General features: G+C 38.1%; 1 protein-coding gene across 1 annotated transcript; it reads right to left on the bottom strand.

Annotated features, from left to right (window-relative positions):
* Nucleotides 1-133693: 133693 nt before the first annotated feature.
* Rcd-1 (Required for cell differentiation 1) lies at nucleotides 133694-271583 on the bottom strand. The gene is made up of 9 exons (XM_090382407.1): nucleotides 271469-271583; nucleotides 255832-255950; nucleotides 245277-245397; nucleotides 231614-231701; nucleotides 211920-212026; nucleotides 203552-203647; nucleotides 183142-183240; nucleotides 160755-160846; nucleotides 133694-134083 (listed from the first exon to the last, which is right to left on the bottom strand). Exons 1-9 carry the CDS (start codon nucleotides 271490-271492, stop codon nucleotides 133906-133908), a joined length of 924 nt encoding a protein of 307 aa, XP_090238533.1. The 5' UTR covers nucleotides 271493-271583; the 3' UTR covers nucleotides 133694-133905.
* Nucleotides 271584-288358: the final 16775 nt, after the last annotated feature.

The following is a 288358-nucleotide window of genomic DNA, read 5'->3' as shown; positions in this document are numbered from 1 at the left end:
TTTTCAGGGTTGTGAAAGTGACATCAGGGAGGAATTTTCTGGTAACGGAGCCTGTGTGTGAGGTGTTCCATCTAGACTGCCAAATGTTGACGAGTTCCTTATAACAGCGAGCTCTTTCTGCTTTGGGGTCAGCATTGAGATTTAATTCTAGGCCCTGTATTTTCGTTGGTATTTTATTTTTAATTCTGAAGTTAAGCCCTCTGAAGATAACAAATAGATCAAGTGGCAGAGTTCCAGCTATCACCTGGATGGCAGCTGTGGACACTGTTCGGCATAATCTGTGCGTGGCCAAGAGCATAGCAAGAACATAGCATGAAAGTCAAGGTCAACTCCAAGAATGGAGTTGACCTTGACTTTCATATGTACTCGTTGAACCCGGTGAAACCACGCTCCTGCTGCGTAGGTCACAATGGGGATGAAAACAGCTTTATAATACAGAGAGAGTGTTTTGTTGGAGAGTCCCCAGTTGCTCCTGGAGATCCTCATGATTGCAGCTGAAAATCTTTTCGTTTTGACCCCTAGGTATTGTAGATGTGGAAGGAAGCTCAGCTTATGGTCAATGACCACCCCTAGGACTTTAGCCTGTGTCACAATAGGAAGCTGTTTTCCGGAGATCTTGATTTGTGGTGGGCGGCGTAGGTCAAGCTTTGATTTAAAAAGCATCATTTTTGTTTTGCTGGTACTGATTTTAAGCTTGTTGAGAACTGTCCAGGAGTAGAGATCTGCTAGGATAAGATTTGTTTTGTTTTCAAGGTCGGAGCGTGATTTCCCAGAAACAACCATAGTCAGGTCGTCTGCAAACGCCACAATTTTGCATCCTTCAAAGGTTTTAGAAAGCCAGCTGTGCAGGACCATGTTCCACACAAAGGGCCCCAAGACAGAACCCTGTGGGCACCCCCGAGTGGTTGGTCTAGTTATCTGCAGAAGATTGGATTTAACCACGATAGTGCGCTCTGTGAAATAGTTCTGGAAGAGCTTGTAGAGATGGGAGGTACAGTTGGCTAGGCGGAGGCATGCCAATGCACTGTCCCACCAGACAGTGTCGAAGGCACCTTCAAAATCCACCAAGATGGCCAGTTCAAATTTAGATGAGGAGTTTTCAATATGGAGGACGAAGTCAAACAGCGCCTCTTCTGTAGATCGCCCTGGTGTGAAGCCATACTGCGCTGGGGAGAATAGGTTCTTTTCCTGGAACAGTTGTGTGATTCGGAGAGCCATGAGCCTTTCTAGAACTTTGCCTAGATTTGCCAAGAGTGCAATTGGTCTAAGGGAGCGCGGATCTCCTGGGGGTTTTCCGGGCTTCCTTATGAGTCGCAGCAAGGCCACTTTCCATGCCTTCGGAAAAACTCCCTCAAGAAGACATTTGTTGTAGAGCAATTGGAGATATAGGGGTCTAAGCTTGAACAAACGAAGGACAAAGACGTACTCAATGAGGTCCATTCCTGGACATTTTTGAGGATTGATCCTGTTGAGGACGGCTGTGAGCTCTTCCATTGTAAAGGGATTGGTTTCTTCCTCAGACGCATAGGTTTGATTAGCTAATCTTATTGCTCTGTGCTCAGGTAGATCATCTGCTGGATTATCTTCAGGAAACAGTCTGTCAAGTGTGGAGTTGATGGAGTCGGTCCAGTTAGAAGTCTCGGTGTTCCCAGTAGTTACAGTGCCAAATATTTCAGGCCTGAAAGTCTTTTCCCTGGCTATTTTGTATAGAAGTCCCCAGGGGTTGGAATTCCCTGAGTCTCGGACAAACTCCGACCAGGTGCTTTTCTTCTGGGCAGCTATGGCTTTGGTATATTCGTTCTTTTTAGCAATATAATTGCTGTGGAATCTAGCTACTTCACAGGGAGGCCAGTCGCGGTGGCGTTGATAAAGTCGACGGGCACGATGGACCTCTCTGCGGAGTGCAGTAAGCTCTTGATACCACCAAGAGCAGGCAGTCCTACAAGAATAATTTCACTGACATGATCAGAGCAAACGTTGACATTAGAAGGTTAGAAACTCTAGTCCGACCAAGAAAATGAAGAAAAGAAATCTCGCGGGTCATCCCATTTTGCATTCGTGTAATGCCAAACAATATGAGGTTGGGAATAGCCATGAGATAAAGGCTCCATCGTAGAAGAGACAATCAGCAAGTTGTGATCTGAGGTACCTAAAGGACCACGCACTTCGACCGTGTACTTCGAAGGGTTGTTTGTGAGTAAAAGATCAAGCGTGTTGGCTGTATTCTTGTAGGTAAATGTACAATCTGTGCAATGTCACATTAGAAATTGCAAAAGCCTCAGCATCTCGACCAGCTGGGTGGGTGTGACTAGAAAACGGAAGCCAGCTGGAGTTGTGAACATTAAAATCACCTAACTGTTAGGAAAGTTGGACTGGAGAAAGTCAAGTTGCAAAGAGAAGAAGTCAAAGACGTCCAAGTGATTAGTGGAGTTGGGAGAACGGTAGAGACAGATGAATTTGACACAATGAGGTAGAGAGATTTTAAGCCAGAGAAGATCGAAGAGAGGAGATTCCAAATTACAATTCTCTGACAGGGAATATCGGAACACACATATGCACAAGTACCACTTTGATGCGAAAGGAATCATACAGCGAATAATTTGGACAACTAAGATGAGCACAATTCGAATCAACCAATAACAGATTCTGTCAGTAAATGTAGGTAACTTATTCCAGTAATTTATAACTCGCTGGCTAAAATAAAACTTTCTGTAATCCAATCTAAACATCTCCCCCTGTAACTTGAAATTATGGCCCCTTGTTTCAGAATCATTTATAACCGTCGAAATTTCGTCCTTATTCATTTTGCTTCTGCCTGTCAGAGCCTTAAACACCTCAATCAGGTCCCATCTAAGGTGCCTAGTTTCCAAGCTCTGCAACACACATGTTCGAAGTCTTTCCTCATATGGACGCCCCTTTGCCGATCTCACCAGGTGAGTTACCCATCTTTGGATCTTTTCAAGAAGTACAATGTCTTTCTTTAGGTGCGGTCTCCATACTTGAACACAATATTCCTAGTGTGGTCTACCTAACAAAAAGCCTTCTACAATGGGATTATGACGTCCTTATGTCTACTCGCAATTGTTCGATAAATCGTCGATAGGACACCATGGGCCTTCCTAGCAACCAGTCTACAATGCTTGGAGAACTTAATATCTGACCGTATCGTAATACCCAAGTCCCTTTCCTACACTACCGGTTTTAGTTCAATTCCGCTAAGAGTATAAGTTATTTTGGGGTTGCTGTTCCCCAGGTGTAATATCTTACACTTTGCTGGATTAAAGTATAGTTGCCATTTTTCTGACCGTTCCTGAAGTCTATCTAGGTAACTGTGAAGAAACTTGGCTATGATCATTATCTTCTCTACCAATCTTTACATCATCTGCAAATTTAGACATCATGCCCTCTATCCCTTCATCGACGTCATTTATGAAGATCAAAAACAACAGTGGTCCTAATACTGATCCTTGGGAACCCTACTTCTTACACCAACCCAATCTGAGAAATAACCATTTATCACAACCCTCTGCCTCCTGCACTGAAGCCATCCAGCTAAGGATTTTCCCTGCAATTCCAACCTGTTTCAGCTTATAAAATAACCATTCATGTGGGACTGAATCAAATGCTTTTCTGAAATCCAAATAAACAATATCGAAATTATTCCCCGAGTCCAGCTCTTGAGTGACCATGTCAAAATAGCTAACCAGATTAGTTAAACATGATTTTCCCTTTACAAAACCATTTTGAGTATCCTTGAGAATTCCATTTCTATCTAAATGATCCTGAATTCCACCCTTGATCATTGTTCCCATGATTTTCCCTACTGAAGTTAGACTAACCGGCTGGTACTTTCCCACTTCACTCTAAGAAATGCCCTTATATATTGGAGACAGATTCACACTTTTTCAATCCAACGGATTCACTGCCGAGTCCAATAATGCTCTCATAATTAACCTCAATGGTTCAATGCACTCGCTTGCCGCCTCCTTTAAGGTTATAGGGTATATGCTATCAACCCCAGGAGTCTTCTTGACTTTGGCTCGAAAGTTTTTTTCATTAAATAAACGTGTGAAAATTTCAACATCATTAATTACATTTTTTTCAACTTCACTCCCAGAATTTCTCATTGACATGAAGGGTTTTTGTTCTGTAAATATCGAGGCAAAGTAACTGTTGAGTTCATCTGCAACTTCAGCTATGGTATCTAATACTATCCCACGTCCATTACACAAGGGTCCGATCTGGTTTGTCCTTCTCTTCTTTGCATTTATATGTGAAGAATTCCTTGTCCCTCCTCTTTTTGCTCCCTTTGCCGCCATTGATTTCTCATAATCTACCTTTGCCAGCCTATCCTTTTCTGTGGCATTATTACAGATCAATTTGTAGCTGTTATAGCTTCTGTAGCTTTTCCATACCGTCCTTTTCTGCTATGTAATCTGGCAGCTTCGTTATTCATCCAATTTGGAGTCTTCTTAGTGGAGTATTTTTTAATGGTATATACGCATTCAAGGCTTCTGTGATTAATGTTGTAAAGGTATGCCATAATCCAATTGTATTCGCTGTCTGTGAGATATCTACTCAGTTAATTAAATAATATCGGTGTAGATACATCATAGTTTACCCATAAATTAAACTACGTACGTACGTAGTGTGATGGCATCGTTTTTAATTGTATCTCATATTGTGGCTACCTTCACAACAACGAGATACCAGGTATTGCACTACTTCGAATAAGTAACGCTTCTCTAGTAGAGAAAACTACCCAGTTAATAGAGGTCATGTAACATCTTAAGCCATCGTAATTTCCTTTCCTGAAATTATAACCCATTCCTTTGCCTTTAACTACTGCTACCGCTCTCTTCATCGTCCAACCTAGAACTCCGTGATCACTTCCTGTAACTGGTTCCTGTACTGTCAGCCCTATGATGTCATTTGGTGATGATTAGGTCTAGAATATTCTTTTCCCTGACATGCTGATACAAAGAGCAATCATCTACACCACTATACCCAATTTTGTCCCACTTCATCGCAAACTACACAAGTTACACCACGTTTTCTACGTGGTGTAACTTAACCTAAATAACGTAAATAATTACGTAGGTCATTTTCTGATTAGATTTCGATCAGTGCGTTAACGTTAGTATAATGTTATTATTATACGAATAATAACAAAACTATACAAATATTTACAAAATACTACACTATTTACAATGATGCCTCTACAATATCGGAACGATGGGTCCCTTCGTCAGTTGACATTAATATACAAAAAAACGTTACAATGGAACATCAAATGATGCCGGGCGTAGTCCTTTAAAGACAGTGAAGCACGTGCACGAGTTTGGTGAACGTTAAATGGAAGGAACACACAAATGAGTTACTGGGCAGAATCAAACACTTGCTACAGTACAATGGCATTGTAGACATACGAAAAGAATTATTCGGCACAGTGTAATTATAAAATATTTCGGGAGCTACAGCAACCGTTTGCTAATGTCATGGATATCAGCAATATTTTATTTGGACAATACTTCAAGTAATATTGTCGAGGACAGACACGGATGCGTAGGCACACACCACTATGATGGAACATTTCAGTTTCTTTTGATTAGCCATTGTAAACGTTACAATTACAAATTATTCATATCCTTCAATGATCGCGAGATTTGATGAATTGCTCTTTGAAATACAACCCTATAAAATATGCGCTACTAGACGTACGGTAGATCGATAAACGTCAAGAATAATTGATTCCCATAAATGAGTAAGAGAAATGGGAAGGAAGCGGGGATGACCTGTTGGAATTACTGTGGGTTGCTATTGAAGTATAACAACGAAGTATTCTATAGATTACAGCGACTGCAGCGGGAATACTGACAAGAAGAACAATCTTTCTAAACATGAGAGCAACGCTACAAGTGTAAATCACCGACGACCCGAAACTCCCGGAAGACATTACAATGCGATTTCGGAACACCAACATGAAGTCACAAATTTTTCTTATCTTCCCAGCAGAATCTTGCCAAGAATCTCCTAGACCAGTTCGCATCACTGTCCTGCAGAAGATCTTTATTTGACACCCGAGATAAACAGGCAAACATTCCGAAAACTCCTCGCGTACCGGATCCGCATCCTAATTGAACACTTCTTGTAAGCTGCTCGTGTGAGACAGCGAATGTGTCACCTAAAACACGAGCAGTACTCCTCAGGAGGAGCTTCTGTTTCTTCCTCAAGAGTATTTAGACCTCCGGTGAATGCGAATGCCTCTCTTGACGTCATTTCCATAGCAACACAAGTAGGAGGGAGGGAGCGGTTGGTAAACCGATGGCCAAGACAGATGCATGAAAAAAAATTCAATGGTAAATAATTTAGACCTTTCTTCACAATTGGTCCTTTAAGAGTAGAGCATCCGCTTCCATTTTTCAGTTACTAAAACACATCTAAATAAAACTAACTACGATAACTCGGGATATAAATAAACGTCATAAACACTCTGAACTCATTTTTCTATACCCAGCTGGAAATCGGACGCATTTCTTTGTCTTAAGATCAATGTTTTATTACTAAACTCCTTAGAAGAGACCGTTTTTATATCTCATAGCCAGCTTCATTCGAACATCCAGAGAGAAATTCAATTTCTTATTCGAATTGTTCTCCGATCAGCCAGGTAAAGGAACGAAGGATACGTTTAGTCGTGTCTACACCATTCTCGAGTCAAATGTAACGAAGCAGCTCTTTCTCTCCCTCCCTCCCTCATTTCTTTTCCCAGCTGTGCGGATGGCATATGAATTTAATAACTCCTCGCGTACACGCACATATGAACATGCTGCCGCTCATACTGGAGGGATGCTATTTTTGTTTTCGCCGTCGATGTGGCGGTCTAGTGTCGCCAGAAGCCCGTCTTTAGCCATTTCGTTTATTGTCGTGCGCATTGTGTTCCTTTTCCCCGTCTTTTGTTATTACATTTGCTTTTTCCGGCAAAATATTCTCTCTACTTTCAAAATATCCGAATTGTTTTGCTTGTTTCTCATTTTCTTTTATTAACAAATCGTACATAACGGAAGAATAAAACAGAGAATGTTCTGCATAAGCCAATAAAATCATTTAAAATCATTTCGGGGTATTGCGCGTTCTCTTATTTGTTCAAAGCGTATTTAATTAATGTACGTCAACGAACAATGCAAAACAATCGCGTGCGCACACCACAAACGTGGAAATGGGTGCGAGCGCAGATTCAAAAGAATTCTTTTTATTCGCAATGTGAAAACAAACTCCGTGGCGCATGCGTACAGTGCTTCAATCTACAATTAATAACGGGTTAAAGTGTTCCGAGAGGAGAATGTACCGATGACATCAATATTTACGGATTTCTCCGAACAAAGGAGAACATATTTTCTTTGCGAAAACACGAGGGAACACATAAAAAGAGTAACTTCGCCTAGCAGAATTTGGTGAAGCTAATAGAGACAAACATCACTCGCGAAATCTAAGTGAACATGACAAAATAGAACAGATTCCCTTTTAAAGGTAGAGGGTGGCAAACATGCTCTTCAAATGAAGATGAAGCGCGGTAGAATCAAGCCATAACTGGACAACATTAACTATGACAAATAATCTTAGAAGGCTGGAGACAGGAGAATAGCTTACTGTTTTAGTTTTTAGGGGCTGTCTTACTGGAATAGAGCAGTGGTAAGTGAACGCTGATTTTATAACACATACGCGTACAGCTACTGATTTTGTTAAGGACTTAAAACACAGTTGGCCACGAGGAGTGGAATAAGGCGTAATGGTAGAACATGGCTGGGCTGGTGAAGGTGACATTGTGTATGTTAATTGCCAGTGAAAGTAAATCTACGAGGGCCAGTAAGTATGTTGTGTCTGTAATTGAGTGTTCTTCGGTCGGCCTTCGGGATGAAAACCCATAATTTCCGGAAACGAAATCCACGTAACCCTCATCTAAGAACGACTAACCGAGGCACATTGTTAAAATTAAAAAAGAAAAAAAAAAAAGTCCATAAAATTCCGTGCGCCACTGACGGGATTCGAATTCGTTGCTTATCAAGCCGATGTGGCAGAGCGGCGATTATAACTACAGTACAATATGCGACAGCAAATACGCTGAGTACATTTTATACTCGGCATTGGTGCCCTACACGTGCAGACAAATCCAGAACATTCCACGTTAGAAATGAGTGTTGAACAGCAGAGTATCACCTTCCTCTGAGATTACGCACACCTTGCGAAGCACTGAGATTTATGACTCGCCTAGCCTCACGAATTTTACTCCTGCAGCCAGATAATTGTTTCCTAACAGAGACTGAATAAGCAGCTGAAACAACAACCTGCAACTAAATGTGGAATTCAAGTCGCACACCATTTTGCGGAAACAAAAACAACGACCCCTCCAATCTAATCTTTATATCCTGAAAAAGGCCTCTGAGGTTGGGAAAATTCATATTTTAGTATTAAATCAGCTCACACCAACCATAAGAATAAGTATTTACTGTAACTAAACTATTTATTTACATATTAAAATAAAATAAGTATTTACAAAAACTGCTATTATATTAAATATACATGTAAAAACATTAAAACTGTGATAAAATCCTTGAGATAAAATACACTAAAATAAACCGGATTAAAAACGATAAGAATCTCTGGAGCTTTCGGAAGCTTGCGCTCCCTTCCTCAGCAGTAACAAAACTTCCTGCAGCACGTCCATATATATAACAGGCTCACGGTACCTATACACGTGGTGCAGTCGGCGCATGGTCTGAACTGGAAGCGGAAATAGCTCGGGAACGTGTTAAGCAAAACCGTTCATCCGTACTTAGGATAATAGTTTCAAACAGAGGATGCATACGCATACCTCTGTCCCTATTCATAATATTGTGGTCGGATGAACAGATTCGTAGGCTCTCGAGCCATTTACGGTTCCAGAACCCATGCGCTCGATCCATGATAACCGCATCCTCTGGGGAAATTTGATGCTGCTTCTCCCAAAAATGTTCGGCCACAGCAGACTTATTGTAATCAGCGGTTTTTATAGCATTTGCATGCTCCCCCAGACGATCCTTGAGCCGTCGTTTTGTCTCGCCCACATAACACTCCCCACAATCCGGGCATTTTATCCTGTATACTACTCCACTACTCAGGTCCTTTGCTATTGGGTCTTTTACCTGAGACAACACTGTGTGCAATCTCCGCCCAGGAAGCTGCACACAGCGTGTTTTATAGCCCCGCAAAATTCTAGCGAGATGCACAGTAACGCCCGGATAGTAAGGAATGTATGCGGTAGCGACAGGAACAAACGGTTCCTGACGGTTAGACTATTCCTCTACTAAATCTGTCTATGATCCTCTGGGGTATCCGCATTTTCTAAGGTCTGCTGTGATCCGTCTAATTTTACATTCTTTGTCCTCAGAGGTGGTGCAGTGAGACCCTGCTCTATCTAGTAGAGCTTTCACTACACTATTCTTATGCTGCCCAGCTTGTGCTGAACTATAATGGGTGTACTGGCCTCTGCACATAGGTTTTTTAAACACAGAAGTTTTTAGCCTAGGGCCTACCCTAGAGACCAGTACATCCAAGAAAGGAAGGGTACCTCCTGTTTCCACCTCTGAGGTAAATTGTATAAATTGGGAGAAGCTATTAAGCCAATGGAGTGCATCATCCTCTCTCCCCTTCTGGACCACGGTAAAGGTATCATCAACATACCTTTTCCATTTCTTTATGGGAAACTGACATCCACTAAAAACCCTGTCCTCTAACTCCTCCATGGCCAGATTGGCCACGATGGCGCTAATAGGAGATCCCATGGCTGTACCGTGAACCTGTTTGTACATAACACCTTGGTACACCATAGTGGTGCTGGCCAGACAAAGTTCCACACCCGAACAAATATCCTCTACGTTTAAAAGCGATCTACTACCCAAAGAGACATCATTACTCAAAGATCTTCTAACACAATACATTCCATGTTTAATTGGAATGCATGTGAATAGTGACACCACATCAAAAGAAATCATGCTGTCGTTTTCATTTACAGTCAAATCTTTCACAAAATTCACAAATTCTTTACTGTCTTTTATGACATAGTTGGACTGGCCCACTATAGGCGAAATCAATTTAGCCAAATACCCTGACAAAGCATATGTGGGGCTTCCTATAAATGATACAATAGGTCTGAGTGGGACTTCTGTCTTATGAGTTTTTGGAAGTCCATAAAACCTCGGAAGTTGACATCCAGTAGCATGTAAGAACCAAAAGGTCTCCCTGGAAATCTTCTCTGCCTTTAACCAATCCTGTACCAGTTTATTAACGCGCCGCTCTAGGCCAACCAACGGGTTTCTCTGAGTAACTTTATACGTATTATTGTTCTGTAAAAGATCCATTGCTTTTTTGTGATAGTCTTCTTTGTTTAGGACAACCGTCGATCTGCCCTTGTCCGCAGGTAAAACCACAATTCCCTCGTCTCTTCTCAGTTCATTCAAGGCTTTTCTTTGACTAAAGTTAAGATTCGGAGATACTTTCTTTACCTGGCTCAAAATAACGGCAGATTTAACCCGGATCTCATTAGCTAGGGCCTCCGGTAGCTTGCTGATGGCCCGTTCAATACCCATTGCTATCTCCGCAATGGGAGGTTTGGGAGGTACAAGCGTAAACTTGGGACCTAAATTTAAAACTCCCTCTTGCTCTTCCGTAAGTTGCCTATTACTCAAGTTGTAAACAAAATGAGTACTTCTATCGCTACGTTGTACTGTACCTTCTCCCAACAACCTATTAAACTTCATAATCTGCCTCTGTCTATAGGTGTCTGCTATCCTAATAACTTTATCCAAAACTAATCTTCTAACGAGAGCCAAATGTCTAGAAGATACACTACTACTAATAACATCCAAGTACCTACCTATTTGCCTCCTAGTATCTCTTAACTCCTCATGTAACTTACGGATCCAATGAAAGCTCTAGTAGATAGAGCAGGGTCTCACTGCACCACCTCTGAGGACAAAGAATGTGAAATTAGACGGATCACAGCAGACCTTAGAAAATGCGGATACCCCCAGAGGATCATAGACAGATGTAGCAGAGGAATAGAGTCTAACCGTCAGGAACCGTTTGTTCCTGTCGCTACCGCATACATTCCTTACTATCCGGGCGTTATTGAGCATCTCGCTAGAATTTTGCGGGGCTATAAAACACGCTGTGTGCAGCTTCCTGGGAGGAGATTGCACACAGTGTTGTCTCAGGTAAACGACCCAATAGCAAAGGACCTGAGTAGTGGAGTAGTATACAGGATAAAATGCCCGGATTGTGGGGAGTGTTATGTGGGCGAGACAAAACGACGGCTCAAGGATCGTCTGGGGGAGCATGCAAATGCTATAAAAACCGCTGATTACAATAAGTCTGCTGTGGCCGAACATTTTTGGGAGAAGCAGCATCAAATTTCCCCAGAGGATGCGGTTATCATGGATCGAGCGCATGGGTTCTGGAACCGTAAATGGCTCGAGAGCCTACGAATCTGTTCATCCGACCACAATATTATGAATAGGGACAGAGGTATGCGTATGCATCCTCTGTTTGAAACTATTATCCTAAGTACGGATGAACGGTTTTGCTTAACACGTTCCCGAGCTATTTCCGCTTCCAGTTCAGACCATGCGCCGACTGCACCACGTGTATAGGTACCGTGAGCCTGTTATATATATGGACGTGCTGCAGGAAGTTTTGTTACTGCTGAGGAAGGGAGCGCAAGCTTCCGAAAGCTCCAGAGATTCTTATCGTTTTTAATCCGGTTTATTTTAGTGTATTTTATCTCAAGGATTTTATCACAGTTTTAATGTTTTTACATGTATATTTAATATAATAGCAGTTTTTGTAAATACTTATTTTATTTTAATATGTAAATAAATATTTTAGTTACAGTAAATACTTATTCTTATGGTTGGTGTGAGCTGATTTAATACTAAAATACTAATCTTTATAACGAGTTTTAAAAGAAATATGCCTGTACTTTCTTAAATCATAATCGTGACCACTAAAAATTAAGGGATCATCCTACATAACTGAAGAATTTAAAGATTGTTCAATAATCACCGGTGGCACAGCTTCGAATCTTCAAACGTGTACCATGCATCTACAAAAAGAGATGAGCCTTATTTGCATATTCGGAAGCTTACAATCATATTCTGACGTCGATCTGTCATGTTAAATTACAACAGGACACCATATTCATCGATAAAAAAAATTTATGCAACTACGTTTATAAAGCTTAGCTATTACTAAACTTATATCAGTCCACAAAAAAAAATAAAAACAAATGTACAAATTAATACATATAATAATGCATAATGGTATGTTCCGAGAAAAAAAATTGATAACAAAGCAGAATTAAACTTAGGTCACACGAAGAAGGAAAGGTGGTCTCTTTCCCCACTTATGGACAATTGCATAGTCTGGCCCACTCCTAGAATAAATAAATCGATAAAGGCAAATACCACACACCCTTAGCTATAAGATACACTCTGTTGTAAAAATTATGAAATGATCCTTCTATCAGCTCTACCCCGCCTCTGCTTTTCGCATCATTCATTGTAACTGCACTTCATTTTAATCACAAAGATCAATGATTAATGATCAGATTTCGCTGAAACTCTTCTCATGCAGAAAGCTCTCAACAACAAGGGACAGCTTCATATTATCAGCAGCTTATGATAATATCTCAATAATGACTCTTCAAAATTTCCTTCAAGTTTAATTTCATATAATATTCCAGAGACAACACTCTTCATAACCTTTCATGAAGACTTAACGACTCACTACACCATATTACAGAGGGTGACACATGGAGGGGTGCTCTCCTGATGTTGTTTGCTGTGGCCCTCGAACTCTTCTTGGCATCCAATAAAAACAAATCTTATTATCTACGCTGATGACTTGAAATTCTTAGTCTGATCCAAAGATGAAAAACATGTCAAACGAATAAATAAAAAGCTAATACGCCAGCACGACGATGAGCTGGACAGATTGCACAGGATTCCGTTTAAACACAAGCGTACCTACCCTGGTGACAGTTACAAAAAAAAAGGGGGGGTCAATATCTGCATACAGGCAAGCGGATGCAAAGTAGAATAAAAAATTCAAATCCTACCTAGACCCTGGCCTGAAATGGGAAGAGGATCTAACCCTCTCTGAGAGCTCTTATTACATTAAAGAAAAATCCTGCGGTGCATTATAGGCTATTAAGCAATAATTAGTTGGCATCAAAAATCCAAACATGGGCAAAAAGCATATCTTGAAACGTGTTCTTCCGATCCCACTACACAATTGATAAATTTGGTCTTCTGTCCCACCAAGAAAACCTCAGAGCTTTACTCAACCTTAAATATTGGCTCTTGAGATGGTACAAAAGAACCTCATGCCAACTATTTACTATTTCTAGAACCACCCTTAGCTAACTTCAATATCAGTGTCATCGGAGACGGGGGAAAGAAGGCAATATTCAAGATAAATGACTTGAGATCCATTTATCTAGATTGTTATATGAAAATTAAAGATTTTGAAAAGCCGCTATTGAGATGTTATTATAAGCTTCTGATATGTCTAAGAAGATAATATCAACATGTTCCTTGTTGTTGAGAACTTTCTACATTCGGAGTAGATAACATAACCATAAGGAACATATTACCCATCAACCGCACTTCTAGCATATTAGATGCTACCAGAATCCCAGAGTACTGTTTGGTTTAAACAAGATCGCCACACCCCCATATGATATTTTTACCGCAACAACTTAGAAAACCTGAATAGCCAAAGCCGTTTTTCCCAGAGAACACTGTAGAACTTTTAATCAACCGAGGATCGAGTCGAAAAAGCTCTATAACAAAGACCCAGCTCGTACCATCTCATGCAAATTTAGTGGACAGCTTCTGGGTAAGACTCAGTCGCCTAAACTACCAGATGGATTTGGTTAAGCTACTCAAATTTCATTATATAAAGGCTGTTGAAAATATTGGGCTACAATGTACTCTAATGTGCGCTTCTGATATGAACTTTTCTCAAGAAAGCATTAAAAAAGTGAAAAACACCGATTAAAACTCCATCTTCTGTTCATTATAGGTATTAATATCAAATGTTAAACGAATGCGTCAATTTAATGCTAAATAATATCAAATGTAATTTTTAAAAAAACAACGTGTTCTGCAACCATTCAGGGTCAACATTCCCTGAAATTTGTGCTCCTGGGGTTAAATTTCACACTGGGAGAGTGTGGGTTATATGTACTAACCCACATCCTCATATCCAATGGCATTATCAAGTGTCTTCTCAACGCAAACATAAATTGATAATAATAAAGGATGGCGAGTGTTGCAGAGACTTGTGCTCGATTATTTTGAGGTGCAACCACGAGTTGCCGAACAGCAAGCAAATAACAAGAGCATCAATTGATGCTACGTGACTTTTTTCAGGAATTTCGAGTGGTGCGGCGGTGAGTGGAAGTAATCATTTCAAGAAAGAGGATCTAGAGGGGGGGGGGAACTAATGGACTGTATGCGATTACCGTATGAAAAAGATGTACGGCATTTCTTTATGTGCCATATTTCTGCTCGAATTCATACTCTAATTGCGTAATAAAGGGATCATATAATAAAAGGGAGAAAATATAATGAAAAATTTTCAAATGTGGCCACGTCATAAGCTACAACAATTTTTTTGGAACTATAAAGACCTAGAAGAGTTATTATTTTTAAGGGCGTTTTTCACTATTTCTTTTAGAATGTGATGTTTTATTTTCAAAGGGCTTATAAAAAATTTACATGGCCAGATTACACTTTTGCAAAAATTAGTATGACCTAGCTGCACTGAATAACTTAGTTTCAAAATGCCGCTCGAGTTATTAAGATCAACTAGGAAGAGATCCACCGAATCGTTTATGATTGAAAAAATCCATTTTTTTACGTATTCACATTTTAGTCCAACATGTCTACAGACAGACACGGAATTGTTGAAGAATGCTTTGATGATCCGGAAGGCGGACATAAATGGGTGCACTTGGTCAAAAGTGATGAACTTGCAGGAGTCTCCAGTGAGGTGCCGATCGATAAGTAGGTAGGGGATGGACAGATTTTCCCTTTTTAAGAGTTCTTCCTTCGTGTAGCAGGGTTCACGACTTCATGTCGATTAAGCCACACCTGTAACTGTCAGCCAGACTGCATCATGAAGTTGGAAATGCGATTCATCGGACTAGGCAACCCACTTCCAGCCATCTATTGTACAATGGTTCAGTTTTCGCACTTTTGCATTTGCTTGTACGGGTGTCTTATTACTTATTTATAATTTGGCACATTACAAGCAACGTACTTCATTACAATGTATAATATCACTGGAAATTACAATATCATCTAGTTAATAGAATATACAATTTTAACGACAGGGTTAATGGAAATCTTTAAACTGGAAAATAAATACTTCAGAAGCGTGTAACAACACGGACACCGTCATGATAACACGTGGCTCTCATCATAATCTCTCCGCCCTCCTTTGACTAGCAGAAGCGGCTCGATACCCAGATGGTTGCCCATCCCGTCTGAGAACTACGAATTGAAAGGATGGATGCATATACGCTGCCGCAATTCATAATTCGCCCCTTTCTTGCAATATGAAGGCGCTCAAGCGAGTTCGGGTCTAAATCCTATTTTCGCTATCCGCAGTCATTACATCCTCAAGACGCACCTGATGGCAATGATTGAACGATCGAAATCGGCCCTTCTAATATCATCATTATGCACCTTCGCTCTATCGTTAATTAATCGTCTCGTCGAAACACCATGCCCACAGTTCCGACACTGACCCTATACAGGACTCCTCGTCTGGATCCATCCAGAATGGATGACTTTCAGGCAATGGCAACTCGGAATAATTTTAAGACCAGTGCATCAAAATGCTACATGGTTATTTTTGCTGACACAAATGACTTGAGTCAGAAAACGTAACCATGTTTCGCCAATTATGAAATTGGCGACCACTGAGTTATTTCCCCTAACAGTAGTCACTTTCTTAACCACATTTCTCACATAATAAATAAGACCAATAAATCATTACGCTTTATTGAGCGCTTCGCCTCGTCTTTTATAGCTCTTTTAAGGTTAAACATTTATACAAAGCTTTAGTTAACTGATTCCGCAGTGGTAAAATATGCCTGCTCTCCCCCCAAATATACGGCTTATACAATTTCTTTAGAAAATGGGCAAAAATCGTTTAATTAAATACTTATTACGGATCGATAAACATTCTTTCCACAGCGATTATATGATTTATGTTTTAAGAAGTACAAATTACGACCCTTAGCCACACTTGTGGTTTAAAAGTAGTTGTCTTTGCATTTAGAGGATTTTGCATCATCTTGTACAAAATGATAGACGTTTTTGTGAATTTTGCAATTTTTAATCGTATTAAATCTTTAAAATAATTTGATTTACATTATATTGAACTTATTAATTCATTTTTCATAACTTTATGGTCTGCTCGAGCCTATAAAATTGTAATTTCATCTCATTATATACATTTTCAATAGAGAGTACTCTAATCGATAAACAAATAAAAATTACATAAATCAATTCATAAATGAATAAAATTCTTTGAATAGGAAGGGAAGCATTCACAATATATGCGGAGGAACGCTTGTGCATACTCAATTTCGGACTTCTTTCTATCACAACAAATGCTACAGAGGTACCATACGCAGCCATTTTTCATCCTCACTGAGTAACGGCAACACGTTTTCAGTGATATCTTTATCGTTAAACAGAATTGCAATTCCAAACCCATAAAATGAAATACAAATTCACGAGAAGATTAATAACCATAAAAAGATAAACAGTCCTCATCTTAACTGCACGTAGTATACTTTCCTTTAATCTCCAATTGAAATTCCTAAACAGAAAAATAGAGGAAAAGTGGAATTCACTGTCCTTACACTGATTAAAACGTTGAACATAACGGAGACAGACGTCAGCAGGTGAGTACTGTGGGACACGCGCAATGAACCACTTTATGGTATATCTTCAGTTAACTATCGGCTACTGTTGTTTTGTAAACGAATGAATTGTCCCTCTGTACAACGACTCTCCAACTAAATCCATCGAAGGATGCACCTAAAACTGTAAAATAGCACGTTGATCTTGTTTATATCTTGTGGGCCTGATGCAATACCTTATAGCCAATGATGCTGTAGATAAATAAATAAATAAATAAATAATTGTTTGCTCTCAAATGCATCGCATAAATACGGACACTCTGATTTACCGTGCTAAGACATGTTTGACTTGGTGTGACCCTATTCTTCAAAGTCCCACCCATTTCAAGCAGATTTCTATTGAACCAATTTCATAAAAAAACCTAGAAGTATTTAATATAGTTAGCATTGTTCTTCCACCAAGAGACATTAAAATATCATCTTCCCAAGAATATGTTTCGTTTTAGTGTTAATGAAAGAAGCAAATTCTTATTTAAGCCCTCACAAGCATTGCCGAAAATTGTACATATCCCTACTTCGACTAATGCGAACATTTCATTTTATACCTTGATTCGAGTATTTCATCCAATTCTCGTGTTACTCCTTGACGTGAGAATGGATACCTGAATTATGGGAACTTCAATTAATAGTCGCAGCTCAATCAGTCTAACAATCAAAAGAAAGACTTTAGTAAAGCTAAATTTCGCATAATCATTTCTGAATTTTAAATTGAACAATGCATATATTTCGTACTCTTCTCGATGGTACGCGTAACGCTTTAACGGGAAAGAAAATATGAGGCTGCGTGTCAGTACAGCTTTAAATATACATTAAAAGGGCTGCTACGAAGTACCACCTGACTCCCTACTCATTAACTGCCTTATATTGGAAGTTCTCCAACTGAGTTTCATTTCTTTTACTTTGAGAATTCCAAATTGGTGATACATACGAGTATTGCAATATCGGCACTACACTAATACCATGTAAGGATATCGCTTCAGGTTTAAACCGTTGAACGAACACCAATGTGTTTCAAGCGGACGTGTATGGCAAGGTAATTTGCTATTCATAATGTTCTATGAAAATGGCCAACAGACTTCCTGTTGGTGAAATACGCGCAGCTAATTCTTTTTATGCGTTTAGATTGCAGATTGGAAAAGCCTGGCACAATTCAGTTTCAAACCAATGACCATAACTGCGTGTTGGGTTGTCTTGGATTAGAGTGAAGGTAATTCGGGCCACGTACAACGATATATTTGTCTTTAAATTACGCATATTCCGAAAGTCGACTTTTGTCTATTCCACGGGGACGTTTCGTATGAAAGCTTAACGCGTCTATATTTTTAGTACGATGCTTCGGTTCATTTTTGAGTTTAAATGTTTTCGGACGTTCTGTAATGCATTCTATGATTCGAAAGGCGAAAAAAATAATTTCTGCGCTCTCTTCCGCATAAATATTAGAAGATGGTATATCTTTTACGAAACAAACTGTCTCGTGGACCTTTAGGTTTATTGAGTTTGCAAGATCAAAACAAGTAAATAGAGAATCGTATATTTCCCACTAGTAATTCAAAGTAGGAGGGGAGAAACTTTTGCGACGTACATAAACATGGCTATACGTATTTGAGAGAGGGTAGGAGGGAATCAGTTTTATCCCCACGTCATAAAATGCCTGCGCAATCCACAGACCATTTATCCCCATGCTTATTGTTGTGCAAAAGTTTGCTGGTTACTCGCAGCCGTAAGGATGGGATAAAATGCAACTCTACACTTATTTGTGTGCATGTCAGGCGCAGCATGATTCCATAAACTGCCTGTGTGATGGGAAATGTCTTTCTACGGCATCCGTACGCTTCGATCAGAACGAGAAAACGCCGAGTGATAAAGAAAATAAATGGAAACACGAAACTGTAGTAAGTAGATTGCCTGGTCACAGCAATGTCAGCTTGAACAGGTTACTGCACGAAGGCAGTTGGTGCGAACAGCGGTGCTATCTGTGATACAAATTCGAATAGGAGCAGACTGATACTTAACCTTTTAAAGGAGCGAGATGACAGGATACGCCCGAATACAAATTGAAGGGCATATCATAAGATTCCGATGTTAACAAACCCCATCTCCTCCCATCCGTTTCTTTTTAGGCAAAAGTTTTTTAAAGGCAAGGGCAAGGGAAAATAAAATTTTAGTTGTTGCCAAGTTTCAGATGTTTTTTCAAGAAAAATTAGCAAATGTATGTTGAATTTCCCCACTCCACTTTCAGAGAGCAGCAATACGAAATGTTGGTTCTATTACGTGCGACAGAATCGATTGACTTAGGAAAGCATTTCTCAGAAATCAAGAATCCTTCATTTGAACAAGTTAACACCCTGAAGAGGTAGTTTTAATATACTACAACAGTATATAAATGTCATCATGTGACGGAAAAAAATTAACATATTTACGCGCATGGTGACATGCAGGTAGAACTTTAACAAGCAGAGACTACAATTCTTTACACACATATACATGTGTTGTTTTTAAATAAAGATACATTCAGAAGAAGCGTTTACAGTCCGAAGCCAGATCGTCATCATGAGCAACGGTTCAACCTAAACATACAAATCAAACAAACGTAATGCGGTAGTAAAAATATAATATGAAATACCACAATAAGGATGAACATATTTTGATAGATATGAATTTGTAAACGTGAATAAATAAAACAAATTAAAAGAAAGTAAAATTTTAAAAACATTGGTAATAAACAATACAGAAGTTAAGTTATTAAAAGCATTTAGATATTCTGTCCAATTTTAATACATTGTCTAAGAGTTCTCTTTAAAGAGCAGGAGGAGGAATAGTCATTCTCCAGAAAGTAAAACTGCATGTTTCCGCTTCCCACATCATGCTAGTTAAGGGACTGTTTCGTCCTTAATTAGTTCGATGGCTATCCCAACAGAATTGAGCAGTGGCGAGTGAGTCGCAATAAAGTTGACATTTCCGAGAAGTCACGGACAATCCTCCTTAGCGTTCATTAATTTGTAGAGAAAGTGAGTTTTGAAAGGAGGAGGGGTCTTGATTAAAGTTAAGTGATATAATCATGAGAGCAGCATTTACGTGTACCTCTAATATAAATAGACATGACAAAGCCGAAATCAATGAGGAGCATCCCCATTGCTGCTTCTCAGTAATAAAGGACGTTGGTGAGGTTATAAATAGTGCGTGAGTGAGTGTGTGTAATTTATCAAGTGAATTTTAAATAATTTTAGGTTATTGTTTCTTTCTAAAGACGCACAAACATCCCTACTAAAAACAATTCTAAACTGACTGGTGACTGGATTTCAAGCTGAATCCTATCATCATCGGGAGCGAAATTCTCCATTCTACCTATTCTCCATTATGTCTCTGAAATCAATTTTGGAAGTCCAAAGGAGTAAGATCCGCAACGAGAATGTGAAGAACTCACACTTCAATTTGGTTAATTTGAGCTAGGCCACGATAAGTTATGTCTAATTGAAGGGATTCCAATAAGCGAGTTCAGAAGCGTGCCCAACGTCTACAGAAAGCACGCTTGAGAGTGTCATTGTTTTCATAATCATCCTTAAGGCGAACAAAAGAAAAACACCAGAAAGTTAAGGCAGACCACCATTGAGGCACAATTTCTAATAGCTGCATCACTTAATTTTGAGATTCCGCGATAGAAGAACATTAAAAATTAAATGGAGTATATTTTCCGAAGAAATCTTCTCAATTCATATGAAATGACTTAGCCAGGACTAGTCAGGGAGTGCTTCAGCCACTCCTGATTGGGAAGTGGTCAGATGAATCAGCTGAACCAACTCTCGTGAATCATCTCACGCTTAAACCCATCCCAGTGCCTTACACCATCTAACAGTCCCTCCTGGGTTTCTGTTTAGAAAAGAACGCTATCTACAAATAATAACGATTGCCCTTAACCTATGAAACCAGCAAGAGCTGCAGGTTATCCACAAAAATATATAGCAATACCTGCGTAAGTTACACGAACGCCGAGGAGAAGAAACTCAACCGAAACTAACTAAACATTTGATTCTAAAGTACCTTCGATTCATTTATTTGGTGAAGTTTACATTTATGTCAATATACCCTCTATCCGAAGATTAAAAATCTAAACTTTAAATAAAAAACACCGAGATCCATAATTTCGCTCACTATCAACAAACGACATAAGTCCAGTTGATTCTATATCTAAACAAATAAGCAATCTCATTTTATGATAAAAAATTTCTAATATTTGACGAAGTTCGGTATAGAAATCCCTGAGGATATTTAAGCATTTCGCACGTGTTGATGTAGCGCAGGGCGATCCTGTGCGTAACTCATCGATTCACGTAGTGGGGTTTGAATGTTTTCTTTTTATTTTTGATAAAAGGCGACCGAAGTTATAATAATTTGAAGTTGCAGTTGAATTTAACGGACTCCTCTGCTAAATTACAACAAAAGTTACCTCGCAGCAACTTTATGACCATTCGCTAAAATCTAAATTTATGGAAATCAAGAAGGGCCTCCAAACGTTTTTCAGAAACGGTTGCCAGTGCACTATTTTTCCATAGTATATGGAAGGGTAGACAATACGCGATGTTAGCGCGGCATAATTATTTTCATAACATGCGAAATGAGAGAAAACCGTGTGTGAAAATATGCTCTAACTAGAAACACACACCTTCTTCCACGTAAACGAACTATTCATTCTAACCAACAAATACACCCGAGGATCACGCAAGGGAGGCGTTTTGTGTTGACTGTAGAGCCCAGTTTCCCCGTGGACGTTCCGACGCTGAAAAAGATTGCGAAAAACGGATCCGCTTTGTCAATGTCACTACCAAAGAAACTCGGACTGTCGGGCTCAGCGCGCGCACAGCATCCGTGAGATGAGTACTCTAAGGGCAGTTTTTACGCTTATGGGATCTAAAAAAAAAAACACGAGAAACCGAAAGCTTTGCAAAAAACATCCAATCAACAGCGCAATAGACAGCCGCATCAGCAATGACGAAAACGACGAGTTGATTTTACCGTATTGTCAGAATATGAAGTCATTTTTACAAAACACAACTGTCAATACGTTTTATGTTCTGAAGAAAAATATTTCTAGAATCTTTGAAATCCGAGGTATCGAAAAAGATGTCAAATTGTGGAATCAGTCGCGCACAACTGGGTAAGGCTAATATGCAAGTCGACTAATCGGATAAAACAGTCGGTATTCGAAAGCTCGTTTATCTCTCCCACTGTCTATTCGGAAATTTTTATTGCAACAATAATACCGATAGAAAGAAAACATTACGATATTGTCCCTCACTGCCACCAGCTGACAGCGATAATAGAGTATATGAAAGAAATATTAAAATGAATAAATAATAGAGAACGTTCAATAAATGGGAGCGTAAAGTGAGGGACGAAAGTTCAACGTACAATACAATTGCGTACAACACGACGTACATAACAGGTAAGTATAAATAATTTTACAACGCAATAAGAAACATGTAAGGAACAGATTCTCATAATTCATTTCTGTCTGTACAGAGTGACTGCCACGTAAAATATTAGCAAAAGTAGTACAAAGTTTGTCATTGCGCATCATTATTCTGAGCAAGTTGGTAGACCTTCGGGGTACAGTTTCGTTGGTTTAAAATGGCGTTAAGGCAAGCTTCGAGGAGGAGAGAAAGGAGGATCAGCGATAAAGAAGTACGATTCGAGGATGCGGCGTCTATACTCTTTGTCCCAAGCAGACTTATTAAGGTCACCATTCAATGACTGGTCAGAGACCTATCAGACAAGTGAAGATGGCTTTGATATCGAATTATGAGCAGAGTTTGGATCGCTCTAAGGGAATTTTTTATTTTTTTTTATTTTTATTCTTTATTAACAAAGAACAGCAAGCGGCCCCTAGCCAGAAACTGGCAAATCCGCTATGTACATGCATAGATATATATACAATGATATATATATGATACAATATATAATGATACATACAATGATATATACATATAATCGTGTTAATTACAATGTTATAGGTGTGATGAACATGTATCATGTTCACAGAGCAAATCACATCACGTAATTAATCAGAAGTATTACTTGTGTCCCAGGAACCACAAGACAGCAGTCTTTTCCTATCCTAGGAAGAACGAAAACCGCACCCACTGAAGGTAGTGCTATATACCAATGGGTGTTAGCTAATCCTGTATCCACAGCTGCCCAAACTGGGGTACCAGCTAATAAAAAAAAAAAAAAAAAAAGAAAAGAGAATAGATGGCAGGCGATATCAGTTTCAAGAGGCTATAGACATTGCAGGTGTTGGGTTGGTTCCTTGTTGTTGATATGTTGATAAACTTGAGAACAGTTGCTTTCTTTTAGTGAAAACAGCAGAGCAGAACTGTTGTAGAGCTGAGAACGATTGAGAATTTTCAGTCAGCGCCACTTCATTTCCTTCAGAGAAGTTGCTGACAGCAGCTTGTAATGTATTTCTGTCATCGTGGTACAGGTTGCAGCGATACAGAATGTGCGTCCAGGTTTCCTCAGCACCACACAAGCAGAGATTGGTGTCAGACAAGGCAAATTTAAATAGTTTGGAGTTGATGGAGCCGTGCCCAGTAAGTATATACGATGTTGTTAGGCTAGGAGAAAACCATTGGCGGACGCTCTTGTTGAGAGGGAAGGTAACTGCAGGAACAAAAGAGTGGGTGACTTGACCAGTAGTACTGGAATCCCATAGTGATTGCCACACCCTGATAAGTTCATTCCAGATTCTCCGTTTCTCGTCTTTGATGTTAGCAGTTAAGTTGCATGAGATGCCGAGAATCTCGCCGGGAACTCCGTGCTTTAGACGATAGCATAGTCCTTTGAAAATTACATGCAGGTCTAGTGGTAAGACTCCAGCAAGGACCTGCAGAGCAGCAGAGGACACTGTCCTGCAGGCCCGGAGCATGGCAAGCAGCATAATCCGTTGAATGGAGATGAGCTTGGAACGGAGTTTAACATTAACGGCTCTATGGAACCAGACTCCCGAAGCATATGTTGTTATTGGTACGAATACTGCTGTATAATATACAGAGTCTTCCTGTTTAGTCCCCAGTCCGATTTGGAAATTCGGATAACTGCTGCAGTGAACTTCTTAATCTTCGAGGCGAGGTGATTAATATGAGAGGAGAAGGTTAACCTGTCGTCTAAAATTACGCCAAGATGTTTTAACTCAGGAACAAAAGGGATTTGCTTTCCGTCTATCTTTACATTTGGAGGTCTTCTATAATCTAACTTGCCTTTAAAAATCATCAGTTTTGTTTTTGTGGCAGATATTCGCAGTTTATGTATACTTGACCACTTGATTAGCTCAGAAAAAGTTATATTGGCTGATTGTTCTAGTTGCAGACGTGATCGACCTGGAATTAGAAGAACCAAATCATCGGCGTAGGCGAAGGCAGAGATATTGTCAGGTTTTTGCGTGAGCCAGCTGTCCAGAACTATGTTCCAGAAGAGGGGCCCCAGAACTGATCCCTGGGGGCATCCTCTTGAGATGGTCCTTGAGAGAGATTGCTGTTTTGAGATTACTTGGAAGGGAAGGCTGAGGGACTCTCTAAGAGCACAAGCCCCAAAATGATGATCCAGAAATCTGGCCAACGATCCTTTTAGAAGTCATGGCAAGACGCCTTACCCTAATCAGCATGGGAAGTATTTGAATTTGTAGTGAATTAGCCATTGCAGTTGTCTTTAAGTGTGAAGTACGTTTCTTTATAGCCAACTTCAAGCGACAAAACTCAACAGCATGAAGTGACTTCATTGTGCTACGGAGGGCAGATAGTTTCTGGTAGTTGTGACATCCGAAATATACTGCAAATGCTGTTTGGCAATGCTGCTTATTTTTGGTCCTTACTGGTTGAGGTAGTTTGCAAATTCCATTGTGTTATTAATTGATGCAGTTATCACAGCAAGGTCAAGTGTAGAGCAGTGTGAGGAGCGCGTCATATTATTAGCATAAAGTATCATGCCAAAACTCAACAAGTTGGGGAGATAAACCCTGTAAACGAGAACCAAGATAAGCCACCACCCTGTGGAATGTCTGAAGAGACACATAGAATGTACAGTATGTTCGTCGTTATGTTTGTTTCTTTGTTATTTGGTTTTTAGGAGCATTATCAACTAAGGCCATATTGCTCAGGGGATATGCGGTGGTCATTCCCTGACCTTCCGCATCCTCCGTATTTGGTGGTCACGGCTCGAACCCCGGTCTAATCAAGAAGCATGTACTACGCACTGCTGCTCCTGCCCACGGAGGTGCCGTATGTTCGCCGAAGAGCTGGATTGTAATGTTTTGAAGGAGTGACGTGAGGAACTGCGCAATGACTCCCTTAACCTGGCAATGGTCTGAAAGTTGCTTGAGCATTGCAGATACGTTTATAGAATTTAAAGCTGCTTCGAGACCTACATAGGTGACTGCAAGCTCAACTTGAGATTCACACGCAAAGAGGATAGAGCTGGTGGTGACCAGGAAGGTAGTCACAGTAAATCCATGAGGAAAGGAGTAATGAATTGGAGGAGGATGATGTGGAAGAAGTTCTTTAGTTAGAACAGCAAGGAATACCTTCTCTAGCAGTTTCAGAAGACTTTAGGCACTGGTGATTAGCCGGTAACGCTTAATAAGCGTAGGAGATTGAATTTTGGATATTGGCTTCAGAAGGTAGTTCCACTGTTAGGAAAAAAAAATGCCGTGAAAGAATTGCATTAAAAATATTTATAAGGGATCCAAAATGTCGGAGCTAAGACAATGATAATGAATTGGGGTATTCCATCTGCACCTGTAGTAGCAATAACTGGTGTAGAATTAATGGCAGCAATAAGCTGTTCCTGGAGATAGAAACTACGTTCAGTGTGTGTCAGTCTGAATTCCAGTTTTGGTATGTGAAGATAAAGACATTATTTCGGGTTTGAGGCATACATAGCTATTAAGCTACTGTCGAATTCAAAGTATTCGGGGAAATCAGAGGAACGCTCAGAGTAGGGGCATTTACCTCTACCAAGGGTTCTATCCATATGACACATAATTATTTAAGATTTCTGTTTATTAAATGTTGCGCGGGACCGACATTAAGCTATCCCGTTTTGAACGGTTTGCGACTGCTTCCATATTTTGTGCAGATGTGTTTTAACCATAGTTTATATTAATATGAAAAGTCCACCATGCTCTGGACCGAGTCATGAAGAAACCCTCTTTGATGCTGCAAAGGCCGCAAGCCAACTGGTAAGCAATTCACTGCAATTTTAAGACAAATATTTTCTAAGATTTGACCACTACAAATGGCAGAAGCAGCCTCAACACATTTAGCAACATTCGAGAATCTGGGACTAACTGTCGCTCTGGTATTAGCTGAATTCACAACATTGAAGTTTGGAGCAGGTATATGCAAAAGAACGAATGACTAGTGGTCCAAATTGAAATAAGGCTCTGAAAGACAGTCAGGCGTGCAAGGAAAGGGGCCAAGGATGAGATCTAGTTGGTTGTTACCTTTGGTCGGAGATCATTTGTAAACCTGTGCAAACTAGGTTTGATATGCTGAAGGTTAGCCAGATGGGGAAGAAGGTTAAAGTCTCCACAGTTAAGGTGCAAGGCTCAAGGATGAAGTCAGTTAATGATCCAGTTTGATGTCTCATGAATGGTTTCAGGTGAAGGTGCTGGAGGCAAATATATTACAATTACATCTGTGAGGACTCTATGGGAGCTGGAGTAACAGAAAGAGCTTCATATAGTATTTGGCTGGAAGCTTGAAGAATAAGTAAGGCTTGTGGGGGCTCTTGAAGAAACTTGCAACACCGCCTCTAGAATAACCATTGTTGGAACAATTTCACAAAAGCACCCTTTGGGTGATTCTTTGAGGTGTAGAGAAATCAAGAGGATGGAAGCATGAAAAAGTCAAGCTAAGTTGGTAGATGGTTGAAAGTGGCGCAGCATTTTAAGGAGATTGGGAACTAATTCCAAAAAACTCAAACTGTTTCTGAAAGGCTTACCTCGAAGTTGTAAGTGTCACCTCACGCAAGATGACCATTATTGGCCCTATATCGAGACGTCATACAGACTTTAGAACAGTGCAACTTTCTTCAGAGCTTGTTGGATCTTCACAGGAAGGGTTGTAAAGCTCGAGACTGGGGGGAAAGAGATCTTTATGCACTGCGCCTAGTGTCTGTATTCTCTTGATCTACTATACAAAAGAACATTCAATCTGAACTGTCGAAAGCATGTCGACTGAATCTAGGATTCTTCACGGGTGAGTCGAGATAATGCAGTCATTTAACTGGAAACTAGATGCGTTTTTCGCCATTATTGGGAACAGCACATTCCACCACATTCAAACATCACGAAAAGAGATGTTTGACTGTTGTGGTTTAATGGTATGGACTATAGAATCGGTGTCAATAGCCATAAACATCAATATGTTCCGCCAACTCACGGCTGTAAGGCAATTGGATTTTACACTGATAACTGACCACCACTTAATGCATCCTTGAACTTCGTTTGCTCTTTTTGGTAGGAGCAGTTGATCCCGATTTTCTTATAATGGATGACGATGCATATCCTCGCAGAGCTCTCCTAGTGAACCAGAAGGAAAGTATGGCCTGTATCGAATGGGTAGCTAGATTTCGAGACCTTAATTTAATAGAGCATGACTGTGATTATGATGCAATACTGCATTATTTTAAAACCGATGTTCGGTGTAAATTTCCCAAGCGTTCCAGTAATTAGCATTCACCTACCTTTCGTTATCTTGATGCGCTTTAATGAAAAACATTACTGCACATATCTGTTCTTAAAAACAAATTATCGTGTTGTAATTAATTTGAATTATTTTGTTTCTAGTCATGAAGACAATTTTCTTTTTTCTTTTGTACGGAAAGCGAATGAGGACATTTCGATAACACAGATTACATCGCACTTGTGCAGTGTTCTGCCAATTTCTTACGTATTCCAACTTGTTCCTTTATTCAAGAAAAGGTCGAAAAACACCGCTATGTTGGATGTCGCAGGGTGCTTTCCAAGGAATTTCACTGAGAAAGCAGCCCTTATGCAAGAATGGGGGGAAATGGTACGTCAAGCACTAATTAGTAGCCACCTTTACAGAATGAGAATGCCAACCACTGTATTACAACCCACGGAGATTGCATGTCTTATTAGAATATGTTTCTATGGGTTATAAAAGCGCCATTTCTTAAGAACTTATTAATTCATTTACATGAATAAATGAATTCGTTTAAACCACGCCTGGCAAGGAAGCTGTTTGAGACCCTCACTTAAGAATAAAGTCTGAAGAGAATTAACAATGCACGCCATGAACAGCCACAATGGCAGATGAGGAATGATTCAAGCAAAATGGACATTAGCCAGATAGTGACTTTATGTGTTAACAGATTTAACAAATATAATAATTCATCCCAAATACTAAATGATAATATCATGATTTATCAATATAATTTAACTTTAAGGTTAAATAAATAATTACTTTAAAGCTGTCAACAACTAAAACTCTCCAATCTCACAAATTCGTTCTATTTTGAATATAAACAATATATACGCAATAGCATATGGTTATAAACAATTTAAAATACACTGCTAAGAATTATAAGTTTCACTGCTAATCTGTATTATTATATATTATATTATATATACAGGATATTACGTATAATATATTATATACAAATCTACAGGAGGCTACGAATCCCACCTTGAAAAAAACCGCGAGATGAAAATCACGAAAGTCGCTTCATTGGACCTACCTTCCCCAAGGACGAAGTGACGGATGACAGAGAGTGGCGTCGTGTGGTGCCCGCCACTAGATGTCGAAGCTAAATAGTTCCACTTCCATAGCTAGATGAAGATGAGGTGTGGAAATATTGAACATATTGCATCGCGTATGGCGCAGGAGACAGTCACCCCTTTTCAGTCCTTAGGCAGAGGGGAGTTGGTTCAAAAAGTCGGAGACGGTCTCCCGCGGACGACAGTGGAAAAAGTGGCGCTGTCTCCGCATGACTACCACAACTGAAGGGCAAGACCATCCAGCCAAATCGAAAGTGCTACCTGCATTGATTCCCACCCAGGAGAGAAGAGGAAGAAGCCAACGTAAGAAGTGGAGCAGCGAAATGGATAGGTTCATCATGCGAAGTAGCGAAGCTAGAGACAGATATGACAATGTACAGGACGAAACTACACACTAAGCGGTTGGAACGATTCCCGACTGTTCAAGTCAACCAAACAGCAGACCGGAGACGGACCGTCGTCAAGAAGAACATGACAGCTCCTGTAATATTGGAAAAAAGCAAGCAGGATGTGATCGATCAAGTACAAACAACAACGAAGATGGACACAGCGGAATCAGAAGTGGAGGAGGAATAACAAGTACAAGAACTACAACCCGGAGCAGCTGAAGTGGAAACAGACGAGGTCGCAATATCCAGAATGGAAGTGAAAGCAGCCCTACTATATCGAAGCAGAGACCCAACAGGATTCTGTGGCAAGTCACAGACCACTCCAATAAGTGAATAACACAGTATTATCTCAACGATAACGGTAACTCATGGTGTCTAGAAGTTAAGTTCTAGACACCATGAGTTGTTATTTGGTTTTTAGGAGCATTAGCAACTAAGGCCATATTGCTCCGGTGATATGCGGTGGTCATTCCCTGACCTTTCTGCATCCTCCGTATTTGGTGGTCACGGGCTCGAACCCCGTCTACCCAAGAAGCGTGTACTACTTATTGCTGCTCCTGCCCACCTGGCTACTGAGGCGCCTTTTTGTTGTGTACATTACCTCTCATTTAAAAGGAAAAGTCTAGCACATCGATAGCCAGTGCCTTTTTTTTTTTTTTTTTCTTTCAATATGAACCCTCCTCCTGGCTTCGTACCCTTTTCAAATCGTTGTATTTTAAATACTTTTCATTTTGTTTTTTCTTTCATATAAGAAATTTCTCCCAGTGACCTTGATACAAAAAAAAAAAAAAAAAAAAAAACACGAACGTCGTCCACTCTGAATGAAGTCAGTAAAGTGCCCTAACAATGGCTGGCTACATCCCCGACTATCCATTATCCAGTCCCTTTCGACCCCTTTCTAATTTTGACAAAGCCGAAACGGAAAAGGACGCGAACTGTTCTTCAGTTATTTTTTTTTCTCCTTCGCGTAGCCTTTTGTTTATTCCTAATTGCTTCGCGACTTAGCAGATTGAGACGCCTTTTCGTGCGGAGTGTTTTATTCCGTGGTCATCTGTTAAGAGCGTGCTGATTATACTCCCTCCGTAATTAATTAGCCGCTTGTTTTATCAAAAAACACCCTTGTTTTAAATTTCGTACGAATTAAAAAGTGCGCGGTTATCTTAATGAGTGGAGGCTCCTCGCGAGGTTCGTTTCTAGTCTTTTGTGCGAAGAGTCCGGACAGGGATGCGGACTAGTGACAGATACAAGCCGTACATCCCGCTACACCGATCGCAACGAGAACCACCGCAACTCAACGTTCTTACTGCGCACGTGACTGATCGATTAAAGGGGCTGAAGGCTATTCGATCTTCCACGCGGTTAGAGACACACACACACACACGCACGCACGCACTACGGGGGAAATATGACGCTGCCACAAAACGCAGTCAGAAATGCCACCTGAGTGGGGAGAGCGGTGATCCGCGCAGGAAGATACGAACCAAAAGTAGCGTTCAACAATCAGAGAGGAGCCCCGTTTACACGATAATTTGTGGAAGAATACGTAGTCTCAGTAAATCAAGAATTAAAGAAGTTCTTCCTTTTTTTAATTATGCGAAGTGCCGCTAACAAAAATATGGAAGGAAAAAAGGTTGCAGCTGGAAAAGTGTGCCAAAGTTAATTAATACTGTTGTTGACGCAGAAGTCAAATTGCTTTTACTGTATGAGAAGAAATTCCCATTAAATACAACAGATAACCTCTTGGATGCTCTGTTTATTGTTTCAAGTGTAGGAGCTAGGTTTCTTTTATTTTTTATTTATTTATTTTTTGTTTAGAGCTCTGAGGCCTTCTTATGAGACCCATTAACTCGATCCATAGAATAAGATAAATAATAAAATAAAAATCGAGGAAAACATTCCTCTCATCGACATATTCAAATCTGACAGTTCCATTCAATAGGCAAAAATCTGGCTATATTAAGGAGAGTTAAAGCAAGTCTTTGATTAACATTTACTCATGCCCATCCTTTAACAGAGCGCGTATAGGATTTCAGTGCTATAATTTGTCGCAAATACCAAACTATCACTTGGTCTATCAATTTGGTTTTTCATCACTATCATATGCTATACGTTTTTATGTTCTCTGCGAATCTTAAACAGTACTGTGGCTTTTTAGCAAAGCAGGACTTCCTTACATTTTGATTCAAGAAGCATTTCAGCAATCATATTGTTTATTGAAAGGACCCTTGACTTCGTTTGTACCAGAATAATACGAGAGGGTATTCATAGGCAACAGTAGTTTCGGATTCCGTCCACTGGTTGAGACTTGTATTGCAAATTAAGTACAAATTTTAGGATTTCTTCACATCGAGAAGGTTGCTATTTAAATTCATTGCGAAGGCTCTATCTGTTCTCCTATTCTTTGTGTTTTTTTTTACTTCGAAGTCTTTTATAAATCTGGCAGGATGGAGCGTGCCTTGCAAATATTTTTTGCTGTTTACCGATGAAAAGGATGGGTGCTGCTAATGATGCATCTCTTTCCACTTGAACCAATGCCGATCTGATAGAGAAAACAAAAATCGATAACTACTGGCGTTGATTTTATCGACAACATACACGAGCCTAATTTAATAGCTCATGAAACTTTGGTCTACTTTTGCTTCGTGTTTTGTACAGGAAGGAGCGAAGAAGCAAAAACGTGCATTTCTGAAATAAGTCGCATATTTCTAGATCACGGGAAGAGTGCGCCATGCTTACAAGTTTCAAACTTACAAACTAAACATAAGGTTGTTGTTTTTTTCAATAAAAGAGAACTCAGTTTAAGCTTATTAAAAGAAGTACTCATGTGAAAGTGTTATTTTTAATGTTGATATCATAGCTGTAAGACGCGTCTAATATTTCAAACAAAATGGTATTTCCTGTAGAGAAATTTGTAAATAAGGAAACATTTATTCTGGAAACCTTTTGACAAATTTATTAATTACTCGGCTATAAGAAATTACTTCAGAGCTAATCCCTTGCATATAACCAAACAATAAATCACAACGGTAGAACAAATTATTCGCGCATAAATACCACACAATATTTAAGTATTCATAACCGAAGTTAATAAACAGAACTACACGGTCCCATCAGAGTCATCACTCTTCTGACATCGTTCTTTGTTCAAGGAAGAACTGTTTTTGTTCAAGTTATGATTTTCGCAGAGTTGTGGATTTGGCTCTGAGTTTCAGTTGCTCAAGCCTGCAAATTGAAACTTGTGGAATGGGATTTCTGTTCTAATACCAACGTTCTGTAAGAGTCTTGTCTTCCACGCTGATTTCAAAAGAATATCCATTTATGTATTACTTAATGATTCTCCAAAAATTTTGGAAAAGGAAAACACATTCTTCCTTATTTTGTAAATTTTATTTAATTTATCCAAATAATAGTTTGCATACTTTTTCATACTTTCTCAGTTAAAGTGAAAGAAATAGAAGACTAGCAATACAAGGGTATTTTTAAAAAAAAAAAATTGTCATATTAAGGTTACCCGAGAATAACCTCATCCACTCATGTGTATTTATGTTCACAAATTGCGTGTGTTCGTGTTCTATAATAAGTTTTGTTTTTCTAAATGAAAAACTCTAGAAAAAAAAACTTGATATCCTCTCCAGAGATCAACTAACTCAGCCACGGAGTTAAAAAAAAAAAAAAAAAAAAAAAAAAAGCCCATAAAAGTTCCTCGCATCATTGACAGGATTCGAATCTTGACCATTTCCACCCAGTGAGGGGAGGAGAGTGATTATAACCATTGTACTACAAAAGTACTGTCGATGCAGATTCGTTCCTTGGAATAAATCCTAAATTCGATTGGCTTCAAATGAAAGTTTTGTGGTTTTTTCTGTCATTACTTCAGACTCCCACAACCCCTTTTTCAAAGGCTAGTGCAGTATTCTGCCACCCCATTTACGGTCCACCCTCCATGGTGGACCGTAAATGGGGTGGCCAAGAAAAAAGGATATGTGCACTGCAAGAAATGAATCTTCATGTTCATCTTAAAGGGCTCTGATCTCTTTAAGAAATGAGGGTGAATTAACAGGTCTCAGATATAGATGTGTGGTAGTGGGGGGGGGGGGGAGAAGAATAGGATTCAGGTTGATCACTGCACAAATCAACCGTAGAATGATGCAGTTAAACAAAATACATGGATGGTACTGCAAATCTATCCAACAAAGCAGAGGACACGTTTGTGTGACAATGATATGTATAAATATCACTCAACAATCAGTAAGGTGATAGTGTAAATGGACTAGCGGCACCTGTGTTTTCTCAACTCCGCGATTGTTCTCTATGATCTGAACAGCATCTGTAACGGCCAAATTTTGTGTGAATAATATTGGGTTATGTTAGTGAGCTTTTCATCTGGATACTTAACGTAGGGATCCTGGAGCACCACCGATCATTAGTTGCCATCCATCTGCACGGGGAACCATGCAGTACCTAGTCAATGGGAACCATGCAGTACAATCAATAAAGCCATAGTACATAGTGTTTAGGGTCAAGCGGCACAGATGGCTCCATCAACTCCACCATATCAATAAGGCCAATGATACCAAGGTACAGCGTAAAAATACAGTGTATATTCTTTATTCTATTTTCAAAATTGTACTTAAAGATTGAAAACAGGTGCCATTTATTCTTAAAGTGAAAAAAAAGACTAAATGAGTATGTTACTGGAATATTTCTGCTTAGACTTCCTGTCGATTGAAAACAATTAGGTTGGCTTTTCTAAACCTTTGTCTTTAACATAAACGCTTTCTCTGTGCTGCTTCGTATTTTTAACATATTGGCATCCGTTTGTAATACTTAATAAAAATAATTAGATATGAATCAGAGCTGTACTACTCAATATGTTCTACGTTGATAATAATATTAGTAAAATAATAAGAGGAGTTTACCTCAATATAGTGCGTAGAACACTTCCGTATGATACCCTCCAGAAATTAAAACGGAAAAATCGACAACTTACCGGTACATTAGAGTAAAATATAAATAAATAAATAAACAATTTAACATAAATCAAATCAGTTTAAAACAATTAAAAATCAAATTAACGCAATTAAAAGAATCTAACGAAAATATTCAAAACGATTTTCCTTCCTGAAGCTGACAATGCTTTTCGACCATATGTCGTGATCACAGGAATGAAAATTACCGAATCGGGTTAAACCTGAACTTAAATAGAGATTATTTGTCTTCGCGCATGCGCGTAAAGGTCCACGCATCGGAGTATCAGAATTAGAATTAGCAGCGTCAGAATTAGCCTTTCATGCCATTAACGAAAAACATACTTTTTTATTTAACGAAGCCAAAATACTTAACGTTCAACGTAATTATACGCGACTATTAATTGCAGAAACCGTTGAAATTAAATTACACGAGAATTCTGTTAATGTTCGGCGGCCATATTTGATCTCCGATGCGTGGACCTTTATGCGCATGCGCGAAGACAAATAATCTCTATTTAAGTTCAGGTTTAACCCGATTCGGTAATTTTCATTCCTGTGATCACGACATATGGTCGAAAAGCATTGTCAGCTTCAGGAAGGAAAATCGTTTTGAATATTTTCGTTAGATTCTTTTAATTGCGTTAATTTGATTTTTAATTGTTTTAAACTGATTTGATTTATGTTAAATTGTTTATTTATTTATTTATATTTTACTCTAATGTACCGGTAAGTTGTCGATTTTTCCGTTTTAATTTCTGGAGGGTATCATACGGAAGTGTTCTACGCACTATATTGAGGTAAACTCCTCTTATTATTTTACTAATATTAATAAAAATAAGTACAATATATTAGACCCCACACACACATATATATAAATATTCACTCTAATAAGTTTTATTTTTTAACTCTTATGCATTTCATTTAAAATGTTATCTGCTAACTTCTGAAACTAAATATTTTATACTGGAAATTGCATTTTCAATTAAATAAGTCTAATAATTTGTTCTTACTTCATTATTAACTCTTTATTCTGAAATTAGGAAATGTTACGTGACGATTTTCCATGAATTTTTCTATCTAAATAACCACCATGTGGTTTGTGTTTTTTTATTAATTTTTTTTTTTAATTGGTTGATTTAGCTTTATTGACTAAATGTTCTATACAGCTACTTTGGCTGTACTTGGAGGCGGCAGATAACAATATAGGCAAGTATGGTCTGATGATGGGTTCCGGCAAGATTCTCGAAACGTTACCTAACTGTATAGAACATTTAGTCAGCAAGGCTAAATAAACTAACCTTGAAAAAACCCACGTGGTTTAACAATGATTATTTAGAGAGGAAAATTTCTTTATTATAAAGTTATGCCAATTGTTTTTATAATATCATTTAACACATCTTAAAAACCTGACACCCGATAGAAGTGAACGGGGTGTAAATACGTTTGAAATGGTCACAGGATGGCAATGCATCTCCATTTAATACCAGATGGCCCTCGCGTGTCTATTAAATCACTCTCTAATTACGACCTTAGTAATGAAAGAGACACGGGAATGCAGAAGTAGCAAGGCGAGTTGCAAAGGTTCTGCATATTATGATGAAAAGAGAGCCGCACACGAGAGAAGCAACGATACGTATCACTGCAATGGGACTGCTGTCCTTTGTAATTACACAAGGGTGTCTTCATCAGCGTAACGAGAGGTGCGAGGGACTGTAATAGGCACTAGAGCTGGCAACGTGCACGTGAAGGGGAGGAAAACACCGCAGAATTCGATAACCTAGCAGAAACAAAGAGAATTCAAAACACATCGCACCTTGGTATTAGGCGCTAAATTAATTACAATTTGTTTGCTCCAGATGAAAGGCACTTCCCCAGAACTCCTTTCATCTTCAATAAACAAGTGAATAAATGACGAGAACATTAGTGGCAATTGGTGGAACGAGAAAATTGCTTTAACTTTGTGCCACGCCACACCACACCACACCGACAAGCAGCACTAATCGGTGAACTCCCACCGGATATTTTTTGCCCGTGCGTGAAACTCTCATTAATTTCTGATGTTCGCGGAGAATGTAGCTGCCAACAGCGCAAATACGTCGGAATAAAAACATTCCCCTTAGGGTAATTAGGGTTGAAACGAGTAAAGAATACGGACTCTATCGGCCTGCGACATGGCAATTTCGCCGAGGTGCAAGTTGATGTGACGATCCGCAGACAGACAGAAAAATGCGCAGCCATAACTATCACTTAAATGAACGTTGAGGCATCTTTAGAAATTGTGATCGACTGCCAACGGCCCGAAACGCAGTAATGCACAATTCTTGCATCGCGGTGTTCGTACTCAGAGACGTCATTTCCACGCGTTTTGTTCATACGGTTTAAGAAAACGAACGTTGTTGTCCTTCGGAGGAATAATAAATTGGCCCATATATACTTTCAGGACTGCTTTTTTTAAAAAAAATTGCCCGTGCGTTTTACGAGTTATACCTCGCTATTAAGCGTACAGTACATCTCCATATGTCGGAGGTGTACTGAGCACTGTACAGTTCATGTCAATACACCTCCGACATATCAAAGCTTGTATGTCTGGGGGAAGCCATAGAGGCACTGTTAGTGTTTTCTGAGGTGAAGGTCTGGCCTGTTAAAAGGCCATGCCAGCACTTATACAGGCCAGACCTCCACCGGGGCGATATTATTCCAACCGTATGGAGCAGAACCACTTTGAAAAATACAAAAATCCTTTCCTGAAATGGCCACGTACTCTTTGCTAACAAATTATTTTGAATACTCCCTTATACATATCTGCATTAATAGTACTCTGAATAAGAGACTATTAATCTTACGCCTTACGATACATCCCCATCTTATTTGTCCCCTGGATACCTAGCAATTGAGGTCAGAGAAGAAGAGTTGAATTCTTCACTTTTGTGGTGACAAGGAGCATCAATCAATGAAAGTTTTAATTGGACTCATCGAAAAGATTGACATTCGTCCACATCTCCAGATCAAAGAGGCGCTGTTCTACACACTTCTAGAATTAAGGTTTCATCTGTTTGCCAATTTTTTCCAGGAGTAAAATCCTGACTGACAAGCTCCTTCAGACTGTTCGATTGTTCATTGTCAACCTTGGATCGTTCTTTCCCTTCATACGTCAGCTCAACGCAATTGCCAGTGAATGTTGCATTAAAATTCACTCCAATAGTCACCTGACGAAAAACACTGACTATTGCAGGGAAATTCGAGTTGCATCTACTCGTCTTCTACACGTTTGAACAATGTGGTCTACTTAAATAGGAATTTATCTCTCCAGTGCACAATTTCTAAGTTTACGACGTAAAAATATTCCATTACTGTGGCTAATTCCAATGTTTGTTGGAATTTTCCTGAAAGGTCCTTTGCCCAATGCTGAGCAATTAATATTAATAAGCATTGCTTCTGCCGAACTTCGCGCATATCATTAAAGGAATTCAATTACAAACAGTAAACCGAAGGTAGGATTTGGAAGCTTTGTTTCCGAGCAATTGTTAATTTAAATTATATAAAGACGCTGTGATAGGGAACGCTTACAAAATCTGGCTTCATTAAAAGTTTTATGGGCAGTTTTAATTAAGACAAAATTATAATTAAGCTTTGTCACTCATTTCTACTTCGCATTTTAGAATGAGGGGTCCCTATTTGGCATCCGTATTATTCTAGTGACGCGTCAGTTCGAAAGAATGTAATTAAGCGTTAAATGTAAAATAAATAAAGGGGAATATAAAAGTGTGGATCCGTGAGAAAATTTACGCTTGATTTCAAGGAGGTGCGCTATAGGATAGACAGATTAAGATCAATTTAAAATTCTTTTACAACATAAGTGGGGCAACAGTTCGTCCGGAACAGCTAAAATGGGCGAGGGTTAATTCTTCGGCGATCTATACGAAAACAGAAATGTGTTTAGATGCGATAAGGCCCTCTGCGGTCAGCTGAAGTTATTAAAATGATTGATGACTAGCGCAAACAATTTAAAGAGCGAAGTAAATGTGGTTGATTTGGTTTTTGTGTAAGATTACACGAGAGGTAGAAAACTGAATAGTCGGAATATTAAAATCTGCATATTTATTAAATGTAGAACAATTTAATGTTTGGCCACCGGGATAAATTTTTCCGCTTCAATTCTTTTCAGAAGGGAACGGACGGTGCATTAATCGAACTCACTAAATTCTGTGACGAATATTTAACGATTTCAAAAAATAAATAATTAAACATAAATAAAATATATATTTTTTTCTTCTGACTATTGTCTAAGATGTTGGGTGGAGATCATTTTAAGTCCTTTACGAAATGGTAATTCTTCTGATGTCACCATTAAAGTTCGAATGTTTCCAAGAAAGATTCCACTTGTTAGAAATAGAAATCACGGATATGAGTAAGAAGCATCCATTAAAAACCAAGATGTTGTTCTTGTTGTGGGGATTTTAGGCGCACTAGCGACTCGGATCATATTGTGCCACTTTGTATTGTCTGTAAAAGTGCGTGTTCGCTGTCCAATTTGCATTTTGTGCATGCTGAAAATCCCCAGAATAACTCACGTAGAAAAACCGTACTTCCACCGTCTTAAATAAGCTACTTTTCATAGCTGATTTCAGGCGGAGAGAAGAAGAAGCTTTAGAAATTCATAGTCTGTGACACGACTCCAACCCAGAGGAGCAAACCCCTCCTCTCTTACTCTGACAATGTTTTTATTCGACATATTTAAGTGAATCTGGCTATTCTAGGATGAAAATTAAACCAAGCCATTGGGCGATGCTGTCAGACGAGCATCTGAATGGAAGTGAGGATGAACTGAAAAACTTGTTGGATTTTTATGGACATTTACTGCAATTGTTGGAAAATTAAAATGCTGCGTATTTATTCATCGAAGAATAATCTGTACTTCTCACACCAAGTACGTTTTTACTTATATTTTCACTTTGAACGAAGTAACTCGTTGTTCTCTAGGATTATTTTATGATTCAGTAATTAAATACGTTTCTTTTTTTAGCAAAAACGAATATTCAAATTAATATGTTCAGTAATATATAAAATAAAATGTATGTTGCTAGCGCTACAAATTTCTAAAGCATAAATTTTAATAAAACTATAAATATATTTTATTCAACTTTCATACATCTTGTATGCCATTCTGTATTCGTATATTTTCATAGTTATATAAATTTAATTTGGAGCAAAACGTAGGCGAAACAGTTGCTATGAATGGTTCGATCCTCATAGAGGACCGGTGTAACAAGTGGTGTCCCTCAAGGTGTTTGCTATTCGACCTCCTCCTCCTCATTTCTAATTTTCATAAATGATATTAATGATGCTATCTGAGGGAAGCTGTTAAATTTGAAGGTGAAAAAGGTTGTTAACAACCTGAGCCAGTCCAGAATGCTTCATAAAGATTTGAATCATTTACACATACGGTCCGAAAAATGGCAACTTAAGTTTAGTTCTGCTAAATGTAAAGTAGTGCATTTAAGGAACGAAAATCCTGGAGTCACGTATGAGTTAGGAGGAGGAGAGAAGCTAAAAGTGGTTCAAGATGAAAAAAGATAAAAGCGTTACAATTCAATCGGAAATGAAATTTCCATACAGTGTAAACGGGCGACTAGGAAGGAAACGTTATTGTCTTTTTGTACAAGACTGCATTTGGTATATTGTATTCGAGTCTTCAGACCACACCAAAATAAATACAGGGATGATTTCTCGGGATGATTTAGTTGTTATTTGGTTTTAAGGAGCATTAGCAACTAAGGCCATATTGCTCGGGGGATATGCGGTGGTCGTTCCCTGACCTTTCCACATCCTCCGTATTTGGTGGTCACGGGCTCGAACCCCGGTCTAATCAAGAAGCGTGTGCTACGCACTGCTGCTACCATCCCACCTGGCTACGGAGGTGCCAAGGGATGGTTTAAAGAAGGTAGACAAGTTTGCAGATGAGAGCAAACTTGTCTACACACACATGAAGCAAACTTGCAAACAAGTGTGTAGACAAACAAACTTGTCTACATACGATGCACTCATGAAGAACGGCTTAAAGGCGTGGAATGCAAAGTTTGGAAACCACACATCTGAGGAAAAGTCTAAGTGATGTGTTTCTTTACTAACATAAATATATATATAAAAACCAAATAAATGGTTTTTTATATATATATTTATTTATAATAATAATAGCATTGTTATTATAAAACATTTTTTCGCCTTTATGGGATTTTTTACGCCCCGTGACGGGTACTGGTAGCAAGTGCACGGGGACAGTTGGTTGTGTCCGATTACTATTATTATTGTTGTTGGTCGAGGAACTGTCTTACTATCCTCAGAGACGCGGCTATCTGGAGTTCCACGTAAGTGTTCTCTGGGAGGCCTATTGCTGCTAGATTTTGTGCAGGCTCTTTGGCACCATGCCTGTAATTGTCACGTTGATCGGAATGGTGATTACTTGTTCCATGTGCCACATTACTTTGACTTTCTATCTTAGGCCTGTGTAGCTCCTGATCTTTTCCTCGTAGATTTGAAGGTTGATGGTGTTGGGCACCACTATGTCGATCAGGAAGGTAGCCATTTTCTTGTCGATGAGGGTTATGTCTGGTGTGTTGTTGTGCGGGATCGTCTTGCCAGCAATTATGGCACAGTCCCAGTATAGTCCCTGTGGTTCATACTTCTAATATGGTACACTTTCTTTTACCAACTGGTTTTTTTGCGCTAGCATCTGATGTATTATTTTAGCGACCTGGTCGTGTCTGTGAGTGTACTCTGTCTGGGTGATCATCCTGCAGTGATGTGCTAAATTGATTCTGGGGCCACATGTATCATTTATCATTCTAGAGTCCTTGGCAGTGTATTTCTTGTAGTTATTGGTGTTGATTACCTGGTCTTAGATGGCCAGCACGAATTCTTCTGTCTCGGGGCAGAGCTTCCCGTTCGTCAGCCATGCGTTAGAAACCATCTTATATATGTAATCGTGATGGAGATCATAGCTTGCCTTTTTCTCCCATCTTTCTGTCTTTGTTTCTTCCGTCTGCCCGAGTGGGGTCTCTTTGTTAAGGTTGAGTGCCGTTTGTCTATCTTGCTTATGGCTTGGTAGATTGGCGTTGTGTTTTCCTGGAAGTAAACACGCAAGTTTGTAATCGCATTCTCTTGCTCAATGTGGTCAGTCATCTCCTTCCTCCTTTCCGGGCTATGGTCAGTCTGTCGATGGCCGACTTCGGGTGGTATTGGCGGCTCTTGGTCATCATTATCCTGGTCGATCTCAATCTTCTCCAGCCAGATGTTGGTCCAATCTATGATCCCGAAAGAGTACGTTAGTACTGGAATTGCGTAAGTGTTTATGGCTATGACCATGTTCCACTATTCAGCTTTGAGTTTAGCAGGCTTCTAAGTCTCTGATGGTGCGCAGAAAGCACTTCCTGCGCACTTGCACCAGTTGGTTGTGCTGAGTAGCCTTGCCCTTCTTATCATTATTTTTTTCTTTTTTTCTGCTAATGCAAAAAAAGTCCGTTTCCTGTAATAATTTTTCTTTACTAACATTAAATTACCACAAATATAAAATGAAATAGGAAACGAATTCATCAAAAAATAAAAAAAATATATAAATATAACCAGCATATTCGCTCCAATCGCTGCTGGGTTGAACATTTGACCTTGACTGTGCTAGGCTCTGACTGTTCTACCTCTGCACAGACTACTACACTGCATTGCGCGCAAATGTTGCAAATATTGGTTATCCTGCCCCTTTACCTCTTCGATCATCAACTAATTGTCAGAAAACTTTATTTAATAGTGCAAGAGGAGGAGCTATTCCTATTTCTGCTGTGTTGTGACGATCATTATCTTCTACTGTGTGACCTACAACACACCGGTTTATCCCCCCAACACGAAGCCATTGTGCACAAAAGAAGTACTAAGTGAAATGTGCATTTTTCCTTTTTAAATTACAATTTAATATTATTATATCTTAATGTATACTTCATATTTATCGTTGTATATTGATTACTTTCAGCTAAACCTGCTGTATAACTGAGTGTAATTCGAGTAGTGTAACCCTCTAAGTGTGTCTTCTGATTTAAAAAAAAAATTGGCAATCGTAGGCAGCTTCCGGCGTGGTGTATACGTCGAACTGATTCAAATAAAAGAAAAATAAAAAAAAGTATTGTGACGTATGCAAATACGTTGTGTTTTCATCAGGCTCAGTGTTTCAATTTGTTAATATATATCAAAGGGTTTGCTGAAAATATGTTGACTGTTTTTGAAGCATTAACATATACCAAGAAACATTTTCAAGAATGAAATTTGTAAAATCGAACTTTGGCTCAAGAATGTCCGATGACTATTTGCATACCTGGATACGCTGTCACCAAGTTTCCAATTATCCGTTTCTTGAGGAATTTTATTGTGGCTTAAACACAGAGCGTACAGATAAAGTAGAAATATATATGAGCTTTCGGCTATATGGTAGCCTTCGTCAGAATTTTAATTCTGACGAAGGCTACCATATAGCCGAAAGCTCATATATATTTCTACTTTATCTGTACGCTCTGTGTTTAAGCCACAATAAAATTCCTCAATGAATCCAGAGCGCGTAGGCCTGTTTCGTTATATCCGTTTCTTGCTGCTAAGATTCGGGCGAAGTCTTCTCATTAAAATAAAATGTCAATTTTTAATTTGCTCTAGTGTTGGTTGTTTCGATTTTTTAAACTTTATAAACTGCATTCATTTTAACATAACAATGTTAAACCGTAATAAAAACACCTGTATTAAATGTATGTGTGTAAGCTATTTTCGCAGTTAGAATCATGCTAAAAATCATGCATTTAAAAGACTTATAAAACATCTCTTATAACCTGGTCCATCTTGCGCTAATTAGTTGCTAATTTGTTATTTGTATCAGTTACTAATTGTTTTAATTATTTTTCGAACGTCTCGGTAGAATTGATAATAATTAATCTTAAATTTAAAAAAAATAAACAAATCGTACCACAAAGTATTCGATCATTTTTTGCTGCAAAGCAACTAAGCTATGGGGCGTTAGTACATCGTGCCTGTATATTGAGCGTATTCTGTGCTCGATTTTCCTGTTTTCTGAATGAAAAAACTGAGGCACATTGTTCGAACAAAGTGAAATACGGAATAAACAATAGTAATGAAGGAGTTTAATTATGCCTAGGTAACACACACACACACCTCTACTAACGAAGGTAGTTTTAATTACATCTCATAATGTGAATACCTTCACGAGTGCAATACCATGGCAACTCGTTGTAAAGGTATTCACAATATGAGATATCATTAAAACGATGCATTAAAACTACCTTGGTAGTAGAAATGACGTGTGCATTTACCCATGCATAAATAACCACCTTCATACTCTTAAGCATTTAGCCAAGAAATATCTCTTATACAACAGTAATACTTTAAACTTAAATATTATTTCAGGTAAAAAAACGCTTGTCTTCAACCACTGCAGATTTTGGTCAGTCCAATAAAGTTTGTTTTTCCTTTGGACATCACTATTTAAGTGAAGTACAATTGTCATTGAACACCAACAATTGGATAATGATATGTCTGACTGGATGAACCACCAGCAGAACCCGAGTGGATTGTACATGTTATCACCGACAGCTTCCTGAATAATCTGGCCATCGTAAGGACTGAAACGACGATTCTCCAGGACTTGTATTGATGAATGTCCTCTGAAGAGGTGGTCTCTTACCTGAAATTAATATCGGGATCACAGTCAAGGTTTCTACATGTAGAAAAGTCTTTGGTTCCAATCGCCGAGAGAGAGAGAAATTATTTTATTTATTTATTTATATATATATATATATTTTTTTTCACATCGTCGCGACCAAATTAGTCGGTCTTCAGTGAGGGTTTCTTGGTTTTAGCTTCCTGAAACTCCGGTTTTGCAGCACACCGACCTTCCGAAAAATGCAGTACATACTATTAAAGACAGAAAATCAAATCGAAATATCTGACGCCATTGATCTCTGAAGGTTGGTTCGTAACACATAACAAACAGCCTTTCTCTAGCTGCGCAATATTGTCTAAGTCGCTGAAGCACCTAAAACCTAACAACAACTGTGTTCTAGAGCAGTTTGGTGTCGACGTCTTGATCATCATCCGCCGAAAACTTCAACCATCGAGAAGGATCTTGCGATCCTTCTCGATGGTTGAAGTTTTCGGCGGATCTCAGATTCTTTCTACTTAAACAATTTGGGTGATTACTTCTTCGGACATTTTGACCGCATTTTTTGGCCACTGTAAACATCACTTCCTACGGTCTATTGTGAGCTATGCTTATACAAGCTTGTATGTGTCAGCCTATGAAAATGTGTATGAGTGCGCGGCAGCACTCTCTCTCTCACACACTCTGATTTGCATGGGATGTATTTTTTTTCCTCCCGGCTTTTTATCAAGATAAAAAGGCGAACCAAAAGTAGAATACAAGCAATTTACAGAAACACACAGACACCGTCATGGCTTTGTTTTGGGGAACAAATCAAAAACAACAGCAAGTCGTGCGATTAAAAACTCGGAATAATCCACAGAGGAAATCCGACACCCTCCACCTAAGATCGGCTAACTGGAGCCTTAGCTGAAATGACCATTAAGAATTACTCCAGCCTCCAATAGGATCTGAACCTAGCCTCATTAAACGAGTGATAAGTGGTCAATCTATTATTATCATTGAGGCTTGAACTTCAACTATGAGGAAGAAATTGACATTCGTCAGTACACTGAACTTCGAACTAGTAGTTAGCGTTTCAAGTATTGTGTTGCGAATTCCCATAATCACAGTAGATGAGAATTTTTAACAAATTCGTCAGAGTTTTTGTTCCGAATGTCAGTTGTTTTCGCCACAATTATCAGCTTATTTATCTTTAAGAACTCATATTATACTGAAATAATCCAAGCCGATAAATAAATACGTTATTCTAATATGAAAAATATATTTTCAGCCATGTATTTATAGTGTCAGGTTTTCTTAACAAACCTGTATCCAATGTATTATTTTTTTATTGGATAGTTGTAGTAGCAGCAGCAGCATAGAAAAGTAAGCAAAATATATGCGCTCGCTTGAAACTATATAAAAGACGTTTTTGTTTTATTTTATTGCACTCCAAAAAAACCTATTTGCCTGCCTGGCCTAACACTTTAAAAACAACCTTAACAGAAAAAAAGAAGAAACATGCGAGAGAGAAAAAGTTCTACACGAAAGGTGAAAAAGGAGTCGACTATAGGTACACCAGACAGGTTTAAAAAAAGACAAGAAAGGCAGAGAGTAAGAGAAAAAATAAATTAAAGGAGAAAACAGTGAGAAAAAAAATAAATGAAGTGATGCAGCATTCAGGTCAAAAAATTGAGTAAGAAAGAAAAAAAAAGGAATTATAAGACCGAGAACGGAAAGGAATCCAAGAAATGGCAAATTCAAAAACAAAAGGAAAGCTCAAAGACCAGCAAAGAAAATATAAAAAGCTTTTTGTGGGTTTCTCAAGTAAACGATGTTGGTTCTAGAAAGAGCTCTTTCTTTCGCTCCTGTCTCCGTCCGTCTTCCGACTGTCAGGCAGAATCACACACACGGACTGGAGGAGAGTCAACAGGGAGCTCAAACAGCCAGCAATGGCTGTCTAAGTCCGTGGAGTAGCGGTCAGCTACAAATGACAAGTATTAGACGCCTCAGTTCCCCTGGGGATACCTTCTGACGACATCCCAGCAGGCGTTTCCGAAGATATCTTCCAGATCCGTTGGCCGGCTCCATGTTCTTCTCTCTCCTTCTCCTTAAAGTAATATAATCAATAGATCTTCTCAGAGCTCTGCTGCAAGACACGAAGGAAGGCATAAAACCAAAGACAGAATCCCCGTTGCTTGTTAAATCAAGTTTCTTCCTTCTACATGGGCGCAGCTAGTTAACAAAAAGGGTTTGTGGGGTGCTGAAAAGGAAAAACTTTCTTAGAGTAGACCAATAAATAAAGCTCGTCTTCAGCTGCTATATGCTGATAGCACGTGTTATGAAACAGGCTGAGGTACCTTATCACGATATACACGGAGAGTGATAATCTCAACCTAGTTTAGTTCTCTCGTGAAGATGAACAATAATACCGAGAATGGAGAAGATCGTTTTCACTATCATATCGCCCATCTTCTCCCATTAAATATTAGTGTGACAATTAATCACCACATGAAACATGTTTCTGAGTACACTAAAGGCTATTTACTTATTTATAGACTTTATTTCTATAGGAAGTCGCTTTCTATTTGTCATTTGCGACAAATTGAAATTTTAAAGAAAATTTTTATCAAACAAACTTTATCAGACTACTCCAAATGAAATTTAAAAAAATACACTGAGTGGCCGCATTATTACACGCACTTACCCTTTTCATGAAATGGAGGGCTCCTTCACTAACAGCACCAGTGTTCGTACCATGCGATATATATATATATATAGCGTAATGTGTGTAATTTTGGGATGCTACAAGTTATCTGAAAATTGTGCTGCAATGTATCAATCTGCGATGAATGCATCCTTTTGCAATGGATTCTTCGAACGGGATAATTTGCCATTTCACAAGCCAGAATTATACAGAACTGACTTCAGGACTCAGTTTTGTGCAATTCTGGAGAGTAAATTAAGGAGGCTTACTGCGATGGCCTCCTCTGTCATCAGATCTTCACCCAGTTGAGCACCTGTGGGATGAAGTGGATCGAACTGCTCGGAGTAGAGATCCGCAAAAACCAAATTTGCAACTGTGGAAACGACTGAGTCAACATGAGCCAACATCCCTGTGGCACGCTTTCGACACCTCGTTGTCTCTGCCACGATGAATGCAGACTGTTCTGAGGGCTAAAGGCAGGCTAACTAGCTACCGACAGGTCTAAATAGTTTATAATTAAAATTGTAATTAATTTTTATTAAAATTAATTCAAATTATAATTATACTGTCAAACAACAGAAAGGAATGTCAAAAAAAAAGAGTATGTGGTCATTCGAGTCATGTACAATATACGAATGGCGCTAAAACTGAATAAAACTAAGTGATCCCAATGGTGTACAGCAGAAGGAAATGAGAAGGGATTGGGTTGTTTCTGAGAAGCATAGGTAATTAAGGTCAGATAATGCGTCAATACATTGTGTCTGGAAACTGTTGCATTCAGAGGTAAGTTTGTTTCTATTAGTGGATCAAAAACTCAATAGTTTTTGTGTCAACAAAAACTAACCTTTATACACCTCCTCCTTAGAACAAAAAATTCGGCCACCCATTGAAAATCCCTTTGCAAACATGTGTCAGCCCTTTGCAATATACGGTATACTTCGGATTGACAAAGAGAATCAAACCAGCCCTATCCTAATCGACAAGTGTGGTGATGTAGCCACAGTATTGGATACACAATGCCCCTCCCTCACAAAAAAAAAAAAAAAAAAAAAAAAAAAAATCGGATTTTTCATGTAGAAATCCAAAACAAACTGACCATAGAATACACACAAAATACACCGAAAATTCGTTTTCAGTGTATTTATTGTAGTTCAGAAATTATCATTTTCAGTGCCTCAGCACTGGCATTAAAATAAAGAGGGAAAATTGCAATAGATATCGCCATTTTTTTGCATGTGCGAAGTGAGTAGACACTTGATTCAATTCTTCTCTTCGATTTAAGTTAACAGGTTGTATATAAGTCGTAATAACATCTAAACTTCTCAACTCTGAACTAGGGTACTCGGCATCGGTTATGAGTCTATCGCTCTTCCTCTTCAGGAAAAGTTTGAAAGTTGATATCTCCCTGCAAGATTTACAAATCATCCTTCCTTGGTTTATGAACCCGATGTCACGCGCGGGCGCACACACCCCAGAGGCACTTAATCACTGCAGTAGACAACCCCCAAACCCTCCTGAAGTGACTGCAACTAACATAATTCCTGCACTTGCTATCCAGAAGAAGACATTTCGTTTCTACCCTACTCTAAGGGGAGAATTAAATAATTAAACACCCCGGAAAGATTTACAACTGCAATTTGTTAGCAAAATAAATAAAATATCTGACTCGCTATTGCATGTTCGCCTTAAAATCGGTACAATGTAAGTATAATAGGCCGCGTCAAAATATGAGTTAATGCAACCCATATTGAAAAGCAGAGAAATTAGACAGCAAGAAGAAAAGATACTTTTAAAAGTGAAAGCAGATTCACTAAAGAGCTAAGGGAAAATAAAGAACGATATATCCTTGTCCTATCCCTTCGAGAGCGCTGTTGGAATCAATGAATAGAAATGTGGCCCTCGATTAACGATGTCTTTTGTTCACGTTATTTTGGTTCACGTTTTGCCTCTCACTGGATCCAATGAATTTGATTAACGATATGGTTCAATAACCATATCGTTAATCAAAGGAGTTATTTTCGGCTAAAAAAAAGGCGCTCCTAAGACATGCAGTCGTCATTTTGGCCAGTCGAAGTACCCTCAAGTCCACCCGTTCGTTTTCGGTCAGTCATAGCACTCTAAAGTCATGTGGTCGCGCTTCTCAGCGCTTGGAATCTCTCTCTCTCTCTCTCTCTCTCTCTCTCTCTCTCTGATTTTCACAAATTTATTTTGTGCAAAATTTGAAGAAATTATTTGAAAATACGAAAATGCATTAAAGATTATGCAAGAAGATCGTTACGCAACGATCTTTTTAGCTAAAGGAATCATGTGTACTTAACAACATTAGCATAAATATTTATTTACTAATATGAAATGTTCAGATACTGTACAGTACTCTATTGTAAAGTGAAAAAGTTTAACTTCTAACTGATGGACTTGGAAGGGATTAGCCGTTCAGCACGTGTTTCTTATACCCTAATTCGGTTTATGATCGTTTTTGTCGAACCAATTACGATTGTTAACGAGATTACTACATCCCACATTCATCACAATTCTTACGGCCTAATTTAAGAACCGAAACAAATCAGTTGAAAATTGTGAGACGTAGCGAGTGGCTTAAATTCCTTGTGCAACGAAGTACCAGACCAAGACTCCAGACTTCTGAGTAATAAAAATCCAAGGTAAGACGGAAGAGAACAAGGAGCAATGCAACGTCTAAAAGTTAAATTAAACCGAGTGAGGGCCACAATCATTAACTGAACGAAGCATCAGCCAAAGCTTTTAGTCTGATTCAAAAATTTGAATCAGATATACTGTAGCAGAATTAAACGAAAATGCTTGTATATTATAATTCATAATATATTCGATAATATATAACAAAATTGAACTCAAAACCAATACATAACCCACCAAATGCAAAAGAAGCATTTAGAGCCGCGACAAACCCAGAGGCATTTAGAGGGGTATGTAGAGCTGCAAAACAAATCCAGCGCTAAACAATGCTCTGAGGATTGGCTTGAAATTAGCAGTCTGAAGGAACATCCCTCCCCCCTTCAGGTAATCAGAAATGAGCGTTGTTTTTTTTTTTTTTTTGGGGTAGTTGTTGGCGCATAGGCTTCTGTCCCCATAATGCACCTCCCAAGGTTTTTACAGTACTTTGATTCAAGCCCAAGGCGAGAATCGAACCCGCGACCTTTGGGTTGCCAGGCAGGCACTTTACCCACGTGGTTAGCCCGATCGGCTCAGAAATGAGCGTTTCTGGCTCTAGTTACCATAACAAGAACTGAAGTTGCTATTAGACCTCAAAATATTCCTCTTCATTCAACATGGCTCCTGAATTGCAATAGTGGCGGTTAATGACTAAGAAAAATGAATCCCAGGAAGCGGAACCAACAGAAAAAAAAAAATCAGGAAAATCAAGCAAAGAAGAGATATAACAGGAAGCAGAACTCTGGAACAAAAATTTCAAACATGATTCATAACAACAAGTAGGCAAGCCGTCGAGAGGACAAATAGAGCATGACACAGCACTTCCCTCCCCCGACCCCAAACGATGGCGTCAGCTTTCTCCAAAAATGCCTGTCAAAAAAAAAAAAAGGATACGCCCCATCGACCACTTGCAAATTATCCTCAAGTGACCAGAGCTAGAATAGCTTCTGTTTGATAGCGTCCTCCCCCTCCCACATAACCCGCTGATCATCTCTAAAGCAGTCGCAGACAGAAACTGCTTTAGAGACTATCACCACTGAACTTAGAGAAGCCTAACACCCCATGACGAGTACATTCATAGGAGTCTTCATTTCCGACATCCATGCCACTTCATAAAAAAAAAAAAAAAACTGTTATAGTAGAGTTACCCTAGAACGACCTAATTCGTCCATATGTATTATGTCCATAAATTGCGCGTGTCCTCTTGTCGGTTTATCTGGTTTACTAGGCGAAAACCCTTGCCTGAGACCGACTACCACAGTCACGAAATGAAAAGAAGCCCACAAAAGTTCGTCGCATCAGTGATGAGATTCGAACCCAGGTCTTTACCAGCCGGTGTTTGGAGGGCAGTGATTATAACCGCTGTGCTACCAGCGAGAACAAACATCCGCTCCCTAAGCAGAAACAATCTTCGTCACCGGAATCCGCACAAACAGGGCAATTCAAGAAGTAATCCTCAAGAAGATGGGGAAAATGTACGAGAGTCAAACGTGTGAAAAGTAAGCGCGACTCAGATGCTGCTGCATTCATTGCTCACAGTGATCTGAAGAATCTAGGAACTCAACGCAAATCCGTAATCTGGGCAGCTGGTTCAATGATTAAAATGTTCTCAGACAGGAATGCTCCAGCGAAAAGTGGGTGTAGCAGGGGTTCATATAATTTCTCACCACGGAAATTCTATGGTGGTCGTGATTTGTTAGTGAAAGAAACGACCCGATTCATGGTTTATCGAAGTCTAAACCGGAGAAAAGTGCTGTTAACATTTCGTGAATTTGCAGTGATACAGATGAGACAACCAAGGAACACTAAACTGCTTCCCAGAATCTAAATTTCAGTTATTAATACATTACCCGGGAGCCTCCACAAGATGATCTCATGTAGGGCTTCAATGGTGTATGTTACATGCACTCAACAACTAGCACCTGCTGTTAGACAGATATGATGTTTGTAGACATACTGAATACATTGAATCTTATTTTAATCGATATCGGTCCAAGATAGAATCTTTTATAATGAATATTATGCGTTTCACTTCGGTTTTCGTGACTAGAAATTATTCTGACAACTTTTCCATAGTTATACTGACCGTCCTAAGAATCACTGAATTATGACCACCTACTAAATCTTATTTAACAAAATTCAACATTGGTGTTGAGCCACCGTTCGCACGGACAACAATGAATATTCGTTTAGGCATTGACTCCACTAGATGTCAAGGCGTCCATAGGGATCTGCAGCCATGCCCTGCAGGGTTTTTCCACAGTGTCCGAATACATGACGGTTGTGTATTTACACGCCTCGCTTCCTGTTCCGTTCTAAAACATCCCACAGGTGTTCTCTTGGATTGAGGTCGGGCAAACCTGGAGGCCAATCAAGGTGGGTGATGTCTTCACTGTGTTCATTGAACCTCTCATGCTCAGTGCGGGCCTGATGACAAGGCACTTTATCGTCTTGGAAGTTCCCGTTTCTGTCCCTAAAAAAAATTAACGTGGCAGACTGCACACAGTTTCCTAGACCTCGTCAGTAAAACGTTGGTCCATATACACCAGAAGTCCCAGTTCTTGCCACCAAAACATGCATCATATTAAACAACCACAGCCACCTGGCTGGATAATGTGCACCACACAATGGGTGAATGGACTCGTGTTACTTGTGCCACACACGAAGGCATACGTCAGCATTTCCAATCCTCCAGTGTCCAAAGTTTGATACAAGGACTCGTCTGACCAGCACACTCGTTTCCAGTCCTCCAGCATGTTGTTGACATCACAGCATTCGCCGTCGACGATGATCAGCGGTGAGGAGAGGGTCTCTCTTGGGTCGTCTGCTGTGAAATCCCATACGTCTGAGTGTAAAGAGCATCTTCACTTTGGATATTGTCTTTGCATTCCCCGTATTGTATTGCGATGTCAACTGTCGCACAATGACCTGTCTCTCAGTCCATACAAAGCGCTGCATCCTTTGCTCTCCACGAACACCCACCTTGCGTAATCCTTTTAAAGTTCTGTAGGAAGAAGGTGGTTTAACCCATTTTCCTCCCCATTCTTTGTATATCTTAATTCGATCGATTCTTCTCGATTGATCACGGCCCACCACACTGGGCCGTGATCAATATAAAAGGACACGAAGTTTCCAATATGGAAGCACCCGACGCAAGAGCTCCCAGAATCATGTCCTTTTGAAACTCCGTAATGTCTCTTTGCTACGTCCCATAACTGCTACTTTATCACTTTGACTTGCACGACCAGATGCAAATTGCCACTGCTGTATCGTAGAAAACTGTTGACCTTTTTATACTGCAAGCTATGCGGCATAGTTCATTACGGATGGGGTGGTCACAATTCAGTGATCACTGAATGCATGTTAAAAGTTTGATAGAAACCGTGCTGCATCTGTAACAAGGCACTCTTGCAGAAAATCACCTGATGGCAGAACAACGCAGTGGACGTTTCGAAACAGATTAAAACTGCTTACCAGCTTTGGTATATTTTTACTCAGCGCTTTCTGTTTCTTCTTAACCAAATTAAGAAATTCGTTACTGGGCAAACAGACTCGGAGACGTAGTGGTTTAAAGTGCTCTAATCCCATCTTAACGAGACTGCCTTTCACTTCCAGTGTCGTGAGCCAGTCAAGGTGTAACGAGAAACAGAAGTATATATCAAGGGGAGGAATGTCACGTTTTTGTATTCGCCTATCGATGTCGTAGGGAACATTAACGCAACAGATGGAGGTTCAAGATAGAGCAGAACGGCTGCACAGGGGCACATTACGGGGCCTGAGATCCACAGCAGCGCGATAAATAATTAAAGGTCTAGTTTTAAGAATCCATGTGCAGAATTCAAAGTAAATAAAAGAACTCTCTCTCTCTCTCTCTCTCTCTCTCTCTCTATTGCGCGCGCATTGGTTAAATGGAGAAACCTTAGCAATAATAATTATGTTTACGTTATTAACCCTCGCGGTTAACAGTGGTTGAAATTACTATCCTTCAACACAGTGTTTTTTCACTCGGGTTTGACCTGGGTTCGAATCCGTCTCGATGAGAGTAGCTTTTATTGGCCTTTATCACAACAAGTAGGGTTTGGTTAGTTTCTGGCGAGCGTTCCATGTATTTATCTTCCCGAAATTCGGATGTTTCGTCCTGCAAGCAAGCCGAACAATAGAAGCAATTACTTAGCCTTGTTGCCAAAGCAACAAGGCTAAGTAATTGCTTACAAATTAAAATAGAAATATTTGCTTTGCTAAAATAAATCCTGAAAGGGCAATGGAAAGTGAGAATTAGCATTAATGCCCGAGTACTAAGTTAAAGATAGTAAGTATTATGGAAGGTTGGATATTTAGTTTTAATGTAAATAGGGTTAAAGTTGGAAGAACACTGGATTTAGGAATGGACAGTTTTAGGCGTGTGAATTAAAATAGCGGCTAAAGGTAAACAAGTAATTTAAATAATACAAGAGAACAAACAGAGACAGGGCAATGACTAAGAAAGAGGGTGCCATTTGAGAAGAGGCGTGAAAGGGTTGTTGAGGGCAAGAACAATCGGACCATGGAAAGGGATAAAGCGTCTCTTTTGATCTAAGCCGCCGTTAGAAAGTAAATAGGAAATGAGTGGACGTCCAGTGTCAAAAATAAAAAAGAAACGACTAATATTTGGCAAGTTGGCCATATTTAGCAGAGAAAGTGTAAACACGAAAATGAGTATTTTGGAGGTGACTGGCAACATGAAAGGGTCATACGACCGTGTGAAAAAAAATAAGAAATTTCTAGAGAAGGCTTGGTTTGTGCTTTGGGGAGACAGTTGGGGTGAGATGTTTAGCAAATGGAAAGGAATGAAAAAAATTAAGCAGTATGGGGATTGGTTGGAGTCTTTGGGGGAGTCGTTCCAAACTTGATGGAAAGAGTAAAGTTCGGGAGGGAGTAATTTGAGATAGTGTCCATTCTGTATCTGACTTCTTTGTGGTCAAGGAGAGAAAAGACGTGAGTTCTCGGGTTGAAGTAATTTTTTGGTGGTCAGAGTTGCCACCTCGTGGTGGCAGGATGAAGAAGAAAAAGAAAAAAAAAAAAAAACGTGAGAGAAAGAAAGCCTGGTCCGGCATCGGAAGGCAGTGGTAATGGCCAGTTGTGCAGATAAGTGAGCCAAGAAGAGAAAGAAAAAGTCTGGTCTGGTCTGGCATCGGAAGGCAGTGTGCCCAAGAAATGGGAGAAAGCCTGTCTGCCACGAAGGAAGCCTGAACTCAAAGAAATTGGAAGTAGCGGCCATTCCGGAACATAAGTCTGTTCCTGTTTTTTTCTTGAATCCTGAACTCAAGGACTCATAACCTAGCTCTGTAAGGAATTGAGTGATAATCCTTTTAAAAAAGAACATTCCTGTTGTATTAGGCAAGTCAGTTACTAAGTTTGAGATAATTTGTTATGAATATTAACGATCATGAAATACTGTGAGGGTGGTACAGGGGTAATAAAAAGAAAGTAATAGTACAAAGGAATGAGTGAAGAAATTATATTTATGTGGTAGTACTGTAAGGATATGTTAACCTATATCATTAAATTAGGTCAGGTGCCAACACAAGATAACATACCAGATGAAGTGTAAAGAGAAATTTTATTAATAGAGAAACCTCGTAAGTAAAGAGGGATGACTAAGATGATAACTAGAGGGTACCTAGGGTAGAATAAGTGAATTATAGTGAACATTACTGAGGTAAGAGGATACATTTCGCGCTCAAAAGGCTAGAAACAAATATACTAAGGGAGTAATAAGAGCTGAAATGAGTTTACTGATGTAAGTGATAAAAACTGGTAATGTAAGAGAATGATTGAGTAATCATCGAGGATTCATATTTAGTAAGATACAACTGATACAAACTGATGTTAATAATTTGTAAATTGAGAATAGTTGATGAGAGAGAGAGAGAGAGAGAGAAAACTGTAGCATGGTACTAATATATGGAAATTGGTACGCTTGTATGTAATTATTTGTTTGTTTTATGTAATGCTGTACATAATGTTCGTTAAAGGTTGTACATTTTTTGTAAATAAATGTCTTTATTGTTCCGCTAACACCCGCTTTACACACCCTAGAATCCAGAATTTTCTGCGAAATGCAGTCAGATTTGGGTTTTCTGTGCTGTTTGAAACCTCAGTAGGGTGGATGTTTGAAGGAAAAGGAAAACAAAACACTAACCCTTACAAACGTTAATGACACGCGCATTTTGTTTTTTTTTTTAATATTTGTTCGGTTTCTGCTAGGGAATGCCACGCGCACGGGTTTTATCAGCAGCCATAGAGCGGCCCATAAAGTCTACAAAATTTTCATAATAAAAGTAAACATGTCCAAAGTAGGAAAAAAATAATAATAATCTCTCTCTCTCTCCCGAAAAATTTACCCCGTTTTGAAAATCGCGAGAGCGAAAATATTAATAAAAGCTGTAGATTTACCCGCATATATCTATATGTAAAATTTCAAGACGCAGTAAATTTTTGTCTATTTTACTTAAGTAAATAAATCCTTAGAAACGTCACGTACAGTTTTCTTTAGACCCGTTTTGTGCAGAACACTTTTGATCATTTAATAGAAACAAAATTAGAAGTTCGCCTCGGTGTTTCCGTTAACGTTTTCCAATTGCCGGATGGCGTGCACACTGCTGCTGTTTACGTATATATCACGAGGTTCTTTATTAACTTAAATTATACGCGTTCATGATCCCGTACACAAATAACCGGAGGAATCTTAACGATAAACAGTGTATACGAATGAACAAAACAGAAAAACAAAGGCAAGCTACGTACACTACTATTCATTCAACAAATAGTCGGGAGACGTCCACAGTTACATTAATTCACCAAAGTAATGATAATAAAATACGAATAAACGGCTAACGCCAAAACAAAGCTACAAGAATTGGAAAAAAAAAAAAAACTAATTAAAATAATAAAAAGTACGAATTAAGCGTAAAATAAAATATCATCTTAAAACAAAATAACATCGTTGGCTAACCATCCAACGACAGTAAATGAAGCATAATGGGACAAGAAAATAAACTAAAATTATTCGCAAAAAGAGTAATAATAATATAAAGTTATTACGTTAACAGGCCCCAAGCGTAACTTATATCCGTATTATGTCTGTAGAAGGATGTGTTCACTGGCAGAATGCATGTTGTGCGGAGTGATAAACCTGGAATAACTCATGGGAAACATCCTGTTCCCGTGGGTCATTTCCGGTGTATCAGCCCGAAAAAAGGAAAACTTTAGAAATTCTTCCAGTTGTGGACGGAAACGAACCCAGACCTTTCAAAACGAGTGAAACCTAGTATACTGTCAAGGACGGCACAAGAAGTATGATAAAAAAAATTCATATTAGGGTTACTCGAGAACAATCTCATCCAGCCATCTGTATTATGTTTATAAACTGCAGCATTATGTTTTCAAACAGCAAAACAATCATGTTCTGCTGGATGAAAAACCGGTTCCGAGGAAAAAATCTTTGCTATCCTTGCCTAGGAATGACTGACTCAGCCAGTGTGTGCGCGCGCGCGCGTTTGGTATCGCTGGTGGCTTCTAGGCATTTGCACATCTCCACCTTGTAATCTGTGGTGCTGCAGTACCTCTGCAGAGCGGGAAAAAGTGTTGGCGCTTGCGTGTCAGCCCAATGTGCTGTGTTGTATTGCCTGTGCCAGGCCACCCGCCACCAGGGAGCAGCCAACACCTGGGCGACTGCTGCCCAGTACACGTCCCTGAGCACGAGGAGCCTGGCCTGGAACCACTATCACCGTAGTGCTGAAACGCACTAAATCCGGCACCCACCGGAGACAGTGCAATACAGGTGGACGTCGCGAAGTGAAAAAAGCCAATAAATGTTCCTCGTGTCATTGTGGGGGTTCGAATTAGGACCTTTTCCACCCGGTGTGGAGATGTATGGTATGGTCTGTTCGTGTCTAGCGGCACTAGGGGTTTCCCACATCTCCCTGTTGCTTTCATTGTGGGTGTAACAGTTCACTGTAAAGGCCAGAGATTTAAAAGTGTATGGATTTTGTAAGTAGTGTTGTGTATCGTTGTTCTTCTGGCCATTTAGCCGCTATACCCCTGCTGGGTCTAGCGTTGTCCACACTATGCCTCGTAGAGGCAGACAAGGTACCCAGTAATTTTAAATTTTCACTCTGGCAGGTCCTGCCACCTAATTTCCTGAGACTTCAGTGGCTAGGACCTAAAAAAAAAATAGGGGGAAAAAACGCTGGAATTTAGGTAAGGCCGAAAGAGGTTTATATTAATGCGGTTTCATTCTGGACGTTGTTGAATTTTGACATCGTGTGGGGTGTACGCTGACAGTCTAGGCAGAGCGGGTGGGGGAAGAGTGAAGACTGGGGGAAAAGCCAGAAGTATGGGGACGATAGAGAAGACGACCCCAAAAAGTCAGTGGGGCAGGCCCAGGCCCAACCAGGAGAAGAATGGGGAGGAGACACAAACCCGTATCCTTCCCCCTCCTAGGGAAGGGAATTTAAAGGGGACTAGGTTAGGCACCTAGTTCAAATCGCCAGATGGCGCTTGATGAGGTTTGAGTGTGTCAGTTTCCTTATCTTCCGTTGTGCGTTAATGTAACTTCTTTCTCAGTCGAGGCTCCAGTCAGTGATTGAAAGCTGCGTCATGAGTTGTGGGTGGTACTATACAGTTTACAAGTTTGTGTTTGTAAAGGCGCCCTACGTCGGGTGAACAATTCTTGAGCAAAGTACGTGAAGGCAATATAGTCTTTGGTGTTATCAAGGACGTGCTGTTCCCAGTCTTTTGGAATATAGCGGCTTTTGGTGAAGAGAGTATATCTTAAGTCCTCATAGAGCTCACAGTTATACATTAAGTGGCTCCAGCTTGCCGGGGAACTACAGTGGCATAGGGGGGTCATCAATAATGCCTTGTGATTTCCCTTTGATAATACTTTAATAATGCTTATAATTTCCCTTTGATGGGCCCATGGCCGGTTAAGAAGAACGTGGCATGGAGGCCAGGGCAGAACCATTTCGGCATTTCCTGATAAACCCTAGTAATGTCGGGAATGAACTTTCTCGTAATCTCTCCTTTTGCGGAGTTGGTTCACCTGAATTGCTAGGTTTGTTGTAGGTACTGGGCTAGGCATATTTTCTCTGATTTCGCTGTGTTATATGGGTCTGTTGTGTAATCCATGATTGATACTGCTTTGCCCTTAGAGAGGTGATATAGCAACCCGCATCCGACGACAAGGTCCAGGGGTGTGGAGAACAAGGACATCCGCCATATAACAGAAAAAGTGGACGCTCAAAATTAACCGCTGAAAACACCGTACACAAGATAACGCGGCCATTCGCCGCAAGCCAGGTAGACCACCATTTAATGACTTACAGTGCATACCGACAGATGAAACGGAGAGCAAAAGGAAATTGCAAAGGCACCCCCTTAATGAGCACATTCGAGAAACAGTTGACAGACAAGATAAGCGCAGGCCCAACAAACATTAGAAAAAACATTTCATAAGATTGAGTTACCATGATTTTCTCAGCTGCTTGAAACTGACAGTTACAAGCATTGACATTGCAGCAATGACAAAACGTGATTCATCAGTCCCCCCCCCCCTCTCCAGCATAGTTTTTTTCCCCAGCCCAAGCATCAGATGGATGCACTATGCCCAAAGAGTGGTTTTATCTAGACTGTAATGTTCCAACAATGAAATTAGGTGGCGGTGGTGTGACGATAAGGGTCTGTGGTTTGCAGTGTACCCACTATGGCATAACATAGTGTTTGGGGTGAGGCGCCACCAGCAGTTCCCACAACTGCGCCTTTAAATACTCTTTTGAGGAAAAACCGTACTCTGTAAAAATACCAGAAGTATTTGTGTGGTTTATGTATTTTGCGTCGCGTTCTGTTGTTCTTCTGCCTACTTGGCGGCGGGACTCCACATTGCCCGCACGCGCCGCTAGTAGGTGAGCCAGACAGTGAAGATTGCATCTCTGGCTGGTCTCCGCCAGGGTCGCCTGAGCTTCCTGGATGGAAAGGAAGTAAATAAAAAATAAAAAGAAATAATAATAAAATAAATAAATAAGTAAGTAAAAAATTGCAAAGCAGAGTAAGGGATTCAGTTAAGTGGTGGGGGGAATAGACAGAGGTAGTAGTAGTAATGGAGGCATGTGATGCAAGAAAGCATGTGTATGAGCGTATGCAGCGTCGGCCAAAAAAAAAAAAAAAAATTCACACATCCATTCCCTCTAAAAGTTTGTTCAGTTCCTCCTTGAATTTATTTAAACTATCAACTTCCACAATGACAGATGAAAGTCTGTTCCAGTAATTAAACACCCGCTAGCTAAAGGCAAATTTCCGCACATCTATTCTACACCTGTCTTTCCTCAATTTGAATTTATGCCCCCTCAGGTTCGTAATCTGAATAAGTGGAAGGATCCAATCAGAATTCAGCGTGCTCAACCCATTCAAGGCCTTATATACCTCAATCAGATCACCTCGCAGGTGGCTAGTCTCCAGTCGCTGCAATTTGCAGAACTTAAGTCTTTCTTGGTAAGAGGACCCCTTCGTTTCCCTCACCAAATTTGTTGCCCTTCTCTGTACACGCTCAAGCAACTCTACATAATTCCTAAAATGAGGCCTCCAGACCTGTACGCAGTACTCAAGTTGTGTCCTGACCATTGCCTTATGGGGTTTTGAAGGATGTAGATAGAGGCATCCTCAAAGAAACAATTGAAATGAAATCATCAGGCGAGTGGCGTCCAGGGATTAGGGGTAAAAGTACACTGGGTAAGAGAACCCAGTGTAGATCATCAAGAGGCCAATGATCTCTGTCCTGATGAGTTGAGGATTTCACTTAAAGGGAATTGCACGGGTCTTGATGTTTTCCAAGTCCAAATCAATTGATGTTATAATCCAAATTGTCGCTTCTCAACTCAGATACTGATTTTAAGTGTCATGCTGTGTCAATCCGAGTCTTGGTTCCATTGTAAGGGATAGTCAGGTCCTGTGGTTTCAAAGTGAAAATCAGGTAATGTCCCAGTTCGATTGATTGATCTTGCCTACGGATTTAGTTGTAGATATCAAGCCCGATGGAACTGGATGCAAGAAGTGAATATCAGTTCAGTTGAGCTTTAATGAGGTTGGTGCTACTGAGACGGGGTACCCAAAATGTCTCAAGTTCTTGGTGGTTTAATAGGCTCCTTACTCTTCTTCGTCTGTTGAAGACGTCCTGTGCAGAAGTAGTGAAGTATTTATAATTGTCATGGGTATGAATTAATATATGTTCTTGGTCATTTGGCAAATCAGTAATCTTTATGATAAAAATAGATCTCAGGTCTTCGTAGTCAGGACAATCATACATTGTGGTGCCAAGATTCGTCAGTGCGACAGTGGCATTGTGGATCATCTGTGATGCCCAGGGACGTCAGTTTTTCATGTATCGACTCATGGCCTGTAAGGAGATACATTATGTACAGGCCAGTGGAAAATCAGGTTGGGGCTTTTGGAAACGCGAACGTTATCGGCTGCAGGTGAACATGAAGTCGCCTTTTCTCTGTCTTGTGATTGATTGCTGGGTTTGTAGTGAATCCAGTGGTGGTGGTGGTGGAGGAGATTCCTTTAGAGAGATGATATAACATGTCACATCTAATTTTTTCAAGGTCTAGAGGGAGGACTCCAGAGAGCAGGAGAGCTTACTGCTCACTGTGCTCTGGTGATGGTAAGTAGTATTGGATGGTGGCTAATTTTTTCTGATTTGTGACAATAGTTGCCCGGTGATACCAGACCCCTGCAGCATAGACCCCATGATGGCTGGAATAAATACTGCTTTGTAAAACAGGGCTAGGGTAGGTTTAAATCCCAGTCCCTGTGGGTGACCTTTGTCACCAATGCTGTGTAATTTATGACAGCAGCACGACAACACTTCGTGTCAAAAGGCACGGTCAGTAAAACAGTGGTTTGCGGAAAATAATATAGTCAATCTGCCATTTCCAACCCACAAGCCAGATCACAATTCAACTGAGCACCTTTGGAATGTTGTAGAACAATTGAAATCAGAAGATAGTTTACGTAGAGAACCACTCGCAGCCTTAGGGAGTTAGAGTAAGGTTTCAGTTGCCACACACCAAAAGCCTGTAGAAGGTTGGTGTTTATGTCATTGAAGCCCATCAGACGTTTCATTTAACCCAATACATGTTAGAAGATAGTGTCTATATATTTTCTTAATTTATCGTGTGCTAATCGTGTGTAATTAATGTTTCGACCGGGCCCAGCAGGAGTGCAGGGTTGTTGTGCTGAGCAAGTAACGAGCGGGTATAATTAATCCTCCTAAGATGTTTAAGATAGATCCACTCGTTACTTGCCCTCTCATGGTTTTTTTTTTTTTAACGTACAAAACATGCGAGCATTTCCGAGACCAGAAAGGACTATTTCAGAGGGGACAAGGTGACTTTACAAAATTTATAGCTAAGCGTTTACAAACATTTTACATTGTACACAATGGCAGAAGGCGGGGTTCAGGTAAATCGAACTAATCACGCCTTCATTTATGACCACTATAAATAATTTTTTTATTTGTTAATAACCTGTTCAAACGAATACACAGATATCACATACTCGTATGATTAAAAATCTTTTGGACAAAACTGCTTTTCAGATAAATAATGGAATAGTACAGATTAATTTTTAATCTTTATTTTCTCCTTTTCAGCATCGCCTACACAGTAAACTTTTTTTATTCGTACATTTTTAATAGAAATGGAATCATACATTTCGTTTTGTGAATTTTTTTGGCTAACAGCTGATGAATGCTATAATAAATATTACTCAGAAACTATAATAATATATCAATAAACAATAACAGAAAAAAAGTAACGCAGATTTCATTCAATAAGCTAATGAACTAACAAACACGTTCAACTCGAAACAAGTCATAAGCAATTATATATCACTTCCATTAAGGGTTAAATTCATTTGTTCAATGCCTAAGCCCAAAAATGGCATTTATATAACGTGCTGCCATCTTGTGAAAATAACAATGAATGACAATAATTTCTGAAATGTTTAACATTTTATGATACGCTTTTAAATTTTTTGAAATTCAACAAAACTTCTTTTACTTTTTTCGCTTAATGTAATCTTACCAGTGAAATATATATAAAATAAGAAAGAAGAACCACGGAAGCTAAAAAATAATCTTAAATCAGATAAAACAAAGACAGCAATTTTATCTCACAGTAATGTGAACCTGAAATGTTTGTCTTCATTATAAGGCATTTTAACTTGAGTAGAAACTTTGTTTTCGTTCAGCAGAGCAATATAAATAAATTTACTCTACTATTAGGGGCAGGAACTTCGTACTAAAGACGATTAAACAAGTCGATTACTCTTTGAAGACCATTATATGGTCTTTTGGCTCTCTTTCATTGTTCTTTTAATCAGTGAAAGTCAAACTCGTATTTGTTTGTTTCCTTTTTAAAAGGAGAAACTGTGTTGGAGAAATGTTCTGTTTCTTACTGTAACCGAGTTGAGGGTTTAAAGAAAGCCAGAGAGAAGATGTCGACACCGCACTTCAATATCTGTAGGTTTTAACTTTCAGAGGAAATACGGAGGAGTTATTCTGGAGAAGGAAGCCAATGGAGGAGAGGGTGACAAATGAAGAGGAAGAGTAAAGTGAGTACGTCGGGTGAGTGAGATCAATGATTAATCTTACTGCTGTCCTCTGAACAAATTTGAAGATATATAGAGAAATTTTTGTGGCACTTTCCTAGATATGGAAACTGTGATAACATAGGAAATATTTCTGATTTATAATGGGGTTCATACTTCACTAAAATAAAAATCTATTTTTTCTGGTTGTAGAAGAAGCAATAATTGTGACAAGTTTAAATCTACGATAAACGTTGGTGAACATACCCCTCGATAGCCGAATAAGACCCGCGAAGCAATTTAATCCAACCCTCAACAAGGTTCAAATATTAATTCTACCTTTTATTAGTTTTTAAGCTAACCCTTGTCAAAACTGGAAGCTGGTGATTGCAGACGTTTTGTGCATCTACATCTGAACGAAAACGATTACTATACGATCACACACTCTTATCGCCCATATTGCGGTTCTTGGTATTGTTCAGCCCCCTTTTTACATGTTAATGATTTATGTGCCTCATTAAGGAAGTTTATTTCTATAATATCTCAATACGAGGGGCGGTCAATAAGTATTTACCCTCACCTAGAAATATTTGAGTTAGGAATTTGATAATATGTATATACTACTTAGTCTCATAAAATAATGGATATTTGTTTTTCTGGATCTCTCGGTTACTAAACTTGAGCCATAAATACAAGGAGAAGTGCTAAAGAAGCTTGAGATACGATCCGTTATAAAATTTCTTCCTTTGTAAGGAAAGAAGATCCACGAAGAGATGAAAGCTGTATATGGGGAGGACTGTCCAACATATGAGACTGAAAAATTAAAAAAGACAGTTCTGGTGTGGGCGAAGCAGTGTGCACGACGACCCAAGAGAAAGAAGACCCATTGCAGCCAAAGCTCCTACAGTTATGGCTAAAGTGGAACAGCTAGTCCTTAAAGACAGATATGTAACTATGCATTTTATAACAAATGAATTGAACATTAGCCATGGGTCGGTCTCTTTACACCACAATGCAGGAGTTCCTGCACATGTAAGGCAGCAGTCATGCTGATTTCCAGGTAATTCTCTAATGGGGAAAAGATAACATTTGATTTCAATTTTTCTAAAACTCAGTCCTGTCACTACCCATACGAAACCCACCGTTTCAGAGATTATTTCTCCTTATCAGTTAGGCATTGTGAGTGTAAGATCTGACAACCTACTCGTGGCTTGATTAAAGAATGTGATAAATGCATAAGGTGTGAGAAGTTAAAATTCCGTGCAATTTTAGAGAGCAAAATCTTGTGAAAGGGTTCACAATTTGAAATTGTAAAATTATACCTTCTATGCAAACTTTGCTTCCTTTTATTATACGGCTAGATACAACATGTACAACTATCACACACTAACAGTGTGATAGTTGTACATATTTTTCGTGGATTGAAGTTTTGCTCGAATATTGCACAAAATAAGTGAAAAACATTATTGCAATTTTCGACATTTTAGGCACAGTGATGTATAAAATACGTTGATACATTATTGTGAAGAAAACAGCCTGTTCGGGCATAAAATACATGTACGAGGTCGGCTATGGTTGTTATTTGGTTTTTAGGAGCATTAGCAACTAAGGCCATATTGCTCCGGGGATATGCGGTGGTCATTCCCTGACCTTTCCGCATCCTCCGTATTTGGTGGTCACGGGCTCGAACCCGGTCTAATCAAGAAGCATGTGCTACGCACTGCTGCTCCTGCCCACCTGGCTACACGAGGTCGGCAGTAAATATTTACCCTCACCCAGAAATATTTGAGTTAGAGATCTGAAACTTAGCTGGCAATTTCATCCTTCGCTATGTAGCTACCTTCTAGAGCAGTGGTTCCCAACCTGTGCTCCGCGTACAATTCCCAGGGGCTCCGCAGTCGCTCCAGAAAAATAAAATAGCTAAAAAAATTGAATGAAATTAAAGAATTAGAAACATAAATTAGAAAACTAGAAATCACATTCTGAATAAAAAGTTGCCAAGTTGAATTTTTTGCAGACGACGTTCAGTCATTTTGCAAAATGAACGAAATGAATCTCTCATTGCAAGGAAAAAAAGCCACAGTTTTGGATGCAAACGCCAAAGTGTCTTCTTTCAAAAGGAATCTTATGTATTAGTTGGAGTGCGTGGAAAAAGGAAGATATTGATTGCTTCCCTCTTACAAAAAGCTTCTTGGACGAAAATAATATCAAGATTCAAGAAAAAATACAGAAAAATATTCAGGCGCATCTCCAAGCATTGAAAGACTCGTTTGAACATTTTCCGACAACTCAAGAGAAGGCGCTTGATGACTTTAATTGGGTATTGAATGTCTTCAGCGTGAACAAAAAACCACCTAGCTTAAACCCAGCAAAATACGAGCTACTCATAGATTTGACATCTCACAGCGAACTAAAAATCGCGTTTCAGAATCAAAGTCTACCAGAGTTTTGGTTGCATTTGCAAGATGAATTCAAAATCTTGCCTGAGAAAGCAAAATTAGTATTTCTGCCTTTCTCAACTACATATCTCTGTGAAGCGGGATTTACTGCCTATATGCGTACCAAAACAAAATACATAAGTTGTTTAAATGCAGAACCAGATATTTTCCTGCAATTATCATCAATTGAACCTGAAATAAGAAAACTGTGCAAAAAAATACAACCACAGGTGTCTCATTAAATATTTATACGTTATTTTATGTTATGTCTTAATTTAGGCTTACTGTAAAATATAATTTTATTGCATGGACATTGTACAATTGTTTAAATATCTCTTTACTTTACACTCCCTTATTATCTATCCCTCTTCCCCCCCCCCCCGTAACACCACTCTTAAATACCATTAGCTTGAAAATATAGGGTAAGCCTAAGGGGCTCCTCCATAGAAATTGATTCTAAAAAGGGGTCCGCGGGTCAAAAAAAAGTTGGGAATCGCTGTTCTAGAGCTACATGTTATTGTCATCTGTGGATAAGCTCTTTCAGGCCCCTTGAATAGAATTTCTTACTTTGAGCAGAAAACTAGGCTTGCACTTTATTAATTACATTCTAATCAGTCTGAACTCTGCGTTCCCGTAATGGTATCTTCGTTTTAGAGAAGTCTGAAGATGAGAGGCCGGGAGAATAAGTTGGGTGCTGCAAATTTTTAAAACCACACCCGATTGCAAAGTTTACTGTGAGCGCAGCCTTGTGATCAGGTGCACAGCCAGGAGACAGACACCTTTAGAAAGCTTTCCGCGTTTGTTCAACTTGATAGCCACTCTTTACGTTCTCAGGATATTTCTCTCGTACTTCCCAGTGATGCTATTGCCTTGCCTTTTGGGAAGTAATCTGTGAGGATGATATCTTTAGGCTTCCAGAAGACAGCTTGACCCGTTGTTTGTCAGATATTGAACCATGGCTCTTGTTGGTGGTTTGGCGAATGTTTCCATTGCTCATCTGCTTTGTTTCTGGACCATAATGATGTGATGTACATAGCATTCATTCATCGTCAGAATTCGGTCAAAAAATCATCAGCTCTCTCTCTCTCTCTCTCTCTCTCTCTCTCTCTCTCTCTCTCTCGTTGAGGCACGTGTTCGGACTGGTTTGGAAGAGAGCGAGAATTCGGGAATTATAGAAGCCAATTCAAAAGAACAGTGCCCATGGAAGTATCAATAGAAAATGCATGCAGCAGAAAAAGAACGTCTATGAGATGGATCATTAATTAACCTACTGCCCTCTTTTGAATGGAATCTAGAAGCCTGAAAGAGAGAGAGAGGTTTTAGGGACACCGTCACAGATGTGGCAACAATATTCCATGGAAGGGTGGATTTGAGATTTGTACAGAGTGAATAGCAGTTTGGAAAAAAAAAGTGATGCCGAGAGCGAAAGAGAATAAACAGCAGTACAAGTCTGGAGAAGTGCAAAATTATTATTCAAAGTTCATGAGTAAGGCAGCTGGTTACATCTGAATACAGCAAATTCGGACAAATATTATCTACACACAATCTTATAAAGGAAGTGTTTATCCATTTTTACCTTTCATTCCATTATTAAGGAAATAAGCTCAACTATCGTTTCATAAAATGCTAATATTTCAATAAATTCTTATTTTTTGTAACATTAATGCTTTCATAAATGGGTTTCGAAAATTCGTTTACTCAGCTATTTGTATTTTAATCATAAATGAAGAAATTCCTTTCTCCTAGAGCATTGTGTTCTAAAATGGCTCAATAGCAAACTTGGTTTTCCCGATACAATATCCAGGCAACAGCTTCATGCCAACTTAAACACAAATCCTCTACAACAAATCAACGAGTCTGGAGTCATGCTTCTTGCACAGTTGATAACTTCTTCAGGCGATTCACCAAATATAACCAGAATAATAACAGCAGCTCCCAACAAAGAAAATTCAAAAAACCAACAACAATTCAAATCTAACCTCTCCACACTTAAGCAAATGGACAGAGTGTTTCCGAATGCACCCTTTCATCTCATAAATCTTCACAATATTGATTGCCAAAAATTTCTCAACTCTCAAGAGTACAGTAGATGAAAAAAAAATGCAAACAGTCCGACTTCAACCAACCATGATTATAGATAACTATATATCGTCTCCTTCCACCCCCAGTTTTTTACGGTTCCACTGACAGATACACTCCACTCAAAAAGTTAGCTATGGTTAAATTTCCATTTCATGACTAGCCTACTTCATTTATTCGAAACAGAAGCAATTCGTTATTATGAATGTACTAATAAAGTTGTAAAAACAAAGAAGAAAAGCGGCGTCATCTTATTATAAGCTGTTTTATCCGACTTGATGTACACTGTGATCCTGGCACTTTTTCTCTGACAGATGTAACTCATTTTTGATTAGTTTTTTTGGGTAATTTGTAAATTCCTCTTTTTATTTAATTAACTGCCTATTAATTCCTTAATTAATAAATCTGTCTCTCTTAAATTTTATGAGAATTTAACAACCACCACTTTAGAGTTTATATTGTTGTAACCTTTCCCCAACCGAATTTTTAGGCATGCCACTGAAATCGTATTGGTCCCTGACAGAAGGCAAGCGGATATAGTCAACGTTCTCCCACACCGGGTGGAAAAGATCTGAGCCTGAATCTCGTAAATGACGCGAAGAATTTTTATGGCTTTTTTTCACAACACGATTGAGTTAGTCGGTCTCAGGCGAAGATTGCATGGTCCCCCCCCCCTCGGAGTTTCAGGTTTTTCGTCTAGCAAACATCAAACTGACCGAGAATACACGCAATTACAACACAATATATGTGACCTCATTGCCCTAGTTGCTTTGTCGCTGAATTTAATCTTAAGTCGTGAGTTTCAGATCCGCAAACTGTACGCATTCATGATGGATTTGCCCGTTTTTATATTAGAAAACTGCGCACTCATCATCAACCCAAAACAATTTCTTAACTTCGGCCATCGACTGAAATGAAAGCCAGGTCTCTTGCACACAATGCGCAAATTTAAAAATTCCCTTTCTAAAAATGGTTGTTAGCAGCAGACAAGTGTGGGATAAATAGATCACTAGCAGGGCATGTCGATCCTAAAATGTTAACTGTAATCCCCCAATATCAGAGCAGTGGCTAAAATTTTATTATTATGAGAGGCAATCATGGGTCACTTGGATATACAGAAGAGTCTTCAAGATATCGGTCAGTCCTTGATTTGCCACGCCTTTAACCTCAGAAGCACAAACTGTTTCCTCGTTGAATAACTCCTGTTGCTAACAAATCATGTGTCATTTTACATAATTATACAGGGGGTCTCAAAAGTATTGGTACAAACGTTTTTAGGGGAGGTAGGTAACATCTAAAGGAATGTGAATCGCATAGGAACCCATAACCGGAAACGTCACCGTAAGTCGGTAGACGGCGCTGTTCATCAGTTCGCGAGAGGGAAAATCTCTGGTTTACTCATTCAAGCAGTAGTCGCCGCACGAAGAGCATGCATCGATATGCGAACTGTAATGTGGCAGACATGCACCTAGTGTATGGATTAGCAGAGGGCAATGGACGAGCCGCTCAACGAATTTATGGAGAACGCTTCCCAGGCAGACATGTACCGGACCACCGTTTGTTTGCGCGTGTGCATCAAAATTTGTGCGATTATGGGTCATTTAGAGGTAACAGGAGTAGTGCACGCAGACCACGTTCGACGCGAACTCTCGCCATGGAAAAAAGTGTGTTGAATGCCGTCCAGAATAATCCGACTACCAGCACACGTGCCGTTGCCTCTGCCTTAGGAGTGTCTTGTTGCAGTGTACAGCGTGTCTGGCACGACGATTCCTTACACCCCTTTCATCTCCAAAGGGTTCAGTTACTACTCCCCCAAGATCATCCTGGGCGTTTGGCTTTCTCCAAGAAAGTGTTCAAGACTTGAATTTTACAGCCAATGTTTTGTTCACGGATGAGGCTTATTTCACTCGGGAAGGCTTATTCAATCAGCACAATGTTCATGTGTGGGCTCACGACAACCCACACGGTGTGCGCCCCCATGCGGCACAAAATCGCTTCGCAATAAATGTGTGGGCAGGTATGGTCGGTGACTGCTTAGTCGGCCCATACCTGTTACCATCCCCCATGAACTCCGCTAAATATCGGATCTTTCTTGAACAAGTTCTACCAGGGTTACTTGACGATGTTCCAGCAAATGTGAGATGCAACATTTGGTTTCAACATGACGGGGCGCCTGCCCATTATGGAATGTGTGTTCGTGACCATTTGAACAGGCGTTTTGGGCATGGTGGACCCGTTGCCTGGTCCCCACGCTCACCTGATTTATCGAGCCTTGATTTCTTTCTGTGGGGGGCCCCTCAAATCTATCGTGTATAAATCGCCTGTGCAGAAGGAAATGGGTCTCGTGGCGAGACTCGTCTGCGCTGCTGCTACTGTCAAAGAAACTCCAGGTGTGTTTTACCGTGTCCGCCAATCCATGCTGCGTAGGTGCCACGCATGCCTCGCGTCTCATGGTGGAACCTTCGAGCATTGTTGTAACATCATGAAATGCATCCATCTCGTACTCCATTGTTAATATTATGTCAAATAAATGTTTGCCCACTAATTACTGTCTTGTGTCATTTCTGCTTCTTGTGCCTCTGCTACTACTTTCCCGTGACGTTTCCGGTTATGGGTTCCTATGCGATTCACATTCCTTTAGATGATACATACCTCCCCTAAACGTTTGTACCAATATTTTTGAGACATCTTGTATATTCAGTTATTCTTTTATGAACTAAAAATAATAATTTCTATCAAACTATTACTTCGTTACAAAAAGTAATACCCCAGAAATTACAAAATGTTGTGATATTGAATATCTCAAACAATCAATAATACTTATAAAACGTAATATATTGCACAATTCGGGTACAACATAGGAATCGTTGCAAAATAATTTGTTTGTAAACAGCGAAGTGTAATAATTATAGTATTTCCGTTATCAAATAACCGAGCATATTGGACAGATTAGGGAAAGCATGCAAAACAAAAAAAAAGTAGTATGGAGCTTCGTTAAATAGTAATACACATTTGTGTATTATCTATTAAATAATGAATAACACATATTCGTGTATTATTTATGTTTACGTTATAAATAATAAGCAAATGTTTTTATCATCACAGTTAAAGTATTAATACAGAGTGTCCAGAAAAAATGTATACACACTTTATCAGCCCACAATTACTCTAACCTTTTTTTCTTTTTTCAGTTGCAAGTTGGTGGTAATAATGGAGAAGACCAGACTTACATTTGAACAGCGGAAATTTGTGTTGAAGCGGTATTGGAAGTCAGAAAATATCAACGAAGTCCAGAGACAGTTTAGGAGCGAATACCACACGGAACCACTAACGCGTCTCACAATTTCGGGTATTCCTGATAAGTTTGAAGCGGATGGCACTTTGCAAAATGTACACAGGCAACGATCAGGAAGACCTTTGCACAACCACGAGATCACAAGAAGTGCCGGAACTTTTCCGACAAACACCAAGGAAATCTGTTTGCCAAGCAGCTCGTGAAACGGCAATCTCCAAATGCAGTGTGCATAACATTTTAAAGCGTACGAAATGGAAAGCGTACATTCCTAGATTAGTGCAGGCCCCGAACGAAGATGATCCTGATCGCAGAGTTCAATTTTCTGAATAAGTTTTAAGAAAATCTGCAGAAGACGCTCTGTTTGCCAATAAGATCGTTTGGAGTGATGAGGCAACATTCAAGTTGAATTGTACAATTAATCGCCACAATTATTCGTACCGGGCAACTGAACATCCACACGTTACTAAGATACATGTGAATTCACCGGGCATTAGAGTGGGGTGTGGTTTTATTGGACCATTCTTTTTTGATGCAACTGTTACTGGTGCTGTTTACCTCAACTTGCTTCAGGAATCAATCCCACATATTCGTGAGCTATTTGAGGATGATGATGAATTTTATTTTCGACACTATCTGGCACCTCCCCATTTTCATCGCGATGTTAGGGCTTATCTGGATGAAACTTTCCTAAACAAATAGATTGGACAAAGAAGCAATGTTGAGTTCCCTCCGCATTCTTCAGATATAACGCCATTGGAGTTTTATTTATGGGGATACCTCAAAGAAAACGTTTATGCCACAAAACCAGCAACGATCGTTGAATTACGGCACGCTATTGAAGAAGAATGTGCAGCAATATCAAGAGACATCTTAGGTGATGTGTGCACTTCAGTTTCTCGACGATGTCAACAATGCCTTGATGAGAATGAAGGACAATTTGAACACTTGCGTTAATGCATATTTTTTATCACATTTTTTCTTCATTATAAAATTGAATTTATGAAAATAAACAGAAGTTAACAATCAAAGTGTGCATATATTTTTCTGGACGCCCTGTAGATTTACTGTTTGATAAATATTCATTCTGACATCTGTAGTGAGAAGGCGCGTTTACGAATGCCTATAAACATAGTAACAGTTATAAACCAATGAGCACGCAGGAAGATGCTCTTTATTATGCATAAGATGTGTGACAATGCCAGAAGTGCGCGTAGTTCATGAAAAAAGTGGGAAGAGGCTACATTCGAATTATCTTTATACGATATGCAGATTTAGGGATTAGCATCTTGGATTTATCAGATTTAGGATCTTGGATGCCAAAATTAAAGGATTCACTTAAAAATTAAGAAAGTGAAACCACTCTTAGATAACATTTTTAGGAGCTTAAATCTCATTTTTATATTTAAAAAAATATACTAACTGACGTTGCGTATAATGCTTATAAAGCCATTGAAAATGAATAAGATTTACTTACCTGCAGTTCCTGGCTCGGAACAAAATTATTTGAGGATTGCTATGTAAATTATGTAATTATGCAAATACTTTAAAAACTGACTTCTATATAGGTGAAGTTTAATAAAAAGAAATATACAATTCATGTAATCCTAGATGCATAAAACATTAAGAGAAATGTGAGAATCAAATACGAAACTCGATCGAAAACAAAGGGAGGGGGGAGGAATAGAAAACCCAAATCAATGAACTTGGAGTAGTTCTTAAATCTTACACATACTTTATAACGAGATATATTTTACATCTAAACTAAAGGTATCATTTTTTTTAATTTATCTAGAATTAATCTTGATATCGCCCAAACGAGTTCTGGTTAATTAAAGAGTTTTGAATTATTCAACGTCAGCGTCAATGCAGCAGGCTAATCAAGACTGACTGGGGCAACTAGCCGAAATAGAGAAAACTAGCAATTCGGTTTATTTAATAAGTCGGCGGTCAAAGTTCCACAGCCCGTAATTCGCAAGAATTTTAATCCATGGCAGGACCAGCGCTGCTGTTATTAACCGTACTGGCTTCATTCGACATATTCATATTTATAGGGGTTGAGGGTTTATTCATACCATTCGGTTTACATATAATTTCTTTTTTGATACTCTATTAAATCCTTCGATATTTTATTATTATAAATGTTGGTAAAAATATAAATAAGATTACACAAAACGGAAATAAAAACGGAAGTAAATATTTCGAACTGACGTCTATTTGGCAAGACTCACCTTGGGGGGTCCACACGGCAAAATACACTTGTTCGCTTCAGTCGAATTAATCGCTATTTGCAACTTTTTACAGTACGAGTTTATTTATTGTAGGTTAATGCAACCTATTAAGGTTGTATTTAGAATAAAACTCATTATCTGTTCAACTTGGTAATTTTTCATTGTCACTTTTCAAATATATTTTGCAAGAAACCGCACGAACACGTTGTTTTACAGAAGTCAAACACAACTGGATTTGTATTACGTACAGACAGCGTTAACAGCTTTAGCGCCATCTTCCAGTTAACATGTGCACGAAAATTCTGAATGAATTTAAAATTGTTTTTCAGTAAAATAATTTACGAATTGCGTAAAAGGCATCAGCGATATTTTGAGATACGACCAGCAGATATAAGTGTTTATTCTGAAATACTTTTATTATCCGAAAGTTATATTTGAAATGGTTATAAATTAGCTTGTTTATAATTGTTTACTTTTATATGTACAACTTTTTAGGGGTGCGGTTGGCCCAGATTTTCTTTTCATGCTCGACATCGCCACTGCACACAGAGTGGTGGAGGAACATCCAGGAACTGAAGATATCCAACGACTGCCGTGGTCAGCACAATCGCCAAACTTAAATCCAACGCCCAAGAGTTTCCCACACGAACATGTGTGGGAAGCCCTTGAGCATCACAATATACGGCAACAGCCAACTCCTCGGTCACTTGGTGAGCTAAGGTCTGCGCTGGTTGAAGAAAGGGATTTGTTATTACTGAATCTTATAAACATCTTTATATCGAGCATGATTCACTGCTGTCAGGCCTGTTTAACCGTTGGAGGGGATCATACGCCTACTAATGTAATGTGACCGTATTTCAAGCATCTTTTATTGACTTCTGTAATGTGACCTTTTTGGTAATTCTTACACAACCTCTATAAATGTCCCTTATACGTGTTCGAAGTTTCTCGCTGTTTTTCGTTTCATCGTTATTCTATGGTACACCACCATACCATATTTTGTCCCTCTTCGTCCCAAGCTGCACGACTTACACCACGTTTTCTACGTGTTCTGTTAATTTTGTCGAGCAGTGTATTAGAGAACCTTACTAAGAGCACGTAGGTTGTCCACTGGCAGCGATGACAGCGGCAATCCTGCGTGGCCTAGTTCAACTAGATGTATAGTGGTGCCATTGGTGATGCTGTTCCATTAATGTTCAAGAATGACGTTTACAACCTTCAGATTCGTTTGTGGAGGCCAGTTGCGAATGCTTCATTCCAGGTTATCCCCCAACAGATTCCCGATGGGCTTCATATCCGCGGTTGGGACAATAGTAGATACTGCAGAGCGATAGTGTTCTACATACCATTCCAGCACAGGTCATGCGTTTTGTGATACTGTTGTCGTAGAACAGTCTTCGTTGTCCGTACAACGTCAACATAACTGGATGAACCTGATGTCTGCAAGAATGTTCAAATGCACTCTCAAGCTAGCACTCCAGAATGACAACAGGGTCTGTGCCGTATCCCAAAAAGTCTCCACAAAAAACACCACTACCAAAGATCTGCACAAAAGGAAAGATGCTTTCGTTATCCGCTGCTTCTTGTCGGCTTCCTCCATTCTCTCATTATTCTGCTAGTGAATAAAAGTTAGGTGAACCACATTATGCTTTCCAGTGAACTTAGGTGAACCACATTACGCTTTCCAGTGCTCAACTAACCACTGTCGCCATTGACAATACCACTGAAATAATTTGGTCTATTCTGCTCACACACGACAGGCTTGAAAATTTACATACAGCTGCAGAACTGTCCCGAGCTCCCTGCGTACTGAGTTTGTGGAAATAAGATATATTTCCACAAACTCTAAGTAATTCCACAAGCACTATAAAATTTGGTGATTGTCTGCAATGGTGCCTTCCCATTTTTCCGTAAAAGACTGTATAAAATGAAGCAATGTGACACTAAGGGCAAATTACTAATATGGATAAAGGGATTGTTAAGTGGACGAAGATAGAGAGTAGTTATCAATGGGCACTGCTCTTCGTGGAATAATGTTATCAGTGGAGTCCCTTAGGGTTCATTGCTGCGTCCATTGTTGTTTTGAATATTTATTAATGATATTGAAGAAGATATATCAGGAGAATGTCAAAGTTTGCAGACGATACAAAGGTTGGCAGGGTAGTGAATGAACAGTAATTAGGGTGAGCTATCGCAACAAGATCTAGGACAATTGCGTCGAAATGGCAGTTGAAGTTTAACGTTGACAAATGCAAGGTACTGCATATGGGTAGCAGTAATCCCAGAGTAACATCAGTGAGGATAATTGCGCAGTCAAATATAAAATTCTCTGAGCATTGCAGATATACTGCCAGAACAGCTGATGGAATTTTATCAATAATATACAGAAACTTTGCTAGCTGGGATAAGAAGATGATTGTCCCTTTGTACACGGCCGTGGTTAGGCTGCATCTTAGGTTGGTTGGTTGGTATGTTGTTTAATGGCACAAGGGCTGCTAAGGCCATATTGTGCCTGCTGCATCTTAGAAACCACCTATCAAATATCATTAATGCAATAGCAGTTTCTATCTCATTATTTTAGCGTTCTATTTGTTACTTCGGAATTTAGGCCATAGTTAAGCCGCATCTTGAGTACTGTATACAGGTCTAGAGGCCTCACTTTAGGAAGGATGTAGATCTGCTGGAACGTTTGCAGAGAAGGGCAACCAGATTAGTAAAGGGAACAAAAGGGTGTTCTTACCTAGAAAGGCTTCAGTTCTGCAAAATGCAGCTTTTGGACATTAGGCACCTGTGGGATGATCTGATTGAAGTGTTTAAGGCCTTAAATGGATTGAGAAAGCTGATTGTGGATAGCATTCTTCCTCTTGCTGAGACTACACACATGAGTGGGAATAAATTTAAATTCAGGAAGGATGGTTGCAGGATAGATGTACGAAAATTTGCTTCAGCCAGAGGTGGTTGATTGTTGGAACAGGCTTCCATCATTTGTTGTGAAAGTGGACGGGTTGAATAAATTCAAGGGAGAACTGGACAAATTTTTGGAGGGTATGGATGGTTGAAGTGTTTTTTTTTTCTTCTCTTGCATTATTTGCCACTACTACTACTACTACTACTACTACATACTTTAACGGGACATATTTAGATTTTTTGCTTGATGGTTCTCAGTTCTCCGTGTCCGAACTTAGTTAAGAATGTAACAAGAATTTCATCTATTATATAAATATTATTCTGTATATGTTATTGTTTCTTTTTAGTATTTTCTCAGTGATAACTAAGGCCAAGAGAAGTTAGTATGTAGCATCTATAAACTGCGGTTCTGTTGTCGGTTTGTTTTGTAGAATGACAAAGACTGACTTTTTAGAGAAAATTTTATTAAAATAAATATTGGTACTAACGAATGCAAGCGTTCGCTCATAAGTGCAAGCGTATTATGTCTGTAGAGGTGTTTGTTCATATAATAATATTAATGATTTTGTTTATATTATGATTTTATTACTATAATGTTATTGTTTTGACAATATGCCGAAAAAGAGAACTTGTCCTTCCAAAATAGGAAGTTCTGTGGATGGATAACAGCATGCTAAGGGTAAATATTTTGAGAAAGGACGATCTGCATCCATGGGGTCAACAAGGATGTAATGAATATCCTTCCCACCCCTCTAAAATTGTCTTTCAAATGACTTCTTTTTTATGAGGTTTCTTATGGGTGTAAATTCCATTTCTTATGAGCACTGTACAAGAGTAAGAATACTTATTATAAAGTACATACGTAACTGGAATTAATAAGGCTGAGGTGATGGTGATTATTGTGAACGAAATTATAATAGAGTAACAGAAAATATGATACAATAAACAATTGTTCGGCATATCGTAATTTTATTTTAAGCCCAAATTACGATGAGAAGAATAAATCTTAGTGTCCTATCAACCGTGAATAACCTACGAAAGCTTCGATGCGTGAAGGCACTCTTGAAAAGATTACTTAGTGAATAATTATTAATGGCAGCTGGCGCGTCACACGTAATATAAACGAACTTTTTATCAACTCGCACTCAGTAAGTGGGATTAGAAAGGTGCTGTCGACTCTTAATGGCCCCGATCTTTCATTATTAGCGTGTTGTTTCCACGATGGAGTTCTTAATCCGCATTTGCGTTTCTTTGCTACTTGGGAAACGTGCAGCAGTGGATAAATGACGGGGATGCCAATTAATGATCTGAAATTATCTATCAAAGAAATCAATGTGGTGCACAAAAAGGTAAAAAAGCAGGTCACGGATATAATTGATATTCACCACATCTCCTATGTTAGGCTTCAAAGATTAATATTTAGTTTTTCATTCAGTACTTTATTCACCATCAATATTCAGAAACTTCTCTCAGAAGTTTCCCCTTTACTTAATGCTGTAATGGTGTTGTAAATATTCCTCCTCTTCCTTTCTCTCATTTTCCTTCTAACACAACTTAAACAGACTGCAAAGCAAATAAAGAACACTTTATTACATTTTTTTAGATTTTGTATTGAATTTTGATTAGATGTTGGAACAAAATCAGTGTTCCTGGGTAAAATTTATTAGATGGCTATTCAGAAGAGCGTTTAAAGGAAAAGAAAGAGTGACCTCATGAATCCTTGTCACTTCATGTCCGCATCACTGACCTGAGTGCCACAAAGTAAAGAGGGGAGGTGTTATAAGATGTTTGTTAAATGACTGACACTTTTCTTAGACACATCGTGGCAGGAGAAGAATCATTTTTACATCTCTTACAGACTGAAACTAAACGCGCTAATATATACATCATCGCCGAAGTGCAGAATGCAGCTGAAAGGTCATTATGACTACAGACTAGAGAAAAAGTAAGCACTTCAACCTCCATGGATTGTAACCAATCTTTAATTTCTTAAAAGACTACTAATTATGCTCAGATATTTCGTGATACTTCTCGTACCACTTCTTCGGTGACTGAATTGCTGTCCTTATTGCACTAATGGCTTCATGCACAGAGTGTGTGAATCGAAAATTATCTACTGTAGAAAGTACAGCAAATCAGATCCAAGCGAGATGATCCTTACGAGATGATTCAAATATGAAATGTCCTTTTTATTGTTATAGCCATTCACTCTGGATAAAAAATAGCAATTATCTCGGTGGGGAGGGGCATCAGAAGCAAACAGTGCCAACTATTGTCCAAGAGTGTCATTTACAACATGCACTGCGTATGGAAATAGACACCCGCTCCCCAATATTCACCAGATTCTTGAGTGCTGCTCCCAGTGAAACCCATTTGTATACTAACTACGAGGGTCAATGTGCAGCACAATTTCGTGAAAGCCACCAGACAGACCTGCAAATTTACACATGTAGAATAGAATTTCTGTTTCACTATACTGTACTATCTTCCTTAAATCTGCTACACTGCTTTCAAATTTGACAATTTTTTTTAATCACGTAATTATTTTCCACAAATTGGAAAAAAAGGAAAACACATTCTTCGTTATTTTGCAAATTTAGACAAACATAATTTTAACTTATCCAAATAATAATTTGTGTACTTTTTTGTAATAAAATGAACAAAATTCAATTAAAATTAATAAAACAGAAGAATATTACGCCAGACGCCTTCCTTTTCAAGACCATCAGTAATCTGCCATCGTGTTTACCTTTCCTCTTTCCTGGTATCTTCTTTATCTTATGTCCTGATATCTTATTTTGATGGAATCATTCACCCTGTTGGTCACTGGCGGAACCAAGATTTTCAGGAAGAAAGTCTTTGAGGAGTGCAAAAAATGAACTAGTACATCGTAATTTTAGAAATTTATCTAGGATATTTTCAACGATTCTTTCTCAACTCTCTCATCTTTCTTATTCCCAAAAAGAATAAGAAAAATTCCAGTTAAGAAAGCTAACGTTTTCTGAAGCAAATCCATGTATTTTTCAACTGTATTCATTATTCTTTCAAATTGTTCAAATGAAGTTACCATTCTCATCTATGGCCCAAAAAAATGCCTTCTTTGAGTTTCGCATCAGATAAACTTCACTGATTACATAGAGCTTGAAAAAATACCGTACTTGTCTAATCCTAATTTGATATTAACTGGAGGCAACAGCACTTTCGGAACAGACTTCCGCATCCAATACTTCTTGAACCTGGTTGAACGCTATTTCTCATATCCACTGTTTCCATGTCCAGTACTAATATTTTTGCTAGCCTGAGAAGCTTACGAGTGAAATTCATGATAATTCTATCCTGATTTCTTCCCCAACGACACAAACACACAATCTTCATGTTTCCATAAAGTCGCCAATTATATCCTTCATATTTAACTGTATTAAAAATTTGGGGGAAGGGAGGGGTTTAAACGTCTCCTTTGAAGGAACCGAATGTGCAGTTGGAATAAAAGCATAAACGTTCTCCATAATGAAGAAGAAGAACGCCTTTTGAGCCAGTTTTGGAGGAATCAATGAACAGTCTCCACTCACTTGGTTCATGTGTATCAGAGCTCCAATACAGAAGTGAATCTTCCTGAGAAAATAAATAGAAAATGGATTCTTTCTCAAGGTGTCTGTACAAAAAAAAGTGATGCATGATCCTAAAAAATAGGATTTTAGCTTGAAGTCTTGATAATAGGATCCCTATTATCAAGACTTCAAGATTCAAACAAAAATTGTCTCACCACAAAGATGGGCGTTACCATCATGGAAGATGGTAACTCCCACTTTTGCCATATCCATTACATTCAGAATCCGATAATGAAATTGTATTGAGAGTATCCGGTGAAGAAAGTAGAGGCAAATCAGGTCCACGCGTGAGATGACCCTTACAGCAGATGACAGATTCAGATACGAATATCATTCTTATTATTATAGCCATGCACTCTGGATAAACAAAAATGGCATATATTGTTTAGAAGAAAAGTAATGCCGAGAGCGAAAAAGAAAACCCAATTTTTGATGCTGAGAAAGCAATATATTTATGTATAGGCCAGAGAATTCTGATCTTTAATATCAAGTGCCTCCTTAAAATATTTCAATAAATTTCACGCTCGCTTCAAGAACAGAAGAAACATACAAACATATTTAACGTATGTTTGTAAACATACAAATATTTGATATAAAATTTAGCTACCACCAGACAGAAATGATAAAAAGTGTACATTCTATAAAACAAAATTGGAAAATGCTGCAGTAGGTCATTCCAGAATCAACAGGGAAAAAGGTATAAAGCACAATGCACAATAACATACGAAACTAACCCAACAATTATTCATCAGAACTTGCCTAGGCAGTATGAATATTATTTTTTTAGGCCACCCAAATAATTAAATTCATCAGCCATTCTGTGTGTCATATGTCTGTTAATTACGTGTGTTCTATGGTCGTAGGCAGCATGAATAGTTAGTTAGTCTGTCCCGCGTGGCTCCGTGTAGATTAGTTTAAAGATGCCGTTTCGTTTAAAGATACCGGTTCGATTCCCATCACTGACTGGAAGAATTTCTAAATTGCTGTTCAATCGAGGCTGTAATTAGCAGCTATCAGAAAGAAATCACATAATAAACGAGGAGTTTTAAAATAATTACGGAGCAGATAATCGCAGTGTTTTGTATAAAAATTTTAAAACTGATGAATAAAAAATAAAACAAATTTAAAATCTAACACAGAGAAATAAGAAAATTTTCAAGATCACCATATGAATGTCATAAATGTGCTGAGAATCATATTTATTTATTTCGGTTCCTCAATCCTGACGAAGTGAGGAACAAGCCAACAGATTTCAATACCGAAGTCTGTAGAGGAGGAATCCAGAATGAAGTAGTCTCTGGAAGAAAAATTACGCACCGATATTTTTAACCTGCACGGGTGGATGCTTTTATTTTAAAAATATTGCAAACGTTATTGGATTTTCTGAGAAAAGAAGCTTCAAAGAGTTTCCATCGAAACACGAGATATCCGCTATTAATTTCAGATTACATTTTATAAATAGTTATATAACAAGCCACACGCGGTACTTCTGAAGGTTATGGTAATTCATGGTGTATCTTAAGAACGTCTCTTCTGACCTTTTCATATTTCATTCCGGTACCATCGTAAAGTAGCACCGAAAACACATTGGAAAGGCAGTAATCTGTGAACAGCGTGTTACTTATTTATGATTCGCTGTGCTGCAGAAAAAAGAAAAAACGTACTCGAAAAAGAAAAGTGAATGTCTATAAATGGAAAGACATTTGCAAAAAAAGGTCAAGAAACGGCAACAAATCAAAATAAGCCTTAAAGAAAAGATAAAATATTTTATCAAATATGTTAAATCACGATGCGAAGAAACTGAAAAAAAATTGTGGGATTCACTAAGTCAACAACAAAGAAATAAATCAGATATTGTGAAGTCAGGAGAAAACAAACTGATTTTAATTATGCAGCATAAGATCGAACAGCTTGCATAATGAGTAAATAATTAAGATAAGTAATGTCATATATCTCTTTTCAGAGAAGTGTGTTTGTATTCCCATCTGCAATATGTCAACAACTCGTAGTAGCCTTCAATTTGAAAAATCAACGCCTTTGAAACGACTCATCATTAAAACTTTGCTTGTTCTATAAACACAAGACAAAGTCCTATTGCAGACAAGGTAAAATAATCCGTAGACTTAAAGACTATCTATTAGCGTTTATAAAAGGGAGGATTGTGAAATAGAAGGTTTGGTAGTTGCTGCACTGCATTTCTATATAATATTTACGATCATCAGTAAAACAGTTGTTTCCATTTTTGCAGACAACAAATATTAAAATCTCCTAATTCTTCCCAAGCACGAAATCAGCTCTTGCTGTTGTATGTACGTAATGGCAAGGATTTGTTGATAGTATCATGAAGTGCTGTTGATACAACTGCATTTTTGAATGATAGTTCTTTTTTATAGTAATTAATTTTAAATGCTCATTCCCTCGCGTACTATCGTTTCGAAAACTTTATCTAACCTAATACCAGAGCTAATGCTTTACTATTAATATGCTGTTTAAGAATGGTCAAACCACTAAGAGTAAAATGAAAATAGCAATTAAAAATAGAATCCAATTCTCAACTATTTTCAAGTGAAAACACAAGACTTATTCTCAACAATCTTTAGAAGTCCTAAAACTTTACGGAATTAACTATGGAACTATTTCGAAATAGAACTGCTTTAACTATTTATCCTCAAAATTTATTCTGCGTGTTCAGCTCCGCGAGGAAACGAGTTCTGAAGCGCCATTACATTGTTTCAATCTCTAGTTGCTAGTACCGATTTTGTGCGAGGTATTTCTCCCGCATACTTGGGCTTTTCATCTAACAAATAAACATTCCATTCAAATGACTCCTCATGTACACTCCATTTGCCTACTGTGGTCTTCCACCAAAAGGATGCCAGAAGGATTTTGAATAATCTTGATGCTAAGAAAGCTCCAGGACCTGATAGTAGTTTTCCGTTTGTTCTCAAAATCTGTATTCCTGAATTTACTCCTGGTCTGTGTCGCCTGTTTTCACTTTCTGATTCCAAAGACGTTTCTCTTAGAAACACCTTAGGAATCAGAAACAGACTCATAGATAATCTGTTTCTGCTGCATGCCTTCTCTATAGATGGTTCTATGGGCACTGTTCTTCCAAATTGGCTTCTATAATTCCCGGTCTCTCTTTCAGAACAGTCCGAACACGTGCCACCAGTAGACAACATCCATTTACCGTCCAACTTCAAACTCACAGAACCAACTTTTCATCTTCCTCGTTTATCCATTCAACTTTCGTTTTCTGGAACAACCTTTCTTCATACGCATTTCCTGAAAATTACAATCTACGGAAGTTCAAGTCTAATATCAACAAATATCTTCTTTCATCTTCTCAACCTTCAACTCATGCACGGTACTAAGTACTATAGATTCTAATACCTCTCGTGTTTGGGGTTTTCATAAAAAAAAAAAAAAACTGAAAAATTCGAGTTATTTTTTAAAACACAATATACAGACGGCACATGGTCTTAAGTTGCCTTGCTTTTAATATTAAAAACTCTAACTCAACTTTTCTACAATGGCAGCGGTGTGATTTTATGGTATACAAATAGAAAGCGGCCAATAATCTCTAGTTGTTGTTGTTGTGTAGTTTTAGGAGCATCCGAGACTAAGACTATATTGCTCCGTGTATATTGTCTGTAAATTGCGTGCGTTCTCCGGTCAATTTTCTGTTTGCTGGACGAAAAAAAAAACGATGTTCGGAAGATAAAACCCTCGCCTGAGACCGACTAACTCAGCCACATTGTGAAAGAGGCCACAAAATTCCTTCCGTTATCGACGAGACTCGAACTCAGGTCTTTTCTCCCCTGTGTGGGGCGGCGATCCTATCAGCCAGCTACTCACGAGGGCTAATCTCTGGTCAGAGCCAATATTGTTCCCATCCGGACGGTGGAAACAAAGCACTGTTCAATTTTTAAATCACATATGGTCTATCTACTGTATATATATAACACTATTTACTCTATACTCTAAAATCCCAAAGTATTTACATTTATTTTTATTTTTAATTTGTATTTGTTAAAATTTGTTCAGAGAAAAGTTAACATCTAAATAAATAAAGCACGTTCATTAAATATCAGTCAGATTCTTGTGTTTTTAAAATTACAATTTTCAAATTTATCGGTTGTTTTGCTTTCGTCATATCTAATTCTACACTTTTTCTTTAACTGTATCAGAACCTCCTGCTGTGAATATCACAACTGGTGTTAATAAAGAAATTCAGTGATGTAAAGAGCATGCGGGACTTCGCCGGCCTCAGCTTTGGCGATTAATGAATTTCTGAATGATGGAATTTCAAGAAAAATGACTCGTAAAATCTATCGGTTACTAAAAATTCATTGTACGCCTGCTAGGAGAACGAAAACCAACTGTTGAACCCTGGAACAAGAAAGGACATGACAAGATGTCACGTCCAATTCCTAATCCTGAAGAAGCAAAATACTGTACGGGTGCAATCCATTTACTCAACTGCCACCTGAAAGTTAATATTATGCAGACAGCTGGAAATGGCTAAAAGCGGAAAGTATTACCTCCTGTCTAACAACGCAGCAAGATGAAAAACGAAAAATGCTTTTTGTGTGTCACAGTGCGGCTCTGTCATTTAATGTAACAAAAAAAAAAAAAAAAAAAGATTGAACAGCCGTCAGGAAATGCTAAAACTGTTGCTCGCCACCTTTGCGGTTTCGTTTGGGCACGTGAGACACACAATAAGTGTCAAATTTTAAACAGACAAACAACGAAACCACGGGAGAAGTTCTTTATAAAAAGCTAACATTATTTTGGCATTAAAGATGAGTCGAAATAAACAGAAGCCAGCAGATAAAATATCACGAATGAAAGTCTTTCCAATACCATCTGGGTCAGAATTTTTTATTATTTTATTTATTTATTTATTTATTTTATTTATTTATTTTTATTATTTTTTTATATCCAACACCGAGAGATCTATATTAGCGCTTCGTACATGTCACTTAATTAGAGGCATTTACATTTACAATTACAATTAAGTGAACTTGCATAAATCTGCCTCCTAGGTTCTAGCCTGTATGCAGCTAAAGCTCTCATCTGTTATGATTCACAATTTATCAAATTGGTTAGTAAAATTAAACATCAATAAGAGACACCATCGGTCAACTTAAATATAAATGAAACTATTAACCTAGTGACTCTAAACCACAGCGATCATTGGGCTTACAATGTGGACGGGCCATGGCACCCCCCACCACCACCACGAGGGGATTGGTCTCTACTATCTAAAGGATGCTTCTTCCCCGAAAAACGGCTCTAATAACCAGCAAAACTAGTTTAACATCTCCTGATTATCAAGGAGGGGAGACAGTAACATCATACAGAGCGGGAGTACCCCCGCTCAGATCTAATTCTAAAAAGCTGAGCCCTCAAGTCCATATAAACCGGACAATGAAGCATAATGCATAATGTGGAGACTGGTCTCTGGATCTCCACAAGAGTACAAATCTGAAGGGACTAAGCTCAGCTGAAAAAAGCCTGGACCTCAAGCCACGTCCGGTGAGGATGCAGCAGACTGACAGCCCAAACTTCAGCCTTGATCTGACGGCAAGACGGAGGGGAGGAAAGCAAAGAAATGTTTACCCTTCTCAGAATTAGTCCATTGGTTCTACTATACGGTTTCTAACTCATCTTGGATCCATCTCCGTTCAGATGCCATCAACAGCCCATAGGCCACCATCTCCCTATCTCTAACTTAATTAGAGGCAGGAAATCGCACTCGTAACTATCACTCTGTTTTAAATCGTTGTCCTTTCATACTGATTTCAAGGCCTTGATTTGAAACAAGTATAGAGACGGGAGTAATTTTTTAATCCTGGAAATTGCGTTTTTCATTCCGCTAAACAGTAAACCTACCATAGAACAGATGAAATTTTCAGATATTATATATCGACACCTCATCGTCTTATCTGCTTCAGATCTAATTCTAAACAGCAATAATAGCAACAACAGGAAGGAGATGGTGCGGTATAATTGAAGGTGAAATTTTTCATAGAGAGAGAGAGAGAGAGAGAGAGAGAGAGAGTATAATTTACACACGAAGTGTATAAGACAAAGTGTTGAAGAAAGACTGCCCTTCGTGCTTTAAGGAGTATGTAGTCCGAATATACTTTTAATATCTGAAACTGTTAAGAGACAATGTATGGATCGAAAATTACTTTTATATGGAATAAGATAGTTGATTAAATTTTGCTAATATAAAAGTTATTGTTTTGTTTATTTTACAGGTGGTAGCGTTGGAAAGAGGAAAGGAAGTACAACCGTCACATAAACAAACGATAAACTCAATGTCCAGTTAGGAAACAGCTACCTATAACTTTTGTGGTTGTGTAGCTGCTGCAATAAACCGAAGGCCGTGCTGTTGTTTTTGTTGAGGTTTAGGCACATTAGACAATATTGCGCATTATGTAATATGTCTGCAAACTGCTCGTGTTCTGTGGTCGATTTTCCTGTATGCCGTATGAAATAAATCCCAGTTTCCGCGAATAAGAAACATACGGCCTTCGCCTGAGACAGACTAACTCAGCCATGTTGTGCAAAAGGCCTATAAAAATTCCTCACTTCACTGATGGGATTCAAACTCAGGTTTTTTCCACCTATGTGAGGAAAGGCAGTGTTTATATCAACAGTGCTACCCGAGATGGCTGTTGTTGTTGTTGTTCTTGTTGTTATTGGGTTTTAGGAGAATCAACGACTATTTCCATATTGCTCCCTGTATATTGTCTGTAAATTGTGTGTGTGTTAATGTCGATTTTCTGTTTGCTGGACGAAAAACCCGAGTTTCCGGGAGAATAAACTATGCTACCTTCGCCTGAGACAGACTAACTCAGCCACATTGTGGCTGAGTTAGTCTGTCTAAGTCAGCCGAAGGTGAAAAAGAAATGTTTGAAGTTCTCTCTCTCTCTCTCTCTCTCTCTCTCTCTCTCTCTCTCTCTCTCTCTAGTTGTCGGTGTTTTATTAATACGCCGAAGACAAAATCGGCAGTTTAACATGCCTAGAAGGTATAACCACGTTTTAATATACTGTACATATATACAAGTATTATTATCACCAACAACGCATTTAGACAATGCTGAAGTTTCGGAAATTATAACGCGGGAACCAACTGTTAATCAAGGTTTTGTATTTTACTTCTTTTATAATGGTCTTCTATAAACGAGTATCATGATGAATAGGATCAAAGAGGGCGGAGGATTAAATTGGATGTGTCACTCATCACGGAATATTATAATTCATTCGTTTTTTTACACTACTTTCTGTCCACAGCCGTGGCATTTACCAAGCCCCTGTAGATGACACTTTCCTGCATTATGGAGATGCTTTCCGTGCAAGCTGATGTTTGGAATTTCAGCGAAACTCAAATAAAGTGCCAAGTTAAGAGGAACCAATTCCTTGCATCATTGGGAATTAGCTTTATTTCAACAAAATTCTGCTGTTTAATCTGAAGAAAAGAAAGTGTCATATCCACTGTGCAAACGAGAAGCAGTTTAGGTATTTTGGTTTATTTTCTTAAAAATGCGATTGTGATAATTTATTATATATATTTTTTTTCCACTTGTGAAATGCGTTCATTAGCAGACATTAAAATTCCATGGTAACTGATTTATGCAATTTGCTTCTGATTTTCAAATGCATGACTAAGATCATGTGGCACGATATACAGTGGCGGCCACATAAGTTGCATCACCCTCTTAAATTTGAATATTTACTAATAACTCCCTCTCTATAGGTAAATTTATGTCACATCAAGATACTGTTCCATCATCCTGTAAAACTAGTAATATTGCATCATCATTCTGCGATATTAATACTGGTACTGTCTATTGGTATATTGGTACTGTCTTCACTTCCTATTCAGCAGCGATATGGCACACGCTCAGTTAACTTCAAGTTAGAAAAAAAATAATTATTGCTCTTGGCAGGGAGAGCTTGTCGATACATAGCAACAAAAGTTGGCTGTAATCAGTTTACTGTGTCAAGATTATCAAAAATAAGCGTGAGAACGGAGGTGTCAAAGAAAATTTGGAGCCGGACTGAAGCAGAAAAGTACTGTAGCACAGGACAGAGTTTTGAAATGTTTGCCTCCGTGATCATTGTGCAATTTCCACAGACCTAAAACCCATACAGGAGGAACATACTGGAGTAAATGGAAGTGATAAAGCTCTCCGACGAAGACTTGTGATGACGAAGATTCACCTCGTTATTTAAAAAATCCATAAGGAAAAAGAAAACAACTGAATTTGGTTAAAGAACATTAATTGTATAATTGAGCAATTGGAACCTGTAATATTCTCCGATGAATCCAAATTTAGCCTCCACGGATCGGACGGCAAATGCTGCATTCAACTTAGGTCTAACGAAGATTATCATGTTGACTGTATTCAATTAACAGTAAAGCTTCCATTGGACTAGATGGTTTGTGGAAGCATAGAGAGCAAAGGAGTGGGCAGAATACATTTTATAAATGGTGACTACAACACAGAAGTTTTAAAGGAGACTCTTCTATTCGTGATCAGAGACCTCTTTCAAGGAAAATAAAAATTTGTGTTTTTCAACATAACTCTGCGCTTTGCCACACTGCACATTATACAGTCATTTAATACAATTTATTGTATGCTAATTTTGACTTGTTTCAAACACTTGATTGTTTTATTTATTTATTTATTATCTTTAGGTGAAAAACTCTATGTAAGACTGCAATATCCAATTCTTCTTACAGAAAATTACTGCTGCTAAAAAGCCAACAAGCAACAAATGGTACCATGAACTAAGCAGCGATTATATCTAGATAGATGCATGGCGATAATTAACGCTCTCTGGTGGGCCAACAATTTTTTTTTTTTGGTATATATTTTTCCATCTTATTACATAATGTTAATTTCAAAGATTTGGCGTGAGCTTCAACACAAGAAGTACAATGTCGGCTAATGGGGGAAACCCTGGGGTCCGCCACAACAACACATGGATATCCTCTGAATTAGTCATAATAGAAAATTGCCCTCGAGGGCAGCACAGTTGGTACAATCACCGTCCTCCCCACACTGGGTAAGAAAAACCTGAGTTCGAATCCCATCAATGACGCGAGGAATTTTTATGGGTCTTTTTTCATGGTTTTACTCCGAGATATGGTTTTATTCCGAGAATCTCAGGTTTTTTGTCCAGAAAACAACAAATCGACTACAGAAAACATGCAAACAAATATAACATAAGGCGCAATATGGCCTAAGTTGCTGATTCCCTATAAAAACCAATTAACCAACCAGAATACAAAGCCATTCGTGTATTTCTTGATTATTTTTAAATGAATATGTCTAAATTTTTTTTCTTTAATTTATTTTCTTATTAATAAAATGCATAATCACATTACATCGGTTATAACAAATTTGAGATTATAGGGCAATTATGTCAATTGTAATGTGTTTTCTCCCAAAACAATTTTGGGAGAAAATTTACCGTGAAGCAATTTATGTGACCGCCACTGTATTTAATCTGTGAATTGATGTTGTGGTCCGTCTGACTTTTTTCTGAAAAGACGGAGAGAAAAAAAGGCTCTAGGAGGGAAAAACATTCAATCCCCACCCGAGACTGACAAACTCTGTCACGTTGTGAAAACCCCCACAAAAACCCTTCCCCACCCGAAAGAATTCTCAACTTCCGCCATCAAGTAGTATCAAACCACGCCAATGTGAGAGCAGCGACATTGCCCACGGCACTACTCCAAGGTCTGAAAAAGAATCATCTGGTCCAATGAATACAGTTCCAGGAGGAAAATGCCCACAAATACCCGAATCTAGAAAAACAAATGAAGCTGTTCCCTCATTGATGTGGAAAGAGAGTAGGATTTTTCCCTGTAAATTATTCTGGGATTTTCCAGCTTGCACAATATGCAACTCAAAACCTGAACGCACAGGCATAATACACAATAAAGACGTAATGACGCAGTGCACTATGACCAAACTAGGTCAGGATATTATTCATTGGGTATATGCTGCATATTTGGGAAATATAACTCCTTCGCCAATAAACTTTAAAGAATAAAGGAAGGTGTTTGCTAATTCAGGATGAAAGGAAAATGTAATGAATTTATTCTGTTTTCCGAATTATTCGCTTCAGAAATTAGCAAAACTGATTTACAAATATCAAATAGTTTTAATAATTTTTGCTTGTCGTGTCGTTGGGCTGACCATCGGAAATCAGTAATTTCTAACTGCAATTTACTTCGCGTATCTTATGCTGCAGTTATGAGGAATGTTTGAATTCGTTCTCTCTCTCTTAGACTTGGTTATCAACTCAGTGAGAGAAAAGGGACGAGAACAAATGTTCACTTGTAACGTCTTTAAGGACCAAGTTTGCTTTACTTGCTGTCAGAGTAAACAGGTTTCCACATTAGAGGACGCACATCGCCGGCTGGCAAAGAATGGTCGACCGCTAAATAAACACAGTTTTATCTGATATTCTGCTATGAAAATATTGAAGTTTCTCTTAAAACTTTTCTACAGTTTTCAATATCGCTTTCAATTTCCCTTGTTTTATTAAGCTGTCAGTTACGGTACTAGCAAAGGAAAGTTGCCTTGGTCTGGAAAAACAAATTCTAGAGTTTGCGATCTGATTCGTTTCATCAATAATTCATCCTGTTTAAACTAGTTCAATAGCACTACATGATAAGGAAGAATACTTTCAGAAAATTACTAATCATAAACCATATTCAAAGTTTTCAGATAAAATAATTATGTAATATCGGTGTAGATACACCATAGTTCACCCATAAATTTAACTACATAAGTAGTGTAACGGCATCGTTTGATTTTATCTCATATTGTGGCTACCTTCACAACGAGATAGCTGGTATTGCACTAATTCGAATAAATAACGCTTCTCTAGTAGAGGAGACTTCTGTTATTTATTCTCAGTGGGCACCACCACCACTACCACCCAAACGCGTTTCAGAGCTTCTTGGCTCACTCATCGGTGGGCGGGCAGATACGCTGATAGTGGGCGGGTGAACAGATAAAATAATAGATTGTTTGTATTTGGCAGGGATCAAATTACTGCACACTCAGTGGCTGTTGAAATATGAATCGCCTAATAACACGCTGTGGTTCCCCCACACGGACAAAGACTTAAACACCCTGTAGCAGAGATGTTACGAGATCATGAAACGTATCTCAAGATGTGTCCCGTCGTGCTGCCTGAAAGTGTTCCATATTCCCTTCGCGATAGAAGAAGGCGATCACGTCTAATGCCACGTACAGTTTCATATATGAATCCCGGGACAGCCATAAGGACTAGGAGGGTAGCACATTGTATTTAATACACATATACACAAAGGAGAGTAAATCAACTTATTAGTAAACGCATAAATAATCTATAAAAAACAAGAATATAAAGAAAGTAAAACGAAAAAAAGAAAAGGTAGGCGAAGGTCTGCAAATGATATGCAGAGCAGGGCAGCTGATAAGAAATTGCCAAAGTTTTGGTGGTAGTCATCAGTTAAAAAGCTCTTAATATGTTTATGGAGATCAACAATGCAATCGATGTCTGGTGTGTCTTGTAGTTCTTGTCTTCTTTTCGAAGTTGAGATCTAAGGCACACCAGACATCGATTGCATTTGCTGGAAACATAAATTGAATGGATAACAAACTGTCAAGTTTTCCTCGTAGCTGATAAAACTGCGAGCCATTGGGGACACATCTCTTATAGTGTAATGTGATTTTGAATGCGTCAGACGACTCTTTTCGATGTGTCAGGAGACGGAGAAAGAATAAAAGTGTTTTAGACGTTATGAGCTTCTCAAGAGAAAGACACCTAGGTTGGAGCGTACAGTGGATTTATAGATGGTGAAGGGGTTACTTTATATCCTATTTAACCACTGTGGACCCATTATTTCAATCCTAGGAGGTACACTGATGAAGCAGAGAACCAAATGACAGACGCATACATGATTACAGTTATGTATCTGCACCTCTAGCTGGGTGGCATGATGCCTTATTCTGGTGAAAGACGTCATCGCCGTTAGGAAATAACGAAAACATTGACAGGCGCATTTAATCTGCAACAAAGTTCAAGCAGCGTACAGCTATGAGCGTGTGTTGCCCAAGATCATGACACAGCGTAGCTGTAGGCTGCGATGTTTAAGCCATACACATCGGGTGTATTGTCTCATTCTGTCTTCGCCTCATATTGTGTATGCTTCGGCAATTTTTGGCAAGAAAATATGAGTCGCCACACTAACACGTTTCGCAATTTTAAAGTCGCCGATTTTCCAATTGTGATGTTTTTAATGTCACGCAAGTCGTACGTATTTGGATGCCTGCAATTATACCGCAATCAAATAGTCCTGCTTTCTCTCACCACATACATTCATATTCCAGTGACTGCTATATCTCTTATGATAACTGGTTGCTCTGTCTTAAATTTTTTCCATATAAATACTCAAGAGGGGATCTTATAAATACCATATAAAAGACAGAGAGAGAGAGATCCCGGAATTTTCTTTTGCATTAGCTCAATTCGTTTTTCTTTTTTTTTTTTTTTTTTTTTTTTTAAGATTGAGGGACAATCATTTTCCATCATTTCAACGGGAGTAGAGGATGGGGTTCATAATGAAACAGAAGTTTTGTTTAAACCACGGCTTCATCGTCAACTGCAACCATAAGTTGTAGATCACCAAAATAAAACCGTAAACATTATGAAATTTCTTGGCATCATTTTATATTCCAGCTTATCATTCAAGGATCATGTTTTTTGGTATGTTCACACAAAAGCGATACAAGCAATCGGACTTATCTAGTGTGCCAGTAAAATACAGAGTATTCATATGAAACATTTACAACGTGGGATAAATATAACCAGAGTGGTACCAGGAGTTTCTGAATGGGAGTTAAAGCAGTTTTGGGGAGAATCAGTGTTTTTTCTAAAGTGGGGAAGGGGGCTAAAACAGCGTTCCGGGAAATAATTAAGCATTAATCGTCACGTAGCAGTAAGGAGCTGTATTTGATTCATATTTGGTTTCCTCCAAGGTTTTCCAACATACCATATATTCGAAGTCTTTCCTCATATGGGCACCCTTTTGTCAATCTCGTGAAGCACCTCTTTAGACCCTTAAAGAATCTCGTTCGATCTCCGTACCTGGATGGAATTTTTTAGGTTCGATCTCCGTACCTGGATGGGATTTTTTAGGTTCGATCTCCGTACCTGGATGGGATGTTCTAAGTATATTCTAAGTATGCTCTCATAATTGCCTTATACAGTGGTTTAAGGCAATTATCAGATATGATTTACTTTGATTTGGCCTGGTTTGTTGTAATATTTTAGGCACATCAGCGACTTAAGCTATATCGTAGCGTATTATTATATCTGCAAATTGAGTGTGTTCCATTGTCGATTTGCCGACGAATAACCAGTTTCCAGATTAAAGAACATAAAAAATTCGAACTCAGATTTTTTTTCCATTCGGTGTGGGGAGGACGACGATTCCATCAACTGCGCTACACGCGAAGATCTTCTACTGTATTAGACAAGGCAACCACCATATGCTTCTTTTTCAGAAAATTCAAAAATCTACAGGATCACCAAGGAAGAAACTGCATCCATCCAAACAAATGAATTATCAAAAAAACACGTTCAGATATGCACATATCTAAAAAAAAAAAAAAATAATGAATTGCTGCCGCTCTACTCTGAGACTGGTAATGTCACAGCGGCAGCCTTTAGAAACGACTTTATTGCAGGAACTAATTATGAAACTGGTACAGTAAAATAAATAAATAAAGTATTGCTACATTTACTAAACTATGGACCCCAGTACTCCAGGCCCATTTGTCACTATTGCTACATTATTTTTATCGAAAAAATAATTTCAATACAATGAATGGAATGATATAATTCGTATAAAATATATTATAATAACGCTAAAATTATTGGTCTATGGTAACTGAAATAAGATACAGGCAGTTCTCGCTTTACGAGTTCTCGAGTTTTTTTTTTCGCCAAGCATCAAGTATCAACAAAATCGAAAATATGAACATTAATTGCAAAAATGAATGCTAAACATTCATAAATACCGCATTCCAAACCACGTGCGTAGATATACAATACAGTGTATCCCGCTTTACGATATTAATCAGTTCCAGAGACACCATCGTATCGTTAAAATATCGCAATGTGAACCCAATAAACACATTGTTTTTTTGGGAATTCGTTTCAAGATCTCGGAAGTTGAAATTTTCGCTGCATAACTAAGCTATTTATCTCTCTAAAATGTCATTTTTAAGGTCACGAGCGTGACCTTAAGGCCATATAAAAGGTCGTGAGCGTGGTTTGTAAATTGTATTAGTTACCAATTCAAATTATTAAAATGCACTACACTTTCATATGTTCCGTTAAAAGAATCAATTTTGAACGCCTTCATGATATTTTTCTAAAGCACATTTCTGGAGGTCACGAACATAAAACAATAAAAACAACTTGCACTTTCCGGTTTATTGGGCTTTTCTGTTACAGTGAGCAATTATAAACGGGTAGTAAACTCGATCTTCTTGCATTTGCGAAAATACCGATAGCTGGAATTCTGTGGTTTTTTTACGTTATTACGGTGAAATATGGAACTTTACTGAAATCGTCAATCGTATAAAAAAAAAAATAATAAATTTTCAGAATCTTCTCTTCATTCCTTTTTTTTAAGCTTCGTAAACTTGTTACTTCGCGCGAATCGTGTTATTTGCAATTTGTGTGTGCCGTTAAAAAATGCTTATGCATGCAATCGTAAAATTTATAATTAAAAGAGAAGATTATCTTGGAAACAACCGCCTCTTGAAACATTTCTGAAGAAGACGAATCCTTGTGCAACAAACCAACGAGTGCCGAGCCAATAATGAATAACCTACGAATGTGCATTTAGTCGATGATGATGAAGAATAAACATTCTTTAACATTTGTAAGTCGTAAATAATTTCTCTATTATTATAATTTGTTTGATTTTACAGGCTACGTTTTCATTTCTTTGGATAAATCAATCATTGTTTAAACATAAACTAATTAGCTAACTAATTTCATTGTTGCGAACGTAACCCCTATTTTTAACCTTATGTCTATGGGAAATAAATTCCCGCTTTACGAGTTTTCACTTTACGAGCGCGCGCGCTAGGAACGAATTAACTCAACTCGTAAAGTCGAGAACTACCTGTATATAATTTTGACACTCAAATGATTTTAATTCCCGAGTGAATACTCCATCAATCGTCGTTCCGTTACGTGTAGTATTTACTATAGTATTTGACTTAATATCTAAATTAAATACATATTTCATAAATTTATAAAACTTCTTTCCAGCCTCAGAATTTAATTCTACAGGGCGTCTCAAACATATTGGTACAAATGTTTAGGGGAGGTAGGTAACATCTAAAGGAATGTGAATCGCATAGGAACCCATAACCGGAAAGTAGTAGCAGAGGCACAAGAAGCAGAAATGACACAAGACAGTAATTAGTGGCAAACATTTATTTGACATAATATTAACAATGGAGTAAGAGATGAATGCATTTCATGATGTTACAACAGATGCTCGAAGGTTCCATCATGAGACACGATGCATGCGTGACACCGACGCAGCATGGATTGGCGGACACGGTCGAACACACCTGGAGTTTCTTTGACAGTAACAGCAGCGCAGACGAGTCTCGCCACGTGACCCATTTCCGTCTACACAGGCGATTCATACACGATAGATTTGAGGGGCCCCCCCACAGAAAGAAATCAAGGCTCGATAAATCAGGTGAGCGTGGGGGCCAGGCAACAGGTCCACCACGGCCAATCCATCGACGACCAAAACGCCTGTTCAAATGGTCACGAACACACCTTCCATAATGGGCAGGCACCCCGTCATGTTGAAACCAAATGTTGCGTCTCACATTTGCTGGAACATCGTCAAGTAACCCTGGTAGAACTTGTTCAAGAAAGATCCGATATTTAGCGGAGTTCATGCGGGATGGTAACAGGTATGGGCCGACTAAGCGGTCACCGACCATACCTGCTCACACATTTACTGCGAAGCGATGTTGTGCCACATGGGGTCGCACACCGTGTGGGTTGTCGTGAGCACACACATGAGCATTGTGCTGATTGAATAAGCCTTCCCGAGTGAAATAAGCCTCATCCGTGAACAAAACATAGGCTGGAAAATTCAAGTCTTGAACACTTTCTTAGAGAAACCACTGCGCAAAAGCCACACGTGCATGATGATTTTTGGGGAGCAGTAACTGAACCCTTTGGAGATGAAAGGGGTGTAAGGAATCGTCGTGCCAGACATGCTGTACTCTGCAACAGACACTCTTAAGGCAAGTGTGCTGGTAGTAGGACTATTCTGGACTGCATTCAACACACTTTCTTCCATGGCAGGAGTTAGCGTCGAACGTGGTCTGCCCGCACTACTCCTGTTACCTCTAAATGACCCATAATCGCACTAATTTTGATGCACACGCGCAAACAAACGGTGGTCCGGTACATGTCTGTCTGGGAAGAGTTCTCCATAAATTCGTTGAGCGACTCATCCATTTCCCTCTGCTAATCCATACACTAGGTGCATGTCTGCCAGCTCACAGTTCGTATATCGATGCATGCTCTTCGTTCAGCGACTACTACTTGAATGAGTAAACCAGAAATTTTCCCTCTCGCGAACTGATGAACAGCGCCGTCTACCGACTTACGGTGACGTTTCTGGTTATGGGTTTCTATGCGATTCACATTCCTTTAGATGTTACCTACCAATATTCGTTGTACCAATATTTTTGAGACACCCTGTAGATATACAACTTTGTATGAAATCTTGCAGTTGATCCTGTAGAGACGGTAGCTTATTATTTTTCAAGCGATGTAGTTCAGCCCGAAGTTCTATGTTAGTAGTATCTTTGCCGTGGTGAAATGTGAAATCGTCGTGGGTATTTGTAATATATAAACTTTGCAATGAGGTCACTCGAGATAACGCCACATATACATGTTGCTGTTGATGATCTTTCTCATAATTATATACAACTCTGTCGAAGGTCCTTTCTTGAGATTTATGTATAGTCAAAGCACAGGCACATACTTAAGCAAATTGTGTACGTCTACACGCTAATTTCCTATTGTTCTTGAATGGAATCGTAGTTGATCGTTTTATAATAGGTACGGATTGACTAGGTAAATGTTTATCTTTCGCATATTGTTGATAACGAGATTGAAGGTTATGTCCTATTTTTGACTCAGGAAATTTCATCGATACTCGTTAAACTGCTTCGTCGTCCTCAAATTCGAAATATACTAAAGTACCGATTGCACCGTTTACCAATCCATCGACCACATCTATATTTGTAGTAATCATGTACGGTTTTCCTTTCAATAATGGTAGAATGTATGGAAGTCCTGCAGTTTCGGTCACTGGCATTTTATGAATTTTATTTCGAATCGCTTGCGGACATAAATTAGTAGCATCTTCTTTGGTAACAAATGTCAATTCTGTAATTTTAAGTTCATCTGCTAATAACGCTTCTCCATTGCCTGTTTTTGTAAGACTTTTAGAAAATGTACTACCGGACTGTCGAATAACTTGTACTAATTCACGAAATTGTAGTGAACCACAATTCTGGAGCAATCAATCGATGTCACGTGATATCCATTGTTTGCTTCTGTGACACGTGTCACGTGACATAACAGTATGTCGGAGCTGAAAAACAACAAAACGGCATTTTTTTCGGAGCAGCAAGTAACAAAAATACAATTTATTCGGGGAAAACAAAACGTCACATAACATAACAACATATCAGAGTTAAAATGAAGAAAAATTAAGACGAAAGCAGCATTTTTTTTTTTTTTTTTTTTAAATAAGAAACAAAAAGTAATACCACGTGCGGCCAACGACCGGTTTTTGCTTGAATCCCTCCCGAAGTAGCGTAAAAACTTAACCTTTTTTCACTAAACACAAATGAAAGTCGACTAACACGTGCAATTAACAATAAAATCCTTCTTTGTATATGCACAATACGCCAATAGAATTTTTTTTTTTTTTTTTTTTAAGAATATAACAACTGACGCAATACTAAGTTAATGAGATGGGAAAAGAAAACTCAACTCATCAGTCTTGGCATGCGGCAGCAAAAAACAACGAAACAGTTAACTGCAGGATGGGGCAGGATACATGACAAACTCAGGACGACACGGGGGACCACGTGGCAAGCTAATCCAGTATTAATTTTTGGACACTAACGCTAATTAAAAAGATGTTAAATGAAAAATATGAACAATTTATGAATATTTCCAAGTTTCACTTTTCTTTAACTCAGGACGACACGAGGTACAACGTTCCATGTTGTGTTCATAAACAGCAAACCCAGCAAGCAAATGCGACTACGAAACGATACGAATTTGCATTTACCGCTGCAGTGACGTCGTGTCATGTGACGACCGCCTGAAACGAAGAGGAGACGCAGTATTTAGGAGGAGTCACAACCTGTCAATCACTGCTTTTTCCCATTTCTCGTTACCATTTTTAAGGGTGTACAGCTAAGTGGAGTAAAGCCCGCCTAGAATATTAAGAAGTCTGAGTAATTGTGACAGAATCTTCATAGGTTATAATTCTCACAAGTTTAGAAGAGTTACGGTGGCATCCAAATGTTTTAAGTAGACATTTGGCTTTGGGCTTATATGTTGTATACAGGACCTTTTGTTACTTTCTGAAAAAGGATTGTCAGCTGATACTTATGGGTATAACTTCTAATATTAACATTGGAAGTAAAAAGGCTAAAAAGTTGTTAATGGATGAATTAATGAACGTTTAGCAGGAAAGATGGAATAACAGTGATACAGAAATAGTTACTCGATTATTTATACCTGATGTTAGTGGTAAAAAAATAACGGGATGGTTTTTCCCTGAGATGGAAACCTCATATTTTATTACGGGCCACAGCTCGTTTAACTCTAAATTTCATTATTTTAATTTAGTATTAGATCCTCTATGTTATTCTTCTAGTGAGGAAACATGGAATCATATTTTATATGATTGTATTATACAGGGTGATTCACTACCAGTGCGACAAACTTGTAGGAGGTATAGGGGAAACAATGACGAATCGGAATCACAAGCATTGCAGGGTCCGAAATGCCTTCGTCATGCGGTAAAGGACGTTGAACGGGAGGTCGCGTGAACAGCGATCCCGCTGGAAGTCAGCATTTGCGAACCGGTCCCGAGGAAGTAGGATGGACGAGTATTCAAACGTTGAACTGGCCGACATGCTCCTCGCATATGGAGCTGCGGACTGTAACGGGCGCGCCGCTCTGCACTTGTACCAGGAACGTTTCCCGCACAGGCGTGCTCCTCATCATACGATTTTCACACGTGTGCACAGAAGGTTACGTGAGACTGGTTGTTTCACGAGAGGTACCATGAATCGAGAGCGAATGACGAGGACGCCAGACAATGAGGAGAATGTCCTACGTCTTGCAGAAGGCAATCCGAGTACGAGTACTCGAGCGATAGGCCAACGATTGGGCATTTCCCAATCCACTGTATGGAGGATACTGTCAACAAACCAAATGAGTTCATACCATCTACAACGCGTCCAATCATTGGAGCCTGCGGATTATCCACTCCGGAGGACTTTTGCTACTTGGTTTCTTCAACAGAAACGGTTCGCAAATGCTGACTTCCGGCGGGATCGCTGTTCACGCGACCTCCCGTTCAACGTCCTCCACTGCATGACGAAGGCATTTCGGACTCTGCAATGCTATGTGATTCCGATTCGTCTTTGTGCCCCCCTACACCTCCTGCAAGTTTGTCGCACTGGTAGTGAATCACCCTGTATATGAAGAATTTAGGTATAAGTTAAGGACGGCCATTCCAGATTTACAGCCTGGTAATGAGTATTTGTATTTATCTTCTAGATCCAACTTTAATGCTATGCAGGAATTTGCTAAAACTGTGTTTTATAAGCGTAGACAAATGTCTGTGCTTTTAATGAATGCGTAGAGACTTATTGTATTTTTAAGGCACTCAATAGGATTTTTTCCCCTCTGAGTGTGGGATGATTTTATTTTATTTATTTATTTTTTTATATATTTTTTGTTTATTTATTTTAATTTTTTTATTTTATATTATTTATTTTTATATTTTTTATTATTAATTTTTTATTATTTTTTAATTTGTCTCCAGGGTGTGGGCAGCTTGGGAGTAGGGAGAGTTGGCACCCACCGATATTGCACTACATCTGGTGGGTGAGGTGTTTTGTGCTCAATGCACTGATAGTAAAGTAGGCCCGGGCACCAGGAAGCAGACTTCCTGGTGGTGAAATAGCCTGTTTTTTTTTTTTTTTTATTAAATATATATAATGTTAGCATATATATATATATATATATATATATATATATATTTTTTTTTTTATTTTTTTTTTTTGAATAACGTTTAAATATAGTTGGAAACGGAATCCTTCATAATAAAAATAAAAAGGGGTACAGCATACATCAGAGGCAGCAAAAATGTTACTACAGCATACATCAGAGGCAGGAAACGTTACTATTCTTATTTATTTTTAATATATATTTTTATTAATTTCTATTTGTCTATTTAATTATTGGATTATATTTATATAGGGGTAGCGTGACGATCTGCTAACGCTACGTTCCTACCGCCATCTATAGCCTAATTTGTTTCTGTATATTTTCAGTTCAACTATTGTTTTGTCAGTGTTTGGCCATGCGAGTACTAGGCTTTCTGTTTTATTATTTTTCGCTGCATAAGGACCACCGCTATGCAAATCTATTGCTGTTGTTGTTGTTGTTTGGTTTTTAGGAGCATTAGCAACTAAGGCCATATTGCTCCGGGATATGTGTTGGTCATTCCCTGACCTTTCCGCATCCTCCGTATTTGGTGGTCAAGGGCTCGAACCCCGGTCTAATCAAGAAGCGTGTGCTACGCCTGCTGCTCCTGCCCACCTGGCTACGGAGGCGCCACAATCTATTGCATCGGCGGTCTGATCTTGGTATCATTCCGTCGTTGCATGGATTTGCTCAGCGTTCGAAATGCAGTGATTCCCTGACTATTATTGGCGTCGTGGTCCTCTGTCGAGATGGGACATAATGGTCAGTCTGTTTTATTTTATTTCATTTTATTAATTGGTCAGGTAATGTTGTCAGTCTACGTTTCCACCTTGGTGAGATTTCACATAATTCGGAAATGTGTGCCTTTAGGGGGGCGCCGCTAAATTTCTTTTACTTGGCTTAATTTTCTAAATTATTTTAGGAACGTTGCTTCAACACCACCCTCTTCTTCTTTATCCCCCCTTATATATTATTTTCTGTTATTGTTATGTTATTTCATTTGGTTAAGTTCTTTTTCACTGTACTGGTTTGCCCTGCTACTGGCAAATATCCTATTTTAATTTAGATTATTATAAGCGACATGTAGTGGATTGTGCTTTTCTTCTGCCACTGATGTTAGCTTTCTTACTATTCTTCTTATATATTTTTATTAATTTCTATTTGTCTGTTTAATTTTTGGATTAATTGGATCATGTATATATATTGTGCTAACAGCGAATCTGCGCGGTAGTACAGTGGTACCGTCATCGTCCTCCCCACACCGGTTGGAAAAGGCCAGGGTTCGAATCCTGTCGATGACGCGAGGACCTTTAATCGTTTTTTTTTACTCCGTGGCTGAGTTAGTCGGTCTCAGGCGTAGATAAAATCAAACTATTATATATTAGGCAACTCGAATATTTAAATTCATCTGCGATGCATTGTGTATTATGTCTGTAAATTTCGTGTATTGTATGGACGATTTGTCTGTTTTGCTAGACGAAAAACCCGAATTGCCTGGGGTAAAAACCTTGCCGTCTACGCCTGAGACCGATTAACTTAGCCATGGAATGAAAAAAGCACATTAAAGTTCCTGGCGTCATCGACAAGATTCGAACCTGAGCCTTTTCCAACCAGTGTGGGGTGGACGGTGACAATACCACTGTGCTACCGCACAGACACTCAAGCGTAGATAGCAAGGTTTTCCTCCCCAAAAACTGGGTTTTTTCGTCCAGCAAAACAGGCAAATCGACCAGAGAACATACAATTTACAGACGCAAATACGAGTAATCCTAATATAATAATTTGATTTCTTTATGCCTCGCTGTTACAGCGAGGGATCTTTTAATTATATAATTACATTATTGTTCGTGTTTATTTCATTGTAAAATTCTTGGCCATACAGCCTTTATGATTAATAGCAATACTAAAGATTATTTATTATTTACTTTTATATCTCGGCTCCAATTGAAAAAGGTTCCATTGAAAAATTTGGAGATATTGACACAGCTGTTCTCATTATTTCTGAAATTCTCTATTTGAGCTACCTTCCAGCTTGTGGTCTCTTTTTCCGATATTTATTACATTTAGCCACTTTGCTCTGTGATTGCATGTGATGACAGACAGCTCTCAGTCTTCCAGCTTCCCAACAAATAATGCTGGTATTCTCGAATACTCTTTTCTTTCGCCCACTCTTTTCCTCTTGTATATTAATGACCTTCCTCTATTGAAATTAATACGTTTCACTTTCCAATTTGACAAGCCATGCTATGCAAAACAGCTACAACTTTTCGAATATTCACTGACAGTTCCTGGAGACCATCAATTATGCTGATCTCCAGAAACTTCAGTTCTTCTGAAATCTAGTCGTCCAGAGTGACTCTCATCGTTTTTAATGTCCATACAACCATGACCTTTAAACTTCACATTGTTTTAATATCTCACCCTGTTTTAATATTTATGCTCCTTTTCTTGTTTAACGTATAACTCCCAACCTTCACCATCTTGGAGTATAATGGGTTTATAAACCACTCTATATCTGAGACTACTACAAAAAGGAGACTTTTAATTCTTTACCAGTAATACTCATTGCTGGGCATTCATGTATCAGACGCAAACGTGCAATTCATTTAAGCCATTTTCATTGCCTGAAGCTCCAATCGAAGTGTTAAAATGCTGTGGGGAACTGCATATTAAATATGTAAAAAAAAAAAACGCTTCTGTGCTTCCTCTTTGGCGTATTCCCGAGAGTGTTGCTAATTCATGGAAACTGTAGCGCACCATGTTACCGAAAGCAGAAGGTTCTGTAACATATCTATATATACATATATATATATTTTTTTATTATTATTATTATTTTTTATTTTCAAGTACTGTATTCGATTATGGAAAATCTTCTGTAGGTAGCAAATTCCCTTGATATTCCATCTTCCGATGCAACATGAAATTGTTTTAGAGATATCATCCAATAAACAGCATTACTGTTTTCTCGCTGCGGTGTTCGCGAGCAACGATATTTGGATAATTCTCTAAGCTTTTAACGTTTTTAACGTAACACAGTACATTGTGAATTTATTACGCTTCATCCATATAAATCAAAGCTTGGCGATCAACGGAAAAATATGAGGAGCCAAAGAAATTTCGCTTCTCATTATTACTTGAGCAAAACGCAAAAGGCCACTCTCCTCAAATTTACCGTTGTTCTTGTCCCTGAGGTCATATATCCATCACTTGCATTGGAGCCGTCCTTGTCCATTATTTTATTGTAATTATCCACTCGGGAACGACTATGAATGGATCGAAGCCTAATACATTAAATGGACTATCAAACAAACTGTTCCCATAAGACACCTACAGCAGCTACAAATACCACGTTCAGGTTACCAGAACTTGGGGAAACTTGACTTTCATTCAGATCTAGCTGTACGTATAGAGTGCAATACCGGAACACACCTCACATGTGCTATTCTCATAGAATACAAGTTAGCACTTTCATCTCTAGACCACTTCAAATTCCCTCGACATGAAGAAACTAGTAGCCTTTTGTTCCCTTAGGAAACCTGAAAAGCTGTAATTCTTTTCTATAATAGATGCAGTTTAAATGCAATGATGCTATAAATAGGGTGTCCATACACCCCGGTTTAGCCGGGACAGTCACGATTTCAACTGTAAATTTTAAAATTTTAATCTGCAAACAATAAATATGGAATAAATAAATTATCATGCTATATTAAATCTTAAACACAGCAGTACTATCTATTACACAACCAGACAGTGAACCAGCTAAGCCATACGGCAGCCTGCGGACGCCTGGCAGTCTGCGATTTTTCCTCTAGCTACCCTCAGAGCAAATAATATTTAATTAAAAAGTATCTATTATTTAAAAATTTACCGGAGAAAGCTTAATTTAACGATAATAATTAATAAAATATTTTTTTTATTTTCAGCCATGTCAATGAAAAAACGAAAATGCACTTTTAATGAACAGCTAAGTGCAGAATTCCCATTTCTCAAGTCGACAGCTCCTGATTGTGTGTTCTGTACACAATGTCTACATTTTAAATTTTCCATGTGGGTCGTAGTGATATAACAGATCATATAAAAACTAAGAAACACAAATCTGCACTGGAGACTGCGGTTTCTTGTTATTTTTATTTTTACGAGTTATTTTCAGAAGACTGAACCCGAAAATGACGAACTTGCTTAAAAATTAAAAAGACGCGAACATTAACGTTGTCCCGGATTTCCTTCTTTCAGATTTCAGACAGTCGCACTGTTCGGGTTTTGTCCCGTTTTTGTTCCAAAAGTATGTGATCACCCTAGCTATAAAAGAATTGCTACTGTCTGAACCATCAGCTTATAATCTAGATTATAAGCTGATGCATTGTAAAGCTAGGTCCGCCTAGCTTTACAATGCGGCCCGCGATCTAATTTCAGAAACAAGAAACAAAAAATATTAGTCGGCAAATTAGCATTAGCAAGGGCACATGATGCAAGAAAGCAATCTTATATAGCATCAGCCAAAAAAGAAAAAAAAAAAAAAAAAACACACATTTCACCCATCCATTCGCTCCAAATGTTTGTCTAGTTCTGTCTTGAATCTGTTTAAGCTATCAACTTCTACAACGACCGATGGAAGTTTGTTCCAGCAATAAACCACCCGCTGGCTAAAGGCAAACTTCCGCACATCTATCCTACAACTGCCTTTCCTCAATTTGAATTTATGCCCTATCAGGTGATTATTCTGAGCATGCGGAAGAACCCCATTAGCATTGAGCATGCTCAACCCATTCAAGGCTTTATACACCTCAGTCAGATCGCCTTGCAGGTGCCTAGTCTCCAGACACTGTAATTTTCAAAACTTAAGACTTTCTTCGTAAGAGCAACGCTTTGTTTCATTCACTAATCTTGTTGCCCTTCTCTGTACTCGTTCCAACAGCTCTACATCCTTCTTAAAATGAGGCCTCCAGACCTGTATACAGTACTCAAGGTGTGGCCTGACCATTGCCTTATACAAGAGGATAATCACCTCCTTATCCCTGCTAGAAAAATTCCTGTATATCATTGACAATACACCATGAGCTACTCTTGAAGACCATCTGCACTGCTCAGAAAACTTCATATCTGCCTGCACAATTACCCCCAAGTCCTTTTCACTCTCTACCACTGTCAGTGTAGTACCACACAGTTGATACGTTACTCTGGGGTTACTGCTTCCCATATGCAGTACTTTACATTTGTCAATGTTAAACTTCAGTTGCCACCTCTCAGTCCATCTGCTCAACTTTTCTAGATCATGTTGCAGCAGCGTACTGTCATTAGTGTCATTAACAACCCTGCCGACCTTCGTATCGTCCGCAAACTTGGACATTAAGCCTGATATACCATCATCAATATCATTAATGAATGCAGAAAACAACAATGGGCCCAACACTGAACCCTGGGGGACTCCAATAAATAATTATTATATTCCTGTAAAATATTAAACATTTTTTACGCTGTTTTATTAATATTAGTTGTACTTTTAATACAAAAAATATAAATCAAAACATTTCATATCTTATAAAAATAACTATCGCAGTTATGTTGTAAGTTCAACCAGTTAGGTTGAACCGACCAAGAATGACTTCTACAACCAGCTCCAACATACGCTGGATTCAATTCCGCAGACAGAAGTGATCATCCTCGCAGGGGACTTTAATGCCCATATTGGCGTGGACAGATCTGGTTGGGAAACAACAATGGGCAAGTTTGGCCATGGGAAGATCAATGACAACGGACTACGTTTGTTGTCCTTTGCCGCATCTAACAACCTGATCATTGGAAACAGCCATTTCCAGCACCCTCAAAAACATCAACTTACATGGCGAAATCCATCTGGCAAGGACTCAGCAATCCTGGACTACATTTTGATCAATGCCAGATTTCGCTCATCACTCATGGATGTTCGTGCCATGAGGGGACCTGATTGCGGATCTGATCATTACCTCATCCGGGCTAAGGTGCAGCTCAAATTACGGCATGCAAAAAGATCATCTCGGTCAGCCAAGCTGGACTGGAGGCAGCTAATGAATGCTGCCAACAAACAGGCATATCAGATCGCCCTATCCAACCGCTTCGAGATGCTGGCCGTGCCCGAGGATATAAATGAAGAAGAAAAGCAGATCTCTGATGCCATCCTGGAATGTGCCAAGCCCCTATGTCCACCTGCCCGACGTCGAACGCAACCATGGATATCAGATGAGTGCCTCGACCTCGTGGACAAACGGAAACAGGCAAAGTTGGTCGACTTTGAACGGTACCGGCAGCTAAACCGAGAAGTCCGACAAAGAATGACAGCAGAAAGAGAAGCATACTGGAACCAAGTGGCAGACGATCTTGAAGTGGCGGCATCCAAAAACGAGTACCGCACTCTCTACCGCACCCTCAGATGTCTGAGTGGAAAGACTAAATTAACTAGTGACAACATCAAGAATGCTGATGGGACCTTCGTGCGATCACCATCCGAACGCCTGCAACGGTGGAGTGAATTCTTCAAAGCTCTGTATAATCACGACCCACCTCAGGGACCGCCAGCAACAGCACTCTCGATCGACCCCCCTGAGGTCTCCATGGTCGATGTTGAGCCTACAGTAGAAGAAGTGAAAGCAGCCATACAATCCCTGAAGAATGGCAAGGCACTAGGAGTGGACCAAGTCACCACAGAAGCGATCAAAGCCGGGGGAGATGTACTGCTTCGCCGACTACACTCACTCCTCAAAACCATCTGGTGCACTGAACAAATTCCGTTAACATGGAGGAAAGCCATTATCGTACCAATCCACAAGAAAGGTGATAACCGGGACTGCAAGAACTACCGTGGCATCAGCCTCCTTTCCATCATTGGAAAGGTCTTTATGAAGATTATCCAGTCAAGACTGCAAAAACATCGCGAGCAAACCAGTCGAGAAGAACAGGCAGGATTTAGACCCGGGCGAGGATGCTGTGATCAAATCTTTGCCATTCGTCAGCTGATGGAGGAGAGGATCCGGTGTGGACAGCGAACCGTCATTGTTTTCATTGACTTTAAGTCTGCTTTCGACTGTGTCCACCGGCCTGCCTTATGGAAACTACTAGAGGTTGAACATGTACCTCGAAAAGTCATCACACTCCTCCAAACTGCATACAACGGTTTAACCAGCCAGGTGCGCATCCAGAACGATTTATCTGAGGAATTTACCATCCAAACTGGAGTCCGCCAAGGGGATGTAGCCTCCCCGTTGCTTTTCAACATCGTGGTCGACGCCATTATGAGGCAAGCATTCAGAAACAGACAGGGCATACAATATGACAAGGATCACTATGTGACTGACCTGATGTTTGCTGATGATAGTGCTATCCTTGCCGGTAACGACGCTGAAGCCACGGAAATCCTCTACGACATTGCCCGCATTGCCCAGCCATACGGTTTGAAGATCAATGCTGGTAAGACAAAGGCCCTGACAACAGATGGGTCGCAAGCCACCATCTATCTCGAAGGCGTCCAGATCGAGCAAGTGCAGGACTTTAAATACCTTGGGTCGCTGGTCCAGGAGAAGAAAGTTGCATCCACCATGGAAATTCACAGCAGAATTGGACAGGCGGCCACTGCGTTCGCCTCGCTCAAATGGTGTCTGTGGAAGAGGACCAACATTTCCACAAAGACTAAAATCCGACTCTTCCGGACTTTGATCCTGCCCATTCTTCTTTACGGATCGGAAACATGGATTTGTCTCAAGTTAGATTTGAACAAACTTGAGGTATTCCAAATGCGATGCCTGCGGCAGATCTTGGGCATCTCTCTTCGCGACCGCATCACTAATGATACCATCCGCGCCAGATGCCAACAGCAACCAACCATTGCCGACCAAATCCAGAAGCGAAGGCTCAGATGGTTTGGCCACGTATGTAGAATGGGCACGAACAGAATACCATCCGCACTCCTTTGGAGACAACGACCCACCCAATGGAGCATCCAACGGACCGCGCCTAGGAAAACGTGGGCCAAGCAAGTGGAAGATGACTTGAAGAGCCGACGTCTCGACCTTAACCAGGCCAGGACTGAAGCCATGGATCGTAAGGTATGGAAGAACATCACAGAGCAAGTCCGAAACCCTGCGGCACCTACAGCAGCATACTGGTTGCGTGGCCAACCGCCTCCCCCAGCTGCCAGCTAAGGACCAAAGAAGAAGAAGAAGTTAGGTTGTAGAACCAGTAAGTTCTACAATCATCAGTAACAAAGTCACAGTCAGTTAACAGTCAGCCGAGCAATTTGAGGAGTACTAGAATTTACATTGTAAAATTGAGTTGTAGATCGAAAACTTGTAGAGTTGCAGAAATGAGATCGAAGAACATTATAAATCACAGCAGAAATGCTAAAATTGTAGATCTTGTTGAGCTTTAATTTAATCAAAAGTTGACTGGAGGAAAGGACGTCATGGCACAGGTGATACGTTTTGGGCAGAATCCAGTACATTATGGAATGTGAAAGATGTCAGAGATCTTGTTTAAGACAATGAAAACCACTATGCTGTCAAATTATTCTGTTAGAAGATAAGCAAATCATAGAAAATAGACATCATTGGAGTGAAGGTGAAGAGCCTTGAGCTGCATTTGAAACATTTTAAGACACAGTAATTGCAGAAAGAATTGAAAGCCTCTGTTGAAGGCTGCCTTAACAAAATCCCGAAGGGCGTGATAACTGGTGACATTTCATACAAAATTTGGTTCCAATCCTGATGAAGTTATGAATTGCATTCTACAGAGTTACTCGAAATTCATCGTATGAGGAGCACGAATACAAAACGTGTTGCCAACCCTCCAAGTCGCACAATGACAGAGTTCCGTAGGAGACTAGAGAAATTTAAATTTCTGATTTAATGATCCATGCCTTGATAACAAATAAGAAGTAAACAAGTCAAGACTAAACCAGACTGTAGAATTTTTATCCATAAGAGTATCAACTTCAGGAAAAAAATTTACGAGTTATGCAACTTAGTGATGTGGTATCCCACCTACTTTGGCACAAATTGATCAACTCTTGCCAATTCTTCGTCGTTCAACTTTAACGTCGACTTGAGTGTTAATAGAAATTCCAAGGATGTGAATTGGGATCTGACATTTCAGGCGAAAACATAAGCCTCTAAAAATTACATAGAGGTCGAGCGGTATCGTCCCAGATAAAACCTGCAAAGCAACTGTTGAAATCATTCGACAGATCTTCAAAATGCAAAGTAACACAGTAAACCGGGTTGACATAAATTTTGATTGAAATTTTGCTGTTCCCACCCCATGGAACGAAACTATTACTTTTAGGCCACCCGAATAATTAAATTCATCTGTCGTGCTGTCTTATGTCTGTTAATTGCGTGTGATCTCTGGTCGATTTGTCTATTTTGCTGGGAGAAGAAACCCCAGTTTCTGGGGGTAAAAACCTTGCTATCTACGCCTGAGCCACGAAGTGAAAAAAGCCCATTAAAGTTCCTCGCATCATCGATGGGATTCGAACCCGGGCCTTTTACACCCGGTGTGGGGAGTGCAGTGACGATACCACTGTGCAACCCGCGAAAGACCACCCTATGGAACCACGCACCATCAGCCGACCGGGCTAGCCAGGTGGGTAAAGTGCCTGCCTGGCAACCCAAAGGTCGCGGGTTCGATTCCCGCCTCGGGCTTGGATCAAAGTACTGCAAAAAAAAACCTTGGGAGGTGCATTATGACCACAGAAGCCTATGCGCCAACAACTACCTAAAAAAAAAAAAAAAACGCACCATCAGCATAGGCAACCACAGGGACATTCATGTGTTGATGTAGCAGATCCCAGGGTTCCCCATTAGCCACTATTGTACCACTATTGACGCCAAAACCGGCAATTTGTATGTAATGTGTTGGGTGTGTAAGTGTTATGATGCGTTCTGTTGTTATGTTGTCAGCCGGTACCTGGCTCTTAGCAGTTGGGAAGCGGCAACACCTGATTACCACGTTCCATCCCTGCCAGGATTTACTATTAGCCCATGCTCAATCAACCCAGGGCAAAGACCCAGGAAAACCGAATTAGAGACATGAGAAGAGAAAGAAGGAGACGTATGGGAATTAGAAGGTGATGAAAAAGATTAAAAAAAAAAAAAAAAAAGAGGAGGATCGAAAGAGAGATCCACCTTAGAATTTGAAAATAACAGAAATAAAGAAAGAAGAGGAGAAGTAGAGCTGGCTTCTACAACAAGGAATTAACTTTGACGTGAGGATGGTCCTTGGTCCTTGAGGCTGTCACAGACATTCTCTCAGATAGGCCAGACAAGCTGTACTCGCTACGTGGAACTCTAAAACGCTGATGGAACTGATATTCGGGTGACACTCAACTCAAGTAGACCCAATTTCGGCGAATTCCGGACAGTCTGTGACAGCAAAATCTTCTGCTTGCACATTCACGATGGCGGGACTGTTAGTAATCCTGGGTATAACCTCCATGCACAAGTACATGGTGGGTGACCACCCAGGTGTGAACCAATGTAAGCAGGGGTCGAGGTGTGGCGCCCGTACCACATCGAGGAATGCCGCCCCTCTATGTTACCAGGCAGTACTAGGTGGTAGATGTCCCTCATCAACCGGTGCAATACCACCGCTTTGTTTTGGAGGCTTGAAGTGGTGGAACCCATGTTTAGTCTCTAGAGCTAAGTTCCGGCCAACCCTTCCCCATCTCTTCCATCATGCAGTATGATTGACGAATTTTGAGGTTATGATGAATAACTCTCTAGGAGGCTTCCGGATCAGCTAGTGTATAATCTTGCTACCTCTACTCTGCCAAATAGTGACTGGAGGGAGGCCGAGTAGTGTGTATGCGGGGAGCATTGTCGAGACCACGTTATATCAAGGATCTGGGTATATTCTTACAATGTGTATGCCATATCCAAAAATTTCATAACTTCATACAGCATGTCCCACCCATTTTTTCTTACTATTGAATACACCATGAATTGTCAAACTAATAGAGCAAGCTTATCTCCGAAAAAAATCTAAACCTCGAAAGCACTTTTTAATTCATTTCACAAATATACGTGGTCTCAATTCTAATCACAATGATGTCCATTTCCACTTGCAGTCTGCGAAACCCCATGTACTTTTTCCGACAGAATCTCAGTTATCGGTTGATTCAACTACTGCTCATCTCAGATGCCCAAATTATTCGCTGTATAATTCCTTTCGCCTCAAAGGTGGTACTTGTGCATATGTCCGTTCCGATATTCCCTGTCAGAGAATTGATAATTTGGAATCTCCTCTCTTTGATCTTCACTGGCTTAAAATCTCTCTACCTCATTGTGTCAAATTCATCTCTTGTCTCTACCGCTAATCACTTGAAACTCTTTGACTTCCTCTCTTTGCAACTTGACTTTCTCCAGTCTAACTTTCCTAACAGTGAGGTAATTTTACTTGGTGATTTTAATGTTCACAACTCCAGCTGGCTTCCATTTTCTAGTCACACTGATCCAGCTGGTCGAGATGCTGAGGCTTTTCCAATTACTAATGTCCTTGCACAGATTGTTCATTTACCTACAAGAATACCGGACAATCCTAACCATACAGCCAATACGCTTGATCTTTTTCTCACAAACAACTCTTCTAAGTACACTGTCGAAGTGAGAGGTCCTTTACGCACTTCAGATCACAACTTGGTGATTGCCTCTTCTTCAATGGAGCCTTTATCTCATGGCTATTCCCAACCTCGTGTTGTTTGGCATTACAAGAATGCAAAATGGGATGACTTGCGAAATTTCTTTTCTTCTTTTCCTTGGTTGGATTACTGTTTCAAAACATCTGATGTCAACGTTTGCTCAGATCGTGTCAGTGAAATTATTCTTGCAGGAATGGAATCCTTTATTCCACACTCCACTTTAAAATATCGTCCTTTATCTCAACCTTGGTTTTCCAATAAATGTGCTAAGGCTGTTCAAGAGTTGCATATGTTGCATATCGTAATTGGCTTGTTTCTAATTCTTCAGTTTCATTTTCTGCCTACACCAAACTCGCAACAATTGTAAAGCAGTTATTAATCAGTCCAAACTGGAGTTCGAACAGGCTCTGAGTATAAAACTTGCTTCTTGCCTTAATGGTAGCCGAGCATTCTGGTCTCTTGCCAAAGCTATTGGCGCAACTTTTGCCCATCTCTGCTCCAACCTCTGTCCAAACCAGATGGTTCTGTTGTCACTTCAGCCAAGGATAAAGCTGACCTGCTATCATCCCAATTTTCTTCCAACTCATGTATTAATGATCTTAGTAAAACACCTCCCAACATGCTCCATTCAATGCCTCCTGTCGTCTTCCGTCAAAAGGATTTTGACGAACCTTGATGCTAAGAAAGCTCCAGGTCCCGATGGTATTTCTCAACTTGTTCTCAAAACCTGTGCTCTTGAACTTACTCCTATTCTTTGCCGCCTTTTTTTCACTTTCTTATTCCAAAGGTTTTTTCCTTCTGCTTTGAAATTTGCTCATATCCAGCAAGTTCCTAAAAAGGGTGACAAATCCCTCCCATCCAATTATCGTCCTGTCGCAATTACTTCTACTCTTTCTAAAGTAATGGAGAAATCAATTAACCGCCAACTCTTAAACTACCTAGAAACCTTCCGTCTGATCAACGATCACCAGTATGGATTCCGTCAGTGTCGATCCACTGGCTGGTGATATTCCGGCTTATGTTACCCATTTATGGACTAATTCAATGGAAAGTTTGGTGAAACACAAGTAGTTACTCTTGACATCTCAAAGGCTTTCGATCGTGTTTGGCATAAAGGTCTTCTAAACAAGCTTCCATATTATGGTTTGCCAACTGTTTTTTGTAATTGGTTATCCAGTTTTCTCTATGATCGCTCACCGAGGGTGATGGTAGATGGCTCTCTGTCTACTAACTTCTCCACTAATGCTGGTGTCCCCCAAGGTTCAGTTCTTTCCCCAACTCTTTTCCTCTTGTATATTAATGACCTTATTCCATTGACTGGAAATCCTATCCATAGTTTTGCCGATGATAGCACATTGCATTCCATTTTTAGAAACCTTGTCCTGCTCAATCAGCTTCAACTTCTCGAAAATCTGCTTCCAATTCCTTAAATGCCGATCTTCAGATAATTCTCCATTGGGGCAAAGACAACTTAGTTGGTTTCAACCCTTCTAAAACTCAGTCTTGTCTTATATCTTGCAAAAATGATTCTTCTACTGTATGCTTATCTTTGGTGACACTGCGATTTCTAGGCAAAATGATATATCTCTTTTGGGGATTATCCTGACTTCTAATAAGCGAATCAAATCCACGTGTTACAAGTTGCAACTCCGCTGAACAAGAAGTTTTTTAGCCATATTTAGCCGCTTTATTGAAATATCGGCGTGGACGTGCCTTTCTGCCGCTCTTGGAACAGAGAAGTTTTTTCTGATTTATTTTCTGCTTTATTAGTTTAAATTGACATATTAACTTATTTTCTGAGTAGCTTATATTCCAATTACGGTACTTAAGTTTAAAGTAACTTAGATAGAGATTTTGTAGGTATTACTTAGTATCGGAAAGGGTATCAAATCCACGTGTTTACCGTTCGTAAAAAGCCGCCATTGTTACGGGAAAATTAATCAGTAAAATCTATTAATCTTGTCGAACTTCATTGGCAATTAAATTGTACTTTTAACTATACATATAACCACTTAGGTTACGTAACATAAATAATTAGTAAAAATAAATAATTAATACATAACTTGATACGGAAGTTATATAAAGGGATTTCGTAGATAACACTCGTTACTGAAACATAAATATTTCGTAGATAACACTCGTAGATTTCGTAGATAACACTCGTTAATGAAACATAAATATTTCGTAGATAACACTCGTTACTGAAACATAAATATTTCGTAGATAACACTCGTTACTGAAACATAAATATAGCGTTATAACTGTGTTGGGATACAAGTTTAGGATTTAATTTTGTACTGAAATTGAAATTTTATTGAAAGTAAATCGAAATCATGACTCAAACCAGAGCAGCAAAGCAAAAGGCTCAAGCTAATGGGAATGCTGTGGTTCAGGGGAGAACTGAGGGGGCAGTTGCCCTCTGAATCACAGCCTTTTAAGATGCACTATTTGCTTGATGTTTGCGGAGCAGTCAGGTATGGGACATGATACTGCCATGGGGATGTCATTGTATGTGCGCGATGCAAGGAGTGTAATGAAATGAGGCGACAACTCAGCGTTGTTATGGGCCTATATGAGAGCTTGAAGGACAGGGTGGATGCCCTCGAAGGATTACAAGTGAGGGGCCCATCAAGCTCTCAGCTGCCCACACCAATGCCACAGCTTGCACTTGGTCATCGCGCAACACAGTGGCAACCCCCAAGGCAGAATGCGCTGGTCCCAGAGAAGCTAGTTATTGGTGACTCTATTGTCAGGGAAACGGGAAATATGCTTTGTAAAAAAGGATAGTCGGAACAGGACCAGGGTATGTCTGCCGGGGGCAAAGGTTGATGCCGTTGTAGAGCGGATATCATCTTTTAAGGGCACAAAAGGTTATATAGTTGTACACGTTGGCACTAAAGATATTAAGAGTAGGAGATCGGCGGAATAACTTAACAAGTACAGATCACTGATGAAAAAAAGCCGTGAATTAGGGTTGAATTTGAAAGTGTCTGCAATTCTGCCCAGACACGATAGGAGGGAGTATATGATGAGAGCCCTGTCAATCAATTCGGCCCTGGAAAGATTGTGCAGGGCTCAAGGGGTAGATTTTTTTTCAGCCTGGTCTGTACTTGTTAACAGGAGAGACTGCTTCTACAGGGATGGGATACACTTAAATAGAAAGGGTGCAAGAATGTTTGCTGATGCTATCGAGGCAGTGTTAGGTGGGTCGGAAAACTGCTAGATTGGGGGGATACAAGGACTAATAGATTAACAGTAGCCACTGGCAGAGGAGAAAGTGATTCTTGCACTGCTTCTATTGGAATGAGCAGCAGCCTGGAAAATAAGATGCAGGATATTAAACTGCTGGGAGTCATTGCGATACAAGTAAACACATGGGTTGTGTTAGGGTAGCTAAGAGGAAGAGCAGGTGCATGTATACTTGCGGGAACACCAATGCTAGGAGTTTAGTAAATAAATTTGATGAATTTGAGGTATTGCTCAAAACATCAAAGGCAGATATTGTTGGGATATCAGAGACGTGGTGTCACACAGATATAAGGAATGCAGAACTGGAATTTGGGGATTACAATGTCTACAAAAAGGATAGACAGGATAGGAAGGGAGGAGGGGTTAGGCTATTAGTTAAGAAACACATAAAATCCAAGGAAGTGAAACCAGTCGACATCGCTGGACAGTGCAGTGTCGAGTCAGTTTGGTGTGACATAAGCATTGGGAGATCAAAATTGAGAGTAGGAGTGTGTTATAGGCCTAATGACTCTGATGAGTATAATAAGAAACTGTACAGAGAAATAGAGTGGGCCAGTAAATCAGAGAGACTTATAATGGGGGATTTTAATTTCCCAGATATTGACTGGAATTTGGGGACTGGTCACTCACACACTAGCAAGGCTTTTGTGGATTTATTGGATGATTGTTTTCTACATCAGCATGTTCGGGAGACAACTAGAGGGACCAATACACTTGATTTGATTATCAGTAGTGATTCTTCATGCATTAAGAATCTGCAGATACAGGAACCACTAGGTGGCAGTGATTACAGTGTGCTGAAGTGGGATTTACTCAAAGAGGTAACTACCATTAGGGGTAAAGGGAAGGGTTATTGCTTTCGTAAAGGCGACTACGATGGTCTGAGACAATATTTAAAATCTATACTGTGGGACCAATTGATGATGTTACCAACAGCAAATTCAAAATGGGAAGCATTCAAAGAACTTCTTTTGGAAGCTACTAGGCTTTACACACCAACTAAGCAATATTGTTCAAGGTTTAGGCCTAAATGGAGGTCAGATGAACTAATGAGACATATGGCAGAGAAGAAAAATGCATGGGATACATACAAATTAACACGTGACACAAAAGCCTATGATAGATACAAGTTGATCTGTAACCAAGTTACAAAGGAGGTTAGGCAGGCGAAGGCAGATTACGCGAAATCTTTGGCAAGAGATGCAAAAAAAAAAAAAAAACAACAAGGATTCTTTACTTATGTAAACTCTAGAAGGAAGGGGATGAATCAGATTGGTCCACTTGATATCGATGGTTCAACTGTTCATGATCCTGCTCAGGTAGCTAACAAACTAAATGAATATATTGCATGGACATTCGCACATGAGGAGTTATTCAGCGAGGGCAATGCCAGAGGTGTATTCAACTCTGACAGTAAGCTAGAGAATCTTGTAATAACTGAGAGTAAAATGGTGTGGAGAAATTGTTGAAGATAAACACAAGAAAGGCACCTGGGGTGGGTGGGATCTATCCAGTTATATTAAAGGAGGCAGCGAAGGAAGTAAGCAAACCCTTAGCCATAATTATGAGAGCTTCCTTGAACTCAAGGGAGTTACCCACAGACTGGAGATCTGCAAATGTGACCCCAATTCACAAAGGAGGACAAAGATTGACACGAATAATTATAGACCTGTGAGTTTATCTTCTGTTCCAGGAAAATTAATGGAGGCACTGGTTAAAGAAGCACTGTAGGGTGGATCATCTAGACAAGACTTCAGTTATAGCTCGGACACAGCATGGTTTTGTTAAGGGAAAGTCTTGCCTGACCAATCTGATTGGATACTATGATGCAGTCACAAAAGAACTGGATGCAGGGAATAACTTTGATATTATATACTTTGATCTTAGAAAGGCTTTTGATACTGTTGCACATGGAAGACTGCTGCACAAATTGGAGCAGTGTGGCATTTGAGGCAAATTGCTGCTATGGATAAAGGGGTGGTTGAGGGGGGGGGAGAAGACAGAGAGTAGTAATCAATGGACACTGCTCATCATGGACTAATGTTATTAGTGTAGTCCCTCAGGGTTCAGTGTTGTGTCCATTATTGTTTTCTGTATTTATAAATGATATTGATGATGGTATATCAAGCTTAATGTCCACGTTTGCAGACGATACGAACGTTGGCAGAGTTGTCAAGGATACTACTGACACTATGCTGCTGCAACAGGATCTGGAAAGGTTGAGCAGATGGGCTGAGAGGTGGCAAATGTTTAACATTGACAAATGTTAAGTACTACATATGCGAAACAGCAACCCCAGAGCAACGTATCAACTCTGTGGTACTACACTGACAGTGGTAGAGAATGAAAGGGAACTGGGGGTAGTTGTGCAGGCAGATATGAAATTCTCTGAACAGTGCAGACGGGCTGCAAGAGTAGCTCATGGTGTATTGTCAATGATATACAGGAATTTTTCTAGCAGGGATAGGGAGGTGATTATTCCCTTGTATAAGGCAATGGTCAGGCCACACCTTGAGTACTGCATACAGGTTTGGAGGCCTCATTTCAAGAAGGATGTAGAGCTGCTGGAACGAGTACAGAGAAGGGCAACAAGATTAGTGAATGGAACAAAGGGGTGCTCTTACGAAGAAAGGCTTAAGTTTTGCAAATTACAGTGTCTGGAGACTAGACACCTGCAAGGTGATCTGACTGAGGTGTATAAAGCCTTGAATGGTTTGAGCATGCTCAATGCTGATGGGATTCTTCCTCTTGCTCAGAATAATCACCTGGGAGTGCATAAATTCAAATTGAGTAAACACAGATTTTGGATAGATGTGCGGAAATTTGCCTTAGCCAGCGGGTAGTTTGTTGGTGGAACAGACTTCCATCCCTTGTTGTGGAAGTTGATAGCTTAAATAAATTTAAGGTTCAGCTGTACAGGTATTTCGAATGAACGGAGGGGTGAAGTGGAAGGGTTTTTTTTTTTTTTTTTTTTTGACTGATGCTGCATAAGCTTGCTGTCTTGCATCATATGCCTCTACTAATGCTAATGCTAATGCTTTTGTAGCATAAATGTTGAATGCTTTAAAAGCTGTCTGGCTCTGAATGAGTGCTGGCTTTTTGTTCGGGTTCAAATCAAGAACACGACCATCATACACACGAAAATCTTGGTAATAACGATACTCAAATAGAAAATGATTGACAGCCTCTTCGCAACCATAAAAACACAAAATTGTTGGGGATAAACCCAGTTTGTGTACCTTGGTGTTAATATTTCGATGGCCCATAAAAATAAAAGCCCCCATACAAACCAGGCGAAACCCAGAAAAATTCCTTCTTTCTTATCTGCTTGACAGCAAGCATAAAATCCTCTTTCGATTTTTCGATTTTTCACCAGTCTTGTTGCCACTTCTCTATAAAAATCTGCCATAATCGTCGTTTCTCAGCCATGAAAGGAGCTGCCAAATTCAGCTGGATATCAACTGTCACAGGAATATTCCACTTAAGGTGGTACTTGAGATAGCAATACTGGATTTCATGATGGATGTAGAGCAATACTTATTTCCCAAGCAATACTTGTAGAGCCATGGAGGAAGTTGTTCTACATGCATGGGACATAATCAGGAGGGTAGCCCTTTGTTCTTGCAAGAGTTGTTTGATCACCATAACTTTGTTGGCTCTAAAGTTCCATGCTCCTGCTCCATGAACAACTATTGAAAGAAACACAGTAATAATAAACCCGCAAAGAAGGTCCTCGAAGTCTCCAATCCTGTCTTGTAATTTGCTTCAATCAAGTTAAGAACATTTGAGATTTTTCTTTCACATCTTTGACGTGCAGAAGAAAACTTAATGCATTAACTAAATAAATACTTAAGTATTTTATCATGGGAAAATATTTGATAGATAGATCTCTATACTTAATTAGTGGTGGCCTTCCTCTATCCAGCCTATCTTTCAATAACATTTGCGATGTTTTAGATATGGATACTTGTAATTTGAAGTCCAATTCGAATACTGCATTTGGGGTTCCTTCTAGATGCACCTCGCACAAGGATAGCTAGATCGTCAGCATATGCTGGTATCTGGAAATCTTTACCGTAGCCACGAATCAAACACAAGGCTCCAACACAGGAGCACGAGTATTGGCCCCTGTGGACATCCCCTGGTAACTCTTCTAGAAACCTTCTGCAGACCAGACGTATCAGTATTAGTGCATCCTGAGAAACAACTTAAGAGGTCAAAAATTTGTGCGGACATTTCTGCCTCCCAAACCTTGCCAAGGCACTTTGCCACCACAGGGCGTCAAATGCTCCTTTGAAATCCACAAAGAGGCTGAGCAGGTATTTGGAATAAGTTTCTGCCTGTATGATAAGCAGTCTAGCAATCCCAGTACCACATCCTTTAATGAAGCCGTACTGATCTTGCAATGAAAGGTCTTTGGTTGTTGCAAGTAAACAACTTGCAACCTTCTCAAGCGCTTTGCCCATGACTGGGAGAAGGGTAATTGATCGACAGGAAGAAGGATCCCGAGCTGGTTTCTTCGGGTTCTTGAGGATTTTAAGGACTGCTTTCTTCCATGCCGTCGTGAAAACACCATGTTTGAGACATGAGGTAATTAACGTAAGAATAGAAGCTGGAACTATCTTCCAAGCTCTTTTAACTACTTCAATATAATCAAACCCAGGACGCTTACTTGAGCGCATAGATTTTATTGCACTATCAACTTCCTCGAAGGTAAAAGACGACTCATCTGAAGAGCCAACGTAAGTAGAATTCTGACGCTTAATGTCAGCTTGCTCAGGTATTAGACCAGTCACTATCTTGATGGATTATAACGTTCAAGATCCTATTAATCGTCAAGGACCAAGACAGGGTATCACAGTTGTCTACCATCTTCACAGAATCAAAAACCTTCCCAGGAGGAATAATGTTTATAACCAATTTATAGACCAGCACCCAGAGGGGACAGTGTTTCCCTGGGAGTTGATCAATTTTTCCAAGCTGTCTTTTATGTTTATAAATTTCAGTATATTTTCTTCGGGCTTGTCGATAACGATTTTGCAGTACTAACAACTCCAAACCAGAGCGAGAACGATTATGCTTTGCTTGGTGAAACTCTCTTCTCGTACGTTTAGTTTGTAGTTTTAGATCTGATAGGTGAAACGACCACCAAGGAACATGGTAGGGTTTACGTTCGCGGAAATTCATAGAATCTTCACATGCTTGCAGAATTCCATCCTGAACATAGGTGATCTGATCATCCAATGACAGATTCCAGGTAACGTAATTGTTTTGTCGAGACTCTTTCAATGAGTTGTCAAACACTTGCCACTTTGCTGATTTAGTTGACATTGATAGGATTTGATCTCGAATCTTTGCCGACATCGAAGGGATTTGATCTCGAATCTTTGCTGACACCGAACGGATCTGACCTAGAACAAATAATAACATGATTACATGGAGACATTATGATCACTGGTTGCCCAGCCAGTGCATACCTGCCAATCTGAGATTTTGAAGCTGAAAAGGAAATGTCAATATAAGATTCTCCCCGAGGGGTGACACAAGTAGGTGGATGTCCCAATGAATTCAGAATTTTCAATGCGTGACAGAATTAGTTCTTCCAATAACTCCTTTTTCATTCGTCTGTAAGCTGTACCACAAAGTTGACTTTGCATTAGCGCCCATCATTTTTTTTTTTTTTTTTGTCATCTAGAACTCAAAGGCTGTCTTTTAATCAACAAAGGCTGAATTGAGTCAATATGTTGCAAACATTGACAATAAATTGAGATGAGATAAATATGTCCAAACCAACCTTAAACACAGACTGCGTGCATCAAACAAAGGATGGCTAATATGAAAAGTCCATTTTGGGTCAATAATGGCAATGGCTGCCCAAACACATTATCTAGCATTGTCTCCTGTTATAACGGGATTCGTCAGTGTAACCCTGAACCTCATGGGCAACCTATGGCAAGGGCTTTGTAAGAATATGGCTTTGGTAAGAATAAACCGCCTCCCTTTTCGCTTCATTTTCACATGCGGGAACAGTGCAAAGTCGCAGGGAGCAAGGTCTGGACTGTAGGGAAGGTGCTCGAGAAGTTTCAGTCCTGTCGTGGTCAAATATTCGGTGCAGGCTTTGGCGCGGTGAGCTGGAGCATTATCGTGATGGAGGTACCAGGTGTCCATTCTTGACTTTAGCCACAGGTTCTTCATAGATCCAATGACTTTAGGCAGGCATTGTTCAGTATACCACTTAGCTGTGACTGTCTTCTGCGTGTCCAAAACGACACGTTCCACAATTCCACTCGATTTGAAAAATACAGCTATCATTTTCTTCTTTACAGATTGGGATTTTCTGACAATTACGGGTGTGTGATCATCATCAAAGACCCAAACTTTGTTTTGAGCCTTGGTCGGCAGATCGTAATAGTACAGCCAAGTCTCGTCACCTGTCACGATGTTGTTCACATACCGAGATTGTCCATTATAAAACTTTTTTAACATCTCCCGGCACCAAGTCACACGTCGTGTCATCTGCTCTTCAGTCAGTTGATGCGGCACCCTGAGAGAACAAAGTTTCTTCACGTGCAAATGATCTTGCAGAATCGAACGAATTGCTGGTGCATTTAGGCCCAAAGTATCCTCTATCTGTTGGTAGGTCACTCGCCTGTTTTCGTCAAGCATTTTCCTCACAGCAGTAACGTTTTCCTCCGTAACTGATGTTCGTGGCCTTCCCGGCCTCTCAGAATCCTCCAGAGTGAAATTTCCCATTTGGAATTCTCTATACCACCTGAATATCGTTGTACGATGTGGACACTCATCATCTAGTGCAAGAGTCATTTCTTCTAAGCACTGGTCTATGGTTAAACCACGCACGAAATTATACCGCAAAACTGTCCTTATCTCATTTCGTGACCACGATGCCATCGCAAGCACTTTACACTCTCACTACTAATGAATAACTGAGCCCATCAACTTGGCGCGGCGGCTACTATGCACGTATGAACATGTCTCAACATGCAGCAACAAGCAGCTTCCTGTGATTCATTGTTGCGTCATATTGCAAAACTTTCCTAGTACCCTTTGTAATTGAATGTTCCAACACAATTGTGGTAAGGTCATTCATCACGGCCAGCTCACTGGCAAATTACTTGTAAATATTTTAGTTGTTGATTTGTGCTACTTGAAATATTACTGATTAAATATGTTATTCATAGAGGGTTTTTGATCTAATGAGCCCCAGGGCTTTAAAGTGTTTGGAACATTTGGCATATTTATATGAATCTGAAGTTTCTTTTCTGTCAATTTCAACTCAATTTCAATTGAGATTCTTGCAAACATGATCTTTCAGAATGGCCGTAGCTTAAACATTTGAAACAACATGAAATTATAGTGTAATCTTTAGCCGTATAGTATGTCCATCCCAGGTAATGTAGGGATACTAGTGGTTTTTCGCATAGTACCAGAAACTTCCAAAATCCAACTAACTATAGCTTTGGTTTTGGGCGAATTGAAAAACAAGGTTTGATCTGTGCCTTCACCTCAGCCAAGGTAAAACCATGATCCTTCAGATTCTTGTGGAACATATCGTCCACAATAACCTCTATCTTAACTGACTTGCAAGTATCAAATAATACAACTGTAGGACCCAGTTTTTGGATGTCTCATGCTTAAGACTGAATTCCTGCAATTTTGGAATTCTTATCTTCTACATCTTTTGACGTAGCTGTCTCTATTAATATTCCATTAGACGTTATCCTTCTTGTAACATCCTTAATATCTGACGCTAATTTGATTTCAACTTCTTGTCGAACCTTGTCGCTTATAGGAAAGGTGCTGCCCTCGAGCTTTATTGGTCTGGCTTGACCAAACTAAATTTAGAAGCAGCAGGTGTGCAAGGGTATAAATCTTTATTCTTTGTACACAAGACAGATGGGTACAGCAGCTGTAGAGGCAGCCAGAGACACGGGGGGGGGGGGGTTACCTAAACTTTCCTGCAACTTGAGTTGAAATTCCTTCTCCAATTTGCTCCTTAGCCTTTCATTCTCCATTATGATATTTGTCAGGAACTGCTCCATTGCGGTTCAGGTATCCTGAATGTCTGTTGTGACACATTTGATAAGTCTTCCTCCATCTGAGACGATTTCAGATAGAGTTGCATGCAAAGCAAAAACTTGATCTGTATAGGATCCATGAAATTGTAATGTCTGGAACTGGTGCACAATTCCCACGAAGTAATTTGGTGTCAACGAGGCCATAAGCAACCATAGCGAGGAAGTTATATATAGTAAATTCTTAGAGATCTAGAAAGATCTCTTAATTCTAGAAACTCTGATAAAGGCACCGGTAAAATTTTCAACCTAAATACACAGATTAAATAAATACGGGAGAAAATTTAACCTGCTCTCGATAGTTATTCGAAAAAGTTCCATTACCAGAGGAATTTGTGTATTGTTAAAATTAACTCTTGGTAGGACTCATTTTTAACTTGTTTTCAAGTGTCCATTGTTGAAGATCAGATAAAACTTTCTCAGCAAACAGATCAGTTGAAAATCTTGAATTACCACTAAGGACTGTTAAATCATCCACGTATGCAATGATCTCCACATCAAAGGTTCCAGTAACCAAGCGCTGCAGACTAAAATTCCAGAAAAATGGAGCCGTGAGGACACCCTCGAAAAACCCAGCACAAAATTCTCTGTACTTAGATCTGATGGCGATAAATCTGTTAGAAAAACAGCTCTTAATCACACGATAAAGTTTCTGATCATTCTGCATGACAGACGTTCGATGACACTTTCCTGCCAAAGTGGGTCAAAGACCATAACAGTTATATGAATTTTGTCATTTAATATAACAATACAAGTCTTAGGTTCCTGGTGAACAGGTTGGATGACTTGGGTGGAAAGAGAATATCCCATGATCTTTGAACGATTTCCCAAGCGACCTTTATCAAAATATGGCTCTTGAATAGTAATGTGCATTGAACGTTCTGCTGTTAATCTAATCTTGTCCGAAATAACTCTGTAATGCTGCTCGTTGGTCTCCATAAGTTTCAGACTAATGGACTGAACACTGGGCAAGTTTATACTGTTAACATCAATAAAAGAATTTTCACTGAATTACTCATTGGCAATCCTCAGCCATGCTGTCTCCAAAGCCTTTTTGCAGACAGGACAGTTGCTCTCTCTCATCCAAAGGTAAAAGTCACGTTTTACACAATGGATCTTCCTTTTTATTAGCACTCATAAAAACATATGGCCATCACGGTCACAGTGACAGCAAGACGGGGACTCTTGCATACAGAACCGGGTGGTGTGACCATGTACCAAGCAGTGAAAACATTTCCTGACAGTAGTACAGGGTGTCTATGACAGCTCCGGGTAAGAAATATGCCCTCCAAAGAAATTATACATTTGTAAACTCTGTGAGAAAAACTAACCCAGTTGACAGCTTTAGTTGAGAAGAGGAAGATTCGTTCTTAACTTCCTCAAACTAACGTCAATCCCCTTGGGACATCGGAAATTAACACTGTGGAGAACACCAGATGTAAAGGAATCCAAACACTCCAAGATGTTTTAGAGTCCATTTCCAGCAATACCCCTTCGTTCCTTACCTACCCGACTTAATCTTAACATTCTTTAAGTATGCAACATCAGCAAAGGTCCTGACAGGAGGGGAATCAGCAACTGTCATCCTGAAAATTTGAATCATTCATAATTGCCAAAGGGTGCACATCTTAATAGAGGCTTGTCCATAGAAATTTTCAGATTGTTGGGCCAAACAACACATTTATGCTGGGAAATCTATTTACAACTTCTCGAGATTGGTACATGTATTAATTTCATTGTTACAGCCTTTAGCTTTTCATTCTCTATAAGTAGAGAAGTCGCTACTCCTTCCAAATTGGGCCATTTAGCCACTGTAGCATTACCAGAATGCTTAGTAACCTTGTTGTCTTCATAAACTAGAGATCCCATCTCATTTTTGGAATTTTGTCGTATAAAATAAGAACATCCTTCCCAGGATCACTTGCCTGAGAATTTGTTAAATTATTTCTCATCTGCACCTGCAATTCTAAATTTACTTGAAGGGAGACTTCTGAATTTCTTTCTCAAGAGTAGATTGTGAAAGAGAATCACTAAAAACTTTTGAAGATGAAGTTTCTTGAGGCCATAGTTGTTTCCGGTAGTCAGTGGCAGTTGAGGTTTTGTGATCTCACCAGATGATAGCAATGGAGTTTCTATCTTCTGGTGAGATCTCACCAGAGTTGCAGAGTTGTTTATCATCCACGTTGAACCAAAATCAAATGTATGCCTAGTGAGAAAGATAAAAGAAATATCTTGAATCCTCTTCAATCTTCGGAGTTTGGGAACTGGTACTCTTCAGTTCAGGTGAAAAAAAAAAAGTGCACAGATCTTAATGCTAATAGTGAATACTTGTGGCATGTGCATGCTATTAAAACAAGCACTGCTAGTACTGGGCAACTGCAAGTGTAGGAAGTAAACATCTGAACGAGACACAATATGCAAAACTGATAGCTCCAACATAACGCCCATCCAAGGTCACGGAAGGGGGAAATCAGCCCATCAAATTAGCGAGAGTAAAACTGTGGTGGTTGACAAAGGAATGACCATCTCCCAAAAAACCAACAGCTATGGAGCCTATGCGGTGTGACCACAGACAATAGCAGTGAGAAGAAAATGGAAGATACTTTAGAGCCCTAATACAAAACTATGCTTACCAACAGAATCAAGTTGTAATCATCTATTTGTGGTTCCCAATCTTTTGTTACTCAAGTCACACTTTAAGCTAAAAGACGAATATTAACAGTACACCAAAATAGTGATTGCCATTGAATTCAATGGAATTTTTCCTAATCTCGCAGCACACAAATGTGCTGAGGCACACTGGTTTGTAACCACTGATGTTTAGTAACTGCACTGTTAACACGAAATATATCCATAGTACTGACACAAATACAGGAGCTAAAAGTGTCTACCATGCTGCAGTTCACCCTACACATCATAGGATATGGAAACACCAACATGAATATTTTTTAGACAATATGCACATCTGAAACCTTAAAACATATTTTAAAACTTTCATGCCGTTAGTCCACGTGGAAATTGTGCACATACACACCATCAATATCCAATAGGGTGTAACGTAAGCAATCGGTCTGTATGTAATGTTTCAAACGCACCGATCCTTAGGTAGATGAATGGTGTTGCAATCTGCAAACAGAAGCAGACTGGTGCTGAAACTACCACAAAACCCAGAAAACTTCTGAAGCTGACTGAAAGTGCAAATCCCTGCAAACAATATAGGTGATGTTATTGAAGCCACCTCAGGCCCTCAGTGAGATGCCAATTATTGACCAGAAATATTTTGAAGCAAAATGGCCTGATCCTAGCCATTTATCCCTTCCTACCTTTAAATCAGTAAACAAACTTTGACAACTTCCATATCAATGTTTTTAAGGAATATGAGACAGAATTTTTTTTTTTTTTTTTTTTTTGTAGTTGTTGGCGCATCGGCGTCTGTGGCCATAATGCACCTCCCAAGGTTTTTGCAGTACTTTGATCCAAGTCCGAGGTGGGATTTGAACCTGCGACCTTTGGGTTGCCAGGCAGGCACTTGACCCACCCGGCTAGCCTGGTCGGCGAGACAGAAGTAGTGATTCCTGAGGGAACTCCACTTGCTACACTGTCAAGCCTGTAGTATTTCCATTTATGTCTACTATCTTATTTTTTAAGCCAGCCAGCCCTTGTTCCAATAAAGGACCTTGACATTAATCCCAATTTGCTGCAGTTCAAATAAGTCTTTCTTGGTTAACTGTATTAAAAGCATTACTGAAGTGAAGGTAAATAATGTCAAAGTTGTTTCTTGCATCCAATTGTTTTAACTTATTAATCAGATTAGTCAGGCAAGACTTTCCCTTTAGAAACCCATGCTGTGATCCATTAAAAGACCATTTCCACTGAGGTGATCCTGTATTGAATATTTCACCATAGATGCCAGGATTTTTTTTTACCACTGAAATAAAACTCACTGTTCTATAGTTTCCCAAATTTCGCACCTCCTTTGTTGACTAGGGAGATGTTAGCTCTTCTCTAGTTTGAATGTGACCCCCGCCTGGACTAGAGAAATGCTAACTTCTATATTGCACTCAGTGATTTCTGAATTGTGACCACTCCATCTGTAATAGACTATACTGCATAGCTTGCAGTATAAGATGCCAAACAGCTTGATATGCTATAGCAGTGGTAATTTGCATATGGTTTGCAAGTCAAAGTATTGAAGTAGCAGTTATGGGATGTAGTAAAGACATCAGTTTCAAAAAGGCATGACTGTGGAAGCTCACATGTTGGGTTTTTCCATATCAGAAATGGCAGATCTTGTCAGTTGCTTATGGCCCACTGTGATTAAGTTATACAAGGAATGGTGTTGAATGGGTCGAACCACTCCTGCTGACAGAACTGTAAAGGATTACATGAGGTGAATGTTTGTGGTGAGCAAAGGGTGAAGTGCATTGTACTGGCTCAGCAGCTGGTCACTGTGCGACATCTCAACACAATATGGAGAATGCAAGAACAATATCCTACATGACGATGCACAACACAGACATGGGAGTCCACAGCAAATGACCAGATATCTTCTCCTTGTCACTGATCATCAACAGTGAATGCTGTGGTGTCAACATGCTTGTTGGACACTGGAAATGAGTGTTGGTCAGATGAGTCCAAATACCTGGTGCAACGTGCCGACAGATGCCCTCGTGTGGCAAAATCCAAACGAATCCATGGACTCATTGTGCATGGTGCCCACTATCAAGGTGGTGGTGGTTGTTTAATGTGGACATGCTTTGCTGCAAGAACTAGGACTTCTAGTGCATATGGACCAATGTTTCACTGGTGAGGTGTATTGATAGTTCTTAGGCGACCATTTGCACCTTGCCATGTTGATTTTTTCTCCAGAGACAGAAATGGGCTCTTCCAAGACAATGTGCTATGTCATCAGGCCACACTGTGCACAAGTGGTTCAAGGAACATAGTGAAGACACCACCCATCCTGATTGGCCTCCAAATTTGCCTGACTTCAACCTAACTAAACACCTGCATGACATTTTGGAACAAGAAGTCAGGATGCCCAACCATAGTCTATTCTGACATTATGGAAAGCCTTGCAGGCAACATGGCTCCAAATCCCTACAGACATAGACAGACTGCAACCATGATGTTATTGTTATTATTTGGTTTTTAGGAGCATTAGCAACTAAGGCCATGTTGCTCCGGGAATATGCAGTGGGCATTTCCTGACCTTTCCGCATCCTCCGTATTTGGTGGTCACGGGCACGAACCCCGGTCTGATCAAGAAGAATGTGCTACACACTGCTGCTCCTGCCCACGGAAGCGCCCTGCAGCCATGAAGAGATATAGCTAGTCAGAAATAATTTCCAGATAAGCTGTAGCATTCAATGTTGTACCACTCGTATCAAGGGCCCAATATGCACCATGAATGAAAACTCTCCTACACCATTACCACCAGCCTCTTGTTGGCACCTGACAGGATGAGTCCATGGATTTGTCTTTTTTTTTGCCATATTGTTTCTCCAAACAGCAGGAAGTGGGATTCACTTATCAAACCAGACATTTTTACAATCCTCTAGTCTGTTCTTTGTTAATTGAGCCTATAGTAACTGCACCCTCTTGTTCCTTGCTGAAAGAAGTAAATGAGCCCAGTTTAGTTTGTTTGTTATTTGGTTTTTAGGAGCATTAGCAACTAAGGCCATATTGCTCCGTGAACATGCGGTGGTCATTCCTGACCTTTCCGCATCCTCCGTATTTGGTGGTGACGGGCTCGAACCCCGGTCTAATCAAGAAGCGTGTGCTACTCACTGCTGCTCCTTCCCACCTGGCTACGGAGGCGCCATCCCCCCCCCCCCCCCAGTTTAGTGAACAGCAGTGCTACTCTTTAAGTGACTTTTTGAATTGCACATTCTGAAATGTCTATCTGGTTACCACTGTTGTACCGAGTTGTTTGACCATAGCCTTTCTGTTGGCCTTGCATCAACAAGCTGTTTCTGACCACAGAATCACTGTTGTGCTGATGTTATTGGTTGCTAGACCAAACCTGACACACCCAAAACATGTGCAACTCCCAGTGGGATTAGTTTCCAAGATACTCCAGCCAGTGTATATGGTGACAACTAGCATACCACAGAGTGGCCATTCAGTCAGTTTGTTTAATTTATTTTCTGCTTGTAATTTATTATCTGTTTAAACAAAAGAATATACCTCTAGTATAAATATTGCATAAACTTTAAATATTGTATTTGTTTCAATGTATATGCTTTGTTCACAGTTTCAAAATTTTCCTTAACTGTGACAAGAAAAAAAAATTACTTCAAACTCATTTAACAGAAATTAGTTTCTTAAAATATTCCTGAATATTTTTAGAAACTAATTTAAGAAACTGATAGAATTATTCAATATCAGCATGGAATTTCATACAGAATGATATCCACTGACTTAACAGCATTTATATCATCAGTTATTAATTGAAATTACTTATTTAAAGTCAAGTTGTCATGAAAAAGAAATGTAATGAACTGAATATGCATTTTAAAATTTAGCACTATATGAAAACTACCATGTTGGATTTTTTGTTTTATTCACAATTTCACTGCTAAAAAAGTCACCTTAAGAATTTATTCTCAGCATACTAATTTATTATAAACTTAGAAGGAAAGACTGCTTGATCATTTAAAAACAGGATATGTTATACTCACTTTCATATCTCACAATTTTAAACCTAAATTAAATTAGTTGTACACCCTTGATTATCCAGGTTGTGGTCGAAGTCTGATAACAAAAAAAAACAAAAAAAACCATGAAATCTGTTACAGCTGTTTGTTTATATTTTGTAATTTCTGTTAACAACTCACTTGAAATTCCAAACTTCGTCAGCACTTTGCATTCTGCCAACTAGTTCATTCATCATATTTCAGTAATCCTGTTTTGCTACCGTATGGTCAATTTTAACATTCTTCTCAGGGTTTTAGTGTCCATCATGTGAAAACAAAAAGAGTTGTTCTTCTTATTAAACAGAAACCTTAGTTCATTAATAAACATGAAAAAAGAAGACATCACTCTCACTGACAAGCTTCTGCTTAAATGTGTGTAGTAAAGGAGGGCAAATCGAGGGAAAATTAAAACTTCATGGTTTTCCATTTTCGAAAAAGATGTATACATTAAATTTTTTTGAAACTCAACACTGTATAGTATACTTTTATAAAATATGAACAAATTTATGCAAATAAATTTACATTTATGAGATTTTTTAAAATTTTGTATGTTATCTGGGGTTTCAAATTTCCAGAAAACTATTTTCCAACCGCCTCAAATAATCAGGAATCTACACATGTATTATAAAAAATTTTGATTTTACTGATTAGTGATAGTGGTTTTAAGCTAACTCAGGATTATCTTTCCAATAATCAGAACATGTTGCACATACCTGCCAACTTTTCAGAAATCTGAATTCCTAAAAGCTTTAAATACACATCCATTTTTCTAACAGAATGTACTGGAACAGCATTTCTTCCAAATTAACGACAATGACAATTAATATCATACAGCATAACATAAAAACTGTCATTATGAAATGGTATAAACTATATTTTAAAATTATTTTTATTGAATTACATAGTACTGGCATCTAGCGCCTTTTCCTTTTAAGAAAGCAATATTAACATGCAAAGTGACAAAAACGTTTAATGCTACTATATACTAAGCACTTAAACTAAAAGATACAGTAGATCCTCAAAAATCTGAACTTTCTGAATATTTCTTCATTGTAGTCAACTGTAGGAAACAAAAATACGCTGGCAAATTTTAAAAAAATATATAAATAAATAAAAGAAATTCCACATGCCAAATTTATGTTCCATTAATAATTTCTGAACACCAAGTTCTGTTTTACAAATTTCCTAAAATATATGTCATTGTTACTATATATTTGCAAAGTATAAAGCAGTTCACTTTGCAAGATATTCAATACTAGTTCATAGCATAATACTTAATGGTACAGTAGTATTTATGTAGTTTTTAAGGTGATTTGACCACTGATATCATATCAAACCATTCATAGCTCATTAAAAAAATACTGGTCAATTGCAACATCCATACAGGAGACAGCATTCGAACGCACAATCTTTATTTCTTAGGCAAGTATGTTACCCATCAGAAGTGGACAATCCAGCAGTAAATGTGCAAATGTTTGTCTGTGCAAGCGTGTTCATGTTGCATAGACTGAAAAAAAATCCAACTGAATCATACAGTAACCCTACTTTCTCTCTCTGCCTGAGACACGATTACTACATCGTCAATCATGATGCCATTCGAGAATCCTTCCAGCAGTTTACTGAATTCTGTTCTTTTTGAGAATGCCGAAGAAAAGTGTACATTTTTCAGTACTGAGAGGACTGGATTGGATTGTTTCAAATTTGTGCCAAGGCAAGTCAGGTCAACAGGCACCAGTGTGTTGTCTGTAAAAATTGTGTATTCTACTCTTAATTTTGTGGATGAAAAATCTGTTTTTAGGAAAGAAAAAAAACAACCTCACCCAAAAGTGAATTACTCAATCACAGTTTAAGAAAGGTCCATGAAAGTTCCTTCCATCGAGATCCACTTAACAGAAAGGCAGCAATCTTCACTAACCATGAGGGCCATTACTGAGAAACAATGAGGACAGAAAATTTATTTAGAAATATTATTTACAAATTTCCATCTGCTCCCAAAACAGTAGCTAACAGTACATTTTGCATCAACACCACCTTCTTTGGTTGAAATATTATCCATCAGAGGAATGGTGAATTGCTAAGAATTTCATAGAGCTAGAGCAACTAATTTATTTATAGTGCAGGAAAGCAAACCAAAACCAGCTAGATATCTACGCACATATGATTACTCGTTTTCGTTTGATTCAAACTGAAGTTTGTAAATGCAAAGAGAGATTGGCCTGATGTAGCCGAGTGGTCAGGAGCAGGAGTACAGTAGCACACTCTTTGAATGAACTGTGGTTCAAGCCCGTGACTGCTAAATATAATTAACAATTGCCTAGTGGTTGCGCTATTTTTTTAAAATTAATTTATTTTTGTTTTAATTCATGTTATGGTCTCCTGCTTTTAACAACTATAGCACTCCCTAACTCTTTTCTACTTATTCTTTTTTTTTTTTTTAAGGTCTTAAGAAATAAACCCAAATGCAATTAAATATAATTTTCCTTCCTCTTGATTTCAGTTTTGAGAAAGGGATGACAGAGACTAAATTCTAGAATCATTTCCAGCACAGCTGACATTTGTTTATATCACACAGCATTTTACTGGAAGCTTTGAAATCTAGCTATTTACCATTGCATTTGCACACTCACCTCAGAAATTTTAAAATTCAACATTGTTCATGTGCTCTGTGTGTCTGTACACGTGCAACATTAACATTAATAAAAAAGTATTTTTTCAGTGGTCAATTTTATAAATGACAGCATTACTATTATTATTACTTTAATATATAACATTTATCATGCTTATAACCTCAAGAGGTTTTTAATTTAATATAGATAAAATTTTAAATTTTTAATAGTGTGTAACAAAAGGATGAAAGTGCTAAAAAAAAAGACAAGCATAGTACATTAAATGTTCAGATTTTCAACTTAAATATAAACCGTTGCATCACCAATGCTGTTAAAAGAATGTTGTTTAATGAAATATGAAAAATAATCCCCAAAAAGAGGTTCCTACTTGTAGTGCACTTTAGCACTGGTCCCATGTAAAATGCAATAACGAAAGTTTACTATATATGCAACTAACCCTGTTGATCACAATCAGCACTTGGTCTATATTGGGAAAACAAAAGTTACGCATATTTTGAAAAATGTGATACAAACCTGGTTGAAATTTGTTAAAAGAAGGTTGATTCACATAGTCATAAAAGATGGCAGGTATGATATTATAATAAAAATATCACAACTTGCATTATTAAAACATTTCATTAAAGCATGAAAATTGCTTAATTTGCTAATTGCCATTTTTTTATAAAAATTTCAATAAACTGACAATTTCATAAATCACTAATATACAAAAGGATTAAGTTTATTAATAGAGATTTTAAATCTATTTAACAATTAAGTGTGAATTTAGCTCCAAAATATACTACAGAATGCTAAACTTACACAACATGCAAGAATATTATACAGGGTTTAAAAAGTTGTTCATGATGAATGGTATTTTTACATATTTTACATATTACTTGTATTACACCATTATAAAAACATTTCACGTTTGTGGTGGAATACAGTGATGAAACCTATGACATTTAATAATAATAATAATAATAATAATGTGTGAAAAAAATTGAAATTAGATAGGCATAACTACTTTACAAAAATAACCTTACTTCACCATTTAATGTCAATATTTCAAAAAACAGTAATCGCATTTTTAAGCTTCTAATTAACTTATTCAGCAGCAATTTAACAAAATTCCTTCCGTATATATACAGTTAAAATGAGACAAGAAGAAAAATTAAAATTTTGAAAATAAATTACTGTACTCCTTTTATATAAGGAATTTTATGTATTCATAAGGAAAAACTATTTTCATCAACATTAGTCAGGTCTGGTTATTATGAAAAGCACACCTCAAATATTAATGAGAAGTTAAAATAACAAAGTACATTAAGTTTTTTTGTTTAAATAATGTACATAATTCATGTAAATAAACAATGAGATGCTTTAATTAAAAAAAGTTATTCAAAGAAAACTATTTTAAAGAAAGCATTACTGTCTCTCTTTGAATATAATTGTTTTACATGAAAACCCAATCTGTTTTATTAGTATATTTATTAAAATATACATAAAAAAATAAGCCTAACAGATCATTTATTTTGTATTTTCCATGCCAAATAAATTATCAGCATTTAATTCAAAAGCAAGGCCTACTTATATATGGTATTACAAAGTAATAATAAAGGCGGCACCCTATGAAAACAAGAAAAATCATATTTAACCAGGGGCAGATTTTGCATCTATTACCAATAACATTCTTACTGAAAGACTAAACACTTAAGTGATACAAAACCATGCAAAGTATATTTACAAGATTAGCTGCACTACTATTGCTGAGTTAATGACTGCTGATAAGATAGTCTTGGATCAGCTCCAGCTGATGGTTCTAGATTTTTCAGCAATTGACTAAGCCAATGTTTTGTAGATTTATCTTCTTTTAAGCAACTAGCAAAAGTACTATCCTTCAACTGGTCTGGCAAACACTGTCTAAGTGCTTCTCGTGCCCTGAAAAACAAAAATTTAAGGAAGAGAATTCATCAAACCAAACACTGTTCAGTAAAGTTACAAATTTTTCCATCACTTACAGACTCAAAAATTACAATTCCTGTTAGTTTTACAAATGAAATTTCAAGAATAGGAGCAAGACCACAAGGCATTCTAAAAATATTTCTTGGCTAAATGCCTAAGAGCATAAAAGAGTTTGTTTATGCATGGTATTGCACTTACATCAATTCTACTACCCAGGTAGTATGAATGCATCATTTAATTATATCTCATATTGTGAATACCTTCATGAGTTGCTGAAATATTGCACTGCTTTGAATAAGTAATGCATCACCAATGGAGAAGATTAATGTTACTTATTCTCGGCAGATACCACCACCCAGATGGCAACACTGCGAAGCTTGTTGGCTTACTCATTGGTGGGTAGGCAGGTACTCTGTTGTTGCAATAGTGACAACCCAGTTATGAAGTATAACTCCACAATATGAGAGATGCTTGATGGTGTGTGTGTGGTTTAATCTAAAAATATTTCTTGGCTAAATGTGCCTAAGAGTATGAAAGTTTGTTCATGCATGGGTATTGCTGCATTTACATAAATTCTACTACCCATAGCAGTGCAATACCTTGGCAACTTGTTGTGAAGGTATTCACAATATGATATATAATTAAACGATGCATTAATACTACCTGGGTAGTAGAATTGATGTAAGTGCAGTACCTATGCATAAACAAACTCTTCTATACTGTATTGTTTGGAAGGATTAAAAAAAATTAGCTGGTTGTTTGTGGTGCTGGGTCATACAAGGATGTCCCAGCTGTGTTGTTACCCCATATACTCCCCCCCAATCTAAACCTATTTTAAGGTGCTTATTTTTGCTTGTTCCAAATGATGGATATGAGTTCATGCAGCATTGAATAATAGGTTGTTGTTAGTACACAAGCTCATAAGGAGAACATAAGAAAAACAATACAGGAAGAACTATGCAAGATGTCACAACAATTTCTTAGAAAGATTTGGCACAGGGCAACAAAAATGAGCATCTTATGGTAGGCATAGACCATTTCCAACAAGAAGCATTTTCAACAAACTTGTACCTGGAAGATCCTCTAAAGGGCAAGAGCAATAATGTACACAAATGGTAGCAGAAATGAACAGTCTCTCCTGGAAGATCAGTTGAATCTCATATTCCATTAAAACCTTTGCACAGACAATGTCAGATCTAAAAATGAAAGCAGTTAAGCTGACTGTTATTAATCAGCTTAGTAACACAAATATGCAGTGAAGAAGCTGGGTTAGGTTTCTTTACACACCGGTGAAACTGCTAGCACATGGTAAAGTATTTTTTTCAGATAAATGAGCTATTTGTCACAGATCAAGCATTAAAATGTTTATTTCTGTAGCTTAATACATCCTCATTATTATAAAGAACTGGTGGAGCTAACCCCTACCACACGTTGTAGGTAGCAATGCCAAGTCATTTGTTTGAAGTATATTTTTTCAAAGGACCAGTGAATGATATTCAGATATCATTCCCTGGTTAGATATCAGATATAGATTTAGACTTATTTAGATATTTTGAAGAATTGGCCTATTTCCCAACTTGGAGAATTAAATTTCACTGGACAAGTGTGGTTTAACCAAGATTCAGTCCGTTATTTAACTGTGCTCATGAATATCTTAATAAAGTGTTTTTGGATATGTGGACAGGAAGAGGATCAGTTCATTTGTCAGCCCCATTTGATTACGCACCCAGGTTTATCTTCTTGTGACACATTGTTTAGAATTATTGAAGAAAAGGTTGCTAAACAATGTTAAAGGACTACAAACAAATTAAGTGATGCTGTAAAAAATACTTTTAGAAATGTAGCAATTGCATATTATGTAGAAATTATACAGATAATGATGACATTATGCTTCACAAATATCAATCTTCACTTGGCCTACAGGTCAAAGGGAGACATTGATATTTGTGAAGGAACCATTTTGTTGATTTTACTGAATGGTATATATCTGCAACTAGTGTTGGGGCAAGTAAATATTTGCCCCAACACTAGTTGCATTTAATCATTATGGCTAATGGTTACATTAGCCATAATCATTAATGAATGTCTGTGACAACCTTGGTCCTTGAGGTTGTCACAGACATTCTCTCAGATATACCAGACAAGCTGTACTTGCTACCTGGGAGTCTAAAATGCTGATGGAACTGATATTCGGGTGACACTCAAGTCAAGTGGACCCAATTTCGGTGAAGTCCGGACGGTCTGTGACAGCCAAATCCTCTGCTTGCACCTTCACGATGGTGGGACTGTTAGTAATCCTGGGTATAACCCCCATGCACAAGTACATGGCGGGTGACCACCCAGGTGTGAACTAACGTAAGCAGGGGTCAAGGTGTGGTGTGGCGCCCACACCACATGGAGGAATGCAGCCCCTCTATGTTACCAGGCAGTACTAGGTGGAAGATGACTCTCATCAACCGGTGAAATACCACCACTTTACTTATTGGAGGCTTGAAGTGGTGGAACCCATGTTTAGTCTCTAGAGCTAAGTTCCGGTCAACCCTTCCCTATCTCTTCCATCATGCAGTATGATTGATGACTTTTGAGGTTATGATGAACGTCGTGGCGAGATCCAATGTTCCTTACATTTCGAGGGTACAGCTATAAAACGGTTTTTGCAGGCCGGCCGCTAGTTAGTACACCAGACCGGACCTATTGGTAACTCTCTAGGAGGATTCCGGATCAGCTAGTGTATAATCTTGCTACCTCTACTCTGCCAGATAGTGACTGGAGGGAGTCCGAGTAGTGTTTATGCGGGGAGCATTGTCGAGGCCACGTTATGTCAAGGATCTGGGTATATTCTTACCACATGTACGCCATATCCAAAAATTTCATTACTTCATACAGCATGTCCCACCCACTTTTTCTTACTATTGAATACACCATGAATTGTCAAACTAATAGAGCAAGCTTATCTGCGAAAAGATCAAAACCTCCCAAGGACTTCCTAATTCATTTCACAAATATACGCAGTCTCAATTCTAATCTCAACGATGTCCATTTCCACTTGCAGCCTGCCAAACCTCATGTACTTTTTCTGACAGAATCTCAGTTATCATTTGATTCAACTACTGCTCATCTCAGATGCCCAAATTATTCGCTGTATGATTCCTTTCGCCTCAAAGGTGGTACTTGTGCATATGTCCGTTCTGTTATTCCCTGTCAGAGACTGGGCAATTTGGAATCTCCTCTCTTTGATCTTCTCTGGCTTAAAATCTCTCTACCTCATTGTGTCAAATTCATTTGTTGTCTCTACCGTTCTCCCAACTCGACTAATCACTTGGAGCTCTTTGACTTCCTCTCGCTGCAACTTGACTTTATCCAGTCGAACTTTCCTAACAGTGAGGTAATTTTCCTTGGTGATTTTAATGTTCACAACCCCAGCTGGCTTCCGTTTTCTAGTCACACCGACCCAGCAGGTCGAGATGCTGAGGCGTTTGCAATTACTAATGACCTAGCACAGATTGTTCATTTACCTACAAGAATACCGGACAATCCTAATCATACAGCCAATACGCTTGATCTTTTTCTCACAAACAACCCTTCTAAGTACACGGTCGAAGTGAGAGCTCCTTTAGGCACTTCAGATCACAACTTGGTGATTGTCTCTTCTCCAATGGAACCTTTATCTCATGGCTATTCCCAACTTCGTGTTGTTTGGCATTACAAGAATGCAAAATGGGATGACCTGTGAGATTTCTTTTCTTCTTTTCCTTGGTCGGATTACTGTTTCAAAAGTTCTGATGTCAACGTTTGCTCAGATCGTGTCAGTGAAATTATTCTTGCAGGAATGGAATCCTTTAACCCACACTCCACTTTAAAATCTCGTCCTTTATCTAAACCTTGGTTTTCCAATAAATGTGCTAAGGCTGTCCAAAAAAGGAATGTTGCATATCGTAATTGGCTTGTTTCTAATTCTTCAGTTTCATTTTCTGCTTACACCAAAGCTCGCAACAATTGTAAAGCAGTTATTAATCAGTCCAAACTAGAGTTTGAACAGGCTAAGAGTAGAAAACTTGCTTCTTGCCCTAATGGTAGCCGAGCATTCTGGTCTCTTGCCAAAGCTATTGGCCGCAACTTTTGCCCATCTCTGCTCCCACCTCTGTCCAAACCAGATAGTTCTGTTGTCATTTCAGCCAAGGATAAAGCTGACCTGCTAGCATCCCATTTTTCTTCCAGCTCATATATTAATGATCTTGGTAAAACACCTCCCACCATTCCCAACACACTCCATTCAATGCCTCCTGTGGTCTTCCGTCAAAAGGATATCAGAAGGATTTTGATGAATCTCGATGCTAAGAAAGCTCCAGGTCCTGATAGTATTTCTCCACTTGTCCTCAAAACCTGTGCTCCTGAACTTACTCCTATTCTTTGCCGCCTTTTTTCACTTTCTTATTCTAAAGGTGTTTTTCCTTCTGCTTGGAAATTTGCTCATATCCAGCCAGTTCCTAAAAAGGGTGACAAATCCCTCCCATCCAATTATCGTCCCATTGCAATTACTTCTACTCTTTCTAAAGTAATGCAGAAATCAATTAACCGCCAACTCTTAAACTACCTAGAAACCTTCCGTCTGATCAACGATCACCAGTATGGATTCCGTCAGTGTCGATCCACTGGTGATATTCTGGCTTATGTTACCCATTTATGGACTAATTCAGTGGAAAGGTTCGCTGAAACACAAGTAGTTGCTCTTGACATCTCAAAGGCTTTTGATCGTGTTTGGCATAAAGGTCTTCTAAACAAGCTTCCATCTTATGTTTTGCCAACTGTTTTTAGTAATTGGTTATCCAGTTTTCTCTCTGATCGCTCACTGAGGGTGATGGTTGATGGCTCTCTGTCTTCTAACTTCTCCACTAATGCCGGTGTCCCCCAAGGTTCAGTTATTTCCCCCACTCTTTTCCTCTTGTATATCAATGACCTTCTTCCATTGACTGGAAATCCTTTCCATAGTTTTGTCGATGATAGCACATTGCATTCAACTTTCCATTTTGAGAAACCTTGTCCTGCTCAATCAGCTTCAACTTCTCGAAAATCTGCTACCAATTCCTTAAATGCCGATCTTCAGGTAATTCTCCAGTGGGGCAAAGACAACTTAGTTGATTTCAACCCTTCTAAAACTCAGTCTTGTCTTATATCTCGCAAAAAGGATTCTTCTGCTCCTATGCTTATCTTTAGTGACACTCCAATTTCTAGGCAAAAGGATATATCTCTTTTGGGGATTACCCTGACTTCTAATCTCTCTTGGCACAAGCACATTACAAATATTGCTTCCTCTGCATCTAAAAAACTTGGTTTTCTCTTTCGCTCTCGGCGTTACTTTTCTTCCAAACAGCTGCTCACTCTGTATAAATCGCAAATCCGCCCTGCCATGGAATATTGTTCCCACATCTGGGGTGGTGCCCCCAAAACCTCTCTCAGGCTTCTTGATTCCATTCAGAAGAGGGCAGTTAGGTTAATTAATGATTCATCTCTAACAGAGTCTCTCCACTCGCTTTCTCATAGATGTACTGTTTCTGCTGCATGCCTCTTCTACAGATACTTCCATGGGCACTGTTCTTCTGAATTAGCTTCTATAATTCCCGCTCTCTCTTTCAAAACAGTCCGAACATGTGCCGCCACCAGCCAACATCCATTTACTGTCCAACTTCAAACCCACAGAATCAACTTTTCATCTTCCTCATTTATTCATTCAACTGCCGTTTTCTGGAACAACCTTCCTTCATACGTATTTCCTGAAAATTACAATCTACAGAAGTTTAAGTCCAATGTCAACAAATATCTTCTTTCGTCTTCTCAATCTCCAACCCAAGCACGGTACTAAGTACTATAGGTTCTAATACCTCTCGTGTTTGGGGTTCACATAAAAAAGAAACAAAAAACATGTGTAGTGCTACAAGGAAAAGTTTTAAATTAAAATATAACTGGTGATACTAATTAGTGAAGTTTAAAATCTATAAATATATAAAAATAATGAAAATAATAAATCTGCAGTCATTGTCAATCTACTGCAGGATGGAGACCTCTTCAACAAGTCAAGTTTAGGGAAAAGACCATAATCTTCCTCGCTGGCCCAGTGCAGTTGGCAGATTGACCGTATTTAGCAGTAAGGGACTAAAAAATAACTAAAATATAACGTAATTTATATTAAATATAACAATTTCTTAAACTGATAGTTATATCAGTCTAAGAAATTATGAAAAATTTTATTCCATACCCAGAAAGTGTAAATTATGTAAGTAAACACTAGGAATTTTATTATATATTTACTATTAGAATGTCCGATTAATGTGGTCTAAGAAAAAGGTAGCCCATACAAAGTATATGGACTCTTTGTAATGTCCCTTGGTAGTGCTAAAACAATTTCGAACTAACAAAATAACACATTGAATTTTTTGCAGAAACTGCTCTAGCAGTTACCCTTCTTTCAAGATCTATAAACCTTATGTTAGGTTTGCAGATCTTATGTACAGCTCCCAAATGTCAAACAAATTAGGACTCTCACAGCCAGCATTAATTCTTCAGTAGTTTCTTTCAGTTTTGAGTTTTTACAGCAAAAAACAGAACATCTAATGAAGTGACAACTTTCAGATACACTGACAGGCAGTTAGGTGGCAGGGCAAAAAAAAAAAAAAAAAATTCAGATGCAGGTACTGATTTTATAAACACTAATTGAGAGAGAGGGAGATATTCTATCTGCTGCCAAATTACAATTTTCTAAAAATGGAGTGCAGTTAAGTTAGAAACTAAAAAAAATTTAATTTAAACAAAAACAAATTGTTTTATAAGATTTTTATAGTATTTAGATTGATGGTTTGATTGGAGAAATTGATAACTACTTGCTGCTACCTTAATTTTCTAAAATTAGTGACTTAGCATCCTATATATTTTTTCTCCCTAACTTGAATTTATGATTGTATAAACCACACTCGATACATTCCCTAGTCAATGCTTCTTTGTTCTTCTGATAGGATGTCAGAAGTACTCTAAACCCTGATATAAAAAAAAAAAGCTTCAGAACCTGACGGCATTTCTCCACCTGTTCTCAAAACCTGTGCTCTTGTTGCCTTTTTAAGCATTATTATTCCACCGTTCTTTTTTCCTGCTTTTTAGAAATTTGCTCACATCCAACCAGTTCCCATAAAGGGTGACCAACCCTTCCCCCTCCCAATTATTGCCCAATTCCACCACGTAAAAGCTTTCCAAAGTAATAAGGGAGAAATCAATAAACTGCAAAAACTTGAACTATCTTGAAACCTTTCAGCTAATTAATAATCACCAGAATGGATTCCATTGAGTGTCAATCCAGTGGTGATATACTGGCTCGTGTTATTCATCTTTGGACATACTCAACAGAAAAGTACAGTGAAACTGAAGTGTTTGCTCTGAACATTTTTAAATCTTTTGATTGTGTCTGGCATAAAGGTCTTCTAAACAAGCTCCTGCATCTTATGGTCTGTCAGCTGCTTTTTTTGCAACTGGATATCCAGTTTTCTCTCTGACTGTTCACTGCGAATGATGGTAGACTGCACCGCCTTCTAATTTTTAAACAAAGCTAGTATTTACCAAGGTTCGGTACTTTCTCCTACTCTTTTCTCTTGTTTATTAATGACCTTCTCTTGCTGACAGGAAATCCTATGCACAATTTTTCTGATGATAGCACACTGCATTCTATTTTCAATTTGAGAAACCTTGCCCTATACAAAATTTTTTCCATTTATTTGTACACACATTTATTACATAAAAAAAAAGTAAGATTATCTCAATCTTTTTCGTGGAATACTTACAGTCACTTCTCTCCCAATGTAATAAATAAAATAAGATGGAAAAAAAAAAAAAAATGAATTAATGAATTCCCTCACTCAGAGATATGACCAAATTTGACGTGCAACGGAACTGAAAGCCTAGAGACTCGACCCGACCCCAAGACACATCAAACCACCGCAGCAAGACCATGAGCGTGAGAAGACATTGTGTCAGAATAAATAATTAAAACCACTTCCAATAATAAATAATTAAAATCACAATTAAAAAGATTAAAATCACGATTAAAATTTGGATGAACACTCAAATTAAACGAAATGCACAGCTGTTTCCCTCCCTTTTCGTTTAATTTGAGTGTTCATACAAATTTTAAATGTGATTTTAATCTTTTTTAATCGTGATTTTAATTATTTATTATCGGAAGCAGTTTTAATTATTTATTCTGACACAATGTCTTGTCACACTCATGATCTTGCTGTGGTGGTTTGATGTGTCTCGGGATCTCTCGGGGCTCTTGGTTTTTGATTCCATTGTGCGTCGCATTTGGTCGTATCTCTAAGAGTGAGAGAATTCATTAATTCGTTTTTTTTCCCCATCTTATTTTATTCGTTACATTTGGAAAGAAGCGACTGGAAGCATTCCATGAAAAAGATTGAGGTAATCTCTTACTTTTTTTAAATTTATTAAAAAATCGTGGAAGTTATTGAGCCTTGCAGCTCTGAAATTTTTAATTAATCATTATATACACAATTTTATACACATTCTCATATTACACATAAGACATTATATTATATTAATATTCTCATATTACACATATATATAAGACATTATATTATATTAATATTCTGATATTACACATATATATAAGACATTATATTATATTAATATTCTCGTATTACACATATATAAGACATCATATTATATCTGACCTCCTGGTGCACTGTGTACGTATATCCCAGAGTCAAGGATGGCTCCTAGGCAAAAGCCCGTCTCCACCTAGTTCATCTGTTTTGGCATAGAACCTCAACAAATCTAGCCTAAAAACATGTGCGAGGTATTTTACCACCGCCAATATAAGACAGCTGCTGCCCAGTGCCCCTCTCTAGGCCCGGGTTTACGTTATATATTTGTGCCAAATGCACAAGTCCTGCACCCACCGGATGTAGTGCAATACCAGTGGTTGGCAAATGAATTACTAGTGGAGAACTTCCACAAATTATCCTCACTACCACCAAGAAACAGTAATTATTATATTAAACAGATATTATGAATCAGAGCTGTACTACTCAATATAGTGCGTAGAACACTTCCTTATGATACCCTCCAGAAATTAAAACGAAAAAATTGAAAACTTACCGTTACATTAGAGTAAAATATAAATAATTAAATAATCAATTTAACACAATTCAAATCAATATAAAACAATTAAAAATCAAATTAACGCAATTAAAAGATAAATTAACGTAATTAACAAAATAACGAAAATTTCAAAACAATTTTCCTTCCTGAAGCTGACAACGCTTTTCGACCGTATGTCGTGATCACAGGAATGAAAATTACCGAATTGGGTTAAACCTGACACTTAAATAGAGATTATTTGTCTTCGCGCATGCGCGTAAAGGTCCACGCATCGGAGATCAAATATGGCCGCCGAACATTAACAGAATTCTCGTGTAATTTAATTTCAACGGTTTCTGCAATTAATAGTTGCGTATAATTACATTGAACGTTAAGTATTTTGGCCTCGTTAAATAAAAAAGTATGTTTTTCGTTAATGGCATGAAAGGCTAATTCTGACGCTGCTGAACAAGAAGCACGAACAGAGGCTTCATGTTGATTTACACGAATATTAAGAGAAAATCGGGTCGAACGCTGATAAGACGAGTCGCAATCACCGCAAGAAATGTTGTATACCAGATCATTAATTTGTGTTGCGAACGCTGAAAGAACCAAGCGATTGTTCAGTATAGTGTGTAACTTCCGTATTGGCCTAGCTACAATTTTAAATTCGGTATCTTTAAAGAATCTGTTAAGCTGTTTGTGCCACTGTTCAACGTATGGGACAGAAATAAAGTATTTTTTGATATTACTATTGATTTTTGTAGTATTTTGTATCCTATCCTTAGCTTGTACCCTAATTCGGTTTATTGTGGTAATGGAATAAACCCTGTTTAAGAATCTGCTAGTTAATATTTGTATTTCTGAGTACAAAGCAGAATCCGTCGTTGAATATTTATAAGCATTAAGAAATTGATTAAACATAATCGTAGGATAGGATACAAAATACTACACCAATCAACAATAGTAATATCACAAAATACTTTATTTCTGTCCCATACGTTGAACAGTGGCACAAACAGCTTAACAGATTCTTTAAAGATACCGAATTTAAAATTGTAGCTAGGCCAATACGGAAGTTACACACTATACTGAACAATCGCTCGGTTCTTTCAGCGTTCGCAACACAAATTAATGATCTGGTATACAACATTTCTTGCGGTGATTGTGACTTGTCTTATCAGGGTTCGACCCGATTTTCTCTTAATATTCGTGTAAATCAACATGAAGCCTCTGTTCGTGCTTCTCGTTCAGCAGCGTCAGAATTAGCCTTTCATGCCATTAACGAAAAAATCAAAAACTTACCGGTACATTAGAGTAAAATATAAATAATTAAATAATCAATTTAACCCAATTCAAATCAATATAAAACAATTAAAAATCAAATTAACGCAATTAAAAGATAAATTAACGTAATTAACAGAATAACGAAAATTATTTACTTTTTTATTTAACGAGGCCAAAATACTTAACGTTCAACGTAATTATACGCGACTATTAATTGCAGAAACCGTTGAAATTAAATTACACAAGAATTCTGTTAATGTTCGGCGGCCATATTTGATCTCCGATGCATGGACCTTTACGCGCATGCGCGAAGACAAATAATCTCTATTTAAGTGTCAGGTTTAACCCGATTCGGTAATTTTCATTCCTGTGATCACGACATACGGTCGAAAAGCGTTGTCAGCTTCAGGAAGGAAAATCGTTTTGAAATTTTCGTTATTCTGTTAATTACGTTAATTTATCTTTTAATTGCGTTAATTTGATTTTTAATTGTTTTATATTGATTTGAATTGTGTTAAATTGATTATTTAATTATTTATATTTTACTCTAATGTACCGGTAAGTTTTCGATTTTTTCGTTTTAATTTCTGGAGGGTATCATAAGGAAGTGTTCTACGCACTATATTGAGGTAAACTCCTCTTATTATTTTACTAATATTAAACAGAGATATATATATATACGTTATAGGTGGTAGATGGCTTTCATCAACCGGTGAAATACCACAACTTTGCTTATTGGAGGCTTGAAGTGGTGAAACCCATGTTTAGTCTCTAGAGCAAAGTTTCCGGCATCCCCCCCCCATACTTCTCCTTCAACCCTAACCCAAGCACGGTACTAAGTACTATAGGTTCTAATACCTCTCGTGTTTGGGGTTCACATAAAAAAAAAAAAAAAAAAAAAAAAAATATATATATATGCAATACTTTTTTTTTAAATATGCTCAGAGTCTCTGAATTCCTGAGAACCAAAAAACAATATGTAACATACAATGGACAATTAACAACAGTCTAGTCCATCCGCTGGAACTTTCAAACCTGTTGACAAGCACAATGAGAGAGCTACTAAATGATTCTCATAAACCTTGTGTTTCATAGAAACCAATATTTATAACAATAATTAACAAAAATCAAAGCAACATTAATGAACATAAATCAACGCAATAACAATCCATATAAGTCAACACAATAACAATTAACTTAAATCTTTTGTTTACACATAACCCTTTTGTCTTTTGGTCATTTGTGAAGTCAATTCCCAGAAGAAGCTGAAGTTCTTAGCTGAGTCCTCAATATGAAAACTGTTCTTGAAGTTTGCAGAGCAGTAAATTTATTGTGGTCTTCAACTAAGATATTTACATTGTTCTCCAATAAGTTTGGAACCACAGACATTAAATCCGCTCTAGGTTGAGAGTACAATGGACAGTTCAGAAGTACATGAATCCATATTTCATATTCCCACAAACAGCCTCAACTTCTCAAACATTCACCATCAACTAGTATTAGTAATGGCCATATGGTGCAGGGAAGTCTAAGGCTTATGTTGCACCAGCCAAAAAATAAAAAATAAATAAAAAAATAAAAAAAATTCCTTAAATGCCTATCTCCAGGTAATTCTCCAATGGGGTGAAGAAGAATTAGTTAACTTCAACACCTAAAACTCTGTCCTGACTTATTTCTTGCAAAAAAGACCATACTGCTTCTAGGCTCATCTTTGATGACAGTTTTCTAAATAAATATTACTTCAGCCAACTGCCACTCCCTGAAAAGCAATATCATGGTTACCAAATAACTTTTGTCCCATATCAATAGTCAGATTTTAATCCCATACCAATTCCTTCAACATATTTGCAAGATACCAACCAGAATATACCCTGAACTCTACAACTGTACCATTCTCAGAAACAATGCTGTTTTAAAAAATGCGAGTGCTCAAATGCAAACAAATCTAACATAATACTTGGAAAGATGCCACTAAAATATCTAACATAACACTTGGAAAGAGGTTGCCAGCATATGGGTACTCACTAACTAGCCATATAGTACCACTTAACCAAAATTATCCATTAAACAAGAACACTAAAAATATTGTTCTTGTTTAATGGATAAGAACACTAAAAATAGTCAAGAGTTTGCCTCGCTAAAAGTAGTATAAAAAAATGTACTGAAGTTCAAAATAAAATAACCATCAATTAAGCAGTATCTTTCCCTTTCTTTTTTCCCCTCCTACTTCCTTTTCTATACTGGGTTTCACCACAGATTGGTTATAAAAAAAAAGTTCTGCTGTGATTCCTTCCAAAGCCATAAAAATGTTATTGTATTTCTAAGAACTAACATGGAAATGATATAAACACAACATTGACTCCATCCCCTTCCAGTCAAATTCCTTGTGAATCATACCCTGATTGATCATGTGTTTTGTCAAAACACATGATCAGTACAGTCTTGATTTTGAACTTCTGTAAATTAAATTTCTTGGGTCTTGGCGATGACTTTGAAGTCTACTGCATGCTCTGATGTTCTGTCTCCAGGTTGTTGTTGTTAGTGTGGACTTAATGACACAAGGGGTACTGAGGTCAAATTGTATCTGTTCATGGTTTATTTACAGGCAACTTGATCTCCAGATTGTAATGAAACCCAACACATCTCCAGTGGAAAAACATTTGAGGAAATTAGGATTGTTTTGACAAGTCTGGATGAAGTCTTTGCATGAAGATACTCCTTGCTGCTTCTCCTCACCCATGAGTCCATGTGGCACAAATTTTGCACAGACCTTCCTTTTTCCTAAACCTTCACGCAGAATTTGACAAGTCATTTCCTTATTCATATCCAACTCATCAACCATCATTCTGAGGGTCAAACAATGATCTCTTTGCAACTCTGTCCTCATTTTGAGAGTTTGAAGGACATCCACTTCTTGGACCATCATGAACATCCTAATTTCTGTCTTTGAACTGCTTATACCATTCAAACACACTGGTAAAACTTAACATTTCATCCCTATATAGTTTTTAATATTTCAGACATTTCTGTTACAGATTTTCCAAGTTTAAAACAAAATTTGATATTCGTTCATTCCTTATAAAATCATGGCACAGCACATTAATGCTACTAACTGCTATTATTATGTCAAGTTATGTTAGTAATGTTAAGCATCACATGGTGTTTTTATCGATATATGCAGAAATACTGAATGTACAGGGCCGCCACAAAACTAAAACATTATTGCATGAATAACGTTTTATTGCATGCATATGACAAATCTGAAACCACTTCCACGTGCGTGATAGAGGATGTCTTCAAGTTTTTATTTACCAATCAGAAACCATGCATGCTGCAACACAATTTCAAAACTGCGATCATGGAGAAATTCCCAACAGAACTCCATCCGCTTGGTTTTATCAATCAACAGCTTCTGTACAAGCTGCAACTTGTAAGGTCTCATCAGACAGCTATAATATGCTACACACTGTTGATTAAACTCACAACTGACATGACTTATGGGTTTCCCTGGACTTCTGCTAAAGAATTCAACTGTGCCCACACTGACATTTATTTCACCACCACACAACACAAACAGGCATTTTTAAAAAATTAATGCACAATTTTAGGTGTACTTGGGTATTTTTTTAAAAATTTATTCAAAATTTATGCATAACTGGTGACAGACTGCAGCTCATTAAACCAAAATACACATTGCGCCTTCTCAGGGTTGTTAAGTTCCACCATGATTACTGTTTTGTAATTATGCTGCCATCTACATTGAGTGGACAGAAATCATGGGATACCTAGACATGGTATCTCAGAGGTCCCAACATGTGCCAGTTGAACACGCCCCAGACCATTACTGACCATCCACCTGCCTGAACAGTTCCTTATTGATATGGCGGCTGCAGAGCCTTGTGCGGTTTTTGCCATATACACACCCTCTCGTCTGCTCAAAATAACTGGAAATGGGACTCATTGGACCAGGAGATCCATCTCCAATCATTCAAGGTCCAGTGCCGATGTTCTTTCACCCAGTTGAGGATTAGAGTCCTGTGTCATGGTGGTAGCAATGGGATTCTGGTGGGTCGGTGGCCCCCATAATATACTGCAGCTATTGTTTGCCTGATGGTCTTGGTGGAGACGTTTCTGGCACCTCCCTCGGTTGAGTTCGGCGATGATTTGTGGCAATGGTTGGCTGAAACAATGCAAGACAGACATCAACGACCACGTTCATCCACCACTGTTCTCCGCTCACAGCAATGTCCACGATGAGATGTTATTCTGGAAATGGTGTATCCCCAATACACTCTTGAACGGGGATAGTGCAATTTCTATACCAACTCTGCGATAGAATGACTCATGCATCGGGCACCCATTATCATCCCTCTTTCAAAGTTGGTTAACTGATAACAGTAATGACGGTATGCTGCTGCAACAGATTATGGAAATTTTGGGCAGATGGGCTGAGAAGATGCAACTGAAGTTTAACACTGACAAATGCAAAGTACTGCATATGGGTAGCAGTAACCCCAGAGAAATGTACCAACTGAACTGGGTGGTGTTACCTACGGGTAGTTGAGAATGAAAGAGACCTGGGGGTACTTGTGCATTAAGATATGAAGTTTTCTGAGGAGTGCAGACAGGCTGCCAGAGCAGGTCATGGGGTCTTGTCAATGATATACAGGAATTTTGCTAGCAGAGATAAGATGATTATCCCCTTGTATAAGGCAATGGTCAGGCCACATCTTGAGTAATGCATAGAAATCTGGAAGCCTCATTTTAGGAGGGATTTAGAGTTGCTAGAATGAGTACAAAGAAGGGCAACAAGACTAGTGAGGGGAACAAAGGGATGCTCTTACGAAGAATGGCTTAAGTCCTGCAAATTGCAGTGTCCGGAGACTAGGCACCTGCGAGGTGATCTGATGGGCAACAAGACTAGTGAGGGGAACAAAGGGGTGCTCTTACGAAGAATGGCTTAAATCCTGCAAATTGCAGTGTCTGGAGACTAGGCACCTGCAAGGTGATCTGATTGAGGTGTATAAAGTCTTGAATGAATTGAGCAGGCTCAATGCTGATGAGATTCTTCCTCTTGCTCAGATTACAAAACAAAATTGCGAGGAAAGACAGTTATCGAATAGATGTGTGGAAATGTGCCTTTAGCCACCGGGTAGTTGATTACTGGAACAAAACTTTTGGAGCGAATGGATGGGTGAAATGAAGGGTGTTTTTTTTTTTTTTTTTTTGCTGATGTTGTATAAGCTTGCATTCTTGCATCATATGCCTCTACTAATGCTAAAATAATGCTAATGCTAACTCAATGTTTATCCATACTGACATCAAATTACCATCTACATGAATGCAGTGTACCTATATACCTACCAAGCGGTGGGTTCATCCACTAGCGAGAGGGGTGACAGCGTCGCATTGCCCAGGAACCCCATGAATTCTGTCCTTTCAGTGTACTGTAGAGTACAGTTTTCCATTTTCCAATTGGTTTTTCCAGTCAATAAATCAAGAAAAACTTGAAGACATCCTCTACCACCTGTAAGTGGTTTCGGATTTATATCATGTACAATATTCGCACAATAATGTTTTAGCTTTTTAAAGAAGGTTGCAGATACCTTGGATTTGTGGACACCGAAAATCCTCTATGCAGTCTGTTGGTAGAAGGTTGGGGTGTGTGCGTGTTTTTTATGTACATAACAAACTGAATCCTGTATATAGACTTTCTACAGTACTTTTTTTTTTTTTTTAATAATATTATTATTCTGGAAGTAGCATTTCTCAGTTTAGCAGTTTTATTGCCTTGCTAAGTGATACATAACAGTGAAACTGCATTGGACAACCTAAAGAAGTTTGTAAACATTCCAGCCATAGCCACCTGCTCCCTAAGTAATCCAGTCATCCCAAATTAATTAGAATTGCTGTAATGACTTTGTTCTTCATCTGACTTCACTGTAAAAGTCCACTGAACAACAAAGCATATGTCTGTCAATTGCCCTTGAAAATGTCCCATCCAGGAGGCTGAAAATACCAAATGAACATCTGTTAATGTGTTCACGTGCATATTACAAAGTGTTCGTTTTGGAGAGATAGTTTAACATATGATTTCTAATACTTCTAGCTGAGACCCAAGCCTTAGTGTCTACTACAACAACAGGTATCCATTAAGGGAGGTTTCACTGTGTACGTATATATGTATGTGTGTGTGTGTGTGTGTGTGTGTGTGTGTGTGTGTGCGTGTATATATATATTCATTTATTTCCAGTGCAAACAAAACCTAACCGTATACTGTAATGGAAAGAACAATAAGCAGTGAAACAGAAGAGGATGCAGAAGACTGATGAGAAAATAATACAACTCTATCTTCAGTTAAAGTGTCTCATCAGTGGCAAAACATTATAAAATCAATGAGTCAATGGTACGATCAATCAAGAAATCGGAAGAAAAAAATCTGCTGTAGAAATCTAAGTGGTACAAGTAAAGCTACTTATCTGAAATGTACAGTAAACCCCCACTATTCGTAGGGGTTACGTTCCTGAGAAATGCCGCAAATACCGAAAACGCGAATACTGAGTTATGGCTCCCATAGTAATAAAAGGGTTCTGTTCCAAGGTATGAAATATATAAGAAAAACTAGTCTAAAATTTTGTCTATGTATGTATTATATGTACGTACATAATATGACTATGTACATAGACAAACATAAGGCATCGAAATGAAAATAAGAAACAATTTAATATTTATTGGAAAGTTCAAACCAGACTTTGCTAGCTAAAAAGTTTATCCCGCCAGTGCTATTGCCAGTTTCACTAAAGTGTCGATAAAGGTGTTTTGCCCTTTCACAAATGATGAGCAAACTTAACAGAATTTTATTTTGAGTTCGGTCTTCTATCCACAGATTTAAAGCCTTTTCCATTTTTTCTACTTTAACATCACAAGTTACAGAGCAAATTCTGAAAGCAATTAGTGTGTTTTCATGGACACTACGGCAGATTTTTCCTTCTCATTTCTTGATTGATTGTACCATTGACTCAATTGATTTTATAATGTTTTGCCACTGACGAGAGACACTTTCACCATTAGAAATTTTGCCTAATAACTCAATTTTACTCACTAATGTCATCACACTCTTTGATCTTTTCACAATTCCCTTGTTATTTGTAGCCATATTTTTGCAGGGGTTAGAAAAGACTTGTCCACAATAAAGGCACTTTCTTTTAACTGTTAACACACTGCAAAATGGTAGATTTTTCACTTTTGTAAGCATATCAATTAAAAGCAAAAAACGACACCTTCCATGACAAGTGCATTACACATACTGAACAAGGATTAGTAGGAAACATCTGTACTCATGATTTTGTCACTCTTCTTCCCCCACCCACTGAATGCTGTTTTGACCGGACAAGATGATTTTAGCCACGCCCATGTTTTTTATGGCAGAAAATGTTCACAGCGCTTTAAAATTCACATATTTTTAGGTTTAATTTTATATTAAATCAGCAACTGCGAAACCGAAAATACAGATACCACGAATAGTGGTGATTTACTGTACATTAAATTAAGTTATAATATAAATGTTAAATAAAATTAAACCAAGAAAAAAAATGTGAAAAAGGGATGGACTCCACATTTAATGACACAGCAAATACTATTTTAACAAAAATTTCACTATAAAAAAATATTTTCATGTCCAAGATGATTCCCTAATTATTAGTACTTTGCAAACATCTGAATGAACTTGGTTCTGATGTAAAGTTGAGTACAACTAATTATTTTGAAATCATGAATGGTTACTGCAGGAACAAATACCTACTCATTTGGTTAACTGTCATGTCTGAAACTCACTACCAGGGCTCTCAAAATGTTTCTAAACAAAAATTTATTAAAAAAAAGAAAAAAAGAAAAATAAAGAGCCAAATATCAATAACTTCTACCTCTGGTAGAAGTTATTGTTTGAGTAGAATTCAATCATCTTGGTTTTGTGCCAAAAAATATGATGACATTTTGACTGATAATTATGAAAGTTGAATTTTGGATTGGGGCATGGTCACAATTTTTAATGTTTCATTTATCAATATAGTAATAAAGAGCAGGATTTAAACTGTTTAGTTAATATAATGGCTTTATTGTTTATGGTGGTCAGACTCTGAATTAAAACTGGATGGCTAACTAATACCTACTACCACGGGCAACAGCAGGGCTATTTTAGGACTAATACCTATCATAAACTGATCTTCTCAAACATTAAAAATGTTGAGAACTAATAAACTTCAGTTCTGCAACAACTATGAAGTAATATGTATTTGTTGAACTTGTATGCAGTAGTATAATATTGCTCTTCAGTGTATCCTCCATAACAGTATAGTGGTTTTGCCAGTTGTTTGGAGAGGCCTTGGTTTAAAAAAATGTTACAGACTGGTGTAGTTTATAAAAGCCTCTTCAACTGGGGCTGTGGTTAGCCAATTTTAGTCATGGGGGGGTCAGGTTCATTCAGTATTTATCAATTCATAGTACTGGATGAACCTACTGACAGTGATTTTTCTTTTATAATTTCATTTTAAATAGATGCAGATGCTGAAATACAACCAATGAATGAAATCCATTTTGAAACTAACAAAAATGCTCATGTATTTTGGTATATAGTGTTATGTGACCTGTTTTAGATGCATCCATCTAAAACAGTTCATTCACAAAATCACATTCACAAAATGTTCAAAACAGAACATGCAGGCTACACACAATATTTTTAATGCTCTTGTTTTTTTTTTTTTTGGTAGTTGTTGGCGCATCGGCTTCTGTGGCCATAATGCACCTCCCAAGGTTTTTGCAGTACTTTGATCCAAGCCCGAGGCGGGAATCAAACCCGCGACCTTTGGGTTGCCAGGCAAGCACTTTACCCACCCGGCTAGCTCGGTCGGCTAATGCTCTTGTAGTTTTGTCCTAAAAATGACTTGCTTCCTCAAAGACAATTTTGTCCATTAATATGCCAGCTTTACTTAAGCTTGCTGCATTCTTTATATTTGGCAAATAAAAATACATTACCATCATCACTACAGTGAAAAAATTGTAAAAAAAGGAGAGTTCAAATTAGGCAATTTGAACTCTCCTTTGAACTCTTCCTGCTTAATCGGCCAGTTCTGTCCGATTAAGCAGGAAGTCTCAAATTAGGCAACAAATGATAAGCCCATATAGCTAAACCAATTCATTACACCACATGCAACTTTTGCAGCTAATTTAACTGTTTTATGAGTGGTTTTAGGCTAGTTTTAATTAGCTTCCATATCTTGCAAAAAAACATGAAGGCTAATTAAAGTTGCACAAATTCCCAGTCCTTGAGTGGTCTGGGAATTTTGTGCAATGTTTTCTGATAAGACAAACAAATTGTACTTATACATCCAAATTATATTGTGAAACCAATATTAAATGAATTACAAGCACTTACAATCTGTTGAAAAAAATTTTGCCTCCTTTATACTAAGGTATAAAGGCAATGGAGGTATATCTGAATTTCATTCCCATTTACTTTGTAGAAAAAGTTAATCTCGGTTACAAGGTTTCAGAAATTCTGTGGCAACATAGCAGATCTAGACAAGGCAAAGAGGCCCATCAAGGCTCCCTTTGGGAGGAAATTACATTTAAGAAATTTTAAGATCCTTCAAGTCCTAGAATTTTAGCAATTCTAACACAGAAAATGTCTGAAAATCCAGCTTCAAATTTATCCAGGAAATACGATAAACTGACATCTAAGTGGTGGTAGACAACATAACATATTGTTTTCCTCCTCTCCTTAATTCTTGGAGATTTTAATGCATAATAAAAATTCTCACACTGTTCAGCCCTCACAGATAGCAGTGGTTATAATGACTGTCCTCTCACACCAGGTGAAAAAGGCTCAAGTTTGAATCTGTCAATGATGTGAGGAATTTTTATGTTGTGGTCTTGTAATTCTTGTTACATTGTTCTGGTGTAACCTGTTATGTTGTTGTGACCTTATAATTTGTTATCTTTTTATGATTATATTTTATTGTTGCTTGATTCAATATGCTGATCAGTATATTGAAGCTTTTATCAGTATACAAGATAAAAAAATTAATTGTGCGAAGATTATATAAAAGCTAATTTTCACACCTAGATAACATTTAATTAAATGTTATCTAGGTGTGAGTCCGTTCGACATCTGGCAATCATGCTGCTTTGAAAAACTACACCAATGTTTTAAACTGGGCTAAAGTTTTGTATAAAAGTGCCAAAAATCTGTCATATAAATCAACTTAAATTGGCTCTTCCCTATATATGGCATTAAAAAAAGCAAAAAAAGTAACAACTGCAACAGCTGAAGATTGTTTTGCTGTTAATTTTGTCCCTATACTTTATAGTTATGCATTTTCAATATTTTAATGGTTGGTGTGCCTTAAGCACAAAAGCAACTTATGCCACAAGGTGGCAATACCTCTGCAGCACTCAGGATGCACTCTTCAGTTGGTTTTTGTATGCATGCTGGATGAAAAACCTAACTTTCAAGCAAATAAAGCATGAAACTCTCACTCAAATCTAACTCAGTCACACTGTTAAAAAAAGCCAATAAAGCTCTCTGATCAAGGTGGGATTTGAAGCCATGTCTTTTTCACATGTTGTGGTAGAACACAGATTTGTAATTTCTAGTTATTCTTTTATTATGCAAAATCTAGTGAGAACAAAAAAAACACAGATTTGTAATTTCTAGTTATTCTTTTATTATACAAAATCTAGTGAGAACAAAAAAATTTTGGATTATTGAGGACTTCATAAATATTTTTAAATAAGCATTCAATAATCAAAAACATCTGATAATCCAGCACTTCTGCAATTCCATTATGCCGGAATACTGGGCTTATACTGTACTATAAGCCCAGCAGGAATAAAATTTTCATTCACCCTAAAATTACCCTTCTCTGCTTTTCTTGCAACTGAATTCACTGACGATTACAGAATAATCCAATGCTGAAGAAACATCATTCTCTACAGAATGAATGAACAATCCAAATAGGTGTTTCTGTGCCATAGTTGCCCAGAGATAGATCTTAATCAGTTACATTTTTGGAAATTTCCTTACAGCAGATGCAGTAGTGGCAGGAACAGGCATAGTTATTCTTAACAGAATAAAAATATTTTGATACATTTCACTAAGGTTTCACTGAACAACACAGTGACACACATCTTTCATGTCAGAAATATCTGAAGGAACTAATTTACTAAATACTTGCAATTGTTCAAACAGTCTAGGACATTTAACACCACAGTTACTGCTAAAAGATAAGACATTTTATAAACTTGGCAATGTTTTAAAAGGTCTTCAGTTGACTCTTTTTTTTTTTTTTCAAGTTTGATACTTCAAAAACAAAAACAAATTTGTCAACAAGTCCATTTAGTGATTCAAACCACATTTCTAAATTTTCTTTAATTTCATTAATCGTAAAAGTTAAGTTGTTTTTCACAGGTTCATCAGCTTTTCATAAAACCAAACTTGTTTCTTGCAATGCTTGTTCTCTTCTCTTCCCTTTGAACATAAAGGAATGTCTAGCAAGCACCTTTTAATGTATATTGAAACCCAGTTGAATAATACTGATCAAACCAAGCAAAAAACTGTCACAGATAAAAGTTATATAAATGGACTTCAACTTTTTGACAAAGCTGACTTATTTTATTAACGAAACGGAATTTCACACATGGTCAATGACAGCAAAAACTTGAGTTCTTAAAACTAATTTACATTAACTTCATGGCCAAATCACTACATGTGCTATGAAGATTTTTGATAGCTTCACATGTCATCTAACTGAAACATCATAGCTTCGACCCTAACAAATTTGCATTTCCATCACACCTTGGAAAGTGATTTCAAAAATATTTGAAATTTTTGGTTCAAATCACTTGCCTCTTCAAAAAGCTGGAGAAAACATGTGCATATTCTTTGTATTAAGCCAAAATAAAAAAATAAAAAAAAAGTTTCACACTGATGATCTGGAAGCATCACGAAGCCCAATGGTCAGGAGCGGGAGTGCAGTAGCACATGCTATTTGAGTAGACCGGGGTTCAAGTCCCTGACTGCTAAATATGGTCAGCAATCCACTGCTGAGTGCTAAACCCGCACTGAACCAGCGTGGCAGATTATGGTCCAATTCCCTCAACATGAATTGTTGAGGAGGCTTCCATCCTGCAGTGGACTGATAATAGCTGCAGTTTACCTTTTTTTTTTATATGCATTTTCATACATGAATTCACTTATACATAGTGGCAAATGATACAAAGAATAAAGATTTTGCAGCATTCTTCTTTAACCTGGCAGTGTTGGTGGGTCATCTGACAAGTGCCTCAAAAATAATCCTTCATTAACTGTTAATTAGTGATTAAAATTTTTGAATTTTTTTTTTCTACCTCCCTAAATGCTGACAAACTTTTACTGTAATCATCTCTGACGAGAAAGTTAGTGATTTTTACTCGGTAAAAATCACTAACTTTCTTGCAACTACTATCATGGTGGGTACCCAAACAGGTGACTCACCACAAAGTTCAAATTATGTTTGTTTATAGTTTCATATTACTTGTTTTCATTCTCCCACTTGTTTTGATAAACAACTAGCCAAATAGAGTGTTTCAAATACAATTATCGTAATTGTTTTTGAAAGACATGTTATTGTTGCCACATAGTAAATATGGGAACAAAGCCCCTATAATCTCTTCAGAATGTTACAACGAACTCACCATAGTAAAGTACCATTCACTATACGATGTGTAGTAAGCGCCGGTCATTGTGATCACGTTTGTGAATTGAATTTTAATTCTATTAAACTGCGATTCTAATTAGAGAAAATAGGAGGAATATTATCCACAGGTTATAAAAGCAAAGATATATTAAGCACAAATTTACCTTTTATTACCTTACCAATTAAAAAATATGTGAAAATCGGAATAATTAATACGTACTGTAATATGTACATACGAACTAGTTGACATTTCTGTTCACTGACATTTGTGGGTGGGGGTTAAAATTTAAAAAGATAAGCAATCAATAACAAAGAACACGGCACACACAAATTGCAAGTAACACAATACGCGCAAGTGAGAACGGAGTAACGAGTTACAAAGCTTTAAAAATAAGAATGAAGAGAAGATTTGAAATTAATTTTTTTCATATGACTGAAGATTTCATGGAAGTGTAAACACACTTCACCATAATAACCCACAGAATTCCAGCTGTCGGTATTATCGCAAATTCAATAAGATCGAGTTTACTATCCGTTTGATAGATTTCACAGAAAAGCCCAATAAACAGGTGACTGCTAATTGTTTTATGGTTGTGACCTCTTAATCAGTTACATTTTTGGAAATTTCCTTACAGCAGATGCAGTAGTGGCAGGAACAGGCATAGTTATTCTTAACAGAATAAAAATATTTTGATACATTTCACTAAGGTGAAATGTATCAATTTGATACATTTCACCAGAATTTCGACCGAACCAAGTGGTACTGTCGGAGACAATCGTAGGGTAATCTCCAGTGCTGTGGTCTCCTGCCCCGATTAAACGACATGCTGTCCCAATTAAGCGAAGTAAGCCCTGGCTATTTTCTCGATTGGTTTCTGTTTTTTAAGATTTGCCCCAAATAAACAGCTGCCCCGATTAACCGGTGGCCCAAACAACCGGAATCCACTGTATTTAGTTGCCCTGCTTCAGAATGGTAAAGTTCTAGAAAAACATGTGGAAAGGGGAACAATTTGAATCCAGTGCATCTAAAAGAAAAGGAAAAGATGAATTGGAGAATATAACAAGAATTAAACAGATGACTGCTGAAATTCTTGAAATGATCATGATGTGAGTTTTAGTGATAATGAAAATGAAGAGTTGCTTGAGATCACTAATCTCTAGCAACTCTGTAATTAAACATGAGCTCAATAAAACTACAAAATGTGCATTTTCAAGTGGATAGAAAGAACTGTCATCAGTAAAAGGAGACACCAACTCAACAGTGACTGAAGAAAATAGAATCGAGGTGCTCATTCAGACACTACAATCAAAGTGAACCCCAAAAATGGTTGGTTTTATTTTAACATTGATTCAGGTGATTGGATTAAATTTGATTTAATGATTCAAAGTGATATAGTATAATATGCAAGAGATATCGTATAATATCTCACATCTCTGAGATGAAGAATTCCCAAAGATAACAAAAATAGACATTTTATAGTAGCTTTCATTACAACAGAATTTTAAAATCAGTGAGAAACAGAACCAACGTTGGCTTGGTATACCCAAATTCTATGCTTGAGTACTGTGCTTACTTTTTTTCATGTTGATTATTTTCATACAATGAACCTGTTGTATTACATGTATGCTGCGAATGTAAACACACGAGTACTGTTAGAAAGGCATGAAAATAATGCAATTTATACAGATCCATGATAAAATGGCTTGATTTGGAGCAGTGGCTATTGGCATGAAACCATCGATCATGAGAATCATCTATGCATGCAGCAAAAAGACACTGGTAAGTTTGGTAACAATTATATATTTTTGGCATCATGTCATTTAACTTGGAGATCACGAGGAAAAACCATTATCCTTAAATGCAGCTCAAAGTTCAGGAAATTTTCTAATTCCATGAAATTAATTTCTGAATATGGTTCAGTGCTACTGCTGCATTTCTGTCATATAAATAAAATCTGTGATATCATTATTTAAGCCATGAAATATGAAAAACAAGCTGTAGAATTAATGGAAAATAAAATCAAGCAGATTGTGAAACAAAATCAAATACATTAAGTATTTTGCCATATTGTTAGATTATATTAGTGATGTTGGCCATGTGAATAAAGGGTGTATTGAAGAGTAGTTTCTTTAATGTTGAAGAGATAACCTGCTATATACTAAGCTGACGGATTCTATTTTAAGAGAACTAGAATATGTAGAGCTTGGTATAAATATCTGTCATATACAAACAGACATTTACTTTGTGTGTGTGTGTGTGTGTGTGTGTGTGTGTGTGTGTGTGTGTGTGTGTGTGTGTGTGTGTGTGTGTGTGTGTGTGTGTGTGTGTGTGTGTGTGTGTGTGTGTGCTAGATACTATTATTCACTTGGAGTTTCAAATTTGGTGCACTTCAGTGCTTGAAATTGAAACTAGTATCTTGCTTACAGCAGTGCAGGAGCCATCTGGAGAGAATATAGACTGTGTTCCCATATTTATTTTGGAACAATAAATAAAATCTTTCAAAAATATAATGATTTGAACTTTGTGGTGGGTCACCTGTTTGGGTACCCACCATGCTAGTAGCTGCAAAAGGTAGTAATTGCTAGTAGTTGCACGTACACACACACACACACACACGTGTGTGTGTGTGTGTGTGTGTGGGGAGGGGGGTTATTGACTAATTAAATTTGTTAAACCTTTCTGACAGCCCCAGTCACAAACAATAAGCTCCATGAAGTCTAATCAAGAGTACTTAACCTGGCATTTTAATATTATTATCCACGTTTCATTACATTTTGTTCAAAACTATATATAGTCTCATTGTCAATTATTGTACATTCATGTAAAATTTATTATTTTGTGCATGTAGGTGAATTACTGCTTATCACTGTAATGTATACCATTATACCAAATATATAAATAAGCAATGAGATGAGAAGATCATTCACTGTCTGCTGCTTCCCAACTTGAGGATTATCTGCAGACCACAAATGATTTTTGTGTGTGTTAATGTAACTTCACTAACCATCATTGTCAATAAATTCCTTCAACCAATCCCTAATTTAATGGCTTTCTCAGTCTGTTTCAACTCCTGCACCATATAAATTCTATTTTGATATCATTTAAGATGTTTTCACAAAGCAATGCAGACACTTGGAATGAGATGCCACCTTTCTGTGATAAATGTTAGAGAGGTATTCTCGAGCTCTGGAGCACATAATCTGAAATATTGTTATAACCATTATAACCAATGGCTGTCCACTTCAAAATAAGTTATCCATTGTTCCAATTTTGCAAAATTTATCCATCTTCAGACAGCACTGTGATGAGGAATAGTGGAATTCAGGAAAACCCAAGCATATTTCTCTTTCACTACCTTAGTATACTGACAACATTCACAAAAAACATTTAACTAAAAAGACATTCTGTTGCAGTTAACACCATTACGTATGAATGTAATTAGATGTCAACATGCCCTTATATGCAAGCAGGCTAACAAACATCCACTTACCTGGGATTGTCAGACAGCCTTAAGTAACACCGGATTACATGTTTTAACAGACGTGCTGATTGCTCTTTTGCTAATGACAACACCATCTTTCCCTGAAATGAAAAAGAAAATAAAAAATTATCCATATATTTACAAAACAGACGAGCAGACAGGGTGGGATACAATGGAAAGACATCTGCAGACAACTAAAGACAGCTATATTGTTATTAGAATATTTAACAGTTTAAAAGAAACTCAGGTAACATGTCTAAATACAGAGTCTTCAAGGAAAAACTGTAGTTTTGAAGTCATTAAACATGCAATTCATTATTCAAGCAAATACTTATTCAATATGTGATCCCTGTGCACCTAAGAGACAATTAGTCCAATCATTTCACAATTAAACACATTAAGGTCCATTTCTGCTTTTTTCATGTGATCATACCAAAAAACTTTAGGAATTTAAATGAATTCTTCTCTTTTCTTTATCACAGAGGGGTAATGATTTCCACATATTTCTTTTAAATTATATAAATTTTAAAGAACATTGCAACATTTAAAAATAAAGGTTTGATAGAGATTTCCAGAAGAGAACAGCCAATTTCTCAGATTTTATAAGCATATTCTGTATCTTTAACCCAGTAGTGTGTGTGTGGTATGGTTGTTTATTGGCGCATTAGCTGCTATGGCTATAGTGCGCCTATTCGTAGTTATATCAGAAAATAATAAAGAACATAACAATTCAAATTCATTTCAGTTCTGAGAGCTATTCATAAAAGATTATACACTCTAATTTGTTTCAGAAAGCAGAAAAGTTCCTTAATATTTGCCTCCTCTCCTATGATATGATGTAGTGTCAGCGGTTCTTGAAGATTAGCCAGATTTTGAAGTGTTGAAGTACGATGTGGTTGATAGTGTGGACAGTCAATCAAAATATGTTTGACTGTTAGATGTTCAGAGCAGTGTGAACACTGTGGAGGATCATTGCCGGTAAGTAAATGGAGGTGAGTCAGATGGGTATGCCCTATTCTTATCCGTGCGAGTACCACTTCTTCTCGCCGAACTGTCTGAGTGCATGAGTGCCATAATTTTGGGTCCTGTTTCAATTGAAAAAATTTGTTATTTGTTTCTTTATGCCATAGCGCTGTCCACTGTGCATGGTATGCTGTTTGAATTATGATATTATAATCAGATGCTGGAATGAAGGCAGAGGTTAAGTCTAAGGTTGATGGATTTTTAGCAGATATATCAGCTAGTTCATTTCCTTTTATGCCTGAATGTGCCGGAATCCAGCAAAACTTCACTAGTTGTTGACGGTTGTCAATTTGCAATAGCAAACACCTGATTTTAATTAAAATATGGTGATTCTGTTGAGAGGGATTCTGCATTGCTCTAATTGAGCTGAGAGAGTCAGTGTAAACTATATATTTTTCAGATGGATGTAGAGTCAAATTTTCTAGGGCTAATTGTATTGCATACAGTTCTGCTGAAAAGTTGGTATACTCAGGTGGAAGAGAAGCTGATATGATAGCAGAGGGAAACACTGCTGCTGCGCCAACAGTTGAAAGAGATTTGGAACCATCCGTATATACCGGCAAAAAGTCAGCACAGCTTTGAAGATGGCTAGCATGGAGTTGTTGCACATTCAGTGTCGGTAGGCGATTCTTTCCCCATTGTAGAAAATAAGTATCACAAGTTAGTTGAGGAAACGATGTCCACGGAGGATGACAGTAATTCTCCATCTGTTGCCTATTGTGGAGAGGAACATTCCAGTTCTGTGATATTTCAAGAAGCCGTAGGCCAGCTGGTCGGATTTTACCTGGTTTATTTCTATAGAGATTAATTAGTGGTTGATTAAAAAGGTAGGGCTGAATAGGATGCAAAGAGCAAGTCTGTATTTTGGCTGCATATTTAAGTAACAGCATTTTTCTGCGGAGATGCAGAGGGGGCTCATGAGCTTCAATGTATAGACTATGAGTTGGAGATGTCCTATACGCACCAATTGCAATCCGCAGTGCATTATGTTGAATAGGATCTAGCCAGCGTAGTACACTCTTTCGGGCAGAATCATAAACTGGAGCACCATAATCTAAACGGGATCTGATCAATGCTCTATATAAGAGCAGCAAAGTTGTACGGTCTGCTCCCCAAGAATGGGCAGATAAAGCTCTTAGCATGTTGATCTTTTTGAGACAGGTAGTACGTAACAATTTAACATGCTCAAAGAAATTCAGCTTACTGTCCAGGATTAGTCCCAAGAATCTGGTATTGCTGGCAATCGGAATGGTGGTATTTGATATCCGAAGTTCAGGATCCGTATGCAGTTTGCGTTGATTGCAAAAGTGGATCGCAACTGTTTTTTGTTGGGAAAGACGATATCCATTGCACTCAGCCCACTTTTGTACTTTATTGAGAGATATCTGCAATTGCCTTTCAATAGATCTCATATTCTGTGAATGGCAAGAAAGAGAGAGATCGTCAGCGTAAAGGTACGCCTTTACAGTATTTGGAAGTTCTTTTGTGATAGAATCAATTCTGAGGGCAAAGAGGGTCGCACTCAAAACTGACCCTTGTGGTACTCCTTCTTCTTGCAAGAATGTAGTAGAAAGGGAATTTTGATATCGCACCTGGAAAGATCTGCTCTTGAGGAAGTTCTTAATAAATATAGGCAGGTTGCCACGGAGACCATGGTTATGGAGGTCACGGAGAATTCCATAACGCCAGGTGGTATCGAATGCCTTCTCTATATCTATGGAGACCATAACTAGGTGTTCGTTTTTAACAAAGGCATTGCGAATTTCGGATTCAGCCTTGATCATCAGATCAAAGGAGGACCTGTTTTGGCGAAAGCCATGCTGACTATTACTTAGTAGATGTTCGCTTTCAATGATCCAAGCGAGTCGACTGTGGATCATTTTTTCAAGAATTTTACCGAGGCAACTGGACAGAGATATTGGTCTGTAACTATTAGGATTGGAGGGGTCTTTTCCAGGTTTCAAGAAGGCCAAAACTGTAGCATGGTGCCAAGAAGTGGGATAAACATTTCCCAGGAAGATTCGGTTAAAAAAGGCTAGCAGCATTTGTAAGTTTTCCTCATCAAGGTGCTGTAACATAACATAAAATATCCCATCTGGCCCAGCGGCACTGTTGCGCGTTGTTCTGATGGCTTGCATAAGTTCACATTTTTGGAGTGGCTGGTTATATGGAAGTAGCAGTGAAGTTCGAAAGTTGATGTGTCTCTGTTCTGCGGTGTTCTTAGTTTTCTGAAATTCCGGAGAGTAGGTGGAAGCAGCTGAGACGTCAGCAAAAGTTTTGCCTAAGGCATTTGCTATATCCAGAGGAGCAGAAACGTTTAGACCATTGCAGGAGAGAATTGGAGAAGGTCCAGTTGGAAACTTCCCGGAAAGCTGCCTAATTTTCTTCCATATTAATCGTGGGTTCGTGTTTCTATTGATAGTGGATGCAAACCGAGTCCAAGAATCTTTCTTGGCTTGTCTTTGAATGAGACGAGCTTTTGCCTTTAGTTTCTTGTATTGAATAAGATTAACTGTAGTTGGAGTTCGCCGAAATAAATTCCATGCTTTATTTTGTTCTTTCTTCGCTTTTGTGCATTCCTCATTCCACCAACAGTTGAAATGGCGTCGAGTCTTTGAATTTGATATTGGAATTGATCTTTTAGCTGCAAATAAAAGGCAGGAAGTGATATAGTCGGTAACTTCATCTATGGGATGTAGTTGTATAATTTTTTTATCCAATGTGATTGCTGATTGAAATTTTTCCCAATTAGCTTTAGAAAATTTCCATTTCCTGCAGGGTTCGTCTAATGGTGGTTGTGTAGTCATCAGATTACAAACAATTGGAAAATGGTCGCTGCCCATGGGATTATCCAGAGCGGACCATTGCATGACTGAAAACAGTATTGGGGAGCAAATCGATAGGTCAATGGCAGAAGTCTGTCCATTAGGTAACTGTATATGGGTGTGCGAACCACTGTTAAGAAGAGTGAGGTTTTCTTTATCCAGTAAAGTTTCGATCAGTCGGCCGCGTCGGTCTAATTTAGTTGATCCCCATAAAGGGTGGTGGCCATTGAAATCCCCTAGCAGGCAGATAGGGGAGGGGAGCTGTAATAAAAGTTCTTTAAGATCATTATAAGAGTAAGTATGATTTGGTGGGAGATAAACTGAGACTAGAGTTAAAGCAGTCTGACTAATCAGACGCACAGCGACAGCTTCGATTTGGGTTTGGAGAGTGATTTGCCTAGCTGGAATCCTTGTGTTAATTAAGATAGCTACACCACCTCGAGCAGAATTGGATGTATTCCGATCTAGTCGATAGATTGAGTAGTTTTTTATGGAAATGGAAATTTGAGGAGTTAAATAGGTTTCTTGCAGGCAGAAACCAACTGGAGAGTAGCGGTTAATTAAGTAATGAATGTCGTCAATGTTGCCACGAAAGCCTCTGCAATTCCATTGCAAGATGTTAGGCATTACTTGAATTTAGAAGAAGAAGCTGTACCTGACATGGATGTCTTATGGCGTTCTGGCTTTGGTTTGTCTCTTTTTGGAAATGTAGGGCGACCTGTGTCCATATCTTCTTCTTCTGCAAATATTTCCAGAACCGGATCTTCCTGTTTGGGAGAATACTCTGAATGCATCGATGTGTCCTGAATAACCTTTTTTGTAGATGAATTAAGATTATTTGAAGTAGTAGCAATCACTGGTGGAGGAGGAGATTTTGCTGGAATTTTAGGAGGCGTATTACTGGCTTGGTCTGAGTGCTTCAAACCCAGTAGTGCTCACACCACTGATAATAACAAAATCACAAGGTGCCTGCCCAATTTGCTTCTTTTTTTTTTTTTTTTATTTCTAAAAAAAAGATACTTTTCTTCTTCTACTTTTTTAAATTCTGCTTGGAGTACTAAATGCCCGGCCTCTTACTATTGGATTTCAACAATTACTATATGTAACTGTTACAATTTAAAAATTATAATTTTTAAATATATTATTTTACTCTTTCTATACATTAAAATAATTTTCCTCCTGTAGTAAAACAAACTTCTGTTTAAGCGTGATCACGTGCTATGTTTATCTAACATGACCACACAGTACCATTCTTGATTTCCATATGTAATATTTATTTAAATAAACTAAATGCAACAAGGCATAATATTTTAAGATTCTATATCTATATAATATTGGTGTAGATACACCATAGACAACTCTTAAAGAAAAACTGCGATCATAAAGTGAAAGCCACCCACCGATGAAAAGCCAACTAGCTTTGAAATGGTGCCGTCTGGGTAGTGGTGCCCACCTAGAATAAGCGACAATAGTCTTCTCTATTAGTGAAGCGTTACTTATTAGAGATAGTGCAATACATGGTAACTCGTTGTGAACGATGAGCACAATATGCGATACAGATAAAATAATGCCTTTCACACTACGATCCTAGTTTTTCTTTAAGAGTTGGCTATGGGTATCTACACTGATATTATATAGATATAGTAACATATTTATGTATTCATAGCTGAGGAAGAGACATACAGAGTCGAAAGCTTCTGTAAGTATTTTATTTTATTTTATCAAAAGAAGCAAGCACAGCAAGCAATGGGTGAAGCCCCCTAGTTATAATAGGTGCCTCCATAGTCAGGTGGGAAGGAGCAGCAGTGCGCAGCGCATGCTTCTTGATTAGACCGGGGTTCGAGCCCGTCATCACGGAGGATGCGGAAAGGTCAGGAATGACGACCGCATATTCACAGAGCAATATGGCCTTAGTTGCTAATGCTCCTAAAAACCAAATAGTAACCTAGTTATAATTAATAATTAAAAATTTTAAAATTAAAAACTTGTTTGTACACCCATTATTTTTAATTAAACAAAACTGCTGGAGTAAAAAAGAAAACTATTACAAACATAAAACATCAGTCCCTTCCATTTTCAAGTTTATAAAACTGTGTGTGTAAAATTTCAAAATTGCACATGTGCACATAATTCTGTTCATTATATACAAAAATTCAAAGTGGTAAGATTAACTGACATTAAAAATTCATATCATATATAAAAGTTGCTGCTAAATGCAAAAAGCACAAATACTTGAGGTGCTAACTGCTATCAAGTAGGTAAATGGACAAAATTAAAGTGCAAAATAAAAGTGAAAACTAATTAAACAAGAAAACATGTGCTCATCAAGGGAAGCAGAGCAGCATGGGATTCTGCAGGTAAGGCAGCACAACTGATGCCCAAAATAATGTTAAAAACTCTTCCCCATACAGCCCAAATGTGAACACAAAAAAAGAAAAGTTTTGGAAAACCACAGTAATAACTTGATCACAAGACATTTTCTGCTGTGAAAATTTCCACAGCTCCTATTTCTAACATTACTTGCTAACTGTTCCCTGATAGACAGCCAATCATATTTAAGCACGTTTTGTTCAACCCATCTTTATTGCTTGCATCAGGCATCCGTGGATGCTTTTCTGGAAATAACAGACCATAAGAGAAATGAGAGCTTTGGGAAATTTCACAACAGAAGCAGACTGAAAATTCTCAAAACTATGTGGTTCTCCAAAACTTTCTTTTAAATTATTTCTCACTTTCCCACACAGCCCAAAAATTTGTTAATTTTTATGCTGTGCAGAGAGGGGTTCCTAATGTTATTTTGGTTAGCAGTTACATTACCTGCAGGATCCCATATTGCTGTGCTTCCCCTAGATGAGTATGGCCTTTGTGTTTGGCTTTCACTTCAATTTGCTTAATAATTTTGTTTATTTAATGGCTTGATTTCCTCTAGGTATTTCTTATTGCATTCAGCAACAATTTTTATGCATGGTATAAGTGTTTTTAATTTAGATATCATTAATGAATATATAAATATTCAAAATAAATAAATTAATTAATTAAATAAATAAATTACACACTATTATTCAATATCAGTTGAAAGTTTAAAAAGCTAACCACAGGAAATTTCAAAATTATGCATTTGCACATATTTTTGCTTATGTATTATGCTCATGAATATTTAAAAACAATAACACACACATATAACAAAAACAGTTACAAGAATACTCACACTGTACCTCACAGGAGTTTGCACACAATTATTCTGTGGAAAATTGTAAAATTTCACTTCAACAAACTACCTTAGCAAAGTTTTCTATATTAGAAAGCTAGAGTAAGTTATTAACCTTAAGCTAACATTTTTTGTCCAAAACTGTGCTGTATCTGACAAGTGTAACATGAGCACTTGTCATAAACATGAAATTCAATATTCACTGTATCTCTATTCACATATGCATGCTGTTACAAAATTTTTAACATTGATAATACTTTAACTACTCAAGAAATATTAGTAGCCTACACATAGCTTGTAAATTTAGCAGGACACAAATCAAAAGGAGCTTAACAGTGTGCTACTAGAACTTACTATATACAACCTCCTTTATACTAACTGGGCAATATATATCTGGCCTTCAATGCTACTTCAGCTTAAATTAGTTGCAACAAGAAATTAAATACACAACAGGAAGAAACCTTGTGGCTTTGCTGTTCACTGATTTTGCTCATTCTTTGATCATAAAGGTGTCTCCTAAAAGTTCTAGGACTATTTTTTTTTTTTTTTATGTGAAAACATCTTTGGCGGCGTCCACTAAATTTTTTGGGCTGAAGTAAACCCGATTGGCAACGAAAATGCGAGACAGAAATGACGCAAATGACATCGCTTCCTAGATGACACTAATGACGCTAACTTAGTCACTAACTTTGATTCAGTAGAGTAAATAGCATAAAACATTACTTCATTCATACTAAATATTTCGGACTGAAGTAAAACCGATTGGTAATGAAATGACTTCCTATATGATACCAACTCAATCACTAACATTGATTCAGTAGAATAAGTAGCAGGTGTGAGCATAAAACGTTACATTGTTTTATGCTTCATTTCTAGCTGTTCGATTTTAAAAATTTAAATGGCTTTGATTTTCTTTCACCATCTAATATAAAATTGCGAAAATTGCTGAAAATACAATCTGAAGTGTACGTTTCCTTTTTCCTAAGGATATTTTCACCTAAAATAAAACATCTTTCGTGCGTACAGGGTACACATACTGTTTTTTTAATTGTAGCTATTCATGTAATTTCTATAATGTATATGTGATGCAGACTCAGTTTCCCACTTCTATGCAAATTCATGCATGCTCATTATTGATACTTTCATGCCAGCTTGTTTTGGTTATTATTGGTCTGGTGTTTCACAGAGATAGATAAACAATGAGCAAACATTAAATTTCATTTAAAACTGGACAAAAGTGCCATACAAACACTGCTCTTGCAAGAAGCTTATGGTGATAAAGTTTTATCACCATAAATATCTTTGTGATCACCATAAACTATACTGCATACAAATATCTTATATTTGTAAGCAGTATAGTTGTTTTTAAATGGGATGGAGTGTGTTGAAGTTAAGTGCAGGTCAGGCAAACCTTCCATTGCACATCTGAGAAAATATCATCATGGTCCAAACTTCTCCAACATGATCACAGAATAACAGTTCAGATAATAGTATACAAGTAGAGCAAAAGAGAAAAAACAGCTCACACACCAACCATAAGAATAAGTATTTACTGTAACTAAAATATTTACAAATTAAAATAAATAAATAAATATTTACAAAAACTGCTATTATATTAAATTAAATTATATACATGTAAAAAACATTAAAACTGTGATAAAATCCTTGAGATAAAATACACTAAAATAAACCGGATTAAAAGCGATAAAAATCTCTGGAGCTTTCGGAACGATCGGCTTCCTACCTCAGCAGTAACAAAACTTCCTGCAGCACGTCCATATATAACAGGCTCACGGTACTTATACACGTGGTGCAGTCGGCGCATGGTCTGAACTGGAAGCGGAAATAGCTCGGGAACGTGTTAAGCAAAACCGTTCATCCGTACTTAGGATGATACTTTCAAACAGAGGATGCATACGCATACCTCTGTCCCTATTCATAATATTGTGGTCGGATAACAGATTCGTAGGCTCTCGAGCCATTTACGGTTACAGAACCCATGCGCTCGATACACGATAACCGCATCCTCTGGGGAGATTTGATGCTGCTTCTCCCAAAAATGTTAGGCCACAGCAGACTTCTTGTAATCAGCGGTTTTTATAGCATTTGCATGCTCCCCCAGACGATCCTTGAGCCATCGTTTTGTCTCGCCCACATAACATTCCCCACAATCCGGGCATTTTATCCTGTATACTACTCCACTACTCAGGTCCTTTGCTATTGGGTCTTTTACCTGAGACAACACTGTGTGCAACCTCCACCAGGGAAGTTGCACACAGCATGTTTTATAACACCGCAAAACTCTAGCAAGATGCTCAGTAACGCCCGAATAGTAAGGAATGTATGCGGTAGCCACAGGAACAAACGGTTCCTGACGGTTAGACTATTCCTCTACTAAACCTGTCTATGATCCTCTGGGGGTATCCGCATTTTCTAAGGTCTGCTGTGACTCGTCTAATTTCACATTCTTTGCCCTCAGAGGTGGTGCAGTGTGACCCTGCTCTATCTAGTAGAGCTTTCACTACACTATTCTTATGCTGCCCAGCTTGTGCTCAACTATAATGGGTGTACTGGCCTCTGCACATAGGTTTTTAAACACAGAAGTTTTGAGCCTAGGGCTTATCCTAGAGACCAGTACATCCAAGAAAGGAAGGTTACCTCCTGTCTCCACCTCTGAGGTAAATTGTATAAATTGGGAGTAGTATTAAGCCAATGGAGTGCATCATCCTCTCTCCCCTTTTGGACCACAGTGAAGGTATCATCAACATACCTTTTCCATTTCTTTATGGGAAACAGACATCCACTAAAAACCCTGTCCTCTAACTCCTCCATGGCCAGATTGGCCACGATGGCGCTAATAGGAGATCCCATGGCTGTACCGTGAACCTGTTTGTACATAACACCTTGGTACACCATAGTGGTGCTGGCCAGACAAAAGTTCCACACCAGAACAAATATCCTCTACATTTAAAAGTGATCTATTACCCAAAGAGACAACATTACTCAAAGATTTTCTAACACAATATATTCCAGTTTAATTGGAATGCATGTGAATAGTGACACCACATCTAAAGAAATCATGCTCTCGTTTTCATTTAGAATCAAATCTTTCACAAAATTCACAAATTCTTTACTGTCTTTTATGACATAGTTGGACTGGCCAACTATAGGCGAAATCAATTTAGCCAAATACCCTGACAAAGCGTATGTGGGGCTTCCTATAAACAATACAATACGTCTGAGTGGGACTTCTGTCTTATGAGTTTTTGGAAGTCCATAAAACCTAGGGAGCTGACATCCAGTAGCATGTAAAGGTATGTTGATGATACCTTCACCGTGGTCCAAAAGGGAAGAGAGGATGATGCACTCCATTGGCTTAATAGCTTCTCCCAATTTATACAATTTACCTCAGAGGTGGAGATAGGAGGTAACCTTCCTTTCTTGGATGTACTAGTCTCTAGGATAGGCCCTAGGCTCAAAACTTCTGTGTTTAAAAACCTATGTGCAGAGGCCAGTACACCCATTATAGTTGAGCACAAGCTGGGCAGCATAAGAATAGTGTAGTGAAAGCTCTACTAGATAGAGCAGGGTCACACTGCACCACCTCTGAGGACAAAGAATGTGAAATTAGACGAGTCACAGCAGACCTTAGAAAATGCAGATACCCCCCAGAGGATCATAGACAGATTTAGTAGAGGAATAGAGTCTAACCGTCAGGAACCATGTGTTCCTGTGGCTACCGCATACATTCCTTACTATCCGGGTGTTACTGAGCATCTCGCTAGAGTTTTGCGGGGTTATAAAACATGCTGTGTGCAGCTTCCCGGGCGGAGGTTGCACACAGTGTTGTCTCAGGTAAAAGACCCAATAGCAAAGGACCTGAGTAGTGGAGTAGTATACAGGATAAAATGCCCGGATTGTGGGGAATGTTATGTGGGCAAGACAAAACGACGGCTCAAGGATCGTCTGGGGGAGCATGCAAATGCTATAAAAACCGCTGATTACAATTAGCATTAGCATTAGTAGAGGCATTTGATGCAAGAAAGCAAGCTTATGCAGCATCAGCCAAAAAAAAAAAAAAAAAAAACCACTTCCACTTCACCCCTCCGTTCGTTCAAAATACCTGTCCAGCTGAGCCTTAAACTTATTTAGGCTATCAACCTCCACCACAAGGGATGGAAGTCTGTTCCACCAACCAACCACCCGCTGGCTAAAGGCAAATTTCCGCACGTCTATCCTACATCTGTCTTTCCTCAATTTGAATTTATGCCCTCTCAGGTGATTATTCTGAGCTAGAGGAAGAATCCCATCAGCATTGAGCATGCTTAAACCATTCAAGGCTTTATACACCTCTATCAGATCACCTCGCTGGTGCCTAGTCTCCAGACACTGTAATTTGCAAAACTTAAGCCGTTCTTCGTAAGAGCACCCCTTTGTTCCATTCACTAATCTTGTTGCCCTTCTCTGTACTCGTTCCAGCAGCTCTACATCCTTCTTGAAATGAGGCCTCCAGACCTGTATACAGTACTCTAGGTGTGGCCTGACCATCGCCTTATACAATGGAATAATCACCTCCTTATCCCTGCTGGAAAAATTCCTGTATATCATTGACAATACTCCATGAGCTACTCTTGCAGCCCGTCTGCACTGCTCAGAGAACTTCATATCTGCCTGCACAACCACCCCCAAGTCCCTTTCATTCTCTACCACTGTCAGTGTTGTACCACAGAGTTGATACGTTGCTCTGGGGTTGCTGTTTCCCATGTGTAATACTTTACATTTGTCAATGTTAAACTTCATTTGCCACCTCTCAGCCCATCTGCTCAACCTTTCCAGATCCTGTTGCAGCAGCATAGTGTCAGTAGAGTCCTTGACAACCCTGCCAACCTTTGTATCGTCTGCAAACTTGGACATTAATCCCGATATACCATCATCAATATCATTTATAAATACAGAAAACAATAATGGACCCAACACTGAGCCCTGAGGGACTCCACTAATAACATCAGTCCACGATGAGCAGTGTCCATTGATTACCACTCTGTCTTCTCCCCCTCAACCACCCCTTTATCCATAGCAGTAATTTGCCTCCAATGTCACACTGCTCCAATTTGTGTAGCAGTCTTCCATGTGCAACAGTATCAAAAGCCTTTCTAAGATCCAAGTATATAATATCAAAGTTATTCCCTGCATCCAGTTCTTTTGTGACTGCATCATAGTATCCAATCAAGTTGGTCAGGCAAGACTTCCCCTTAACAAAACCATGCTGTGTCTGAGCTATAACTGAAGTCTTGTCTAAATGATCCTGCAGTGCTTCTTTAACCAGTGCCTCCATTAATTTTCCTGGAACAGAAGTTAAGCTCACAGGTCTATAATTACTTGTGTCAGCCTTTGATCCTCCTTTGTGAATTGGGGTCACATTTGCACATTTCCAGTCTATGGGTACCTCCCCTGAGTCCAAGGAAGCTCTCATAATTATGGCTAAGGGTTTGCTTACTTCCTTTGCTGCCTCCTTTAATATAACTGGATAGATCCCATCCACCCCGGGTGCCTTTCTTGTGTTTATCTTCAACAGTTTCTCCTCCACTTTACTCCCAGTTATTTCAAGATTCTGTAACTTACTGCTAGAGTTGAATACACCTCTGGCATTCCCCTCGCTGAATAACTCCTCATGTGTGAATGTCGATGCAAAATATTCATTTAGTTTGTTAGCTACCTGAGCAGGATCATCAACACTTGACCCATCAATATCAAGTGGACCAATCTGATTCATCCCTTTCCTTCTAGAGTTTACATAAGTAAAGAACTCTTTGCTGTTTTTCTTTGCATCCCTTGCCAAGGATTTCTCGTAATCTGCCTTCGCCTGCCTAACCTCCTTTGTAACTTGGTTGCATATCAACTTGTATCTATCATAGGCTTCTGTGTCATGTGTTAATTTGTAAGTATCCCATGCATTTTTCTTCTCTGCCATATGCCTCATTAGTTCATCTGACATCCATTTTGGCCTAAACCTTGAACAATAAGTCTGCTGTGGCCGAACATTTTTGGGAGAAGCAGCATCAAATCTCCCCAGAGGATGCGGTTATCATGGATCGAGCGCATGGGTTCTGGAACTGTAAATGGCTCGAGAGCCTACGAATCTGTTCATCCGACCACAATATTATGAATAGGGACAGAGGTATGCGTATGCATCCTCTGTTTGAAAGTATCATCCTAAGTACAGATGAACGGTTTTGCTTAACATGTTCCCGAGCTATTTCCGCTTCCAGTTCAGACCATGCGCCGACTGCACCACGTGTATAAGTACTGTGAGCCTGTTATATATGGACGTGCTGCAGGAAGTTTTGTTATTGCTGAGGAAGGAAGCCGATGCTTCCGAAAGCTCCAGAGATTTTTATAGTTTTTATCGCTTTTAATCCGGTTTATTTTAGTGTATTTTATCTCAAGGATTTTATCACAGTTTTAATGTTTTTTACATGTATATAATTTAATTTAATATAATAGCAGTTTTTGTAAATATTTATTTATTTTAATTTGTAAATATTTTAGTTACAGTAAATACTTATTCTTATGGTTGGTGTGTGAGCTGATTTAATGCTAAAATATGAATTTTCCCAACCTCGGAGGCCGTTTTCAGGAGAAAAAAAACAGTACTCGCTAAATTTTGACAGAGATTTGAGGAAACGAAAGTTGTGTAAAAGATCAGTTTGACACTGCATGAGTCCAAAACAAAAGGAAACTATGTCTGCTGACCTCTACAGACTTCACTTAATGACAACACTTTCATTATTTCCATTACTGCTGAAGTAGAAAGTGTCAACAGCATCATGTTGGTGCTACCAACATGATGCCAGACTAATATGGACCAAAACAAGTCAGTGCGAAGATGTCAAATGGAAAAGTGTGCGGTGTGCATAAAGGTGACATGTTTAATTGCTGTGATAGAAACAAACATGAAGGAATTTGATGGAAGAATGAAACTAAGCCTGCGTCACGTGTACATAAAATAAATCTCATGAATTGCTACTGATTAGCATTAGCAAGGGCACATGATGCAAGAAAACAAGCTTATATAGCATCAGCCAAAAAAAAAAAAAAAAAAAAAAACACACACACCCTTCTCATTTCACCCATCCACTCGCTCCAAATGTTTGTCTAGTTCTGCCTTGAATCTATGTAAGCTATCAACTTCTACAACAACAAATGGAAGTTTGTTCCAGCAATCAACCACCCGCCGGTTGAATGCTGGAAAGAAAAAGCCCTGTCCTGGAACTTACAGGACATGCCTGTAATATCAAGAGGTCTTACAGCCATTATAATCAACCCAGGAAAGTGCCTGATTCACCGAAACTACATTTGTTTACAAACTGTCAGTTATACACACACAAGGAAAACTCTGTACTGTACAGGCAGCCCACTTCTAAGGGTTAAATGTGCACATAAAGGTCATTACATGTTTAAATGGAAGTTTCACTGCCACACTCTGCCTGGCTGTTCACTCAGACAAAATGTATTACCCATAGTTCAGCATATGTTCACTAATAGATAGCACTTGCCAGCCAATGAGAGGCAAGTAAGCTTCAAAACAGCTGTCTTAGCAGTGGCTAAAATTCTTAAATGTATACCAGATTCACCTGTTCAGAAGATGCTATATAATTTAAAAAGACCATCATCTTCCCCACTGTTCCAACCTAAGGTTAGGTCAGGTGAGCCAAAGCCTTCCATTCTCTTTTTGTCTTCCCAGATCTTGTCTTCTATCATCCTCTCTCACTCAATTCCCTTTGTTTCCAAATCTTCTCTAATCTGGTCTCTCTACCTCTTTCTGGGTCTTACTCTCGGCCTCTTCTTATCCATTTTCATCTCAAACATTCTTCTTGATAATCTGTCCGAGTCCATTCTCTTCATATGTCGAAACCATCATAAATGCAATGAAATCATCCAGAGCCAGAACTAGGCAAACTTACCCCTTGGGCAAAAATGTTATAAGTACGCCCCCATTATATGCAGGTAGTCAATCTTTCAATAGTGTAGCTAGGGTCGTCAATGCCTGGGGGGGGATGTCTTCCCTGTGCCCCTGATTGTGATAGACAATTCATTCAGTTTGCACCCCTGAAGCTCGGCACCTGGGGGAAATTCCCACTCTGCACCCCCCTTGCTATGCCTCTGCAATCTTTATGAATTCATAAAAATTATTGCAACGGTCTGCGATTTGCATATATTTATAAATAAAATAATTTAAATAATACAATGAATATAACAAAACAAAAATATCAAAGAAAAAGAAATTTACAAATATTCGTTTATACCTACAGCAAATTTAATTCTATATAAACTACAAATAAATTAGAAAACTGGATAGTTTGTTTATATATCTAGTATAAAATCATAGAAACAAAATATTGCAAAATATGGTACTTTTAACACCATAAAATAAATCAAAATGATGCAATGAAGGTGTATTATTTTAATTGAATTTTTCTTGCTTTGAAGGACCTTTCACAAGAAGCTACTGTTACAGGCAGGGTAAGAAAATTTCATAGCACTATTTCTATATTTAGATAATATTCTATTAGACAATACTCATGAACGAATTGGAGAAGTTGTAAAAGGGTTACAGATTTTATATCCTGCAAAATTGATAAAACGTGATTTTTCATTTATCTATTGAATTTATAATCCCAAATTTATAATTTTTTTCACTCTCAAAAATTTCTGGAATCATAAGTAGCACGTACAAAGATAATGCAGTATTTCTTCTAATAAAATTTTTATAGGTGGCTGCATACGTTTTATGTTCCACTTACATTTTGGGACGGGAATCCCTTCAACCCTTAATTTGCACTTTCTAATTGCTTAAAGGGCAGAGGTGGAAACAAATCATATAAAGTTAAGTCTCTCTTAATCCGTTCATTTCATGGAAATTTTCTTCATTCTATAGAAACTTTTAAATGTAATTAGCAAAAGGAATTTAAAAAAAATTGCTATAAAGAAGTTCATTAAACACAGGTCTGACTGTAATTAAATCAAAAATGAAGCAATTTTAAAATATATAACTGGTTGAATGCGCCCTTAAAATGCTGCACCTGGGGCTGGAGCCCCGCTCTAGTTCCGGCTCAGTAATAATCTTCTCCCTCAGACTTTCTATTCCCAAATTCATTCTTATATCAATATTTCTTATATTATCTCTTCTAGTTTTAGCTAGATAGTCCTTAGCAACTTCTTTGCTTGGATTCTGCTAGAATCCTTTTTATTCATCCTCCAAATTAATAAAAAATGATGGTGACAACATATTATCCTGTCGAAGTCCTTTGGAAACCAATCTGAATCCTCAAATTTTGTCCTTACATAAACTTTCACACTTTAAATACATATTTTTAATCCACACTAACTCCTCCCCATCTATTACCATTTTCTACAAACTTTCCCATGCTTTTTCTCTTTGCACACTATTATATGCCTTTTCAAGGTTTAAAAATACCAGAAAAAGGTTCTCGGCAAATTCCCAGTGTCTTTAGCAATTCTCTTAAGGCAAACATCAAATCAATCATTGACCTTACTCTTCTAAATCCATACTGTTCTTCCATCACTTTCTCTTCTATTTTATTCCTCGATCTTGTCTCTGAATTCACTCAGTGACATAACAGGGTAATTGCCATATAGTTGTTGCATTCTCTTCTCGACCCTTTTTTTAAAAATTGGTCCAATGATTCCCCTTGTCCAATCATCTGGTATTCTTTTCTCTTTCCAAACTAGGCTGATAATATCATAATGCTATTTTAGCCCAATATTGCCTGCAGCCCTAATAACTTCCACTGGTAACTCATCTACTCCAGATGATTTTCCATTTTTCATCTTTTTCATTGCTTCTTTTACTTCATCAAGACCGACTTTTGGACACTTTTCCCTCTGTGGATTCTGCTCCTCTTACACCATCTTCCCTCCCATTGGCCTTATCACTAAGCAGGGTCGCAAAATAGTTCTGCCACTGTTTCCTGATTTCACTCTCATCTGTGACTAATTTTCCACCTATACTGACTAGGAACCCAGATTCTTTATTGTTCGTTTTCTTATTCCTCAACAATCAACATTTCCATTTCCAATTTTAATGGAAATTCTATTTCCATTAAAATCCTCCTCTAATTTATGTGTAAACTCCATCCAACTTGTCTTTTTCTTCTTTCACAATTCTCTTTGCTTCTTTTTTCTTCTCATTATATTTCTCTTTGTTCTCTTCCAATTTTGTTTTCATAAATTTCCTGAACACACTCTTTAGTTTAACTGCCTTTTTGACTATCATTCCACCAGTGTCTCTCTCTTTCCTTTCTAATTCCTCCAGTTCTCCCACACACCTCTACAGCTGTTTAAACGCCCCCTCTTAAATTTTTCCCATTCCTTGTTGGCACCTTCTGTCATTGTACTTGGTACTCTAATCTTCTCTTCAAACCCTTCTTATCTCTTGATTCAGTAGTTCCCAAATCATTATCTTTTGTCCAGTTCTACTCTTCTTATTCTCAACTCTTATCCTAAAATTTGACCACCAACAATCTGTGGTCACTGTCCATACTTACTAAGGGTATAACCTTTACATCTATCACCTTCCTGCTCCATATTCTATCAATAATAAAATAATCTATTAGTGTTTGATATCTACCATCCCAACTATATCTCGTTATCTTGCGACTTTGCTTCTTGTCAAACCAGGTGTTACTTATTTTTAATACATTTTGCAAACACAGGTCCACCAATCTTTGGCCTTCTTCATTTCTTTGCCCACATCCATAAGTTCCAATAGCACTCTTCAACCCTACTTGTGCATTTAAATCTCCCATAATTACCACACTCTGACTAAAAAATGAAGAGCAAATGCTTAAAAAACGGTACTCACCTTGTATAAATCTGCAATAAATTTATTGATAGATGGTGGCTAAATTTGGAAGAAGTATTAAAAAGAACTAAGGCGGAGAATGGGGTGAAATTATTTTAAACAGATTTTAAAATGAATGCAAGGAAGTAGAAGTGCAGATCTCCAATCCTTGGTTGTCATAAAGAGGTTAAAGGATGCGAATGAAAAAAAATGAAAAAATATGAAAAAAAGAGAAGACCGGTGGTGCCAATAGTCGTTATGAGGGACTTTCGTTGAATAAACCGTCTTCAGTTGGCAAATGGGAGAAGTGAGTACGTGTTGTATTTAAAGTTTATCTATAACTCTCGTGATGCTCTTTTTGACACGTGGGAACTTTAGCCGGTGAGAGGTTGAAGGGAAGTTTAGTGTTAATAATGAGATCGGAATGGTGTCAGTACTATTCGACGGTGAGGGCTTCATATTGAAGAATCTGTAGCTCGATCTAAGTTTAATAATAGTGATGGCAGAGTCAACAAGGGGGGGGGGGTTGTGGGTTTGAGCATGGGTTGTTAACTCAGTGCAGGATTTACTTGTCCCGAAACTGTTGAAGTGGTAGTATGCGCTGGTATTGGAAGTCGTGGAGGAACCGAATTTGGTGGTAGTGCTGCCGATGTAACAGGTGTCGCAGTTTGGTTGGCATTTTATGAGATATTTGTGTGTATCTTTATAAGAATTAAACAGGGAATTTAGTTTATTGTAAGTAGAGAAGGTGAGGGAGATGTCGGTATCTTTGAATGTATGTCGGAATTGTGCTGCGAGTTCACATTGGTAAGGGAGAACTATGCGAGTATTTGTCTTGTCACTGTGTCTGGTGGGGTTCTTAATACTGTTTTTAACGGTGGGTATTGTGTGTTGGATGAGTTGAGTGGGGTAGCTCCTGGCTATGAATTTATCAGTAAGGTATTGAAGTTCATTGTGTAGATCGTTTTGTGAAGAGCTGAATTTGATAGCGTTGTAGATTTGGTTGTGTAGGACAGCTTTTTTGGTACTAAGGGGATGATGTGAAGTGAAATGTAGATATTTACCGGTGTGCCTGTTTTTTCTGAAAATCTTGGTATTTAAATGCATCTGTTGTATAAATAGTGAGATTAAGAAAATTAATCTGGTTGTCCGTTGCGATTTCGAGGGTAAGGTTTAGCCTGTCATGTATTGTATTGAATTTTAAAAAAAGATTGTCTATGGTTGTTCTGTTGCCTATTATTAGGATATCATCGGCGTAGTGTATGTATAATTTAATTTCAGAAGGGAAAGGTTGTAAAATTTGGTTTTCAACAGTGGCGAGATAAATTTCAGAAAGGGGGGTAGAAATGCCTAATGAAAACCAAATTTTACAACCTTTCCCTTCTGAAATTAAATTATACATACACTACGCCAATGATATCCTAATAATAGGCAACAGAACTACCATAGACAATCTTTTTTTAAAATTCAATACAATACATGACAGGCTAAACCTTACCCTTGAAATCGCAACGGACAACCAGATTAATTTTCTTAATCTCACTATTTATACAACAGACACATTTAAATACCAAGATTTTCAGAAAAAAACAGGCACACCGGTAAATATCTACATTTCACTTTACACCATCCCCTTAGTACCAAAAAAGCCAGTAAGACTTAAGACAGTAATAACTATCTTAACTAATTAATTATCCCTAGCATGAACAGATATTACTTGAAACTGGTAATATCTACTAATGCTAAGGATAACGGATAGGCAAGCCACCACTGTTTCCACTCAATGAACAGACAGTGATTTGAAAATTTTAAACTTTACTAAATAAAAGAAACCAGATCTGATACAACTATACTAAATTATAAGCATAATATGCTTCCTCTTTACTCATTATTAGATATTCACCCAAGGAATTAATCGTGGAAGCTACTACACATTTCATACCTATTAAGAAATATTGTTCAAGGTTTAGGCCTAAATGGTTGTCAACTCAACTAATGAGACTCGTGGCAGCGAAGAAAAATGCATGGGATGCATATAAATTATCAGGCGACACAGAAGTCTATGACAGATATAAGCTAGTTTGTAATCAAGTCTCAAAGGAGGTTAGGCAGGCGAAGGCAGGTTACGAGAAATATTTGGCAAAGGATGCTAAGAAAAACAGCAAGTATTTCTTTACTTATGTGGAGGAGAAATTGTTGAAGTTAAACATAAGAAAGGTACCTGGGATGGATAGGATATATCCAGTTATATTAAAGGAGGTGGCAAAGGAACTAAGCAAACCCTTAGCCATAATTATGAGAGCATCCTTGGACTCAGGGGAGATCCCCACAGACTAGAGATGTGCAAATGTATCCCCAATTCACAAAGGGGGATTGAAGGGTGACACGAGAAATTACAGAACAGTTAGTTTAACTTCTGTTCCAGGTAAAATAATGGAGTTATTGGTTAAAGATGCATTGCTGGATCATCTAGACAAGACTGCAGCAATAATTCAGACACAGCATGGATTTGTTAAGGGAATGTCTTGTCTGACAAATTTGATTGGATATTATGATGTGGTTACAAAAGAACTGGATGCAAAAAATAATTTTGATATCGTATACTTGGATTTCAGGAAAGCTTTGACACTGTTGCACATGGAAGACTACTGTACAAATTGGAGCAGAATGATATTAAGGGTAAGTTGCTATAATGGATAAAAGGATGGTTGAGTGGGAGAAGACAGAGGGTGGTAATCAATGGGTGCTGCTTCTTCAATGAGTGTAGCCAGGTGGGCAGGAGCAGCAGTGCATAGCACATGCTGCTTGATTAGACCGGGGTTCGAGCCCAGGACAACCAAATACGGAGGATGCGGAAAGGTCAGGTAATGACCACCGCATATTCCCGGAGCAATATGGCCTTAGTTGCTAATGCTCCTAAAAAACCAAAAAAAATAAAAAATAACAACAACAACAAGCTGCTCTTCGTGGACTAATATTAGGACTAACAGGGCTCGGTGTTGGGTCCACTGTTGTTATGTATATTTATCAATGATATCGATGAAGGTATATCAGGCTTAGTGTCGAAGTTTACAGATGATACAAAGGTTGTCAGGGTTGTTAATGACAGTAATGGCAGTGTTCTACTGCAACAGGATCTAGAAAATTTGGGAAGATGGGCTGAGGAAGTGGCAACTGAAGTTTAACATTGACAAATGCAAAGTACTGCATATGGGTAGAAGTAACCCCAGAGGAATGTACCAACTGTGTGGTACTACACTTAGGGTGGTAGAAAATGAAAGACCTGGGAGTAATTGTGTGCAGTCAAATATGAAGTTTTCTGAGCAATGCACACAGGCTGCCAGAGCAGGTAATGGGGTTTTGTCAATGATATACAGGAATTTTGCTAGCAGGGAAAAGGAGTTGATTGTCCCTCTGTATAAAGCAATGGTCAGGCCATGCCTTGAGTACTGCATACAGGTCTGGAGGCCTCATTTTAGGAAGGATGTAGATTTGCTTGAGCGTGTACAGAGAAGGGCAACAAAATTGGTGAGGGGAATGAAGGGATCCTCTTACCAAGAGGGGCTTAAGTTCTGCAAATTGCAGTGACTAGAGACTAGGCACCTGCAAGGTGATCTGATTGAGATGTATAAGGTCTTGAATGCATCTTGAATTCTGATGGGATTCTTCCACTTGTTCAAATTATGAACCTAAGGGGGCATAAATTCAAATTGAGGAAAGACAGCTGTAGAATAGATGTGCGGAAATTTGCCTTTAGCCAGCGGGTGGTTAATTGCTGGAACAAACTTCCATCTGTGATTGTGGAAGTTGATAGGCTAAATAAATTTAAGGAGAAACTGGACAAACATTTAGAAGGAATGTTGTGTGAAATTTTTTTTTTTTTTTGGCTGATGTTACATAAGCTCATACACTTGCTTTCTTGCATCACATGCAACTATTACTATTACCTGTCACCTGAGTTTCCTATTTTAATGCATGAACTACAATTAACCCTTTTTCTCTCCACCAGAACAGAAAATTATATAACAGTAAACAGAGGACTAAATAAAACATTTCTACTGATGAACAGTATTAAAATTCTGCAAGGATTTTTAAAGTAAGCACTTTGGAATTCAATGTTTGTGAAAATATAATGATATACTTTTGGGCCAGCCATAGCCCAGAAGTTAGTATGCATGGCTACAAGTAAGTAGGTTGAGGGTTTGATCTGGAACATTGCCACAAAAAATGTATAACCAACTGTGAATTGTGGCACCAAAAACTTGGCTGCCCTTAATAATTAATTCAATACATATGCTGTCACAATAAATTTGTACATTCTTCTGGCTTCTACTTCTTTGAGAATAAACAGAAATTTATATTTTGAGAGCAATGTCAAAAACCTAATAAATTCAATTTACAGTTTTGAAAACAATTAAAAAAAAAAAAAAGACTAATCTTAAAATGTATTATTTCATTTATAATAATTAAACTCACCAAGATCATTGCAACATGAGAAAACCTTTCATATGTTTGGCAAATATAGGATAAACCTGTTTCATCAAGTAAAATTTTCTGAAGGATGAATGTTGCCACCTGGAAATTAAAACACCACTATTGTACTGACATTTCTAAAAAATACAATAACTTTACTATATAACTGCAGGAGTACTTCAACACAGCAGTTGAAATCATATCAAAATTCATACATGTTACCTGCACTCAATTTTAATCATGCAGAGACTTTCTGCTCTCACTGAAGACCAATTGCCGAAGCTTTGTCTTCGGCAATTGCGTGGAATTAGATAAAAATATCATCGTCCACAGTTCTGCACCAGAATAAGCAAATCTCTTACTAAATTATAAGCATATTATACCTATAATTTAAAATCTGAAAGACCACTAGAAAAAGTTTTTCGAACTAACTGGCTTCTCATCAGCTGACACGTGATCTCTATTAGCAAAAATATGACAGACTATGAATAACGCTCTTGTCTAAATGAACAGCCAAGCACAATATATAAAACTTCCACACACTGCTTGGAAAAATTATGATTATATTTTTTAATGGTGTGTATTGAAGTAAAACTTAAGTAGACCAGTTGAAAAAATAGGGGTAATGTTTTGACACTGGCAACATCTTTAGTGGGGTTAGGTGAATTTTGTGTTATGGAAAAAAAAAAAAAAGTGGGATAACGTAACATATAATATAATCTATTACATGACATAACATAATAATGTTATTAATGTTAAGTCATAATATTCTCCAAACAAATCAAATTTCAACATGGAGAAGGTCCAAATGTAGACACATTATTAAAGTCAAACAATTCACCTAACTGTTCATATTACACAAGAAGTTATAGTTCCTTTGGAGAGTATTGTAGATGACTTCAGACAAAGCTAACATCAACATGTAGGAAGACCACGTGCACATCTTAAAAAATTTATAGTGTATAATATAAGAGACAGATATCATGAGAGTTCTGTCGTTATGGAAAACAAAGGGGTGCACTTACAAAGAAAGGCTTAAGTTCTGCAAGTTGCAGCATCTGGAGACTAGACACTGCGAGGTGATCTGGTCGAGGTATATAAGGCCTTGAATGGTTTGAGCAGGCTCAATGCTGACGAGATACTGCCACTTGCTCAGATTAAGAACCTGAGGGGACAGATTCAATTGAAAAAAAAAAAAAAAAGTTGTAGAATAGATGCTAGTTTGTTATTTGGTTTTTAGGAGCATTAGCAACTAAGGCCACATTGCTCCAAGATATGCGGTGGTCATTCCTTGACCTTTCCGCATCCTCAGTATTTGGTGGTGACGGGCTCGAACCCCGGTCTAATCAAGAAGCGTGTACTACGCAATGCTGCTCCTTCCCACCTGGCTACGAAGATACCTTAGAATAGATGTGAGGAAGTTTGCCTTTAGGTAGCTGGTAACTGATTGCTGGAACAGACTTCCATCTGTTGTTGTGTTGATAGCTTAAATAAATTTAAAGCTGAACTAGACAAACATTTGGAGTGACCGGAAAGGTGAAATGGGAAGGGGTTTTTTTTTTTTTTTTTTTGGCTGATTCTGTATAAGCTTGCTTTCTTGCATCATATGCCTCAATGTATGAGAGAATGTTGCCAACGTAAGAACTAGAAATTAGAAAAAAAAAAATTCAAAGACTAAAACTGCAGCACAATTTATGAAAGAATATTACCAACATAACAAAGAAAAATCAGAAGATAATCCCAAGACTTCTCAGCCTACTTTTAGAACCACTGCGCAATGTATGAGAGAACATTGCTAATGTAAGAAATAGAAATTAGAAGAAAATCCTTGGAGTTCCCACTCTAAATCCACCAGACAACATATGAGAGAATATCATGAATGAAACAAAGATTTACCAACAATTGATGACCCTCACCACAAACAAATTTTCGTTGCTATGCCAAAAATTACATAACAAGGCCTATAAAGAAATCAAAAGAAAAACTGATGATAATCCATTTAGGTATACTTGTGATATACATGACCAGTTATGGTTTAAATGGATTGAATGAAACCAGTTCCTGAATTGACAAACAAATCACTACTGAACAAAGCAAATAGTGGTGGAATGGAAGTGACAATCATAGGGCTGCCATCCATCCTCCTCATTTTCCCAGACATGTCCTCTTTTTTTTTTTTTTTTTTTTTACGTATCATGGACTGTCCGGGAGGAATTTCTAAAATTTTGAAAATCTCCAGAATTTTGGCTCTTAAAATTTGAAAATCTCCTGATCCTTATCATTCGTAAAATTTGTAAGGCGTACACCAATCAGCTTTGGGGAAGTAAATCAGAGATCCCAAGAATCTCCACTTCTGGCTGTAAACACAGATCAGATATTAAGGAGTTTGTTACGCGTTCAGGGTTATTCATTTTGTTCATGCAGTTTGACTTTTTCCCTCCATTTTTTTTTATTCTCTTTTACATTCTTAGCGAGTAGACAATTCAAAATAAATTTTCTCTTGTTATTTATTTTATCCAAAATTCATTCTAATTAAGTGAATTTATTCTAAATTAAAATTACTATTCCACATTTTTAAGAGATCTCACATTTTCTATTCTTCTTTCAGCAGTTCATATAAACAATAATTTGATACATCCAGCTTCAATTTGTCGTATTTATTTACAAGTAAGCATAGTTTTTGTGTGCAATATTATTTAATTACCAGTTGAAGTAATCAGTTACTTCAAATAATTTTTTTATTTCTACTATTTAAATTAAAATAATTCTTTAATTTACATAAATTCATATACCCATTATGCTGAAAAGGAAGTGCAAGTTTACAGACAACTTGAGGATAAAATATCCAGGTTTTCGAAAAGGAAGAGTAGATGAGGAGGCAGAATGCATTGCTTGCGGTTCCAAAAAGCTACATCTCAGTTGCTAACAAGGGTTCAGGTGATTTGGACATCCACATGAATTCAGAGAAACATAAGAAGAATGTGGATTGGAAAAATCTTGCAGCACGGTAACGACTTTTTAGTAAATGTCCCTAAAAAGCTTGATGCAATAGTTTCTGTTGCTGAAGGAACCCTTGCCTTTCATACAATGGCACATCACCACAGCTATAAATCAATGTCTTGTACAGCAGAATTATTAAAGTCAATATGCTCTAATTCAGATATCACTAGGAGGTTATCTTGTGCAAAAACAAAGACTGAAGCCATAATTAACTCTGTCTCAGCACTCCACTGAGGTGAAGAAGTTAAGTCCTTATAGAATGTACAGTTTTTTGGAGTTTCCACTGACGCCACTAATCATGAATTTCTGAAAATTTTCCATATTCTTGTGCATTATTTTGACTGGAAAATAGTGGCTCAAAGGTTCAGCTGATAGAATTAAATAGGAAGTCAGATGACACCTCACAGCTACTATTTCTGGCTATGTTTATGAGACCTTATGTAAAAGTGGCCTGGATAAGAAATGTATTGCATTGGTGGAGATAATTGTAACACCATGTTTGAAGGAGTGCAAAGATACAATGAAAATAACATACAGGCAATCCCCATATAACACAGTACTTCTACAACATGGTTTTTCTCTAACACAATTGATAAATTGCGGCAATCCTCGCACAACATGGTTATTGTTGTTATTTGATTTTTAGAAGCATTAGCAACTAAGGCCATATTGCTCCGGGAATATGCGGTGGTCATTCCCTGACCTTTCCGCATCCTCCGTATTTGGTGGTGCTGGCTCGAACCCGGTCTAAGCAAGAAGCGTGTGCTTTCCACTGCTGCTCCTTCCCACCTGGCTACGGAGGCACCTGCACAACATGGTACTCATATAACACGGTTTTGCTCTAACATGGTTAGAGAATTTCGGTAAACCTCACGTAACAGGGTATTTTTGAGCTTATGTGCGAAGAAAACCCTGCTATTATGTTGGATGTAATTTTTAAACATTTTCACTCTTTTTAAATCCTCGCTGTTGACTTGCTAGTAAAAAAAAAAAAAAAAAACTGAAAAATTCCTGTATTTTATTTTGTTCGGAAATTCCCGTGTTACATTCTGTGCTATTGAACTCTTGCTTGTTGAACTTGTGGAAAAATCTATATTTCAAGTTTGGGGTAGCACAACAGGCCATCCAAACGTTGAAGTTATGTTCTTACCACTACAGTTGTACTGGTTTAATACAACTTCTTTTATTCAGCCATTAGATCAAGGCATTATGTCCACCTTTAAAACTCATTACATTAGAAAATCATTAAAATGGATTTTGGAAAAAAATTGATTCCGAATCTATTGAAGTAATGGAGGCATGGAAACATTTCTCAATTGTGGACTGTATCAGAATCATAGCTTTATCACTGAAAGAAATAAAACTGTCAATGTTAAATGCATATGGAAAAATGTATGGCTAGAGTCAGTTCATTCAGGATATGGTCGAACCGGCAGAAAACTGAATCAGTGTGATAGAAGAGCTTGTTACATATATGACCACTGAAGCCCTCGTGGGTAGCACAGTTGACAGGATCACCCTCCTCCCCACACTGGGTGTAAAAGACCAGAGTTCGAATCCAGTCAATGGTGGGAGGAATTTTTATGGGTATTTTTCACAACGTGGCTGAGTTAGTCGGGCTCGGGTGAGGATAGCATGGTTTTTTCTCCCGGAAACTTAGGGTTTTTCATTCAGAAAAACAGAAAATCGACTACAGAACACTTACAATTTATAGACAATATACATGGCCTTAGTCGCTGATGCTCCTAAAAAAAATAAAAAAAAGGTATGATTACTGAAGGCATTCAAGAATTACTGGCAGTAAAAGAGGCTGGCGAAGTGGATTTGGTGGAAATGGCATCAAAGGTAAAACCAAATCAATTTAGAGGATGACAGCACAGATGAAAATAATAAACTTCCAAATTTTACACTAAAAAGCATATGGAAAGGCATAATGTTAGCCGAGCAATTAGAATCTTATTTTTTTGAATGCAGATTCTTGAATGAAAGGAGCCCCAAGTTCAAAAGGGAGCTTCAAAAATGCTTAGTTCCACATGATGAAATTCACAGATTTATCAAGCAAAAGCAAACAAACCCAGATTACTGATTTTTTAAAGAGAGTAGAAGATACACGAAATCTAGAATGGTGTATTTTTGTTAGTTTGTTTAACATTTTATTAACAAAAGAGTGAATTTTTCTTAGTCCCATATAACACAGTTTCGCACAACACGACATTTTATAGAAACCGAACTAACGTGTTACCTGTATTTTCAAATGATTATTTGGGTCGAACGTTAATAGAATGGGCTGCCCTGCCCACATTCTGCATAACTGTACCCAACATGGAGCAGATACAATTGATATAGAAATTAACTCCACTGTTCTTACTATTTTTAATTATTTCAGTGTCTACTGTATGTGTTGAAAACCTAAAAAAAACTGCGAATTTACAGTTTACCTATAAAATATTTCTGTATCATAGCAGAACATGCTGGCTTTTTCTATTACCTGCAATTGAAAGGATTATAAGTATTTATCCAGCCTTAAGGTGTTTCCTTTTTGTCTCAAGAAAATCCCAAGATTTTAAAACTTTTCTTTGAAGATGAGTTTAGTGAAACTTATCTTGTTCATTGTCAAACTGTAATGTCAGTCTTAAATTCACATATAATGAGCATTGAAAGGAATGACAATCCTTTGATAGAAGTTATTGAAGTTCTTGCTTCCGTAAGGGATATTCTGTCAGAAAGAAGTAAATGTCAGTTCATTTCCCTCAAAGTGAAGGAAATATTGGAGAAGAGGGATATACATAGTTTTCAATGGAGTTTTCAATGTTGTTGTTATTTGGTTTTTAGGAGCATTAGCAAATAAGGCCATATTGCTCCAGGGATATGCAGTGATCATTCCCTGACCTTTCCGCATCTTCTGTATTTGGTGTTCACAGGCTCGAACCCCGGTCTAATCAAGAAGTGTGTGCTATGCACTGCTGCTCCTGCCCACCGGCGTTTTCAAAAGAAATGTCCAGAACTTATATTCATCATGCACTGAATACTTGGACATGTGGTTGAAACCACTGGAAGAAGTTTCTTAATTCAGGTGGATGTCTTTAAGAGAGCCACTTGAATGGAATAGTATGGTTTCAACAATTAGGCAACTTCGTACAGAATTAGGATGTGTGGATGAGGTGAAGTGCTTTGATCAGTTTTGAAATTTAAGAAAAATTTGTAGTGGAAATTAAGGATAATGATGTTTCTGTTCCTTGTAACGTTAGATGGGCTAATTATTTTAGCCACTATAAGAATGAAGAGTTTTTCCCCCAGAGCTGTTAAAATAATTGCTCAATTTTTCTTTTCCATACCTTCACATAACGTATTTATTGAAAGACTTCAATGATGGAGGTGCAGTGGTCTAAGGATAGAAACTCATTTACTGTGGATTCTTTAACGGACTAAACTTATAAAATTCAATTTCAGTGACATGCTGTGTAAATATTTCCATCCATATTTACCCAAAAACACAGATTTACAGTGAAAAATTGCATCAGTGAAAAATATAAAAAGAAATATAGAGAACAGCAAATAAATTACACTGAGAAAAATAGAAGTACAGTCGAACTTGGTTATAATGAGCACAGAAATAACGAGATCACGGCTGTAACGAGCAAAAAGCCATAATGAATGCGTATACCCATACAATCGCTCACTGTTATAACAAGTGTACTACATGGATATATCGAAAAAATTTTAGTAACTATGCAAACATTTTTAATTGCTCGGGTAGTCATAAAACCCCAATTCCTGGAATAGATGAAAATGTAAAGGGCGACTTAACTTTATGACCACCTGCATCAGATTAGAAGCCGGTTTATAACCTTATCCTTCCAGGGACGGGGCTATACAATAGTGCACTGGCATTCCGCCTCTTGCATTACCCTATTTACAGATTGTCTTGTATTTGCTGAACCATAAATTTATTTTGGGACTTTTAAGAATATTCTAAATAGGACTTCTAAGAACTTTGTATGCAGATCACTTTATCATTTTAAAGTAAAATCAGTTAGAAACGAATCCTTCCTTCAGAAACATGTCTACTAACAAAAGAAAGTGTCTCTCGATTCGCAAAAAAGATGAAATTATTCATGAGTTAGAACGTGATGCAAAAAATGTTGTAGTGTGTAAAAAAATTTCTTTGTCCTCTTCAAGTGTATTGATATTGTGGAAGAATAAAGATGTTTACGTATCGTAACTGGAAAAGAACATAACTGGAAAAAAAAAAATTTTTTTTTTTTTTTTAGAGAGAGTGTGAGGTTACAAACATTGATGAAGCATTGCTTCAATGGTTCACCACACAAATAGATTTTTAATAGACGGTAAGATATTGAAAGCTCAAGCAGAAAATTTTTCTAAACAATTTGGACGCAACAATTTTGTGTGTAACAACAGTTGGCTGGATCAATTTAAAAAAACGACATAACACTGTTTATGCAAAAATTCTCGAGCTGCAGATCTAATAATGGCAAAAATGGATTGGCCATGTTCGGGCAGAAATCAGGAAAGATTTTAATGGTGAAGACATCTACAATGGTTGTGCTACTGCAACAGGATATAGAAAATTTGGGCAGATGGGCTGAGAAGTGGCAACTGAAGTTTAACTTTCACAAATGCAAATTTGACAAGTACTGCATATGGGTAGAAGTAACCCCAGAGAAATGTAACAACTGTATGGTACTACACTTAGGGTGGTAAAAAACGAAAAAGACCTGGGAGTGATTGTACAATCAGGTATAAAGTTTTCTGAGCAATGCAGAAAGGCTGCCGGAGTAAGTCAAGGGGTATTGTCAACGATATACAGGAATTTTGCTAACAGGGAAAAGGAGGTGATTATCCCTTTGTATAAGACAATGGTTAGTCCTTGAGTATTGCGTACAGGTCTGGAGGACTCATTTTAGGAAGGATGTAGAGTTGCTTGAGCGTGTACATTGGTGAGGGGAACGAAGGGATCCTCTTACCAAGAGAGGCTTTAAGTTCTGCAAATTGCAGCAGCTGGAGATTAGGCACATGTGAGGTGATCTGATTGAGGTATATAAGGCCTTAAATGGGTTGAGCACGCTGAATTTTGATGGGATTCTTACGCTTGCTCAAATTATGAACCTGAAGGAGCATAAATTCAAATTGAGGAAAGACAGTTGTAGAATAGATGTGCGGAAATTTGCCTTTAGCCAGCGGGTGGTTAACTGCTGGAACAAACTTCCATCTGTCATTGTGGAAGTTGATAGCTTAAATAAATTCAAGGAAGAACTGGACAAACTTTTAGAGCGAATGGTTGTGTGAATTTTTTTTTTTTGGCTGATGCTACATAAGCTCATACACTTGCTGTCTTTACAATTACATCTTCACATCAAATTTTAAGTAATTATATTATTTATAATAAGCTAATATTTTAGCTTATAGGCAACTTGCTATTATACAGCCCAGTTAATGCTACAAGCATTAACAGTGTTTGTTACAAAATTAAAATTTATTTGCATTGTTATTTTATGACTGTTAAAAAAACTGTCATATGCCAGCATTATAAAATACAGTAATTTTAAGAAATGACCTTATTTGAGAAGTGAATACTTAACAGAGCACTGGCACAAATAGTTGTGGATATGATTGTTTTGCTTTTTTGAGCATCTCTCTCTCTCTCTCTCTCTCTCTCTCTCTCTCTCTCTCTCTCTCTCTCTCTCTCTCTCTCTCTCTAATTTGATCTGCCTATTGAGAAGGTTTTGAACTTTTTTTTAAAAGAGGCCAGTTTGCAGAATGATAGTAAAAGAATTTTTCTTGAAAAAAGTATTAGTACTGCCTGGTATTAATATAACTCACCAGTGTTCTTGGCCTTTTAAATAGCAGAAGAATACAGATTTTATGAAAGGACACATTTTCACACAGAATGATTTGTGTCAAGGTATAATAATATATTACATTACACCCTGCACAGGATATATATTATTGCCTGTGCTTACAACTTCATTATAACTATTTTGTGGCTGTACACAATCTCATACTTGTATGTACTATGTACTTTACCCATCAAGCCACATACAGCTAAAATATTGTGATTTCAGTTTAGAAAAGTTATGTATACAAGATGTAAGCTCCTGAATTTCCATTATCAGGCCAAAGGAAATGTTGTCAGGGAACTTTTCCAGGTTTATTACTGCTACCGAATTGAACTGAAGCTGAATACTTTGTACTGCTAGAGCTAGTGAGTTAAAAAAAAACTGCAGCCATTATCAACCCACTGCAAGATGGAAGCCTCCTCAACAATTCATGCTGAGGGAAATGGACCATAATCTGCCACGCTGGTCCAGTGCGGGTTGAGAACGACCGTATTTAGCAGTCAGGGGCTTGAACCCTGTCTACTCAAAGAACGTATGCTACTGCACTAGCGCTCCTGACCACTTGGCTATGGAGAGCTAGTGAGTTAGACAGAACTAATTGCTTCACTCACTCACTAATAATTTTTATATGGAAAATTTCTTTATCTATCCCAAATAGTGTGGATGGAGATATTATATTTTGGGACATGGGTTTCGAGATTGGTCAGAGAGTAATTTCTCTTAGAACTGAGAAGGTGAAAATTAGTCATTGTAGCATATGTGGTGGTTGAGCTTCCTGCATATTTCCTTAAATGCCAAAAGCAAAGGCAGGATAACAGAAATGGATTGCTTTTAACTGGATTTTGTTTTGTAATGTTTGTAATTAGACTTTTACACTAATAAATAATATATTACCCCAGTGACTCACATCTGGTGAATATGGGCTTGGCACACCCAGGGTCCTGAGCTGGATATCATCATTCTTCTTCTCTTCTTGATGATTTCCTTCTACTTCTGACTCTCTCTCTCTCTCTCTCTCTCTCTCTCTCTCTCTCTCTCTCTCTCAGGGTAGCTCGGGAATTTTTTTTTTTTTTTTTTTGGCTTGTGCAGCATAAGCCTCAGGCTTCCTTATACCATATAGCTAATAATAATCACATGCCTCTATTACTATTACTTGCCTCAGTTCCTTCAAAAAATTGACTAATGTGTCCATTGCACTTCGAGCTTGTGAGATTGTCGGCATAGATTTTGATTCACTTTCAATTGTCATCGTATCACCATCACATCCATCATCTTTGTGTGCACAGCATCTATAATGTCACTCTCTGTAGAAAGACCATTAGTTAATAAGCTGTCATTGACTTGTACAAATTCATCGATGTTATCTATATTAAAACCAGTTGCCTCCCAAACATCAGCATGTTCAGGAGGCAACTAGAGGGAGTAATATTCTTGAACTGATTATCAGTAGTGATTCTTTATGCATTAAGAATCTGCAGATAAAGGAACCACTAGGTGGCAGTGATCACAGAGTGCTGAAGTGGGATTTACTCAAGGAGGTAACTACCATCAGGGGTAAAGGGAAGGGTTATTGCTTTCGTAAAGGTGACTACGATGGTCTGAGACAGTATTTAAATTCTATACAGTGGGACCAACTGATGATGTTACCAACAGCAAACTCAAAATGGGAAGCAGTCAAAGAACTTATCTTGGAAGCTACTAGGCTTTACATACCAACAAAGAAATATTGTTCAAGGTTTAGGCCTAAATGGATGTCAGATGAACTAATGAAACATATGGCAGAGAAGAAAAAATGCATGAGATACATATAAATTAATGGGTGACATGGAAGCCTATGATAGATATAAGCTGGTCTGTAACCAAGTCACAAAGGAGATTAGGCAGGCAAATGCAGATTATGAGAAATCCTTGGCAAAAGATGCTAAGAAAAACAGAAAAGAGTTCTTTACCTATTTAAACTCTAGCAGGAAAAGGATGAAACAGATTAGTGCACTGGATATTGATGGTTTAACTGTTGATTGATCCTGCTCAGGTGGCTAACAAACTAAATGAGCATTTGCATCTACATTCACACGAGGAGTTATTAAGGATTTAAAATGACAGAAGGTTATCAAATTGTAGCAGGGTGCTTATTGATGCTGTAATAAGTGAGAGCAAAGTGGAGGAGAAATTGTTGAAGTTAAACATAAGAAAGGCACATAAGAAAGAAAGGTGGGATCTATCCAGTTATATTAAAGGAGGCAGCAAAGGAAGTAAGCAAACTATTAGCCATAATTATGAGAGCTTCCCTGGACTCAGGGGAGGTAACCATAGACTGCAGATGTGCAAATGTGACTCCAATTCACAAAGGAGGATCAAAGGCTGACACAAGTAATTATAGACCTGTGAGTTTAACTTCTGTTTTCCGGAAAAATTAATGGAGGCACTGGTTAAAGAAGCACTGCAGAATCATCTAGACAAGACTTCAGTTATAGCTTGGAGACAGCATGGTTTTGTTAAGGGAAAGTCTTGCCTGACCAATTTAATTGGATACTATGATGCAGTCACAAAGGAACTGGATGCAGGGAATAACTTTGATATTATATATTTGATATTATGATGCTCTGCGGTACTACACTGACAGAGGTGGAGAATGAAAAGGACCCGGGGGTAATTGTGCAGGCAGATATGAAGTTCTCTGAGCAGTGCAGACGAGCTGCAAGAGTAGCTCATGGTGTCTGGTCAATGATATACAGGAATTTTTCTAGCAGGGATAGGGAGGTGATTGTTCCCTTGTATAAAGCAATGGTTAGGCCACATCTTGAGTACTGTATACAGGTATGGAGGCCTCATTTCAAGAAGGATGTAGAGCTGCTGGAACGGGTACAGAGAAGGTCAACAAGATTAGTGAATGGAACAAAGGGTTGCTCTTACGAAGAAAGGCTTAAGTTTTGCAAATTGCAGAGTCTGGAGGGCACCAGCGAAGTGATCTGATAGAGGTGTATAAGGCTTTGAATGGTTTGAGCATGCTCAATGCGATTCTTCATCTTGCTCAGAATAATCACCTCAGAGGGCATAAATTCAAATTGAGGAAGGACAGATGTCGGATAGATGTGCGGAAATTTGCCTTTGGCCAGCGGGTGGTTGGTGGAACCGACTTCCATCACTTGTTGTTGAAGTTGATAGCCTAAACAAATTTAAGGTTCAACTGGACAGGTATTTCGAATGAATGGAGGGGTGAAATGGGAGTGGTGTTTTTTTTTTTTTTTTTTGGCTGATGCTGAATAAGCTTGCTTTCTTGCATCATATGCCTCTACTAATGCTATTTGGATCTTAGGAAGGTTTTTGATACTGTTGCACACAGAAGACTGCTGCAGAAATTGGAGCAGTGTGGCATTGGAGGCAAATTGCTGCTATGGATTAAGGGATGGTTGAGGCGGAGAAGACAGAGAGTGGTAATCAACGGACACTGCTCATCGTGGACTAATGTTATTAGTGGAGTCCCTCAGGGTTCAGTGTTGGGTCCATTGTTGTTTTCTGTATTTATAAATGATATTGATGAAGGTATATCAAGCTTAAGGTCCAAGTTTGCAGACGATACAAAAGTTGGCAGGGTTCTTAGGGACACTACTGACAGTATGCTGCTGCTGCAACAGGATCTGGAAAGGTTGAGCAGATGGGCTGAGAAGTGGCAACTGAAGTTTAACATTGACAAATGTAAAGTACTACATAGGGGAAACAGTAACCCCAGAGCAACGTATCAACTCTGTGGTACTACACTGACAGTGGTAGAGAATGAAAAGGACCTGGGGATAATTGTGCAGGCAGATATGAAGTTCTCTGAGCAGTGCAGACAGGCTGCAAGAGTAGCTCATGGTGACTTGTCAATGATATACAGGAATTTTTCTAGCAGGGATAAGGAGGTGATTATCCCCTTGTATAAGACAATGGTCACACCACACCTTGAGTACTGTATACAGGTCTGGAGGCCTCATTTCAAGAAGGATGTAAAGCTGCTGGAATGAGTACAGAGAAGGGCAACAAGATTAGTGAATGGAACAAAGGGTTGCTCTTACGAAAACAGGCTTAAGTTTTGCAAATTACAGTTTCTGGAGACTAGGCACCGGCGAGGTGTATAAAGCCTTGAATGGTTTGAGCATGCTCAATGCCAATGGGATTCTTTCTCTTGCTCAGAATAATCACCTGAGAGGGCATAAATTCAAATTGAGGAAAGAGAGATGCAGGATAGATGTGCGGAAATTTGCCTTTAGCCAGCGGGTAGTTGGTTGGTGGAACAGACTTCCATCTCTTGTTGCGGAAGTTGATAGCCTAAATAAATTTAAGGACAGGTATTTCAAACAAATGGAGGGGTGAAATGTGAGTGGGGTTTTTTTTTTTTTTTTTTTGGCTGATGCTGCATAAGCTTGCTTTCTTGCATCATATGCCTCTATTAATGCTAATGGTAATGCTAAAACCTACAATGTTGTTACATAGCAACCATTCGGATAATGGTAAGTTGTTTTCTTTGTTTCCATCTTCTTCATCTACAGCTGAAATTTCATTTGAATTTAATATCGATTTCTTGAAGCAATTCGATATGGTTGTCAAAGTAACATTGTTCCACGCATAATTCAATAAATTTGTAGCATCCAATACTGATATAAACTCAATAAGTTTCTGTTCTCTTTAACTGATCAGATGTAGAACTAGAAATGTTTTATAAAATCCTTTCAAACTCTTGATTATATCTGTCCAAAAAACAGTAAACATTGGTTGTAAAATTGATGTCGCATTGGGAGGCAGAAACACTAGCTTAATGTTGGGCAAATTTTGAATCTGGGGATGTGCAGGACATTTATCAACTAACAAAATATTTTTCTTCTTTTTGAAGAAGAATAATTAGCAGAGATCTTCAAGGAAGTTACCTTCAAGAAAAGGCCAGGAGTGATCAAAACTTTCTTTCTACGGCCGTCACTGTGACAAGAGTTGGGTATATAGATATGACCCAGAAACCAAGCAACACTCATACCAGTGGAAGGGCCCATCTTCACCCCGACCGAAGAAATCCCGACAAATGAGGAGCAATGTGAAGTCCATGCCGATCTGTTTTTTGGACACTGACAAGCTTATCCATACAGAATTCATCTCTCCTGGCCAGACCGTCAACACAAAAAGTTCTACTGCAACGTCCTGCGGCAGTTAAGGAAGCTGTCAGGAGGAAACATAAAGAGAAGTAGTACAAAATGAACTGGGTCCTTTATCATGATAATGCGCCAACCCACACATACCTCACTTTGGCAGTTTTTGGTATCAAACAACATGACAATCGTCCCCCACCCCCTTATTCACCAGACTTAGCCCTATGCGACTTCCTCTTCCCAAGAATGAAAATTAAGCTGAAGGGTCAAGGATTTGACAGCGTAGAGGATAACCAAACCAAATCACAGGTGGTGCTGAACACTAAAGTCGAAGAAGGAATTTCAGGACCCATTCAAATCATGGGAGAGGCGCTGGCAGTGGCAGACTGGTCAGGGTGTCAGCTTGCCCGATGGCAAGCTGACACCTTGACAATATATTAAAAATGTTAATGACCTTTTAGTAGCTTGAAAATATAATAGAAGTTCCAATATTATTACTGTATGCAACTAAAATTTACGTTATATTACTGTTTTAATAAAAAAATTTTAATAAAATCATTTTTCGAGGATACTTTACATTTAAGAATATAATAAATAACTCTGAAAAAATAATTCTGATTCAGGTTATGTGAGGCCGACACATACGTTATGTAGGCTCGGATCTTTACTATTGCAGCTGCGCAATGAAGCTTAGCTGGGAATCCCAGCTTGGGATCATGATGTGTTAAAAATATGTTAAAAATGTTAATGACCTTTTAGTAGTTTGAAAATATAATAGAAGTTCCAATATTATTACTGTATGCAACTAAAATTTACGTTATATTACTATTTTAATAAAATCATTTTTTGAGGATACTTTATATTTAAGAATATAATCATCCCAGTGGAAGGGCCCATCTTCGCCACGACTAAAGAAATCCCGACAAATGAGGAGCAAATAACTCTGAAAAAATAATTCTGATTCGGGTTATATGAGGCCGATGCATATGTTATATAGGCTCGGATCTTTACTATTGTGACTGCGCAATGAAGCTTAGCTGGGAATCCCAGCCTGAGATTGTGACGTGCAACCGGAGTCAACTTTGTATCGTACTACTGCATACATTGTAAAGACAGCAAATATTTTTCACTGTGTCAGCATCAGTTTAAGTGTGCTTCGTCAGCTCTTCACCTCGTGTTTGCTGTGTTTTATGTTTTATAAAAGGTATGTATTTAATTAATATTTTTTATATACTGTGGCCCTATGCCCTTTAATTTAAATATAATGTATTTTCTTTTATTGTATAAAATTAGTATAAAAATACTAGGTAGTAAATATATTTAAGCTGCAGTCTCAAATAATAATATACATACGCATAATGCAAGTTCAATAAATAATATATATGCATAATGCAAGTTCAATAAATAATGATTCCTTTTATTTACTCTACAATTAAAATTACTGTGAATGTTAAAATTGTTGTTAATAACAGATGCATAACATATTTCCATTGATGTGTTCTTGCGGCGAGGTCCATTATGTATTTCTAGCAGAAATGCATAATGGACCTCACTACCGTACTGTAGAAATTTTCTACAATACGCTACAACAGTTTACAAACAAAATGTCTACATTTTGTTTGTAAACTATAATAATAACAACAATAATAATAATAAACAATAATAACAACAACTTATTATCATCAAATGCAAACGTAAAAATAGCCAACTTATAGCAACTTATAGCCAACTTAAATAACCAACTTATTTAGTATATGCTGTATTAAGCCAACTTAATACAGCATATATTAAATGTTGGATTCAACATTTAATTGTAGATGTTCATTTTTCCCAATGTGGAGTATTTTTAATTAAGTTTTAATTTCAGGAATATTACCCCTACCAGCATGGAAAAGAAAAAGCAAAAATCTGGATCACTGAAACGTAAAGAGCGACAAGAAGCAGAAAGGCAGGAATCAGCCAAGTAATGCAGGTCTATTACAGATTTTATAATACCACAACCACCATCCACATCAACGTACAATTCCGCAACAAATAATCAAGAAGCAAGAAACAATGCTCATGGTGATGATGCAATGACTTGTGAGTTACAAGAACACGAAAGAGCTACTTTGAATGTAGAGACAAATACAACAGCATCCTTTACTCACCAACCCAGGCCCAGTACTTCTTCTGGCTTCATTGTTCCGGTATCTGTACTACCTGTAGTTGCAACATCCGAACACATAGCTTCAACTAGTTACAGAGACTCAGATATACCTTCAGGCATAAATGACTTGGTTTCTGAAGCACATCCTATAAATGAACCTACACAAGAAAATGAAAGATCAACTGCTGGAATCTTCCAATATCCACCACGAGCAAATCTGAAACAGTTTTTTGCTGAACATCCATTTCAGCCACTTGATGATCTGCCATTTGATGCTTGTTTGTATGAGAGGAAAATTATGAATGACTCAGTCCCAAGAAAATGGCTAACATATAACAAAGAAAATAGGTGCTTATATTGTTCATACTGCTTGGCCTTTGAGTCTCCCAACAATTGTAATCCATCACCCTTTGTACGTGGCTTTAGTGACTACAGGTGTATTAGCCAGAGCTTGACTTTACACGAATCGCAACACGTCAGAAATGTTCAGCAATTTATCAGTGTGGTTAATGATGGCACCTTGGATAATTTTTTTGCATCTTCACTAATTAAAAAAGAAAGAAGTGTTGAAGCAAAGAAGTATTGTCATGCAGATTATAGACGTCATAAAGATGTTAAGCAAGCAAGCATTTCCTTTTTGAGGTCACAGAAATGAATCTGCCTACACTCTGGATAATGAGGTTCTGAATCATAGCAATTTTTTAGCTACAGTGCAGTTGATGGCAAAATATGATCCCATTATGGCAGCTCATGTTTCTGTAGCACAAAACAAATCTACACAAAGAATTAAACAATTAGAACAACAAGGAAAGGCTCAAAGTAAAAGCCGTGGTGAACATGTTACATACCTGAGTAAAACAACTATTAACATGTTAATCCAAATTATGAAGAATATGATACAAGAAAGAATTAGTCATGAAGTTTCTCAAGCAAAATATTATTCTATTCAAGTTGATTCAACACAAGATAATTCATCCATAAATCAGTTCAGCATTATATGTGAGTTATATGTCAGTGACTACTTTCAGTTGTGCCAAGTAATGATGGTACAGGAGAGGGACTTTTTGATATATTGACTGAAATATCACAGCATCTTAAAATTGATAGTACATATGGAGCTACAAGCTACCATGGCCAGTTTACAAAGTAACATTACTGATGTGGCTGATCAACATGTTCATATATGGTGCTATGCCTATGTCTTGAATTTGTTGATAACTGAAACAACAAAATGTTGCGTGCCTGCAGTTTCTTTTTCAATTTGCCCCAGAATTTAGCAAATTTTGTTAAAACATCACACAAGAGAATGGGTGTATAGATAGAAGCTGTTGGAAAACATCTAAGACAAGAAAAAAATGAAATGATTAAAGCTAATTGGTGAGACAAGATGGTCAGGAAAATCCAATGCAGCAACAACTATATTTGGACGTTTTGATGATGCTGCTGTCAGTACTTTTGTAAATCTATTGACATGCTTATCAATGATACAAGATTCAGGCAAGTTTGATGCAAAAACAAAACAAGAAGCAAATGTTTTACTTCAAAGTCTTAAAGTTTGAAACAATATTGACAGCATTTACTTAATTGCATATATTTGAAACTACAGCCCTGTTATCATGTTATTTACAGACAAACAGCTTGGGCATGTTTACTGCAAGTAGATTCAGCTACAATGCAGCAACAACAGACAAGAACATTTGATAACATTCACAGCAAGGCATTGGAATTTGTAAATAAATGTAATGACAAGATTTCACAGTTGAATATGGATGAAAATCAAACATTGGAAATTGACTCTTTGGAAACAGCATTGCCAGTTAAGAAGCAGAGGAAGAAGAAAAGAATGGCATATGAGCTTATAGATGATGAACGAAATTCCTCAGATTCTCTAGCTGATTTTCGAGTAAATGTGTTTAACCTAACAATGGACCTCATTATCCAGTCACTAAATTCACACTTTGTACAACCCAAAAAGTTGTATAAACATTTATCCTGCTTGGACCCAGAAAAGTTTAAAACTATTGCAGAGAAGGGCCTTGAAGATGAAGCATTGGAAGGTATTATTAAGTTGTCTCCACAAATCAACAAAGATCAAGTAATACTGGAATTGTTTTCTTTTGCTTCGAACTTTGATGTATTAAAGCTACTGCTTAATGATGGTGAGAATATGCATTCCAGTTGCAACAAGTGTAAAATTTGTAGCACTTGCCCATCATGTGTACTAAAAATTCTGGCATCCAACAGACTTCATGACAAGGCATAACCTTTATGAACTTTATAAAGGTCATCTGCACACTATCAGTTACTCAAGTCCAACGTGAGAGGACATTTTCAAAGCTAAAGATCATAAAGACAAGGCTAAAAAATTCACTGTCTGAGGAGAACTTGGAATCATACGTTGCCATCGACTGAAAAGGAATTGTTAGATGAATTGGATGCAGAAGGAATTATTGACAGATTTGCACAATCATCTAGTGAATTCAAACGATTGCTCTTAAATATAGTGGATTGTATGAAATATGCTTTTGAACTACCTGTTAATGTGTAAAATGTTCAGTACAAGCAAACTATTTAAAAATATCCACCATTTATTTAAAATTTAAAAAAATAATAATTTAAAAATTCAATGTGTATAATTGAATGTTTAGGTATGTTTACTACATGGATTTTAGTAGATTTAGCTACAACAAAGTTGAAAGAACAGACAAGAACATTTGGTTCACAGCAAGAACATTATAATGCAATAACAAATATAGATTGTTATAAATTATAACAATCTGTATTTACATTTAGTATCTACTGTATACTGCCAGTAATATGTACAATATAATTACTAAAAAATATACATTTATTTCACAAAAATTTCAATTTTACTTTTTTCCAGTTATATATTTTTTGAAAATTTTATTTATTTCTTATAAAAATTAAATGATAGCCTTATAAGTTGTGGGTGGGCCCTCTGTCTCCTGTCAACCAATATTTTTTGACCCAGCTCAGACACAACATGGTTTTGTTAAGGGGAAAAGTCTTGTCTGACCAATTTGATTGGATACTATGATGTGGTCACAAAGAAACTAGATGCAGGGAATAAACTCTGATATCATATATTTGGACCTTAGAAAGGCTTTTGATACTGTAGCACATGGAAGACTGCTGCACAAATTGGAGCAGTGTGCCATTGGAGGCAAATTGCTGATATGGATAAAGGGAAGGTTGAGTGGGAGAAGACAAAGGGCAGTAATCAATGGACACTGCTCTTCGTGGAATAATGGTAGTAGTGGAGTACTAACCCTCGGGGTTCAGTGTTGGATCCATTGTTGTTTTCTGTATTTATAAATGATATTAATGATGGTATATCAGGCTTACTTTCCAAGTTTGCAGATGATACAAAGGTTGGCAGGGTTGTTAAGGATACTAATGACAGTACACTGCTGCTGCAACAGGATCTAGAAAAGTTGAGTAGATGGGCTGAGAGATGGCAAATGAAGTTTAACATTGACAAATGTAAAGTACTGCATATGGGAATCAGTAACCCCAGAGTAACGTATCAACTGTGTGGTACTACACTGACAGTGGTAGAGAATGAAAAGGACCTGGGCGATATGAAATTTTCTGAGCAGTGCAGACGGTCTGCAAGAGTAGCTCATGGTGTCTTGTCGACGATATACAGGAATTTTTCTAGCAAGGATAAGGAGGTGATTATACCCTTGTATAAGGCAATGGTTAGGTCACACCTTGAGTACTGTATACAGGTCTGGAGGCCTCATTTTAAGAAGGATGTAGAGCTGTCAGAACAAGTACAGTGACGGGCAACAAGATTAGTGAATGGAACCAAGTGTTTCTGTTATGAAGAAAGGCCTAAGTTTTGCAAATTACAGTGTCTGGAGACCAGACACCTGCAAGGTGATCTGATTGAGGTGTATAAAGCATCGAATGCTTTGAGCATGCTCAATGGTGATGGGATTCTTCCTCTTGCTCAGAATAATCGCCTTGGAGGGCACTCAAGATACTATAAATTACCACTGCATGAAGGAGCTGGCAAGCAGAAGCACACAGTGATGGTTGCACAATGTACAGCCCAAACACTTGGGTAAACAGGCCATGCAAAAATGGATGAGTGGGCTGGGTTTGTTATGCAAACATTAGTTTGCTGATCAGCAAACTACTTATAGACAGTGATACAACATATAACAAACACAGGCAGGAAAAAACCGAAAGCGAATCTGTGTAAATCGGGGGCGCATAAATCAGGGGTTAACTGTAGCATCTTTTTGTATTGAAATACTTACTGTTTTTGACAGCTCACTTCCAGATTCCATTATTCGAAGACAAAGTGGGATGATTTCTGTTGTTAAGAGAAAGTTTATTACCTCCTGTTCATCAGTCTGAAAAAGAATATGCAAAAATGATATGTATAACTTTAAAGATCAAAATAAAGAGCTCTGTACAAGATGATTAAGTTAAGAAAAGCTCAGCTGCTAATACATTTTTAAAATCCAGAATTGTTGATTTATGTCATAAATTGAATGATTTAGGTTACTTTAAAATGGCAAATTTTTTGGAATGAAAGTCTCTGTCATAGCTCTGACTTACCATTTGTTTATGTGAGAACAAAGTGGTTGCCAATATTTGTGTAGGAGCATAGGCGATTGTTTTATAATGTCCACAAAGTTTGTAAAAATTTAAAAAGTAGTTTTGATATCTGTTGATAGCAATGGAACATGGAAGAAGGGTTCTTTTTAGCTTGAGAGAAAAAACAGAAGCATTCTCTTCAGAATTACAAAAAAGATAATGTGTTTTTCTTAGAGGAAAGAAAAATGAAACTTTTTTTAGCAATATTCAAATTGTGTGCCTTAATCTGTTGTTGCAGTTTTTGCCAAAACTGAAGTAAAATGGGAACAAAAATTTTTATTAGTTTTATTACAGGAATGTGTAGTTGCCTTTGGATATGTCTGGTCATTTCTGTGAACTAAATTTTTTCACAAGAAGCTTGGACCAAAAAAGCTTAAATCCCAAGTACTGGCAGTGAAAAGCTGAAGTTCATATGAAAGTTATATTTAAGGCTATGAGGTTGAAAGTGGCAAATTCATTCTCTACTAAAATAAAATCAATTAAAGGCAGCACAAATTTAAATCATACAAGGCCCATAACAACGAAGATTATGCAATGAAGGTGAGGGGTCTTCTGTTTCTTTACCGTAAGCAAAATGAAAATGACAAAGTGAAGTAAAAGAAATCCGATTACTGACTGAAAATATTTTGATTGTTTTTTTTTTTTTTTTTTTATTTGATTGAACATCAATTACTTAGCAAGTACAGGTCACTGTTGAAAAAAAGCCGTGAATTAGGGTTGAACTTGAAAGTGTCTGCAATTCTGCCCAGACACGATAGGAGGGAGTATATGATGAGAGCCTTGTCGATCAATTCGGCCCTGGAGGGATTGTGCAAGGCTCAAGGGGTAGAATTTTTTTCAGCCTGGACTGTACTTGTTAACAGGAGAGATTGCTTCTACAGGGATAGGATACACTTAAATAGAAAGGGTGCAAGAATTTTTGCTGATGCTGTCGAGGCAGTGTTAGGTGGGTCGGAAAACTGCTAGTTGGGGGGGATACAAGGACTAATAGATTAACAGTAGCCAGTGGCAGAGGTGGAAGTGATTCTTGCACTGCTTCTATTGAAATGAGCAGAAGTCTGAAAAACAAAATGCAGGATATTTCAGAGACTGCTGGTAGTCATTGCGGTACAGGTAAACACATGGGTTGTGTTAGGGTAGCTAAGAATAGAAACAGGTGCATGTATACCTGCGTGTACACCAATGCTAGGAGTTTGGTAAATAAATTTGATGAATCTGAGGTATTGCTCAAAACATCAAAGGCAGATATTGTTGGGATATCAGAGACGTGGTGTCACACAGATATAAGTAATGCGGAACTGGAATTTGGGGAATACAATGTGTATAGAAAGGATAGACAGGACAGGAGGGGAGGAGGGGTTATGCTATTAATTAAGAAACACATAAAGTCCAAGGAAGTGAAGCCAGTCGACATCGATGGACAGGGCAGCGTCGAGTCAGTTTGGTGTGACATAAGCATAGGGAAATCAAAATTGAGAGTAGGAGTGTGCTATAGGCCTAATGACTCTGATGGGTATAATAAGATTTTGTACAGGGAAATAGAGTGGGCCAGTAAATCAGAGAGTCTTATAATGGGGGACTTTAATTTCCCAGATATTGACTGGAATTTGTGGGTTGGTCACTCGCACACTAGCAAGGCTTTTGTGGATTTATTGGATGATTGTTTTCTACATCAGCATGTTCGTGAGGCAACAAGAGGGAGCAATACTCTTGATCTGATTATCAGTAGTGATTCTTCATGCATTAAGAACCTGCAGATAAATGAACCACTAGGTGGCAGTGATCACAGTGTGTTGAAGTGGGATTTACTCAAGGAGGTAACTACCATCAGAGGTAAAGGGAAGGGTTTTTGTTTTCGTAAAGGCGACTATGATGGTCTGAGACAGTATTTAAATTCTATACAGTGGGACCAACTGATGATGTTACCAACAGCAAACTCAAAATGGGAAGCATTCAAGGAACTAATCTTCGAGGCTACCAGGCTTTACATACCAACTAAGAAATATTGTTCAAGGTTTAGGCCTAAATGGTTGTCAGATGAACTAATGAGACATGTGGCAGAGAAGAAAAATGCATGGGATACATACAAATTAATGGGTGACATGGAAGCCTATGATGGATATAAGTTGGTCTGTAACCAAGTCACAAAGGAGATTAGGCAGGCAAAGGCAGACTATGAAAAATCCTTGGCAAAGGATGCAAAGAAAAACAGAAAAGAGTTCTTTACATACTTGAACTCGAAAAGGAAAGGGATGAATCAGATTGGTCCACTGGATATTGATGGTTCAACAGTTGAGGATCCTGCTCAGGTGGCTAACAATCTAAACGAATATTTTGCATCTACATTCACGTATGAGGAGTTATTCAGGAAGGAGAATGATGTAGGTAAAGTAAACATTGTCAGTGAGCTGGATGATTTTGTAATAACTGAGAGGAAAGTGGAGGAGAGATTGTTGAGGATAAACATAAAAAAGGCACCTGGGGTGGATGGGATCTATCCAGTTATATTAAAGGAGGCAGCAAAGGAAGTATGCAAACCCCTAGCCATAATTATGAGAGCTTCTTTGGACTCAGGGGAGGTACCCATAGACTGGAGATGTGCAAATGTAACCCCAATTCACAAAGGAGGATCAAAGGCTGACACAAGTAATTATAAACCTGTTAGTTTAACTTCTGTTCCAGGTAAATTAATGGAGGCACTGGTTAAAGAAGCACTGCAGGATCATCTAGACAAGAATTCAGTTATAGCTCAGACGCAGCATGGTTTTGTTAAGGGCAGGTCTTGCCTGACCAATTTGATTGGATACTATGATGTAGTCACAAAAGAACTGGATGCAGGGAATAACTTTGATATTATATATTTGGATCTTAGAAAGGCTTTTGATACTGTTGCACATGGAAGACTGCTGCACAAATTGGAGCAGTGTGGCATTGGAGGCAAATTGCTGCTATGGATAAGGGGATGGTTGAGTGGCAGAAGACAGAGAGTGGTAATCAATGGACACTGCTCAACGTGGACTAATGTTATTAGTGGAGTTCCTCAAGGTTCAGTGTTGGGTCCGTTGTTGTTTTCAGTGTTTATGAATGATATTGATGATGGGATATCAAGTTTAATGTCCAAGTTTGCAGATGATACAAAGGTTGGCAGGGTCGTTAAGGACAATACTGACGCTATGCTGCTGCAACAGGATCTGGAAAGGTTGAACAGATGGGCTGAGAGGTGGCAAATGAGGTTTAACATCGACAAATGTAAAGTGCTGCATATGGGAAACAGTAACCCCAGAGCAACGTATCACTGATGCGATTGAGGCAGTGTTAGGTGGGTCTGAAAACTGCTAGCTTGGGGGGGGGGGATACAGTGACTAATAGATTAACAGTAGCTGCTGGCAGAGGTGAAAATAATTCTTGCACTGCTTCTATTGTAATGAGCAACAGCCTGGAAAACAAGGAGCAGGGGATTTCAGAGACTGCTGGGAGTCATTGCAGAACAAGTAAATACATGGGTTGTGTTAGGGTAGCTAGGAACAGGTGCATGTATACTTGCGTGTACGCTAATGCTAGGAGTATAGTAAATAAATTTGATGAATTTGAAGTGCTGGTTAAGACATCCAAGGCAGATATTGTTGGGATATAGGAGACATGGTGTCACACAGATATAAGGAATGCAGAAATGGAATTTAGACAGTACAAGGTGTTCGGGAAGGATAGACAGGATAGGAAACATTATGCTATTAGTTAAGAAACACAAAATCCAAGGAAGTATAGCCAGTCAACATGGGTGGACAGAGCAGTGTCGAGTCAGTTTGGTGTGACATAAACAATGGGAAAGCAATACTGAGAGTAGGAGTGTGTTATAGGCTTAATGACTGTAATGAGTATAATAAACAACTGTACAGAGAAATAGTGGGCCAGAAAATCAGACTGTCTTATAATGGGGGATTTTAATTTCCCAGATATCAACTAGAATTTATGGGTTGGTCACTCACGCACTAGCAAGGCTTTTGTGGATTTATAGGATTTACATGCTGCTGTTTTCTACAGCAACATGTTTGGGAGGCAACTAGAGGGAGTAATACTCTTGATCTGATTATCAGTAGTGATTCTTCACGCATTAAGAATCTGCAGATAAAGAAACCACTAGGTGGCAGTGATCACTGTGTACTGAAGTGAGATTTACTCAAAGATGTAACAAACATCAAGGGTAAAGGGAAGTGTTTTTGCTTTCATAAAGGTGACTACGGTGCTCTGAGACAGTATTTAAATTCTATATACAGTGACCAACTGATGATGTTAACAACAGCAAATTCAAAATGGGAAGCATTCAAAGAATTAATCTTAAAAGCTACTAGGCTTTTCATACCAAGAAATATTGTTCAAGGTTTAAACTTAAATGGATGTCAGATGAACTAATGAGACATGTGGCAGAGAAGAAAAATGCATGGGATACTACATATTAATTAACAGGTGACATGGAAGCCTTTGATAGATATAAGCTGGTCTGTAACAATGTCACAAAGGAGGTTAGGCAGGCAAAGGCAGTTTACAAGAAATCTTTGGCAAACGATACAAAGAAAAATAGTAAAGATTTCTTTACTTATGTAAACTCTAGAAGGAAGAGGATGAATTAGATTGGTGCACTTGATATTGATGGTTCAACTATTGATGATCCTGCTCAGATAGCGAACAAACTAAATGAGTATTTTGCATCTACATTCACACATGAGGATTTATTCAGGGAGGGGGATGCCAGAGGTGAATTAAACTCTGGCATTGAGCTAGATGATTTTGTAATAACTGACAGCAAAGTGAAGGAGAAATTGTTGAAGATAAACATAAGAAAGTTACCTGGGGTGGATGGGATCTATCCAATTATATTAAAGGAGACAGCAAAGGAAGTAAGCAAACCCTTAGCCATAATCATGAGAGCTTCCTTTGACTCAGAGGAGGTACCTATGGACTGGAGATGTGCAAATGTGACCCCAATTCACAAAGGAGGATCAAAGGGCTACACAAGTAATTACAGACCTGTTAGTTTAACTTCTGTTGCAGGGAAATTAATGGAGGCACTGATTAAAGAAGCACAGCAGGATCATCTAAATGAGACTTCAGTTATAGCTCTGACACAGCATAGGTTTGTTAATGGGAAGTCTTGTCTGACCAATTTGATTGGATACTATGATGTGGTCACAAAGGAAATGGATGCAAAGAATAATTTTGATATCATATATTTGGATCTTAGAAAGGCTTTTGATAGAGTTGCACATGGAAGGCTGAAAAATTCGAGCAGTGTGGCATTGGAGGCAAATTGCCGCCATGGATAAAGTGATGATTCAGCGGGAGAAGCCAGAGTGGTAATTAATGGACACTGCTCTTCATGGATCAATGTCATTAGTGGAATTCCCCAGTGTTCAGTCCATTGTTGTTTTCTGTATTTATTAATGATATTGATGATGGTATATCATAATTAATGTCCAAGTTTGCAGACAATAAGAAGGTCGGCAGGGTTGTTAATGACACTAATGATACTATGCTGTTGCAACAGGATCTAGAAAAGTTGAGCAGATGGGCTGAGAGGTGCGAACTGTAGTGTAACATTGACAAATGTAAAGTACTGCATATGTGAGGCAGTAACCCCAGAGTAACATATCAACTGTGTGTTACTACAGTGACAGTGGTAGAGAATGAAATGGACCTGGCGGTAATTGTGCAGGCAGATATGAAGTTTTCTAAGCAGTGCAGGGCTACTCTTGCAGGGTCTGCAAAAGTAGCTCATGGTGTCTTGTCAATGATATACAGGAATTTTTATAGCAGGGATAAGGAGGTGATTATCCCCTTGTATAAGGCAATGGTCAGGCCACACCTTGACTACTGTATATAGGTCTGGAGGCCTCATTGTAGAGTTACTGAAATGAGTACAGAGAAGGGCAACAAGATTAGTGAATGGAACAAAAGATTGCTCTTATGAAGAAAGGCTTTAGTTTTGCAAATTATAGTAATAAAGACTAGGCACCTGCGAGGTGATCTGATTGAGGTGTAAAAAGGCCTTGAATGGTTTGAGTGTGCTCTCAATGCTGATGGGATTCTTCCTCTTCCTCAGAATAATCACCTGAGTAAAAAAGATTTTGAATTTATTAGTAAAGGCAACGTGTGTCTTTACTAATAAATTCAAATTGAGGAAAGATTTGATTTGATTTGATTTTGGTAGTTGTTGGCGCATCGGCTTCTGTGGCCATATTGCACCTCCCAAGGTTTTTGCAGTACTTTGATCCAAGCCTGAGGCGGGAATCGAACCCGCAACCTTTGGGTTGCCAGGCAGGTACTTTACCCACTCGGCTAGCCCGGTCGGCTTGAGGAAAGACAGTTGTAGGATAGATGTGCAGACGTTTGCCTTTTGCCAGCGGGTGGTAGATTGCTGGAACAAACTTCCATCTGTCGTAGAAGTTGATAGCTTAAATAGATTCAAAGCAGAACTAGACAAACATTTGGAGTGAGTAAATGGGTGAAATGAGAAGGGTTTTTTTTTTTTTTTTTTTTATTTGGCTGATGCTATATAAGTTTGCTTTCTTGCATCATGTGCCTTTACTAATGCTACTTGGTTGGGTTTTTTTTGCCAGTGCAGCAAAATCCTATGGCTTCCTTGCCCTATACAGCAAATACTATTACCTTGCTGTGAGTTTTTCTGATTGTGCAAGTGCATTGTTTTAAAAGATGTTTCCTGATAATTAAAAAAATACAGTGGTGGAAGAACAAAAACAACAGGTATTGTTGGTGAAATTGTACAGATAGGGAAAGAAGAAACGGTGATAGATTTTTTTAAAAAAATGCCAATTTTTGAATTCTACAAACCTGAAAGTATGTAGGGTTCCTTCAAAAAACTGCCTGGCACTTAGTATTGATAATGAACTTGTTATAGTATGCCAAACAACTAGAGTAGCAAGGGTATTAAAACAGGAGATTGAGTATTTGGTCGTAATATGCTGTCCTTATAATCTTATTAACTGTGTTGAAAAAGGAGTTGCATACCACCTGTGAAATTAGAGGAATACTTGGTGGTAATTTACCACTATCTAGAAAGAAATGCTAAGAGGAAAGATAGATTCAAACAATTTCAACTAATGCCTGCCACTGAAGTAAAAAAGATTTTGAAGCATATGTACATGCTGGCTGTCTGTGGTTAAATGTGCAACTAGAGCAATGGTAACCTTTGAGAAGTCTGTTTGACATGTTTGCTTCCACTTATGCATGTAATCATCAAATGGCACTTCAAGCAAAGTACTGTTAGTCATATAAGCATTCAAAAAAAGTACCCAAGTGGCATGCCATAATGCACACAGGCAGTCATTCTTATGTGCTATAAAATGGCAGTTAAGTGCCATAAGGGTAAAGGCACACGGAATTAGTAACTTCTCGATTCTGTCAGCATACTATTGAATTCTAGGCTATTTGTAGCAAATGCTTAGTTGTCATTCATAGACTTGTTACACAATCTTATTTGTGTTGATGCCACCATCAACCAACATCCATTTACTGTCCAACTGCAAACTCAGAGAACCAACTTTTCATCTTCCTCACTTATTCATTCAACTACCATATTCTGGAACAACCTTCCTTCATATATATTTCCGGAAAATTACAGTCTACAGAAGTTCAAGTCTAATGTCAACAAATATCTTCTTTTGTCTTCTCAACCTCCAACCCAAGCACGATACTAAGGTTCTAATACCTCTCATGTTTGGGGTTTTCATCAAAATAAAATAAAAATAAAAAAAATAAATAACAACCAAATGTAAAAAGATGGTTGTCAATCAATATGTATAGGTATGGTATTACAGGTATAGTATGCAGATTTGCACTGCATTTTTTTTTTTTTCTTTTTTTTGCATTGAATGGGTTAAAGAAAAGTACCAGGTTAGAATAAGATTTAAATGGCGATTTAACTCCGTATGACTGCGTAAGGATTATACTCTCATTTCACACAAACATTAATGCTAGTTGTTTAAAATTAGCAATACTAATAAATCTTACTTTTACTAATGCTCCAATGACCCCTAAGCTTGTAAGCCTCAGATACTCAAATGGTCTTGTTTTGCTCACAGTATGCAAGAATGGATACAGGAAAAGTGGTGTGTTTGCTGAAACAGTTGAAAATAAACAATTAAGTATATTCAAATATCAAAAGAAACACTTATGCTAAAAAAAAACCCCAAAAAAAAAAAACCAAGCCATATTCGATTTCCATACTATGCCGATGGCATTAACAGTTCAGCATCAGTCATTCAGTCATACATCAGTGTACAAGAAACTGAGAGAGACAGGAATAATAATTGTTGTTATTTGATTTTTAGGAGCATTAGCAACTAAGGCCATATTGCTCTGAGGATATACAGTGGTCATTCCCTGACCTTCCGCATCCTTCATATTTGGTGGTCATGGGCTCGAACCCCGGTCTAATCAAGAAGGAGTGCTACGCACTGCTGCTCCTGCCCACCTGGCTACGGAGGCGCCAAGAATAATAATTAATAGCAAATAATTTTTCAGTGCGAGTGAAGCTAACTGATAGAATTTGCCCCACTAGCACCAAAGCAGGTATCTCCTGTTCAGATATGATCCCTTTGGAAATACTCAATACAACACTGGTGGGGGGAGGGGATTTTTTTAAAAGGATTGCTGACAGAAATTCCAATAACGGTTAAGACTTTGAGTAGTCCTCCAATTGCTGGCTTTTAACAATTTTGTTTAACCAGTATTTTCTAAGTAAATGGCGATGTAGCAGATGTGGCATGTACAGGGCCTCAAACATAGTGGGGAAGAAAAAATCCTGTGTTGAAAAATTTAGAAAAATATGAGAGAAAATTAATTTTGTAACATACTGGCTTTTCATGCAAAGATAGAAAACTCGAATTTTGTGACTCCACAAAAATCTAAAAGGGACCCCACAGCAAGTATTTTAGGCTACCTTTTAAATGGAAGGATCCCCCCCCCACCACCTTTGGACAGAAAATTCACACCAGGATTTTGCAGCATGATAGTTACACCATTGTATGTAGAATACACAGAACTAGAAAGAGAAATAGAAACAAAATCACCCTACAAAAATAAAAGTTGAAAGCACCAAATGTATATATTCCAGTAAAAATACAAGTATATACACTGAGTTGGCTTTGTATTAGTAACACCTATCCAATACCCTGGGACCACCTTATGCCCATAATACAGCCTGTACACATCACAGCATGGACTCCACAAGGTATTGCAGGGTGTCCTGTGGTAATATTAACCATGTGTTTCACAATGTGTCCAGTGATACCCATACATTGTCAGGTGGATGGATGGCTGTAGCATCAAATGACCTTTTCCAGTAGATTGCCGAACTTTCCTCAAATGAGTTTAGATAGGTTGAGTTGGACAGCCATGGTAGGATGGAAAATTCATTTTCACGTTCCTGAAACCAGTCAGCAACATGACAGGCCCTGTGGCATGGCACATTGTTTTGATGATAGATGCCAGATTTGCCTAAGTGCATTGTTATCATGAAGAGGTGCACCTGGCTTGGTCAGCAATGACAGAAAGGCTGACGTTTCCATAGAGCCATTGATTAACAGTTATCAGATGACCAGAACATGCCATGAAAACAGTCTTCCACTAACACCACCGCATCCACACTGGTGACCACCAATAGTGCATCCAGGTGTCTTGGCCTCATGCTTCTTTCTCCAAATGTGGATATGCCCATCAGCATGATAGAGTTAGAAACAGGATTCATTGAACCAGGCGACAGATTTCCACAGATCGATGAGTACCCATGATAGCTGTCAACTGCCACAGCCTATATCAGATAATGTCTGGTGCATAGTCCATGTGGATATTAGTCTTGCTATTCCTGCATTGTACTGGGTAGTTAGCTGGGCGACTGTGCTGAGTCATTGCTATTTTACAAGACAAGGCACAACAACACTCACAAGAAACATTGACCACACATGGCTATCCTATATGTAGCAACCTCTGGCTGGTTCTTGAACTACTGTTGAGCCAGTCATGATAGACTCATGACACCAAAGAGTGGGAGTACTTAACCTTATTGGCTGTTGTCAAAATACTGGCACCTGCATGTCTCCCCACACATTCAAAGTCAGAAAAAACTCAAAAACAAACCCATACTTCCTTGCAAACACTTAAACTGATCATCACATGTGTGGACTATGATATTATATCAGCAGTTCCTCACAGAGCTTTCACCAATGTTACAGACCAGTCCATTCCTACAAAAGAAGGCATTGCTAATGCAAAACCAATCAAGGTTTGTTTTATTTTATACACAGAAGTGTGACATAATTTTTAAATTCATCGAACCAGGCAACAGATTTCCACACATCGATGGGTACCCATGATAGCTGTCAACTGCCACAGCCTATATCAGATAATGTCTGGTGCATAGTCCATTTGGATATTAGTCTTCCTATTCCTACGTTGTACTGTGCCCTCGAAAGATTTAAATTGAGGGGCCCATCAAGCTCTCAGCTGCCAATATCAATGCCAGAGCTTGCACTTGAACATCATGCAAAACAGCAGCAACTCCCAAGGCAGAATGCACTGGTCCCAAAGGAACTAGTTGTTGTAGGTTTTTTTTTTTTTTTTTTTTTTTTTATTTGAACCCCCAAACACGAGAGGCATTAGAACCTATAGTACTTAGTACCATGCTTGGGTTGGAGATTGAGAAGACGACAGAAGATATTTATTGACATTGGACTTGAACTTCGGTACATTGTAAATTTCAGGAAATACGTATGAAGGAAGGTTGTTCCAGAAAACGGCAGTTGAATGAATAAATGAGGAAGATGAAAAGTTGGTTCTGTGGGTTTGAAGTTGGACAGTAAATGGATGTTGGCTGGTGGAGGCACGTGTTCGGACTGTTTTGAAAGAGAGAGCAGGAATTATAGAAGCCAATTCAGAAGAACAGTGCCCATGGAAATATCTGTAGAAGAGGTATGCAGCAGAAACAGTACATCTATGAGAAAGCGAGTGGAGAGACTCTGTTAGAGATGAATCATTAATTAACCTAACTGCCCTCTTCTGAATGGAATCAAGAAGCCTGAGAGAGGTTTTGGGGGCACCACCCCAGATATGGGAACAATATTCCATGGCAGGGCGGATTTGTGATTTATACAGAGTAAGCTGCTGTTTGGAAGAAAAGTAACGCCAAGAGCGAAAGAGAAAAACCAAGCTTTTTAGATGCAGAGGAAGAAATATTTGTAATGTGCTTGTGCCAAGAGAGATTACAAGTCAGGGTAATCCCCAAAAGAGATATATCATTTTGCCTAGAAATCGGAGTGTCACTAAAGATAACCATAGGAGCAGAAGAATCCTTTTTGCGAGATATAAGACAAGACTGAGTTTTAGAAGGGTTGAAATCAACTAAGTTGTCTTTGCCCCACTGGAGAATTACCTGAAGATCGACATTTAAGGAAATGGTAGCAGATTTTCGAGAGTTGAAGCTGATTGAGCAGGACAAGGTTTCTCAAAATGGAAAGTGGAATGCAATGTGCTATCATCGGCAAAACTATGGATAGGATTTCCAGTCAATGGAAGAAGGTCATTAATATACAAAAGGAAAAGAGTGGGGGAAAGAACTGAACCTTGGGGGACACCGGCATTAGTGGAGGTTAGAAGACAGAGAGCCATCTACCATCACCCTCAGTGAGCGATCAGAGAGAAAACTGGATAACCAATTACTAAAACCAGTTGACAAACCGTAAGATGGAAGCTTGTTTTAGAAGACCTTTATGCCAGACATGATCAAAAGCCTTTGAGATGTCAAGAGCAACTACTTGTGTTTCACCGAACCTTTCCATTGAGTTCGTCCATAAATGAGTAACATAAGCCAGAATATCACCAATGGATCGACACTGACAGAATCCATACTGGCGATTATTGATCAGACGGAAGGTTTCTAGGTAGTTTAAGAGTTGGCGGTTAATTGATTTCTCCATTACTTTAAAAAGAGTAGAAGTAATTGCAATGGGACGATAATTGGATGAGAGGGATTTGTCACCCTTTTTAGGAACTGGCTGGATATGAGCAAATTTCCAAGCAGAAGGAAAAACACCTTTGGAATAAGAAAGCGAAAAAAGGCGGCAAAGAATAGGAGTAAGTTCAGGAGCACAGGTTTTGAGAACAACTGGAGAAATACCATCAGGACCTGGAGCTTTCTTAGCATCAAGATTCGTCAAAATCCTTCTGATATCCTTTTGACGGAAGACCACAGGAGGCATTGAATGGAGCGTGTTGGGAATGGTGGGAGGTGTTTTACCAAGATCATTAATACACGAGCCAGAAGAAAAATGGGATGCTAGCAGGTCTGCTTTATCCTTGGCTGAAGTGACAACAGAACCATCTGGTTTGGACAGAGGTGGGAGCAGAGATGGGCAAAAGTTGCGGCCAATAGCTTTGGCAAGAGACCAGAATGCTCGGCTACCATTAGGGCAAGAAGCAAGTTTTCTACTCTTAGCCTGTTCAAACTCTAGTTTGGACTGATTAATAACTGCTTTACAATTGTTGCGAGCTTTGGTGTAGGCAGAAAATGAAACTGAAGAATTAGAAACAAGCCAATTACGATATGCAAAATTCTTCTCTTGAACAGCCTTAGCACATTTATTGGAAAACCAAGGTTTAGATAAAGGACGAGATTTTAAAGTGGAGTGTGGGATAAAGGATTCCATTCCTGCAAGAATAATTTCACTGACACGATCTGAACAAATGTTGACATCAGAAGTTTTGAAACAGTAATCTGACCATGAAAAAGAAGAAAAGAAGTCTCGTAGGTCATCCCATTTTGCATTCTTGTAATGCCAAACAACACGAGGTTGGGAATAGCATGAGATACAGGTTCCATTGGAGAAGAGACAATCACCAAGTTGTGATCTGAAGTGCCTAAAAGGACCTCTCACTTCGATTGTGTACAGTAAACCCCCGCTATTCACGGTATCTGTATTCGCGGTTTCGTGTATTCGCGGTCGCTGATTTAATATAAAATGAAACCTAAAAAAAATGTGAATTTTAAAGCGCCGTGAACATTTTTCCGCCATAAAAAAACATGGGTGTGGCTAAAATTATCTTTCCTAGTCAAAACAGCGCTCAGTAGTTGGCAGGGAGAGGGGTGACAAAATCGCGAGCATGGATGTTTCTCGCTAATCCTTGTTCAGTATGTGTTATGCGCTTGTCATGGAAGGTTTCGTCGTTTGCTTTTAACTTATATGCTTATAAATTTATAAATTGATATGCTTACAAAAGTGATAAATCTACCGTTTTGCAGTGAAAACACTTTTTCCAGTGTGTTAACAGAAAAAAGTGACTTTATTGTGGAAAAGTTCTTTCTAACCCGTACAAAAATATGGCTACAAATAACAAGGGAAATGTGAAAAGATCAAAGGTGATGACATTAGCGAATAAAATTGAGTTATTAGACAAAATTTCTAATGGTGAAAGTGTCTCCTCAGTGGCAAAACATTATAAAATCAATGAGTCAACGGCACGATCAATCAAGAAATCGGAAGAAAAAATCTGCCGTAGTGCCCGTGAAAACGCGCTAATTGCTTCAAAAATTTGCTCTGTAACTCGTGATGTTAAATTAGAAAAAATGGAAAAAGCTTTAAATCTGTGGATAGAAGACCGAACTCAAAATAAAATTCCGTTAAGTTCACTCATCATTCTTGAAAAGGCAAAACTCCTTTATCAACACTTTAGCGAAACTGATGATAGCACTGGCGGGATAAGTTTTTTAGCTAGCAAAGATGCTGGTTTGAAAGATTTGTTTGATGAAATTTCTAATAAATATTATATTTAATATTAAACTGTTTCTTATTTTCATTTCGATGCCATATGCTTGCATTTCACTATGTATTGTCTATGTACATAGTCATATTATGAAGGTACATATAATACAGTCAGTCCTTGTATAGCACGATAGTTGTGTTCCTAGAAACCCTCTTGCAATGCAAAATCGTGCAATATAAACAACAGGCCCTATGGGAAAAATAGGGTTAGGTGCCGACCACCCAAGATTGAACACACATTTGTAACCAAAACATTACCACACACAAAAAATCGTAATAAAATACGTATTTTATAACGACTATTACGTAACAAAATATTGCTAATGATTTTGCTTCTATCGTAAGCAAACTTGTTTTTTGTTTGATTTTCTATTCAAACAGATGACAGCCGTTCCATCTCTTCCAATTCTTTGTGTCTTAATCTAATGGATTTTAATTACACTGAGTTGTTCCTGCTATGAAAGTTGTTTTTATTTTCTCTGCATTCTTTGTAATTCTTGGCGTTGCCTCATTTAGGTCTATAGTACGTGCAATATCATATGGTCATACATTTCGCTCAAAGCGTTTCACAATTTCATATTTTTTCTCTATCGACAGAGGCGGACTGGCCATAAGCGTTACCGGGGAAACCCCGGAGGCCGGTGTGATTTTGGCCATAAACCATAGTATGAGACCACTATACATTTTTCCGGGTAAGAATTTTTGACCCAGTCCGCCTCTGTTTATCGATATTGCTTTTCTTTTTCTGTCTGAATCTGCAGTGTCTTCACCAGGACGCTTCCTTTTCATACCTTTTAAGTATTTTACTCATTTTTAGGGAATAAAGCACAATTACAAAACGAGGAGGCACGCTTGATACACATAAACAAAGCTGAGTGCGTGTAGCAACTGAATAAACAACACCGTAAAGGCAGAGGTACACTTTAATACCTCACATTATACTAAAGCACATTTCTGGGAGTTACTACCATAAAACAATAAAAGCAATTTCCAGTTGCGTTCCTACTAGTGGAATCTGTTATAAACTGGTAGAAAACTCGATCTAATTGCATTTGCGATTATACCGATAGCTGGAATTGTGTTGGTTTTTATGTTATTATGGTGAAATGTGTTTCCCCTTCATTGGTATAAAAAACATAAATACATGTTCAGAATCTCCTCTTCATTCCTATCGTGTTGCGTTCGGTTGGGGTGATTCTGCGTTCGACTGCCATTTCTTGTAAACACAAAGGCGAATCGTGCATAAGCGAATTCGGTTCGTGTTATATAAGATATCGTTCCCCTATTTATAAATCGTGTATGATCGAATTCGTGTAGTATAAACATGTGTTATACGAGGACTGACTGTACATATATAGACAAAATTTTAGACTAGTTTTTCTTATATATTTCATACTTTGGAATGGAACCCCTTTATTACTATGGGAGCCATAACTCAGTATTCGCGTTTTCGGTATTCGTGGCATTGCTCAGGAACGTAACCCCCGCGAATAGCGGGGGTTTACTGTACTTAGAAGGGTTGTTTGTGAGAAAAAGATCAAGCGTATTGGCTGTATGATTAGGATTGTCCGGTATTCTTGTAGGTAAATGAACAATCTGTGATAGGTCATTAGTAATTGCAAAAGCCTCAGCCACTTGACCTGCTGGATCGGTGTGACTAGAAAATGGAAGCCAGTTGGAGTTGTGAACATTAAAATCACCAAGTGAAATTACCTCACTGTTAGGAAAGTTGGACTGGAGAAAATCAAGTTGCAAAGAGAGGAAGTCAAAGAGCTCCAAGTGATTAGTGGAGTTGGGAGAACAGTAGAGACAACAGATGAATTTGACACAATGGGATAGAGAAGATCAAAGAGAGAAGATTGCAAATTGCCAAGTCTCTGACAGGGAATATCAGAACGGACATATGCACATGTACCACTTTTGAGGCGAAAGGAATCATACAACGAATAATTTGGGCATCTCAGATGAGCAGTAGTTAAATCAACTGATAACTGAGATTCAGTCAGAAAAAGTACATGGGGTTTGGCAGACTGCAAGTGGAAATGGACATCATTGACATTAGAATTGAGACCACGTATATTTGTGAAATGAATTAGGAAGTGCTTGGGAGGTTTAGATCTTTTCTCAGATAAGCTTGCTCTATTAGTTTGACAATTCATGGTGTATTCAATAGTAAGAAAAAGTGGGTGGGACATGCCGTATGAAGTAATGAAATTTTTGGATATGGCGTACACGTGGTAAGAATACTCTGCCAGATAGTGACTGACTCCCTCCAGCCACTATCTGGCAGAGTAGAGATAGCAAGATTATGCACTAGCTGATCCAGAAGCCTCCTAGAGAGTTACCAATAGGTCCGGTCCGGTGTACTAACTAGCGGCCAGCCTGCAAACATCGTTTTAGAGCTGTACCCTCGAATTGTAAGGAATATTGGATCTTGCCACGACGTTTATCATAACCTCAAAAGTCATCAATCATACTGCATGATGGAAGAGATAGGGATGGGTTGACCGGAACTTAGCTCTAGAGACTAAACATGGGTTCCACCACTTAAAGCCTCCAATAAGCAAAGTGGTGGTATTTCACCGGTTGATGAGAGACACCTACCACCTAGTACAGTCTGGTAACATAAAGGGGCGGCGTTCCTCCATGTGGTGTGGGCATCACACCTCGACCCCTGCTTACGTTGGCTCACACCTGGGTGGTCACCCTCCATGTACTTGTGCATGGAGGTTATACCCAGGATTACTAACAGTCCCACCATCGTGAAGGTGCAAGCAGAGGATTTGGCTGTCACAGACCGTCTGGACTTCGCCAAAATTGGGTCCACTTGACTTGAGTGTTACCCGAATATCAGTTCCATCAGTGTTTTAGACTCCCATGTCTGGCATATCTGAGAGAATGTCTGTGACCACCTCAAGGACCATATAGGTGACTCTATTTCAGGAAAACAGGGAACATATTGTGCAAAAAGGATAGAGAGAAAAGGACTAGGGTATGTCTGCCAAGGGCAAAGGTTGATGATGTTGTAGGGCAGATATCATCCTTTAAGGGCACAAAGGATGATATCGTTGTAATTACTTAACATGTACAAGACAATGTTGAAAAAAAAAAATGCCGTGAGTTAGGGTTGAATTTGAAAGCATCAGCAATTCTGCCCAGACACGATAGGAGGGAGTATATGATGAGAGCTTTGTCGATCAATTTGGCCCTGGAGAGATTGTGCAATACTCAAGGGGTAGAATTTTTCTCAGACTGGTCTGTACTTGTTAACAGGAGAGACTGCTTCCACAGGGATAGGATACACTTAAATAGAAAGGGTGCAAGAATATTTGCTGATGCTATTGAGGCAGAGTTAGGTGGGTCAGAAAACTGCTAGCTTGGGGGGATACACGGACTAATAGATTAACAGTAGCCGCTGTCAGAGGTAAAAGTAATTCTTGCACTACTTCTATTGAAATGCAATTGAGCAGCAGCCTGGAAAGCAAGGCAATGGGAATTTCCAGGTTGTTGCTGTTGTTGTTGTTTGGTTTTAAGGAGCATTAGCAACTGAGGCCATATTGCTCCAGGAATATGCAGTGGTCATTCCCTGACCTTTCCACATCCTCCATATTTGGTGGTGACGGGCTCGAATCCCAGTCTAATCAAGAAGCATGTGCTACGCACTGCTGCACCTTCCCACTTGGCTCCCGAATTTCAAGGACAGCTGGGAGTCATAGTGGAACAAGTAAATACATGGGCTGTGTTAGGGTAACTAAGAGTGGTGCATGTATACTTGCACGTACACCAATTCTAGGAGTATAGTTAATAAATAAAACGAGCTTGAAGTGCTTATTCAAGCCATCAAAGGCAGATATTGTTGGGATATCAGAGACATGGTGTCACAAAGACACAAGCAGTGCAGAACAGGACAGGACAGGAAGGAAGGAGTTATGCTGTTAGTTAAGAAACACATAAAATCTAAGGAAGTGCATCCAGTTGATGTGGGTGGACAATGCAATGTTAAGTCTGTTTGGTGTGACATAAGCACTGGGAAAGGAAAAATGAGAGTAGGTGTGTGTGTTATAAGCCTAATGAATCTGATGAGTATAATGAGCAATTGTGCAGAGAAATAGAGTGGGCCAGTAAATTAGAGTGTCTTATAATGGGGATTTTCATTTCTCGGATATTGACCGGAATTTGTGGGTTGGTCACTCGCACACTAGCAAAGCTTTTGTGGATTTATTGGATGATTGTTTTCTAAAGTAGCATGTTCGGGTGGCAACTAGAGGGAGTAATACTCTTGATCTGATTATCAGCAGTGATTCTTCATGCATCAAGAATCTGCGGATAAAGAACCACAAGGTGGCAGTGATCACAGTGTGCTGAAGTGGAATTTACTCAAAGAGGTAACTACCATCAAGGGTAAAGGGAAGGGTTTTTGCTTTCATAAAGGTGACTACGGTGGTCTGAGACAGTATTTAAATTCTATACGGTGGAACCAACTGATGATGTTAGCAACAGTAAATTCAAAATGGAAAGCATTCAAAGAATTAATCTTAGAAGCTACTAGGCTTTTCATACCAACAAGGAATGGGATACATATAAATTAACATGTGACACAGAAGCCTATGATGGACATAAGCTGGTCTGTAACCAAGTTACAAAGGAGGTTAGGCAGGCGAAGGCAGATTACGAGAAATCTTTGGCAAAGAATGCAAAGAAAAACAAAGAGTTCTTCACTTATGTAAACTCTAGAAGGAAGGGGATGAATCAGATTGGTCAACTTGATATCGATGGTTCAACTGTCGATGATCCTGCTCAGGAATCTAACAAACTAAATGAATATTTTGCATCGACATTCACACATGAGGAGTTATTCAGGGAGGGGAATGCCAGATGTGTATTCAACTCTGGCGGTAAGCTAGATAAGCTAGATTTTCTAAATACTTTTGTTTTCAAATGCTGGCCTTCTCTACAAATCAGCACATCCAGGAACGGCAAAACTCCTCCTTCCTCTATCTCAGAGGTGAATTCTATGAACGGGGAGAAGCTATTAAGAAAATTCAACGTATCATCCTCACTCCCTTTCCAAATAACTGAAAACGTATCATCAACATACCTTTTCCACGGACGCATAGGGAGAACTGTAGTATTAAACAGTCTAGACTTGAGCTCCTCTATCGCTAAATTAGCTATGATGGCACTGATGGGGGAGCCCATAGCTGCACCAAAAGTATTTAGAAAATCTATGTGCAAAGGCCAATACTCACACTACAACTCAGCTCAGACTAACCATCACAGGAACAGTGTGGTAAGAGCATTAGTGGATAGGACAAAATCTCATTGTAGTACCTCAGAGGATAGAAAAATGGAGTATGAACGTGTTACGGCAGATCTTTTGAAGAAGTGTGGCTACCTCCGGAGGATCATAGAGAAATACTTTAGTGGAGGGCAGAGTAGAAGTGAGTCCTTCACGCCAATAGCCACCGCATACATCCCCTACTATCCGGGTTTATCCGAACGTTTAGCTCGTATATTAAGGAATTACCAGACACGTTGTGTGCAGCTCCCAGGCAGGAAACTGCACACAATTGTGTCACAGGTCAAGGACCCTGTCTTAAATGAAAATATAAGTGGGGTCGTATATAGTATTAAATGCCCGGAGTGTGGGGAATGTTATGTGGGAGAAACAAAACAGCGTCTCAAAGATTGTCTGGGGGAGCACACAAATGCGATAAGAAATGCAGACTATGGTAAATCCGCCATAGCTGAACATTTCTGGGAGAAGCAACATCAAATCTCCCCAGACAAAGCTGTCATCACTGATCAGGCGCATAGATTTTGGGACCGCAAGTGGCTCGAGAGCTTACGAATTAGTTCTATTGAGAATAATATAAATAGAGATGGGGCACACGTATTCATCCCCTCTTTGAGGCGGTAATCCTTGGAGGGGATGAACGTTTTTGCCTGAAACGCTCCTGAGCCACTTCCGGTTCCGACGGGAACAGTATACGTTTACGTGAGATGCACCGCGAACCTGCTGGTATTTAATGATGCACTGCAGAATAGAAGTACACTGTTGAGAAAGAAGGCAGAAGCCTTTGAAAGCTTCAGTTAGTATTTTAGCGCTTTTAACCTAGTATATTTTATTGTATTTTAAATTCGGTATTTGTATTATCATCTTGTATATTTACGGTATATCACAGTTGTCTTATTTTAAAATTGCATTTATCATCAGTAATATGGTATTTTGTTTTGTTTGTAAATAAATTTATTGTAAATATTAAAAATTTTAAGAATTTGGTTTTTCGTCTTTCGTTTTTTACTTCAATGGTTGGTGAGAAACACGAAAAATTATAGTATCAATACATATATTTCTAAACATAAAAACAAACTAGACATCATTCTAAGAAAATTAAGGTCAAACAATGAAATCAACTTACACATCTTACAACAAATTGGGATCCGGAACAACATTTTACCGCATACGTTTGGAATTACCAAACTTCATAAACCCAACCACCCACTACGACCTATAATATCTTTCAGTAAATCAGCCTTCACTAATTTATCTTCTTTCCTAGTTAAAATCATCTCCCCCCTTACCAGATTCTCACAAAGAAAAAAAAAAAAAAAAAAAGACACCGGCTTGGAATCTCATGCACCTGAGATTTCCACATGTAACCAGGAGCATTGTGGGAACTTAGCTTTCTTAAATACACGAGTTCACTCTCAATCCATCATTGCCAACTGAAGACGTGGATAACGAAAGCCACTTGTTATGGCTATTGACCTCCAGTATTAACCATTTATTTTCAACTTTAATATTGACAACCAAGGACAAAGACATGCACTTCTACTTCCTTGCGCATATTTTAACTTCTGTTTTTAAACCCTAACTTACTTACTCCTAATTTAAATTAAAATTATCATCCACCCTATTCAAACATCAATTGCAGATTATAAAAAAAGGTGAGTACCATAATAAATTAAGCTATGCTATCATATTAAGTCAATTATAAATGGTATTTTAAGTAATCTACAATTATCAAATTGTAATAATACATATTTAATTACAACAACATACAAGTTGGTATAAATTAATTTTCAATATCTTCTTCATATTCAGATTCTTCACTTAAATCTGGTGCTGGTAAATTATCCCCTAATTCTACTGATGCTTTTAAATTTAAATAGAATTTGTGATAATCCTTCGGTATTGTCAAATCTTGGCACATTTTCATTAAATCTTTAATCTTTGCTTGAGATATACAAAGTTCCTCATTATAGGTGCTGGGAAGGTTAAGTTGTTCGTTGCTGGATCTTCCTTTAGATCATTTTAGGTTTACTGTTATATATTCATCTTTGTAGTTTGCTTTGAAAAACATTGTGACATGCCTGTCCTGTCCTTTTTGGAATTCAAGGCAGAAAACTTTTCTCCAAGGAACAGAATCTTTAAGTTGTTTGGCAAGAAGAGTAAAATCATAAAAAGTCATCGTATTGCATGATATTTACACAGAATGGTGTAAGTTTTAGTTTTAATCTTGCACCTCTAATTATTTGGGCCCATCCCTCAGGTTTTAACAAGTATATGCAACTTTAGAGTGCATTGAGTCACACTCCATTTCTGAATGGCCTGGCTCAAAAACAGTTTTTAAACTGGGGATAATTTTTAACAAGTATATGCACATTGAAGCCACAAGTGATGAGAAATTTTACATAATTTTTATCGTCATCTGAAACTTCAAAGTCATTCATTGGATCGCAATCTTCATCTTCTAAATCAGATTCCATTCAAAGTGAGGAACACACTACAAGAATTTTTCACATTCTTGTACTCATTATTCCAAATTTTACTTTGGACCGCAAAAATGAGATGTTACAAAGGAGAACTAAACAGTAATTCTCACTGGCAAACTGAGACAAACAAAACCGTACGGTATTATTATAATAAGCCATAGGGTGTAAGGAAGCCTGAGGCTTATGCTGCACCAGCCAAAAAAAAATTTTCTGAATTAACCCTGAGAGCGAGAGAGAAGTAGAAGGGAAACACCAAGAAAGAGAAGAATGATGATATCCAGCTCAGGACCCTGGATGTGCCAAGCTCATACTCACCAGATGTGAGCCCCTGGGGTAGATGTAACAACATGCACAAGCTGGATTCCCCCCACCCTACTGTACACGGCAAAAAGACAAAAGTGGTACTTTCGCGAATTGCTCTGTCAGTATTTACCATGCCAAACTAACAAAATGCCACATTTGTGAATCTTCATGGTGAGAAGTGTTTTTTTTTTTCACAGATAAGTGAAAATGCATGTAACATTTTCAACCACTTGGCCTTGAAATAAACGTATGCGTCTTTGGCAGGGTTGACTAAGAAACAACCTCAAGAAAGAATTTAGATAAAAAGTGCCAAATTTACACATTCATGGTTTTGGCATGGTGCCAAATGATATATCAACTATAAAAATTTGTTTTATTAAATGGCAAAAAATCTGAGAAATACTTGTTGATTTCAATTTTTATTAAAATCTAGAAGGAATATTATGTTGAAGTATGTGCTGTGAAGTGAAAAAAATTACTTTTATATATTATTGGTTAATCATTAACTGGCAACAAGTTAGTTATTCATTGTCTTTTCATTTCTGGTTTTTGTTTTTTACTGACATTGGATAAAGGAAAAACAAAGTGAAACAACCTGAAAAGCAAGTAAGTTTACAATACAGTAAGTGTGCACATAAAATATAAGCACATAACTGTCACCATCTCTTTATTTGCCATAATGGACAGATTTCTAGAGGATTGATATCATTGTGATGCAAAGGTCATTTGCCCATAAGTCTGTCTATCACCATACATCCCATCACACAGCCAGAGGAACAATCCATGTAGCTGTTAAAGGAACAAGGACACTGAAGTCTATGTGAATGCCGACACCAATTCCTGGGACTTGATTAGAACTGAACTATCTTATAAGAAAGTTCAGTTACAGTGTGAGAATGATATCCAACTGATAAGGTAAACTTATTTTGGTTTTAATTCACTACAGTTGATCATGGGCATATAAAGTTAGTGACCGAGACCCTCATTTTCCCAAGAAAGTATGTCAGACTTCATGACAATTGCAATACAGCAAGTAGCCCAACCAGTACTTTTCTTTGGGGGAGGGGGACTAAGGATCAGTGCCACTGCTTTGCCTTAGAAAAAACAATTGAGTTTTCCCTTTGTCATTTTAGATAGTTCAAGAGCATTCACAGAGAGCAGATGTTTCTCTCACTCTTTGCTCTGTGGACAGGTGGACTAGAGGCTAAAGAATTAGATGTTTGGACTAATTTTGGCTTTTGTTAATTTCATTAATATTTTATAAATTTAATTTTTTATACTAATTTTGGCTTTTGTTAATTTCTTTAATATTTTATAAATTTAACAATGGTTGTTACAAGATCTACATTAAATACTTCATCCATGGTTATTGTGACTCGGATGGAAATGGCCATAGGCAATTCCTTTGTAAGTCACTATATCTTTGCTCGCATTAGCTGTGGCATATATTCAAAGGTTGATATAGTTGCTAATCACAGCAAAACTAACAATTTTTTTCATTGTTCCCAATATAAGGAATATACCAATCTCAAATTAAAACTTGCTGCATTATTAGAAGAATTTGAGTCACTGAAGAAACAGGTGCTTTCCCTAGAGGCAAATTTAACTGGGTGTTTTTCTAGTAACCTGTCAATTGATGAATCCCAAGTTCAGGCTCCAGAAGACAATAATCAAGTGCAAACTGCTCTGGTTCCAAAGGATTTAGTTCTATTGGGAGCTTCCACTGTTAGGGAAACAGGTAAAAATTTTTGTAGTAAGAACAGAAACTAGAACCTGAGTATGCACACCAGGAGCAACAATTAATGATGTCACCAATAGACTATTACAATTTATGGTGTAAGTGTTCTTACGAGTATCATCTGATAGCCTCCAAATTTATTATATGCAAGTGACTGCACTTCAAGATCTAGAGATTTATGTTTTACGCAAGACATCAGCTGTGTGAAAGTCTTGGAACTGCGTTTCTGCAACACATGGTAGGCAATGCTTTGCAGCTGCCAATGTCTGTTTTACTGTCTTCTTTCCTTTCTTTTATTTATTTTCTTACTACTAGTTAAAGTTTATTTTCTTATCTTGTATATATGTCAAACATTCTATTCAATGCCTCCCTCAGTTTTCCAATGGACAGTAGAAAAATCCTGAAACATTTTATGTTCAAGAAGGCCTCCCCCCCCCCAAGTGGCATTTCTCCTCTTGTTCTTACAACTTGTACCCAACAATGAATTCCAGTTGTGTCAACTTTCTGCCTTCTTATTCCACTGGTGTTTTTACTTCCAAATGGAAATCTGCTCATATCCAGCCAATTCCTGAAAAAAAAGAATGACAAATTGCTCCCTACCAATTAACGTATTATTAATTGGAATGGAGAGATTAGTCAATTGTAATTAAAGCACTTACCTTGACTCTTTCCAAAATAATGGAGAAATCCACCAACTCTTACACTATCTTAACCTCAAAATGATAAATAATCACCAATATGGATTCCATCAATGTTGACGTTGACCCAATGAGGGATATCCTGGCATATGTAATTCAGAGTTCAGAGAAGCTCAAGCAGTTGCTCTTGACATACTGAGGCTTTCAGTTGTGCTTGAAATAAACATTTCCTAAACAAGCTGCCACATTATGATTTGCCTTCTGTTTCTTTGTAGCTGGGTAGCCAGTTTTCTCTCTGACTGCTCACTAGCTTCTGAACTAATTCTGGAGTTACCCAAGTTTCTTCTTTCTCACACTCTTTAACCCATGTATATTAGTGTCCTTTTCCCTCTTAAATGGAAATCTTATCTGTAGGTTTGTTGATGATAAATTACATTCCACTTTTCAGTTCAACAATGCCTGCTGTGCTCACCTTCTCAAATATATGCTGCCAGTTTCTTAAATGCTATCTCCAGTAGGAAAAAAAAAAAAAGGAAGTCTGCTTCTCCCATGCTCATCTTCAATAACACTGATTTCTAGTGGTGTTGCTGTTGTTTAGTTTTTAGGAGCATTAGCAACTAAGGCCATATTGCTCCGGGGATATGCGGTGGTCAATCCCTGACCTTTCCGCATCCTCCGTATTTGGTGGGCATGGGCTCGAACCTTGGTCTAATCAAGAAGCGTGTGCTACGCACTGCTGCTCCTGCCCACCTGGCTACAGAGGCGCCCTTACGGAGCCATGAGGCATAGGCTCTTCAAAGAAAAATGATCCAATTATAAACTCTGCTGTGAATCCACACCATACTGTAACATATGGATTTTGTAATGGTCTTTCATGCACAGCAGATGGACGAGAATATTTGGCAGTTTTGTGCATTTACAGCCCATGAAGAGTTTTTTGGTTTGGTTTGGTTTGGTTTTATTGGCGCATTAGCTACCCATGAAGAGTGAAATGTACCTCATTAGGCCACAAGATCATTGGAGCCCATGTATCGTCAAGTTCCATACGAGCCAGAAATCATAGAGCAAAGTCTATTCGTTGTTGCTGATAAGACACACTACGTGAATCTTGTACAGAACCAGCATAAAATTATTCGAAGCACTTTATGTACAGTAGACCAAGGAAGGTTCAAGTCTCTTGACACAGCTCTGGCACTACTGACTGGTAGTATTTCGCATTCTGACCATTGCAACCGCTACTTCATCCACTACCTCCGTTCCAATACGTGGTTGTCCCCTGCCTGGAATTACACTTAACTCCCGGGTCACTTTAAATTTCTTTATTAGTTTTCGAAGCCCCACTTATGTCAAAGGTCCTTTATGCAAACCTTTAAGTTTCCGATATTCATGTAGTGCTGCTTGTTTTGTTTGTTTGTTATTTGGCTTTTAGGAGCATTAGCAACTAAGGCCATATTGCTCCGGGGATATGCAGTGGTCATTCCCTGACCTTTCCGCATCCTCTGTATTTGGTGGGTACGGGCTCGAACCCCAGTCTAATCAAGAAGCGTGTGCTACGCACTGCTGCTCCTGCCCATCTGGCTACAGAGGCGCCCTGATTTCTCGACAAGATCACATCTTTATAAACATAACCTAACCTAGACTTAACTGCTTTCTTGACATAAGCACAAATATTTCCTCTGAACTGAAAAAACTAGGTTCTCTTTTGCAATTGGCATTACTTCACTTTATCCTCTAAAAAGCTACTGACACTAAAAACCATAAATCCACTTACCCTACAATGGAATATTGTTCCCACATCTGAGGTTGGTGAAAAACCTTTGTTAAGCTATGTTACTGCAGTGGGGTTTCTCAAGCTCCAGCTAATGAGTTTTTTTTTTTACACTGCAGTGAGAGGATGTGTGTTAAAGAGTAGGGCTTTAGAGTACCTCCACACCATCAACACTTAAATAAATTACCATAAGAAGCATCATTTGTCATATAGCTGTTAAGCAGTACAGCCAGTATTCTAGTTGGAATGTCACAGACTACACAGCAATGGTGTTAGTATTTAAGTTTTAAAGTTAAGTTGAATCCTACATTTTTATCATTCTAATATACATTTAGAAATGCAGTAATTTTTTTTATTACTATACATAATAATACATATACTTTACTTGCTACATAAAGGTTTTTAATGGGAGACAAAAGAGCAGTTGAGAGAGAAGTCATGAATGAAGAAGAGAACATTGAAAATGCTAAAAAAATATGGCAGCAATGGCTGGTAGCAATGGAGGTGAAATCAGCAATAACTGAAGTAAAGGAGAAAAATTTTCTTCGGAAAAAATCAGAAATCGAAATTTATAATGGACCCACATATTCTGCCATGAGATTTAAGTTCAAAATATTAAAACGCTGCTGTTCTGTTTCATTTTCCATTTTTCCTTCAGGTGTCTGTGATTTGACAGAGACAAATACATTGCAAGAGCAGAAAGTTATCCCCAATCTGTCAATATTTTAAAGAGGGTGTCCAATTGTCTAGAGCATTATTCCACAGTGAGTGTGTGCCTTGAATAAAAAACTTAGTACGCTCTGCTGTTGCTATTCTTTTAGGCAACATGTTTGAGAAGTATGGAATTAATTAGGCAACATTTTCGAAAAGTATGGAATTAAAACTGGTAAACCAGATGCAAAGACAGGAAGGAAAAATATCACTTACAAATGGAAGAAATTCACGTGTCTGCTTTTTGTATCTGTGAGAACCGTGGCAGTGTTGTAGAAGGAAAACATTATGGAGATAATATTTTCCTTCTCATATTTGGGAATAGTTTTTGACCCCAAGCTTCCATGTAGTGCTCACAAAAAAGAAAAGCTTTACTACCAGAGCCTCCAATGAAGATCTTGGAGGATGAACAAGTGATACCCAATGTATTTCACTATTATACTTTTTTATAATGTATTTATTAATTAATTTTAGATTAATTATTAGACTTTAGTGACTCTATGCATTCACCTTTTTCTGGTATTCTTTTAAAAAAGAACTTCGTTTGGAATTTATCATACTTCACCACAGTAATGTAACTTTTCTTTTACCACTGCAATGGTCGGTTAAACTTCTAGATAGACCACTTAAAACTCACTTACTTAGAATAAAAAATCATTTATTGTCTTCATTTATATTTTATATTAACATTACAATTTCTAGACCTCTGTGATAAGTGCCAATTCCCAACCAAACGTTTTGATAACCCCTTTATTAATTCTCTCTAACATTATTTGATATGACATTTTTTTATATCTGCATAACATCCAACTACCAATTTATCAGGTAGCTAGCTATAATGAATTGATGCAAAGGCAAATTATGCCATCACACTTCAGCGTGGAATGTATGTATATGATTGTAAAAAATAACAATCAATGGGTGAAAAGTAAAAATCAATGGCATGTGCATACCTTGAAGAAATGCTGACCTCGTCTCAGGATGGGAAGCAACACACTGCAGTAAAGCCAAAGCATTACAGACTCTGTTAGACTGATGAGCCTATGAATAAGAAAATACATAACCTCTTTAATGAAAAGAACCAGTCAGCATGTAGTTTTGATAGAAAAAGTTTTGTTTCATAAATTTGACAAAATGCTAAAATATTAACTCAGCTCTTTCTTATCTTCCTATCTATTTCCTTTCTTTCCTATCTACACTTCAGTCAGTTCCTACTTAGTGGGAGCTGTCATTACTTTTACTAAGCCATAAAATTCTCCTTTCTCAGGAGTTCCCAACTCACAAGAATGCAAAACCTCTCAATATTTGTTTACATCACATTTTGCTACCATATAGCTTTTATATAACATGCTGGCCATGCTATATAAAAGATCATCCACAAAAAGAAATATCCAACCCCCCCCCCCCAAGTACTTTAAATGAGAAAATGCTTAACTATGGTGACCAGACATCTTGTTTTCCCAAAATTTTAATGTAATAGTTTATCCAACAGTTTTTATCATCTCTGTTTGCACAAATTCATTTTCAATCTCAAACTAGAACTACCAAACATGAATTCATTAAAGGCACTCACATTTTTAGGAGGAGTGTAGAGGCAAAGTCATGCAAAAATTTCTCATTCTTTATGTAATGTCATAAACATGCCTTTTGAATTAAAGCAGAAATTGCACCAGATAAGGGAAAATACTCAAGAGAATTAAACACTACCAAATATACTTGACAGCTTGAGCAAAATTTAACAGAGCAAAGTCAGGGGCAATTACAGCATTCTTTGGTCTGCAACCACAGCAGGAGAAAATTTCCGTATAAATTTAGGTTTCACAACTTATCCAGCCCAATGGCTTGTCTGTATTACAAGGTTTGGCACTCATGGGGAACATTTGATATCTCTTCCACTTCCTACCATGAATCACAACAAGTTGTCCTGCATGCCATTACTGTTTTTACACCAAAACTGATTGACACTATAAATTCACTATCCCTGTGGACTGTAGATGTGCAAATTGTATCCCCAATTCACAAGGGGGATCAAAAGTCGACACGAGTAATTACAGACCTGTTAGCTTAACTTCTGTTCCAGGGAAAATAATGGAGTTACTGGTTAAAGAAGTAATGCAGGACTAACTAGACAGGAATGCTGTTATTCTTCAGTCACAGCATAGATGTATTAAGGGAAAGGTCTTGTATGACCAATTTGATTGGATACTACAATGCAGTGACAAAGGCACTGGATGCAAAAAATTAATTTTGATATGAAATACAGGTAGCCCTCGATTTACGTTGGGGTTAGGTTCCTGGGGGGGGGGACAGGCACAAATGGAACCCTTTATATAATGGAGTCAATCGGAAATCACAGGATTAAGTTCCGGGCACCAAAAATTTGACTTACCACTTTGCATCAATTGATTTATTTTATTAGCATTCATCATAGTTGTAGTAATAGTCAATGGAGGCATATTCATAGCCCTACACACATTAGGGCGGCTTTCACCAGATTCCATCCTCCGAATATTGCACTAGAATTCAATTAACTATTTTTACTAGAAATGCATGTCTTTATTCTATTAAATTAAAAACTTTATAACACTATTGGAAAAAACTGCATACAGCTATCACTATCATTATTATTTAATTTATTAATAGCACATTCCAACGGGTAAACAGCGTAAACAACAACCAACTGAATGCTTCACCGCATGGACCTTTACTACCCGCATTCACGAGTGGTTACTTTGAGGACGGGAATCTTTCTCGTCTCTGATATGAATCCGCTAATTGCTGATTAGTTCAGATTGTCCTAAATCACGTGAACAGTGAACGATACATAGCACAGTATGATGCCGATAAATTTTGTCTGACAATTTTAAACTTTTAATTTATAAAAAAAATTTTTTTAAATAAATAAAAATGAAAATGCCTTTGTGGTTAGTGATCAGCACTATTGCGAATCGGCGCAAATCAGACCAGCACAAAACAAGAACTACCTGTACTTGGATTTCAGGAACACTTTTTTTTTTTTTTTTTTTTTTTTATGAAAACCTCAAACACGAAAGGTATCAAAACCTATAGTACTTAGTACCGTGCATGGGTTGAAGGAGAAGTATGGGGGAAGAGGGATGCCGGAAACTTTGCTCTAGAGACTAAACATGGGTTTCACCACTTCAAGCCTCCAATAAGCAAAGTGTTGTTATTTCACCGGTTGATGAAAGTCATCTACCACCTTGCACATAAGACTGCTGTACAAATCAGAGCAGTGTGGCATTAAGGGCAAGTTACTGCTCTGAATAAATGGATGGTTGGGTGGAAGATGACAGTGGTTATTAATGGACACTGCACTTCATGAACTAATGTTATTAGTGGAGTCCCCCAGTGCTCAGTGCTGGGTCCATTGTTGTTTTCAATATTTATTAATGATATTGATGAAAGTGTATCAGGCTTAATGTCTAAGTTTACAGATGATACAAAGGTTTGCAGTTTGGATGATAATAACAGGAATGCAAGGTAATGCATATAGGAAACCAGTAATCCCAGAGTAACCTATCAACTGTGTGGTACAACACTCAGGTTAGTGGAAAGTGAGAAGGACCTGGGGTAATTGTGCATTTAGTTCTACATGCAGTGCAGACAGAATATTAGGCCACCTCATGGTGTGTTAAGTGATATACAGGAATTCTGCTGTGTTTAGGCAGTGTTTCCCAAACTGGGGTCCATAGACCAGTTCCAGAGGGGTCTGCAAAACATTCAGAAGGTATTAAGTAATATGTGTTTATTTTCTTAAAAAATATACTGATAGAATCACAATGAATTTCATTATAGAACATCACTTATTTTCGATACGATTAGTATACAGTATATAACCGCATACATATTTCAAATTATTTATTCTATGTTAGAGTTTTATAGCAAATCGATGATAAATAAAGTTATTATATATGAGGGTAATTGTTCAGTCAGATATGAAGTTTTCTGAGCACTGCACATGGGCTGCCAGAGCACGTCATGGAGTTTTGTCAATGATATATAGGAATTTTGCTAGCAGAGACAAGGAGGTGATTGTATAAGGCAATGGTCAGACCACACCTTGAGTACTGCGTACAGGTCTGGAGGCCTCATTTTAGGAAGGATGTAGAATTGCTAGAACGAGTACAGAGAAGGACAACAAAATTGGTGAGAGGAACGAGGGGGTGCTCTTAAGAAGAGAGGCTTAAGTTCTGCAAGTGGCAGCATCTGGGAGACTAGGCACCTGCAGGGTGATCTATCTGATTGAGGTGTATAAGGCCTTGAAGGGTTTGAACAGGCTCAATGTTCGTGGGATACTTCAGCTTGCTCAGATTAAGAACCTGAGGGGGCATAGATTCAAACTGAGGAAAGACAGTTGTAGAATAGATGTGCGGAAGTTTGCCTTTAGCCAGTAGGTAGTTGATTGCTGGAACAGACTTCCATCTGTCATTGTGGAAGTTGATAGCTTAAATAAATTTAAAGCTGAACTAGACAAACATTTGGAGTGAACCAGATGGGCAAAATGGGAAGGGATTTTTTTTTTTTTTGGTTGATGCTATATAAGCTTGCTTTCTTGCATCATGTGCCTCAACTAATGCTAATACCTCATTAAAAATATATTATATATCTTTTAAAAATAAGAATAAAGTTGAGTTTTTTCACATGTAAAACTTTGAACTTTCTTTTCAGAAAACCCTGTGTTCACTCACTCACTCACTCACTCTCACACACACACAACATGCTACTTCTAGAGAATTTCGGTAAACCTCGCATAACAGGGTATTTTGGAGCTTTTGTGTGGGGAAAAATCCTACTACAGTGGGCCCCAACATCCGATGGTAATTCATTCCACAAAACCCATTGTATGTTGAAAATATTGTAAGCTGATACCAATAGTACATTGTTTTCTATAATTCATTCTAAACTCTTGGCAGGTGACCCAACAACACATAAAATAGGTATTTCTTACATGTTATACATGATTTGTACATTAAAAAATGAGTGTTTTATAAAGATTATTTAATAAATAGTTATAAAACATCTTAAAATAAAAAACAAACAATAAATTAGCATTTACCTTAGACTTGAAATGCAGGGCTGATGAAATCAATAGCGATGTAGTGATGGTGGTGAGATTAGATCAGATGTCAGCTGTCTTTTCAGCCTTTTATCTTTTGTTGCTACTGGCAAAGAAATTGTCAAAGGTGGACTGTTTTTGACAACTTTTTTTGAGGCTTTCAAAATTAAGATATGACTTCATCTTCCATTTTGCACATCATGAGTTCAGTGTTTTCATTGTTGGGATGATTTTTTTTTTTGCCACTTCTCTTAAATGCTCCCAACAAGAAATGACAGTCTTCAGCTTACACGTTTTAGGTGTCCTCTTCCTGTCCAGTGTCACTCTTCATAATTTTCTCCAACTCTTGTAGCTCCTCTGTCGTTAGCTTATGCCCATGAGCATCAATAAGGTCATCCACATCCTCTTCGTCAATCTCCAGACCCATTGATTTACCAAGAGTGACAATATCATTTGTCAAAGCACAATCATCTTCAAATCAGTCAAAGTTAATGATGATTAAAGGCCAGATAATTTTCTGGGCTAAATTTAAGCATCTGATAGAAGAATCATTCCAAGAACTTACGATCAGCCTAACACATTCCAGGATGTTGAACTTCAACCAAAAATCTTTGAGGGTGACAGCAATTTCAACAGATGTCACTGCAAAGCAACTTGCAAACATTTTCTTGGTATAGATTTTCTTGAAGTTTGCAGTGACTTCTGGTTCATTGGTTGAAGAAGAGGAGTGATGTTGGATAGTTAAAATTTGACTTGCAAAGTCAAATTGTGCCTCAAAAGATTGAATAAGGTCGGGATCATGGCCTGGCACATTAGCCAGCAGGAGCAGTGCCTTAGCAGGAAGCTTATGTTCCTCAAGATAACTTTTCACTGAAGGACAGAAAACTTCACATGCCTATTTATTGAAGACATCTTGTAATCCAGGCCTTCTTACTGCTGCGTCAAAACACTCCCAGCATGCTTTTTTGACATTTTGTTGTTTAAATACCCTAGAAACGTTAGAATGATACACCAGCAAAGGCTTCAGCTTAAAATCTCCAGAGGTATTGGTACCCAACAGGAGAGTGAGCCTATCTTCCATAGGCTTATGTCCAGGTAAACTAGCCTCATCCTTACTGATGAATGTTCTCCTGAGCATTTGCTTCCAGAAGAGGCCGGTTTCGTATAATTGACAAAAATACACTCTGCTTACACACTAGACAAGCACAACAAACAGAAGATACAGAAACTGTTCGACATACTATAACATGCTATAATATACTATAAAATAGAGTGGGTTAGTAAATCAGAATGTCTTATAATGGGGGATTTTAACTTTCCAGATATTGACTGGAACTTGTGGGTTGGTCACTCGCACACTAGCAAGATTTTGTGGATTTATTGGATGACTGTTTTCTATAGCAACATGTTCAAGAGGCAACCAGTGAGAGTAATAGTCTTGATCTGATTATCAGCAGTGTTTATTCAAGCATTAAGAATTTTCAGATAAAGGAACCACTGGGTGACAGTGATCACAATGTACTGATGTGGGAATTACTTAAAGATATAATTACCATCAGGGATAAAGGAAAGGGTTTTTGATTCTGTAAAGGTGACTACAGAGGTATCAGACAGTTTTTAAATTCTGTACAGTGGGATCAACTGATGATGTTACCAACGTTGAATTCTAAATGGGAAGCCTTCAGGGCTTCCCATTTAGAATTTTGAAAAGCCTAATAGACTCCAAAATTTGGTAATTTTGGAGTCTAATAGGCTTCTCATTCCAACTAAGAAATACTGTTCAAGGTTTAGAAATAAATGGATGTCAGATGAATTAATGAAGCTCATGGTAGAGAAGAAGAATGTATGGGATGCATATAAAGTATCAGGTGACACAGAAGCCTATGGCAGGTACAAACTAGTCTGTAATCAAGTCACAAAGGAGGTTAGGCAGGCAAAGGCAGATTACGAGAAATCTTTGGCGAAGGAAGCAAAGAAAAACAGCAAAGAGTTCTTTACTTATGTAAACTCTAGAAGGTTTATTTGTTTGTTATTTGGTTTTTAGGAGCATTAGCAACTAAGGCCATACAGCTCCGGGAATATACAGTGGTCATTCCCTGACCTTTCCACATCCTCCGTATTTGGTGGTCACGGGATCGAACCCCAGTCTCATCAAGAAGAGTGTGCTATGCACTGCTGCACCTGCCCACCTGGCTAAGGGGGCACCACAACTCTAGAAGGAAAGGGTTGAATCAGATTGGACCACTTAACATAGATGGGTTGACTATTGATTATTATGCCCAGGTAGCTGTTAAACTGAATGAGTATTTTGCATCTGCATTCACACATGAGGAGTCATTCAATGAGGGGAGTGCCAGAAGTCTATCAAACACTAACAGGGAGCTAAGTGATTTTGTAACAACTGAGAGCAAAGTGGAGGAGAAATTGTTGAAGTTAAATATAAGGAAGGCACCTGGGGTGGACAGGATCTATCCAGTTATACTACAGGAGGCAGCAAAGGAAGTAAGCAAACCCTTAGCCATAATTATGAGAGCTTCCTTGGACTCAGTTGAGGTCCCCATGGACTGGAGGTGTACAAATGTATCACCAATTCACAAAGGGGGTTCAATAGGTGACACAAGCAACTACAGACCTGTTAGTTTAACTTGTGTTCCGGGGAAAATAATGGAATCACTGCTTAAAGAAGCATTGCAGGATCATCTAGACAAGACTTAGGTTAATTAATGACTCATTTGTGGCCCACCCTGGGGTGGGCTACAAATGAGTCATTAATTAACCTAACTGCCCTCTTCTGAATGGGATCTAGAAGCCTGAGAGAGGTTTTGGGGGCACTGCCTCAGATGTGGGAACAATATTCAATGGTAGGGTGAATTTGTGATTTGTACAGAGTGAACAGCTGCTTGGAAGAAAAGTAACACCAAGAGCGAAAGAGAAAGACACAACATGGCTTTGTTAAAGGGAAGTCTTGTTTGACCAAACTGATTGGATATTATGATGTGGCCACAAAGGAACTGTATGCCAAAAATAATTTTGATATTATATACTTGGATTTCAGGAAAGCTTTTGATACTGTTGCACATGGAAGATTGCTGTACAAATTGTAGAGGTATGGCATTAAGGGTAAGTTGCTAGAATGGATAAAGGGATGGTTGAGTGGGAGACGACAGAGAGTGGTAATCAATGGACACTGCTCTTCTTGAACAAATGTTATTAGTGGAGTTCCCCAGGGTGGGCAGATTGTTGTTTTGTATATTTATCAATGATATTAATGGAAGTATATCAGGTTTAATTTCCAAGTTTGCAGATGATACAAAGGTTGGCAGGGTTAATGACAGTAAAGACAGTATGCTACTCCAACTGGATCTAGATAAGTTGGGAAAATGGGCTGAGAAGTGACAACTGAAATTTAACATTGACAAATGCAAAGTACTGCATGTGGGTAGCAGTAACTGAGGAGAAACGTATCAACTCTGTGGTACTACACTGACAGTGGTAGAGAATGAAAGGGACTTGGGGGTGGTTGTGCAGGCAGATATGAAGTTCTCTGAGCAGTGCAGACGGGCTGCAAGAGTAGCTCATGGAGTATTGTCAATGATATACAGGAATTTTTCCAGCAGGGATAAGGAGGTGATTATTCCATTGTATAAGGCAATGGTCAGGCCACACCTAGAGTACTGTATACAGGTCTGGAGGCTTCATTTCAAGAAGGATGTAGAACTGCTGGAACGAGTACAGAGAAGGGCAACAAGATTAGTGAATGGAACAAAGGGGTGCTCTTACGAAGAAAGGCTTAAGTTTTGCAAATTACAGTGTCTGGAGACTAGGCACCAGCGAGGTGATCTGATAGAGGTGTATAAAGCCTTGAATGGTTTAAGCATGCTCAATGCTGATGGGATTCTTCCTCTAGCTCAGAAAAATCACCTGAGAGGGCATAAATTCAAATTGAGGAAAGACAGATGTAGGATAGACGTGAGGAAATTTGCCTTTAGCCAGCGGGTGGTTGGTTGGTGGAACAGACTTCCATCCCTTGTGGTGGAGGTTGATAGCCTAAATAAATTTAAGGCTCAGCTGGACAGGTATTTGGAACGAACAGAGGGGTGAAGTGTAAGTGGGTTTTTTTTTTTTTTTGGCTGATGCTGCATAAGCTTGCTTTCTTGCATCAAATGCCTCTACTAATGCTAATGCTAACTGTTTGGCACTACACTCAGGGAAGTGGAATGTGAAAAATACCTGGAGATAATTGTGCAGTCAAATATGAAGTTCGCTGAGCAGTGCAGATGGGCTGCCAGGCAGGTCATGGAGTCTTGGCGCCTCCATAGCCAAGTGGGCAGGAGCAGCAGTGCGTAGCACACGCTTCTTGATTAGACCGGGGTTCGAGCCCGTGACCACCAAATACGGAGGATGCGGAAAGGTCAGGGAATGACCATCGCATACCCCCCCCGGAGCAATATGGCCTTAGTTGCTAATGCTCCTAAAAACCAAATAAACAACAAACAAACAACATGGAATCTTGTCAATGATATATAGGAATTCTGCTAGCAGGGACAGGGAGATGATTAACCCGTTATAAAAGGCAATGGTCAGGCCACACCTAGCGTACTGTGTACAGCTCTGGAGGCCTCCTTTTAGGAAGGATGTAGAGTTGCTAGAACGAGTCCAAAGAAGGGCAACAAGATTGGTGAGGAGAACAAAGGGGTGCTCTTCCCAAGAAAGGCTTAAGTTCTGCAAATTGAAGCGCCTGGAGAGTAGGCACCTGCGAGGTGATCTGATTGAGGTGTATAAGGCCTTGAATGGGTTGAGCAAGTTAAATGCTGATGGGATTCTTCCTCTTGCTCAGACTAAGAACCTGAGGGGCACAGTTTCAAATTGAGGAAAGATAGGTGTGGAATAGATGTGTGGAGATTTGCCTTTAGCCAGCAGGTAGCTGATTGGTGGAACAGGCTTCCATCTTTTGTTGTGGAAGCTAATAACCTAAATAAATTTAAGGCTGAGCTGGACAGGCAATTTGGAATGAACGGAGAGAGGGGTGAAATGGGTTCGTTTATTTTTTGTTTTTTGGCTGATGCTGCATAAGCTTGTTTTCTTGCATCGTATGCCTCTACTAATGCTAATGTAGGAATTTGTGTTTAAAAATAACAAAGATGCTAATTGGTTGAGAATAATTATACAAATGATGTTTTATGCACCACGCTTCTGAAAATTTCCACCAATGCATCATTCCAGCTATATCGGAAAGCCATCAGTTTCTGCAAATATATCATTGCTCCTTAAAATAAAAGATCATACGAAAGGTAAATCAGTTCCTGAGAATATCACACGTTGATGCCATTAGAAGTCGAGGCCCCACTCTATTCTGTTGGATGTAATTTTTCAACATTTGCATTATTTTTTGTGAATCCCCGCTGTTAACTCACTAGTCATTATCCAAAAAATAAAAAAAAGAGAAAAATTCCCATGTTACATTCTGTGCCATTGAAGTTGTGCTTGTTTGAGACCATAAAAATTTGTGACTTCGAAACGTGCAGTTCATAACTTTTAAGGTTTTTGTAAGATTATTTTGGTTTTTATTTGATAAATTTTTTCGGGTACGCATTACTAAACTTTGTTGTTAAGAAGCATATTGGAATAATTTCTTTGTTGTCCAGCCCTAAATTATGTCTAAGGAAATTAGGCATAATTTCCAAAACCAGGCCTTCCAAAATATTTAAGTCATCCAAAATGTTGAAGTAATGTTCCTACTACCTAATACAATTTCACAATTTCTTTAATTCAGCCATTAAATCAAGGCATTTTATATACCTTTGAAACTCGTTACCTCAGAAAATCGTTACAAAGAATTTTGGAAAAAAATTATTCCGAATCTATTGAAGTGATGAAATCATGGAAACATTTTTTTCAATTGTGGACTGTATCAGAATCATAGCTTCATCGCTCAATGAAGTAAAACCGTCAACATGTGCTTGTTGGAAAAATGTATGGCCAGAGCCAGATCATTCAGAAAATATGGTCCAACCAGCAGAAAACAGAATCGTTGTGATAGTAGAACTTGCTGAGTCGGTAGGAGGGGAAGGTTTTGATGATATGACTATGAAGATGTTCACAAAGTACTGGTAGAAAAAGAGGCTGGCAAAACGGATTTGGTGGAAATGGCATAGGAGGTAAACCAAATCAATACAGATGATGATAGCACAGATGAAAATTCTAAAGTTCCAAATTTTACACTAAAAAGCATATGGTAAGGCATAAACTTAGCCGAGCAATAATAATCTTATTTTTTGAATGCAGATCCTTCGACTGGAAGGAATACAAAGTTCAAAAGGGAGCGTCAAAAATGCTTAGCTCCATACCATGCAATTTACAAAGATCTATCAAGCAAAAGCAAACAATCCCAGAATACTGATAATTTAAAGACAGCAGAGGATACACAAAATCTAGATGCTGCAGAAGAAAGTTCTGAAGGTGAAGGTATTCTGCAACAGAGAAAGCATTCTCGTTTGATTGTGCTTAGCAGCAATGAAAAGGAAGAAAATTAAATGAACGTACATTAACTGACCTTTATGTATCAGTTTGTAAGACGTTTGTTCAGTTATTACTATTTTTAATAAAAATTAAGTTTCCGATAGTTATAAAAAAATTATGTATTTTTGTTACCTTTTGGAACATAACCCCGTTTTTGTATTGGTCCTGTATAACACAGTTTCACACTACATAAGATTTTACAGGAATCTAACTACCATGTTATATGAGGGTTACCTGTACACACACACACGCACACAGTTTTTTTTGGGACGGTACGCAACGGTATGACATACCAGCACCTTTATTAACAGTGACGTGTGACATTTTGTTGCAGTACACTTCGAAATTGTAATATTACATAAATTTTCTCATGTTTACCTGCTATTCAAATAAGCTTAAAGTTATTTACCTACATTTGCATGTTTCACTTCTATTGTTATGATACTGTCTATATAAAACTTTATAACCATTTTTAGAATTATAAATTATCTCAGTCAAACGTTAAAAAGGAGTTTAACGAACTCCTTTTTCCCTTGGACGTTACATTACAAAATACAGTAGTTTCCGTTGAGAGAAGAAACTTTTCATATATATATTTTTTATGAAAACCACAAACACAAGAGGTACTAGAACCTATAGTAGTACTTAGTACTGTGCTTGGGTTGAAGGTTGAGAAGATGAAAGAAGATATTTGTTGACATTAGATTTGAACTTCTGAAGACTGTAATTTTCATGAAATACGTACGAAGTAAGGTGAAAAGTTGGTTCTGTGAGTTTGAAGTTGGACAGTAAATGGATGTTGACTGGTGGCAGCAAGTATTCGGACTGTTTTGAAAGAGAGCGAGAATTACAGAAGCCAATTCAGAAGAACAGTGCCCATGGAAGTATTTGTAGAAAAGGCATGTGGCAGAAACAGTGTCTTATGAGGCAGCAAGTGGAGAGAGAGACTGTTAGAGATGAGTCATTAATTAACCTAACTGCCCTCTTCTGAATGGGATCTAGAAGCCTGAGAGAGGTTTTGGGGGCACTGCCTCAGATGTGGGAACAATATTCAATGGTAGGGTGAATTTGTGATTTGTACAGAGTGAACAGCTGCTTGGAAGAAAAGTAACACCAAGAGCGAAAGAGAAAACCAAGTTTTTCAGATGCAGAGGAAGCAATATTTGTAATGTGCTTGTGCCAAGAGAGATTAGAAGTCAGGGTAATTCCCAAAAGAGATATATCATCTTGCCTAGAAATTGGAGTTTCACCAAAGATAAGCATAGGAGCAGAAGAATCCTTTTTGCGTTTTAGAAGGATTGAAATCAACTAAGTTGTCTTTGCCCCACTGGAGAATTACCTGGAGATTGGTATTTAAGGAATTGGTAGTGGATATTCAAGAAGTTGAAGCTGATTGAGCAGGGCAAGGTTTCTTAAACTGGAAAGGTATAATGCAACATGCTATCATCGGCAAAACTATGGATAGGATTTCCAGTCACTGGAAGAAGGTCATTAATATACAAGAGGAAAAGAGTGGGGGAAAGAACTGAACCATGGGGGACACCAGCTTTAGTGGAGAATTTAGAGGACAGAGAGCCATTCACCATCAGTGAGCGGTCAGAGAGAAAACTGGATAACCAATGATAAAAAACAGTTGGCATACTATGAGATGGAAGCCTGTTTAGAAGACCTTTATGCCAAACACGATCGAAAGCCTTCGAGATGTCAAGAGCAACTGCTTGTGTTTCACCGAACGTTTCCATTGGATTTGTCCATAAATGGGTAACATAACCAGAATATCACCAGTGGATCAACATTGACGGAATCCATACTGGCAATCGTTGATCAAACGAAAGGTTTCTAGGTAATTTAAGAGTTGGTGGTTAATTGATTTCTCCATTACTTTAGAAAGAGTAGAAGTAACTGAAATGGGACAATAACTGGATAGTAGGAATTTGTCACCCTTTTTAGAACTGGCTGGATATGAGCAAATTTCCAAGCAGAAGGAAAAACATCTTTGGAATAAGAAAGTGAAAAAAGGTGGCAAAGAACAGGAGTAAGTTGAGAAGCACAGGTTTTGAGAACAAGTGGAGAAATACCATCAAAACCTGGAGCTTTCTGAGCATCAAGTTTCGTCAAAATCCTTCTGACATCATTTTGACGGAAGACCACAGGAGGCATTGAATGGAGTGTGTTGGGAATAGTGAGAGGTGTTTTACCAAGATCCTTAATACAGGAGTTGAAGAAAAATGGGATGCCAGCAAGTCAGCTTTATCCTTGGTTGAAGTGACAACAGAACCATCTGGTTTTGACAGAGGTGGCAGCAGAGTTGGGCAAAAGTTGTGGCTGATAGCTTTGGTTAGTTCAAGTCACAAGATATTTTCAATAGGATGCAAAAAAAAATTATGCTAACAAGATTTTAAATAAACTGTCAATGACAACAGACAAGTGGTGCAGAATGCCAAGCTGTAAAAAAAATAATTTTGAGAAAATGAAAGAATAGAGAATCTTACTGCTTTTTTTTTTTTTTTTTTTACATTTCTATTAAATAAATAGATTTCATATTACCTAACACAATTAATAATAAATAATATTAAAAATTTCACAAATTGTTTCACTTTCAATTATTTAATAAACCGCATTCAGGTTGTCTTTAAACAAATAAACATTCAATAATATTCAACCCCTTGTATGCAAATATAATGATAAATTCTAAGCAGGTTTTGTGATAATTATGAAAGCTTTGGGTCAATGTAGAGTCAAGTTTATGCTCTATTTACTGGATATACATTTGGAAATGTCTAGTTCAAATGACTTTTAGCATGTAAAGACTTGTAGTTTTAGATAAATAAATTGCAAAGTAATTTCAAAATAAAAACTGAATAGAGTAAAAAAATATGTGGAGCTCCTAAAGTTGCAAAACTTTATTAGACAGTTGAACAGACAACTTGAGTAGTCGAGACCAGCTAATTAGTGGGTCTCGACTACTCAAGTTGTGTGTCCAACAGTAAAACTGAAATAAAATAGAAAAAAAAACTTACTGTTAGTGTTGGTGGATTGATTGCTGGATAAATATTAATGATTTCTTGAAGAAGCGCAGTGATAGTTCCGAATGAATTCCATAACATGGGAGCAAGGTCTGGTACAACTTCCCTTTTCTTACTGTAAAACAAAAAAAAAAAAAAAAAAAAAGGTGATCACACTAGTTTATAATCCATCATAAAAATTATGAAGAAAAAAATAATGTAAATAGAATATGCTCAGTACCATTATGGAAAAAAAATCTGTTTTATTTTTGCTCTTCTAATATACAGGGCATCCGTAAATCATGTTTCTGATTTTGATATTTTTTTATTAAGAATTACTTCAAGCTATATTCATGAAACACGTACAAGATGACTGAAAGATCAATTCAATAAGTTTTATTAAAATTGGCACTTGACTGCCAGTTTTGCATTCAATCCACTACGCAGTGCTACACTCACCAGAATGGCAAAATGGCAATCAGGCCTGAATGAACATCTTCCTCAGCATCAGATTGGGTGCCATATGGAATGGCCTCTGAGTTCACCTGATCTGATGCCAATGGATTTCTCCTTGTGGGGTTATGTGTACATCCCTCCACTACCAACAACACTGCAAGAGCTGAAGGCATGGCTCATAGAGGCCTTTGGTAAAATTTATCATGAAATGAAGCACAGTGTGTGGCAGGAGATTGAATATCACTATGATATCGTTCCAGTTACTCATGGTGTCCACACTGAACTTTACCAATGGCTTTATGTACTTTCATAAAACTTACTGAATTGATCTTTCAGCTGGTATGTGTTTCATGAGTGTAGCTTAAAGTAATTCTGAATAAAAAAAAATATCAAAATCAGAAACATCATTTACGGAAACCCTGTACACTCGGTGATCAATGAATTACGACCACCTACCTAAGACCATGTTGGGCCACTGTTCGCACAGATAACAACCGCTACTGGCCTAGACATGCATAAGGATCTGCAATCATGCTGCCTGAAAGGCTTTCCACAGTATAGGAACAACTGACAGTTATATATCCAAATGCCTTATTTTCCATTCCAAAACATCCTAAAGTGTTAAACTGAATTGAGATCGGGCAAATCTGGAGGCCAATCAAGATGAGTGCTATCTTCACTGTGTTCCTTAAACCACTTGTGCACATAGCAGGCCTGATGACACGCCACATTATCATCTTGGAAGATTCTGTTTCTGTCCAAGAAAAAATGCAACGTGGAAGTCTGCCAGTAGACCTCATCAGTGAAACACTGATCCATATATACGAGGGGTCCTAGTTCTTGCCAACAAAACATGCTCCACATTAAGCAACCACCACCTGCCTGGATAGTGTGCACCATGCACGACGGGTCCGTGGACCTTTTGTGTTGCTTGCACCACACATGAAAGCATCCACTGGCATGTTGCACCATATATTTGGACTCATCCGACCAGCACACTTGTTTCCAGTCCTCCAGTATCCAATCAGGATGTTGCTGCAACTACAGCATTTGCCATCAACTCTGATCAGCTATAAGGAAGTGTCTCTTGGGTCATCTGCTGTGGTCTGAGTGTGTGACAGTGTCATTTGTTCTTGCATTCCCCATACCATATCGCTGGTCAGCCGTCACATGGTGACCTGCTAACGAGCCATACCAATGCGCTGCACCCTTCACTCACCACATATATCCACCTTGCACAATCCTTTACAGCAGGAGGTGGTCTGACCCACTGGACACCATTTTTTGTACACCTTAACCATAGTGGGCCATGAGCAACCAACAAGATGTGCCATTTCTAATATGGAAGCACCAATGCACAGCTCCCACAATCATGCCCTTCTAAAATTCTATGATATCTTGAATACATCCCATAACTTCTACTTTATCACTATGACTTTCACGACCAGATGCAAACTGCCACTGCTGCAGTATGAAGCTTTTTTATACTGAACTATGCAGCATAGTCCATTACAGATGGGATGGCCATAATACGTGCTTACTAATCGTAAAAGTTACCAAATGTCCTGAACTAACTACCTGTACCCAGAAATTATCTGTCCCTGGAATGTCCTTCATAAGCTACTGACGTTTGGATAATAATTTAATTATAAAATAAAACAGCTAAATGCTATTTGGCATCAATGAAAGTATATGGAGTTAGGAGGCCTATCCTATTTCTTCATGTTTTTTTTGCAACTAGGGGCTCATAGTAGAACAAACTGTCTTCATAACAAGTTGCTCAACATTGCACTACTTTCAAACACATTAGTAGTACTGGTGGCAAAATGATGTGAGGAAGCAAGCTTATCTGGCATCGGCCTCACATAAAAAAATAATAATAAAAAATACCCACTTTGTTTGTCCATCCGTTCTAATAATTTAAAGAATCCACCTTTAAATTTATTTAAACTACCCACTTCCACAACTCTAGATGGATGTTTACTTCGATAATCAAATACCCTAAGACAAATTTCTGATGCTGTCCTGCAACTATCTTTTCAAATTTAAATTTATGCCCTTATCCAAGAAGTATAGATACCATCAACATTTACTTTTCTCAACCTATTTAAAGCCTTAAAACATTTAAATCAGGTCTCTTAGCAAGTGCCTAATTTTCAAATTCTGCAATTTAGAATTTTTCTGGTAAGAGGATAATATCTACTTCAGTTGGAATACCCCAGAAATGTATTCTGTTACTATCCAAATGATGTTCCTAGACTTTTCTTTCAAATCAAGGGAATTAATCAATGCATAACATGCTGCAGTGGATAAAGTAGGAATATCACCAAGAAATGTAATAAACTATTTTAAAGTTATTTGCTTCATTTATTTATTAATTTTTATTATTTTTTTTTACATTCTGTTTAACTATATAGAATAGATGCAACATACAAAATCTGGTGAATCTGATTTTTAGATAAAAAATCTAACCAAGTATGAATCATCAAAATACATGATAAAATCAAAGTGGAAATAAACAGAGAACACATTGCCACCTCAGCTGCTTACTTTCTGCTAATTTCTGTGTTATTTACTTATTTTTTATTAGCTTTATTAACTATAAAGTTTGGAAACAAATATCTCAAAAACAGTGAGGTTACCAAAGTGGTTACCTATAAAATCATTTTGGTAATGTTTTATTTACAAAAATTAAAATAACTATTAAGTAGTAAAAAAAGAAACAAAAGGGTAAATACTGCACAAGATATTTTCAAAGGGCCAAGCGGATCTTGCATGCAGGAATAAAAATAAAGAATTTTGAGTTTGATAAATGGCCTCTCCTCCGATCCAGACTTCTCCAGCCCACTCCCAGCCTTCTTCTCCCTTCTAAGACATGATAGGAGAGAATACATGATGAGAGAGTGTTAATCAATTCAGCCGTAGAGAGACTGCAACGGTAGAATGGGGCAAAATGTTTCTCGGCTTGGTCTGTACTTCTTAACAGGAGAGTACAGGCAACCCCTGTATAACACAGTACTTCTACAACACTGTTTTGCTTTAACACAATTGATAAATTGCAGCAATCCTCACACCACACAGTACTTCTACAAGGTTTTGCTCTAACACGGTTTGAGAATTGCTGGAAATCCCCTACTATTATGTTAGATGTAATTTTCAATGTTTCCATTCCTTTTTGTTGTTGTTGTATTGGGGTTTTTTGGCACAAGGGCCTCTTGGGCCATATTGTGCCTGTTCATGATTTGTTTGTCACTTTGATCACAGTCTATCATACAGATTTATGTGCTTCAAATAATTAAACAGTTCCTCGAAATTTGCTTCATTGCCAAGAATATGAAATAAGGTTAAGGGTTCCTTTATGTTGGACAGGGAGCTAAAGCTTGATTTTCTGACTGTTGAAAGTTGAGGACATTCTATGAGGATGTGTTTTATTGTTAGCTGCGACTGACAAAAGAAACACTGAGGAGGATTCTCTCCCATAAGCAAAAACAGGTGAGTTGGGTGCGAATGGCCGATGTGGAGCCTTGCTAGAATCACTTCTTGTCGCCTGCTTCTCCTGGAACTAGATGTCCACAGTTGTGGCTCTTTTTTTATCTGCAGTAGTTTATTATTGGTTTGAGTTTTCCAAAGGAGAGACCATTGTTTCCTGCATGTTGTTTTAATAACAGATTTGTGATCGGTGTAGGGAACTTTTATTTGTCTGGAAGATCCAGAGTCGGGATGCTTTGCAGCAGCATCCGCATGTTCATTGCCTGAGATGCCGACATGACCAGGGATCCAGCAGAAGGTAACCTTCTGATTGACTGTTTGATAGTGAAATAACTTAGATCGGATCTCTTTAAGGATGGGGTGAGAGGGACAAAAAGTAGATTGAATGGCAGTGATTGCGCTTAAGGAGTCTGAATATATCAAGGATTCCTTGATATGGTACTTGTTTATACTATCTAGAGCCAGTTTTATTGCGAATAATTCTGCAGTATAGATACTGCATTCAGTGGAAAGAGAAGTAGCTACTGAGAAGTTGGAAGAAACTGCGGCAGCACCTACGGCTGTATCTGTTTTGGAGCCATCAGTATAGATATGTACTTTTGCTGAGTTTTCCAAGGAATGCGATTTATGGAGATGTTGAAAATTTGTATTAGCCAGGGATGTCTTTCCCCATCTTAAAAAGAAATTGTCACAGAGAGGTACACATTCAGTCCAGGGAGGTTCAGGAGTACCAAGGTCTTGGAAAACATTCTGAAAATTAATGTTCCAACTGATCATGAGCTCTTGCAGTCGAAGCCCTGCTGGGCGATTCTCATTAGGTTTATTTTGATATAGCATGGTGTATTTAGGGTCGAACAAGTGCTGCCAGCTAGGATGTGATGGAATACTCTTAATCTTTAGTGCATAGGTACATAATAAGGCTTTTCTCCTTAGGTGCAGTGGAGGTTCATTTGCCTCAATATACAGGCTGTGAATCGGAGATGTTCTAAAGGCCCCCACAGCTATCCTAAGGGCACTATGCTGTATGGTGTTCAGACGTAATAGGGAACTGTTCCTAGCAGAGTCATAGACAGGTGATCCATAATCTAAGCGTGATCTTATTAAAGCTCTATAGAGATGAAGAAGAGAGCTTCTGTCAGCACCCCAGGACGTGGCGGAAACGGCTCTTAGGATGTTCAGTTTTTTAAGACACGTGGTTCGAAGGTAAGATATATGGGAAGCAAAATTAAGTTTATTGTCTAAATGTAGCCCCAACAGACGAAAATTATTAGTGACAGGCTGTTTTTTAAGAATATTTCTGGATCAGGGTGGAGTTTTCGTTTTTTACAAAAGTGAATTGCAGTGAATTTTTTTTCGGCTAAAGAATAACCATTCTGCAGTGCCCATGATTCTATTTTAGCTATGGAAATTTGAAGTTGTCTTTCAATGTTGCTCATAGTTTGGGATTGACAGGAGATAATGAGGTCATCGGCAAACATATACGATTCTACTGTATTTGGTACTTCCCGTGTCATGTTTGTAATTCTTACTGCAAATAATGTTGGACTTAGAATAGAACCCTGCGGTACACCCTCCTCTTGTTCAAATGATTTGGATAAATTGTTCATATACCTTACCTGAAACGTTCTGTTGCATAGAAAATTTTGTATGAATTGAGGTAACTGACCTCTCAAGCCAAAAGAATGGAGATCTTTTAGTACACCATATCGCCAGGTGGTATCGAAGGCTTTCTCAATATCGAGATTAATCATGACTAGATGTTCTCTCCTTATAAAGGCATTTCGGATGTTTGCCTCTGCTTTTATCATCACATCTAGCGTGGACCGGTTTTTTCGAAAACCATACTGGCTGCTGTTTAGTAAGTTGTTTGCTTCCAGGAACCACGTTAGCCGCCTGTGAACCATTTTTTCAAGGACTTTTCCTAGACAACTAGTCAGTGAAATTGGCCTGTAGTTATGCGGAAAGGTACGATCCTTTCCTGGCTTCGGGAAGGGTAGAACAATTGAGTGACGCCAGGAGAGTGGGTAGGTATTTTCTAAGAAAATACGGTTGTAATATTTTAACAATGTTCTTTTTGCTCTGTTGTCAAGTTGCTTTAACATTATATAATAGACCCCATCTGGCCCAGCGGCACTATTGGGTGTTTTATTGAGTGCCCCTACTAATTCTGCTAATGTGAATGGATGGTTGTATGGATGTGAAACTGCCGTAGAAAAATTAATCCTACGCTTTTCTCCAGATTCTTTAATTCTTTGAAAGTTTGGGTTAAAGGTGGATATTGCTGATATGCTGGCAAATGATTCCGCTAAGGCATTTGCTATTTCTGATGGTGATGACAACTCCTTTCCTTCCCAATTTAATATTGTAGTTGGGGACTGGACATATTTGCCATTGAGCAATTGAATTTTCCTCCAAATGATTCTACTATCTGTGTCCTTATTTATACTTGAAGAGAAGCTGATCCAGGCTTCTTTCTTTGCATTTCTTCTTATTTTGCGGAACTTGGCTCTCAGTCTTTTGAAATTAATTAGGTTACTAGTTGTGGGGAATTTACGAAATAAATTCCAAGATCTGTTTTTTTCTCGTTTCGCATGCGTACAAGCTTGGTTCCACCAGTAGTTACTGTGCTTCTGTTTCCCCGGTAAAGATTTTGGTATTGCAATGGTGGCAGCTAGTAATATCTGAGTAGTAATGTTCCGTGACATTTTCTATGGTCTGAGATTGTATTATTTTATCATCTAACTGAACATGAGAGGCATATTCACTCCAGTGTGCCCTACGGAATTTCCAAATGGAGCGACGTGGAGAAGGGGAGTTTGTTCGTGTTTGGAGTTTGCAGAGAATTGGTAGGTGATCACTGTTCAGTGGATTGTCAAGAACAGACCACTCCATAATAGTATATAAGGAGGGAGAACAGATTGAGAGATCTATTGAACTCATGGTTCCAGTCGAAAAGTGAATGTAGGTTGGCTCGCCAGTATTTAAAATGGTGAGTTGATAAGTATCAAGAAAGGATTCTATTAGCTTACCTCTCTTGTCAATTGTTGGAGATCCCCAAAGCGAATGATGTGCATTGAAGTCTCCTAGCAAGCAGAACGGAGGTGGTAACTGGTCAATTAAATTTTCTAGGTCGTCTGAAGTGAATAAGAAATTAGGAGGGATATATATTGACGGTATTGTAAGAGTGATGCCAATTACAATACGCACTGCCACTGCTTCAAAAGGGGTCTGAAGAGCAATATGTTTAGATGGAACGTTGTTTCTAACAAGAATTGCCACTCCTCCACGGGCTGGCGAGTCTATTCTCCTATCTCGTCTGAAGATGGTGTAATTTTTAATGGTGGGACACACTCGTGCATTTAAGTAGGTTTCCTGAAGGGATATGCCTGCTAGATCATACCGGTTGATGAGGTCATATAAATCGTCTTTTGTATTGCGAAAGCCTCTACAATTCCATTGGAGGAATCTTTCCATTAAGTGGTTTTGTTGTTTATTTTTGTTTCTGGCTGCTTTTTAGTTGAAAGTTGCTTGCCTCGATCCGATTTCGCTTTCTCTTTCTTTGGAAAGTAGGGACGTGTGACGTCCATCTCATCAGTCGCATGAAGTTCTAATATGCCATCATCTGTTTCACTGCGTTGGTCAACATCCATGCCCATTGAAACTGTTGGGTTCAGTACTTTAGTTTCTGCCACTTTTGGTTTTGCTGTTTTAGGCACGTCGGTTGGAATGGTAATTGGTGTGTTACTGGCTTGTTCAATTTTTTGTTGAGAAGGACACTGTTTGGAAGCAGAGAGCAAAGAACGTGCCCAATCAGCGATGGATAGATTTGGAGGAACTGTAACATCTGTTTGAATACCTACTGACTGAAACTGTTTAGCAGCAGTGGCATATGTACGCTTTGGTTCTGTTTTGAGTATTTCTCTTCTTGCCTCTGAGTATGTGACTTTATTCTCGACTTTATATTTTTGGATTTTTTTCCCTTGTTTCCATAATTCGCATATTTTCGAAAAAGCCGGGTGATTACCTTTACAGTTTGGGCATTGAGAAGTAGCAGTGCATTCAGATTGATTATGATCCTTTGATCCACAATTTGGACATATTGCCTCACCTCTACATGCAGATTGGGAGTGTCCGTATTTTTGGCACTTATAGCACCTGATTGGATTCGGGATATAAGGACGCACACGGCAATGAAGATAGCCAGCTTTAACAGATGTTGGTAGGATAGGAGAACTAAAAGTGAGGATTATACTCCTTGTGGGAACAAGGATACCATCTTTCCGAGTCAGAATTCTCTTTGCTTGGATTACTTTTTGTTCTCGAAGTTCTTGGACTATTTCCTCTTCTGATACATTTAATAGGTCCCATTCTGCAATTACCCCCTTCGAGGAGTTTAGGGTGGCATGGGGAGTGACCTTTATTGATTGTCCACCAAAGGTAGTCAGCTTTAATAATTTTGCAGAATGTTGAGATTTACTAGTCTCTACAAGAATATCCCCGGACTGAAGTCGCCTTACCGTTTTCGGTGAACCTGCAGCAGACTCAATACATTTTTGTATAAGGAATGGCGATAACTTACTCAGAGGCTGCTCTGAGAGAGAGTGTAGTATGAGGAATGATGGTATCTCCTCTTGAGGGGTTGTTCTCAGCCTCTTGGGTTGAGAGAAGTCATTATCATTGTCATTTATGTTGTCTCGTCTTGAGCTCAATGGCTCTAAAGGTGGATACATATTTTTATCCATCTTTGCTCCTTTCAGCCCTGGGAGAGTGGATTTCTTCTCCCAGGTTACCGGCCCCGCCACGGAGAGGCAGGAGCAGTGCCGCTAGAGTGACCAAGCGGTATAAAAGTTAGTACGTTAATTTAAGGAAAAAAGAAGAAAGGTGTTTTTCCTTTCTTAAACTTGCTTACGATTTGTAAGACTAAGTTGCGTAATAATAGAAAAGTAAGAAAACTTTGATAACTGAAAGAAAACTATATCTTTGAGAAAACGCTTTAGAAATCACTCAGGAAATTGCTTGATCACTATAACGCTTGGCACCCGGGGCCATTCCTTTTTGTGAATCCCTGCTGTTGACTCACTAGTTGTTATGGCTTTCATGATATTGTTCTAAAGCATATTTCTGGAGGTCACTACCATAAAACAATAAAAACAATTTGCAGTTTCTGGTTTATTGGTCTTTTCTGTTAGTGTAATCAATTATAAACAGGTAGTAAACTCGATCTTCTTGCATTTGCTATAGTACCAATAGATGGAATTCTGTGGGTTTTCACGTTTATTATGGTGAAATGGTGGGTTATTACAGTGAATTGTGTTTCCCCCTCCATGAAATATTCAATCATATAAAAAACATAAATAAATGTTCAGAAACTCATTACTCCCTATCTCACTTGTGCATCATGTTTGTTGCAACTTGTGCATGCCATGTTCTTTGTTATTAATTGCTTATCATTTTTACTGTTTTAAATTTTACAACAAAAAAAAAAAAAAGTCAGTGAATAGAAATATCAATTAGTATGTACATATTACAGTACGTATTAATTAAGCTATGTATGTAAACGTAAATTTATTTTTATTTTGCTAACTGGAAAATATTCTTCAGATTTTCACGTATCATTTAAAGCAGGGATCCACTATATTTTGTTGTGAGATCCCTGGGTATGTATATCCACTATATTTTGTTGGGAGATTCCTGTGTTTTTGAACGTGTGCCTGTTTGAGACCATAAAAAATAATTATGACTTCGAAGAGTGCAGTTTGTGACTTTTAAAGAGAGCAGAAGGTACATGAAATCTAGATGCTGCAAAAGAAACTGTGCTTAGCGGCGATGAAGAGGAAGAAAATTAAATGAATGTACATTATCTGGAATATAAGTATCACAGTTTGTAAGGTAAGACGTTTGTTCAGTTATTACTATTTAAGTTACTACTATTATAAAAATAAAGTTATTACTACTATAAAAAATTAAGTTTCCAATAGTTATTAAAAAAAAAAAAAAAAGGCATATTTTTATTATGCTTTTGGGATGTAACCCCCCTTTTTGTACTGGTTCTTGGTCCCGTATAGCACGGTTTCACATTACACAAGATTTTGTAGGAACCAAACTACCGTGTTATATGAGAGTTACCGGTATTTTATAGAGATACTGTACACTGAAATTCACTTAAATAGATGGTGCACAAGAATATATGCCAATGCCATCAAGGCAGTTTTAGGTAAGTCAGAAAACCGATAGCTTGGTGGGATCACACTAATAGATTAACAACAGCCGCAGGCACATTTGTTGCCTGCGGCTGTTGCATATGCAACAGCCGCAGGCAACAAATTATTATTGCATATGCAGCAGCCTGGAAAGCAAGGTGCCAAGGATTTCTAGGTCTGCTGGGGGTCCTCACAGAACAAGAAAACACATAGGCTTTTTGTTAGAGTTACAAAGAATAAAGGCAGATACACACATACAGGTAACACGGTACTTCTACAACACTGTTTTGCTCTAACATGATTGATAAATTGCGGAAATCCTCGCACAATATGGTACTTATGTAACACGGTTAGAGTATTTTCAGCAAACCTTGTCTTTCTCTAAGTCAGTTTTTTTTTTATATATATCCTAAAATAATCTGTACCTGAGTTCCAAAAGGGCATTTTCTCTTGTTTCACTACGAGATAATTCCACAATCCACTGGTATATTTTTTCTCTATCCACAGGCTGCAAAGAAGCATGCTGGGGAACAGTGATCATTCTCTAAATATATAGAAGAAATATTCTAATGAACAATTTTGTAAGTTAAGTATGCTAAAAAAAAAAAAAAATTTCAACATTTCCTTATTAAAAAAAAAGGAAAAATTAATCATTGTCTTTATCAATTACTTAATGATTGCTGATTAAGTAACAAAGTGTTTTTTCTTGGTTCACTTATTCTAAACCCTCTAAATCTTACAGGAATGTCCAATGCATTACTATGCTATACCTTGCCAAATAAAGATAACCATTATCATTATACACTTTGAAACTAACTTTTATTATTACATACCTTAAATAGGTTTTTAGAACTATAGGCATCATAAAAAGCACTTTCATTCTTAATTACTGATTTTAAACTGCAATTAATATTGCAAGTCTTAATACTAATTATTGAGCAAACTGTTGTAACAGTTCAGCTGCTTTTTATATTAACTAGGCCATAGAGCCTTTGCTATATGGAGTTCTGTCAATGATATACAAGAATTTTGCAACAGAAACAACAGGGGGGGGGGGTCCCATTGTATAAGGAAATGGTTAGGCCACATCTTGAGTACTACTTTATAGGTCTCGAAATCTCATTTTAGTAAGGATGTGGATCTGATGGAAGGAATACAGAGAATAGCAACAAGATTAGTCCATTCAGGTGGTAGATGACTTTCATCAACCGGTGAAATACCACCACTTTGCTTATTGGAGGCTTGAAGTGGTGAAACCCATGTTTAGTCTCTATAGCAAAGTTTCCGGCATCCCCCTCTCCTCATACTTCTCCTTCAACTCATGCACAGTACTAAGTACTATAAGTTTTGATACCTTTCATGTTTGGGGTTTTCCTAAAAAAAAAAAAAAAAAGAACACAAAAGGGACACAAAGAACACAAAAAAGAACTTAATCATTAATATCATAAATGAGTTCATTTCTGCTATGTGCAGCATCTGGAAACAGACCTGACTGAAGTGTTTAAGGCCTTAGATTGAGTAAATTAGATGCTGATGTCATCCTAACTCTTGTTCAGATTAGCATTAGTAGAGGCATATGATGTAAGAAAGTAAGCTTAAACAGCATTGGCCAAAAAAAAAAAAAAAACCCTTCCCATTTCATCTTTCATCCAATCCAGAAGTTTATCCAGTTCTTCCTTGAATTTATTTAAGCTATCAACTTCCATAACGACAAATGGAAGTTTTTTCCAGTAATCAACTACCCACATAAGAGTACATAAATTTAAATTGAAAAAGATGGTTGTAAGATGCATGAAAATTTGCAGTCAGCCAGTTATTGATTGTTGGAACAAACTCCCATCTAGTACTATGGAGAGGTGGGTAGTTAGAATAAATTTATAGAAAAATTACACAAATTATTATGGAAGATGGACAGATAAGGTGATTTGATTTTTTTTTTTTTTTTTTGACCAATGCTACTTAAGCTTGTTTCCTTGATCATTTTCCATTACTAATACTATTAATATCATCAAGTGCATTCTTCACATTCCATGAAAGCTCAAATACAACTTCAGACAATTAATTATTCTTTTATTGCAGATCACATAAAACACCATGCTCTCAGTGATCTAACTGAGGCATTCCCAGATTCACTAACTGAAACCACCCAACATCAGATGAGTAACCTGTAGTATGTCCCAAAACTATCCAAACAGTGTCTAATCTTACAAATACATGGCAGCCTAGCCTTTTGGTGATGCCAGCTATATGAAAGTTGGGAAATACCAACTCAGGTTATAGGAGTTTGCTCACTTGCAAGTATTAAGACCATTTCAATATTAACTACAATTTAAAATTTGCTAACTGCAAAAATACTTAAATGAACAGAATAGTCAATTTTTCCATATATAAACTAAGCCATATTAAATGTCTTGCATTAAAAACAGTAAGAGTGATGCTACGTGAGCATGCAAAACATCACATGTAGCACAATGTGACATTTTACATGCAATGTTCCATATGAACATTGTATGAAACTAGATGGGTGTGTCAAAAACATGCAGTATTTCATACACTGCAAGCTCAGAAACATATTAGATGAAACATGTTACATGTTTCAGCAGGTAACATGACATTGTAAACTATATGGATGTTTTTAGTGATTCTCAAAATGGATTTCATTCAGATTGGTTGTGTGTTGGCACCCTGCATCCAATTTATGCCTGGCATTTGTGGATTATGAAAAGGCATTTGACTCCATACAGCATAAGGCAATGTTTCGGGCACTGGAAAGACAAGGCATAGATACCCCATATATTATGATTTTGAAGAAAATATATGAGAGTGCTACATCCTTTATTAGACTAGACAAAGACAGTAGCAAATTTAAAATCGAGAAAGGAGTTCGACAAGGAGACACAATATCTCCGAAGCTGTTTACTGCTGCCCTTGAGGAAGCTTTCAGAAGATTAGACTGGTCACAGAAAGGAGTCAATGTGAACGGAGAGTACCTAAACCATTTACGATTTGCAGATGACATTGTGGTCATAAGCCACAATCCCAAAGAATTAGAGGAAAATCTTAATCAGTTATGCACAGTTAGTAAGGATTTTGGACTAAAGATGAATATGGCTAAAACAAAAGTAATGATGAACAAGTATGCCACGGAAAGGGAAATAATGATTGAAGGAGCAGTAATTGAAAAGGTGGAGTCATATACTTATCTGGGACAAGTTATTAGCTGTAATAATGATAAATGGCTGGAAGTCAAGAGAAGAATAAATTTTGGATGGATAGCATTCAGGAAATATAGTCACATACTGAAGAGCAATATCCCAGTTTGTCTGAAACGTAAAATAATGAATCAATGTATACTCCCCACCATGACTTATGGAAGTGAAACTTGGGCACTCACCAAAAGAATGGAAGAGAAGCTGAGAACTACACAGCGAAGAATGGAACGAATTATATTGGGAATCAGACTGTTAGATAAGAAGAGAAACACATGGATTAGGCAGCAAACTCAAGTAAAGGACATTCTTATCAAAACTAAAGAACTAAAATGGTCTTGGGCAGGACACATAGCTCGAAGACATGATGACAGATGGACTAATAAAATAACAGAATGGTACCCAAGAGGAGCTAGAAGAAAACCTGGAAGACAAAGGCGAAGATGGATAGATGAAATTCATGAGTTTTTGAGTAGTAAATGGATGGCCAGTGCTCAAAACAGAAGGAACTGGAAAGTTGCTGGAGAGGCCTTCATCCTGCAGTGGATTGAAAATGGCTGATGATGATGATGATGATGATGATCCATTTAAAAATAAAATCTCAAAAGAAATTGTTATTGGTAGTCCCATCCAATACTTAAGCATTCTTTTTTTCCCCAATATAAATTTCTGAAGTATCCCAAAAAATTCTTTTCACATTATGTCAATACATAGCTTCAATGAGCTCTTGGCATTTCTTACTAAGAATATTGCAAAAAAAAAAAAAGTTGTTATTGTGTTTACTATCTTCTCTAAGCATAATTAATTTTCAGTGTACTAGCAGCTTAGTTAATATATTGTTCACAGCAGAAGAAACTTTGCCTTTCCAATGAGCTGCCTTATTATTGCACTACTTTCAAACAAATAACATTGCCAAATGGCTTTTTATCATTTATTTAAAAGAAATCACCTAATGTCCTGATGAAGGATCAGAAAGTCTTGAAAGAGGTTGTCACAACAGTGTTCCATCTTTTAAATAAATGACAGATTAGGTATTTGTTTGAAAGTAGTGCGATACCAGGGAAACTAGTGAAGCTGTTTGTTTTTAGATACATCCACAAACTTACTATAATACCACATTGCATTGCTATATATTATGCCTATACAAGTGTGCATTTAGGCCTGTCCGCAAGTTGCACAAGCTGAGAAACCCAAAACAACTCACTAGCAGAAAATCCTGCCTAACCAGCTAAAATCAGCTAACAATAACCTCAATTGACAAGTCCTTCAGAAATTCCTCTAGTCTATAATTCATATCAAACCCAAACCTCTCAAAATGTGCAACAAGTGGTGAAGTTACTGCTGTACTGTCGTGCCATATTGAGCAGTGATTTTATACTAACACCCAATGCAAGTTCACCAAATAAGTATTGCTACTTTGTGATTGTCGCAAATGCAAAATGTTTGCTATAAAATAGACTTTACTGGAGGAACCCATGTTTAGTCTCCAGAGCTAAGTACCGGTCAACCCTTCCCCATCTCTTCACTCTTGCAGCATAATTGATGTCTTTCGAGGTTATGATGAACACCATGGTGAGATTGAAACTTACTTACATTTCGAGGGTACAGCTTTAAAATGGTGTTTGCAGGTCAACAGCTAGTTAGTACACTAGACCGAACCTATTGGCAACTCTCTAGGAGGCTTCCGGATCAGCTAGTATATAATCTTGCTACCTCTACTCTGCCAGATAGTAACTGGAGGGAGTCCGAGTAGTGTGTATGTGAGGGGCATTTTCGAGGCTACGTTATGTCAAGGATCTCGGTATATTCTTACTATGTGTATGTCATATCCAAAATTTCATTACTTCATATATCGTGCCCATCCCACTTTTATTACTATTGAATATACCATGAATTGTCAAACTAATAGAGCAAATTTATCTGCAAAAAGATCTAAACTTGGCAAACACTTCCTAGTCCATTTCACAAATATACGTGGTCTCAGTTCTAATCTCAATGATGTCCATTTTCACTTTCAGTCTACCAAACCCCATGTACTTTTTCTGACAGAATCTCAGTTGATTCAACCACTGCTCATCTCAGTTGCCCAAATTATTCGCTGTATGATTCCTTCCGCCTCAAAGGTGGTACTTATGCATATGTCCGTTCTGATATTCCCTGTGAGAACTTGGTAACTTGAAATCTCCTCTTTTCAATCTTCTCTGGCTTAAAATCTCTCTACCTCATTCTATCAAATTGTTGTCTCTTCTGTTCTCCCAACTCCACTAATCATTTGAACCTCTGACTTCCTCTCTTTACAACTTGACTTTCTCCAGACTTTCCTCACTGTGAGGTAATTTTCCTTGGTGATTTTAATGTTTGCAACTCCAGCTGGATTCTGTTTTCTAGTCACACAGACCCAGCTGGTCGAGATGCTGAGGCTTTTGCAATTTCTAATGACTTTCCAAAGATTGATCATTTACCTACCAGAATACCAGACAATCTTAACCATACAGCCAACAGGCTTGATCTTTTTCTCACAAACAATCCTTCTAAGTACAAGGTCAAAGCAAATGGTCCTTTAGACACCTCAGATCACAACTTGGTGATTGTCTCTTCTCCAATGGAGCCTTTATCTCCGGCTACTCCCAACCTCATATTGTTCGTAATTACAAGAATGCAAAATGGGACGACTTGCGAGATTTCTTTTCTTCTTTTCCTTGGTTGGATTACTGTTTCAAAACATCTGATGTCAACGTTTGCTCAGATCATGTCAGTGAAATTATTCTTGTTGAAGTGGAATCCTTCATTCCACACTCCCCTTTAAAATCTCGTCCTTTATCTAAACCTTGGTTTTCCAATAAATGTGCTAAGACCATTCAGGAGAAGAATGTTGCATATCATAATTGGTTTGTTCCACTTCTTTAGTTTCATTTTCTGCCTACACCAAAGCTTGCAACAATTGTAAAGCAGTTATTAATCAGTCAAAACTAGATTTTGAACAGGTTAAGAGTAGAAAACTTGCTTCTTGCCCTAATGGTAGCCAAGCATTCTGGTCTCTTGCCAAAGTTATTGGCCACAACTTTTGCTCATCTCGGCTCCCATCTCCATCAAAACCAGATGGTTCTATTGTCACTTCAGTTTTCTTCCAACTCATGTATTCATGATCTTGGTAAAACACCACCCACCATTACCAACACACTCCATTCAAAGCCTCCTGTGGTCTTCCATCAAAAGGATGTCAGAAGGAATTTGACGAAACTTGACGCTCAGAAAGCTACAGGTCCTGATGGTATTTCTCCACTTGTTCTCAAAACCTGTACTCCAGAACTTACCCCTGTTTTTTGCCACCTTTTTTCACTTTCTTATTCCAAAGGTGTTTTTTTCTTCTACTTGGAAATTTGCACATATCTTTTTAATTCAAATTTCATATAAATTTGCCCTAATGGTAGCCGAGCATTCTGGTCTCTTGCCAAAGCTATTGGCCGCAACTTTTGCCCATCTCCATCAAAACCAGATGGTTCTATTGTCACTTCAGATTTCTTCCAACTCATGTATTCATGATCTTGTTAAAACACCTCCCACCATTCCCAACACATTCCATTCAAAGCCTCCTGTGGTCTTCCGTCAAAAGGATGTCAGAAGGATTTTGACGAAACTTGATGCTCAGAAAGCTACAGGTCCTGATGGTATTTCTCCACTTGTTCTCAAAACCTGTACTCCTGAACTTACACCTTTTTTTGCCACCTTTTTTCACTTTCTTATTCCAAAGGTGTTTTTCCTTCTACTTGGAAATTTGCTCATATCCAGCCAGTTCCTAAAAAGGGTGACAAATCACTCCTATCCAATTATTGTCCCATTGTAATTACTTCAACTCTTTCTAAAGTAATGGAGAAATCAATTAACCGCCAATTCTTAAATTACCTAGAAACCTTCCATCTAATCAACAATCGCCAGTATGGATTCCGTCATTGTCGATCCACTGGTGATATTCTGGCTTATGTTACCCATTTATGGATTAATTCAATGGAAAGGTTCGGTGAAACACAAGCAGTTGCTCTTGACATCTCAAAGGCTTTCGATTGTGTTTGGCATAAAGGTCTTCTAAACAAGCTTCGATCTTATAGTATGCCAAATGATTTTTGTCATTGGTTATCCAGTTTTCTCTCTGACCACTCACTGATGATGAATGGCTCTCTGTCCTCTAAATTCTCCACTAAAGCTGGTGTCCCCCAAGGTTCAGTTCTTTCCCCCACTCTTTTCCTCTTGGATATTAATGACCTTCTTCCATTGACCGAAAATCCTATCCATAGTTTCGCAGATGATAGCACATTGCATTCCACTTTCCAGTTTAAGCAACCTTGCCCTGCTCAATCAGATTCAACTTCTTGAATATCCGCTACCAATTCATTAAATTGCCGATCTCCAGGTAATTCTCCAGTGGGGCAAAGACAACTTAGTTGATTTCAATCCTTCTAAAACTCAGTCTTTTCATATATCTCGCAAAAAGGATTCTTCTGCTCTTATGCTTATCTTTGGTGACACTCCAATTTCTAGGCATGATGTTATATCTCTTTTGGGGATTATGCTGACTTCTAATCTCTCTTGGTACAAGCACATTACAAATATTGCTTCCTCTGCATCTAAAAAACTTGGTTTTCTCTTTCGCTCTCGGTGTTACTTTTCTTCCAAATAGCTTCAGTTCTTTCTGTATAAATCGCAAATCCACCCTAACATTGAATATGGTTCCCACATCTGGGGCGGTGCCCCCAAAACCTCTCTCAGGCTTCTAGATTCCATTCAGAAGAGGGCAATTAGGTTAATTACTCATCTCTAACAGAATCTCTCCACTCGCTGCCTCATAGACATACTGTTTCTGCTGCATGCCTTTTCTACAGATATTTCTACTGTTCTTCTGAATTGGCTTTATCATTTCCCCTCTCCCTTTTGAAACAGTCTGAGCAACTGCTGCCACCAGCCGACATCCACTTACTGTCCAACTTCATACCCACAGGACCAACTTTTCATCTTCTTCGTTTACTCATTAAACTGCCGTTTTTCTGAAACAACCTTCCTTCATACATATTTCCTGAAAATTCCAGTCTACAGAAGTTCAAGTCTAATGTCAACAAATATCTTCTTTCATCTTCTTAACCTCCAATCCATACACGGTACTTAGTACTACAGGTTCTAATACCTCTTGTGTTGGGGTTTTCATAAAAAAAAAAAAAAAAAAAAAAAAAAAAAAGACTGGTTCTCAATTTTTTGTGTTTGGAGGGAGTAGTTTATGATCAAGTACATCATAAAAACAAATACCCCATGACGTGCCTTTCGATGTAAGCCTATTTCAATAATAACCGATAAAATTTGGTATTTTTCTGTATTTTGTAAATACGGAATTATGATTTTGATTGGCTTTGCTATATATAGAGGCTGATAGGTTCCTTTGTAGGTTGCGGATATTCATCTCTATTTTATGCTATATCTATTGAATTAAATAAATTTTTGTATATGAATTTCAGTGTTTATTCCTTTTTTTCCTTAGGTTAAACAATTTATTTTATTATTTTTTTTTAATTTAATCTTTTGAATCCTGAAGTTGTACAAACTACATGACAATTTTTACTTAGTAGTTGGGCTAATAAAACATATTCTTACATTTAAAAAAAAACAGGAAATTAGAGCAATGAAACACATTATAAAGCAAATGAAAGATAAAAGCCATTAATTATTCACAGTAGTACATCTACCAATCAGCAAAGAAGCAGTGGGCACAAGCCCATTACTCCTTTTACATAGATCCATGGGCAAACACCATAAACTCAACCAAAGTTTCTCTTTGTCATAAACTGGAAATGATTTGTAACACTTCCAATTTGGTTGGCAATTCAGCTATTTTCAGCTGAATTGCCAACCAAATTCAGCAATTCAGCTGAATGAGTATGTTGCATCTACATTTACATGAGGAGTTATTCAGGGAGGGGAATGCCAGAGAGGTGTATTAAACTCTGGCAGTGAGCTAAATGATTTTTTAACAACTGAGAGCAAAGTGGAGTAAAAACTGTTGAAAATAAACATAAGAAAGGCACCAAGGGTGGATGGGATCTATACAGTTATATTAAAGGAGGCAGCAAAGGAAGTAAGCAAACCTTTAGCCATTATTATGAGAGCTTCCCTGGACTCAGGGGAAGTGCCCATTAACTGGGCAAATTTGACCCCAATTCACAAAGGGTGACAAGTAATTACAGACCGTTAGTTTAACTTCTGTTCCAGGAAAATTAATGGAAGCACAGTTCAAAGAAGCACTGCAGGATCATCCAGACAAGACTTCAATTATAGTTCGGACACAAGACGGGTTTAAGGGAAAGTCTTGTCTGACCAATTTGATTGGATACTATGATGCAGTCACAAAGGAACTGGATGCAAAGAATAATTTCGATATCATATACTTGGATCTTAGGAAGGCTTTTGATACTGTGGCACACAGAAGACTGCTCTACAAATTGGAGCAGTGTGGCACTGGGGACAAACTGCTGCTATAGATAAAATGATGGTTGAGTGGTAGGAAACAGGATGGTAATCAATAGACACTGCTCTTCGTGGACTAATGTTATTAGTGGAGTCTTCCAGGGTTCAGTGTTGGGTCCATTGTTGTTTTCTGTATTTATTAATCATATTGATGCAGGTATATCAGGGTTAATGTCTAAGTTTGCAGACGATATGATGGTTGGCAGGATTGTTAATGACACTAATAACAGTATGCTACTGCAACATGATCCAGAATAGTTGAGCAGATGGGTTGAGGTGGTAACTAAAGTTTAACATTGACAAATGTAAAGTTCTGCATATGGGTAGCAGTAACTGAATGCTACGCTCAGAGTGGTAGAGAATGAAAAGGACTGGGGAGGAGGTAATTGTGCAGTCAGATGTGAAGAGTTTTCTGAGCGGTGCAGACGGTCTGCAAGAGTAGTTCATGGTGTCTTGTCCATGATATACAGGAATTTTTCCATCAGGGATAAGGAGGTGATTATCTTTTTTTATATAAGGCAATGGTCAGGCCATACCTAGAGTACTGTGTACAGGTCTGGAGGCCTTATTTTAGGAAGGATGTAGAGTTGCTAGAACGAGTACAGAGAAGGGCAACAAGATTAATGAATGGAACAGAGGGTTGTTTTTACGAAGAAAGGCTTAAGTTTTGCAGATTACAGTGTCTGGAGACTAGGCACGTGCGAGGTGATTTTTTTTTTTTTTGGTAGTTATTGGCACATCAGCTTCTGTAGCCATAATGCACCTCCCAAGGTTTTTGCAGTACTTTGATCCAAGCCCGAGACCTTTGGGTTGCCAGGGATGGGCAAAGTGCCAGGTAGGCACTTTGCCCATCAATGTACTGATGGGATTCTTCCTCTTGCCAAGATTAATCACCTGAGGAGACAAATTTAAATTGAGGAAAGACAGTTGCAGAACAGACGTGCGGAAATTTGCCGTTAGGGTTGATTTCTGGAACACACTTCTTTCTGTCGTTTTAGAAGGGGACAGCAGCAAAGGTAAAGAAAGCCTGCACGAGAAGCATGCAAAAGTTCAATGAAATTTACTGATAAAAGTACTTTGCGTAACGGCATTTGTATTGTTGCTCACTCGGTAAACAGATGTTGGGTGTTATCGGTCAGGAGTAGAAATTGAATCCCATGGAAGATTGAAACCTTCCCGAAGTGGAGGGGATAACCTGACCTTTTTTCTTTAGAATCACTGGTGGACTAGTGGATAAATTGTTTATTAAAAAAAAAAAAAAAAGGCAAAGGAAGCTCACACGAAAAGCACACGGCAATTTTCGAAAAAGTTTTCCAGTGAAACTACATTACGAATATTTTTTACAACGCCAGAACTTCCAATATGACTCTGTTCGTGATTCAATTAGCGATTCTAAAGAAAAAAGGTGAGGTTATCCCCCCCCCCACTTCAGGAGGGTTTCAAGCTCCCACAGGATTATACTCCAGACTGATCTGGAGTAGAAGTTGAATTCCCACCATCTGTTTACCGAGCAAGCAACAATACAAATGCCGTTACGGCAAAGTACTTTTACTGGTAATTTTCATCGAACTTTTGCATGCTTCTCGTGCAGGCTTTCTTTACCTTGGAATGAATGGATGGGTGAAATGGGAAGGGTTTGTTTTTTTTTACTGATTCTGTATAAGCTTGCTTTCTTGCATCATATGCCTTTTCCAATGGTAATACTGGTACAGTATCTGTCAAAAGTTCATTTTTAATAACAAAATCAAAGAATACACTTTTAGAAGCATGTTCTATGAATTACAACTAACAAGAAACCCAGATTAAAAAGCATTAAAAAGTTTTTCAACAGGGCCTCTCAGACACCCAAACACCTGATAATGGGTACCTTCTATCAAGATACTTAAAATGGATAGAGTGCAACTCTGCTAGACGACAACAAAAAATACAGAGCCCTATAGCACTAAGTGAACCATGCTATTCCAGAGAATAACTGCAATAGATCTTGTAAAGTAAAAAAAAATAAATAATGTGTGTGTGTGTGTATATATATATATATATATATATATATAAAATCATCAAGAATAATGCAACAGAGAAGTTATATGCTATGGGGGGAAGAAAATTAAGAATTAGATTAGACTGAATTACAATAACATGAATTATGGAACAGGGTCACTGCTACTGCAAAAGTACCCTACAGCCATAATGTATATATAAAATATTATTAGTATAAAATACAGTAAGTAGATGTTTATGCATAGAAATAAACTAATGAAAATACAGTGTACCCTGAGAGTGATATAAGTTGGAATGAAGGGGGGAAGAAAGGAACCGGAAAAAATAATTGTAACGATTGAAAAGTAAACCAAATATAAATTTTTTGAAGAAACAATGCTCTTACAGAAGTAAGAGCATTGCTGTCCTTTTCATGATTTTGGTGAATGACCTCTGATGAAGACACAAAAATTATGAAAGACTCTGCAGTGCTATCTCCACCTTGGTCGTTTCTTAAAAAAAATTCATTTGGTTTACTTTTCAATCGTTACAATTATTTTTTCCGGTTCCTTTCTTCCCCCTTCATTCACAACGTATATCGCTCCCAGGGTACACTGTATTTTCATTAGTTTATTTCTATGCATAAACATCTACTTACTGTATTTTATACTAATAATATTTTATATATATACACACACACACACATTATTTATTTGTATGATTATAAAATAAGTTTCCCTATTCAGGACAACCTAGTGTCAAAACGGTCAGACACTAGGATGTCCTGAATAGGGACATCCTAGTGTCAAAACGGTTAGAGTTAGCGCTGTGAAAATCGGTGGACATGTCATTTAGGATATGGGGAAACGATTTGTAGAAGAAAAAAAATTAGTTCAAATTTCCGCCATCTGGGTAAAAACATCACTGCACATAGGTAAAAGACATCATTTACTTCAAGACACGTTGCTTATGCAAACAACATCCTATTAGATAAAAGCAGAAAGGCCAACGCCACCGTCAATAACCATTATGGCTCTTACAAAAAAGGAACGTGCTCTTTTAGTAAAACTGTTCTACCAGAATAATAGTAACGCTAATGCAGCACTACGAGGCGCCTCCATAGCCAGGTGGGCAGGAGCAGCAGTGCGTAGCACACGCTTCTTGATTAGACTGGGGTTAGAGCCCATGCCCACCAAATACGAAGGATGCGGAAAGGTCAGGGAATGACCACTGCATATCCCCGGAGCAATATGGCCTTAGTTGCTAATGCTCCTAAAAGCCAAATAACAAACAAACAAACAAAACAAGCAGCACTACGTGAATATCGGAAACTTAAAAGGTTTGCATAAAGGACCTTTGACATAAGTGGGGCTTCGAAAACTAATAAAGAAATTTAAAGCGACCCGGGAGTTAAGTGTAATTCCAGGCAGGGGACAACCACGTATTGGAACGGAGGTAGTGGATGAAGTAGCGGTTGCAATGGTCAGAATGAGAAATACTACAAGTCAGTAGTGCCCGAGCTGTGTCAAGAGACTTGAACCTTCCTTGGTCTACTGTACATAAAGTGCTTCGAATAATTTTACGCTGGTTCTGTACAAGATTCACGTAGTGTGAGAACGTAGTTCTGTACAAGATTCACGTAATGTGTCTTGTTATCAACAACAACTTTGCTCTATGATTTCTGGCTCATATGGAACTTGATGATACATGGGCTCCAATGATCTTGTGGCCTGATGAGGTACATTTCACTCTTCATGGGCTGTAAATGCACAAAACTGCCAAATATTCTCGTCCATCTGCTGTGCATGAAAGACCATTACAAAATCCATATGTTACAGTATGGTGTGGATTCACAGCAGAGTTTATAATCGGACCATTTTTCTTTGAAGAGTCTACGCCTCATGGCTCCGTAAGGTCTACAGTAACTAGTGCACTGTACTGCGCTGTTCTAAGAGATCACATTATTCCCCCTCTGCAAGAAAGGCAATGCTTGGAGACTGTAGTGTTCATGCAAGATGGTGCCCTCCCCACGTTGGTCGACGAGTGAAGTAATTGCTCCATTCAACATTCTGAAATGATCGCATCATTTCTAGAGACTTTCTGCAGTTCTGGCCAGCCTGATCACCAGATCCCAATCCCTGTGATTTCTGAAAGACAGTTTACCGTGGTGGCATACAGACGCTTGTCGATTTGAAAGCAAGAATTATAAACACCATGTAGCCAATATCCCAAATGAGATGCTATGTGAAACTGTGTCACACGCAGTCCTGTTTTCAGAATGTCATCTCAAGTGAAGGAAAGCACATAGAACATCTGTAGATTTCTAAGTTCTGATATTAAAATCCTAAGATAAGTATTCCATCTCATGTTTACAGTGCCAATTTCCCCACTGGTGGCAGAAATTTGAACTAATTTTTTTTTCTTCTACAAACTGCTTCCCCATACCCTAAATGATATACCCACCGATTTTCACAGCACTATCTCTAACCATTTTGACATTAGGGTCTCCTGAATAGGGAAACTTATTTTATAACCACACAGTATATATATATATTCCTTTATTACATACCATCATAAAATTTCTCTAAAAAATGTACCTTATGCTTTTTTTAATGTGTGGAGGCTTTTTTAATACCTTAGTCTGGTTAATGAGATAAAAAGTGCAATCAGTCATTCCGTCAAAATTTACTTTTTTGAAGACATTATGCTTTGTGCATTCAATGTTATGGGTTGAAATTAACTATATAATATCAGTGTAAATACACCAGTTTACCCATAAATTTAAATACATAAGTAGTGTAACAGCATTTCCACATATAATCCAGTGTAACATCGTTTCACTGGATTATATCTCTGGTATCTCGTTGTGAAGGTAGCCACAATACAAGATATAATCAAATGATGCCATTACACTATTTATGTAGTTAAGTTTATGGATAAACTGTGTATTTACACCGATATTATATAGGTAATTTTAACCCTTAATATATGTCTTGTGCATTTAGTCTTCAAAATATTATCATTATCTTCACCATTTGGCATCTGTCATATTGTGGAATTAACTTCGCAACCATGATGGCATATGTGCATTATCAGGGTACCTGCCCACCCACCGATGAGCCAACAAGCTCCGAAACGCGTCTGGGTAGTGGTGCCCGCTAAGAGAATAAATAACAGTAGTCTCTGTTAGAGAATAGTTATTTATTATTATTATTATTATTTTATTATTATTAGCCATATGGTTCAAGGAAGCCTGAAGCTTATGCTGAACCAGCAAAAAAAAATATTCCCCGAGTTACCCTGAGAGAGAGAGAGAGAGAGAGAGAGAGAGAGAGAGAGAGTAAAAAGGAATCATCAAGAAAGAGAAGAATGATGATATCCAGCTCAGGACCCTGGGTGTGCCAAGCCCATACTCACCAGATGTGAGCCCCCGGGGTTATTTATTTGAAGTAGTGCAATACCTGGTATCTCGTTGTGAAGATAATGCCAATATCACATATAATCAAACTATGCCGTTACACTACTTATGTAGCTATGATGTATTTCCGATATTATATATCATCAAAAATTACATAAATGTATTAATTTGCAGTTATTACATTTACACAGCTTATCACTTTAGGATAGTCTACCAATAACGCATCTATATCTGGTTACAACAAACAAACAAAAAAAAATGAAAATTTATTTGAAGTAGTGCAATACCTGGTATCTCGTTGTGAAGGTAATGCCAATATCACATATAATCAAACTATGCCGTTACACTACTTATGTAGCTATGATGTATTTCCGATATTATATATCATCAAAAATTACATAAATGTATTAATTTGCAGTTATTACATTTACACAGCTTATCACTTTAGGATAGTCTACCAATAACGCATCTATATCTGGTTACAACAAACAAACAAAAAAAATGAAAATTAATTTTAATATTTTATGACACCTCTCTCTCACGTTGACAGGAAAGTGTCATAACACCGATGATTTTTCCACACACAATTCTAGTTTCAAAATCTTATTTCGCACTAAGTATTTTAAATGTCACTAATAGCTCGGCTACGGTATAACCCTGAAGTACCCATGGTATCAGTTAGCATATGCTATTCATTGAAAGCATGAGTACAGTATACTCTCCTAGAACTTTACTAAAATTAACAATACATAACAATCAACCACCGAACATCGAAATCGGTAGTAATCATAAATATAAACTATATAATACAAAATAACTATCCATAACGGAAGAAATGGAGTAATACACAACAGAATGCACTTTATCGGCTGTAAACATATTGATTTAACAAACTTCAGCACACGAAGCTATCATATCCCAATTCTGAATTTTATCTAATCAAGTACTTACCTGCTGTCCACCCAGACTGTTCATGTGGTAAAATGAAGCGTCCACGTTTATTTTTTAATTGAACCGTAAATAAAATAAAATTAAGGTGTACGACGCTTCCCAAACAACAACGCAAAAGCACTTTAAGCGAAGTAAAGCTAAAATCTAATTACTGATCTAAAGCTGCCTAGTTAAAATACAAATCGAAAATAGCCCAAATTCGCTTCATAATGCAACATTAATTGAACCCACATCGTAACAATATGAACAAGTATTTTGTACAAATATTTACTGCATTCAATAAATATTTGTACAAATATTTACTGCATTCAATAAATATTTGTACAAATATAATTTTACACTAACTATTTTTAATACAGCTACGATAACATAATTTCCCGCATACGTTTCATTAAACCAAATTTATCAGGTTTCCAACTCTAAGAATTGGCACCAGTTCGAGTTGGAATTGATCAAAAAAGATTACCGTAATTGTACAAAAATAAATAAATAAAATTCTGTATCAGGTATATAATGTCCTGCCGCTAGCATATTTAACGTGTTTTACATTTAAGAGTCATCTCCATGCGTTAAAAACGTTTTAATTTTCAGATATTAATAAAATTCGTGGATAATAATATAACAATGTGTTTAATAATTACATATCGGTTACTGAAAGTATTCGTCTGTGATCACTAAAGTAAGGCATAATTTTTACATTGAAGAGTTCAGACTAAATACACCAGTTTTTCCATTACTTGTAGTATTTATCGAAAGATCTGATGAATATCCAAGTTGAAAAATGTCTTCATAAATGTGCAGAGCTCTTTTCCAGCTTCACAGTTTAATTGTAAAGAAAAAAATTACATTCAATCTGAAAACACCAGATGACTTGAAACCAGATTCGTTTTCGAATGTAGTTCCCAGTTTCCGAAAGTTTTTTTTGAATTTTAAAACCTTAATATTTCTGTTTCTAAATTCCTTAGCTTTCCAAAGATATGCTATCCCAAATCTGGTGAGTATGGGCTTGGCACACCAAGGATCCTGAGCTGGATATCATTTATAACAACTTTTCTCTTTTTTTTGGCAAGTTCAGCATAAGCCTCAGGCTTCCTTGCACATTATGGCTAATAATAATCCGTATACAACGGCAACGATTTCCATGTATAGAGAAGGGCAACAAGATTGATGAGGGGAACGAAGGGGTCCTCTTAACAAAAAAGGCCTCCACGTATTAAAAAAGCCTCCACGTATTAAAAAAGCATAAGGTACAGCTGGAGATTAGGCACAAGATAGGTGATCTGATTGAGGTGTATAAGGCCTTGAATGGGTTTAGCACGCTGAAATTGATGGGATTCTTCCGCTTGCTCAGATTACGAACCCGAGGGAAAAAAATTATTTAAATTAAAGAAAGACAGTTGTAGAATAGATGTGCGGAAATTTGCCTTTAGCCAGCGGGTGGTTAACTGCTGGAACCAACTTCCATCTGTAATTGTGGAGATTGATAGTTTAAATAAATTCAAGGAAGAACTGGACAAACTTTTAGAGCGGATGCTTGTGTGAATTTTTTTGTTTTGGATGAGGCTACATAAGTTCATACGCTTGCTTTCTTGCATTCTTTTTCGCCGCTTATACTTGGGGATCTATAAAAGGAATCTACTGTTGCCAATCCAATGTGGTTTTATCCCATGTAGACCGTGCGAAGATGCACTTGTGGATTTCAGATTGAGAACTCATCCTCAAAATACGATTTGACTATTTTCGTGAAGTTCGAGGGCTCGTTCGACTCACTTTGGTGGGAGAGTGCCCTCGAACGTTTCCGCTCTGCAAATTGTTCGCTACAGCTGTTCTTACTTCTAAGAAATTATTGCTCTGAGAGATATTATTGTAAAGTCAAAATACAACCAGTAAATCAGGATGGTTATGCAAGGGTATCCCAAGGATCTGATCTGTATTGGGCCCTTTGTGTGGAACGTCGTCCTTCAAGAATGGATTTTCACTTCATGCGAAAATAGAAAAATTATTGCGCAAGCGGAGGACTTGACTATTCTTGTTGTCAGTGGAAAATCTAGAGCTGTACTAGAAACTCTGACAATAGACTTCACTGAAGATTTCTAATTTAGATGATCGACCGTTACTAACAAACTGAAGATTAGTCGTTCAAAACCTAAAATCCTTGTCTTTAAATCTAACTTGGACATTCATCTACCTTCTCAATTAAAATTAACTATCATCAGCTTCCTATAGTAACAGATATTAAATATTTAGGTGTAGCTATTGACAGTAAATTGAACTTCTCTTGCCTTAACAATACAGTAAACCCTTGATTTAATGGACCCCAATATAACACATTTCTGATTTAACGGACCGGAAAAATAATAATAATACAGTAATGTACATATTAATATCGACCATATTTTTTTTAGGTTATACAAAACGTCAGTGTTATTATTGATTAAAAATTAATAATAATTACATATTTCCATTACTGTTTTGATAATTACCTACTTTTATTTTTATAATCAAATTCAGGAAATTGTTTCTTATTCTTTCTGAAAACGTGTTTAAGCAGCTGTCTTCCCAGATAACGGCTAAGAGGTGGTGACCCGAGACACTAAACTGCATGTCTACCGACTCGCTTTGTTTCAGTCTCAGTCTGCCTCAAGCTATCGTGCGGTGAGGTTATATACAGAGCGGTTCTGTGATTTCTAAATTGTGACTTTATTTATTAAACAATTTTGCAATTCTCACAATTTAAAATGGCATCAAGTGATAGAGGAGTTAAAAGAAAGCGTGTGAACTTAAATGGGGCACAGAAATTAGAGCTAATTGAGAAATTAGAACAAGGCGTCTAAGTAGCACGTATTTGTGAAATTTACGGTGTTAAAAAAAAAAAAAGTTTCTGATATCCATAAATCAAAGGCCAAATTGAAACATTTTTCTTTAAAATACAGTGTTGATAGCTCTAAATGTAGCTCTACAGAAGGAAGTAGAAAACACATGAAAGTTGAGCAAGATAAAAACTTATTATTATATTACATGTTCTTTATTATAATTTAATAATTTTATATTGTACAGTACTGTATATTGTATTAAAGCTTTTTTTACATTAAGAACAATAAAAAATGCGCCCCCCACCAGGTTACATTCGATTTAACAGACTTTCGGCATTAACGGACACCCCTTCACCCCTATTAGTCCGTTAAATCGAGTTTACTGTATTTCTAAAAAAATTAAGGAAGTTTCTGGCCCATTTGTGAGAGTTACCAGGTATGAACGGGAGTGACCAACTGTCCAGAAGAACATTAAAATTTTATTATAAGGACGTATTTCTCCCTATTACAACCTATGCAGCAGAGCCATGGTTCCATAAAGCGAAGATTTCACAATTTTAAGCGTAATTAGCATTACGCTAAAGAACCATGTTGTTGGTCATTTTACGAGTTTCTCTAACTGTCTCAATCCCTGCTTTAAAGGTTTTGGCCCACATTCTTCCTTTGGATTTGTTTCTTGCCTACAGAGTATTAAAGAGTACTAAGAAGAAAAACTAATATGTATGAATAATATAGGTCAGACACAAAGGGACACTAACTCGTTGGGACTTACCAGACTACAATTTTTTCCATTAAGTGACCTTTCTTCTCGATAAACAAAATAGAATTTTCATTGAGCCTTTTTACATCTTATATAATTACCGACCGCAGAACTGCACAAACCTGGACTTTCTAATTGTGATTTGTAATCGTGTGGCTTACCTGAAATTCGGAGGCATGTACTATTTGATTACTGACATTATGGGATCCTTTGTGTGAACGGTCGTCTTTCAAGAATGGATTTTCACGTCGTTCAAAAATAGCAAAACTATTGCGCGAGCAGACGACTTGACTATTCTTGTCAGTGCAGAATCTAGAACTGTACTAGAAGACTCTGACAGTAGATTTCACCAAATAAGAGTTCTAATTTACATGATTGGCCCATTACCAACAATTTGAAGATTAGTCCTCAAAACCTTTTGCGGATTTATTGGATGATTGTTTTCTACAGCATCATGTTCGAGAGACACCAGAGAGAATATTACTCTTGATCTGATTATCAGCGGATTCTTCATGCATTAGAAATCTGCAGAGAAAGGAACCACTAGGCGGCAGTGATCACAGTGTATTGATGTTTTTTTTTTTTTTTTGATTTGGTAGTTGTTGGCGCATCGGCATCTGTGGCCATATTGCACCTCCCAAGGTTTTTGCAGTACTTTGATCCAAGCCCGAGGCGGGAATCGAACCCGCGACCTTTGGGTTGCCGGGCAGGTACTTTACCAACTCGGCTAGCCCGGTCGGCTGTGTATTGATGTGAAATTTACTTGGATGTAACTACCATCAGAGATAAGGGAAAGGGTTTTGCTTTCGTAAAGGTGACTACAGTGGTCTCAGGGAGTTTTTAAATTCTATACAGTGGGACCAACTGATGATGTCGCCAAAAGCAAATTCTAAATGGGAAGCATTCAATGAATTAATCTAGGAAGCTACTAGGCTTTTCATACCAACTAAGAAATACTGTTCAAGGTTTAGGCCTAAACGGATGTCAGAGGACCTAATGAGACTCGTGGCAGGAAGGAAAAATGCATGGGACGCATACAAATTATCAGGAGACACAGATGCCTATGGTAGATATAAGATAGTACGTAATCATTCACAAAGGATATTAGGCAAGCAAGCAAAGGCAGATAACGAGAAATCTTAGGCAAACAATGCAAAGAAAAACAGTAAAGACTTCTTTACTTATGGAAACTCTAGAATGGGATGAATCAGATTGGTCCACTTGACCTCTACGGTTCAATTTTTGATGAACCTGCTCAGGTATCTGACAAACTCAAATGAGCATATATTGCATCTACATTCACACTTCGGGAGGTCTGTAGGGAAGTGGAGCCCAGAAGCTTATCAAACTCTGGCAAAGAGATAAATGATTTTCTAATAATAACTGACAGCAAAATGGAGAACTTGTTGAAATTGAACATAAGAAAGGCACCTGGGGTGAATGGGATCTATCCAGTTATATTACAGGAAGCAGAAAAGGAAGTAAGCAAACCCTTAGCCATAATTGTGAAAGTTTCTTTGGGCTTAATTATAGTTCAGACACAGTATGGGTTTGTTAAGGGAAAGTCTTGTCCGACCAATTTGATTGGATACTATGATGTGGTCACAACGAAATGGATGCAAAGAATAATTTTGATATCATATACTTGATTTTAGAAACGCTTTTGGTACTGTTCCACATGAAAGGCTACTGTACAAAATAGAGCAGTATACAGTGTCTAAAAGGATTGTTGAGTAGGAGAATACTTAATCTTGGAAGCTACTAGGCTGTTCATACCAACAAAGAAATATTGTTCAAATTTTAAGCCGAAATGGATGTCAGATAAACTAATTAGACATGTGACAGAGAAGAAAAATGCATGGGATACATATAAATTAATCGGTGACCTGGAAGCCTATGACAGATATAAGCTGGTCTGTAACCAAGTTAGAAAGGAGGTTAGGCAGGCAAAGGCAGATTACTAGAAATCTTTGGCAAAGGATGCAAAGAAAAACAGCAGAGTTTCTTACTTATGTAAACTCTAGAAGGAAGGGGATGAATCAGATTGGTCCACTTGATATCGATGGTTCAACTGTTGATGATCCTGCTCATGTAGCTAACAAACTAAATGAATATTTTGCATTGACATTCACACATGAGGAGTTATTCAGGGAGGGGAATGCCAGAAGTGTATTCAAATCTGGCAGTAAGCTAGATAATCTTGTAATAACTGAGAGTAAAGTGGAGGAGAAACTGTTGAAGATAAACACAAGAAAGGCACCTGGGGTGGATGGAATCTATCCAGTTATATTAAAGGAGGCGGCAAAGGAAGTAAGAAAGCAAACTCTTATTCATGATTATGAGAGCTTCCCTGGACTCAGGAGAGGTACCCATGAACTGGAGATGTGCAAATGTAGCCCCAATCAACAAAGGAGGATCAAAGGGAGACACGGGTAATTACAGACCTGTTAGTTTAACTTCCATTCCAGGGATATTAATGGAGGCACTGATTAAAGAGGCAGTGCAGGATCATCTAGACAAGACTTCAGTTATAGCTCGAACACAGCATGGGTTTGTTAAGTGGAAGTCTTGTCGACTAATTTAATTGGATACTATGATGTAGTCACAAAGGAACTGGATGCAAAGAATAACTTTGATATCATATATTTGGATCTTAGAAAAGCCTTTGATACTGTTGCACATGGAAGACTGCTGCACAAATTGGAGCAGTGTGGCATTGGAGGCAAATTGCTGCTATGGATAAAGGGATGGTTGAGTGGAAGAAGACAGAGTGGTAATCAATGCTGCTCTTCGTGGACTAATGTGATTAGTGTAGTCCCTCGGGGTTCAGTGTTGGGTCCATTGTTTTCTGTATTTATAAATGATATTGATGATGGTATATCAGGCTTAATGTCCAAGTTTGCAAATGATACGAAGGTTGGCAGGGTTGTTAATGACATTAGTGACAGTACACTGCTGCAACAGGATCTAGAAAAGTTGAGCAGATGGGCTGAGAGTTGGCAAATGAAGTTTAACATTGACAAATATAAAGTACTACATATGGGAAGCAATAATCCAAGAGTTGCGTATCAACTCTGTGGTACCACACCGACAGTGGTAGATAATGAAAAGGACTTGGGGGTAATTGTTCAGGCAGATATGAAGTTTTCTGAGCAGTGCAGACGGTCTGCAAGAGTAGCAGCTCATGGTGTCTTGTCAATGATATGCAGGTGTGTTTCTAGCAGGGATGAGGTGATTATCCCCTTGTATAAGGCAATGGTCAGGCCACACCTTGTGTACTGTATACAGGTCTGGAGGTCTCACTTTAATAAGGATATAGAGCTATTGGAACGAGTACAGAGAAGGGCAACAAGATTAGTGAATGAAACAAATGGTTGCTCTTACGAAGAAAGGCTTAAATTTTGCAAATTGCAGTGTCTGGAGTCTAGGCACCTGTGAGATGATCTGATTAAGGTGCATAAAGCCTTGAATGGTTTCAGCAAGCTCAATGCTAAAACCATTCAAGGAACCATTCTTCCTCTTGCTCAGAATAATCGCCTGAGAGTGCATAAATTCAAATTGAAGAAAGGCGGTTGTAGGATAGATGTGCGGAAGTTTGCCTTTAGTCAACGGGTGGTTGACTGCTGGAACAAACTTCCGTCTGTCTTTGAAGAAGTTGATAGCTTAAATAGATTCAAAGCAGAACTTGAAAAACATTTGGAGCGAGTGGATTTGTGAAATAGGGTTTTTTTTTTTATGGCTGATGCTATAAGCTTGCTTTCTTGCATCATGTGCCTTTGTTAATGCTAAGGGTGACAAGGGTAATTATAGACCTGTTAGTCTAACTTCTGTTCCAAGGAAAATAATGGAGGTACTGTTTATGGAAGTGAAGCAGGTTCTTCTAGACAAGAACTTCAATTATAGTTCAGACACAGTATAGGCTTGTTACGGGAAAGGCTCGTCTGACCAATTTGATTGGATACTATGATGTGGTCACAAAGAAACTGGATCCAAAAATAATTTTGATATGAAATACTTGAATTTTAGAAAAGCTTTTGATACTGTGGTACTGCTGTACCACAGTATAGACTGCTGTACAAAACAGAGCAGTATACAGTGGCTAAAAGGATGGTTGAGTGGGAGAATACAGAGTGGTTATCAATGGACCCTGCTCTTCCTGGACTAATGTTATTAGTGGAGTCCCCCAGGGTTCAGTGTTAGGCCCATTGTTGTGTTCGGTTTTTATCGATATTGATGAAGGTATATCTAAGTTTGCAGACGATGCGAAAGCTGGCAGGATTGTTAATGACAGTACGCTACTGCAACAGGATTGGTTTGGTTTGTTTGGTTTTTATTGGCGCATTGGCACCTAAGGCTATAATGCGCCAAACTCAACTGGAACAGGATCAAGAAAAGTTGAGCAGATGGGCTGAGAGTTGGCAACTGAAGTTTAACGTTGACAAATGTAAATTACTGCATATGGGTAGCAGTAACTGCAGAGTAACATATCAACTGGGTGGTACTACATGAAAAGGACCTGGGGGTAATTGTGCAGTCATTTTCTGAGCAGTGCAAAAAAAGGCTGTAAAAGTAGCTCATGGTATCTTGTCAGTGACATGCAGGAATTTTTCTAGCACGGATAAGGGGTGAGATTGTATAAGTCCCCTTGTATAAGGCAATTGTCAGGCCACATCTTGACTACTCTATACAACTCTGGAGGCCTAATTTTCTGAAAGATGTAGAGCTTCTGGAACGAGTACGGAGAAGGGCAATGAGATTGGTGAGTGGAATTAAGGGTTGGTGTTACCAAGAAAGGCTTAAATTCTGCAAATTGCACCTTCTGGAGACTAGGTACCTGCGAGGTGATCTAACTGAGGTGGATTGAGCAAGCTCAATGCTAATGGGATTCTTCCTCTTGCTCAGATTACCCACCCGAGGAGACAAATTCAAGTTGAGGAAAGACAATTAAATAGATGTGAGGAAATTTACCTTTAGCCAGAGTAGTTTATAGTTGGAACAAACTTCCATCTGTTGTAGTGGAGGTCAGCAACTTAAGTAACTTCAAGGCAGAACTAGACAAACATTTGGAGTGAATAGATGGGTGAAATGGGTTTTTTTGGCTGATGCTATATAAGCTTGCTTTCTGGCATCATATGCCTCTACTAATGCTAATGTTATAATGACTTCAAATTTATATTACAAACTACTGGCGGAGATATTATTCTAGACAAAGAATTCCGTCTTGAAGGCTCTTTTACTTACGATGTCTTCAGAAGACCACCTAATTCTTGCTAGTACTGTCAACATTAATAGCCATGTAAATTAGTATATTTTACCTGACAGTACTTTTGCTATAGACTTATCCTGTTCCATTCCTTCGGTTCTGTCAGCCAGAATACTAGTCTAGTACAGTGAAACTTTAGCGAAATCGTTGTTGGTATTTTACCAACAAGACAGTGGATAAACAACACAAGAAAGAAGATTGCAGACTGTCGACAAGGTGATAAAACTTACACTCCGGCCTAAAAGTTTGGAACTTTTAGGCCGGACAACGTTTAGGCACGGCGTCTGACAACAGTTTTCGTTAATGTTTTGAAATTAGCAATGTGACAATATAAAGTTTAATACAAAAAAAAAAAAAAAAAAAACACACACTACAAGCATTTTATGATTTTTTAACACTACAAAAACTTGAAGAAATAAAAATTTACAACAAAAAATTATAGAATTGATTAAGATTAACAACTATACCAATTTTTAAAATATCATGAACGAGATTTAATTTCTGACTTACACAGTAATTTCTGACTTCCATGTAGTATTCTGGAAATTAATTTTATAATAGTGTATGACTAACATTATTCCAAACGATTTGCAAGACTTCCCATTAATTTTTTGCAAATGAGCAGAATTCACTGTCTTGACAGTTGAGAATTACATGATCCCGTAAAAGTTCGATTGGGTTTAAGTGAGGCGACTGCGCCATAATTTGCATTTCTTTATTTAGTTGCTTGAAAACCTCTGCACACCTTAGAGATGTGCCTCGGATCATTGTCTTGTTGTAATATAAAATTTCTTCCACAAAGTCCAGAGGATATTATATTATGCTCAAGAATGTTTTATAGCCTTCTTTTCTTAAAATTTCTTAAATTCCGACAAAATTATTCATTGCACAAAAAGAAAAGCTCCAGATCATGATGGAACCACCACTGTGCTTGACTGGAGGAACTTAATGTTTTTTGTTGATCGCCTCACAAACTCCACGTTTGGTTCCAAAAATTTCAAATTTGGATTGATCCTTCTACAGTACATTTTTCCACTCTTCAAGTGTCCAATATTGATGGCTCTTAACCCAAGCTTACCATTTCTTTCGACTTTCCGGTTTTAACAAGGGTTTTCGAACCTCTACACTCCCATTAAATACTGCTCATTTAAGACGAAGTTTATAGTGTATTTAGAACCAGGGAGTTTCTCTTTTCCTATTGAACTCAGCTCAGATTTCAGGTGCAGTAAATCGTCGACTGCGTTTAAAAATCAACGTTATTGCCTAACCTGGCGCTTCCGTTGTTACTCGCGGTCTGTCCTTTAAACTGCCAGGCTCCTCGAATCGTCTAATGGCAGTTTTTACTGCCATTAGACGATTCGAGGAGCCTGGCAGTAAAAACTGCCATTAGACGATTCGAGGAGCCTGGCAGTTTTTACTGCTTTAAATCAAACACCTAGTTTTTTGCCAATACTTCTCATGGAATAACTTTCTTTATACAGAGTTTTAATAGCATTTTTTTTTCAACGCTCAGTTCCTTATTTCTACCATGTTTATCAAGAAATACACAACTTACACCAAACACTTTCTGAATGACAGGTGTTCGATTTTATAAATTACAGCTCTTACTCATTAATTTATATTATTACAAACACTCTAGAATAATCTACGAAATTCTGTAATATTGAAACAATACTCCCACTTTCTAGTATATTCTAGAATCACCTACAACCTTCTACCATATTCAAGTCTTCTACATTTTTATGGAATATTTTTGAATATTCTAGAAATTTCTTAAATATTTCTTAATTACTTAAGTTTTTTGATTTTTAAACATAACAGGAAATATTTTAATAAAAATTGGTAAACAAGTTGGTCCTATTTTAATAAAAACTTTGAAAATTAAGAAAAAGGAAATATGAATCCAATCTTTTAGGCGGTAGTGCACAAAATAACATTTAACCTTTTCTAAAAAGACTAACTCCTGTGACTTTTGTTGTGACTCTTAAGAACTTTGAGGGCTATGTTTATAGTACATATTTAGTGCATATTTCTGCACTACATGATCTTTCACTTTGAACTGTCTTAAAACCTGCCGGTGTACTTTACTGTAAATATTGTAATTTTGATTGCTAAACATAGTATTTATCGATATTTATATTTCGCAATGTGTATACAATTGTAAATATATTAAGATCATTGGTTAGGTTTTGGACTTGGCAGAAAAGACTTCCTACTATAAATGGTAAGTTATCTATCTACTACTTTTTTTTTAACCCTCTCGCTGGGTTGGGCCATCAGGGATTTCCCTACATCTATCGGTTTTGCACCACCTTCTGTGGGGTGAGTCTATTTTTGGACTATGTGAATCTACTGGACTTGGTACACTTTCCCGTGGACGTGATCGAGTGCCTTGAAGTAGTCATACAGGTGATTGCTGCTTTGAGTGTGGCCAAGAGGCAAGAACACAATAAACACATAATTCACAAGTACAGCACAGTTTTCACATGCCTATCCTTTTAAACAGTGTTCTATCTTCACGGCGATACAGAGCAGAGTTTAAAATACGTTCCAGGTGCTGCCCTGACCAATACACACATACCTGTATCGCTATATTTCTGTTAGTACAGGAATGCATGTAGCTGAGCTTTGGCGACTAAGGTCATATTGCTCCGTGTATATTGTCTGTAAATTGCGTGTTCTGAGTCGATTTTCTGTTTTGCAGCACAAAAAACTCGAGTCCCATAGGGGAAACCCTGGAAACCGCCAGTAACATACAAAATTACTTTGCAGTCCCCTGGAGAAAAAAAATCCATACTACCCTAGCTTGAGACCGACTAATTCAGCTACATTGTGAAAAAGTCTACAAAAATTCCTCACTTCATCGACGGGACTCAACTCACGTCTTTTCCACCAGATGTAGGGAGTACCAGCTGTGCTGCCCACGAGGGCAAAGTACTACTATTAGGATTATGAGGGTGGCAGGCGCCTCCGTAGCCAGGTGGGAAGGAGCAGCAGTGCGTAGCACACGCTTCTTGATTAAACCGGGGTTCGAACCCGTCACCACCAAATACGGAGGATGCGGAAAAGGTCTGGGAATGACCCCCGCATATCCCGGAGCAATATGGCCTTAGTTGCTAATGCTCCTAAAAAAAAAAACCAAACCAAACCAAACCAAATGAGGGTGGCATGGTTTCTTCTCCCAGAAATTCGAGTTTTTCGTCCAGCAAACACAAAATGGACTTCAGACCACACGCAATTTACAGACAATATACACGGTGCAATATGGCCTTAGTCGCCGATGCTCCTAAAACCCTACTACAACAACAACTCCAATCTAACAGCTTACCCAAAACTGCACTACCTGTTTCTTCAATCTCATTTTTTGGAATTTCCCGCATCAATTAAAACGAAATCGCCAGCATAAGCGATGACTTACGCTGATGATTTGGTTTTGATTGTGTCGGTTTCCCCAAGTCATCCTCAAGAAACTCATCAAGATCCTTGTCCATGTATAAAGATGAGAATGGATCCAAGGGCCAGCCGCGTTGAACATTATATGTTACTTGTTCATAAATCTCCAGGACATAGAGCGGCTCTAGCCCTGCGAATGTTCCCCACCACAAAGCGTCGAACGCGCCCTTAAAGTCCACGAACAAATCGAGGACATACCGTCGAAGTCATTATGAACACCGTCCACCAAGTTTCGTATAGCATCCTCTGTGGATCTGCCTTTTTTGAAACCAAATCGTTTTTCAGAAGCCAAATTAGAGGCAATATACCTTGCATTGTATAATCAATCGTTCAAATATTTTGCCCAGTGTGGACAACAGCGCTATCGACCGATATGACGTCGTTTCGCTCAAGAACTTCTCCGGATTTTTTATGATCACTAAGGACAGCAGTTTTCCATAATTTAAGAAATAAATTTTCCCATAAACAGGAATTGTGTGCTAATAAAATATCTGGGTACATTGCATAAAATCTCCTTATCACGTGGGTCTCCAAATGATTCACACCCGGCGCATTCCCTTCTATAAATAAGGACATGTCTAAATCTATTATTATTATCATCATCTGGTTATTAATCTTAGGTTCACCCCCTGAACAGCCAGTGGGCTAGGAGGGTGTACAAATATATATTTTTTAAATATAGCGTACAATTTTATACAAATTTTTGATATTTAAAATAATGACATTGTTTAGAAATTCATATTCACTTAATAGCAGTAACTTTAAAATAAAATTGATATTAAATTAATATTGTAATTACAGATACAGGTTATCCTACATATTTTTTCTGTCATTACAATTTGCTTTGCTTTATATTTTTGCATTAAATTATTTACATTTCTCATATAAATAAAACTCGCATTTTATAATTCTGGTGATTTGGTCAAGATTTCATCGATAATTTGGCTTCTGTATCTTCTATTTTCTCCAAACTTATTTAGATCTATGGAGGTGTTGAATCATGTTACACGGGAACATTCCTTTCAGGGAGTCCAGGACAGTGAGCTTCATCCTAAGGGGACGTTGCCCGCTCTGGTGGTTTCTATTGCTTGCTCTGAGAAGTGAGATAATATCCTCTATCGATGGGGCATCAATCTGACGAGTCAGCAGCTTAGAGAATGTGCACAATTTTTTTTTTTAAGAACAGTGAGCTTCCAAGGGGCCATGCCTAGATTGACTATAATAATAGATTTGGAGATGGTGAACGGGTTCCTTCCCAAACGGTTCAGCCACCGCAGAATCCAGTATTCTATCGCCAAGAATCTGTTACGCAGAGAGGCAGGTGCTGAGGACCAGATTTCAGATGCATATAGTGGTATAGGAGTGAGACACCTATCAATGTATTGACAAATCAAATTGATGTTGTCGCAGCCTACGAGCTCCTGGCGGATAGCCCAGAATGCAGCATAAGTTTTCTTCTTTGTCTTCAGGAAGTGATCTTTGAAATTCAAATCTTCATCCCACGTTAACCCTAGGTCAGTATGCCATGATACTCCGATGTCACTCCTGAAACAACTCCTACAACTCCGATGTCATTCCTGAACTCCTCTTCGTAATTGTCATGTGGACTGACTTTGCATTGTTTAGTTGGAGTTCAGCTGGCTGTAAATAATCTATTAATTGATGAATTTGATTGGAAGTTTAATTATTAATTTCTTGAATCTGTTTGGGGTCTTTTGAAATAATAAAAAAAATTTAAATCATCGGCGAAGGAACAGAAATTTGGCTGTGCAGCAAACAATGGTTCAAGAAGAATTGAAAAGAGGGTGGTCGACATTACCCCACCCTGAGGCACCCCCCCTCGTTGCATAAATAAATAGTTTTTTGGTGAGATCCATTTTCTATAATTAGCTCTCTTCGGTGTAGTAAAGACTCCAGAATGCTGACTATTTGATTGGATGCCTTGAAATAATCTTTTAGGATGAATAAAAGGGTAGGGATTGACACAGTATCATAAGCAGATTTAATATCAAAAAACTAATGTCCAGTTTAGCTCTGTCATTCAGGGCCTTTTGTGTGCTCTGAAGAGAGTATCGAGATTTGAGGTCGTGGACCGGTGGTGTAGGACTGTGTGGAGGTAAGGTGGTCGGTGAGAAAAACAGTGTTGGATAATTACTGGATGTATGTTTTTCAAAAACTTTTAATAAAGTACATCCCATGGCAATTGGATGGAAGTCTTTTGCAGTCTTGGGGTTTCCAATTTTTGGGACTGGTTTGACATAATAAGACTTCCAGAGTTCAGGTATGGCGCCTGTCTTTAGAATCTTCCGGAAGATGTTAAGCAGAAGATCCACATTATACACAGAGCACACCTTGACCATAAACAGTGGAAAGCCGTCAGGTCCAGTTGTAGCCTTGTTGGGCAGGCCATTTATCACGTCAATGAACTGTTGCTTAGTAACTATTATATTATCCAAAGCTTTTAGGGTTTTCCCAGTTAGACTAGGCAGGATCGCGGTTTCTTTGGTTCCATCTGGATGAACAAAAGATAAGCGCGTCTACTCCTCAAATAGCTTTCCTTCCATGTTAAAATGATTGTTGTATCTCGAGGAAATCTAGCTCATGTCTCATAAATAAGGCCTCTTTCCTTCCGAATTGTATTGATTTTTCTCCTCCAAAATTTTCTTCGGGCATAATATATTCAATCTAAAATCATCTTGAGGTTGTCACAGACATTCTCTCAGATATGCCAGAAAAACTGTACTTGTTACCTGGGAGTCTAAAACGTTGATGGAACTGATATTCGGGTGACACCCAACTCAAGTGGACCCAATTTCGGCGAAGTCCGGACGGTCTGTAGCAGCCAAATCCTCTGCTTGCACCTTCACGATGGTGGGACTGTTAATAATCCTGGGTATAACCTCCATGCACAAGTACATGGTGGGTGACCACCCAGATGTGAACCAACGTAGGAGGCTTGGAGTGGTGGAACCCATTTTTAGTCTCTAGAGCTAAGTTCCGGTCAACCCTTCCCTATCATTTCCATCATGCAGTATGATTGAAGACTTTTGAGGTTATGATGAACATCATGGCGAGATCCAATGTGCCTTACATTTCGAGGGTACTGCTCTAAAACGGTTTTCGCAGACTGGCCGCTAGTTAGTACACAGGACCGAACCTATTGGTAACTCTCTAGGAGACTTCCGGATCAGCTGGTGTATAATCTTGCTACCTCTACTCTGCCAGATAATGACTGGAGGGAGTACGAGGGTGTGTATGAGGGGAGCATTGTCGAGGCCACGTTATGTCAAGGATCTGGGCATATTCTTACCATGCGTACACCATATCCAAAAATTTCATTACTTCATATAGCATGTCCCACCCACTTTTTCTTACTATTGAATACACCATGAATTGTCAAACTAATAGAGTAAGCTTATCTGCGAAAAGATCTAAACCTCCCAAGCACTTCCTAATTCATCTCACAAATATACGTGGTCTCAATTCTAATCTCAACGATGTCCATTTCCACTTGCAGCCTGCCAAACCCCATCTACTTTTTCTGACAGAATCTCAGTTATCGGTTGATTCAATTACTGCTCATCTCAGATGCCCAAATTATTCGCTGTATGATTCCTTTCGCCTCAAAGGTGGTACTTGTGCATATGTCCGTTTTGATATTCCCTGTCAGAGACTAGGCAATTTGGAATCTCCTCTCTTTGATCTTCTCTGGCTTAAAATCTCTCTACCTCATTGTATCCAATTCATCTGTTCTCCCAACTCCACTAATCACTTGGAGCTCTTTGACTTCTCTCTTTGCAACTTGACTTTCTCCAGTCCAAACTTTCCTAACAGTGCGGTAATTTTCCTTGATGATTTTAATGTTCACAACTCCAGCTCGTTTCCGCTTTCTAGTCACACCGACCCAGCTGGTCGAGGTGCTGAGGCTTTTGCAATTACTAATGACCTTGCACAGATTATTTATTTACCTACAAGAATACCAGACAATCTTAATCATACAGCAAATAACGCTTGATCTTTTTTCTCACAAACAACCCTTCTAAGTACATGGTCGAAGTGAGAGGTCCTTTAGACACTTCAGATCACAACTTGGTGATTGTCTCTTCTCCAATGGAACCTTTATCTCATGGCTATTCCGAACCTCGTGTTGTTTGGCATTACAAGAAAACAAATTGGGATGACCTCCGAGACTTTTCTTCTTCTTTTCCTTGGTCGGATTACTGTTTCAAAACTTCTGATGTCAATGTTTGCTCAGATCGTGTCAGTGAAATTATTCTTGCAGGAATGGAATCCTTTATCCCACACTCCACGTTAAAATCTCGTCTTTTATCTAAACCTTGGTTTTCTAATAAATGTGCTAAGGCTGTCCAAGCGAAGAATGTTGAATATCGTAATTGGCTTGTTTCTAATTCTCCAGTTTCATTTTCTGCGTACACCAAAGCTCGCAACAATTGTAAAGCAGCTATTAATCAATCCAAACTAGAGTTTGAACAGGCTTAGAGTAGAAAACTTGCTTCTTGCCCTAATGGTAGCCGAGCATTCCGGTCTCTTGCCAAAGCTATTGGCCGCAACTTTTTCCCAGATCTGCTCCCACCTCTGTC

Source organism: Mastigoproctus giganteus, chromosome 1, assembly GCF_048544385.1.
Source record: "Mastigoproctus giganteus isolate SK-2022 chromosome 1, ASM4854438v1, whole genome shotgun sequence".
NCBI lineage: Eukaryota > Metazoa > Arthropoda > Arachnida > Uropygi > Thelyphonidae > Mastigoproctus > Mastigoproctus giganteus.
Note: the sequence above shows the minus strand (reverse complement) of the source record. Positions and strands in the feature narration are given on the sequence as shown.

Coding starts and splice junctions, on each gene's coding strand:
- Rcd-1 (XM_090382407.1), bottom strand. CDS start 271,492: ATGAACAGTCTGGGTGGACAGCAG. Junction 212,027..231,613: donor GAGGTCAGCATTTCTTCAAG/GTATGCACATGC, acceptor CAACTGTTTCAG/CAAACACACCACTTTTCCTG. Junction 134,084..160,754: donor AGGCTGTCTGACAATCCCAG/GTAAGTGGATGT, acceptor TTTGTTTTTCAG/GGCACGAGAAGCACTTAGAC.